Source organism: Anguilla anguilla, chromosome 2 (genome assembly GCF_013347855.1).
Source record: "Anguilla anguilla isolate fAngAng1 chromosome 2, fAngAng1.pri, whole genome shotgun sequence".
Taxonomy (NCBI): Eukaryota; Metazoa; Chordata; class Actinopteri; order Anguilliformes; family Anguillidae; genus Anguilla; species Anguilla anguilla.
The window spans coordinates 56,366,553-56,654,910 of record NC_049202.1 but is presented as its reverse complement, the minus strand read 5'-3'; the positions used below and the strand labels follow the sequence as shown (position 1 = coordinate 56,654,910).

The 288,358-nt window shown below is 38.1% G+C and overlaps 1 protein-coding gene across 4 annotated transcripts; it reads left to right on the top strand.

Moving 5' to 3' along the window:
• Positions 1–95,151: 95,151 nt before the first annotated feature.
• ca10a (carbonic anhydrase Xa) lies at positions 95,152–262,657 on the top strand. 4 transcript variants are annotated; one of them, XM_035402200.1, is made up of 11 exons: positions 95,152–95,612; positions 96,437–96,842; positions 120,562–120,636; positions 173,046–173,188; positions 235,141–235,326; positions 254,613–254,708; positions 256,742–256,814; positions 260,102–260,256; positions 260,349–260,523; positions 261,248–261,320; positions 261,779–262,655. In XM_035402200.1, the coding sequence occupies exons 2-10, from the start codon at positions 96,782–96,784 to the stop codon at positions 261,280–261,282; spliced, it is 999 nt and encodes a 332-aa protein (XP_035258091.1). In that variant the 5' UTR covers positions 95,152–95,612; positions 96,437–96,781; the 3' UTR covers positions 261,283–261,320; positions 261,779–262,655. The 4 variants fall into 4 exon arrangements, with proteins under 4 accessions (XP_035258091.1, XP_035258114.1, XP_035258097.1 ...); XM_035402206.1 differs by lacking the exon at positions 95,152–95,612 and adding an exon at positions 96,198–96,348; XM_035402215.1 differs by lacking the exon at positions 95,152–95,612 and adding an exon at positions 96,276–96,294.
• Positions 262,658–288,358: the final 25,701 nt, after the last annotated feature.

The window sequence follows — 288,358 nt, the reverse complement described above, 5'->3', positions numbered from 1 at the left end:
ACTAGTTTTGGGTTTTTGATAGTTTAGATCACTATACTAATACATTAACCAGTCTCCCCTTTTCCATGCTGCGCTGTAGCTCCGCCCCTTTTCTTTCTAGCCTGCTCTAATGCTGAGTTCTGCAATTGCCTGCACCTGTCTCTTGCTCTAACTGCACCTCTCTCTCTCTGCACGTGTTTTACCTGCTAAACCCAGGCCGTCTGTTATCATTGTTGTCTATGTGATTCCAGTCCGCGTTTTGTCAGTCCCCTGTCATTTAATTAGTTATCCTAATGTTCTTCACCTGGATGTTGTTTGTTACTCCGCCCTCACTCACGTAACCCCTCCTTGATTGTTACCTTCCCCAGTGTATAAATGTCAGTCTTTTCCACCATGTCCCTGTCAGAACGTTGATCATATTCATTGTGCCGATTATTTGTAAGCCTTTGTTTATTGAGATTCTTGCGACACCCCTTTGCCCGACTTCGAGTTTGCCTGCCCCTTTTGGTTTTGTTTGATCTGGTTCGACCTTCGCTTTTCTTTGACTTCTCTTTTGCCTGCCCCTTTGTACCTTCGCTCTTTCTGATCTCCTGGTTTTTGACTTTTTGCCTGTCTTTTTACTTTTCTTTTGGAAACTCGATTCTGTACCGCACTCTCTCTGATCACCTGGCTACGAACTTCGCACTGATTAAAGACGACGTTTTCTTGGATTTCCCTGGTCTGCGTGTGGGTCCTTACACAGAACATCACAGTACGTTCTGACCAGGATGGACCCAGCGGACCCTGCCCAGGTACAATTTGTACTTGGGCAGCAGGGAGCCATGTTGGGACGCCACCAGTCCCACTTGGAGTCGGTCTCTCACCAGCTGCAGACCCTAACCTCCTGCGTGGCGGAGCTGATATCTGCACTCCGGACTTCCTCGCCTGGCTTCGCTCCCCAGCAACCTGCGGCTCCCGCTACGCCTGACATCCCATCTGTACGTGCTCGTGAGCCCGACCTTCCTCCTCCGGAGAAGTACGACGGAGAACCTGGTGGCTGCCGCCCATTCCTTACCCAGTGCCGGCTGATCTTCCAGCTACAGCCAGCTACCTTCCCCACTGAGCAGGCCCGAGTTGCCTACATCATCACGCAGCTCACCGGGCGAGCTAGGAAGTGGGGAACGGCTGCCTGGGAGGAGGGGCTTCCCTGCGTGCAGACCTCCACGCTGCTCGCAGAAGAGATGAAACGGGTCTTCGACCGCTCCAAGCACGGCCATGATGCGGCGCAAGAACTCCTGCGCATGCGCCAAGGGGGAATGACGGTGTCGGACTTCGCCATCGACTTTCGTACTCTGGCTACCGCCAGTGGCTGGGAGGAGAAGTCTCAGTACGACACCTTCCTCAATGGCCTGTCTGAGAGCGTGAAGGACGAGCTGCTGACCCGGGACCTGCCCGAGGACCTAAACGATCTCATTGCCCTGGCTATCCGCGTGGATTCACGCATCCGAGAGCGCCAACGGGCTCGCAGTCAAGGGGTCTACAACCGAGCAGTGTCTGAGAGGTCCAGAACCACTGCTGCACCTTCTACCAATCTCAAACCTCCTCCAGTCATGATGTCGGACCCGGAGCCGATGCAAGTCAACCGTGCTTGCCTGACCAAGGAGGAGAGGGATAGAAGAATGCACACCAGGTCATGCCTCTACTGTGGGAAACCAGGCCACTATGTCGCAGCCTGCCCGCTAAAAAGACAACGCCCGCTAGTGTGTCGAGAAGCACTAGTGGGTATGGTTCCAACCGAATCCTCCTCCAAACACCGGACTTGCCTGTCTGTCAACATTGAGTGGGATGGACGAACCAAGGGGACCACCGCCCTCATCGACTCCGGGGCCGAGGAGAACTTCCTGGACGCTGGGGCCGCCGAGAGATGGGGGATCCCCTTGGAGAAGATGTCATGCCCCCTAGTGGCCAACTCGCTCAATGGTCAAAGGTTGGCGAATATTACTCACACCAGCGTTCCTCTCAAGGTTCGGCTCTCCGGCAACCATCAAGAGGAGCTTCGGCTCCACATCATTGAATCTCCCCACTCAACCATCATTCTCGGGCATCCCTGGCTTGAGAAGCACAACCCCACCTTGGAGTGGAACTCGCACAAGATTTTGGGCTGGAGCCCATTCTGTTTAGCATCTTGTCTGCGAGAGGCCCATTCTTCTGTTCCTGAGTCACCTTCTCCCGAGAAGCCGACGGACCTGTCGGCGGTTCCTCCCGAGTACCTGGACCTTGAAGAGGTCTTCAGCAAGTCCCGAGCCACCTCTCTGCCTCCTCACCGCCCTTACGACTGCACCATTGACCTGAAGCCCGGCACCACTCCCACCAGAGGTCGATTGTTCTCTCTGTCTCGGCCGGAGACGGAAGCTATGAATAAATACCTCCAGGAGTCCTTGACTGCCGGCATCATCCGTCCTTCATCCTCACCAGCAGGGGCCGGATTCTTCTTTGTGGGGAAGAAGGATGGCTCACTCCGGCCTTGCGTCGACTACCGAGCCCTCAATGACATTACGATCAAGAACCGTTACCCACTCCCCCTCATGGCTTCCGCCTTTGAACTCCTGCAAGGAGCCACCATATTCACCAAGCTGGACCTGCGCAACGCCTATCACCTGGTGCGCATTCGAGAGGGCGATGAATGGAAGACAGCCTTCAACACTCCTACCGGACACTGGGAGTATTTGGTTTTGCCCTTCGGGCTCACAAACGCACCAGCTATTTTCCAGACACTGGTGAATGATGTTCTGAGGGACTGGATAAATAAGTTTGTTTTTGTATACCTGGATGACATCCTGATCTTTTCCAAAACTAAGGAGGAACATATCATCCAGGTCCGCAAGGTGCTCCAGAGACTGTTGGAGAACCGCTTATTTGTCAAGGCGGAGAAATGTGAGTTTAGTTGCAACACCACTTCTTTCCTGGGATACATCATCTCCGCCGGCAGCATTCAGATGGACCCCCAGAAGATCCGGGCGGTTGTGGAATGGCCTCAGCCAGACTGTCGTCGGGAACTGCAACGTTTCCTGGGCTTCGCTAACTTTTACCGCCGTTTCATCCGTAATTACAGTTCTCTGGCAGCCCCACTCACCGCCCTCACATCCATTAAGACCCGATTCCAGTGGAACGCCCAGGCTGAAACAGCCTTCCGAGCCCTCAAAAACCACTTCACCTCTGCACCCATCCTTGTTCATCCTGACTCTGCGGCTCAGTTCATCGTAGAGGTTGATGCCTCCAACATTGGGGTGGGAGCCGTTCTCTCTCAGCGTTCCTCCAGGGACAATAAGATCCATCCCTGTGCCTACTTCTCTCACCGCCTGACACCCACAGAACAGAACTATGACATTGGGAACCGTGAGCTGTTGGCGGTGAGGATGGCTTTGGGAGAATGGCGCCATTGGCTTGAGGGCTCTCAAACACCTTTCCTGGTGTGGACTGATCATAAGAACCTGGAGTACCTTCACACAGCCAAACGCCTCAACTCTCGCCAGGCCCGATGGGCACTATTCTTCTCCAGATTTGACTTTACCCTTGCTTACCGCCCCGGGTCAAAGAATACCAAGCCTGACGCCCTCTCCCGCCGGTTTGAACCACCCACCAAAGATCCTTCACCTGACACCATCCTCCCGCGGAGCTGTTTCATCAATGCCATTCACTTGGACATCGAGGAGATGGTTCGTAAGGCCCAGGAGGATGAGGCTGGTCCAAGTAATTGCCCAGCGGATCGTCTCTACGTTCCTGCCCAAGTCCGCTCTCAAGTTCTCCTTTGGGGCCACGCTTCGCAACTCTCATGCCACCCGGGGGCCACCAGAACCAGGACATTTATTCAGAGACGTTTTTGGTGGCCCTCCATGAAACAAGAGATCTTGGACTTTGTGGCTGCCTGCTTGGTCTGTGCCCAGAACAAACCCTCTCACCACCCACCCTCAGGTCTGTTACAGCCCCTCCCCATCCCACACCGCCCCTGGTCTCACATAGCATTAGATTTCATCACAGGCTTACCCCCATCCAACACTTTCACCACTATCCTCACCATAGTTGATAGGTTCTCTAAAGCTGTTCACTTCGTTCCCCTCACCAAGCTTCCCTCTGCCAAAGAAACTGCCAACTTACTCATTCATCACGTTATTAGATTACACGGCATCCCCACTAATATAGTTTCCGATAGAGGCCCCCAGTTCACTGCACGTTTCTGGAAAGCTTTCTGCTCACTGTTGGGTTCCTCCATTAGCCTATCCTCAGGATTTCACCCCCAGACTAATGGCCAGACCGAGCGGGCCAATCAAGTGATCGAAACTGTCCTTAGATGCCTCTGCTCCAAGAACCCCACCTCATGGTCTTATCAACTACCCTGGGCAGAGTATGCCATTAACTCACACACCTCCGCTTCCAAACTTTCTCCGTTCGAGTGCTGCCTAGGGTACCAGCCGCCTCTATTCCCTAGTCAGGAGGAGGAGGTGGGGGTCCCCTCAGCTGAAGCCTTCATCCGGCGCTGCAGGAGAACATGGAAGACCGCTCGCCTCAACTTGCTTCGCGCCAGCGCCAGGATGAAGGTGACGGCCGATCGCCGCCGCTCTAAAGCCCCCTCCTACAGAGTTGGACAGCGTGTTTGGCTCACCACCAGAGACATTCCCCTACGTGTTGAGTCCCAGAAGTTAGCTCCTCGTTTTATTGGCCCCTTCCCTATTGTTAAAATCCTCAGCCCCACTGCTGTTATATTAAAGTTACCCTCCACCATGCGCAGAATTCACCCCACTTTTCATGTTTCCCGCTTAAAACCCGTTGTTACCCATCCCCTCTGCCCTGCCCCTGAGCCCCCCCCTCCCCCCCGACTCATTGATGGTGGTGATGCCTACACCGTGAACAAACTGTTGGATGTTCGTCGTCGGGGTCGCGGCCTTCAGTACCTGGTGGACTGGGAAGGCTACGGCCCCGAGGAAAGAAGCTGGATCCCCTCTCGCTTCATTTTGGATAAGCAGATGGTTAAGGACTTTCATGTCAAACACCCTGTACCACCGGTGAAAACGCCAAGAGGCGTTTCCTAGGGGGGGGGGTACTGTTGTAGTCTGTATTTCCCGGTCACTTGTCTCCCCAGTACTGTCTCTGTGTCTGTGTTCTCTGAGCTGCTTCACTCCCCTGTACTTGTGTGATTTCACTATTCGGGTGGTTCCGGGTTTTCGTGGTTTCCCCCCTTCTTTCCAGTCTCGCTTTACTTTCTTCCTGCTGATTTCTAGTTTTACTAATTTCTACTAATCCCTACTAACTTATAGATTGTAAAGTACTAACCTCGCTAATATACTAACATGTGAATATTACTAATGGACTAACACACACTAGTTTTGGGTTTTTGATAGTTTAGATCACTATACTAATACATTAACCAGTCTCCCCTTTTCCATGCTGCGCTGTAGCTCCGCCCCTTTTCTTTCTAGCCTGCTCTAATGCTGAGTTCTGCAATTGCCTGCACCTGTCTCTTGCTCTAACTGCACCTCTCTCTCTCTGCACGTGTTTTACCTGCTAAACCCAGGCCGTCTGTTATCATTGTTGTCTATGTGATTCCAGTCCGCGTTTTGTCAGTCCCCTGTCATTTAATTAGTTATCCTAATGTTCTTCACCTGGATGTTGTTTGTTACTCCGCCCTCACTCACGTAACCCCTCCTTGATTGTTACCTTCCCCAGTGTATAAATGTCAGTCTTTTCCACCATGTCCCTGTCAGAACGTTGATCATATTCATTGTGCCGATTATTTGTAAGCCTTTGTTTATTGAGATTCTTGCGACACCCCTTTGCCCGACTTCGAGTTTGCCTGCCCCTTTTGGTTTTGTTTGATCTGGTTCGACCTTCGCTTTTCTTTGACTTCTCTTTTGCCTGCCCCTTTGTACCTTCGCTCTTTCTGATCTCCTGGTTTTTGACTTTTTGCCTGTCTTTTTACTTTTCTTTTGGAAACTCGATTCTGTACCGCACTCTCTCTGATCACCTGGCTACGAACTTCGCACTGATTAAAGACGACGTTTTCTTGGATTTCCCTGGTCTGCGTGTGGGTCCTTACACAGAACATCACAGTTTCTATTTGGATGATTAACTTCACGTGCTGTTATCATACACACGCAACAAAAACATTGACAGAAACCTTAGAATCGCGACTTTCCAATGCGCCCATTGGCAAATACTATGAATTGTTTTAAATGTTCTAAATTTGATTAATTAGATCATGTATGCTTCGTTAAACTTTACTCATTACTATGTGAATTTCGCTCAGCAGGAAGTCCGCCCAAATCGCATTCACATGTTAACAACATTATAATTACTCTCCATAGAAGGAGACTAAAGGAGGGGCGATGCGAGATCCATGTGAGAAATGCAAAGTCTGCAAATGTCATAGAATGTCAAAGTGTCACCTAATTCACTTCTTTTGAGGTGAACATTTCATTTAATTTTGGAAAATGGTCCGTCCGGAAGCCGAAACTGATGAAGAGCGGTGTCATTTCGAACAGCGAACTGATCCAGCTGAGGATCAACTTCATGCGTAAGTATATTTCTTATGATCATATTGATAAATATGTGTACTGTATTGCAACGTATCTGTGTGTTTGTAGGAATATCCAGTTATATGCGCGTTTGTAAATTCCCACACTACGAAAGATTTGAACTATTGCCTCTCAAAATTATAGGCTAGGCTCTCTGTGTCTGGTTGTGTTAGAAGTATCAGGTAGACTATGTTTTTCGATCATATTGGTAATAAATAGCCCGTGGCGTGGCTAAGATTCTAAAACTGATGTCCTCGCACAATCGATATTAGCATACTGTAAGTAAATTCGGGAAATAGCAATATAATAACCACTTAGCTAAACAGACCTAGCCTACTTCAGATTGATGCATTGTTATTGATGAGTTGCGTGTAGTTGAGCTGGAATATCAATTTTACTTGATTTAGTTTAGTTTTAGTTTATTTAGTTTAGCTAATGTTGTTTCGTTGATAGCTTGCATTATTTGTAAATGTGTGCTGTATTACATTCTCTGTGTGTTTGTAGGAATATTCACTAATATGCACGCTTGTAAATTCCCACACTACGAACGATTCTAACCATTGCTTCTCAAAATTATAGGCTACCTCTCTGCGTCTGGTTGTGTTTGTTTGGTTCTTTGTTTGTATATGATGTAACCATGTCACATTTCCTAAGTTTTGTTTTCATTAGTTAGTGGTTTGCCCCTTTTTTGTAAAGCACATTTAATTTTCACCTGTTGAAGGAAATGTGCTATATAAATAAAGTTTGATTTGATGTCACATTTCCTAACAATTTTGTTTTTATCATATTTACAGAGATGCTGATCAGGAAACACGGCCTAGTTCACCACTAGCTAAGAGGCCACGCAAGCGTTGCAAGAGTACACCAGTCTCATCTCATCTTCCATGCGTATAGTTTGCTTCAATAAAGGTTCTGAAAATCAAAAGATGTCTTTGTTTCTGTCTTCTAAATGGCTCACTGAGTCTTTGTCTTAGTGGTGGGGAGGCATGCGGCCAGGTGTGAATAGCCTACTTAGCTGGCAGGTCGTCCTACCCAAAGTCCTGACCTTGGCCTACACTGCAGCCAACAGGACAGCCACCTACCTGCAGGACATGATTCAACCCTACATGCCAGCTTGACCACTCCACTCTGCTGCATCAGTTACCATGATGTTGCAACTCATCATCATGCCTCCTAGTTTGACCTACCATAACTTTTTGATATAGCCTATGCTTACTGTGTGAACTGGACTTAATGTTTCGTAGTTGTTCCAATGACCTTCGGTATGCACTTATTGTACATTGCTTTGGATAAAAGCATCTGCTGAATGAATGCAATATAATGCAATGAGAGAGACGTTCTCTGAAAGATAAAATGCAGTCCACTGATAGGTCAGCTCACATTGACAGTTTAAATTCAGTCAAGAATGTTGCACTCTGGGATGGGGAGAAATTACTCTCGGGCAGGCACCCACTTGGGTGCAGATGCAGCCTGCCAGGCTTCGATGTGGCTTGTGAGTGCCCCTGCTGTTTTAGAGGGAATTTTTTCAACACACTGTTTTTCAATGTTTGGCCTTTCCGGGCAGAAGCCTTTATTATAAATGGCCTGGTGATGTCTTGCGCACCGAATGTGGATAACACTACTTGTGCATTTACAACATTGTCTCCCAATGGGCTGAAACTATCTGAGTGTTGAGAGGGGAGACTGAGGCTGGGGGTACGGGAACTGAACTGGTGCCCTGACCACAGCAAACAAAGAATCCCTGGGGGGAGGGGCTGTCCCCCTGTATTAGGAGTCTCCTATTTTTCATGCGGGGGGGCGGGGGGGCGGGGGGGGGGGGAGGGAGAAAGGGGACATAGGCTATACTGTAAATACTAACAAGCCACACTGGGTGGCTAGCTGTGATGTTTTGGGTTAGCATATGCAGGAAAAGGGCGTATCAAATGTGGGGCGCTCGATATGGCAGAAAGGCTAGCGTGGGCAACAAGCTAGCAACAAGTGGAGCTTATCAGCACTAGTTCTCTAAACTTTCACACCCGGCGGAGGCAGATCCAAAGATATATCCTCCTGTGGACAGTGACATGGTTCTTGTGAGATACAAGGCCGAGGCTGTGAGTGGAGTATAGAATAATTGCGAGAAGTGAACGTCAACTTAGGAGGAGTGGTATTGGAGTGTCCTACATGCTGTTCCAGGAGGGCAATAGCACACACACACACAATCGTAACTGATCATTTAAAAATTTTTAGAAATCAGTTATATTTTAGTCCTTGTCCTACAATCACATGACAATAAAGCAAAACACAAGTAGTGAGAGAGTGGGAAGGGTGATGGAACAGACGAAGGAAGGGTAAATATCTATATCTAAATATCTAATAAGGCTGTCACTTAACTAAAGACTTTAAGAAAAGTTGTACAACTGAGTGTTTTCGTTTGTTATACTTTGCATGATGTAATTTTTGTATTGTAATTTTATAATAAAGATTTATCATCAGTGAATAAAGTCCTTAAATTACTGTTACAGTATATGTATTCAAGTTTCATTGGTGTCCTATGGTGATGTGACTTTCCAGCAAAATATAGTGTCCTTACACTGCATTTTTAAAGAGGCAGTTTCTGCTTTGTAATGGCATTTCTGTTTTATCTGAATCAATTAATCTTTAGAGCTTTGTGTGGTCCATATATCATGTTTTTTGTGATTACACTTTCTGTTAGTCTTTTCTTGTCAAAAAGAGAAAACATGCAATCCTTTGCCCCTGACATTTTTGTAATCTGTCTTTAAATGTGTCCTGCAGGCTTTTATTCCTCACATCATTAAAATACAGAAGTTGCACTTCTACTTTCTTGTGAAATTCCCTGTCACACTCAGATGCTGACACAACAAAACCAAACTCCATGCAAATTCTTAAGGGAGAAAATACCAACAAGATTGTAAACACTGATGTCACTGTCTATATTATTGCTTTTATAATATCTAGATTCCATTGTTTTTTTATGCCATGCTGTATTATTATGAATGAAATTCCAAGCAGTGCTGACAAGACTTTATCCTTGGTTAGGCAATATAGACATATCCATCAGCAGTGTACTTAACATGAATTAATTTCATAGATAACAATCTGCTGAGGTACATAATATGTGAGCTTCATTAATTTCTCTGTAACAAAATACTGCATTGAAACGAACACACAAAAATTCATTTTTCTTAATAAAGACCAGGTAGTTCAGTACAAGTTTAATGTCCCCTGTGCCCATGTTATTTTAAGTTCACTCAAATAGTCCATAAACTATACAGTTCTGAAATGTAAAATGCTCTTTTGGAACAGTGCAGGATAGTAAAATACATGCTGTGCAAAATTGTGCATTGCTTTGAATAAGGCTGCTAAGCAGAATAAATTGTAAAGTGCAAACCCTTTGAGATGTATGCTTGAAAATGTCAGAAACAGATATTTGAAATTCATGATCAATTCAGTACAGATTTATTACTCTCCACATTTACATTGACAATAAAAGGAAAATGCACAGTATATTTAAATGCCCCATCATCTGTTTCATATCTCATATTGTAATTGAACTGTGCTCCTTCACAGCATTTTAGTGAATGAGGAAGCTAAGCAAGCACCACTTTTGCACTGGCACATCTACGCTGAGCCAGATCCTTACTGGACCTATGCTGGAACTTTCGCACTGGTTCAAATGTGATCCAAGCTGGTGAGACCCAATCCAGAAATTACTCAATTCCATTTCTGGTTTTGGCACAATTATAATCAAGCCGGGAGCTAACAGTCACTTCCTCAATGGTCTCTTCAGAATTTTGCCACGAGAACATTCCAGTATACCAGTGAGTAATGCAGGCTGCCCAGTTGATAAATAAAAACAAATGGTACCATGATTAAGAAAAGACATGGAAAAATTGACCCCTACTCAATTATTAAAACTGTCAGTTTCTTAACCATGACATCTTGAACTGACAATTTATTCCGCAACAGAAATGTATTTAGGCTATATTACATACAAACAGAGAGAGACAGAGAGAGAGAGAGAGGCATAGCAGTTGTCCACAGGATGTCTTATCTGGACATTCATTATGTAGCCTAATTACCTACATAAGTAATATGTTTTGCATGTACATATAGACAGTCATATGCTCAACCACAATTCAAGTACGCTGGTGTCTCAACATGTTTTGAAGTCTAAAGAAAAACATGCAGGAATTGTTTGTATATCGCATTACTTTTGAACTATACAGGGAATTGACAGAACATTGTGGATGTCTAGAGTTGAAGTTGTCGAGCATTCAATAACAGTCCAATCCTAGCTTTATTCTGTTTTACAGCAGTATAGGATTAGGAGGCTTTAGTCGCATTTTAATAATTTCTGTGTTTTCTGGACTGCACATGATTTTATATAACAGCTGTCTCAGATAATAGTTTCAATTTAACTGACACAATGACTGGACAGTTTTCAGGTTATGATTGAATAAGATGTCATAAAATGCCCTACAACCATGAAGCAATATATAGGCTTTAATATGTGTACATTTCTCTCAGAACCTATAAGATTCTGGCTGCAATGAGTAAACTAAAAAGAAGTGACACAACATATTAGGTGTTGATTTGCATAATGTCATTCAGGTCATGTACAATCAGCTGTGCTGCTTTTAATGCGTGGGTTGCAAAGTTGATGGGTTTTCAGTCATTTTATATAAAAGCATGATAACTTAATGATACACTAAGAGAAGAATCACATTTAAATACAGATGCAATCTAATTGGTCTGTATCCCGGTTTTCACCTTCGAGTATTTTCACATTTTAGATGCAATCTGCCTATCTGTAAATAATGCATGACCAATTCACTTTTCAAATGGACCACATACCATTTTTAGTGCATCACACAAGTTGGGAACATAGTGTAGCTAGCTGGTTTTAAAATAGTTTATGAAGTTTTAATTTTTCCCCTGTCCATTCAGGCTATCCTCTGCTAAATCAGTTGATCTATAATTAAGTGCAACTACTGCTGGAAGCTTCTAGATGGAAATTAACTTTTGAATCTCTTGGAAAAAAAGCGGAATGGACAACAACCCCAAACCTATCTGGAGCTAATCAATTGTCACCATAGGAGTTGCATACAATAGGATAGCAGAGCATACACTGAGCAGAAAAAGAAAAAAAGTGTCAAGGTGCTGATGCAAGAACGACTTATTAATAGTGTTGACTTTGACCTCTTTCTACAACATCCTTTTCATAGAAACACATGAAACATTCTTTCATAGCATCTTTGCTTGCACACTCATACTATTTTAATGGCATCTGTCACACCTGTGTAGTACAGTCTCTATTCCATCATCAGTCCCCTGCAGTTGCATCAGACCCACATGCTCAACATTGAGAGCCTTTAGACAGTACGTGCACCACCTCATTACATCACCAAGGGAACTAAATAACTAATGACAGTTGAGAGAGGTCAATAACCCTAGAGCCAACACTGTCAGTATTGTATCATTGGCCTGGAGACTAAGATTCATTTGCCATAGAGGGTTGGTTTTTTGTGTGGACTGTTTGAAGCTGCTATAGAACTGGTATGTGCATCATTATTTCATGAGAGCACCTCCTTATGTATGTTTTCACACATTTTTCTCAATGCCATTTTTATATATACTATGTGACATTTTTATATATACAAAAGATATATATTGTATTGACATGTTTTGTCAAAGCTTTTGTCTTGTTGCAGTGTCAGAAACAATATTATATCATTAAGAATTACACACATTTAAAGTGAGATGAGTTAGTAACTCCAGAGAATGCGTTAAATGCATTGAATCCTCATAGCACAGCAAAGGTCAATTCGATGAATATGTCCTCCCAATGTAACCTAAGTACTAAAAAATGTCTTTGTGGTCTGGCCATAGTGAGCAAAATAAAAGGAAAAAACTTTGAAAAGGCCAACTAGATTCTTTGTAGTGTTTAATGAAACTTTTGCTATTTCAAGGTTAATTGGAACTGTCTTCATATCACATTGACATGGTAACAGACTCATACTACGTTGGTTAAATTAAGAACATTATTTATGAAATTAATATTTCTAAAAACACACATATTTTTCTACCAGCAAGGATACACAGAACTCTGGGTTCTTTGACAGCTTTACAGACATGATTCTCTGACACAGCCCTCTGGGAGTCAACCAGCCTTCCTGAAAGGGAAGTGAAATTATATTTTTCATTTGTCAAACAGCAAGGGTGCTTCATTATAAAAAAATTATATATATATATATATATATATATATATATATATGAGGGGCCAAACAGGAAATATTTAATGAAGTCTGATATATATACATCTTTCTTGATATATATACATTGAAACCAATATATATAGAAGGGCTCCTGAAGTGGTCTACATCCTACCCCATGTCTGTGAAATTTTACTGTAGCATTTTTTAATAATCCTACTTCAAACTTTCCATGTAATCCAATAGAGGTCAATTGAAAAATATGAAAGTTTTTTTTGTAGTGTCAGGTCTACCACATGCGTTTGCATGTGTTTCAATAAATGTGTCACTGTCTAAAAGTGTTTGGACAAGTTCTCTGGCTCTGTCAGTCATTGCATACCATTAAAAAATAAGGACGAAGCACGTTCACCACAAAGCATACAGTAGCTGAAATTAAAAGCGAAGTTCGTTCAGAAACAGCATGGCTCACATTAACAAACCCGGGCAAACCCCAGGAAGACCCTTAATAAGAAGCGGACCAAATATGTGCCTGTATTAAAATCGGAGAGCTAGCGACATTTCACTGTCTCACTTGTTATATTCACATCAAAATTCTTACAGAATATAATAATATAATTTTCAGTCTCAATCCAATTAAAAATTAATTTGGATTGCACTGATTATGTCTTAATAAAGACCCAATGGGATGCCCAAATATATGCCTGTTCCGAATGATATATATATATCGGTTTCAATGTAGGCTATATATATCAGAAATGATGTATATATATATATATATATATATATATATTGTTTTCAATGTATATATATCAGAAATGATGTATATATATATCAGTTTTGATGTATAAATATCAAATATGATGTATATTTATCGTTTTCAATGTATAAATATCAAAAACAATGTATATATATCGGTTTTGAAATATATAAATCAAGAAATGATGTATATATATCACAGTTCAATGTATATATATATCAAGAAAGATGTATATATATATCAGTTTCAATGTATATATATCAAAATGATGTATATATATATATCAGACTTCATTAAATATTTCCTGTTTGGCCCCTCATATATATATATATATGTATATATATATAATTCAGCAATTTTGTATTTTACTCGGGAGATAATCATACCACCATTATGACAATTTGTTTAGCAAGAAATATAATTGCTTACAAAAAAGCAGGTTCAGGGGGACACCTTTTGAATGACTATCTACATGCTGGTGAAACAGCATGGAACAAGATAAAGGAATTTCGTATTGATACGGTCTTGCATGTGCTTCACCAGCTATGCCTGGGGGAAAATTACATGTCATGTACTCTACTAGCTTGCATCGCTTGTGAATGCATCAACTTGTCCCTGATGTTATCCAGCACTGAACAGGGCATAAGCATTTTAGCGTGTTAAATATATTTTCAGTAGTAAACAGAGTGCAGTATTTTGTTCTGTTTTAATACTATAACATGCCTGGCAACAGATACACAACAGGCAGACTTCAACAAGTCGCTGTATAGCCTTTTCTTAAAGAAAATGCACTCATTGTTCCTCTTCCATATGGATCCGTTTTTATGCAGCATACCAAAAAATGTAATTGGGAAAAGACTGTCAAAATATACCATATATAACATAATGTGATCACTTGACAGCAGTCTAACAGAACAGTGGTTACAAAGTTACTTTGATCTCCACTGTGACTTACCATATAATTTTAGGTTTTAGAACATCTGCTCAATAATCTTTGGGAACTGATTTTCTGAGTAAAAATGTTCTGAAAAAAATGGCTAAGCCTTAAAACAATGAGGTCACTATGACATGCATTCTACATATTATGCTACAGAAAGTCAGTGCACAATCATGGTTATCGTCTAGCTACCAGATAGGTAAATCTTTCACCCAGTTAAATTTTTACAACAACCACACTGCTAATTTTGGTTCAGCTATCTTTAGACATGATCATGGATTTTAATGCACTTCTAGACAGACTTACGAGCACATCCAATTAGGGGTGTACATATGTATATATATTTTTGTGGACTTGATAAAATATTCAAATGCTACAAATTCTCATTTATTTCTAATTTATTAACTTAAAATGTTGCATGTAAAATGCACCTCATACATATTGTGAAGGAGTGGGGAATTTCGGAGACCAAATGCGACTGAGCAGGGATTCTTTAAGCTGTCCACCTGGGCGGAATAACCACTAAGACTCGTAGAGACGAAAGGATAGGGGAAAAAAATAAACAAAAAGAAAAACAATACTCCTAGGGGAGATTATCCCAAAGAAAAAGCTTTAGTGACCCGAGTACAGGGTGAAGAAACTAAGGCTTAAGGAGTATTGAGTATAACAACAAAAACAAAAGTCTGAAACAATTGGAGAACGTGAGAACTTTAAGAAAACAGCCCTCACACAGAGGACTGTCAAAAGAATCACTAGAGAGTAGTAGAAATGAGCAAGGACAGTAGTGCTAACTTTGTAGCCCACAATCCAATAACCTCTAAATTCAATTCCGCAGTAACTCTTTGCATAAAACAAAGGACACAGAAGAGGAACTGATCTAGTAGGCCTACTGAACAAACACTAAACCTCTTACCAAATAGACCAGCTTTTGTGTAACGCAAGTGACACTAAAGCAAAGCTTATCGGTTTGCTTGGGGTTTAAATAGAATGCAACAGGTGCAAATCGTAAACAAAGATTTGCATGCGTATAATTCAATCAAGGAAATGAAGAAAACTAAAAGGCCGTAATAACTGAAGAAAAGGCGCAAGAAAAACTAATGGCCATAATAAACGAAAGAATGATGCAGGTTGGAAAAGAAATGGTGATAACACCCAAAACCATGACACATATGTCAATGGAATATACAGTACAACACTCTATATATACTATGTATGCTGTGTAGAAAGGGTTTTTATTTTTAGAAAGGGCTAATCAGTTTTTCAAAATAGAAAAAAAAGGACTGTGGACACTCTAATAGAGAGAACAAGCTAGAAGAATTAAAATAAAAAAACAAAACAAATGTGGTCATTCTACTGAGCCCCCCTCAAAAACATTGCATTGCATAAAAGAGCTGAAGTGAAGCATAGCATAAAGAAAAGAAAAACATTTAAATCAGTTGAATATCAATGGTACAATAAGGTACTGCAGAATATGCAAATAAAGATATTTCCAACCGTTCATCCTCCATCACCATCAGTCAAGGACTATAAAGGGGAGGCATGAGGAATATTAAACCTATAATGACATGAATGCTTCTAGGGTCAAAAGCAGGTTCAGAGAAGCGACCTGATAACACAAAGCACACTGTGATGTGGATATAGCATTGCTGGTAGAAGTCAAAGGTTTTTTTTTTTTTATATATATGGGCTTCCTTTCATTGATTTGCTCACATTGAAAAAAATTCTGAAGAAAACATAACAAAAGACACATCACAAAAACCCTGAAGATGTTAAGGTGTTTCTGATGCTTATTCTCCCAGCACAGCAGGTAATGACAATGTTGCCATTTTTAGGTTTCAACAGATAATAAATGCATTATGCAAAAAATATGCTCATTTCAAAGGAGCTGATTCTCTACCCATAGTGATCCTGAAGTTCTAACAGGCCCTGCCCACCATATGTCAGATTCACTTACCAGTTCAGTGTTCTGCACACCATCCGTGTCCTCTCTGACCTCAATACAAAAAGAACACCCCAGCACTAAATATGCCCAGAGAAGCTACAGCAGCTTGACATTAACTAGAACACCCTGCTAACCCCATTAGCATTAGGAGTCCACATTTTTTAAAGCACTTCTTCAGGTGCAAATATAACAAGGGGACTCACTATCAGTGTATTAAAGTCATTATTTTTAAGGCGGATATAGGCTTGGCATTGTATGTGCCCTTGGGTCAGTCTGTACAGTCCTTATACCAATAATTACTGTAACTTTTAGAACATGAAGTATGTCTGATGATGTCATCAGTACGCGTAGCGCTCTTAATCTTTGTCACACAGCACCAGTGTGAAGATTGCCTTCCCTCCACCAGATGAATAACAGTGAGCAACAGAAATAATTTGCCCTCTCTTCCTGCCCCCTCACCCAAGGTGTAAGGTCCAGCAGAACATTCTGTGGAGCTTCCGTGGGTCTATCTTGTGTTCTCATAACTGTAGGACTCCAATTTCCAGGCTCGCAGAACTGCTGCTGTCGCCATCTAAACACACAGATAAGTCATTCTACCCAGCAACACGGCACAGCTGAATCTAGCTTGCCTGCAGTAGCATAAGTCTGATTCTCTCGCTCTCTCTCTCTCCTTCTGATAACTCCTTAACTAATGATCCCACACTCGTATTATAGTCGGTAGTGGCCGAATAATCAGCTTAGTTGCACATATCCCTTATGAGTCAAAGCATTCCTCTCCTGCACTATCAGGACCAAAAATCCTTAGTGGCCAAAGGAAGTTATTCAGCTACGCTGATACCACTGTGCACACTACACAAATGTGCCCAACACTCCATTTGCCCATCCCGTTTTGTCCACGTGCATACATGCACGTGCACACACACACACACACACACACACACACACACAGAAACCCTCCTACCCTCCAATATTTAGAATAGTTCTCCCCAGTTAGACTAGTTTGTGTATGCTCTCTGTTTGTACGTTTGGTTAAGCAATTTTTATTAAACTTGAGTCTGATTAATTGTTGCGAGAAAGTGAGGTCCAAAATGGTCTATCCAATAACTATATCCTTCAGTTTATCTGTTAAGTCGAATATTCTAGATAACTGTAATTTGACAGTTCTAATTGTGCAGTTACACTGCTACACCTTCATAAGTAGTGCCCAGTGTGAGAATATAGAAGTATATTGCCTGCATAAGTGGAGCTCCATGTAAGGCTCTATAGCCATTTCCCCTAAAGCATTATCTTACCTTTTCCGTCACTGTGAATTGTGGATATTGTTTGGCCTTATTGAAAGTGAGGTTAAAAGTTAGTCGAAAGTGAGGCTGAAGTTTCTGAGGTATAAATACAATGTCCACAATTCACTGTCAGAAAGGGTAAGAGTAAGATTGATTATGGATAGCCTTTGGGGTTATTCTTTTCCTATAAAAAAACCCCAAAGGCAATTCAAAATCAATGTAACATTCACTTAATCACAATACATATGATTCACTTCTTACCAACAGAAGTGAATCATGTGTATCAATGATTGTCAAAGTGCTAAATTTTATTGAGAGCGTAAAGGCTATGTCAGAAGAGGACCATATGTTTACAGTGAAATTATTTAAAATAAATAAAGAAAGAAAGTAAAGAAATAAACATATGGAACTGTAGAAGACAGAACACACACACACACATGCACACGCGCAAACATATGCACACACATGCACGCATGCACACACACACACACACACACACACACGTGTGCACACCTACACACACATGCTCGCATACACATACACACACAAACAGACACACATACACACCCTTGCAAAACATAAAATGGTTTTATCAGATATATCAAGTTTAAAATAGAGAATAGAGAAAATACATTTGAATAAATTATTAACATGCTTATTTGGCATAAGGGCATTATTGAGTTTAGATAACTAACATATGAAATGAATGCCTGTTATTTTGGTATGTTACTGCACCATAGCATAATTACTTAGGGGTATTGTGAATACAGTGCTGTGTAAGCTTACTTTAGGTTTAGAAGCTGAAGATCATCACTCAGTGCTCAGAAATGTGAGTCATTAGTTAGCTCAACAACACCAGCCTTATGCTTCATGCAGAGTGTTTGGGTCATAAGTAAGTCACATTCTAGAGTACTAAAAAGTTCAGAAATAGAACTAACACATAAACCTGGACAAAGACAAAAATTACACAACACAAACATTTTTAGTTTCACATATTAATTTACCAGCTGGACTGCTGCACCCTGCCTTGTTCCTTGTACTATTCTCTCGTCTGATGGACTGTTTCACGACTCTCATGGTACCCGTTTGTCGTCATCTTCCTAACTGTAGCTTGCTGAGATCAGTTGTAGTAAAGAATGTCTTTCTGTATCTCTAGCATACAGTTTCATGCAAAAGCATTGGAACAGTGACATCATCTTTTTTCATTTTTTTTTGTTGCCTTGGCTCTGTACCTCAGCAGATTTTATTTGAATTGATTTTAATTTCCTTTAAAATTGATTTTAAGATTCTCTTACTAGTTTTTAAAGCTCTTAATGGTTTAGCACTTGCATACATCAGAGATTGCCTGTCTGAATATGTTCCTAGTTGAGCTCTCAGATCTGCTAAGGCCTGCTTACTCAGTAGGGCTATACCCAAAGTAAATCACAAAAAAGTGATGAAGCAGCTTTTTTTATGCTCCGAGACTGTAGAATGTCCAACCATTTGAAAACAGACGGACAAGCTCTGTAAATACTTTTTTTTAACAACTAAAGACCCATATTTTTACCTTGTTTTTATTTAGATTATATACAGACTATTTCTTAATTTAATATTTTTATCTTGTCTTTATGACGACTTCTTAATTTTCTTTGTAAAATTTACACGTTTTTTTCTGTCTACTGTAAAGCACTTTGTGCTGCAATCCATGTATGAAAGGGTGCTATGCAAATAAATGTATTATTATTATTATTTGAAATAAATTTGGGGTATGTTGCTGTTCTCTCTTAACATTAGGACCCAATAAGTGTCAATGCCAGTCAAGCAAGCCATTATGTGGCTGAAAAATTTGAATAAATTGAGACATTGGCAAAACATTGTGAGTGTCAAAATCAATTGGTTTTCTCCAATGTTAGGAAGCAAGAATGCACTGGTGAGCACAGCAATAGCAAAAAATCTGGCAGACCATGGAAGACCATTGTAGTGGGTGACCATTACATCAGAGGGTTCACTGCAAGATGGACATAACTGGTAGGCCTCAAGAACAGAACAGGCATGTTAGAGTTTGCTGTTATAAAAAAACTGTAGTTGTCGATCATAATCTCATGGACCAATGTACTGTGTTAGAGTTGAATTAACAATGGACATTTTACTGTGTATGGCTTCCACTCGAACTGGCTCACTTGTCTTCATTGATGATGTGAGTGCTGACAGCAGCAGCAAGGTGCATTCCGAAGTGTACAGAAACATCTTTTCTGCTCAGATCTAAACCCACCTCAAAACGCACTGGACGGTGCTTCATGTTGCAGGAGAAGAAAGATCCCAAACTCACTGTGGAATGTGGTTGACTGGCCATGCCAATCTATGGGTTGTGTACTTAAGGTAGCCATTGACTCTAAAGGATTTGCGACCAAGAACTGAATATGAAAAATTTAAGATTATGTGAATTGTTCCAATTACATTTGCTCCCCCAAAGCAAACGTAATTGGAACAGTCCAACTGTCCCAATATGTTTGCATTTAACTGTATGTTACACATACACACACACCCACACCCATGCACATACATACACACCCACGCCCGCAACAGGATTTATTTGGTCATAATGAACCAGTAACGTTGATGCCTCTGCGTCATATAAGGCAGGGCAGTGTATCTGCCACTCAGTCTAATGGGTGCTGTGAAGCTGAGTGACGGCGGCTGAAGGCAGGCCCCAGACGCATCCATCACCTGCTCACTCTCACACAGATGTGAGTGGCAGCTACAGCTACATCAGTGACAAAACTCAAGAGGATCTGTGAAGCACTGTTTTGACAGCATGATTTCAAAATAAATTTGCAAGTTGCTGAATAATTAGAGAGATCAAGGTGGTATTTGGATGCATCGTATCTCAATATAGTAGTACGTTTATTTGTTGTACTCCTCTGATTTATTTATTTTTTTGTTTATATTGCAGAGTCAACATGTTTATTTCCTGTTTACTGAATGCATTTTTTATTATTAATAATGGATTTATGGCAGAAATGTCTGAGAGATCTTCATTGCCTTTCAGTGGTATTGCAATGAGACACATCTCAAGTTGTTTGCAGTTACACAAATAGGAGTGGGGCACCCCACAGCAGACAATACAAATAGTATTGGGATACAGTCAATTCCCTCCTGTTTGTCCGTGCTTATGTGCTTACTAGCACAACAGGAAAAAGACTGAAATGCATGAGATGTGCCCTGGACATTGCTTTTCCATTGAGAGGCATAGTCTAGGATGCTGCACAGGAGTTTTGCACAGCAGTCTGGATCACTGAGTTTCCCCTCCCAGAAATGGAAATGCTAGGGGCAATCCTCACATTATACAAGAGACGTCTGATCTCGCACGGCATTGGTACGTATGTCTTGTTCTTGTAATAGAGTGTTAGAATTAAACAAAAAGCCTTTGCAGCTGAAAGGGAAAAATGATGACATATCATTATTTTCCACATGTGGTCAGACCAGGGCTATCCGCTCGCTCCCCTTCAATGATTTCCGATAATGTGAAGTGATGGACTCTCTTCCCGTAGCAAGCGGCACTGTTTTCAGAGGCGCGGCCTGGCGCTTAACAGATCAAGCTTTTCCCTCCTAGTGTCTGCAGCGAGGACACCTGCTGAGGAGCCTGTCACACAGCGGGAGTGGACACACGGGCTGATGGCAATGATTTTCTGGCGCCGAGCTTGTTTATCCCTTGAAGTTGCCCATAAATCTCGGCGATGGGTCTCTGTTTTTAAATGAGAAGGATGTATTAACTTGTCGGATGAAGGAGGCCCCATGGCGCCCAGTGTCTGTGCTACACTGCACATTGCACTGTACTCACAGCTCCTCTTTTTGACCCTGAGATGCAAGAGAGAAAGTATTTCACCGGCTACTGCTGACAGAATAGACACAGTTTACACTTCTGTGCGCGGTCCTTTACTGAAACAAATGAGTTTTCTTACATATACAATATTTTACAGTTGCAAAAGTATGAATGCTTCACAAGGGCGGATGTGTCTCTTTTAAACAGTGTCTAAACTGAACATCAGAAAACCAGTGTTCTTCCCCTTGAAAAGTGTCCTTGATCAAGCCTAGTCAAAGCTATTAATGAGATGAGAAATATAAAGACAGCTAAAGCAAGCAATGCACTTTCTATCCATAAGATTTGTTCACTCTGTACAAATATAACAATACATTTTATTTATAAAGCGCCTTTCAGGACATCCACAGTCACTTTACAGGGAAGCTCTTTAAAGTCACCTTGGGACACTCACTTTATGGGAAAACTCTGTTTTAACCATTTATAAACATGTCATCCAAAAAAAGGAAAACATTTTTTAAAAATCTGAAAGAACTGGCAATCACATCATGAAGTAGAATAGAAATAAATTAATTGGGTCTCTGTTTATTCAAAAATATCAGATTTATGACACCTTAATCACTCTTTTGATGCAATAGTGGAAAGGAAGGTAACTGTTGAGGTATGTGACAGACATTAGTGTAGTGGCAGGCTCCAGCTAGAATGCAGCTCATCACATCTGTAGTCAGTTCACCAAACAATGCAGTGTGTGTTTTCAGTATAAGCAACCTCTTTCCACCACACCACACAGGATGTCTGGATGAAAGCTCTCTTAATCGTAAATATAGTTCTATATCAGTGCACTTCTTCACAACATCATGTAATTTTTCAATTGTATCATAACAATGTGGCTGGTTACGATGTTCTACAATGTCGGTCAGCTTTACCAGCTTTTTCAGTGGTTTTTTATTTTTGTTTGTTTTGTTTAGTTTAGTTTTTTTAATGAAAAGACCTCTTCAGTGTAGAAAAGGGCTGCACTGAGAACATTTTCTTCCTCTCTGATTATACTGAAGACAGACATAAACTTACATAAAAATAAAATATCCATACAATCCATATTGGAATGCTATAACATTATAAGGGACTCATTGTACTGCAGTTATTCATGGATTCATGGAAATCAGTAATTTAGGAAGCAATTAAATACCTCTGAAACTGGATGGTTTACGTACAACTTACTTTAAAACTAATTTTATTTAGCTATTGAACAAATACATTTTTGTTGTTTAGGCGCTACATTGACCTACATTGACCTGTCTACATGTCACTACAAAGTAAAGTTCTGTATAATATTAAGACATTACACTCTGTTGAAGACCTCAATGTTATTGCCTCTTGCAGCCATTCATTGTTGTTTACCTTCAAAATATTTCCCACTTTATCTGTGTAGTCCATATCACATCAATTTAACTGCAGTGTAGACAGATAAAGCAGTGCAGTATAGCTGTTACAGAACTGGGTTAATAACTGAAAAGATCTAGGTTTGAATCCCAGGTGGTTAACCGTCATTTCATACTGAGTGAGATACTCCTCCTGAATTTGTGCTAGGCTTTGTACATTTCCCAGGATAAGGGTGCCTACGCACCAAATAAATGAAAACTTAATATCTGAACTTGGTTGATATAAATTGGAATGAGTATTGTGTATAACCCCAACTCCTCACTGCAACACTTTCTTCACTGTTGTAATGCAACAAACATTGCATAGTTTACATACATGGTCAGTTGTGGTTGTCTGTTGGAGTGCATGGTGAAGAATAAGCAACTATAAGCTGACCCTGTTGCAGTAATATATTTGGATGCTACTTTTATGAACAAAATAAAACTAACATTGGACATACATGCAACAACCAAACTTTCTAGTTTTCCCAAGTCTGTGTTGGAAATTCTGTGTGAGTTTTATTCATCCATTAAGATTAATATGTGTATGCCAGTCAATGTAACAACAATATATGTTAGATAAATATAAAAATATATATATACATATATATACATATATTAAATTGACATATCTAGCCATATATTTTTCCTCTAAAATTCACAATATTAGGGTATTGGTGGCACAGTGGATAACACTGTTACCTTGAAAGAAAGAGGTTCCTTAGTTTGAGTCCGGGCTGGCCGGATCCTCTCTGTGTGGAGCTTGCATGTGCTGCTCTTCGTGTTGGCATGGGTTTCCTCTGTATACCCCAGTAGTCCAAAGACATGTTGGCTTCAGCACTCACTTATAAAAGGTATGTCAATCTCTATATGCCTACCCTGGTTAAATAAAAATCTTCATTATTCTTCATTATTCTACAAATTTGTCGCAATAGTGAAACATACATTTTGTAATTGCATTATTTTAAACATTTTGAATTGAGTACTACATAATAGTTAACGCTCTAGATGAGGTTTGCAAAGCTGAGAAAATAAGGTAATACAGTTAGAATATTGCGTAGTCATATATATGTTCAGTTTATCATCAATTGCACCACAGTGAGAGAATAACACCACTATGCATGTTCCTCAATAACACAATAAGCAAAACCGTTGCTCAGCATCAATACAGTTATAATTGAAATGGTCAAGGACAGCAATCCCAAAGGATTTGTGACTACAGGACTTTATGGCCCCTGTTCTACAATTTCTCTTAATATCACTACAGGGAGTCATAACTGTGTTTTATGGTTGGCCTTTATTTATAAAAAGAAAGTGAACATGCACACTGACAGATAAGCTTGATTTTCGAGTTTTTCATTCATTCTTTTAACATCTGATTATGAATCACTTGTTAAACTTGTTGATTATACCAGAAGAACATTTTGTTTCATGTGCTCCCTGAAAAGGTTTATTGTATTATGCTAATATATAGTTTCGTTATTATGAAATGTTGTTTCCCAGAATGAGACTTTCTAAATAAATTATAATTTTTAAAGGACCTGCCAGCTCCACGATTTGGGATGCATGCACAAATTTGTATAACACACGCACACATAAATCTTGAGGATTTTTTTCTGTGTTCTATAATAAACCTCTAGAGTAACCAATTTTATTGCCATTCTTACAGCCCTTTTTGGTGCTTCATCTTGGAAATGTAGATTCCATCAGAGTAAGCCGCACTTTAATGGGGACTTGGTTCAGTCACTAAAGTCTGAATCACTCCTTCTGACACCAGCCCCAAAGGCAGTGATTGCTATTATCACAGGTAGCAACCTCGGTGTGACTTTGAGCGGACTCATTCGTTTTGTCCATCTGGCATTACAACTCTCTCATAAAAAAAATATGGGCAAAATCACCTGCTACTAAAACAGCTGATACTGAACGCAGATCAGCAAACCCCCCCCCCCCCCCCCCCCCCCCCAAAAAAAAAACACTTATGCTTGCATCATTTTAAGTGGTGCAAGCAGGTTGATGTATTACAGGAAGTATTAGTGTGGAAGATGGCATGAGATCAATTTCCATATGAATTTAATTATAATAGCCTCAAACGAGTACAGCCCAGGCTAGCAGTAGAGCTACAGCCCAAAGCAGCAGCCAGAACCTAGAGTAACAATACAGCCATTCAGAGCAGCAGCACAGCCACAACCCATCTCTTTGAGTTCATTCCAAAACCTTCTTAGTCCACATTATATCAGTCATCATTTATTTTTTTAAAAGGTGTGGGATATTCTTTGATCTTGACCAACTACTATTATTTTCCTTATTTAGTTTTAGTCATATTTTTAGTCCTAAGGCTTGCCTACATTTGGAAACCAAGTAGAAAACACAAAGGGAGCAAACCCTGCAAAGATGTAACATAGCAGGTGGAAACTTAAAGTAAAACTATGGGCTCTATCTTACACCCGGTGCAAAGCGGCGCCAAGCGCAACGCAAGTGTCTTCGCTAGTTTCAGACCGACGCAGTTGTCATTTTCCCGTCCAGCGCCCACGTTGTTTAAATGGCAAATGTACTTGCGCCCATCTGAGCGCCCATGAGCGTGTTGGTCTTAAAATGAGGTGTGGTCACGCGCACTGTTGGCGCATTGCTATCCTGAGGCAGCAGAAAGCGATTGCGTGATTGACCAACAAAAACCTGGTCTTAAGTCAATGGCACAGTATTTTACTGTTATTTTAAGGGCACATTATTAAGATAGTAATATGCACCTACATAGGCGGGGGCACAACACGCCATATATTAAAAAAAAAACGTCATAATTGTTAGTCATCAGAATTATCCACCAAATTCACCATTATAATAGCAAACCTCCAAGGTGCACGCGCACCTGGCTTTTAAAGGGAATGAGAGATGACACTCTGATTGGTTTATTTCATGTTACGCCCAAAACACACCTATGATTGTGATGAATTGAGAGACTAAGTACAACCCCTTTGAACCATGTGCCTTACTTTGCTCTCAGTTTATCTGCCGTTAAACTAGCAAAAGTGGATTTGGACACGCCCTAAATGCACTTGCGCCATGCGCTTTAGACCGTGCGCTAGGATTGTTAAAATATAGCCCTACGTGTCTCAAATTATAGACGGCTTTGCCCTTCACACAGCTGAAAAAAGAGGTTCTTTTGGGCCTGGCCTATTAGCGTTTTCCATTTGTTTTCACTCTTCCCAGTTTGCAGCACATACATGAATTCTATTTACGTGCGATTTAACAGTCTCTGACAGAAGCTGCATAACACCCACATTATTTTACATAACTTTTCCATTACTTAAGCAATCTCTGACTTTCCTGCATAATACAAATGTTCTAATCCATCAGCTTAGCTCCTATATGCAGACATTATAAAATATTAAAAAGCAAGTTTGCTGTTTTGTACCATTTTTGGATCAAAATGAAGTATCAGAGCAGAATTTTGGTTTACCTTGCGTAGGGAAGGTCATTAATCTTTCTATTCATTTAACTTCATTTTATTGTACTCTGCCTCTCAAGGACACTGTAGGAATATGTTTGTGTTCAAATAATAAACTATTTATCAGGTCCACTGAAAAAGATGTTTTGCACACAATAATCACGAATTTGCGTTGTGCAACATACCTTCATAGGGCTGGCTGACACGTTCAAACTCAAAAATAGCAAGTTTCTGGATTCTGAAAGCCCAGATAAATGCAATATAATGATGAGTGCTGACCATTTAATATTTTAAATTTTAAATTTAGTATCCTGCCCTCTGGTGTAAAATAAGCCACTTCAGAACCTGAAAAGCACCTGACACTAGCTGTCATTATTGTGAGAGGTGATTAAGTCTCCTATGCCTGCCAAGACAAATATAAGATTCATAAAAATCTTTACTGTCGAAATAGTGATGTTTTACATGTATAACTCATTTTACATTATTAAGGCAAAAATGGAGATGATGTTGTATGAAAGCTGTATCAACCACATATTTCAGTCATATGCAATCAAGATATTGAACAGAAAATTGCTAAGTAGAATCATAACACTCAATTCTACATTAATCTAAAAACTTACACTAAGTAAATTATATGCTTTTTTACATTTGTGATTGAAACTTGAAACAATGGCTGGCTGGTCTGCCAGCATCCGCCATCAGACCCCTGCAGTTCATCCAGAATGCCGCAGCTCGTCTGGTCTACAACCTCCCCAGACATTCCCATGTCACCCCCCTGCTCACTGACCTCCACTGGCTGCCTGTTATGGCTTGCATCAAATTTAAGACTTTGGTGCTTGCATACCAGGCAGCTAAGGGGTCAGCACCAGAATACATCCAGAGGATCATCAGACCCTACACACCAGCCAGACCTTTCCGTTCTGCCACCTCTGGACGCTTGGCACCTCCCCCTCTTCATGTCTGTACTTCCCGTTCGTGTCTGCTGTCTGTCCTGGCCCCTCGCTGGTGGAATGACCTTCCCGTGGCGGTCAGAACAGCAGAGAATCTGATTACCTTCAAGCGCAGACTAAAGACTCATCTCTTCAGGCTGCACCTCTCCCCACCCCTCCCTAGCCTCTAGTTTAGCTCAATGTACTTAGTTAGGCTAATGCGATCATGTTAGTTCTGTATTTGGCAGGATTGTTTTGTCTGATTCTGATTAGGCAAATGTGATTTCAGTGCTAGTTTTGTACTTGGCAGGATTGTTTGTTTGTTTGCTGAACAGGTTACCCTACAGGGTTGGAGTCCTGATCTGTGGTCACTTCTGGCACTACGATCTTTACTTCACTCTAGTGTGTTTTTCTGCACCTTGAACTAATGCACTTGTTGTTGTACGTCGCTCTCGATAAGAGCGTCTGCTAAATGCCTGTAATGTAATGTAATGTAATTATGCACTAACAACCCATGTGAATTTTTCAGAACTGTAATTTAAAAAAAAAAAAAATGTTTTAATGATTAACTGCTGTCTAATACAATTAGCATACTTAGCAGTGATCAGGAATCAAATAATGACACATATGATCATTATGCTGAAAACACAGATGCCAAAAACCACACCAAGTCTGGTCAGCTGGCAATACTTCATTTTTTTTAAATGTATAAAAAAATATTTTATTCTTACATTTACACTCATTGGCCACTTTATCTAGTACCAGGTAGGACCCCTTTTTGCCTCTTGAACACTCTGAATTGTTCAGGGCCTAGATTTAACAAGGTGCTGGAAACATTTGTTAGAGATTTCGTTCCATGCTGACTCAGTTCCTGCAGATTTTTTGGCCACACATTCTTGCTGTGAACTTCCCATTCCACCTCATCCCACAGATTGGTCCCTTTCCTCCACTACCACCTCCTCTCCTCCATGCCCCAGAAACCGATCATCCCACAGAATCAAAACTTTAGAAAGCGGAGATGGCACAGAAATTGCCATCTCCGCTTTTTAAATTATGCAAGATATTTAGCCCAATTTGTGTGTGGTTCAGTAGGTTATCATACATTGTGTCCTACCTGAACACTAGATTGCCTACAATGGGCAAGTTCATTTATTTGCTTGTATGTGACTGTTAGATGAACAAGCATGACTAAACATAAATAAGCATGACTCCTACCATTATTTCAGTGTGTGAATATGCATTAATTAATTTATTCAACCAACCACTTCCAAAGGACGTATTTATTACCAACAAATTTGAATTCAGATGTTGCAATGGGAAATAATTGTTTTTCAGTGTGAACATCAAACATTGGGATACAATAACACATAATATGAAGCAACACATCTGTTTCACTATGGAAATGTTTCTGAATTAGTCTATGTGAGATGGAATGAATTGGTAATGTAGGCTATCACAATATAGCTAAGTGAATTTGCACTCTGTATGTTCAGACATCAGCATTCTGGAATTACAGTAAATTGTTTGCACACTATGAAATGTTTACTTTGATGTTAGCGATTATATATTAATTGTAACATCACCGCAATGTCAGGTTACAATTTGTGTAGGCTACTGTAGCAATTACTTGTACTTGAAACTTAAAAGGTATTTTGCTACTTGGGCTAACCATGTGTAAGATTTTATCAAGTTGTTAATAATAATAATAATAATAATAATAATAATAATAATCTGAATACTCCAGCTGGTGGCTGCAGCTGAATGATTGGCTGTGGAGAAAATATCTCAAACACAACTAGGATAAACAGTTTGAAACCAAGTAAATAAAGAGAAATATATCTTCAACTACATGCAGCAAAAATGCTCTCTTCATAGGATACACCTTTAATGTTTTGTTGTTCAAGGCTGCACCCGTATTTCTATCCATGATGATGAATATTCTCAGTTGCCATAGAGGTGACAATTGGCTGTTATGCCTTGATGAACAGTGGGTAAAATTAGAATGTGTGTGCCTAGGCCTCTGGGGTCCGACTAAATTATTTGGCCTACTTAGGTTTTACACTTTTTTACTTTTCTTAAATTCCTGGTATCATTGTTTATCTTATGCCCCTGCAGATTATGCTTGAAACCAATGTCAGTGTACTGGCACAGCAGCATAAAGTCTACAAATTATCTAATGTTTCCTGCAAATTATGAATTACACTTGATTTGATCTAAAGGTCAAAGACTACAGGTATGGCATAATGAAAATTAGCTTCCAGTATGATATTTTTATTATCTATTATTCTCCTCTATATCTTATATCCCTGCTGACTTTTAGTTTATATAGTTATTTGATACCATAGCAACTCATGACCAAGTGCACACGTTCAAAGCTAAATAAACCATATTGATTTTATAAGAAAAAAACTATGGTAAAATAAGGATGCAATAATAGCCTGTGCACATACTTCAGTATATGGTACATATTGAGAATGAAGGAATTGTTTTCAGTATCTCAGAAAAAAATGTAATGACAATTCTAATTGAAATAAACACAAATAAGCATTTGTTTACCCATTACTGAGAACTTCATGAAACATTTACAGTGCATTCACTGTGGGAAAAAGTTTAATAAGCACATGTAAAGTGTTCTGTTGTTTATTGATACAATATAAAGGCTGCTCATTCTTTGTATTTTATTAGCAAAAAAAAAAAGTACAAATGTACACACATACAGGACTGACCCGGCAGATCACTTCTTTGAGCCAATGTGCTCATTTATTAACACCCAAGGTAAATACAACTTCAAACAAGCTTAGGAATAACATAACTGACTATATGACCAAACGTATCTTAGTCTGGGGCTGTTGTTCATGGTTTCGGCTAGCCCCTTAGTTCCAATGAAGGCAAATCTGAATGCTACAGCATAGTCACCTTCTAGAGCAAATATGTGCTTTCCCAACAGTTTGGTGAAGGCCCTTTCCTGTTTCAGCAAGACAATGCCACCAGGCACACAATAAGGTCCATACAGAAATGGTTTTGTCAAGAACAATGTTGAAGAAATTGACTGGTCTGCACTGAGCCTTCACCTCAACCCTATTTAACATCTTTGGGATCAATTGGAAAGCCAGCTTCAAGCCAGGCCTCATCACCCAATCAGTGCTCACTAATGCTCTTCGGGCTGAATGGGAGAAATGTACCGCTTGTGAAAAGAGCTACAGATATGACCTCTAGAAGTGACACATTACTACACATTGCGCAATGGTATGTATCAAAGCAAAGGATGAAATACTTGCTTCATAAATTGTGGGTCTACTATTTGCTGAACATATTCAAGAGTGATAAGGTTGCACATAGTGAGAGGCTGAAAAAGAGGAGAGAAACAGTCAGAGACATAGGCCAAACCTTAGGCTAACCAACTGTTTGGAACATCTTCGACAAGAATGAGAGCACTGGTGAGCTCAGTAGCCACAAAGGACCTAGTAGTGCAAGGAAGACCTTGACAGTTGATGAGCAAAGAATTCTCACCATTATATATAAAACCCCAAACACCTGCAGGTTACAGTTTGCTACGAAGTACCTAAAAGTACCTAAAAGAGCCTACAGAGTTCTGGAAAAAGGTCTTGTGGACATCTGATACCAAGATTGACTTGTATCAGAGTGATGGCAAGTGTGGAACTAAGAAGAAACTGCTTTCAAGCAACCCTCCTAATCTGTGAAACATGATTCTGGGGGTGTAATAATTTGAACATGCATGGTTGGCACAGGTAGTGGCTCACTTGTCTTTGTTGATGATGTAGCTGCTGATAGTAGTAGCAGAATGTGTTTCATGTGCTAAAGAGAAAACTTCGGGCAACTAGCCCCCAAAATGAGCAGGAGCTGAAGATGGCTGCAGTATGGGCCTAGCACACCATCACCAGAGAAGATACTCAGCATCTGATGATGTCTATGGCTCACAGACTTCAAGCAGGGATGCAATGATGTCTATGGCTCACAGACTTCAAGCAGGGATGCAAAGGATATGCAACAGTTTACTAAACATGATTACTTTTATTTACATAACATTAATATGCCCCAAGCAATATGGTACCCTGAAATGGGGGGGGGGGGGGCTATGTATAAATGGGGCTGCAATTTCCTAAATGTATAAAAAAAAATACCTTTTAATAAAAGCTGAGAATCTGAATCTTAACCACATGAGAATTGTTTGATTACATATCTAAAATTATAGAGTCCGAGACAAATCAAGAAAAAATATGGTGCATTAAGCTGAACCTGCTTTCAAATATTATGTGCGCATAGAAAGCTGAAATTGTGTATGGTTCTTTGAGGTGCACTGTCAGAAATGCCTTAACTTTTTATCAATTTAATACATGTTTTATGAAGTGACGTTTTGAATTACAGACTACTTATACTGCACCAGCAGATTCATTGTGCATGTACAGCGTGATCGGAAGCATGACTCACTGTTCTTGTTGCACCCCTGGTAAACCAGCTATATCACAGAGTGCTGCAAAATGTGGGAAACTATTTAGAATAAACTCAAGGTGAATCATAGCAATAATGGTTTCCATCCTGGATCCACCCCAGCTAGTCAAACCAATCCCACCAGTCTTCTTTATCCCAGAATAAAATTATTTGTGCAGCCAGGCTGAATAAAACAAAAATTGAGGTATTAAGGGAAATAAGACTAGATAAGATTCAGATCTCACACATTATAACACATACTCTACAGCGATTGCCCATAGATATCATTATGATCAGAAGAATCTGATTACCCACACCCTAGTTACTGTATTTCAGTAACACATGCTAAATATCAAATTTTAGTATTCAAATTTAGTACCACATTCATATGTGATTGTCACACGCCAGTGTGACACCCCTGGGAGGGAGATGCAGCAGTGCCGGGGAACACCGTTGTCTGTCGCATGGAGAGAGAGAGTGCACCCACACAAATATAAAATAAAATAAACGCCATCTTCACCCTTCCTTCTCATGGGTTCCAGGCAAAAATAATTAACTAAAATAACAAACTAAAATAACAAAGACAAAAGAAAGCAAACAGAGCAGCAACTTTTCAGTTCCCCACTTTGTAGCTGGACTGCTTTCCAGCAGACCAGCTCCTCCCACTTTTCAGTGGCAGATAACTTTTCTCGGTCTTTTTAAAAGAAACAAAACTGAAATTAAACGCAACTCAGATAAAGAAACTGTCTCTCGGTGTTAGCTCCTGGCCTCGGCCCCGAACTGTGGAGAGCAGCACACCCTTAAGCACCTGGGCTGATTAGCTAACGCAGCCCAGGTGTGTGTGCTCTCTCCACCAGCTGGCGCAACCGAGACCAATCCGCTTCTCCAGCGGACCTAATGCCACCGTGATATGAATTAGAATTCTGGAAAATGTACAAACCATCCAAATAGTATCAGATATACAAAATTAAATAAAATGACAATTGGGTCACATGAATCTGGCTGTGTTAATGTAGTTTCTGTCTTCATGACTTCTTCATTTTTGTGTATAATGTAAAATTTAAGGGCAACAATACTCTACACCTGAGTTATTAGTACAATGTTGGAAGGCAGATATGTTTCTTTGATTGGGTACTATATGTGCCCTTGCATTTTTTTACCAGCACTGTAGAATAAATTGAATAATAAGAAACATCTAGGGTCAACTGCAGCATGTTTAGCAGGTGTTTAAACCTCAGACCTGGAACTGGATCATCTTTCCAAATCAGTGAAATAAAGATTCGCTGTTCCAGTTGCAATTCACCCCCAATGATTAGTAAGTTGTCATGCCTAGAAACAGCAATCACATTGAAGCTGAGGTTTCTGTGCAATTTATTTATACCTACAGTACCTCATAAAGACATGTGGAATCTATCAAGAATACACAGCTCCATCTTGCATTTTTTTCTCAACTGTCTGAGAATAACTCTTTCAATAAGCAGAGAATGAATCGGTGTGGAAAAACTATGGGTTTTGTAACCCTGAAGAAGAATGTAGTGTAATAAATGAATCTCTTTTCTTCCCAGCTGGTTGGAGTACAACAGAGAGGAATACTTTCACCTGAGGCTAGAATCCAGGCTTCCTCCCATTCCCAGAAGGACAGTGTTCTCAAGTATTAATAATAAGGATTCTTGCTGAAAATATGCAGGCTTTGGCCTCAAATAAATCACCCTGAAATATCTTTTCACTTACGGTGGAAGTGTTGACAGTAATGTACATTAAGACAAGTCCAGTTACAGTACACTGACATTCTACTGTAAGATTAAATGAAAATATTATATTACAATGAAATAACTAGAATGATGAGCAGCAAAATTATAATCACTATTTTATGTCACTGCTTAACCAAGCCCCAGGGTGACTACTAAGCTTGCACATGCAGTATTATCAATTTGGTACATATACACATTACACCATACATTGCTCCTTGTGTTCTTCATAACAGAGTTATCTATTTTAGATGACTGACAATATACATTATGTATTTGATCTTTTTTCACATGGAAATTGTGTTGATAAATGGCTGTTTTTAACACCCCATCTGTAATCAAGCTGTTTGTCCAGAGATCCATCAACTTTCTGCTTCGCTGCGTATTTTTCAACTGATCTTATTACTATGATTTGTTTATTTTCCTTTCTGCCATATGCTAATATTCATCAAAAAGACACTTTCCTTAGGTAAGGTAGGACTGCGGTTACTTTAAATATATCACAGCTGTAATATTTTAATTATTTCTGGAACAAGGTTTCTAAAACCTTTGTATTTGATGTGTTTTCACAAGGCTCTTGAAAGTCACTAAATACATAAATTTAAGTTCTATTAAAAAAAACTATCTTTAAATTTAGCATGGCACAGATTTGGTTAATTTCCCTTTCTATAAAAAACCTCTTCTCTGAGTCAACACAGATCCACATTTACATAATAAAATATTGTAATGTAATGGCCTTAGTCTATTAATGACAAAATAAACTTTACATGAAAGTTTACATGAATAAAAATATTTTATAAATGCAGAGGACATTACAGAAAGGTTTTTCTGCACTTATTTGTCAGATAAAATCATACAACTGATTAGCAAGCCTTGAAATGACAAAAATCATTGTGAATTTAATATACAGGGTAGGAGTAAATACAATGTACATTACACATTTTTACAATGCTGGATTCAGCTATGTTAAATGTCCAACATGGATCATTACCAAGAAATCACACCATGAGAAAATAGATGATTACTACTTCAAAATAATGCTGTACCATTTCTGGTAATGTAATAAAAAAATTAATGAATGGGCCATCTGGGTAGTGTAGAGGTATAAGCACTCACCTACCACCACAGAGACCGGGGTTAAATCCCTGGCAGCAGTAATTCCGGCTTGGTCATACGTTCCTACGAACACAATTGGCAGTGTTCGCGGGTGGGAAGCCGGTGAGGATATGAGTCCTAATCGCTGCAATAGCGACTCCTACTGGTTGGTCGGGGCGCCTGTTCAGCAGGGAGGGGATCTGGGGGAGATAGCGTGAATCTCCGCACACTCCGTTACGCTCTCCCAGTGAAACTCCTCGCTGTCAGGTGAAAAGAAGCGGCTGGCGACTGCACAGGTATCGGAGGAGGCATGTGGTAGTCTACACCCTCCCCAGACCAACAGAGGATAGGGCATCGACCAGGATGGTGATTCTCACGGGGAATTGGTTGGATTTCATTTCTGTGATCATTATCTGGTGTTTCATGCCTGCACCTACACCAGACTAGACATTTTGTAAATGACAAGTGAGTACATGGACCCAGGAAGTTAATTTGGAGATTCACAATAACGATGCATAAACAGACAGAAAAAAAAATAATAATTTGCCTAGTTTCATACCTGTTGCAATATTTTAAATATTTGCATGGATGAATCTATACAGAGAGACACCGGCGTGCGCGGGGGGTGCTACCTTTTTTGACCCAGGATAAAGGCAGGATAAGTGCCCTTAAGAGGTGAGGCAGATCACATTGAGAAATGGGTCACAATCATCATAAAACACAAACAAAGCCCTGAAAAAAAATGTCCTCTCCATGTGAATGCTTCCTAGCAAGAACTAACTAACTAAATAAATAAATAAATAAATAAATAAATAAATAAATACACAGCTCAGTCGATTGGTACAGTGAAATCAAGCCTGGACTAAAGTATACATCCAGTGTCTAAGGCCGGCTTTACATTTCATTATTTGCACCGCCCAATTCCAGCGCCAGCTTCATCATAATGTCGCTGCTACAGAGATTACATCTGCCGACTAATTAGCCATAATCCAGCTTTGTTTTTTGTTTTTTTTACTATTAACAGTAAGTCAGCCAGTTTTCAAGCTTCAACTTTGTATATAAATGTACTGTTAGCTAACTAACAATCAATAAGTGCCATTTGCAGTGCCTCTTTGCCAGCCCCTTAGTCACATACTATAAATCTTTGGCTCTTCAAAGTTTCAACTTTCTTTTGTTCTATAAAGGTTACTTTTAATCATTGGACCAATGAATTGTACCTTATTAAGCATATGCTTCATGATTTGAACATTACATATCTTTGTTGCAAACATCTGACAGATGGAGTCAGAAGTATATTATTATTGTCTTGTTTTCTGTTAAGAGCTTCTGTCTTAACGTCCTTTCAGGTTACACTACATGCACATTACATAAAGTAATGACTTAATATAATAAAATAATAATGTTAGTCATACAGCATATACTAAGTTTTGTAATTACCCAGTAGCTGCCCCTCAAGGTAAAACCTTGCTGGTTGTACAGTTAGAATAGTGCCATCTTCATTCTCGTAACCTTTTCCAATGGTCAATGAGTACACCGTATTTATTTTATATTTTCATTCTTTATTACTCAATTTGTAATTGCCGGTTGTCTCAAGTTGTCAAAGTGCCTTCTGCAGCCACAAAAGGAGCATTTTGGCTGTACGTGTGATCAGTCAGTAGACAGGAGCCTCATTGAGCTACTAATTGGTCGGATCAGGTGTGCCAAATGTGGGTTGAATTGAAAACCTACAGGATGATAGATCTCCAGGAACAGAGTTGGGCATCCCTGCCCCATTAGATCAAGCCAGGTTTTGTCCTACCAATATGAAATCCCAGTCCTAGTAAAGTAAGTATGGCCCAGGTTTTAATCTGAAACTACAGGGCCCAGCCCATGCTTTGCATGCACCTTTTATCAACCGGGCTGTTCTGGAGAACCACAGTGAGATCTTGAAAGTCCAAAGGTGCATTCTGAATCAGTTTAAAATATCATCATCTTTGTGTCAGCCTCATTTATTTTGCATTAAACACCTGACATAAATAAACATGACTTAACTCTCAACTTCAATGTGCCTATGAAGCCATACGTAGGGTCATGAGTATGTATTACATAATTGTGTCCCACTGCATTTAGATTTTTCATCCACAGATGCCAGCCTGTCTAGTTACTTTTTATCCTATTTTCTGCAACCTCGTTTCAGTGATCCTATTGCCTTAGATTTCATCATTTGACAAAGTTCAACTGAGATTTGAGAAAACTCTTAGAAAGTTACTCTTAGAAAGAAATTGTATTCAGTTGAGCAATGTGAGAGGAAATATTGATTGAAGTTTAAATTAAAAGTTAAAATTCAAATTAGGTTGGATACATTAGGTCAGGATGTTCTTGATTACAAGATATTCAAAACATTGTCCATTACTTAAGCTTTTCCACATAAAAAGATTTATTTGTGCCTGCAGTGATTCTGCTGATTCATAAATGCACATCTATCAAATTCATTTCCTCCAGCATGCACTTTTATCATATCCTGCTAATATGAGTTATTGCTCATTAAGTAGTGATAAATAATTTGTTGCAATAACTTATAACCACATTTTACAGGGCAATACACAGAATGAACAGATAATGATATGTTGGCATAAATACAGGTCAAAAACACTATTTTGGCTCAAAGCTATTCAACCAATCTCTCAAATGGCAGATTACTCCAGCCTCTAATGTAAACTGTGCGATAGGAATCAAAAATTATAAGTGGACTGATATGTCCCTGGCTATTTTGATGTGTCGCTACTGCTGAAAACCAACTGGTACCCATTGAACACCATTTTATATGAAGTGTATGAAAACAATATAGGTAATGAGCTATACTGTATGCTATAAAATGGGGAAATTGTGTGCTTTTATACAGTTGCTCAGAGAAAAATAACTATATTTCAAAACAATAAATAGCCCTTTAACAAGTTTGTGGTTGATTCTGACAAATGCTTGAGGTCTTGCTGAAAGATTCACGTGTGGCCAAGTATGAGATTTCTGGCAGAGGATACCAGGTTTTTGTGCAAAATTCTATTTTCAGTAGTTCATGATGAGCAAATGCAAAAGAGGCCGTATCATTTATGATACACCATCATATTTCACTGTGGATATCCCCTTTTCGTAAGTATCCTACCTATGTTGACAAAATCAACACTGGTGAGCATGGTCAAAAATCTCAATTGTGATGTCACCAGACCATAATGCCGTTCAAATCAATGTTCCAACGGTGAACTTTGAGCAGAACCAGGTGCACAGTATAGTTTAATCAAGACATTTGTGGTCTCAATGTTTACCCAGAGCAATAAAACATCCTCAAGAAAGAAGCTTGTGTTTTGCATAGGATACTCTCTTGAAGAACATTTTTCATTTCTGGTAGAGTTGCATTTTTTCACTGTAAAACAAGAGTTTGATAAATGTTGTTCTTGCTCTGGTGTATGGCTATTATTTTCCAACAGGCTCTGTCTCTTTTCATCTCTAAATCTGACCAGTTAACAAAATCATTTAAATGCACATATTTGTAATCACTTTTGAACTTCCATCTTTGGTCATATTTTGCGCATATGACACAATGATAAATTATGGATTGACAGAAAGCCTAGATTGAAGTGTGGAGACATGCTGTTTGCACTTTCCATGGGGTCTTTTTGACAGCAATTCTGTTGAATTTTTTAGAATGTGATCTTATGAACACAGACAGGTAAGAGGGTAATTTTAAATGATCAAAAGGGTCCATGGCTTTTCAGGTTCTCTTAAAACTGACATCCCTGGCACTATGTTGTGTTCGATGTTTTTTATTATTTCAAACGCAAGTGAAGATGGGTCCCCCACAAGACTGGCTCCATTTCAGTGAGCTGCAGTGAATTTGCTTTCCTGCTATTGTAAGTCAATACTGAATGCGATCAATACATAAATTACTGGGATTTATGCCTTATAAATGCACCTGTTAACATTCTAACATGCACAGCTGCTGCAGACAAACGTTTTCTTTTTCCCCAGTGAAAATATCATCTAATCAGGGAATGAATGTGTAAAAAGAAACATCTCATGAAACAAGAATTATGTGAGCTATTGCTTCCCTCACTTTAGCACACCCTTGCATACAGCAATACACTGAACCAATTTCAAATATAACAGAACAGAAGGACATAACTTTTATGATTCATCATTAAAATGCTTAGCTTTTTTGCTTTTTCTCTTAGGAAATGTTGAAGGCCACAAACAGGGAACAGGGAAGTTATCCAGCATCAGTCATACTAGGGCAATTTATTTATTTATTGGTTTGTTTGTTTGTTTACATGAGGGTGTTGACTGGCATACATATCACATGCATGTCATATCTAATTCTGCCAAAATACATTATGAATATATGAGTGCTGAACAGGATGTCATTTGTCTGGCTTTACTCTGCTCCAAATGCAAAACCCTTGACTCAGTAAATGATGAAATGGTGCAAATTTAATGTGCCTTACAGACCTGGCCATTGTGACAATATGACATATTACATGGAGGAAATTATATTTCACTGAGATAAAGATAATTTATCTTTTTCAAATCACCTGACTTTAAAGACATACGTTATTCCAATTCATTTTCTTATCATTTGTGAATATGTTACATTATTATTTTATACTTTAACTATAATATATTAATTTCAGCCATACAGAAGTGGTGCCAACCCCAGACATTGACATTTGCAACCCCAGACATTGACATTTTAGCCCTCACCTAAGCACTGGGCTCTTTCTACTGCAATATGTTACAATCATGCTGTTTCAGTTATACTTGCATACAAAACATTTTTCTTAATTTATTTACTTCATAATTCCAGGTCTCCGCTGCACCAGCCAAGCTGGGATGGAGCACAGGGCTCTGAAAAAGTATATATTTATCAACTTTGTACTGGTATTTCCAGGATAAACCTCATGGGAATTTAAATGGATGTAGTGGGGTTGTGTACTCTGCATTTTGTTTCATTTCTGTATTTTAGTAGGTGATTAAAATGTCCAAAATGAACTGAAGTTGCAGTGTACTGAAAACGTTTGTTACTATAATTTTTATTATTTTACAGCAATTGATTCCATTATACAGTAGTCATTTTTGTAAATGTAAATAGATAAGGCAATCCAGCTGAGTGATACTGGTTGGTTTAAGCATTGAAATAGCACCCTGAAGCCTTGACTCATAACTTACAGTCACTTTTATGTTGAAAAAGCAAAAACACCTCTCAGGCTGATGTGACCAGGGACACTGTGTTTGAAGCCTCGAAGAATGACTCCTACGCCAAGAGTGCTTGTTAAATAAGAGAATGGTATAAAACTGCTCAAAGTAACTGTTAGCACAGAGTCAGACCAATTATTTGGAGTGGCTTTTAGAATAACTTTAGATGGACGTTGAGAGGCACTGAAAATTACAGTACATTTGTCAGCCTCCTTGAAGGTTTACCAGTTTGAGCATTTTGAGAATACACATTGCCTTCTCATATTCCTTAATAATAATAATAATAATAATAATAATAATAATAATAATGTTCTCATTATAATTATAATTACGTATTTCACTTTAAGGATTATAAATATTGAGTACCTCTGCCATGCATCAGAGGTAAAAATAAATCTGTAAGAATCCTCATTCTAAACACAGTAGAATTCCAATCGCAATTAAGCAAATGCACAGCTATACCCCCCAGAATTGTTTGCTCTTTAATAAGCAGCCAGCTGTTTGTTAGCCTCAGCACGTTCTTGAGAAATCTTATATTAGTAAAAAAAAATAGTAAAATAGGTTTTAGTATTAAGTTAGTTTACTAGCGAGTCAGTTGGGTCTATCAAGTAACCTGATGCAAGCAGCCATTTGTGAGTTTATTTATTTGTTTTTTTTTTCTTATATAAACAAATACAATTCTGTCGGCACCTCTGGAAAGCTTATGGTATTTAGGCAAACATTTTTATGAATGAACCCAGCTGACCGAGAAAAGGGGTTAGGCACAGTAAATTTGTTTTAAAATGTATGTGATACATGTCCTCCTCCCAACTTACATTAAATTTCCGTTTGAAATAAATTTGCAGATAAAGTCCAAATGTCACATATCAAGTTTGTTCATTGGATTGATTCATATGGAGGAAGAAAGCAATGTAATCCATGGATTAGCTCAGTGTTGAGTGAAATGAATGCGGAAGGCGGCATTGACTATTTTTACAGAGAAACATGCCTCATTCTGAGGATTCCTCTCAGGCTCTGGGTTCAAAGAATATACTGTAATAAAAGATTGGTAGACAGAATCCCCCTTCCTGTGGAAGAAAGTACCTAAATTCATTATCCTGTCATTTGGCCAAATATCGTAAATTACGTCCTTTTGTATGTGAACCCTTAATTGCCTTGCATATAAAATTTATTTTGTCTAATAGGTTGCATTAATTTATCATATCAATATGATCAATGTCATAAGCATTGCATTTGTAATGTTAGTAATAGTCAGCAAGGTTTTGCATGACGCTTTCTCTGCAAGACAGCAAACATAATGAATGGTTTTCTGTTTTAACAACAGGTGTGTCATGCTGTGAAAGATTCCCTCTGGAGCATATGATTTTGAAGAATAATTGATTGGTTCCTCGGACTGATCCACCCTGTTAGGGCTGTGACCCCAATTCAGTTAGATGCTTAGTTTATGTGCAGGTCTGCACAAATGTCTTAATAAAATTAGCAGTCTTAACTGGCTGGAGCCCTCACTTTCCTTATAATATTACAAGAATGAATACAGAGCATGTCAACAAGACATGGTATAATCAGAGCTGACCTGAGATCTTTAATGTTTGCTTGCTAACCTAACTTCTTAATGTGGACGCAATAATACATTCAGTGTATATTTCTTTCCTATTCTTATAGCATAAAATTCACTGTGATGCAAACTGTGCTGAACTGTGAAAGTGAGGTAGAGGGCATTAAAAAGCACACAGAGGATGCGAGCTTGCGCATATAGAGAAAATAGCAGTTGTTAACATTAATCATATCAAATTCAGTACAGCCCCGCAAAAATGAATTTAGACGTAAATCATATTTCACCACATGGCCTCATTATATAAACACCTGTACTTCACCTGTGTGCGTGTTATCATTCTCATTGTTGGTGATTATTCACAACCGCTCATGCTGCAGCATGATATGTACACAGCACGTAAATACTTCTGATTCGTGCAGAATATTTTTCTTTACCTTCAGTCAGAATGCTGTGATGCTTAATACTGATTTATTCATTTATTTTTGTCTGTATCTTTTAGATTTTAGATTTTTTTTTTTAAATGTTTGTGCTATGAATAGCAATGGGTTCTTTTGATTTTGTTGAGTTCTGATGTTGCCTTTCTGGCATGAAATGGCCAGAAGTTAACTGCTGATCTGCTGATCTGATGTTTGAGATACTTGTCGAACACTGCACGCCGTAAGTTAATATGAATCTGATACAAATAAAGTTGTTAAAAAAGTTTCTTAGCAAACTGACCTCATTCTGGTATTTTCTCCATTAAATATCCACTGGAAACTTGCAGGATACTGATTCATTATATAATATGGCAAAAGTGAGCGGAGTGGGCCTCCCTGCAATTAGGAGTGTTACAAATCTGCAGTTTATTTGCGACCACAAATAATGAGAATACTTTTAGGAAAAATCAACATTAGATAATGAATGTGCAACTTCAACAGCTAGGTGGTACTATGCCACAAATGAATCAATTACACATGATACAAACAAATGTATACTGTGGTGAGACCAGGGGAAACATTGTGAAGGGGTGTATATTACCACCAATTGGCTCTGCCCTGCTGACTGGCAAATACGTCAGAGACCCCCAGGATGTCAGGACACACCTGCAATGGATTAACTCCTTCAGTTAACGGCACAACAAAAATGCACTAGTGTCACACTGGGTAAGGGAAGAGCTTGTGTGGGGAGAGTGAGGGTGAGGAAGGGTTTTGAGAATTGTTTTTTTTAATTAAGAATTTAAAGTTTCAGTTCTCTCCCTTAGCTTAACTGTTTATGACCCTGGCTTGTTCACCCCTCACTTGCCCTGCAGGACTGCCAGCCACAGTCAGGATACAGTCCCAGTTGAGTTCGAGTAATGCATGTTCTAGTACACTGCCTTAACTCCACCCTTAATTTGATTATATAATATTACTTTGAAGCATTTAAAAATCCATATGTTTACACAAGTTGACAGCAAAAATCTTGGCATATTAAAATGTCTGTAATTGAGCTGTTCAAAAGTTATTGCATTTACATAGACTATGTTATCATAAACATTTCAAAAGGAGGTTCTTGCAGTGGTTTATAGCTACAATTTAACACAGACTGTGAAAGGCTTCCTGTGGAAAATGTTGGTTACTTCAGCTACAGTGACAAATTGTTGACTGGTGCTGCAGTGGTGCAGCCTGAGTCCTCCTGTGTGTAGTTTGCATGTTCTCCCTGTGTCCGTGTGGGTTTCCTCTCGGTAATCTGGTTTCCTACCACAGCCAAAAGACTGATTGTATGGTCTGAGTGTGTGAGCGAATGGAATATGTGCCCCGTGATATATTGGCAACTTGTCCAAGGTGTACTCTAGCTGAATGTATGCTGGGGTAGACTCCAGCACCCCCTGTGACCCTGACCGGGAGAAATGGGTATAGATAATGGATGAATGGATGTCACAAGACTGCATATTTTGCTCCCCTTTACCCCCTTTACCCAGGCTTCATATTAGCCCTTGGCATTTTGATGACCACAATCTATTTAGTGAGATACATAAAGTTTTTAGTTAATACGCTAACCATATTTAACAGCATGAGTGGTGCTACACATTGCAGCCACTGCACTGCACTGTAAACCTGGATAATCACTCTATTGTGATCCTGAAAAAGAGGGCCCCAGTAACCCAGTGCAACTCTGGAGAATGAGTGAAAACTTGATATGAATGCTTGCCATATGCAAAAATGAAATGACAAGGTTTCAACATGTCTAATTTTATAATTTTATTTAAAATGCAGGACACAATCTGTGAGCACCCAGGAAAAAGGTCAAAATGTGGAACCGTCACAAACTTGCCTAAAATGTTTATTTTGCTTCTGCTCAGACTGGGCAAGATGATACACTTGTCAATGTGTGTGCTTGACTTTTTGGCAGCGCTGTGCAAAGCAAAGTTGCTTAAGGAATGCAAAGCAAGCACCTTATATAGATTGTACTTCCTGGGTTCCTCATCGCCCTGCTTCTTGGGCTGTTGTGCACATGATATGCTCAGCTGATGCAAACTTAATGTGCCACACACTCGAAATGACAGTGTTTCAGAAAATATTCTCCAAAAACTAGAGAATGGCAGATTATTGATATTGAAAAACAACAGCAATATCAATTTAATACCACTGCATAATGCAATTCTGATGTGCTGCTTAGTCTGTGCTTTGTACCTCAGATTCCACACTCCTTAAACTGAAAACAAAAGGCCTGAAATCTTCAAAGTTTTCCTTTCATTTTTCATGTGTAATACCCTACACAACTTATAATACGTACCATTATTTACATCTCAGATTCAGGTAATCCAGATGGTTATAGTGCCTGATTACCTGATATAATGTCAATATATTCTGTTTTACACATGCCCAATATAAAGCTCTAGGCACACAGCAGAAGAAAAATAGGCTTTCTGTAAGTAAAATATTAAGTAGAAAAGTGTTTATCCATCATTCAAAATTTCCCAAGCAAATCTTAAAGGGCCACCACTGAGCCTTTTCTTATACTGATGAGTATCTTTGAACTAATATATTCTACCCTTGTAATTATGGAGTTTACCCTCACATTTATGATATGTATTCCTGAACCAAGCCCTCAGAGTTTAGAAAAGCAGACCCTGATTAGTAATTATTACCTTGGAATTAATAGAAAAGTACATTCCAATTAGATGATTGGAATCAGTATAAGTATCAGTATGATTCATATTTTTTGGCAGACATTTAATATTAAAAAATCGCTATTATAATTACTTAAATGCATTGTAGTTTTTCAGAAATGACAAGAACCTGGGCCATACTGCAACTATAATTGAACACCAAAAAGTGCAGTCAAAATGCCTTTACATGGGTTTTATTACAGTACATATTCACTGTAGGATTAAAATGGATTGGACATAATTTTCTTATCAGAATATTCTTTGGCAAGTGAACATACAAACGATTCAAAAAGAACAGAAGGATTTTTTTTTTTTGGAGTGAGACCTATTTATCGTGTTTTCTATCATGTCTATGCCAAATTCAAAAGAAATGAAAAGGTAAAACTTGCATCAGTTTAATTTTTGTTTAAAATAGAGTTTCAGATGTGTTCATGACAAGTGGCAAAATGTCTGAAATGAGACACAAGAAGACATGCCTAAAATCAGGCTTAGGGAAAGAGCTGTTCTGACAATCATAATCATCTCACTGAGAGACATACACTTAAAGTTCAACAATCATACAATTTATTTATAAGAAATGCTTTTTGTTTTTTTTTAAATGAAGAAAAAAAATGAGTAAAAGGACCTGCAGATAAATAGCACAATCTAAATCTTACTTAGACAAATGCAGGGTTTCCGCCAGTGTATTGCAAGCCCGGCGGCCTAAGTTGACCCCTCGCCGGGCCTAAGCATCGGGGAATTAAAAAAAAAAATGTTTTATGTATTTTTAAGATGTTTTTTAAACTACAGTTACAGTGGGGCGACTCGGTTGAAAAGCTCACCAGCGACATTTGTTGGTTAAAATGTGAACACACTGTAGGAAAGCAGGTCTGAGATCAGTGTTCTTTACCCTCCTTGTGCGTAGAGTGATGTTCAACACTTGACGTTTCCAACTCACAAGCTAACGTTACCTAGCAAGCCACCATTTCTTACTTAGTAGGCTAATTATCCTCGTTACAAACTGCGTTATCACTTCATTTCGTCGGTAAGTACATTCTTTTTATATTAACTAAAGCAGTGTGTAGGTAACGTTAAAATAGTAGCATGAATGTAACGTTCGATATATTGTAACATTACATGACTTATTAATCGCCATCGAAATAACTTCACTTGTTTATTAATAAAGTTAGCTTGATGACATTGATGTGCACGACAATGTTGTCATAAAATTTTCCCGACCGTGAAAACTGCATGACTTGTTTACATTTTGGACAGATGTGGCTACAAAGTAAATCCATCCTTGTTTCCATCGCAGCACTTTCGACACAAGTAATACCGGAAAAATCCTAAAATTTCTTCTTATGGTGAAGAGTGCCTGGATGTCCAAAATGTAAACAAGTTAGGCAGTTTTCACGGTTGGGAAAAATTTTATGACAACGTGGTCATGTAGCTAACTTAGCTAGTTAGCCAAACATTCAGTAACACAGATACTTTGTTTGTGCCATTTAGGGATAATGTCAAGGAGGAAAGGTAGCCTACTGTAAAAGTCAAAAAACCTTAGACAGTTTTTTTAAATGTTTGAATGTGCCCAGCATTCCAAGGCTTGTTGTAAGATTCAGTAGCCAATCAGGACTTGAATACAAGTTTTTTGTAGAGTGCAAAAACTTTGATATTATTTATTTAAATTAAATTTCTTTTGTTGTTGAAACCACAGCATTCCAAGACTGTACATTGTTGTCAGATTCTTTGTAAGACTCTGCTGTGCTATAAATAGTGGTTAATTTTTTAAAATGTGTGTTGAATAAATGACTTAGGCTATTTATAACAACATCCACATTGTGTAGTCATAATTTCAAATCTCCAGTCAGCTTTTGGCACTGACTTAATGTAGGGCCCTATGGAATCTGTGTTATAGCTTTTTTAAATTCTCAATTCCGCGATTCCGTCCGTGATTCTGTTATCACAGAAACTATAGGGCCCTACCTTAATGCTGCCATCAGCCTGTAGCTGGCCCGCGCCGGGCCCCCATCAAAAAAGACACATGGCCGCCGGCCCATGCTGGGCTGCTGGGCCTTGACAAAAGATACTTGCCACTGGGCCTAACAACTTTTCTGGGGGAAACCCTGCAAATGCCAAAAATGTATTTAAGGCGTGTGTAAAATACATTTACTGCCATCTGGAGGCGCAATAACTAAGCCTAGGGAGGTGGGCTGACTGCATGGAAAAATAGTTATAAGGTGGTCATACATTTACTTACCACAAGTGCTCATGCTCTGCAGTACATAGACCTAGCATAGTCAGTGCAACAATTGTGCTTATACATCAGTATATACTAGTATTACAGTTATCACACAGCATACAGTGACTAACAAACATAATTATACTTCCCAAAAACCCAAATCCAGAACTCTACAGCTACATAAGTGGCACAGTTTCATAGTAGCTACAATAGCAGTGGGTACAATTCAAAGAAACACAAAAATCTAAAAGAAATGTAGCTAGCAAAATGCACTGAACAGGTTGATGAACAGAATCTGTAATTATCCTGCACACGCTGAACCACCCCTAGGTTCACAGTACGCATGTACAAATGTGTCACAGTACCAAGATACTTCTAGCACTGTTCATAGTTGGTATTACACACCAAAGCCTTATTATTGGAGCCGTATATTAAGGCCATATTATTATATTATAATAAGTAGAACTAGATAAGGACTAGATAAGGCAAAGAAGCCCTAATGTGGAATACATGAAAATCATACTATAAAACAGCAGCTGGCAATACTCAGAAAAGAATAATCATTGCATGAATATTGCTTTGTACAGCATAGCTTTTCGGAAAACATTGCCTCAGCAGTCAAATACTCCCTACAGATACTGCTGACATTATGACAGTTTTACCTCTCAACTTTAAGGAGTCTCATTCTAGCCCAAAAACTGCTGAATCAAGACCGAATCTGCCATTAAGACAGCAAGGCAATATAACATGCAGTATAATATTAGTGTATAAAACAAGCATTTTGAAATATAGATTCAAAACACATGCCTCAGAATGCACTCCAGGGAACCCGTGAGTCAAAATCAAAACACCAGGAAGCAAACAAGAAGAGGCTCACCAAAAACACTGAAATCTCTGTGTATTTAAACATCGCTTAATCGGTAAGAATAATAATAACCACCCCCAAGATATGCCTCTGTCATATGATCTGGGACGGTGGGACCAGGAAGAATACATGTTCCACATCATACTTGGAAGAATGCACATGGTAAATTTTGTAGGAGAGAAGGAACTGAAGACCAAAAGAAAGCCGTACATTGCAATGTAAAAAGGGTATCTGAACTCCTGCAGTAGCATCGCACAGTAAATACTAAAGTCAGGGTTCAGTAATCAATCAATTAATGTGCCGCGTGTGTTGAGAAACCAGAAAATGTTTTGGTCCTTAATATTCTTCTTCAAACAATAAGATGAAGTATAATGTCATTATCTCGTTACTTTGCTCACCTCATTATCATGCCCTCTTATCTATTAAGATTCTGTGAAATTAGAATCCTGCTGCTGATCCATTTTAACTCAAGGGTAGTTCACCTTGTCGGTAGCAGGGGGCTTGTCTGGCATTTACAGACTCTGCCAGGCACCTGTGCTATGACAGCAGGGGCAAAGGACTGTGCAGATGCTGAAGACACTGGCTTGGCTGGATTTCCCGTTTCACTATGTTGATAAGGCAAGGCAGCAAGGGAATAAAATCAAGGATACGGCCCATATATCTCTACCTGTCAGGTTCTTAGCAATCCCTACCAACTGGAATAACCCTGAATTCTAAGTTTATTTATTTATTTTCTATGGCAGTGTTAGCTGTAGCATTAACACATGATGGTGGTTGTGGTGTAAACAAGACTTTCCCTACAAATATAGACACTGCAGGTATTCATGGGAAAACCTGGGCATTGGAATGTTTTGATTACTTTGGTGTTTAATCATAATGGCAGCATACAACAGCAAGTTACTGTAAGATATGTGTTGCTTTACCAATAATGCTGTATTTTCTTTTCTCTCTTTAATATTGACTCCTGTTTCCAGTTCATAATCAGCAGAGAAATATGAAAGATCCCAGAACAGAAATATAGAATGGGAAGACCTTAAAACTACTCCAAGAGTGTGTGTTGCTTTTTTCTTTTTTTCTTTTTTGGATTTTACAGTAAGCCCTTGGCAAACATTAGAATATTCATCTTCTTTTAGTTGTAGCCTGGTAGCAATTACACGATTATGTGTAATATGTATGCATGCATACACAGCACTGCATATGAACGGACAGATATTTCCATGGTAAGCATAGCCTGAAAAAATAACTTGTATTTGTCATGGTTGTCAAGCAAATATATACTGATGTGCTGAAATTCACACAAGTGCTCCATAAAAGTTAACAGCGGGAAGCAATCAACAATGGCTAGGGAGGATAAGCAGGGAATAAGCATGAAATTAGGGCCACCCCAAATGGCACATATTCTCCCTGAATATTCATTATCAAACTAAGCTTTGGATGTGCATATACAAACCTAAATGTGGTGTGCTAATTTGTATGCATGCAACTGTGTAACACCAAACAGAAAAAAGTTTACAGATTATTCCTTTAATATAGGTTTAAACATAGATTTTACTTGTGAGATTTTACACAAACAGCATATTGATATATCCACCATAAGGCTGTCTCCTATGTTATTGGTGTTTGTGTGTAATCAGAGAGGATTTTGTATTTCCACTCTCATGGAAGTCTCTGGTAAACTGTTTGAATTTATTAATAGCAGAATCTGATACTAATCTGAATTTTTATGCGTACACGCGAGTGCTTGACAGACACATCAATATTTAAAACATAGCGATTTAGTTTAGAAGGCAAGGGTTTAAAATGAGAATGTTTTCTATACATTTCTTCATACACTGAGAATGTGGTAGCTGTTCCCATGTTATACATCAAATAAAAGCAGAAAATGTGTACATCATTCAAATTAGCAGTCTATTAGGACAGCTTATTCTGACATAGCACTGGCAACATGTTCTTCAAGTTTGTATGTTTTGTATATATTTAGGCAGTAGTATTTTCACATTTTTACAGCGTGTCTCAAGCATTCACGATTATTTTATGAATGACAATTTAAACATCATTGACTGACCGCATTATCCTTTTCATTCTGATGTCAAGAGACAGGAATTTTTGTCTTTTGTGCTCTGCCCTCACGGCATTATAATGAAATTATCTGATGGAAAAAAGAACTGGACAATCTTTGAACCATATCATTTCCTGTGCATTTGTATGCTGTTTTTACACAGTAGGTGGAATGAATTCTAGAAGTTATAAATATGACTTTCTTGATGAGAGAAAGAGCGTGTGTGTATATGTGTATGTGGGCACAATATGTAAACTGTAAGCACTACATAATTCAGAAGGCAGCTTTATGGAGCAAAGAAACTGGGGCACACATGTGAAAACTCGTTCTATTTTTCCTCCTTTGGTGTTGTGCATCTGACCAATTACACATGAATATAGTTTCTAATGAGTTCACCAGTGATCTGGATTATGTCCTTTACAAAATAATATTTTCTTTCACTGAACAACTTGAGTTCTTAAGAAAATGTGACATTTTATCTGAGAGTCACTATTTGACATGAGAATTTCCAAAAAGACTTTGAGTCAAAGTCTTCATTTGTGTGCCTTTTATAGGGGGAACACATGCCCAAGATCTGCTCCATGATTTGAACATTTGCTGCTTCAGTGGTGGGTTTTGTGACAACCTATACCACTACCTGCGACAGCTCTGTGCTTAAAATCCAAGTCTCTCCTGCCAGGAAACCAAGCAAAGAGCCAAAAAGAACATTCCCGTGCCAATAGGTCTCTGGATTTCTCTTGCAGTTATTCAGGAGGAGATATTCCTCCATGCGTGACTGGAAATGAAAGAAATATACAGCAGGTGAAGCATGTGGTCATGGAAAGCATTTGCGAGAGTTGAATTAGTGCCTCGCAGACTGTTCTTCACAGCACAGCGCTAAATCAAAAGTGCTGATGAATTTTAATGTGTTGGCAATCAATACGGGAAAGTACAGTATAAAATACAGTCACTAACTGAAGTGACTTTAGTTTGTAATGTGGCGGGCCAAAGAAGCCATGCAGTGATCAATACCTTTGTTATTATAACTTATCTGGCCAAGAGGAATGAAAAATGCAATTTGCAGTGTATGTCTCATGGCCACATTCATTAGAGTGTTACCAGAGACCACATAAAATGCTTGTATTGATTTGGGGGCAGCGTATGGAAGGTTGTATATTCTGAGGCATGGCTGTTTGACATTACAGGATGAATAATTCTTATCACACCTGCAGCCAGATTTCCATCATGGTGCAATATGTAAACACATGGGAGAACAGGGGTTTCTCTTTCACCTTTAACTTCCGTTAAATGAAAATGATTCCTTCCTGACAAAGTATATTTACAACTAGAATGGCTTTTCTCCGAAATGAAGATGTCACATTATTTGTTCATTTTTCAGAGAAAATGACAGCATTCATCATTACTTTCACAGACATCCAGTTCCAAATGTGCTTTACAGAGAGGAGTCCAGATGGATAAACACAAAAGAGAGGGTTTTGGGACTGGTTCAACTTCATTGCTAGAAGTGCAGTAATGTGGGAAAAGAAAAGAAAAAAAAAAACTCACATTCCATTTATTCTTTTGATCAATCCATAAAAATTTTCTACACATCCCATACAAAAGAATTACTGTCAACACTTTTGTATAGAGATATAATTATTTATCCACTTAGTAATTTTAGAATTTAAAAGTGGTCACTGTTAATCAAAAACAGACTGATTCAAATCAGACAAAAAGATACAAAATGACAGAGAGAGAGAAATAAAAAGCTCATGGTGATAAAAATGGTAGCACAAGACGATAGATTGTTGCTCTATATAGAATCATGACAAGCAGTGCATGCCAAGTAAGAACATATGGCATGTCGGGGTGATTGTTCAGGGCTGAAAAGCCAAGAACTGCTAACCTCACCTGAAGTGTCAAATTTTCTTGACTATGCACTCACACCATGCGTACTAATATGCATGCAAACATTTTGAAAGAAAAGTACTTTAATAAACATTCAATCAAGTACAAAACTCAAACAGGGGAGAGCGGGGCAAAACGTGGGGTAAAATGTAACACAGACTTCACAGAATCAAGTTTAAATTAGCCTATGTATTTAAGGTTAAACATGCAGAATTACCACCACTGTGTCTCCAACAAATAGCGGGAGGGTTATAAATAAATATTTCGGGAGATATTGCCAAAAGTATGTTGTGGCTATACAAGTGAATTTTTTATCCGAAGAGTTTTTTGGCTATTGTATTGTGTGTGTATCAAGGAATCCAAATTTATGTAATTGTAAACAGTCATTTAATGACTAACAGATCACATAGTTTTGACATAGCATACTAGCTTGCTGGGACTGCTAGCCAAGCAAAAGTGCAGTTTTTTTGCTATGGTCTGAAGACAAATCTCTTCAGACTCTGCCTGGATTAACTCTATCACTACCTTGCAGGGTACTCCCAATTGAGAATTGCTCTTATCGCATATATCCTACGTGATCTTCTAACACTTTCATATCACATTTGCATCTTCATCCAGCACTTTTATTGCACTTGTATCCTTATCTTGATGTTGTAGGTCTATCATATCTTGTCATCAAGCCTCAGTCTAATTTTACTTGTCAAAACTTTCTGACCTAGCCCATGCTTACTGTGTGCACTGGACTTGATGTTCATGGCTAAGGATAACTGTTACATTAAAAGTATTGTAACTTATTGGACCTGTCCATCGTAGTTATCCAATGACTTTCAGTATGCACTTATTGTACATTGCCTTTGATAAAAGGGTCTGCCAAATAAAATTATTGTAATGTAATGCAACCTTGTATTCATTTCAGTTCCAATGTGCTGGAGTACAGAAACAAAAATTGTGTCACTGTCCAAATACATGCAAACTGCACTGTGTGTGTGTGTGTGTGTGTGTGTGTCAGCCTGCTTATAACTAGTTAACCTATATAAACAACATTCCTTGAGGGCTTTTGGGCACACAATTCATAAAAGACTGTACATTTTTCCAGGAAACTGAAATTTGTGAATTATTTGCTGATGTGTTGTTTTAATACCTTTTGCATTCACAAATGGCCCAGAAATATGTTGTGTATGTTGCTTTGTTTTGTGTTGTCTGGTAGTCTAATGTTACTGTACAGGGCAACATGCTGCTAACCAAGTGAGGAGAAATGGTTTGCATACGACGTGTCTTACGGATATGAATATTAATAAGTGCAGGATATACGCCCACCCTGTCCTTGTCTGTTGTACAGGTCACAATATTCTGATAGTGTTTATTACAATTTAATGGTTATAACTGGGTAAAAAACTTGAAAGAAATATTAAGAAGACAATCAATTGTCACTTCTAGGGAATATAACCACAATTTTAATCCAGTTTCCTTGACCATTATACGGTGGCCCAGAGGTGCAATCCTTTTTCTAAAAATAAATCCGCCTTCTTAAAAAAAAGAAATTCTCCATCTTAAGAAATCCTCCTTTTTAAAAAAGCTAAGCTATCGTTAGCCTATGTGCAAAGCATATACTGGGAGCACATGAGTGCTCGAGTGTCTGACAGTGTTGTTTGAGGCTAGCAAGGAGCGAGTGGATATGGATAGATCTTCTACATAAACAAACCTTTCTTTGCGCTAGCTAGGTCGCTAGATAGCTGTTTTAATGTGTGAGAATGACACTTGGTTATGTTAGCTGTCATGGCAAAAAGACCAAAGCTGAACAAAGCAGGATATAGCTAAGTTACATAATTTTTTTCACAGCAAACCAGCTAGCTAGCATGCTGTATATTTTAGCTGGGTCTGAAAAATTTCCCTCATAATTTAATTTAATTTCAGTTCTGTGCCAGCTGAGCATGCAATGCATAATATAGCTACATAATGTTCGGAGCTAGTCAACTGTAGGCTAGTTACATGCAGCGATCGGTAAATAGGCTAGCTAGCTATAATGAATGCTGCATTAATGCTTAACTAGTATCTCTGAGATGTCTATTTAATCAGCTTGAGTACATAAGATACATATAGTAGCCACATTACCACCATATTCCCATAGCCAATCACATATCTTACATGTGGCAAGCCCATTTAAAGCTACAAAATAACTTTCAAGCACAATTTAAACCTTTAATGTAATAGAATGTTATTCTGTGCCCACAAAAAAAGTTCACCCATACCTTGTTGGGCAAATTTATTTGTATTTGTATTTTTTAATAACTTTTTTTTTTTTAACCTTATTTAACATCCTGTTAATTCCTCCCAAGTAGCCTAACCTGCATGTCTTCTGCATTGTGGGAGGAAACAGTAATACCCATAGGAAACCCAGGCAGGCACAGGGAGAGCGTGCAAACTCTACACAGAAAGGCCTTCCGTCTGGGATTTGAATCTAGGACCTACTTACTGTGAGGCTAGCCACTGCACCATCATGCCACCTACAATGTTATTAACAAGTCTGCTAAAGACACAATACTCCACTTTTTAACGCATTTATGAATAGAACGCACATCCATCACATCAACAAACCCACACATTTGAATCAAGGTTGCCCAATAAATAATAACTTGTTTTCCAAGCAAGCCCCACAATTAAAAATAGCTGTAGACACTCACCACAGATGCCTTTGAATTACCCTAAGGAACTTTAGATTAGGGGTGGGCGATATGACAATATTAGATCGTGAACGATTAAAATGTCTTCACGATCTGCCTTTCCAGAGAGATCGCGAGTATCGTGCTACAGTGAAACTGCACATTCTATCAGTTGCACTGACATCGCTCATACATGGCATCCAACGTTGTTTTCTCAGCCAAACCCTTAAATCACACTATTCGCTAGTCCCTGTTGCGCCTACCCTAACAGACACGCCAATAAACCAATAATAGCAAACAGTACGTAGCGCCATTTATTTTCCTCCCCCTTTTTTATTTGACAACATAGCGGCACGGAGGAGTTCGTCCCTAAAAAAAAAAAATTTGACATCTGTGATATAGGCTAGAACTGGTTTGGGTTTTCCAAAACCGACACGGTGCAAAACGCCGTTATTTGCAAAGTTTGCAAAGAAAATGTTCGCACATCGGATGGAAACACGACGAACCCTTTTAATCACCTCAAGAGAAAGCACCCCAAAGAGCAAGCGGAAAGCCAAACAATCAGGGGATCTCAGATGAGTGCCTCAGGTACAGCCATGCAGCTGGAGGCTAGCGGTAGTGGTACAAACTTAATACTTTGCAGAATTGCACTTGATTAAAATCGGTTACTTTGGCCCAAATGGTCTCTGTTATTCTTTTTCTTTTACGTTTTGTTTCCTTGAAGGGCAATATTTTCTTAAATAGGGATATTAATTTGATTGCACTGTTCATTAACTTGCAAAATAGTCTTAAAATCCAACATGAAAAAGAATCGTGATCATATTGTGGATCGTGATCATGCCTGAAAAAAATTGTGATATGATGTTTTTGCCATATCGCCCACCCCTACTTTAGATTGGTCAACTTAAATTGAATGGAGTCAAATCTATAACAAAACTGCATTATGCAATGTGTAAACATAGTACTTGCAATGCATCTACTCCTGTTGTCACAATTAAAGGTCAGCAGAATATCTGTGATAGACAGAAGCTGAGATAAAAAAATAAAAATGCTAGCATCATCCTAAAATAATTATTTTAAATCATTTTTACAGTGATTACCGTGCAAGTTAGTTGGATGAATCACACAGAATCCCACATATGACGTACACAGTCACCAAATCCAGAATTACAAATATGCCCTTTAGGAAAGACACCTCAAGCGTTTCCAGTAGATCCCCATTCAGCAAAAGAGGACGGAAGAAACCTCAGATATAGCATGGTTCTGTTGTGGTGCCTAGCCTCTTTGTGCCAGTAATTAATACTAGACCACACTGTCACCTGGAGACAATCAGTCCAAACTGCATTATCATGAGTGCAAAAAGAGACGGTTCAATATGCTTGGGATTCTAGATGAAGGCCATCACGTGACATAATATAATGCCATTTATTGAAGAGTTCACATTCTAATGTAGCGCATTTTATGTTACCATACACTTAATCTTCCTTTGACACATTTATAATAATGTGTGGTGCCGAAAATGAGAAAATTACTTCTCTGTATAAAACCATGGAGTGCATAACCGTGGGATGGTGACAGAAGTGTTTAACAGTACAAGGAAATTGAGTGTACCTTTTCAATAGGCATCATTGTATGACTGATTGAACAGCAGGACTATGTTCTAATTTCAAGGATCCAAGTGAATAAAAAAGCACAAATGAAAAATAGTATTTGTACCAAATAAAATTTATAAAACAGTCTTGAAAAAACCTTTAATTGAATAAATAAGTACCTTTTCTTAACTTAAATGCCTTTTTACCTGGGGGGGGGGGGGGGGGATAGAGACACAGTGAGAGTGTGAGAGAGATGGCGAGTGAGAGGGTGAGTGAGAGAGAGAAACACATTTAAAACAACACAATCTATATATATATATATATATATACACATACATATATATATGTGCGCGCACACACACCTTGTTTTTGCATGAATGGCTTGGCATTTATAAGTGCTATTTGCTTTTGACAAAGACTGGCTAATCAGGTTGTGAGAGCACACTGCCTTTAAGTGGTCCACTGAGTTGAATGATTGACAGGGCAGTGAAAAACATATAGGACTGTATTCTTGAGACATAAGAAGCACTGTGCCAAGCTTGTAGTTCAGCAGAAATAACTGTCACATACGTTAGAGGGAGCTCTTGCTGGGGCTGCTTTCTTCACCTCTCCCACTCAACATACAGTAAGACTGCAGTTATAAAAAGATAATGGCAACTAATGAAATACATGGCCAATTGCTTTAACCCAAAAATTTCAGTTTTTAAAATGTGTTTATGAATCTTATGATGGCAGCACCACTAATGTAAAATTTTATCTTAAAAACTGTGTTCCTCACCAATCCACCAAGTCCTTCAAGAGGAGATCCAAACAGCTGTATCAGTTGATGTCACCCCGTAGCCTAAAGTTAAAGTTCAGTTTAATAGATTTATGAAGATCCGGTCTGAGTTTAACAAATCCAATCAATTGGTTAATTAATAGTCTATTGACAACAGGCTAACGACCAGTGTGTAAAATTAACACCCGCCACCCGCCAAATGCGGGTGAGTGGCCTGTAAATTTGTGAGGCTCACATGCCACAGTGGCAGATGCCCAAACTTTGTCTGTACTGTGTTATCGCGTTATTTACATGGCAGTAACCTGGCAACCCATCTTGCGTCACGGCCCCGAGACAATATTTCAATGAGAAGTGGTGACATGATCAGGTGTTCGAGCCATCTAGCAAAAAGTATTGCTCCCACTGTCGTATTTAGCCTTTTAGCGGCGACTGGTGAGCTGAAAACTTTCCTTTAAACTAATCATTGATCTTAAACTGTTTTAATTCATTTTCAGTGATTAACAAGCATGCAAACGATCTGACTAATCAATTGGAAAGTGACACACAGCTACTTCGCATTGTGTTAGGGAGATTAAATGATAAATGCGATTTAGAAAAATACGTTTTAATCACTAAGCAGTAGCGGAAAACCCCTGATTTTCCTTGAATATCAATACAATTAATCCACAAAATAGGCTACTCAATACTATCATATATAGTTTGCTCTCTCCAAATAGGCAGTTTTAGCGAGTAGCCTAGGCCTTATAGCCTACCGTTATTTTAATTTGCAGTACGAAACTGTGCACATTTTTAATCGAACATTAATTGCAGATACATGCCCTTCTTTCTCCGCACTCATATTCATGGCAAATATCTGCAATGCGTAGATTGTAAACAATCTTGAAGTGAAGGTTTTGTTTTTGCTGGTTATTCTGTAAGCTAACACGGTAGATAACAGACTAGTGTATCTTGTTTGTTAAGTGTAGACTACTTGGTGATTAAAACTGATTTTTAACAGATAAACTGAATTTATGATTTAATCCCCCTAACACGGTATGAAGACGCTGTGTGTTAGGCTACTTGCCATTTGATTAGTCCAATCGTTGGCACGCTTGATAAAAGGAATATTAATGAAAACAGGTTGAGACCAACGATTAGTTTAAAGGAAAGTTTTGCGCCCCACCAATTTTCAGCTCAGTCACCATGCTGCTTTAATATTGATTTTTAAAAAGTGGCTCGTAAAAAAAGGTGAGTTGAGAATCTACCAGACATAATGGCTAGTGCATAAAAAAAGTTAATTTTACACCCTGCTAACAACCAATTAATTTTAACCCCACAGGGGGGTGTTTTCACTTTTGCATGGCTAGCAATAAGCTAGCATGCTATATCACAACAATGTGATCAGTTAATTACTAAAAGACTGTTTACAATTACATACTTAAGGATTCCTGGACATACACAAACAATACAGTGGCCGAAAAACACTTCAGGTAACAACAATAAACTTTTATATAGCCAGACCTTTGGCAATATCTCCCAAAATAATTATTTAACTCTCCCACCGTTCGGTGGAGACAGAGATGGTAATTCTGTGTATTTAACCTGAAATACATTGTTCAATCTCGATGCATCTACCTAAAAAGTCTGTGTTACATTTTGCCTCGTTAGATTTTGCCCCGCTCTCCCCCACAAGTTTGCTAGTTAGTTATCGATAATGTAATTTAACTATTGGGACAGAAATATGTAATCATGCTGTATCTAATCTCATATCAATGTTTCAGTGCTTGTGGGAAACATAATTGCTCGTCTACTGCCATGAAATATTATGAAATGCATCACCTTTTTTGGGAGTAAAATAGGCTGCTGAAGTCTAATCAAATTTCAAAATATTTACTCTCGAAGTGGCAAACAAATGTTAACATGAGAATCATTTATTAGTTTAAAGTAACTTAGGAATGGAAATATAAATGTGTGTGTGTGTTTGTGTGTGTGTGTGTGTTTGTGTGTGTGTGCGCATATTTTTTTTGTTTTTTTAGCTCTTTGTGGCCCTGGAAGTTACTTTACTCGTAGCTGACTGGGTAGTGTGTTTGCCTATGGGACCTTTGGACAAGCAACAGGCAAGGGTTCAAATTGGTGGTACATGTATATTGCCATTTGGTATGTGGCCAATTTTACAAAAATTATGTGCAGCACAATTACCAATAGACAAGGAAGGCCTTGTTCATCAAAATTGTACAGTAAATGGTGTTTTTCTTAAAGTAATGTTTTGCCTTGAAGCTCTTGATGTGGTTTCAATCAGTGATTTACATTCTTGGAAAATGTTATGCTGGGTATGTATGGGCCTGCTGCCTCTGCTCATTTTTTTCTTTTGCTCATTTGCTCTGCTCATTTTCAAATAATAGTCAACACAGCCAAAAGCAGACTGAGCAGAAGTAGGCGTGTTGTGAAATGAGGAAATGCTTGTTTTCTTTGGCTCACCCTGGCACACTCCTCTCATAAATAAACAGTGCTCAATGATTCTTCACTGACTGGGTTAGAAAGCACAGAGGTCCTTACAATCTATCTGTATTCATGTGCTGCGGGCAGAGGTGCTAATAAGAGCAGCTACTCACTTGGTTTGTAGCTGTGAGTCTGCAGAAGCAGAACATGGAAATAGGTAAATGAAGCAGGTAAATGCTGTGCATGCTCACACTGCTGGGAATATAGTTACTTTTATCCAGAGTGACTTGCACATTTTCAAATTTTGCATCATGTCAACTTATACAGCAGGATATATAGTAGTAAATAAAAGTAATACAATTTAAAGACCTTGTTCAGTGCTACAATGGCAGTATCCCAGCTGGGAATCAGACCTTGGAATACAAGTCCAGTTCCTTAACTGTTAAACTGCACTGCCCAGAACTATGATACTGTCATTGATTCAATAAAGATCTTTATTTTCCAGTACATTTTTCAAATTCAAATACTAAAGTGAGAATTTGCATAAATTGTAATCTAGGGCAAATGTTGAGTGGAATCAAGGAATCCTGTGTTCCATCAGTCTAATAACATTGTCCTTTGCGTTTCTTACAAATTTAAGAACAGTCTAGCCATCTCCTATTTCTCCAGTGGAACATCGGTCTACAATGTTTCCTGATCAACTATTTAAGCAAGATGCAGTGGGCAACCATTCATGCTCTTTAGCTGCTGGTTGCTCGTGACTCCCATTTAAAGCAGCCTGAAGCTGCGTCATTTATCTCCTCTGTAACACTAGCTATTATTTACAGCTGACAACCTTTTTGGGCAGTGGGGCCTGCCAAGCACAATCACAGCCTTGACAATGGAGCATAGCTTGCATAGCCTGAGTTCAATCCGTCAAATACATTTCAGTCATGAAACATACAGTCATGCACAGTACAACACACTCCTTTTTTACTCACGCTCTTGATAAAGACGAACGTAAAACTGTACAAAATACTCAGGTATATTTTATGATCAAAAATGCTGAAAATGATATTCCTTATTAATAACACCTTGGCAAACCACAGTCCAATGGTTTACAATTTTTGTTTCCAGAAAAAATTAAGAATCACAAATATTTACACACTTGTTATCAGTACTTTGTAGTTCTTTCATTGACCAATATAACAGCAAATAATCACCTTTTGTAGTGTCAAATGAGGATATGAAACCTTTTTTTTGGGGGGGGGGGGGGGGGGGGTCCTCAACAATTTATCCACACGGAATTGATCTGTGGACTGTGTTTTTAAGTTCAAACCACAAATGTTCGGCTGGAATCAGGTCTGAGAAGGAAACATCAGGACATTGATCTTGTGTTCTGTCAACTATATCGTAGTTGCTTTGGACATATGTTTGAGATTGATGTGCTTTTGCAAGGTCAGTCTGTGTCCAAGGTGTACCTTTCTGGCAGAGGGAAAAAAGGTTTTTGGACAACATGTCTTGATACATGCTGGAGTTTGCAGTTATATCTATTTTAACGAGTGCTCCTGGGCCCGTGGATCCAGAACAATCCCCAAAGAATTAAACATCCACCACCATTTTTCACTGTAGACATGAGATGCTGTTCAACATCACTTGCATTCCTTGGCCACCAAACTTAATGTTAATGAGTATGTCCAAGAAAGCTCCATTTTTGTTTAATCTGACCAGAAGACCAGTTGCAAGTGTAGTTCAGATGTAATTTGGCAAATTCCATATACTTTTTTTGTGAATTGTCTTAAAAAGAGGTTTGCCTTCTTGATACTCTGCCATAAAGGCCATTATCATATATTACACCATATTGTTTGTAAATCTTTTCATTGGGGATGAATAAAATAGAGCCAGCTGTAGCTCTCCCGCCTGAATTGTTGCTAAAATGAAGCTAAAATTGGAATATGATTTAGCTTAAAGCCTTAGCTACAATTTCATCACACCCTGCTTAGTGCACAGCCTTAGTTACTTTTGGATAATCACATCACAGTATTGAACCAGAGACAATATGGTTCAGTATTAATAAATCAATCAATACATCTTTTTTGTCTTTGATGGAAAATTTAGTGCACAGTTAAAACTCACAAACATAAAGCAGTCAATAACCACAAAAATATTGACAAATAAAAACATCACATGAAAAGCATATTGCGATCATTGGAACCAGGGCCATAGCTGTAATTCTCGCAAGGACTTCTAAAAGGTCTCCCTGAAGAGTATCAAGTATTGTGCTGGTCGCACCACATGGCATGCAGGTGTGGTGAGTTACAAAAAGGTTAAAGGTAACATTTCACTTTTATTTCTATTGGACAGGTCCATTGATAGCAGCAAGTAAAAAAAATGCCACCACGTACCAATCTGAGGCTTGTAGAAAATGTGTGCTTCTACTGAAATATATTCCTTTGCCACTGTTTCGCCAGTCCCCTCCTGCAAGCTCTAGATCTTATATTGATTAAATCAGTTCCTTTATATGCTATTGCAGCAACAGCAGTGCTCTGCGGCTCTTTCTTTTAAACTAATCAATGAAGCAGATGAGGGACTCTGTGCATGTGCATGATAAGAGTAACTACTTAACTTCACTAATTTGGTCATGTACATGTGTAGTGCTATTAGTGTAAGGTAATATAAAATCTGTCTGTGTGGCTGTTTAGGGCATGCATTTGTTTTTAAGTTAAAGCACGCTGAACCTGAAGTAAAACAGTATGTCCCACAGTATATTAAAACGATTCATCAGGAAACATTATATATTTGGTGGTTTAGCTGATCACTGGCAGTGAGTTGACAGACTAGTGATACTAAATCCAGTGCTGAATTGGGGGGGGAGGTACTTGCATGAAAAAAAAACTCTGAAAAGTAAATATTAGGTTTAAATTAGGTGTAGCACTGAAAAATGATGTGAACAGTAATGGTTGCCATGCTACAGAGCACATGAAGAGCATAGTTAAAGAGATTGATGGAACTAATTTTCAGTATTGAAATAATGCAGTACAGCATGCAGGTAAAAATACACTCTACACAGTGAAGAAGGCAATAGCCATGTTCCACTATTGTTAGTGAATAAGACCCGCTTCTCTCATCTCCTACTGTCCCTGGTGCTCACACAAACCTGCATTTTAACCATTTAAATAATCTATTTAAAAGTGAATCAGATAAAACAGTCACAAAATGTATGTGGTGAGCTGTGCAAATAACTTTTTGGACACAGTTGTGTGCTTTAATGATGTTAATCCAGTGTTCTCAGTAATACCTTTATTTGCACTTTGATCACACTTGATGTTTATTTTTTTGGATTTTATGGGAGTGAAATCATCTTTCTAAACGTGACAAGTAATTATTTTGGTGAAATGATCAATGTAGAAATGTAGGAATGCATGTATATGCACTATACGGCCAAAAGTATGTGAATACCTGACATCCAACTTCTCATTCAAAATGATGGGCATTAATATGGAGTTGGTCCACCCTTTGCTGCTATAACAACCTCCAATTTTTCAGACTTTATACTAGATTTTTGAATATTTCTGCTACTTATATTCAGCCAGAAGAGCATTAGTGAGGTTGGGCACTTATTGGGCGATGAGGCATGGCTTGCAGTTGGCTTTCCAATTGATCCCAAAGGTGTTGGAAGGGGTTGAGGTTAGGGCTCTGTGCAGGCCAGTCAAGTTCTTTCACACCATTCTCGACAAAACTATATTGACCTCGCTGTGTGCCTGGGGGCATCGTCATGCTGAAACAGGAAAGGGCCTTCCCCAAACTGTTGGGGAAGCTCAGAATCGCCTAGAATGTGTTTGTATGCCGCTGCATTAAGATTTTCCTTCGCAGGAACTAAGGGGCCTTGCACAAACTATGAAAAACAGCCCCAGACCAAGCGGTGTCCAGATACTTTTGGTCATATAGTGTATGTAAATGATGCTCTTGCTCTAGTTTTGTGCAGGATGCATGGGGGGGGGGGCATCATAAATGAAAAGTCATGCATCATGATTTTTCATTCATGATCTATTAACAATGATTTGTATTCAATCCTCCTTTTCCACCAGCTCATTTGCTAACCTCACTGAAATAGTAATAATCTGATTAAAAATTGTCCATTATTGCTGATATGGGGGCAATCTAATTTTCTTTGTATCATCTAAAAGAGCAATTGGAACAGAAATTATATATAACTGAGACAAAAGGTGATAAATAAGTAGTCTGTATTAAAAATAACATGCATGAGAGGGCAACACCAATGTCCTTTTGTAAATATTTATTTAATATAATTTTAAAAATGAAAAAAGATGTTGTTCCCAATCAAAAGGAGCCAAGTAACTGCACAAAAAAAGAAAGGTGAGGTCTGCATACTAAAAAAAGACAAGTTACTTTATACAATACGATATTAGAAATTACTTATCATGGCATTCTGCATCATAAGGAGAATGCAGACTAGCCTGTCTGTTTGCTGAAGCATGCGCTGGCAGCCTCCTGTTTCTGTTCACTAGCTGATTTGTATTGGATGTAATAATAATAACAATAATAATAATGGTATTAGTATTGGCTGGCTGTTATCATGAATATTGAGTGATTGTATTGAAAAAATTGTAGAACTACCTTTTCTAATGTAAACTTTGAAACATACTGGCCCACATCAGATATATAAAATCTTTTTTTTTCCATTTTATTGAAATGCATTTGTCCTTGTAATTCAAATGTTTAGACAGAAGAATCTAATTTTCTTGAACATTTTCAGTTTCGATAACTAATGTTGTGCATGTTATAGTATAATACTATAATACTGATAAATTAATCAGCTACAGTATTATACAGTACAGTATTAGCTAATAAATTATCATACCTTGCTTGAAGGGATACAACGTGAGACATATCATGAATTAAACTTTCCAGCTGGATGCGTGGTAGCGTCTGTATTTTCTATAATTATTACATTACATTACATTACAGGCATTTAGCAGACACTCTTATCCAGAGCGACTTACACAACTTTTACATAGCATTTTACATTGTATCCATTTACACAGCTGGATATATACTGAAGCAACTTCGGTTAAGTACCTTGCGCAAGGGTACAACGGCAGTGTCCTACCCGGGAATCGAACCTGCGACCTTTCGGTTACAAGCCCAGTTCCTTACCCACTGTGCTACACTCCGTTAATTATCATAAACAAAGTTGATAACACATGAGATACTGCAAAATAATGTATAGTTAATAGAAATGCATGATAAAATGAGCAGGTATCTGCATTAGGCTATACATTGGAAAGGGTAAACTCACTTATATGTCTTTATTCTGTTCCTATGGGTAATATTTCTCAATAAAAAAAAATCAATATTAAGATTGCTTTTTTTTGTGGAACGCACGTTTTTAGGAGATGGGTGTTATTCACCAGCATACGGGTGAAAACATCATAATTCAGCAATTAAATACTAATAAAATAGGCAACATATGACTATGGTGCTCTCAGTTTATGCTAATTGTATTGGTAACTCTAATCAGCAGAGATGTCCTCCATGTTCTCAGGTCAAAAATCAAATCATCTGCCCTAAGCATTTAATCTGACAAAATGTGAAGCATTCACTAATGCCACCCTGCATGACTTATCAGCGGGATATGGGTCAATGTCACCTACCTGCATAACCTGTCCCAGTGTTTACAAAGTCATTTATTGGTAGTCCATTAGAAGTGATTATGTTTTGACATATTTGTATAGTCTTATCCCCAGTCTGGGTTTTAATGTAATTAATAAAGGAATAAGTATGGTCAATTAATTAAGTATAATTTCTTATCACAGAATTAAGCTAAAAATAGCATTTCATTATCATCAAATCATCACATACCCACATGCATGCACACGTGCAGATGTGCAGACGCACACACACACACGCAGGCACACACCCACACACGCACTCATACACACACACTTGTACACACAAAATAGCAGCTTACAGTATAGCACAAAGTAAATTGTGGCTCATGCACATGTACATAGCTTGTCCACAGTGGCCAAATGGTGTGTGGGTGGGTGTTTGGTAAGAAGTGTATTTACGTAGGTGTTGCATTACCCCGATATCAAAAAGCCTGAGGAGTCCTGCTGGGTGAGCAACTTCTGCAAGGAATGAAGAGACTGTTTCCATGGTACACACAGCCCACCTGAACTGCAATGAAACGAACGTTGGCAGCCAAAGATATCCCATATGTGATGTTAGACACTACAGCGATTTTCTAAAATAGAGCCTCTAAATGAGAACTCATAAACAGTATTTTACTTTGTGTATGTATTTGTGAAAAGTACACGTGATCAGTTTTCTTCAAACTGAAAAATAATGGAATGCAACTGCAAACCATTCAAACCTGCCAGGATTGTACTATAGACCTGCTGGTCCTATCCTTCACCCTGGATGGCACCGCAGTGTCACCCTCTGCATCTGCTTGAAATCGTAGAGTAGTACTGAGCAACAATCTGTCCTTCTTCAAGGAGATCATGGCAGTTTTATCAGGCAGATTCTTCCTGTAGAATGTCCACAGAAGCGGTCTTCCCCCCACAGAGAAACGGTCTTCCCCCCACCGACACAACCCAGCCCTTAGTCTAGGTGCTGGTCATCTCCCATCTGGGCTACTGCAACTCAAACCTTGCTGGTCTCCCAGCCTCTGCTATCAGACGTCATCGTGGGTGCTGCTGCTCATCTGGTCGACAACCTCCCCAGAATCAATCATGTCACTCCCCTTATCATCTCTCTCCACTGACAACCTATTTCAGCTTGCATCAAATTCTCCTTGGTTCTAGCCTATTGGGCTGCTAAAGGAACACCCCTGTTATCAAAAAAATAAGAAGACTGTGAGACCCTACACACTTAATGTACCAGACCTCTCAATTCTGTTATGCCTGGATGTCAGGCACTTCTTCCGCTGGGTGCTTATAATTCCAGGGCACGTCTCTTGTCTGTTCTGGCCCCCCGGTAGGGCTGGGCGATATATCGCAGTGATAATTATCAAGTGCATTAACGGTCGTCCCCACCGTGTGGTGTACCGCCTTTTTTTTTGTCTTTTTCTCATATTAATTATACCTGACGCGATAGCAAACAACCACGCTTTCGTAGGCCATGTGAAATGCTTTCCGGAAAAAAAATGTCACCTATTGCGTGTCGACTGGTGAGCTGAAAATTGGTTGGGCGCAAAACTTTCCTTTAAACGAATCATTGATCTCAAACTGTTTTAATTCATTTTCAGTGATTAACCAGCATGCAAACGATCTGACTAATCAATTGGAAAGTGACACACAGTTTCTTCGTATTGTGTTAGGGAGATTAAATGATTTAGAAAAATTTGTTTTAATCACTAAGCAGTGGTGGAATCTTCCCCTGATTTTCCTTGAGTATCAATACAATTAATCCACAAAATAGGCTATTCAATACTATCATATATAGCCAGCTCTCCCCAAACAGGCTGTTTTAGCGAGTAACCTAGGCCTTATAGCCTACATTTATTTTCATTTGCAGTACGAAATTGTGCACATTTTTAATCAACGTTATTTGAGGATACATGCACTTCTTTCTCCGCACTCGTATTCATGGCAAATATCTGCAATGGTTAGATTGTAAACAATCTTGAAGTGCAGGTTTTGTTTTTGCTGGTTATTCTGAAAGCGAACAGGGTAGATAAACAAGATACATCAGTCTGTTAAGTGTAGACTACCTGGTGATTAAAATGGATTTTTAACGGAAAATTGAATATAAGATTTAATCCTGAAGACGCTGAGTGTTAGGCTACTTGCCATTTTATTAGACTGATCATTGGCACGCTTAATAATAAAGGAAAATTAATGAAACAGGTTGAGATCAATGATTAGTTTAAAGGGAAGTTTTGTGCCCCACCAAGCTGCAGTATGACCTTGCTGCTAATTGGCTGTCTTGGCTGTCAACACCCAGTAGGTAGGCTAACAGCGGTTACGCTTTTCTCTGGAAGCTTTTTACACAGCCTCTTTAATTGTTTAGTAACGCTTCAGGTATAATTAAGAAGACAAAAGAAAGTTGATATGCCATGCGGTGGCAACGACCGTTATTGCACGCAATAATTATCGCTGTGATATATCGCCCAGCCCTACCCCCCGGTGGTGGAGTGAGTTTCCCACTGCACTCAGAACAGTAGAAACCCTTCCCATCTTCTGACACAAACTGAACACTCACCTATTCAGGCTGGACCAGGGCTCTCTCAACACCCTTTAAAATATCCCTTTTCAGGGTTCCTGCAGGTTTCAACAAGTTTTTTAAGACTTTTTAAGACCTTTTTAAGACCACTTTGAATAGAATTTCATACCTATTTCACGGCCATACTGGCAAAAAAAAAATTAATTAAAAATTAATATGAAAGAAGAAAACCCAAAAAACGATGTGGGTCGAGGCATGTCCACTAAATATAAGCACACTAATATACAGTAGCATTCTTTCTTAAAATAAGAAAGCCTACTTCGTTCACTTTTGAACAAGTATAGGCCTACACATCAGGAAAATATACTAGATTATACTTCTTTGCAACATTTAGTACACCAAGTATACTCAAGCAGGCTGCAGAATTTATACAAAAATTATTAAGCAGTAAGACACTAGCGTTCAGTGGATGTTTAATTTACTTACGAGTTTTATAAACTAAAATGTGAACCAGTTAATTCACAAAGTTGTCAAAATCAGACTAATTTGCCTATATTTAAAGTTAAGTTCAGAGTAGCCTACAGTTTTTATTTTATTAAAGGGGTGGTTTTATGGTTTTAAACACTCCGCGCTATGATGACATTATACACAGATTGACGAGTGTTTTTATATTTTGCATGGTAGGTTTGATCTAAATTCAGTTACAGAATATAGTGCTTTTTTCCAAAAATAGTATTTCTCGATGTAATTGTGTCGTGTCGTGTTAACATTTCTACGGTTGCGGGTGAGGCACTTTTCAGGGTAAGAAGATCTTTTAGGATAGCGCTTCAGATATTGCTTGTGTCGAAAGTGCTGCGACGAAAACAACGACAGATTTACCTAGGAGCCACATCTGTTCAAAATGTAAACAAGTAAGGCATTCTTCACGGTCGGGAAAAAAATTATGACAAAAGCTACATTGGACACACTTGATGCTCGCAGAGCAGGGGCGAACATGGAAGAGATGGCAGGCGTTTGTTGTTGGTTTTTCACTTGGGTCTTGTGTTTCTCTGACAGACCATGCGATTCTAAAGGCTTTACCCCCAATGTTCCTAGTTTAACTATTTTCTTGCATAAGGTGCAGCGGGCTTCAAAAACGTGCCCCTCCACTGGTTCTAACCAAGCACTAAACGCGCTTTTCTCCAACCACGTATTGTTAAATTTACACTTCCCCATAGTAAATGGACTGCATTTATATAGCGCTTTTATCCAAAGCGCTTTACAATTGATTGCCGCTCATTCACCAGAGCAGTTAGGGGTTAGGTGTCTTGCTCAGGGACACTTCGACACTTTAGACTGCAATGTATTTTCCCAATGATTGAAATCCGAGCGCAATCCAATGGCTGCCACACAGTACTCACGAAACCAGCAGTGGAACAGCAAACTGCGTCCAGGCTGTGCGATGAACGCGGGAGATGCAAGATGACAACGCACATGAGTGGCGCAGTCCTTTGAAGTGCACACCCGGCAATGTTGCTAGCCCAGGGGCTGGTGTTAGCAGGTCCTTTTCCAAGCTACGGTTGTTAGCGACCGGCTAGCTAACGTTACCGGGTATCTTTAATTCAGCTAATCAGGTCGAACTGCCCGCACGAACTTTCTATAGCGTCCGTTTGTTAAGTTCAGTCACTGACCATACTAATAGCAGGCTATCTCTGTCCACTGGGCGTGGGGCAGAACCAAACGCAATGCAATACAATAGACACGACTTAAACTGAAAACTAAGAAACAAAACGGCAGCCAAATAACCTGGATATACACTTGCTCATACAGTATAACAATATTTGGGCCAATACAGAATATTTAAGTCGCCAAATATTCACTCCACGTATTATTCATCAAAGCACTTATTGATCACAAGCGATCTGTTCAACGTCTTCCCATGGTTGACGCTAGGGCGGAAACACGTAAATTCTCATTGGCTGACGAGATATACTCCAGGTTTCACGTTACCTTAGATTGGTTAATAAGTGCGGGAAGCTCAGGTTACCTTAGATTGGTTAATAAGTGCGGGAAACTGTATTTAGTAGAAAACAAACCAACAGATAATTCTGGGAAATTGAGTGCTTATAAGATAACCATGCTTAAATAAAACATAACTTTGTGCAAGTCTCAATAAAATGCAAAACTACACATTGGCATTAAGAGCGTATTTTAACAGAGCATTACATTACATTACAGGCATTTAGCAGACGCTCTTATCCAGAGCGACTTACACAACTTTTTTACATAGCATTTTACATTGTATCCATTTATACAGCTGGATATATACTGAAGCAATTTTTGGTTAAGTACCTTGCTCAAGGGTACAACGGCAGTGTCCTTACCCGGGAATCGAACCTGGACTTTCGGTTACAAGTCTAGTTCCTTACCCACTGTGCTACACTCCGTCCACACTACACTTTACAATACAAATTGTTGTTTGATAGGTTCATATTACATTTATTGATTAAAAATGGAACACTTCCTTGATGATTCCACTTTTTTGTATTCCTGAGAGTAACGCCAATGTTCTTCATTATGGTCCGTCACTCTGAATAAGAGTAACTGCTGATTGTAACGTAATTTAATTATGGAATGGTCAACTGAAAGATGCCTGGTTGAGTAAAAGCATTTGGCTTCTATCTTGCATGTCATTTTATTTTTCAGACTGTGGAATACACCTAAAATCATATCTGTTCACTAATGAAAAAGCACAAAATGGCCTTTGACTGTGACAAAATACTCTACATCAGCTGTGCTCAAACTGTGGGTCAATGTCTATTGGGTCATGACATCATTATGAGCTACCCCAAATTTACACCAAACACGGCATTCCCGCAGCGCTCTTGTCAAAAGTAATTCATTTTCAAATGAGGGAGAGGCAATCTACGTAATTCCTACTGCATTCTGCTAAACTGCTTGTACTTTTTGTCATTGAAGCACTTACTTGGTGAGCAAGTTCTTGTTCAGGCCCGCGGTGAACAAATTGTGGGTCGGTCAGACAAGTCACAGCAAATATCAGTTTGGTGGTGGTACTGTGTAGGTTACAGCAATATTGCAATGCAATTAGGCCTGTAAGAAAAAGGTGTTCGTATTTGTTAAGGTTATTCTATGTTTGTGCAAAATAAATTATAAATAGGACAAATAAAACTACTTAAAAAATATATGTTTCTTGTTTGCATTTTATAGTGTATTTCATATGATCACGTAAATGCCTGTTTTAATGTTGCCTGGTGCGTCATTCCTACTGCACTCCAGGAGATAGCACCGATTCTACCCAATTAACTTTGTTAATTGCTCATACAATGTAAGATACGCTGCTTTGGAAGATACAGACTGCCTCTGGAAGCAACGTTATCATAACAACAGTTCATTGGGAGCTTCATGAAATGGGTTTCCATGGCCAAGCAGCCGCACACAAGCTTAAGTTTACCAGCATACAATGACATTTTATAAAATTGTGTGCTCCTGACTTTGTGGTAACAGTGTGGGGAAGGTCCTTTCCTGTTTCAGCATCGCAATTCACCCGTGCGTAAATAAATGGTCCATAAAGAACTTATTTGCAGAATATGGTTTGGAAGAACTAGACTGGCCTGCACATAGCCCTGAACTCAACCCCATCAAACACCTTTGGGATGAACAGGAACGCTGACCTCACTAATACTCTTGTAGGTGAATGGAAGTGAATTCCCCCAGCCATGTTCTAAGATTTAGTTGAAAGCCTTCCCAGAAGAGTGGAGGCTGTTATAGCAGAAAAGGGATGACCAACTCCATATTAAAGCCTGTGGTTTTGGAATATTTGGAGATGTTCAACAAGCACATATGGGTGAGATGTTTGAGTGTCCACATACTTTTGGCCATGTAGTGGAGTTAGTGGCTTTAGCTAATCATCGCAACTGTTTTTTTTTTTTTTTTTTTTGACATTTTGAAAAAAAAATCTGTGACATTACTGAAATATTGACTGTATTGAAATATTAGCATTAGAAATGTGTTTAAAGTTTCCCATTGGGAAACCTCCCTTTAATAAGAGACTCACTGATGAGGATGGTAACATTAATGAGAAGAAATGTTTTGTTTTATCCAACTGTTTTCTGTCTGGCAGCTTGGAGCACTTTACCCATAGGCTACTGTGCTTCATTGATTAAATTCTGTTAATTTGACTAAGCTTTTTGTGATTAATTGCCTGTTAATCTCAGTAACTTTGTCCTTTGATTTAGCTTTTAGTTATTAAAACATGGCTATTGTCCACAGTTTAACAATGAATTGTCAATTAATTTGTGTAATGAAATGACATCAGTTTGGGTCACAAAGAGAATTGGTATCTTTGGGTCATCAGTAAAGAACCCTTGCTCTGCATCACTGTTGTGATGTCATGTTGTAATGTTTTTTTGTACAGTGGTACACATATGAGTCTGACTAAAGAATAATGAAACATCTGACTAAAGTCATTTGTTCAGGACCTTTGGGCAAACGTGGGAATGTAAGGGTGAGCAAGTGTTCAGCTAAAAAATTTAAAAGAACAGAAAGATTAAGACTTATTTTTTGGCAGATATAGATAGATAGATAGATAGATAGATAGATAGATAGATAGATAGATAGATAGATAGATAGATAGATAGATAGATAGATAGATAGATAGATAGATAGATAGATAGATAGATAGATAGATAGATAGATAGATAGATCACCTGCAGTGCCACTGCCAGGGACACTGGGAAAAGGGCCATCTCTGCTTTTCTTTTCACTGTCATTGAAGTGAATATAATGTTCACATCAGTTGTAAAGCTGTGCTTCACCGCAAGCCTCCCCCAAAATGCTATGGAACTGTTTAAATCTGGGGGAGTGTTCACCAGGTACATTTTTTTTACTTCACTCCCTGTCGATCAATCTGCATGGTGTAACAGGTAATGTTGCTGCAGATAGTTTTCAAAGTTTATGGTCTCCCCTATGGTCACATGTTTATCTTGTTTTGAGCCCTTTTTTACTGAATTCTACTAAAACTCTTGAAAAGAGTGGATTCATTTTAAAAGTATAACAGGCAAGGTGAGTTGCATTTACTATAAATGAAAACCCTTTTTTCTCTTGAACCACTTATCCTGATGGAAACAGTTCTCACCCTTCAACAACAAAATTGAGAGTGCATGAAACTGAATGGTTTTCAGAAACATATTGAATACAAATTACTGCACCACATCTAGAGAGAGACAGGAATGTTAAAGTAAGATTACAGCTTATCTGATATATTATGAGATTCTCTGGTAATTCACTTCTATTTAAAACATCAAAGCAGCACCAGAGGTTACCTTGAATAACACTTTAAAGTTAAACACGAATGGGTTGGGTAAAGCAGAACAAACAGCCTTCTTGATTGGAGATTAGCAAAGAGTGATTGTGCCAAAGCCAGTCAGAACATAATTGAGAAAGCACATGCTCTCACTTCAATTACAACTGAACTAAAATATCTACATAAAACAAATGAACCATTAGTGTTGATGAAACAATTCACATTAGCGCTGCTAATCTGATAACCGTGAGGTACAGAGGGTATTTTAACCTCCGTGCCATTTGTTGATTGTCAGAGGAGGCAGCATTTGCCAAGTATATCATGGTTACTTTAGATAAGGATAAAACATTGCAGTTAATGTGCTCTATAGCATACACTACATTTCCACAAATTACATGTACAAGGCAGACCTTAAGAATGTACTATGTTAAGCAACAGTGTGATAAGGTTTTGCCATAGACATGCAGGCATGAAGGCAATATAGTGTTTTCACAGAACCACCTGCATTAGTCATTACTGTGAGGGGGAGTACTGATATGCTTTTGATATATATTCTAGCCTCATAATGATTTTGTTCATTTTATTTATTCTGACAAATATGCACATAGGAATTCTCATTTGTGACTTTGCAGAGGCAAAGCAAGATTCTGGTATTAAATTTAAAAAATCTATTTCAGTGGAGGAAATCTAAGCAAAATGTAATTTGTTTCAATGGTGCAAGTTATTTCTAAAATGAATTTGATCAGAGAAAATTCAACAAGATTCACGCTGCAAAATCCCAGTCTATTTATGATAAATTCTTAATAGAAACAAGAATACTTACACTCCCATACAGAGAAAAGCAGTTCTTGGAAAGGACTGTTTCTGACCAATAGCTGTCGAATGCATGCTTAAGCTCAATAGTATTAAGAAAAGGTGTGAAATTATGTAATTAACTGGGATTTTAGGCTGTTTTTGTGGTGTAATATGGTATGAATAACAAAAGAATAACTTTTGTTTTTTCATACTATTTAAAGACATCCCAATACCATCTAACACAACACAGCTCTTCAGCTCTTCTCTGGAAAAAATCAATAGTTTCCAGTCACCTTATCATTTAATAAGTATATTTAGTTGGAGACTGAAATCAATTTTTAGTTTTCTGGGAAAATTCCAATAAGTGCTTGAAAATGAACCCCTGGGTATATCGCTAAGTTGTCCCTCCCGCACATCACATCAATAGCCCTCACAAGGCTGATACATACTGTAAATGCATGATACATTCAACCAAACACTTTCTACGGGTCTCATAAACCCACCCTGGGTGCCTTTTAAACAAGAACGGATAAAACGAGAGCTGAAATGAAAACAACATATTTTCCTCCCTTTCTGAATTCACTCTGCAACAGCAAATATTAAAACAAAAAGAAAATATGTCAGCAAGCAATGTTGAATCGTGGGCCAGGCCCAATATGATCAGAAAATGAATGTTTGCTCAGGATGTTATTTTTTTCCAGTTCAGTTAATGGGACCAGTTCTTCATATAGTAAATGACAACACTCATTCATTAAATTTAGTCAACTTACAAAACGGAATTTTTATTAATATCATATTGATGCATGATCCATCCCAATGTAGGTTACTAGGTTGTTAATACTGGTGTATCAAATTAATGTATTTTTATTTGATATATACAAGCTTTGCGAGTTAGCCATGTAATCTTTGTTGTGCCCATTGAAATGGCAGCACCGGAAATCTGTTATGGGTACTGATCTTTAATGTGAAGCATAGTTCCAGTGCAGAGATGGCTCTTGAGGATTTCTGGCACCAGCCAACTGAGCTAGTATCTAAAAATTTCCACTAGCCTACCTGAAATATTACTAGCGCTGTTTTGAAATCCATTACATGTTTGCTATTAATCACTTTTCATTCACAGCATGCATGGCATATTCTTGTCCTCTGAATTTAAAAATTTCCATCAACAATACTACTACTTATAACAACAAAATGTATTTGTAGAATAATTAAGGGCCAAGGCTACATTAAGAGAATCCAGTGAAAGCGTTGACCACTATCCCAACAAGTTTAAAAGCAGCAACAGGCTACAAGAGGCAGCATGTGCAAAAAAGTTACTAATGTTGGAACAATTCATACATTATAATATGGACCTTGCAGTGTGCTCAGGGGCATTGTCATGCTGAAACAGGAAAGGGCCTTCCCCAAACTGTTGCCACAATGTTGGAAGCACAGAATTGTCTAGAATGTCATTGCATTATGATTTACCTTCACTGGAACTAAGGGACCTAGCCCAAACCATGAAAAACAGCCCCAGACGAAGGGGTGTCCAAATACTTTGGTCATATGGTGTAGGTTTGCCACAGGTTTTGTATCTGACTGGATTTTGTACGTTTACTAATTTTTACTGCCGTGAAAATGTTTTTCATGGCTAGAGATTGGATTAGGCAGGTGTTATTCAACCAAACCCCTGCCTATTTTTTTAACAGTAGACTGATTATCATCGGTCATGATCTTCAGTCACACTGTGTTGTACAGAACAGACTCTCTTAAATCAACACTCACTCGCCTCTGGCGAGCAGGTGAGCCTAATTTCAAGCCCTGGTTTGTAGATATTTTTCCTAATTTGTTGTATTTACCATAATATGTTTTCTCCTATAAAAAATACTAAACAGCAATTTTCACAATTTATGGGGAAAATTTCTATTTGCACCAGTGCTGCTAAATCATTTTTGTTCTTGCATTTTCAAAATTATAGGATGTATGCGAGCAAAACACTCCCAATGTACAACCCTGCATAGTAAGATGGTCTGTGCCAGTCCCTACCAGCCTTCCAGCTATCCACAAATGTTTCCTAATTTTTGATGAAGATAAACATTATTTGGTTGAGGTGGTGGTGGTGGCTGAACATTTGCGAAAACAATGTTTTTTGGAGCTTAATATTATTACTGACAATTACGAAGAGTAGATGACAGTTCTATGTGAGCCTTGCCTCTACATTTACGCTACAGAACAACATTGAATACTGATTGGCTCACAAAGGCAAAACACACACACACACACACACACAAACACAATGATTAAGCATTTCAAATTGGGAGAATTTTGTTTCTAGAGTGGATTTGTTATTTTTTATTTTATTTGCCCTCATTACATACCGCAAATTATCCTGTACACACCTAATGGTTTTCAAGAACCTTTGTGGATCTTATAACCATATTTTAAAATGGCCAAAATGCCTGCTTAGCAACAGTTGCTTTGTTAGGCTCCATACTTCATTGTCTAATAATGATGGGGTTCTAGGAGTGTTTACAGCAGATTAGTGTACACAGCACACGCAGTATATAATCTCCAGCATACAATGCCTCATTGACCTGCACTCGACTGAGCAAATGAGACATTGTACCTGCCACTAAACAGCTGAATCACAGACCACCTGTTTTTTCCCCTCTGTAGACCGTTCCATGATAGCTTGTATTTGACTGCATGCAGTATATTAACTATTATAGCTGTTCTGCTATTTTGGTGACTATTTTGTAATTGTGTTATTGTGTATAACACAATAACATTTTAGAATTTACCCTTGACTAGGACAGATATAGTAATAATAAGCAGTAATACATTTGAGCATGTTTTAAAACAGGCTGACTGAGGAGATGTTATCCATGTCATATAGGCAGAATGATATTTGTTGATGGTATACAAAGTCTTTCTGGAACCTATTAATTGACAAAAATCATCTGATGTGAGCACCACAGTTTATCAAAAATAACTGTGATAGTGTGAGAAGTCTGGCAGATGAAGTAAAATGGCCATGTAATTATAAATATGATTGAATGTAAGTTGCAAGGGTTAATGCTGAAAGGAAAATAGATGTGAATGCCCTTTAGCACTGACTTGAAGTTGTATACACAAATGAATACAGTAAACGCTTACCGTGCTTATTGTTAGTTCGTGCTCATTGTTCTCTTTCAACCCCAAGCTAGGGGGTTGAATTTGACATTTTAAAGCCATTAATTTCATTCCTTTGTTTATTGTTTTGGGCTTCAAAATAACATGACCTTGAACATTCTCTGAACACTACTAATTGAAAATGATTAATTTATCTTAATTGTATTGAATGAAGTCTTAGAACATGCTGGATTATCCTATTTTCTTGGCATTCTCTCTGCAGTGTCCATCTGTGTCTTCAAAGGTAAAGTCATTTAAAAATATCAAATCACTTGCCCGTCCATTGCCTAATGTGTTTTGAGTTTCACATTAGCAAGCCAGTCATTCTTTCTTGCTGGCATGATTGTAATTAGTATCTTTCATCTGCATAATTTTGGCAGCTGAACTACAGGCGCATTGATCCGGCACCATATAGGTGTACCTGCCCAGTATTAAAAGGTAATGACTGATTTGTGTAGAGAGGGAGAAGGGGTATATTAATCAGGGCAAATTAAACCTGTCTGTGTTGTATGTCAGCTTCCATTTGCTGAGTTCACGTATCGCTATGTCAGAGCAGGCCCCTGTGCAAAAGCCCTGTCATCTGTCCAGCCCCAAAGACTGACGTGTAAATTAAGGTTGACTTACAATCGATCATCAGTGTTATTTTGCCTGGCTGCGTAGGGAGACGCAGAAGCAGTGAACCCAGCCACCTGCAGCTGCCCAGCTGCTGAACCCAGAATAAAATCAAGGTGCTCCGTCCCATTCCTGTGACCTTGCCAAGAGAGACATTCTCTTTTATGTCCAAATGGGCAGCCTCAGTAGCTCATCTCCTCTTCCAGTAGGCAGCCAGTGTCACTTTAAAACACCCTGAGATAAGCCTTGACCACACTGCCAGAGCCCCATGTAGATTGTTTCTCTTAGAGGCACCATTACCCAATGCATTGTACCATGAAGAATGAAGGGGTCATAATCTTTTTTCTTCTTTTTTTTTATAGCTGACCAAATGCAAGTGGTGCCATTTCTATAATCTGTAATGGCCTATGTTTTGCCAGATTCAAAATGATGGGACCCCAATTCATGTAAAAAAGCAAGGCTGCATTGGGTGTGAGTAGCCCCAGCCAACTATTTAGCCAAAACAAAGTAATATTAAGTAAGCTCTTCATTGAAAATAACATCTTTCACCTGTTGAGTCCTTGGAGAAAAATGCTTTATCAGTAAGTCATTTGTAATACGACAGGTTCTGAAGTCTTCCATTTAAATGACCTTTATCAAAACCTTTAACATTATATAATAGTAGGATGTCTTAAAGGTGAAGAAATTATACCTGAGGTAAATGTGGCAAAGCACACTGTGGTCTGGGCACACTGGCAAGTGTGAATTTGGTCTTAAAAATTAAAAAATAGTTTAGGAATGGATAGCAACAACTGCAATAGGAGTGCTCTACATTAAATAAACCCGCTGTGGATGGGTCCATATCCTAATCTGTCATTAAAAAATAGCCTTGCTTGATGTAAATGAAACCATTTAAAAACTGCACAAGCTGTAGCTATGAAATCCAAATAGTGATCAAATGAAACCAATGAAACAATATTACTTTGTCATTTGGCATTGAACTCTTCTGTCAGCACATTGGTGGGAATTATATATTTTAATAGATATATTTAAAAGGTGTGTGCCAATGAAATCAAGGATTGTGTCTTCTTTGGTGTCCCCTTCCCATCAGCTTGCTGTGGCTTGAAAACATTGAAAGCTTTAGCAGACAGGATCAATAGAGTAAGCACGGTAGCTTTAAAACATTCATACTGCACACATCGTGTTTCTGAAGGGAATTCTTAGCAATGATTCAGGACAAAAATTAAACACTCTATTAGTCTATTCCTATGAACATAGCTATGTAAACAGGACCAAACTTTTAACTTTATTCAAAAAGGAGGTCACTGTGCTTCGGCCAGTCAAAAGGCCAATCCGGTGCCTCTCAGATAACGGACAATATAAGATGGCAGAAGGAAAAAGTCTGGAGCACACGTTGCAAATGTTGAACAATAAAACTGATGCGTTTTGACTGCGTCTTCATCAGAGCCATATCTGATGTTTTCATTTTATTGTCAGGGCAGGGTTGGAGTAAGGGCATAGGCTTGGACATTTTGATCGTCACGGAAGAGTCATTTCTGCCCCTTTCATGAGTCCAATATAGAAAACATTCTGATCATACCTGCTCCAAGTTTTAACCTCTTGTGTAAAGCTATTTACAAAGAGTAACTAAAACGAGTCTTTTTTGTGAAAATATTTTATTAAATTGCAATGCAATTGCAAATTTCCATGTATAGTATTATTCCAACCAAACTAAAGTTAACCCTGCACATACTTCCTACTCTATAGGACCATCACATAAGTCTTTCACTATCACTTAAAAGCCAATACCAAAACAAAAAGCAGGTAAAAGTAAATGAAGTGCAAAAGAAACCTGCAATATTTTTCTAAATATGTGAAATATATTTTAATGATTTTAATATTTTTTATTTTATTTTAATTTTATATTTTAAAATGATGTTTGCTCAGAACTTTATGAATTCCTGTGTGCCATCTTAATGAACAGAATCCAGTGACTGGCAGAAAGACTGGCAGCCTTTTCCAGCATAAAAAGCAAGCATACCATTTCTATTATTCTTCTGATCTCATGAAATGAAATCGGGAGCACTTGTGGGTCCTTTTCACTTCATGCTTTAGTTACAGTAAGACTTTAAAAAGTTTTGACCCATCTTAAATTTTCATGGAATCTCTGGCCTCAGCATCATAAATTATATATCATAGCATCAGCATGAAATCTTTGACATTTCAGGTTGTAGATCTTCCTTAAGTTTGAGTATGAATTTGAAGTACATAGAAAATGATTCACTTTCATGATTCAATAAGGTGTTTGAAAATAGCACAAACTGTATCTTATTACAGCAGCATGGTCTTTAAAGTAATGCAAAAATTGTTACTTTCTATCCACTGACTTCAGCACTCAGATTCTCAGGTTGGGGGATTGACAAGAAAATTATCTTAAGGACAAATCTGTCCTTGAACATCTAAACATCTTTAAAAACAACACACCGGGACATCTGCAAATGCGTGCACATTCACATGACTCACACATCATTAAGGAAAAAGAGAGTTTCAAGCAATATTTTGAAAAAGAATCTAAAGCTGGGAATACACCAAGGCAACAATGGGCTGACACTGCAGGTTATGAGCATCGAGGTACAGTCTGCCTGGTGTGCGCGTGTCATCAGTTGTGGTCAGCCCTTGCAGAAGGCGTCTGGAACCGATCAGTGTCCCGATTCAAAAAATAACCCTGTTGGTCAGCCCTTCAAGCCAATCAGCGTGCAGAGTTTTGACATGCACTCGCAGAAATAAAGGTACACAAGGGTACAAATTCTGTACAAGTACAAAACTGTACCTCTAAAGTGACAAGTACTGAATGGTACCTTTTTTTCAAGGGGTACTGCCACAGTGACAAGCGATTGTACCCTTCTAGCTATTGAATGGTACCTTTTTTTCTGGTAAAGGTACAGTTCTGTACCTTCAAGGGGTACTGCCACAGTGACAAGCGTTGTACCTTTCTATCTACTGAATGGTACCTTTTTTTCTGGTAAAGGTACAGTTCTGTACCTTCAAGGGGTACTGCCACACTGACAAGTGATTGTACCTTTCTAGTTACTGAATGGTGAATGGTACCTTTTTCTCTGGTAAAGGTACAGTTCTGTACCTTCAAGGGGTATTGCCACACTGACAAGTGATTGTACCTTTCTAGTTACTGAATGGTGAATGGTACCTTTTTTTCTGGTAAAGGTACAGTTCTGTACCTTCAAGGGGTACTGCCACAGTGACAAGTGATTGTACCTTTCTAGGTACTGAATGGTACCTTTTTCTCTGGTAAAGGTACAGTTCTGTACCTTCAAGGGGTATTGCCACAGTGACAAGCGATTGTACCTTTCTAGGTACTGAATGGTACCGTTTTTTCTAAGAGTGTGGGAGAAGGAGTGTGGGGCAAACGTGGAAGACAATAACAAAAAGCTGGTGTCCCTGTAGCAACCATGGCTTAACCCACGTGTAACTCCTCCTACGCTTTCTCAGTTTATTTTTATTCTTCATCACAAAATGGCTATAGTTGATAAAGCCAGTCCTAACCGAAGATTACATTTGGAATCTGACTCTTAGTCAGACATCTTCACTGCTCTCTTGCTGAGAGTTACCATGCTGTGCATACACCAGACAAGTGAACTCTTCAGCCTCACCGTGGTTTTGTTTACATTCTATCCAGCACAATTCTGCTCTAAACCCTAAAATGACAACTTGAACTTGCTGAGGACATCTGCTGGGCTGGAGCTTGACTGCATGCCTCAAGCAAAGAATGCAAATAGCTGCAAATGAGGAGATGGCCATCAGCGCTGTGTGACCACATCGTCAGAGAGGTGGGATATATCGCTCCTGACCAGTGGACATGAGACACACCCTGTTGTCGGCTGATATTGACAAACCATCGAGTGCCCATCAGCTTGGCGTATTCCTGGTTTAAGGCTTATGAAGAATCATCCCATTCAAAGTATTTTTCAGAACTTGTATATTTGAATTGAGTAAATACAGTAAATGGGTCTACTCAAGGCAGTGATGGACTGGGATCAGAAAATGGCCTTGGCATGTGCGACACAGACCAGTTCTATTTTCAAACCCAACAAAATGCCCCAGAAATGAATTAGTTTCAATATGTAATAAACACAAGTTTTCCCATTCCAAAAAGGTATTGTGAAATATGTTTGTATTGTGTTTGCCTTTAATCCATTCAGTACATTTCTTGAAACAATGGCTACAGCTGAGTACAAATGACCAGCTTCAGGATTACAAAGTGCTGGGGGAAAACAATTAGTATTTCCTAGTAAAACAAGTATTTCCTAAGACTTTCAAAAAACCAAGTAATCCCTGCAATTTGCATTCTATTGTGTTATCTTATGTTTCATTGAGAACAACACTAGTCCTATGTTTTACTGAAAATGAACTAATTTACATTTTATTCCTCAATAACTTCTACTAAAAACACAAACACGAACGCAAATTCTTTCAGAGAACATATAAGCTTTTAAGGATCACAGGGGTTTTTTTAGTGCAAAGGACTAGGACTAAAGAGAATGTTTATGTGGTATAACATACCAAAAGTCTAACTATAAACCAAAAAAAAAGATATTTACTCTTTCAATAGATCACATTTTAGTCTTACGCACAGTTTCAGAAAGTTATAGTTTTGCAGTATGACAAGAACGGCAGGTAAAAGACGAGGTGAGATATTCAGACATTTTGTTGTCTTTTAACTGACCTACTAGATGACAATGCTTCTGAATTGATTGTTTATTTGTGTAATTCCTCTATCCATGGCCCACCATGCCTAATGGATGCTTCTCATAGAATCTAAGAGAAGTGGAAAGACTTAGAGAATCTATGGAGCAAAAACATTTATCAATGGCACAGTAAACAGTGTACTGTCAGAATAAGCCTTAAAAATGTTTAGATAACACTACTCTGTGTTACAAATATATGAATAAATGTGGCTTATCAAAAAAAATGTACACTATGCTTTGTTTCTGCAGTCAGTTTTCACTGCGGCATTGCTCAAGATATGCCAAGAATGGCCCATATATCTGTGTTACATCACATCTCTTGTTCTCAAAGAAAATTGAAAATGGTCCACCCGAAGGAAAAGAGACTAAACTTCTTCACTTGAATAAATTGCATTATGTTCACAATATATATAAGATGTGTAACTTTTTGCTGGGGACAAGAGAATCCAATTTAAGGAATGGAGAGAAAGATTGTCAGTTGACATGCAAAGTTTAAAACCAATTTTTAGTGCAATTTACCAACAAATAGGTACAGTACAACATTATTGCCCTCTGTGCTGAACAGCTGCATTGACTTTGCGAATGCAATTTACTGACATATGTAACCAAGTTATTCACATACTGTATGGAGAGCATATAATCTATGAAATCTAAACGCAAAAATTATAAAACTGTTTGCATACTAAATGATTCACATCAAAATGACAGATAGTATCAACTTCAACCAACATGTTTCACAGAATCTGCGCTAGCACTATTCCAGAACAGTGGTATCTATCTTTCCTAAATTCATTCAAGTAACTTGGCGCTGTGCTTCTTCCTGTTGCCATCTCGAGAGAGTGCTCTTTGTGTGTAATCAATGTGTGCTATCTTGGCAAGTGTCAGGAGGACATCTGTGATGAAGGTCTGGTGGAGTGCTAAGGTATAAAAATGTTTTCAAGTTATAGACCGTATTTACTTAAATTGAACAAATCTTCTGAATTTATCTTCATAGATATCTTTACATGGTATGTTTGTGTTATATAAAAAGCAAAATTTAAAGCAGGTGCATTTATCCAAAAATACTGTATATTTATGTTGGATCAGTTTTATGTTTGTGAATATTAAAGCAATTAGACATAATAATGGCAGGTTAAGTAGAGCCATACAATATATCAATTATTAGTTTAAAAACAGATAGCACATACGGAAGTAAAAATAGAAGAAGCCAGGAACAAGTTCAGATACTGACCTGGATGTAATTAATCAACCTGTTTCATTAACTTTTACTTACAACTCTATTTCTTTTCTACATAAACACAAGTAGACAATTAAAATAATCACCAAGAAGAAAGAGTGTAATGCTTGCATTTATGTAATGTAAAGTCAAAGTTAATTGAATACAGTCCATTATGTCAAGTATGTGTTCTTCCAGAGGTTTGGTCCTTTGCACATACTACAGTGCACAAACTTGTTTGTAAATATGCATGTTTAACAGCATTTTAAATATGCAATCATGTGTATGGTAATGTCGTATATGTATAATCACAGTATTATGTGTAGTGTGCAGTAAGGTTATAATGTCAATTAGCATAATCTGCGCAAGCTTTATGGAATAAGCCGTTTTCAAATTATCAGTGTTATACCCATTAATTTATATGCTTAAAGTTGTTTTTAGATCTGGATTTATATATGTCTTCACCAATAATTGTTAGGTTTAAGAATACAAATGAAAAACAAAACAGCATCATTATGTCCAAAACAATAATGGGATCTTTACAGATCTTTACAGTACATTCAGTCTGCTACCATGAAGAGATGTTGTTATTAGCAGATGTCGTTGGTTGTTGGTTGTTGGTGTGGCATGTAAGGAGGAGAAGGAATGATTGTGGGTCTGGAGAATTTCTGATGATGTAATTGGGAGGGAAAAAATGTATAAGGTGCAGGAGATGAAGACACAAAAGAAGATGAGGAAGAGGAAAAGAAGGCTTAATTGTGTGGCTGTGGGAAGTTGGAATAGAATAATGCATATTTATATCATGCCAGAAGGTGCAAAGTTAATATTTTCAAGGGGTGAGAGCCTATGGTCTTCCTAGTTTTTCTGTGGGAAATCATGACTGTTGCCAAATTTTTGGTACTATGCTGTATAAGTAAAGGCTGTGCCCTGCATTTGGTTTATAATGTAGGACTAGCGGGCTATTTACGATATTAATGTTATATCAGCCCCTTAGAAGCTAGCTTCTGATTGAGTGTTAAATGTAAATAATCAATAAAGATGAAATGCCACTTTATACAATGTGAAAGCCTGACTCATTCTGTAATACAGTGCCATTGTTTAGCACAAGCATCTTATCAAAGCTGGCATCAAGCTGACAGTTTTTGCACTTGGATGCAGCTCTAGCACAATACTTGATTAAAGAGGCCCTCTTCTGCCCTTAGCAATAGCTTCATGTGTGCTAGCCCAGCCATGTCAGCAGTAATCTGCATGTTCATCTCATTAGCAAAAACAGTCCGCAATCTCCTGAGATGGGGGAAATGTTTTGAACAAGGCCCATGATAGAATTTAAATGTATTCATATCATCAAATCTCTTCATGCAATAAAAAGACTCCTCAATAGAATCTTTCTCTTATTAGGTCATGTTTATTATGTCACTGTTTATTAATCTGCACAGTGAGAGAACTGATAACCTTAGACTATTTTAGACTATTTTTAGACTTATCATCACAGAATTGGAAATACTCAGTTTTCCTTCGTTGGCTTACCAGGATCTTATTTCTGAGATCACCGGTGCTCTCAAACAATTGATTCTAAGTCTAAGGTTAGGCCTATGTCTCTGACTTTAAAAAAAAATTTTTTTTAATAATTTATCAGTCTCATAATGGCTTCCTTGACTTTCCTTGGCAAAATTATGGTCCTTAGCATGGATAATATTTACAAATGCTTAAGATTTTCTCCAAAGATATATTTTGGCGATGCACTAGTATAATGAATATCAAAGCTCCCAAGTCTCCCCAATATTAACCAAAACCTCAGTTCTGAAAGCACGTCGAATTGTGACTTTAACTTAAGAGCTGCATGCCAGCTAAGCCACAAAAGCTGCACAGCATTTGTACTGGATCCATCATTATGGGGGGTTTCAGTGTCAATGCTAAGACAAGAGCACCTGGGTGCAAGTGGAATTGCTCACTTCATCCTGTGCAAGGGGAATATTTGTTGCCTCCGCCTGGTTTAGCTATTCTGTGGTCAGCAGTAAACCTATTTGTGACAACATAGGTTCAGTGTCACAATAGGGGGTGTGTCAATAAAAACATTGGTGTTGAATAATGAGTTTCAACAAATCCAGACCACCTTTTAACTCTAATGGTGCATTGTGCTATTTTGGTACTCTTACCAACAGGGGAGTTTCTTAAATGCATTGACAGGGTGAGCATTTTGAAAAATCAGTTGGGCTTCCTTTTCAAATGTAACACACTTCACACATCAATTTTGACTTCAGCATTGTTGTGAGCAGACAATGAAACAAATCAAAGAACTGACAGACCAATGTCTTGTGTCTAAGACGTTGTAACTTTAACATAAAAAGCATGAGCATGAAAAGCATAAGCTCAAATCTTTAACTCGAACACATTTTCGATTTCAATTTATGCAAATGTGTTCAAAATGTCCTTAAAATAGGGGGGTGGGAGGTAGGGGGAGACCAATCACAGAGCGACAGGGAGGGTACCAAAAGACTGTTGGGTTGTGCAAGTTACACAAGGTTATTGTGAATGTAGGCCAAAATAAACAGATGGTCACTAAAACAAACAACATCCTAACTAGCTAGGCCTATAGCTAGCTAACACAACACATCAGACCAAAAATCCCAGAAAAAGGCATAGTTTGCCATGGCCGCAGCTCACGTTGTAGTTGGCTAGCAAGCTATGAATACAATGCAAAGGCTATTCTATTAATTTACAGATTCATTTACAGACTTCCCAACTCAATCAGTGTGCTACAAGCTTGTTAGCCCTCAGCTGGGTAATAAGTATTGCTCTCAAAAGCTACAGAGGGCAATGCACAGTCAATATCTCCCCAATCTACAACACCAAGATATTACCCAGAATTACTTCTGCACCTCCCTTTGTGAGATCCTCCCCGAAGCCACACTGTTGCATTCTGGACTATTGAGGCTGCTAGCATGGCAAAAATTGGTACTATGTCCTCTTAATAAATTATTGATTTCTCTCCGTAGAAGTATCACAGAAACTTGATTAGTGTAAATTCAAGGCGACAAAGACATGCAGGTTGGGCTACTTGGGGGGTGGGGTGGGGGGGGGGGGGCATTCAAAGAGTGTTGCTGTAAAAGAACATTGCATGCATAATATGGCAACACCCTTCTTGTTGTTCCTAGGGGACTGATACAAATATCTGATACTGTATATTTGGTGCTAGTTGGAACTATATTTGGTACTGTATATTTGCTAGTGAGTTGAAAACATGCTCCCATATTAAACTATGCCAGCTGTGGCAATATCATCACATGTCATCACGTCATCTACAGAATTTGAGTTTAGCTGAAGTAAATACTACACAAAACAGACAAAAAAGACCTATGTGTTTTACATCACCTATATGGAAATTCTAACAATGTTTTAGTGTGGAATTTTCCACCTGAAGGTAGGCTAACTGGATTACACAGTAACATACTCAAATCTGAGCAACTGAAACAAAATAATAATACCCAGATGCCAATAAACACACAAAACTCGTCGCAACTCTTCACGTCTAAAACAAGTATATTAGACATGACATAACTGCCGTTTTGCTTATGGCCTCGTGCAGCATTATTAAAGGGAAAGAAAGCAGCCAATATGATTGGCCATAGTGAATATAAACTTCTACCATACCCACAAGTAATTCATTTCTCTTACATCAACTTGGATGCAAAGTTCTTAACCTTATTCTATAAATAAAGTAAGAATAAAGCTTTCATTTTTCTCTCACTAACATAGTTTGCCAAGTCAAATCTGGCAATGCTGAACTCAGAATAATAAACCAAATTGCTATGCGGGAAGAAAAAGCACATTTTTATAATTAAGAACAAGTGTTAATTGAATTCAGGCCAGTGTGTCCTCTTAAAATGTTTAATAGTCTTCTTATTCATCTTCAGAAGCCTAATACAATGTCTATCATTACCCTTAAATAAAACAAAGAAAAACATAAAGAATTTATTTTCGTTTTTTTTTTTTTTTTTTTTTCCATCAAAGCAATGGAAAATAAGTTCCAGGCTGTATTACAAAGCCCTACACTGATTCCACATAGATTTTCAATTCAAGATATGACAGTGGCTTTATAGTGTCTTCCTCTGTGACCTGCATACAGCAATTATGCAATCAGCATGCCCTAACCTGAATGTGTGATTTAGAATACCGAATGAAAAGACAAATCTACACTGAATAATGCATTTTCAAAAAGCAAATACATCTGTTCAGCTGTAGTTAACTTCACGTCTTTATCTAAAATTATTTCTATTTAATTGGTTGGGGTCGCTTCGTGAAGGGAACCTTGCTTTTTTATTATCCAAAAGCAATGAATAAATATCTCAATTCCGATCAACAAAAATTCAGAGGGGAAGGGACATATGGGCCATAAGGCCAAATGAATCTGCATTAATCGCAAGCTCACAACATAATGATAAAAATTATAATATTTGACAATGTTGGTATACTTCATGTATTATGTATAGATTTCAATTTATAAACTGTCTGTATTACAGTACATAGCATGTAAAACCATAGCATGGTTTTATTCAAAATGTAGTCTATAGCTCTGAAAGGCTCTTACTGATTTTCTTTGTCAAATAATGGTATTACATAGTTTTATAGCTTTATGTTTGAAACTGCAACATTATAATTTGTTGAACAACAAATGAGGAACATATTTGTACACATGTTGTTGAACAAATTGCAGTTGGTTGGCAGTACATGTTCTTGTCCAAAACACGTGATGTTAGAGATGGCTTCTTTTTACTCCATAGTCAATCAGTTAAGCGCGCACCAAAATTCAGAGTCAGAGGAGAACGCTCATGTGCAGCTTGTGCAGGCAAACTGTGTACACCTCATTGAGGGTTGCTATAATACTGATGTCCTGCTAACTTCCCTCCCTGGCTGATGCCCCAGCCAATTATGAGCCACAGCTGGCACTGGTCTGGAATGGATTCAACCTCCCACAGAGACCATCCATGCACTAGAACAGTGCTTAAACACAATGAGCCACCCAGAAGTGAACACTTCACAAATAATGAAATTTGTATTGCATAAATCATGTTGTTTCATATAGTGGGCATGAGGTAACAGTACGAGGTCACTTCACCAAAAGGAGAGAAATAAATAATAATAATCAGCAAATCCTTTTTCATGCCAATTATTTGACTTTTTGTATTTACTATGCATTATGCAGTCTTGGGGAAAGGCAGTATCAATGCACAATATTTATTTGTTGGGCCTGTTTCACTGCAGAAGCATCTTTAAGTGGTTCTACTTCAAAACTGAATCCATCCATCTATCTATAGGCACTTATGGTCAGGGTCGCGCGGACAACTGAATGTGTTTTTTACTGTGCATCTTAATTGCAAACAAGCAACTTTTAATAAAGTATGAATAGTGTTCTTTGATTTGGGGACATATAGTTTTTGGGTTATATGGCTGGGTTATTTTTCAGTTGAAGTCAACATGCAATATTAGCTGGTTTTAATTTTCCCGATAGAAAACACGGTTATTTACAGAAATGTATCTAAATTTGATGATTCATAGAAGCCTGCACCATATGCTGGTGGGAGGGCACATGAATTATTTGAAGGTGTGAATTCCAGCTATTTTAGCCCCGGACAGATGGTGCTTAAGATTCTATCTTAATCCATGTAATTTGCCATTTTTCAATTTGCAGTTAGACTTCAGTTACCTTACATATAAGTGGGTCACCTCACCCCGCCCCTCCCCCCAACAAAATAAAATAAAATTAATGAATAATTATTAAATAAAAATTTTATCAAGTGTAAGAGGATGCCGTAATTTTAATATTCTCAATAGAAAGCAGTTATTTGCTGAATCAGGCAATTATTACATACTCCATCAAATAATGTTTTTGCTTGTATCGTAAAATTCAGTTTCTCTCTAATTCTTAAGAGGTTTTGAATATTCACAAAGGTCCTACAGGTCTGAGCAGCTCATCACACTAAAGCACTTAATGAGCTAAAGTACTGGTACCCTATAGTATCACACTGGGCCAGAACTCAGTGTGGTTAGCACGTAGAGCTTGTTGTCGGAGCGAAGTCGTAGGAAATGTTGACCCCTGCTCATGAGCCTGTCTTTGCACTCCACTCCCTGCTCCATGTATTTTTCCCCTGCTCTGCTCCAAAATCACTCACCGGTCACAGAAAACTTTTTGTAGCCTCCCCTAGCAACATTTCTTTAATAAACACAAGACAAAACTTGCTATTAGCCACTTTAATTAAGACACACTATTTGAATAAAACCTGGGCTACAAATAGACATTTGGCCTCTCAGTTAGCTAGCTAGCTAGCTACACTGCCAGCCTCTTTGTATGTTTACAAAAATCAGGTTTTCTTGCTGTATGTCTTTTCAGATTCCACAGAGAATCTTTGCTTGTGGAGACTATATCACCACATTCTCTATCTTCATTTTGCAATTTTGAATATACTTTAATTGTACACCTATTTGTCAGTCTCCGTGCGAAATATTTAACAAACTGCTTAACAAATTCAGCTACTTGCTTGCTAAGGGGAATAATTTGGGGAAAGGGGGGAGCAGCGTAGCCCTACTGGGCCGGTTTTTGGTCTGGCCATCCTCAAAGATTATGAGTGAGCGAGACTGACGCTCCATTCTTTTGAATCCTTGCTTCGCGCTTCAGTCAAATTACATCTGCTCTTCTCCCCGCTCCGCTCCATTCACATGCTAGCAGAACCATAGTGCACTGCATCATTAGTCATATAGCATCACCAACAGTGGGAGACCTATGTTGGCAGCATTATCCCACTTCTGGCCAACAGCTAGTGCATTGAATGTCCCCTTCCTATGTAAAGCCTTCTGGTTAGTGGACTGCAGGGTAAAAAGATCCAGCAGTGGGCAACACATGCTTCAGAACATATGCTTGACAGAGGACATTGCAGGGATGACATGAAAAATACTGTAAAGAATACTATGGGCCAGACTCTGTAAAGAATGAGGATCTGACATGTACAGTGCCTTTCGCTCTGGATGTTGACTACAAGCAAGCAAGTCATTTAGTGACAGTCCAAAAATTACAAGTAGTCTCATGGAGGTAGAATTTTCTTTTCATTTCAGAATTTGCTTATTGGATTTTTCTGTGTGTCCCTGAACCCAAATATAAATGGCATCAAATATTACTGGTCCAAACATACATTTGTGTATGCACCCATTCACCAATATTACCACTGAACTTCCTGGAGTATCAGACTGACAGCCTGTTCAGCCGTTTCACTATATCAGGGATGAATAACTCTTAGACAGTCAGTGTCTGCAGGCTTTTGTGCCAGTTTAGAACATGGTAACCAGGTTTTCTGATATTACTCAGTGCAGACTGACTCTTCGCAGACAAGGCAAATGAGTTTCCTACCTATTTGCCTTTTTCTTTCTTTCCTTTTTTCTTTTTGCATACAAGAAGGTTTTATAGCACTGTCCAGTTATCCTGCTTGCTAACTGTTTATTTCTATGTAGCCAATTCTAGCAGTCTCAACTAAAATAAGGTTTGCTCATTTTGGCTGTGATACCAGCTCCAAATGAGTGAGGTTTTTCTGATGATGCCAAGTACAAATTAATCTTGTTTTGCTGATGCTGATACTCTGAATTAGGCTGGTTTACTGAGTTTAAATTTGTCCAATGTGGACACAGTTTCCATGTATGATGATTTCCTGAAAAAGATACCACAGAACCGCTGTTTTATTCTCAGCATTACACTACAAAATGCAATTTAAAAACTATTCACTGCACCTTCTCCCTCCATAATGACAAACAGGCAAACCACTCACTCTGACCGCTGGGGACGTGGGATGTGTGCTGTAGCTGAACATAGTCTTCCCTTATTACCATTTCTATCTTTTGCTCCTATTCATCCATCCAGAAAGCCTTTTTTTGTTTTCCTCAATTGAATCCAGCTATGGGACAGAACTACAAGCTCCAAAGTTTCAATTGACCTTTGAGATTTATCTCATCGCTATGCTAAGAATCAATTGTTGTGTCTCCCACTGGCTTATCCTTTACAGAGTGCAACATGGCTCGTATCAGTTCTGCTACCAAATGTACTCGTATCTGTAGGAAAATTTAGGACTGGTGCAAAAGATAGCTGAATGAGGACGTGCCTGGACATTATATCAGGTTCAGGAGATTTAAGATTTGATTCTCGCTTTTACCTGATCCACATGCTCAACTGTACTTCTCCCCCAACTGTGTCCTTGCAGCAGGATGATTATGTCACAGAGAAAAAGAAACATAGCTGTCAGCCTAGAGCAGCTAAGCACCACCACACTCACGTTTCAAATTGATTTTCCCCAGTCACCTACAGCGATCATCCCTGATCATAGAGGATAGTACTCTCAGAAACATGAGAATAGTCACTAACAACTATATTGCAATGTATGCCTGGTGCCAGAGCTACTGATTTTGAAGAAAATCTGAAGGTGCCGGCTAAATGTAAATTCTCAAGAACTGTTATTCACATTCTGACCAATGACATCCAACTGAGGTAATCGGAGGTCACACAAAAAAACTAACTGAATCGGAGTGTAAGTTAGCAAAAATATGTCAGATAGTAACAGGCTCTTTCCTACTCTCAGCTTGTAGGAGTGATGAGGCCTACAGTAAACTCACATTACTAAATTGCTGGCTGTCTGAGTGATGCTGGGTTTGACAATAATTGGTTGTCTTTTTGGGGAAGGCCTGGTCTGTTGAAGAATGACAGGCTCTACCCAAGCTGAAGAGGTGGTCTTTTCTAGTATCTTAGCTGCTAGTCTTCGCGAGGAAAGGTCCTGACATGCCATTAGGGTGCCAGCCTGCAGGTGTATGGTCCTATACCCATGTCTGCATGTTTCTCAGAGCCTGTGATGCATACATCTGTCCTTACAATTATATCTACAATGTATGATTCAGAGCTGGTGATTGGCAGCAGTATTTATCCCACTAATCCCATTGCTAATGTACATGAGTCAAAAAATACTTTTTATCCTATTGAGACAGTCTGTACTACAAATAAATGTTACGTAAAATAAACCCAGCCATGCCAGTAACATGCTAATCATCATTGTTAAATTCCACCATGTTGCTACTACGTTTTGTACCAGCATCATGGGGGTACTGTGCTCCCTATAATCAATCCCTATTAGTACAATGATGCTCACTTTCTCCACTATTCATTCTATTTATTGAACTTTTTTATGGACAAATCAGAATAACATTACAAATCAAGGCTTTATGCAGATTACCTGCCCAATAATCATCCAAGCCATTAGCAACTTGTGTAAATCATAGGTCTAAATCAGAAATATTTTTCCTCCATATTAAATTGGGATGCTGCTCCCTTGGATCTCTACTTCAGATGGAAGTCTCGTTTTGGAAGTGATGTATCAGGAAACCTCACCAATCTACAGTACCCCAACCTAACTTTGTTGAACCATATTAAGACTATTACTGATCCCTTAGAAAGATGAAAATCACTACTACTATGACTTGTAGGATAAGGTATCAGCCATAAGACTGCCCATATTGCCAAAAATCAATTACATATTTTTTTATGATTCCATGAACCCCCAAAATAGCTGAACAATTTCTATACCACTGCCTCTCTGACCTATTCTGAAGTCTCCAAATTAGATCATTATCCCCTGCATCTCTGCCACAATGGAATCCTGATACAAAGTCAATCGATTATTGAAATTCCCCTTACTTTTCCATCGACCTTATCTCCTATCTGGCATAATACCAAACTCCCAACTGATAGCAAACTGTTCTTCTAGCATTAAATTAAAGAGGAATGCTCCATTTCACCGATATTCTGAATAATGGCAACATTCCAACATTTAATAGACCCATTTGAAATCTCCCCTAATCAATGTTATCCATATGTTCTACAAAGCTGAAAAATAAATAATTAACTAAACAGGAAATGCAACACAAATCCAGTGTACTGCCATCCCCCTCTTTCTTATCTTTCTTGTCTTATTATTTGGTTACCCTCTCAGCCAAGAAGTCATGCCCAGCCAAACTGCTTATCACCACTCTAGTCATCCCCCTAAAACAATCTTACAAACCTGGGAAAATAAAAGAACATTTCCCTAGCACAGATACATATCCTAATGGTCACATAAATAACACAATGGACTTACAATGATAGCCAGAAGTAAATCTCATGAATACAAAAACACATAGTTCCCCTTCATGGAAGGGCGAGGGTGGGTACATAGGGTCAGAGGAGGAGGGTGTCATAGGGGGAACTCGACCATGATTTCATCCAGTTGGTGTTAAAGAAAGTTTCTGCAGGGGTAAGGATAAGTGTAAAGAGTCCATAAAAAATAAACAGTCAGTAAATCAGTAATCTACCTGCAGACTCTTGTAATCCTATAAAATACATTCTTAAACTTGCTTAAACATAGCAGCTGTGGTATGTGGGAAAAGATATCCTACTCATGTCAGGTCACAGGAATCTTTTTTCAAACAGTTCCGTCCATACTTTATACATCTCTAATATCCATACACTTAATAGGAGTTTACAATGTATCAGGGTTCTCTGTAAAAAAAAAGTAAAACCGTGATAAATATATTAAAATAGTTTGTCCATACTATATGTTATAAAACAAAAACCTGAAAGTAACTTCATCAGGGTTCATTCATTACTAACACCTAAATTGGCCAGGTGTATTCCATTTGCTTTTGGAATCTAATCAGGAGCACTATTAAGTCTATTGTAACAAAATGGGGAAAAAATCCCAGACACAACTAAAATCAGGTTTTCCTCCAAACTGAGCATCCAGAAGAGAAGATCAATTGTCAGTATTGGGAATAAATTGTTTAGAGATCGACAAGCTCTCCAGCACTTCACAGATTTGGCCTCTTTGGGATAGTATTGTAGCTAGACAGAAGCCATTTCTGAAAAAGGCTAACATTACGTAACGCCTGAAGTTTTCCAGAAGTAATATGACAGAACCTCAAATCTCCTGGAAGGAGATTTTGTGGTCTGAGACTAAAGCTCTTTGGCCTGAATGCAAAGCACTATGTTGGTGCAAAACACAGCCCATTGCGTAACACCATCCCCACTGTCATGGTGGTGGCAGCGCCATGCTATGGGGTTTTATTTTCAGCATGAGGGATTGAGAAGCTTGTTTCCATCAAGGGAACGATGGATGGAGCCGAATGAAGGCATATATTTGGTGAACCTGTTTCAGTCTGCAAAAGATCTGCATTTAAGGAGAAGATTCATGTTCCAACAGTGAAATATCCCAGAAGCATACAGTATAGCTAAAATGACAAAGGGAAGTCTTGAAAACAAGGTTAGTATTCTGCAATGGACCAGACAAAGCCCTGACTTAAATCCCTTCGAAAATCTATGGAAATTCCTATTCATTGACACTCTCTATTTAACTTGTCAGATTTTGAGCAAATTGGCATGGAGTAATGGGCAAATGCTCTGAATCAATACTTTTGTAAATGAGAAATGTATTTTGGGGAAAACAATGTTAAATTGATTATTATTATTATTATTATTATTATTATTATTATTATTATTATTATTATTAATCAAATGCATTGAAGTTCATGTTGGGGTGGGGGGGAATATATTTATATTTTTTATAATTTCACAAAAAAAGAAAAAGGCCTACACAACTATTACGTAACAATGCTATTACTTTGATAAACAGTAGCAAAGTTATGTACAACAGTAAATATAATTAATAAAATTAAGCTTATAGGCTATATAATTGCATATCTTCGTTGTACCTCCAAGCTGGTTTCTTGTTCAGTTTAAACGCGATTCCCAAATGTTTTACAATAAATGCTCTATATACTTGCCTGAATTTATCTCAAATTAATTGACCCAGAAATAGTGAATATATGCGTAGCCAATCACGTTTTTTCATGAATTTTTCAAGGTCCGTGTCTGCATTTTCATTGATTTACTTTTTATTTTATTTAATTACCATGGGTTTAAACCGAACATAATACACGATTAATATTTATGTAAATTCCAGGTATGGACGCAGACGTACATACACGCGCACGGGTGTGTGTGTGTGTGTAGCCTATATACTGCACCCATCCGAATCCAACAGTTGAGCTTCGCTTATCTTGATCTTAAATATATGTCGATTCATTTGAGGCACAAAAGAATGCATAGCCAACATTCAGTCCTTTTAAACGTTTAATCCCACCCGCGCAATTGAATGTATGACATAGCCTACTGTAATTTAGACTAGTAGTGTGCGTCTAGCATCACATTCTGGTTCAACAAAAAGCTGCTGCTAGTTTCAGGTTTATAATGAAAGATCTGCCCGTGAATCTGCGTATAGATTCAAGGAAAAAGCCGATGTATGTGCATGTGTTTTGTAAGATAGACTTCCAGTACATCGACAAGTGAGCACAATTCATGGACTTGTACCCGTGGACGCGCACCTCGGCACGGCTCTGCGCGCTCTGAGGTTGCTTTTCTTCAGCAGCTTTGAGCCCGTAGCATCCCGAAACATTCGACTGCCGCAAAGCTCGAACTCCGGGTGCATCGTCAAACAGGGCTACATAGTGATCATTTTGCTTCGAATTCGGTTCGGAAGTTATTTTCCTATTTTTTCCCCCATTTTTTGCCCCTATCAAACCTGAGTTTTTTTCCGACATAAGAAGATCAATTAATGTTGAGTCTTTAGTCTGTGTCTTTCCGTTATTGGTAAGTAGACTAGCCTACTCTCATAATGCTCCTGTTGGGGATCAGCAGGGCTGAATATCTAATGTGGCTACCAAGGCATTAGTGCCTTTCGTTTACAGTACATTACGCGAACATGCAGGAGTTGTAAACCCTCATTTTAAAGGCGTCATTCTGACTATTACTATTTCAAAGAGTTGTAATTATGCTCGCGAAATATTTCACTATTCAATTTGTTCAAACTGTAGCACGATGCATCTGGTTTTGTGCGCGTATAGTAGACTATGCAGTGGAGTGCGGAGTGGGACGATGTCACTGTCCTAATCGACAACTTAATGCGTTTCAGTTAGTCTACATAGGATCATATATCGTACGGTGAATACGGTTATCATTTCGCTGTTGGTTTGTATGTAGTCTATAACAGATTAGCTTTTTTAGAATAGCCTGTCTGAGAATATATTTTCACGTTGCTAATATGCTACACTTGAGCTAAGATATTAAATAAATATGAAAGTGGAATGTAAGTCTTAGAAGTCATTATGCAGTACAATCCGTTACTTTTTCTACCTCCGAAATGAAAAAGAAATGCAATTTTACCGAAGCGCGTCAGTCGTACACTGCGTGTGTGAGAGTGTGTGTGCGCGCGCGCTTGGTGAAATACAGGAACACTGTGCCATATCAGAAGGAAGCACGCCCCCTTGCAGTTGTAGGTTCGGTTTACTGTGCATTTATTGGGTTCGTATGTTTCCACGAACCTGAGGTGAATACAGTGCTCTTCGTTTAAGTTATGGTTTCAGTACACATGTACATGTCTCACATCTATTCACTGTTTGACTTTCTCGTTGCAGGGTCACCAATCACCCACGGCAATTACCATGGTCTTAGAGATATGATTTGATTCCTATTTCCTGGGAAACAGTAGAAGCAGGAGTTAAATTTACGTGTGAAAAAATCGGAGTAATACTTGAATCCCTTCTAATTGTGTTGAGGATATTTTCTCATTCTCCTCTCCTCTATCTGGGATCGTACTGCTTGGAAAGTGTGGCGTCATGTCTTCGAGATGAATGTGCTATGTGCCTGATCTGGGAAATACCTTGTGGAAGGTGTAAAGCGGGAAATAGACAAGGAGGACTCAGAGTCTACAATTGATCCACATTTTCGGTGCGTAATGAACCTGGAATGAACGACGGAGAATGGATATTATTTGGGAAATATTTATTATTCTTCAAGCTAATTTCATCGTCTGTATATCAGGTAAGACTTCTGTTTAATTCTGTGACGAATAAAGTTTAACATCGCCGATAAGTAGCCTACATTTGTATTCAACTAGGAAACGGACATTGAAGACGTTAATAAGTTGCTTACTAGGTTACGCGTTGTTTTGATGGCATATGAAAGTTTAGTAATAAACCATTCTTGAGGATCTGATAGGCTATACTGTGATCCACAGTCATTGATTGTGTTGTCAGGAAGTGGTAATAGGCTGCAGTTTAACGTAAAACTTCGCAAGTCAAAGAGATATATTTGCTTGAGAAATTTTGAGAAAGATCGGACGGAGGTCTGATTTGGGGCTGGATGTTGCGCTGTTTCACAGTATTGAGACCCAGCCGTGTAAATGGGTTAATGTACAACGTATGATGTGTTATTATTTTAAATCGCAATGAACATGTATAGTGCGTGTTAGTATAATTATAACAATGATGGTATTAATCATGTAACTTATACACGAAGTGGAATTGTTTGTACGAGGGGTTTACACACGTACACCTGCTTTGACTAAATTTCAGTGGTTAAAAGTTATCGATTAAAATGCTCTTCTTATTTCGAATATGCATGCGCAAATATGTATGTTTTATGCATGTATGCATGTATGTCGTGCGCATTTCTGTGTCATTAATCAGGGCTAGAATGATAAGATATAGCCGTTTCATTCTCATCTATCTTGTTCTCGGTTGAATTTGCCTAGATTCTAATGGTGACATTTTATGCCAACAAATTAATCAGAAATGCAAGCATGTACATACTGGCGTTTATGACAGTGGTTTATCGTCCGGTTTAAAAATTAAACAGCTATTACTGCTTACCTTCTTTCTGTGTGTGGATACATTGTGCATGCGAGTAGAAAGCGACCTAAAATAATAATAAATAAAAAAAACGATCACTAAAAGACCCCACTTCTCAGATCAATGTTAGGACACTGTATAGAAGGGATGCAACGATTGTACAACTTTGTATGTCTTGTCAGAAGACTTTGGAAACGCACAGCCTCTCTTTACGGTGTATAGTGGTATTAACGTTTATAAAGCCCAACGCATGTGTTTTACTTTTAAGTGCTTTTAGTTAAAATCGGATATGTTGCATTATTCCTTGGCATTCAGAAGTTTTAAACATTTATTTCTGGAGGAGTCTGTGAGTTTTCCTAATCGAATTCATATGAAAGCGATTTTTCACAGTAAAAGTCACAGTAAGGATGCAGTTTTATAAAAACTATGCAGTATATGAACGGCATTGCGGAGTCATGTGCATTCCTCTCTTCTTGAAACAATATGTAGATGTCATAGCCAACGTCATACATTCGATTGGATTTCCAAAGTTATTTAAGTTAGGCAGAACGAGACGGTGAAGGTACAGGATACATTAAGATACTTTAAGCTGCTGTGGTGTCTGCCACGAAGTATAATATTTCCAGACGGAATGTTTTTGTGAATTGACCAATTTAATCTCATTACGGTAAAACATCCAGCAGTTCCCGGTTCCAATTGAGGCAGTGTATCTTTAAGGGCTGTTCCAACTTCACAGTGCACTGGAACGCAATTTTGCGCAAGGGGATGGGCCTATTTATCAGTACTGTATGGGGTGCCAAGTGCGAACATATTTAATTTGACGTGCAGTCTTACGGAATGTCATTTGCACTAGCATATTTGGACATACAGTGATTTATTTTATGACGGATTTATAAACTCCTTACATGGTTTTATAACGTTTTATATTATATATATATAAAACTAAGTATTTAGGGTTTTTTGCGATAGCATTTCATATATATATATATATGTGTATATGTATTATATATTTGCATATGTATTCACTCAGAAAGGAAGAGACAGAGAAAACATATAACAAGGAAGATCAATGGAAATGATATCTGTGAGAACAAGCCATTCAGCTGATAGACTTATCATTGTGCCTATAATCTAGGTTGCATCCACCAGTCTAGCACTGTTTCAAGCAAGGTTTCTGCAATAGGAACATTAGCTATTCCATGCTAAAATAACAAAGGAAAATCTAATTCATAGTTTAATGGCACAAAAGGGGTCAATCTGGACTCTGGATTGTGGGAAAATGATCTTGTATCTGTTTTATAACACAAAATGATGTTATTTTAGTGTGAACAGTATTTCTACAGAAACACTCAAATGGATGACAAGAATGAATTAGACCATTGCTATGAGAGTTTGAAAATCACAGTGCTATTAATCACTGTCCCGTAACCTAGTGGTTCAGAAGTAAAGGCCTTCAGCTGTATTGCCAGCTTTCAGTCTCAGCAAAACTGACACACTACAGTATTTCAGACAGGTAAGGCAAGTCAGTCCGACAGGACCTAATGTAGTTATTGGAAATGCTATATGGGATTGCAATATGATTGATAATAACAATGTCAATAAACAAAACCTTCTCAGGGTTGTGAAAGCCATGTTTGCTAGCTTGTTTTAAATGTTGAACTCCCTAGGCTATAGCAAGCTAGGATCTTAATTCTGTGAGTACAGAAGTGCCTTGCAGACTAACAGAAAGATTATGTTCAAGTTACAGCAGCAAGCCCAATTCAATGTTGCCTAGTGTATCTGTGTACATACTCTTTAAGAGATGGTGTGATACAGCATGAATAATGGCGGACTGACCTAGAACCTTGCAATTTCTTTTCAGTTGCATTACCAGCAACCATATGGCACATGCAGTCACATTGACTGTGGATAAAGACAGCTTTACAGTTGAAAAGAAGAATATATAACATATAAAAAAATAAACAGCCCTGGTTGCTATATATATATATATATCTATATATATCATTGTATATTGTAATATATTCTTATATTGTATATAAAAAGAAGTTCATAATGTATAAATAATATGTATTACAATATTTATGCTAGGAGTGTGCCTTTAATTTCTTCATGCTATTTTAGGTAGAATTTTCTGTAAAAGGTATATTTCTTTCTAATACAGGTATTATATAATGAAATCCTTAAATCTTATATAGGTTTGTAATCTTGACATGTCACAGACAGTAGTCTTAATATGATGCAGACATTGATCTTATTCCATTTATTCATTTTCTACATTTATTCATATTCAATGAATCTACTTTGAAAATGTGAAATATATTTTAAGAATATATACAGCTTGCAACGGCAGCTCACTATGATTGGATACAGGTAGTAGCCAAAAAGGTGAGTGGGTAAATGAGGGACACAAAGTATATTGAATGCAGGTGCTGTTTCTGTGTTAGGTAATTATCATCCCAGCACGCTCAGGGTCATGTACAAAAATGCTGGGCAGGTTGCCTGTAATTATGGCTTGCATGGCTAGAAGACTTGTAAAGAGGGAGGATCATAATGGGCAAGTGTGGTCTGAAGTGCATCCTCAAACATTCTCGTGTCCTTGCATTAGTTCAAGGTGCAAGGGTAAAAAAATGAGAAGCTCTAAATAAGTTACAGGACATTTCAATAGAGGACGTGAGCAGACAGGTGCATCAAGAACGGTCCATCAAGAACTCTACAGAGCAGGATGCCATTGCTGGGTTGTGGTGCACAAACCACTCATTACACCTTGTGAGTACAGTGGTGCAAAGAGCAGGGGCAAATGACCACTGAGCAGTGGATAAATGTCATATAGTCAGATAAATCATCATTCACCATGTTCTCAACAGACAAATAAGTGCACATGTGGTGCACACCTAAAGAAGCTACAGACCTGAGTGCTTTGTTTCCTACAGCACATAGTTTTGGTGGTTCTGCATGGTGTGGAATGCATTTTCTTGGCATGTTTTCGGTGCACTCATCCTCTTAGAAGAAAAGGTCAATGCTAATCAATACTTAATGATTCTGAGCTGCAATTCTTTCTTGTCCTGGAAAGGGGGTGTCTCCCACAATGCTCCTATCCACAAAGCACACGCACGCACCCAGAGCTTTCATGAGTATGGCAACAATGTTATTCATGTGTCTTATGTCATGGCCTTCCAGAGATAAGATTTAAACCCAATTAAGAATTTATGGGAGATTCCGAAACAACACCTGAGACAGAATCTTCCACGTCTATCAACAAGGCATGATTTCATGGACTTTCTTGTGGAAGGATTATGCTGCCTTCCTCCTTCAGAATCCCAGACACTGGTAGATTCTATGCCATGGTGGATACAAGCCATTCTGGCAGGATGTGGTGGCCCATCACCATTTCAAGTGACTTCATATGGGCATTTCCACCATTGTGGCTGCCTGTGCATTCAGCCGAATGGCATACATGCGATAATTGTTTTCACAACTTATTATATAATTTTTTCTTTTGATACCAGTGACTGGAAAAATAATTATGTGCACAGTATCTGAAGAAGTAAGCTATAACTTAATATTGGTTTTAAATGTTAAGGACAAATTATGGAGGTTTCTACTCTGAAGGCATCTATAGAGGTATAGAGGTATCTGTCAAATGAACATGCTAAGAATGTGGTGACAGTCAGCCATATTATTACATCATCTGTTTTTAAGCAGACTCTGAATTTTTTTGTTGAAAAATGAGTTGTTCAGAATGCAAAAATTTACAGTATTTCCCATTATTTGCTAGGTGGTGTTTTTTTTACCCATTTGATAAATATAATAAAGATAGATTAGAACAGTTCCATTGTAGTATGTATTGCAGGGAAGGTGATACAAAACTGCCAAGACATCTTTCAACAAACCAGAATGACAAGATTTTATGCTTATCAGCTGGGAGAAAAGTGAACACTTCACGCCTTTGTATAGCACACTGTTAGGGTGAAATTCCCCGATTTGTTCAAGTGCTGCAGACGGTGAAAATCATTTGAAAATGGTAAATAATCAGGAATGGCTTGTAAGGTTGAAATAGAGGATGCAGGAGTTTAACCTTTAAACTGGTCATTACTCTCAATCTGTTTCTGTAATGTCCTTGATTAACAATCCAAAATAATAATTAGCTGAATAATAAATGTCTATATATGGCTGATTTGTTCTCGCTTTTATTTTTGTTTACATAGATTTTCCTTACATCAAAAAAGGTGAACCATTTTCCCATATCCACAGGGTATTTCAATTTTAAATAAAAGATTGGGTTTTTGCTCTAGATACACAAATTAAGGGATATTTATGGCATACACATGAATTGGAAATGCTGAAAATGCACCACTTTTCTGATAGCCTTTATTGCACAATTTGCTCAGAGCTGATGAGAGTAATGCATTCCACTTGTTAAGGTTAAAAGTAAATATTTGTTATTATTAATTTGAATATATATTAATAAGTAAAAAAATATGTATCTTTTGCCTGAATTTCATTAAATGACATTGAGAAAGTGCACTACAGCGTGAAACAATTTAAATAAAGGTTTGGGAATACTTGCTAATTGATTTTTTAATATCCAGTGTGAACCCTTGTAATTAAGCAAAAGAAAAGAAAGAGGGTCACGAGAGCAATGATTAGTGTCCAAAGACTGGGACACATCCCTTTGTTGTGGTGGCAGTAATATTAAGATTACCAGGGGTCCTCTTGAAGAGTGCTGGTCTTATCTTGGACACACAAGACATTTAATCTAATTCAAAGTAGATGGCAGATATAAATGATATAGATGCTCTCACAGTATCCAGAGCAGCTTCGGAAATATATCCAAAGTCCTAAATGTAGATTCAGAGCCATGCAGTTTTTTTTTTCCATTTGTATTTTTGCATTTTTACAAATGTTGACTGAATGTTATTGTCCAAGACGGATTACTATGTTTTCTATGCAAGTCTTAGTTTCTCAGAAGGATTGTAGATATAACATAATGTCCACTCCTGAAAAAACATAGCACTTGGACAACATATTACTTCTTTCTATATTTGGCTATTTTGCATTTGGCCCTCTCTGCTAGATCAATGATTTTCTGTTTCTCTGTGGTCCATCTAGCCTTTTCCTTTGTGCTGCAGAGTGATGAAGTTGTAGGCCTTTCCAGGGATTTCTAAAGAACTACTCTACAGAGGAAAACATAGTCAACCATGAACTTGGGTGTTATAAAACAAACAGCCAAGGGGAAAATGTGTACTTGTCTAAAATACAAATTTGTCTTATGTATTCACACACAAGACAGGACTTGAATAAAAATTGCACCATGCAACAATACCACAAAGGCTGAAATGTGACAAAATGGCATATAATTATGTTCAAATTATTAGAGGTTTAGGAATGATAATATCAAGGAACAGTAGGATCACTGACAAAATATATTTGTAAATTTAACCTTACATTCCACAATATATAATATAAATATAGTAGAACTATGGATTTATGAATGTCAGCATTGCAGACTGATCAGACATCTGAACAGGGTATGAACCTGAATGTAGCATGGGCAATTATACCTTTTTAGCTACTTAATTAAAAGCTCATACATAATTAAAAATAATTGTGTGGTGGGTCCAGCTAAAATCACCTAGTTTTCATGGTTTCAGCAATCAGCAAAATTACTCAGGTACAATAAAACTAGCATTTTAATGCAAGATGTGACAGATTGTCGCATGGACATATGCATTGACATTGCTAGAAGCTGTTTAAGTTGAGCTGGGCAGTGAGAAGCTGTCAATTCTTTGGCAGGTCATTGCGCCCCCTTTAATGTTGCCTGACTGATGCTGTGTGTTTTACAACACGGCATTAATCATTCCTTTCCTTGTGCTGAACTCACGGTCCGGTTCATATCCTTCTACCTAGTGATTTTCTTGGACAATAGATTTCAGCATCACTATGTTCAAAAACGTGCATTCTTTATTACATATGAACTTACAGTTTGTATTTTTTGTTTTTGTTTTGTAGAGATAGTATTTATCATCAAATTATTTTCATGCTAACAGTTGTCAGCTACAGACTACAGGGTAAAAATAATCAGACTACAGATTATTTTTACCCTGCATGCATATTTTAATTAAACTATGCCCTCATTTAAATATTGAAGCATCAAAGTAAATTGTGAGTCAACTCCACAGGCATGAATTTTCCAAATCTGAAAGTCACAGGGGCTAGGTTATCCAGAGGACAGTGTAGCCAGCTATCGTGTAAAAATGCTGACGTAGAGCAGTAGCCTGTGTCTGTCGGGTGGGAGCCTCCCAACCTATATACCAAGCCTGTTCAATGGGAGTTTGATTACTTTCCATTGTACTTTCTGTACTGTAATTCCATCTCAATCTGCAACCATCTCTGAATCACATGAAAAAAATATAAGTAGGGTAGGTTAATCAGACTTCTCCAATTTAAAAAGGCAGATGTAGAATAATGGAAGATTCTATACTCTTATGAGGGCCCATTTGACCCTTGTTTGATTATTGGTTGTTAAATTACACCGACATTTGTAAACTAAAATTTAGAGTAGCCTCTTTAAGAAAATTAAGGCTAGGGGACTGAAGGATTGAAACTGCAATTGATGTATTTCAACTTCGAATGCAATTAATGTAAATTACAAACATTAGGGTTAAAAATAACACTGTAACTGTGTTGATGCATTATGAAATTTCAGAACAGAATTGCTAATACTAGTAGATTTTATTAGCTTATTTTAAAATATGATTGATATTACTATTGAGCAAATATTTGATTATGAAATTACTATAATGATAATTTATAATGATAATGTCTATAATGATGATTTGCAATAGTTGCAAGCAATGGTTTGTCATAACAGAACTCAATTGCACTAGTTAGCTTCAATTATCCTCAATAGTAGATTCATTGAAATAATTAAACGGAATTATGGAAAGTAATTTAGGAATTATCTTTTCTTGAAATATGTGCCTATATAATTTGCCCTATCTTATGTTAACTGCACGCATTATGGAATGAATATCCAAATGTGATTGTGTAAATGCAGTTTGTGGAAAAAGTAATAATTTCCCTTGTCATCGTCGATAAATAATTTGCTCAAATACTTAAGCCAATTCCTCACCATATAAAAAAGTGCTTTATTTAAAATACAAAGAATATTGGTCTCACTTTGAAATTGTGGATTTTGCCCCATTGTAACCCATTTTAAATGCCATGGACATGCCCACATTCTTAGCCTCATTTCCTGTAGTAATTGCCCACACATCTTTATTTATTGTAAGTGCTCTGTGGCATTTCTGACCGTCTGGAAGGAAAATGGCACAGCTTAATCCATAACGTGCAGTCTATTACTCTCTGAGAACTTTATTAATTATAGCTGAATGCCATTTCCAATTGTGTTAAAGAGCTCCTCTTGTTTATTAAGAGGGGAGAATTTACACTGGTGTTGAGCTTGTAAAAGGAACTATTTATGGATTCCCCGGCACAGTGACTAAATGGTCCAATTTATCAATTCAAATTTTAATGATTTATAATGGGATTTCTTACTTACTTTAAAATAATTGTTGGTAGCTGTGGTAATCCCACTTCTTTCTGATTTTTTAAAAACATAAACCTTGTTTTAAGAGATAAGTGATATTGATGGCCATAATATAACATATTGTTTATAAGTATGCTTCTAGTGACCACTTATTATTGTTATTACCATTTGTTGTTGCAGCATATAAAATACAGCTACATTATAATGTTGAACATGTTGAAGTGAATCTTATTGTAAAATATGAATTTAATGTCCCATTCAGGGAGCTCCTATTCTCACATGGAGGTGGGATTCTTCCCAGGCTAGCTCTTTTTTTCTAGGTTTCACTTTGTTGCTTAGAGAAGCCTTCACATGAATTTTCCACCAGTGTGTGAAATGAGTATTCTTTCACCTGCACCTGAGTGTGGCTCGTCAAAAGCAAGGCTTTAAAATGTGCTATCGCTTCAAATGGGATGTTAGAAAAAAAATTTAAATGAAAGAAATGGCAGAACCGCAGCACACACGTGTGTCCCTCTGAGGTCAGTTGGGATCACCCCGCTCGCCGTTTGGCAGAAACCTTGCCTCCGGAGGACAGTGATCCTCTCCAGCTCAGCCATGTGTTCTGTATCGCGAGCCTGCTGAAACGAGACGACGCCGTGTGTCGGAGCTTCTCTTCTGGCCACCCGTGCGTGCGCCAGCCACATGGCGCCCCGGTGACCGCTGTCACCCCGGGCCCCGGCGCGGGCACCGGCGCGGGCACCCGGCCTGTCCCCGCTCGGATCTGGCAGCCAAGCGAAGCGGCCCGAGCCGGCAGACGTTTCCTCATAACTGCATCGTTAATTTCTGCGAGACCTAAGCATGATTTGAATGTTAAACACTGGAGGGATTTGCAGTGTAAATAAGGATGAGGCCTCTGGTCAAAGGGCGAGGGTGAACTCTGGTTCCTCTAAAGGCTCTGTGGGTCCGGTGCTCTAGTTCTCTCTCGTGTTCCTATAATGAGAATACCCAGCTGCTAATCTAATAATCCTGCAGAGATCTATATTCAGCATGGATTTTTCTTCCTGCTTGTGAGGGATATCCATTGCAGCAGACAGGCTAGCATGGCAGCTTGTTGACTAGCATTATTATGCATAATTCATTTGCTTAGCTCACAGCATACAGTTTGTGGAATTGCAGAGTTTAGGCCCATGTGCAAGTACTCTTCCGTCTGTAGCAATTTTATGTGCAACAGTTAATTTGGAAAACCTGAGGCTAAACTTGTTTCTCTTTGTGAGATCTCATATTTTTTCAGTATGTTCTTTAGTTTTCCATTTCCTTTCTATGACATAAATTCACAGTTTTTTCATGGTGCCAAGGGTCTATTCACGGATGTTACACTTACAAAAAGTTCCAATGAAGTCACAAAGTACTATGACCTTTGGGCATGTTCATTTGTTGTTCCATTTAATTCCAAATGTTCTGGTAGTGCTCAATTTTACTTGGTTTATTTTAAAGTCAGATTTATTTAAAGGGTCTTTTAATTTTATTACCAAACACAAGCTTTTATTAAAGCAATGCTTTTGCTGTGGATAAAAATACTTGAAGATGCTTGAAGCTACAATGGCTAAATTGTCAAAAAGGTCTAGTGAGAATTGAGAAAGCAAATAACAAATTATTGGAAAAATAATAAACTCCACCCAACGCTTCAGCAACAATAGTTGACTGTCTCTGGCCTACAACTCTAAAGAACTGAGTTGAATGCTTTAACTCACTGCTTGTAAACAGATCGCTAAATGCACAGTCCTTTTAATCAGGCCAATAAAATGTGAATAAACAGCCTGTACCTTGTACCTGAAGGCTTGTACCTGTGCTTTATTGAGTTTATACTTTCCTCCACAATGCAGCCTTGGTTTGGTTGTCTCAGCAGGACAAATCATCAACAGCTGAATAACGGTTTGAAGTAAGATGGTGGGTCGCAAACAGGAAAGCCTCTGGGAGGTTTTTTAATGGAAGCACAAGAGAATAGTAGGGTGATTTCCTTTGATTCTGCTTTAAAAAAAAAAAAAGTAATACATTTTGCTGTGCTCAGAAGAAAATGTGTGTATGTCTTTGAAGACAAAGAGGGCAATATAGCAAACATTGCCCCTACCTCCACTGGGACAACAGTCTACTGAATCATACAACCCTTTTGCATTTGCACTTCTCATGTACCACAGTACCTCACATTAACTTTCCTAATGGGAACGAGTACTTTTTAGAATGACCAAAGCTAAGTGCCTTTGGGCTTAGATGTTACTTGCATGGGAGAATTCTGAGGATAGCCAGGTTTATTGATTCCTGGCCATGGCAGTGCCAATTTGATGTTTGCAGATTGCCTGCTCAAACTGTACAGGAAGTGTCCTTCTCACGCAATGACTGTGCCGCTTTAGTCAGTGGACTGCTGAGTGAAAAGAAGTGGCAGCTGTCAGAATGTTTTTCGGTGCCTCTTGCTTCCGAATTGATGGTAGCCAAGTGATTGCAGGAAACTATTTTTTTGTCGACCAGCAGGGGGCAGTTTTTTTACATGAACCAATTAGAGACCAACATTTCATTTCAATGCTATGTTCTATATATAAAATGCTTTCTTTCAGAAGAGACCTCATGCCTGAGTAAGGTCTCCCATGGCACTTATCACAGAGTGTAGCTGTGTTCCCTGGTGGCTTGCACAAGTCTAGGAAATGTATTATTAACCCTGCCCCCCTCAGCTTATCTGGATGAATATATGAATTGTTCTCTACCTCAGATGATGTTTGGTTAGTGTCCTGGGGAAAATGGCTTCCATGTTACTGGCCTCATTGGTACTGGTGCAGGTGAATTACCCACCCCTCAATATAAAGGGCTTTGAAATGACTGTATCAATGAGGCAATTAGCATATCATTGTTAACGGAAGATGCATCTCATGCATTTCTTATCTGAAAACAGTGCCTCTTAGGGGGGCACAACATTTACTTGCAAAACATTTTATTGTTCTCTTCTTAGTGAGAGTACATTGACACCACCCAGAGGCAATTTTCTGTCCATTTCCTAATCCTATGTGAGATAGATTTCTCTTGTTAATGAGACGTACAAAGCCATGTGCCCTATTTAATGACTTTTATTCATGAGATTAAAGATAATGTCTTTTTTATGTGCCTTTTTATTCTGTCAATAGTGTCATTGGTTAATAATAGACTGATTTTTTTTTTCTACTTCTAATTTGTAATTGTAATTTTTGACTGTGAAAACAAAACCACTCATTTTTGTGCATATTTAAGTGAGCATCTCACAAGTCAATGCATACTATTGGTAGACAATGTGTATCTAACCCTAACCCTAACCCTAATGAACCTTGATAATATAAAGAGCACTGGGAAAACAAGCATACAATGCATTCAGTGCATCATCTGCTTTCGTCATATTCATATTTATTTAAGATGTTTTGAGTTGACTGAAAGTGTCTTCCTGGGGCCAGACCCCCAAAAAAGAACCTAAATGCAGCTGTATCCATTATCTGATGCCTCCAACAACGCCGGGTGAGAGATAATTATCTCATAACTCAGTAAGCACAGCTGTCGGCAAGGTCAAGCTTCATTTATGTATGGCATTTTCACTTCTCTCCCTTTCACTCTGCATGGTTGAGCTGCCCGATTGCTTGGCCACGGTGATGAATATTAATGGCTCTGTTTGACAATTATATGAAAATGAACTATGTATTAACTTGCTGTTTTGTTTCCCTCTTTTTTTGTGGAAAACATGGCATGGACCATTTCCAACTCTGTTACGCTGCATTTTGTTAAACTAGCGTGCAGAGGAATCGTGTTTACCAAAGGGCATTTGGAAAAGTAAATATGAAAACTAAAATATGTAAGATAATATGCTAAATAATGGCGTAAGTTAAACATGCATGTTACCTTAAAAATGCTGTTGGAATTTGCAGATACTGTATCTGCATCAAATATTATATATTAAGTCACTCAACCTGCTGCCACATTTTGGCATCATTGATTATGCATTACAAATTGTGCACTCTAATATTACATAACTGTATATCTGACCTGTGCTAAAGCTAGTTAAAAATGTCACTAAAATGTTTCACTTTACAGTGTTCAGTTGTAATCATTTTGACTCATTCTCACATTTCCTTTAAGGCTATCCTTCAGGAATAGCTTGTTCAAAACAGCCGTCTTAAAATGTACAGCATTGTTAAGCCAAGCTATATTTCCTATTCTGACTTACAGTTTGATTGCAAGCCTTGGTAAAATGGTGGGACTGTGTACAATATTAATTGAAGATAAGTGCATAAGTGCTGCTCACTCATTTTGTGAGAACATTCTGCAGATAATGTTTTCATTCAGAAGTCACACTTCATTCTCTGTCTTTGTATTAAGAATGAGCTACTGTTCATCTGGAATGTGGTTACATAACTTAGCAAACGTTGATGGACTATAATGTGTGTTCATTATTTCTTAATCGTGATAAGAGTGGAATTGGCAGCATTACATTTTCATTAGACTGTGATCAAGTCTTTATACAGTGAATCAAATAGGATAATTAAAAAGCTGAGACTTGCCTTTTTTCCACTTCCCAGAGGCTGTGTTGGGTGGAGTTTTTTATTTTTCCAGTACTTTGTAAGTTATTTGAACCTTCAAAATACTAATTTGAGCCCTTTGTTCCTAAACCATGCCCATTCATCCTCAACTATGTCCCTCGGCATAATAAAATCTACCAAGCCCCAGAGCGTGGCCATTTATTTATTTATTTATTTACTCACTTGTTCACTCACCTACTCACTTATGATTGCCACAGTTTGGCACCAACTAACTCCTGGCTCACTCAAAATGAAGTTCAAATATACAAAAGTACAGTCACTCTCATGTTTTGTTTTATTTCTCTCATTTTGCATATATGTCGATTATTTGTAAAAATAAGGTAGGTAAAACAATATTATTTTACAAAAAACAATGTAATATTTTTCTGCTTACAGCTCAGAAAGGTTTTTTTTTTTTTAAATGTAACAACACGGCTATTTTCTGGCTTTTTTTGGTGTCATTCAAAAATAATGACATTGGAGGAAGGAAACATTTCAATGCAAAAAAAGAAAAAAAGAAAAAGTGTGACAGGTTTTCTGGGAGGTCAGTGACCCCTGTGATGGGGGAAGACATTAGCATGTGAATCCTTTCAGCTGCACCTGCCATTGGTTTGATGTAATTTTGGTTTCATCAATATGCTACAGCTTCCAGGCTATAGATTCCCGTTGCTGCCCTACTTCTCTTCCCGATAATGATAATTACTCCAGGTCAGATTTCGACTTGAAGCAGGTGAAATTAATCATATTCTTGCCTCTCAGCTCCCCTGCCCCAGAAGTCCTGCTGTGTTTTCACTTTATGGATCTTAGGCATTATTTTTTTGCTGATGTGTGTAAGTGTGTTGCTGGGCTGCAGCCAGGCTATGTGGGGGAAGGCAGTAAGACTGTGTAGGTCTGTACTGTATGTGTTTCTGTCGGTATGACTAGGGGTGTCATTTTACCATGAGCACCACTGCTCTCCCACCCACTGAACCCACTGAACCAGACATTTTTGAAAACTGAACAACTTATTCAAAAGTACAGAGAATGTTCAAATCATGAATTATTTAGATACAAAACTTAATTACCGTGTTATATCTGTACAGGGAACCAGGACACAATTGTGCACAGCACATATTACCAGTTAATGCCAGGGGGGAAAAATCCTCCTGTAAAGTGCGGTAATAGGCAATTGTAGTTTTCAGATGGAAGTAGCAGTACCGTGTTTCCACAGAATGTGAAAGCAGAGCCTGTGAAATGTTCACAGGTGTCTGCAGCTTATGTCTGAGAGCTTCTTTCAAATCCCCTCTGCCTTATTACATCTAATTCCTGAGAGACTGCATGGCTCATAAATTGTTACTGCATTTTAAACACTGTTCACCATATTTTTCGAAGATGCTTTTCGACAAGAATACCCATGGGGTGATGGAGGATGTTCAGCTGTTCTGGGACTTTTTTGTTGATGTTTTTAAGGTATAAAGTAGGAGTGCAAAATTTTCATCTGTCCATTCCTGGTTGTCAGAGTTAGATTTCTTTTTTTGTGAGCTAAAATGTGAACAGGCTGAGGGGATATCACGACCATGAACTGTAGTAAGTTCATTCTTGCATCGGAAATGATGCTGTGCTTCATCGTTTTTGAGCTGAGGATTGTTTTTGAGCTGAAAGATAACACCTTATTGCTATATCAACAACAGTGGGACAATAAACAGTGCAGTATAGCTCATCCACTGTAAACTGCCTTGGCTTCCCTTCGCCATCATATAAAATATTTTTCACACCCCTGATGAGAATTTATGCTCACCAGACAGTCTGAGCACAGTGTAGAATATATGGGTCATGACCAGCCATGAACTCTGGCCAATGAAGGCCTGTCTCACTGAGACTGGAAAAAGGACCTGGCACCTCTTCCTAAGGATGCTGCCAGAATGGAAAGTGGGCCCAGGGCACAGAATGAAAGTGGGTCTTGCGTATGTGGAAGATGACAGGATACACACATTTCATAACTTTTAGGATTGGCATAGCAAATCTGTGGTACAAAATTCCTATTAAATTGCAAGATTTGGAAATGTGGGGCAGATTTATGAATGCATGGTTTTTTCCCATACAGGTTTCAAACTTTCACTGATCAGAATCGAAAAGACATATTTTTATTATTTAGGGATACAAGGTTAGTCATTTGGGAGACATTAAAGGGGAATTCCATCATGTTAAATTAAATAGGGCTTACAAGCATTTTGAGGATAATGTTGATGATTAGATGTTTTTCAGTAAATTGCAGGTCATAATTGTGGTCATTTTTGTTTAAAAAGCAATAGACTAATACATTTATTTGTACAATAAGATAATACTGTTTTTGAAATATTTAACTATTTACTTTTATGATTTTACCAAAGGAAAATTGGATATTTTAATGGTTTATGACTGCCAAGATAAAGGACATTGCATTTCTCCTTACCTGGCTTAACACCTTTGATTCATCTCCCCCATTCTCTCTTGCAACTGGCATTCTATAAAAACGGAACTGAACACATCTTTCCTGCACTGAACCCCTTATTTACAAATGGATTTACAGTATGCTGCACAGCCAGCCTGGTCCAATGCAAGTTATGTTAAGGCTATTGAACTCTCCAATCAACTCCTTTGAAAAAGGCATCTCCATTCCTGGAGGATCCCATAGAGCTCAGGGGTCTTTTTGCAGGGTAGAGATTATTTAGGGATCAAATAAATCCACTGGCTTTCTCTGAAGATACATGATACAAAAGATATACATTGCCAATGGAGGGAATATAGTACATATGCAAGTTTCTTGTGCCATGTGCGTCCATATCTAATTATCTTTTAATTAGTGTATGGGTCAGTGAAAGACCTGAGTCCCATAATTCTTGATTTTATGAATACACATTGGTGTGATTGCTTCAGGCAAGATTTTAAATATCCTTTATCAGTTTTAAGGTTTAGGAGCTTTAGAATGTGCAGTTGACACTTTAAAAATAAACTGTAGCAAAATTAGTGAGAGTGTAGATTTATTAATGTATTCATGAGTGATACGGTAAATATGTATACTGTACAATTAGCAATTGTTTGCCAACATTCCTTCTGGCTTTCTTGGTGGCAATCGACTCGCTTTTTTCCTCAGGAGAGAAATATGCTGCTTGAGTACGGTCCATGTACTATTGAACTGCTACAGACGCATTCTTGCACACACCGTTTCTTTTATGGATACATGCACAGTTTAATTTACAGAACCCATGTTCACAAAGCAAGTTGAAAGCCTCATCCGAGATGCTGCTTAAGCCCGATTGTGATCGTTAGGTCTTGTCAAGCCAGCTAATGCAAATAAACTCTGGTTATGGGTCCTTTGTAATATACCCCCCAGATCTGCTGCCTGAGGCAAAACAATGATAAACTGCAGGAGTTTGCATTACATTGTGTGAATTATATGCTTTTCTTCTCCCTATATTGTATTTCCTTGATACCAACACCGATTGAAAGATAAGTGGGATGTATATTCACATAATAATTTGTGGATGTCTAACTCAATCCACCCAATATCTCAGCACAAAGGCTAATCATCTACTGTAACTATCTGTGTCTGGGTCTGCTTTACATATTTCAGTTGCTGTATATTGCATATGTATTGAAGCCCAGTACACAAAACAAAATGCATTGCTACTGTTACATCAGAAATGATTAGCTATACTCATACTCATACTCAGAAATGATTAGCTATCAGTAACATTTGTCATTCAACATGAATTTATAGGTAAAACTTGCAGGCCAGATATTTACAGTCAAGTCCTGAATAGACAGAACTGCACTCGGTTTCAGTAGTAACGTCAGTCAGTCAGTGTTGTAGAATATTGAATGCGGAGAAATGCCCATAACCTTTTTACTAAGCTGAGCAGTAGCAATCACTTGAATATTAATCTAGTCAAAATAACTGACTTTCACCAGAGCAGTGGCAACAAAGCAGACTGGTTAAAGGAGATTAGCATGAGGCCGTTATAGAGAGGGCTTCATGATTGTGAATAATTTGGACAATGCCTTATTGGACTATCATGTGAAAAGTGGATGAAGACTACTGGCTGAGATATTATGGTGTTTGGTGGTGAGGAATGCAGCTGGATGTGGTGACAGCAGTTCAGCAGATGTTGTTTTGCTAAGATTTGAGGGCGAAAAGCTGTTATCTAAATTGGACACCGTATGAGAAATCTAATGTTGTTCATAGCACTATGGTGGTGGTTGTACAAAATTATATCAACTTTTGCTAAATGAAGCTCCGTGCAGGTATGATGAGGCATGGTATAATAGTGATAAAACATTGCTTCCATCATCTTTTGCATAAAAACCAATGGAACCAATGTGTGTGTATTGATGGTGTAGACACCGGTGTAGGCATGTGCATCACATGACTGTGTATGCTAAACAGAACACTGCGACAAGATACGTGTAAATGAATCCACCGTGACCAGCTTATAGTGAGGCAAATCCTTTGTTTCACCGCCTGTATTATGGCTGAATGGCAAGGTGATTCTGTTTACATCCCAGCACATGTGCCAGAAAACACAGGGCAGAGGGTAAGGAAGCAGAATGAATTGAAGAGAGGTTGAGTCTACACTCTTATTTGCTGCTTTCCTACAATATATTCCAGTGACTACTTTGATCAGTATCTGCACAGTGGCAGCACAAACAATATTTCCTTAGTTCTCTCGCTTTTCAATGTACACAAAATATATGGATCGCACCAACATATATCATGTCATTGTGAGCATTAAAATATAAACACATATAAATTAATCTCATTGGCAACTCAAAATATCATGTACTTTTCACTTTTTTTGTGAAAAGGTAATCCTAAAGGGTACATTTACATGTATTTACTTTTATATGTATTTTAATGATTGCTGATGTAAGTACAATTTTTTCCAACTCATATATTTTATTGAACGTTTAGTAGAACCATGTTAGTCAATATGCAAAACAGAATATTCATATTCAACCATGTTGCCATAATAAAAGAGCTTATGGGGAGCATAGTCAAATAAGAATTGTGTTAGGGGAAGGATATTGCTGCACAGTTTTTTCTGCCGTTTACAAGGTAGAAAAATAAATGGTGTAGAACAGAATTACTGCACCCCTACTACGTGATTAGAATGTTCAAAAGTTTGCTTTTATTCATAATTTAGAAGCTGTCTGTTCAAAAAAGACAGGCAAGAACTTCATAAAAGAGCACACATGAATCATGTACCATTCTTTTGAAGAAGTAAATTACAATTGCAGACAAAATTAAAATGCCAACATCATTTGTTATATAGAAATGTTATTCAAACAGTTTTACTCCACACTGAAGTCAGTAGAGGTTTGTAAATGTGGTGTGTGAATTTTTTGTAGTAAGGCATGTGCTTCCTAAAAACAGATTCGTTTTATGGGTATGTTCATATTCCGATGTTAACCCAAATATACAAGCAGTCTGACTATGAAAACAGTTATGGAAACACAGTATTCCAATAACCGTAACCCAAGTAAACCAGTGTCCTGGTTAGGAGTAACTGATATGAGACATTTATTGTCAGAATCATTTAATTTGGAATGTACCTTCCATTCTGAAAATGTACTTACAATTATATCTAAGTTATATGAAAATGTATTTTTCAAAGAATAAATAATAGATTAATATCACAATATTAATTTTACAATAAGAAGTCCAGTCACAATTACATGCTAATGACTAATTAGGGCGGCACGGTGGTCGCCTCACAGCCAGAAGGTACTGGGTTTGAATCTCGGGCTGGGCCGTCCTGTGTGGAGTTTGTGTGTTCTCCCTGTGTCTGTGTGGACTTCCTTTGGGTACTTGTGGTTTCCTGCCACAAGACAGGCAGGTAGACTAATTGGAGACTCTAAATTGCCTATAGGTATGAGTGAATGGTGAGTGAATGGTGTGTGTGCCCTGCAATAAATTGGCGACCTGTCCAGGGTGTATTCCCGCCTCTCACCCAATGCATGCTGGGATAGGCTCTCGTGACCCTGACCAGGAATAAGCGAGTATAGATGATGGATGGATAGAGGTATGACTAATAACACTGCCAGTGATTCCTCCCTTGACTCCAAATATTGTTTGTCCAAGATATATTCACTGAAAGCACATAAGGCATAGTAGGGAGCCAGATTTTAAATGGAAATTAAAAAAAAGCTATTTTAAATAATTGTAAAATGAACATTTGGATTCAGCCAAGGTAGGTATTGCAGGTATTATATTTACAATGGCTACTGTAAATGAGTGTCAATGGATTTATAAGCATCAGTAATCAATCAACAAAAAAAAATATATATATACTGTAGTGTTGTGTATATTACTTTGCCAACCAGATGACAATTACATACCTAGCTACAGTGAAAGAGAACTGATGTTATGAGCATGATTATTCATGGTTTGAGGTCTGAGCTCAAGCAACTAGAGAAAAAATGCTACCCTAAAAACACATTTCAAAAGGTGCAAAATCTTATTACTTAAAATATGACATTTCATGGCCTTCATCAGATTAAAACAGTGACAGAACCACATGCAATATACAGCATAGGCTTTTTAGCGCACAGATGAACATAGGCTAATGTGGAATCATTGGAAACGGGTGAAACATATTTATTAGGTAGCGTCTTCCCAAATGGGAGACGTAAGCGCAAGAGGGTGTGACCAAGAAATCAGCAGATAGTGCTGTGATGGGAAGCCAGGGTGTGATTATCCAGTCATTTATTTTGTGAGTTCCTCAGAAATAGCAATGATCTACATTACAGCTTGAGATGCTGTAATAAAACGAAAGGACCAGAAACCAAAAACTATGAATAACTTTACAAAATGAGTATTGTGCCTTATCGGACCTGTGTTTTGCAGCTGTTCCATTGACCTTTGGTATGCACTTATTGTACATCGCTTTGGAGAAAAGCGTCTGCCTAATAAATGTAATGTAATGTAATGTAACTGATTTGGTGCCCTGGCAACCAATCATTGTTCCCCCCCAATTGACTGTATTACTCTAATACAACCCATTCAAATTTGCGCATAACATCAAGTTCAAGAGGGTCTCATTTAGGCGTACGCCAGCCTCAGTAACAAGCACAAGCATCAAGGTCAACGATTGGCTGAAAGTTACACCTCAGACTTGTGTCTTTACCGCTTCCTGGTTACAAAGTCCAATCAGAGCCAGCAAGAGACATTTTGGCCAATGGGATGCAGCCAAGGAAACGTGTTCCTCGCGTGGAAACTAGAAACAGAGGGTGCTTGTTATTGAGGCCGGCGTACGCCTAAATGAGATGCTCTTGAACTTGATATTATGCACAAATTTGAATGGCATGTATTAGAGCAATACAGTAATTTTAGATAAAATAAACAGCGTAGTGATTTTCAAAAGGGTGAATTACCTATACCTAGCAACTTTCAAGTCTCGTAGAGTGTTTTTCCACACTGTTTCAACATGAATGGCAGTGAATGACGTCTGTCTGGACAAAATGTAAACAAACACAATATCTCAAAAATAAAGCAATTTTGGGAAAAATGGTCGAGGTTTATGTAAACTATGTGGCGATGTTGACAATGGACAATGACATGTAGTAACACTGGAATGGTCCTTTAAGGCTGTGGCTGCAGTCTATTTCCAAATGGATACTTCCAGCAAGATAATGCACCGTGTCACAAAGCATACATCACGCTTTGATTTGATTTATCAGATAAACTTTTTCACCCTTTAATTTACTACCCCTACCACATCTGAGGAAGGTAGGCTTACTACTCACCTGTGTTGTAACTCTGCGTTCATGACTGACGATGACTGAGATAATATTCATGTTAACACATTACATTTTACTTTGTGCAAAATAAAAATGGGCTGCAGTTGTGACTTTTTGTTTGGCATAGAACAATATTGATGCATTTGACTAGATAAGGCAACCTTTGGGCTTCTCTGGGAGAGTCTTGATTTGTCTGAGCATCATTATATCTCAGACCATGAGCCGGGCACTTGTGTGGGATATAATTTTTCATAGAGATAAGCTTGATCTTGCAATGTGAATGCCACTATGCTAGCAAATAGATGAAGCACAAGATATTGCAGTGTAGGCTACAATGAGGATTCTTTGAAAAACTGGCATCATTGGCATTTTGCTTACATGAATTACAATATGGATCAGATCTGAATGTCTTGGTTCCCAACAAAAATGAAATGGATTTGTTTTGCTTGTATTCAGTGTGCTATGGGAAATTGCTTTGTAATAGTAAAGTTAAGTCCTACTCTCACTCTGGCATTGACAGAAAATTATCAGCAGTACAGTAGGTGAAAGTGCTCCTCTTTGCTCAACCCTCGGCAATGATATTTTACTGTCTACTGTCTGTGATGGACACCTCTCTCTTCTCTAGTTCATGTTCTCTCAACTTTTAAAATAAATGATAAAAATTTGTCTATTCTGTATTTTGGTGTTGCAGCACTTTCTCTTATTTTGCTGTCATAGCCTTCTGCCCAGGCTTATTTGCTTTTAAAGCCGTTTTAAGAATATCCAAAGAAGTTAAAAAAAACAAAAACACAAACAAGATTCTTACCTATCTTTATCTAGATAGGTAAGAAAAGCTGCATCCTATTAAGGTACTGTTCTAGTGTTCAGGGCCCCATGGTCTAGCTTTGACTCTGGACCATGCCATTGCAGCCCCACAAGCCACATCATTGGCCATAGTGTCACCCAGGGAGGGAAGGATTAAGTTCACTGGGATTACTGGACATTCACATTCTCCATGTAGAACATCCAGAGAATTTCTCCCTTCCTAATCCACGATGCTCTATGGCTCCCCTGACCCACTTTATATATCCTTATCCATGTATTTGGATTTTATATTGGCTATTTTCTAAGGCTGTAGGTATAGCTGTGTGAAGATAAATAATTGATGTAGTGGCGCTTTCTTTCGTTACAATACAATTTTTTGTTTGTTAGGTTACCATTAGATTTATTGACTATTACTGAGCCTCTGTGCCTTCTTGGAGATACCGCACTTTTTGTATTCCTCAGAATAACACTGATGTTGTCCACTACAGTATGTCATTGCTAAATTATTGTAATATAATGTTTTCATTATAAGGACAGTATAACTCATCACAAACATATTTTTAGCAATTTTAGTGATCAACAAAATAACGTATTCTGCAAAATAAGAGTCTTCCATTTAAAAGCAAACCAGGTGGCCGGCCGGCTGGGGTAGGTTGTTTGGAGGTCAACAGTATGCAGGGAAGACAGCTGTCCTGATTGGTTGTTAAGATTCAAGTGCTGTAAAAATTTGGAGTGGCAGTCAGAGAGACTGGATTTTTTTTCTTAGACCTTTGTTCTTACGACAAACTTAAACACTGCACCTTTAATCTAGGATACTATCTTCTGTGGCTGGGATTTCAGGGCTGGGAGGATAAAAATAAAACATTAAATGTACAGTAAGTAGTACCCATTTGTATTTTCTATTCAGTGTCTCTCATATTAAAGCTATTAATTGTCTACAACGTGGGGTGGGTGGGACTATTATATTTTCTTTTATCTCTTTCATTTGGGTTACATCTTGTTTTTACAGCTTTTAAACAGGGACGGAGAGTTGTAGTTAACACTATGCTTTTAGGAAGTTCCATAAATGACTTTAGTCTGTTTTATTGCTGCATTATGTGATTATGCACTCTGCAGTATGGCTGAAATGAGTCAATTAAATGTGCTTGGAAATACAGAGAAATTAGGGGTACCTCAGTGCTTTTGATCCAACCCATAAATTTAGGCATTTAGAAAAATTTTCTAATCTCTAATTGTTGTCGGGATGATAATGTAATTGACCCACTCAGTTACAGAATTCTACAGAATAGTTTTCCTCACAAGGTAACTTGCAATGTGGGATATATACAATATATATCCCACAGAAAATAAAGAGAATGCTCTTGCTTCTTGAAAAAACAGAGTAGGTTGTAAGATTCTTGGATTTAATGATACGATACAGGGATGTCATTGGTATGGTATTGAAAATTCCTCTCCTATCCTTCCCAGATAAAAACACTTTATGTACTTCTCTCAGACAGGGTTAAACCATGTTAATTTCAGTTAAATGGAAACTGGGCAAGCCCTGACCTCCCCAATCCTTAATATGTATAGGTCATTTTCTTTTTGTGGTGCTGTGTCCTTTACCCAGTCACCTCAATTATAAAGTATCAACACTCTTTATCTTGGTTTCAGTGTAGAACGCGCAGAACATGACAGAAGGTATTTCTATGCTAATGCATCGTGGAACTTCATCTTCAAGTTGTTTAGTCAGAACACATCTTCAAGAACACAGTAACTCCCTAAATCATATTATGAAGATTCTCGTCAATCAAACAGCAAATTAATGAAATTAACAAAGGCATTGTCCCCGAGCATATTACATTGTAATATTAACAGCAGTGTAACAGCAGACTTTGGAGGAAATGTTATGCAATGATGTTTGGGCAGGCTAGATTGTTTCAGGTGGATTTTAAGCCAGTTTGGCAAAGAAATAAACAATTGGCCCTGGATGGGTACAGTCCTTCTGATAAGTCCAGCATTTAGTATCAGAGGTACAAAATAAAAATGAAAGCCATGTTCAAGTAAAGAAATGGAAATGGAAGCAATGATATGGTTTCTAATGGTTTTAGTCTGGGGCAAAGAAATATGAGATGAAAGGCTACAGAAGTAAACATGCAATACATAAGTGGAAAAAAAGGAAAAAAAAAAACATTTTATTTTTATTGAAACATAAATAAATAACATTTGATTTTCCTCCCTTTTTTCTCTTGCAGCACAGCCAAATTCACCAAAAATTCATGAAGGCTGGTGGGCATACAAAGAAGTTGTCCAGGGGAGCTTTGTTCCAGGTAATGATTTTCAGACATCCAGTTCTGTCATGTGTTCACACAATCAACTCTTTCACACCCTGGTGGCAATTACTTATGCTTCACACTACAGTACATATTGTCATTATGACACCTTGTCAAAGGTGTTTCCATGCTATTTTTAATTGGTGTTCAAGTCTGTTGAATAAAATATAGATATATTGGAAATGTGCACTCAGAGCCTTAAGAGAAATGCTAGCATAAACTGCATACTGCAGAGTCTATTCTGCAATAGAATGCCTATCTACAGTTGTGCTTTTACAGTCCTTCTTGTACAGATGGACAGTGCTATTTATGAATGCTGATTCGAGTAGATTGCTTGGTTAAAACTGTTACTCTTAAGATAAAGCTCGACTTGCATAAAACAAATGATAACAACAGTGTGTATTATGTGCATAGTTAATATGGAGGAAAATATAAATTAGTGGCATTGTATGATATTATGCATTTATTATATGCAAATGAACAAATAAAAGTGTCAATAGCTCTCAATCCTCAGTGGGCTGACAATAATGCAAGAAAATCAATCTGACCTGCATTCACTTCTTATTGATGACCAGAGTCTGTGGCAATGAATAAAGGTATTTACTTCTAAACACTCATATACAAACCACCGTGCATTGACCCAACAAAGGTATAAACTAAAATGCATTGGGTATTAATTAATACGGTATAGTGTATGAGACCAGATTACCGTTGTTTCAATAAATATGCAGGAATCATACATTCTTGATTCAGTACTCCCCACTGTGCAATGAAACATCTTAGCAGAAGGATGATGCAAAACCTGAGACTGTGCTTTGTCTGAAAAGTGTAACCTTTTATTCAAATCATCACTTTCATCTGTTTAAATTTATTGTTCAAGACTAACCCCATAATATGTTTTCCTATAATATGTCATACAAAATTATTCAGTACGTTGTGAAATTGGATATATTAAACAGATGGTAAAAAACAAAAATGGCAGCTACTTCATGTCTCCTTCGCTCACACTATTGGGAGTGAAGGACTGTAAAATAAATGAAATGGGCTACAGCCAGCCCAATTTTCTGCTCATTACCCCTAGTTGCTGATAAGAAAACATCCTCTTGGTTTCTGTTCTCTCTCCCTCTCTCTCTTACCCCCCTCCATCCCTCTGTCTTATATCTCCCTCTGTCTTTCCTTAATTAACATTGTTTGTGTTATACAAAAAGCACGCAGCCAGGTCCTTGTGGAAGAAGATGGCATAGCCATATATTATATTTGCTATGTTTTTGTGGGTAATAATGTGGTGCATTGGGTACAGAGCTGGGCTTGTAACCCAGATAGGTTACATTCCCAGGTGTGGCAATGTTCATCTGTATATTCACATGTATACCCCACAAAAAATGATAAAAATATGAGGATATATTGGTATGGTATTGAAAACCCCCCTCCTATCCTTCCCAAATAAAAGCACTTTGTGTAGTTTTCTCCACAGACAGGATTAAACCATGTTAATTTCAGTTAAATGGGAATTTGGCAAGCTCTGACCTCACCAATCCTTACTATTTATAGGTCATTTTCTTTTTGTCACTATTTATCTTGGTTTCACTGTAGAAGGCACAGAACATGACATAAGGTATTTCTATGCTAATGCATCGTGGAACTTCATCTTCATGTTGTTTACTCTGAACACATCTTCAAGAACCCAGTAACTCCCTAAATCATATTATGAAGATTTTTGTCAATCAAACAGCAAATTAATGAAATTAGCTTAGCTGCAGGCTACATCTATCTAGGCACTTTTTGTGGTCATTTGTGCAGTATTTAGTTTGTTTGGAAATATGAATGTAAGGTAGTTATGTATTATCTGTCTGATTATCTCAGTCTTGCATTGTTCCGGTTTACTGGATATGTAATACAGCCAATGTTACTTTGCTTTTAAGGCACAAGCTAATTGCTTTCTCTAGAACTATGAAGGTCAATAACAAAATCTAATTACGCGGCCTACGCAACCTGTGCAACATGCTGCACAAATATAAATGATCTGGCGCACACAGCACAAATCAGGAAAGCTATGCAGACTACGCAGGAGTATTAAACAGGCCTACAATAATAGTCTCCTATGAAGGCCTATGTGTCCTAATAGTGTTCGCGTTTATGTTCAAGCCTCGACGGGTTAATTTAGCCAACGTTTCTGGCAGAAAGCATAGCCAGAAAACCCATGACAGCAGTTGAGCATGTCAGGCAAAATTGTTCATCACGAGTTGCCAGTGCTTGTTCTACTAATCAATAATCAATGAAATGCACCTATATTTTGAATGCACACAAATTACACTACTAAAAGCAAAGAAGTTCATGTGCAGATGAAAAGCCGTTTCTCCAATTTCCTAGAGAATTGTTTTTATAACAGTAGGCAACAGCTTCAATATAACAAGCCCATATTTCTGCAGTTATTAATCCACACTGACCAACTAACAACCACTGCCTTAAGTACCAATCATTCCATAAACCCGAGCTAAAGTCCTTACAGCTGGCACAAAGGAAGTCACTTACTTGTTGTTATCATGCATATTTTCACATCAGCAGCATAGGAGAGAACCGTTGTTCTGTTGATTTCCCCTACCTTGTTGAAATGTCCTACCGGCAATGTAAATTTTCAGTCATATATATTGATCTTTTGCTACCTTATCAGAAAATACTCCTGCTAGTAAACTGCTACTTTAGTATCCAAAAAAGTAAGTAGGCCTTATCTTATCAGGAAATGCTTCTAAGGTAATTAAATTCTAATTTTAATTAAATCATCCGAAAGAAAACTCAAAAATGTTCGGGCCTGGGTTTCCCAGGGTCTCTCTTCATAGCCAAAGATGGGCTATTTCTTTCCTTTAATTGCAACTCTCTTGACCGCAAGACAATAACAATACTACCAACATTAAACTAGCATTGATGTTTTATACAAATTTTATTAGGCCTGCTTGTGACACATTGCCCCTAAAACAATAGGTGGGATATTTTGATGTCCTAATTTGAAAATCCTATACCCTTGGTGTCATATAGGAAACATCAATTCAAACAAATTGCCTCCATAAAGTAAATAAAAATGCCAAAAACAGCAAGATTGTGCTGCCCTATTGCTTGAAACAGGTATATATTAATAAGACAAATACAGCCTGACATCGGTTTTATAGAGTAGCCTATAAGTTATGTTACATGCCATCATCACCTGACTTCTGCATGCCATGGTAGAACTAAAACAGGTGTATCATCACTCAGAACTAACATTACTTTTTTGCAGGATGGCAGTATAGGCACACCTATGTGGCATGTGTGCCTGATAAATTGGTCGATTAGTGTATGAACATTGGTGATTAAATATGCCTTAAAGTGTAGACTTGAATGTATTGGTTTGTTTGCTGATCAACGTGGACATTCAAATCATGATTACATTTTAAAACATAGCTCTAAAGGTGGATTTGTAACAGGTGTAATGTTTTTGTCTGTTGAGACAAAAATGCAAAAACTAAAGCAATAAACTAAAATAAATTACCTTCCTAACTAGTTGCTTGTGCAGGCCACCATGCATGGTATGCTCTTTTGAGCCAAAAGTGCTTTGTCCTGGATAATGCAAATATTAATGATGTATGGATTTATTTTTGTTGTTACAATTGTACTGCACCACTGTTACAACTGTCCCCCACACACTTTGCAATAATAACATTATTTATATTTATATTGTACACAAACTGTTTATGATCAACTGAAACATAGTGTGACTTATTGTAGCAGACTAATGTAAGCTATTTGCACTGACATTTCACTGCTTTTGACCACATTAACTTTGTTTAACTGAATTAGTGGAAAGTGTTACAATTTTGCACGTTTCGGTCTACATAGGCTAGAGTATATTTACAAAAAATAATTTTGAATAACAAATTCATCCATTCTTTTTCAAAATTACCCTCATTTTAATTTTTGGGGACACTCAAGCTCCTCAGCAAGCATAGAGCTTGCACCTAAGACCTGAAAACACATAACCAGACCATTGTTTTGATACTTTATACAACCAAAGTTATGTTAAATGACTACAAAATATCTTTATTACCTTTTCACATCACTGAAAAGTAATCATTTTACAAAGCATTCTGCAGAGGTGCATGACTCTTCTTCAATGCAGTATCACTGAAATCCCATGTTAAACCTCAGGGTGTTAGTGATATGCAGTCTTTCCTGCCTGTTAAATGAACTTTTTTCCTTCTTTTTATTAGCACCCTTATTTGTTAGCTGACTGCATGCCTTTTGCACTGGCTTGTAAAAACCACAACAGCCTGCCCCAGTTCATTATTCAACCTTTGTTTGTCCAATTATTTCCAAGATTTTACTGCACCGCTGAGCAAGCGACTTCAGTTAGGTCTGCAGCTGCACTGAACATGGACAATAACAGCTGGATGCACATTGCCTGTGACAGAGGAGTCGATCAGCCACAGTTACTCAATACTGTACTACTGTCAAACACAATGTCCAGTCCCAATGCTCTGAGGTCCAGGTCCCTTCAGACTCAATGAAGGAGCAGCTGTTGGCATAAATATTGCCTTTGCCTCCCAAGTCTTTGATGAAATAATATAGTTCCGAGTTATATTTTTCTTCCTACTTGGTTAATTAGTGTCTGATGGAAACATAAATGCACCTAAATATTCATTCTAATGGATGTTCCATGTTGAGTACATGCTCAAAGTTCTCCGGTTTTATAATAAAATGGGACAGCTAGATTACAGTGAACAGAATAATCTATTCTGTATGAATCTGCATCATAATAATTTGAAGTCAACGCATGTGTATCACATATGAAAAACTGAAGGTCCAGTAATCCTCCTCTGATTGTCTAGCCACTGCAAGTTTACAATTATGTACAATACAAATTCTGTTAAAGTGCTCTGTAGTCCTGGGACTGTAGTGGGGTTAGATTTAATGTCTAGTGATAACAATTAATACATAAATTATACTTCTACCTCTTACATGTGACATTTGCAGTTAAAGATTAATTTGATGTTTCCTGATTTATGCATAACATCTGCATTATGTTTGATATCAAATTCTTATGATTCAGACTTGTCCTTCTGCATTACATGTGTTTTGCAAGCACCTTCTGAAGTCAAAACTTATCACTTTCAGCATGAGATCCTGTCAAAGGTAACCGAGCTGGCACACTCAAGGTCAAATGCAGAGTGGACATTCTGGGCTCTGTTTTCCAGTGAGTGCATGGTGTTTTGCGAGCCGGCGCACTGGCAAAGTTGTATTTTCGCCATGGATTTCGCCTGAGCTGGTTGGTCATTTCCTGACTCGCCGTGTGCTGAAGTGGGAGGAGAGTCACTGCTGAGGGTTTGTCAGTCAAGATTGAGCAGCGGACTATAACTTTGGTGCAAATCATTGCAATTTTCTGGTTTGTCTGGTCTGCGATTTGCACCCTCACCACTCGTCAGCTCAGACCAGGTCTTGGGTATAAGTCGCAAATCAGCATAGGGGAGATTGATCATTTTGAGGCTTTCCCATGTAATGCACACATGATCACAGCCGATTCAAAATCAATGGTTTTCATGAATCATATGCTGTCCAATTTTACTCTGATATACAGTGAGCTCCATATTGTTTGGGACAAAGATTATTTTTCTTGATTTGGCTCAGTACTCCACAATTTTATATTTGCAAGCAAACAATCCACATGTGGTTAAAGTGCAGGGTTTTTGTAATACATTTTGGTTTCACCATGTAGAAATAACTTCACTTTTTGTACATAGTGTGAAGCCCAAAAGGAACTGCCTAAGATCCAAAGCACCCCCCCATCTGTTAAACATGGTGGTGGGGGGTGTTACGGTTTAGGCACGTATGGCACCCACAGATACTGGCTCGCTTGTCTTCAATGATGATGTTACTGCTGATAGCAGCAGCAGGATGAATTATGAAGTGTACTGAAGCATCTTATCTACTCAAGGTAAGTGAAATGCCTCCAAATTCATTGTATTCGCTATAAAGGTCTTCCTTGGCTTATCAGGCTTTTTATGATTTCTGAGCTCACTAGGGCTCTACCCAAATCAATAAATAAAAAAAATATCTTTGTCCCAAACATTATAGCAGTCACTGTGTGTATCAGTATCAGGCCTAATATAAAAGGGGCGGTGATGAAGTGACTTGTGCATGATGCTCCTACAAATTAGCGAGGCTATTTGCAGAGACAATTTGAGGAAGATTTGACAAAATCGCTCAGGAGGAGGATTAGCCTGTTTGGTAAGACAGGAAAAGCTCTGTTATATTTCAGTGATTTCTTTTATCATACGTCTATTTGGATGACAATTCTTTCTTTCAATTTGTAGGGATAATGGAGTATAAATTGTTCGCCGCATGGTGCAGAAGGTACAAAACCCAGGTTTTTAAGCGTTGACCTACCTCCTCTGACCTGAATGAGGAGTCCCACAAAAAGCTGAATCTATTCCATGCAGTGCTGCAAGAGGTCTGTGGGATAGTTGTAGTGGACATCAAGTGCAACACAACTGGTTCCTGCATGCACCCAGTCCTCAAAGTAACAGCAGTCCTTGGCTTTCTGACCACTGGTTCATTCCACCATACCATCAGATTGGTGGCTGGAGTGAGCCAGAGCGCTGTCAGTTCAACTATTCATGCAGTTGGTTCAAGTGTAGTCCAACATGCCAGCGAATGCGAATACAATGTTTTTCCTTCATCACCCGATCACCAGCTCAGAACTAATTAAACCCTTGGTACAAGTTCAGTTTGTGATTTTAGAATTACCTTGTGAAACAAATCCATTATTGGAATGGCTGTATAATTTTTTTTTTAACGATAGCAACTCAAAATCGATGTGCGGATGGCAGTAGTAGACCATGGAAACAGGTAGTATGCCAGGGCGTTTTGTGCCCCACTCTTACATGGAATGAAAAGAGGTCATTTGATTGGCTATGAGTGTATTCAGCTGCAGCACACTCACTGATAATGTATTTGTCACAATCCATCCCATTTACGACCTGCGACATGTGCTTTGACTGGGCCCATGCACCCTGCCGCTTTGATTGGGGAAAATAAAGCCCTCTATTTCCATGTCCCAATCCTGGAAACAAAGAATGGAACACAGTGTGAGTTTGCATATGCTGTTGTTTTTTTTCCCCATTTTCCACATGGTCCTTATGAAAAAATGGGATTGTCTCTCCTTTAAAGATATAAAATAAAAAAGTTTATGAAGCCTGCAAAGAAGTCTACTTTCGTAACCAACGGATGTAATGCAGAGGCACATCCTGCAGAAGCTTGTGCTTAGCACATACAAAGGCCATCTTTAGGTGCCAAGCAGGGTGTCAAAGATTGCCAATTTGGTCTCTGCTGCTGCCCAGAGGTGTTCAGATGAGTTCATGGTGAGGAAAGTAGTCTTCTGTTCTTGTGATTTTTTTAAAAATACGCATCACTTTGATAACTATAGCTTTATATGTCTGAGGCACACACTCCTTTGATGTTAAAGGATCTCTCTGTTGCTGCTTCTTCTCTCGAAGGTGCTGCAATCCAAAGTCCATGTACTGGGAACACAGGTTTGAAAGACATTCAATAGTTTTCAGGTGATTTGATGCATGAATTATTTGTTGGTACATGTTTTAGATGCTCAGGCAGTATTGAAAGCCCTTCCTTTGTTTCAGATCAGAGGTGCTGAAAGGATTCTGAGATGTTCTGTTAACAGCAGTTCTGTTTTTTGCAGAGGGCGGGGGGTGGACTAGTGCTTTTGGATAATCTTTCAACTTGTTTCACCTGTGTCAAACAGAATTTCTAATACACACAATATTAACTGAATGTTGGACAAATTAAGAATTGAAAACTTTGAAATATTATTTTATAAAGTAAGTATAAATTAAGTAATGAAAATGACATTTCATATGCTCAATCACTTTTTTCAGCATCTGTAAGTTGTCTGTGCTGTGTTGTATTTAATATTTTGTCACCATTAAACCTATCCTAATTTTTAAATAAACCATTATCATTCTGATTCTATCGTGCAAAAGGAGGATAATGGCGAGAAACATTTAAAGAATCATTCACTTGGAGAGTAGCTAGCCTCTAGGAAAGCACATACAACACATTATTTAACACTTTAGATAAGCTTGTCTAAATTAATTGAGGTTGTTAATTGCCAGGTATTTCCAGCGTGTCTAACTGGTGGAATCCATTTTCACAGTCACAAGTCAAAACCTAATTATGGGAAGTGGCTGATTGGTGTCTCATATTTTATTGTATGAAAATCCAATAATACTTTGCCTGCTTTTATTCATTCAAAGGCAAGTTCAATGTCACAGTTACTTGTCATCAAAATTTGCTTACAAGTCATTTTTAGACTCACTTATCTGAAACTTCCAGGATTGCGTTAGAACCAGCAGAATGCTTGGAATAGAATAGAATGCACTACACAATTGTGGAATTTTAACTGTTGTATTCATTTTGTATAACTATTCTTAATAGTACCCAAACAGAAAAAATCCAAATGCACTAATCCAGATATATTTCCCAGAAGTCCTATATTTCCTAGAAGTCCTATATATAATACTGTATTTCCCTGTGTATGCACTTCTCCAATGCACTTTCCCATTAACCAGTAGCTATCATAGCAGTAAGCACACAGATAAATTGTTTTCAACTGACATTTTTTCTTTAGTCAGATAAATGCCTCTCAGGTGAACACATTACTTCCCATTTATGAAAATATTACTACCTTATTTTTGGTTTTCCAAACTTTGGAATCATACTCTTTGTGTGTATAGAATCGGTACATCAGTACAGTTTTTCATGGAGAAAATACGACTGTAGTAGGAATTTCAACATGGTATTTTCAACAGTTCAGATATACTGTAGGTCTTTACAAGTAATTGCAATCAGAAAGACCATCACAGTTTAGTTTTGGACTGCAATAGTATTTTGACAAAATACTAGAAAAAATGCCTGCAATCCAAATATATAGACTATATCATCTGCAATCAAAAAATAATTAAGTTGGCTGACTGACCATTAAATTTGCTGTTTTCATTTTCTCATGCTCATTAAGTCCAAAAAACCTATATATAAATCGCTTTTTTAATATATTAATGAACTATCAGAGCATTTGCACAAGATGGAACTTGCTTAGAGCAGTTTTCCTTTTAATTGTCACATCAATATTTAATCTGCACCCTACACAATTATTAATTGTGGAAAACCACACTGGATTTTCATTACATATATTTTGAATGTATTTCTGTTCCATTGAGTGGGCATAGCATTTTCCCCATTGGATTTTATTCTGAAGACTCTTCCATGACATCATAAATCCATTAAACTGAATTAATATTTATACTAATATCAATGCATTTAGTTCTCTCATAAAGTGTACCCACACATTATTTCCATGGTCTAGGGGATATTTGCTCTTTTAATTTCAGATTACTTTGTTATTTTCATATTACACATTGTTTTAACAATTGTCTGACACATCAAATCAAAAGGACGTGTGGGTTAAATAAGAACAATTATGAAACATGACCTATTTAAAAAATCACTGTGGAAATGTCCTTTTGTAGTCTTTTGGATGATAATTAACAGGACTTAAGACTTTTAAGCACATTCTGTTCAGAATACTGTAGCATGAAATATTTTATTTCTATTTTAAGTTAGGATATACTGGTAAGCAATTATTAAAATGTGGCAGGTGAAATAGGTGTTATTACATGGTATATCCACAGGAATACATAAACAAGTAAAACCGGCTAAATTAATAATAAAAAAGCTGTAGTAGAGCTTGTCTGCTGTTTGAATCTTAAACATTAAACTACTATCAAAGTTTTTATGAATCAGGTTATCAATAAATTCTGTTTTCAAGCTAGTGGGTTACATCGCTCTTTGCATCTGCAAGCTCATAAAGAATCATATTTTCCTAACACTACCAAATGCAGTATCCAGTAGCATTATCTCTCTCCTTTCTCACACCCTGGCTGTCCCCTCCTTTCCACACCAAAAATTATAGTTGCTGCAGACTTTTTTTTACATTGAACCGAAATGATTGATTTGGGCCAGAAGCCCATATGGAATCCTTTGTCTCCATCTTACCTGACAAAACATAATATGTTTGCAAGTGATTTTAATTACAAGGTCAGGTTGAATCATTTGCTACAATGATTTTTGAATTGGCATTATCAGTATTCAAGAAGAAAAAAATAAAATTAAAAAAATAAATAAATATATTTTTTAAAAATATTATATGGTAATTATATTTATCTCTACAAGTATTTTATCTGAACTACATTTTCTGTTCAATATTAACCCCATTTCTTCCTAATTATAAATGCTTAATTTGTGTGTTGTAGCAGTATCGCTGCAACCCATTTTGTAAACTCAAGAAAGTCCAGACCTGTAACGTTTCTTTATAACTAGTGATGTCAAGCCACTGCTTCTTTTCACTCCACAGTACACCAGTTGAGCTCACACAGACACAGAGCTTGTGCTGGCAGTGTGTGGGCACCCAGTTGAAAACACAGGGTTAATGGTGTGCAGAGGGACATGGATGTCCCACTAACTGAAATCCCTACGTGACGCTACTACTATTGTGATCCACTCTGCAGGGCTGTCATCTGAAGCCAGCACTGGCATGCAGATTTCGTATCAGATCATGGGCTCCATCCACACACTAGAACGGTGTCTTTCGTTGATTTGTTGCCCTCCCTTCTTTTTGCAATACAAATTCAGGAATTAGTCATGCTATAATGAATAAAAATATTTTTTCCCTGCAACTTTCTGTCCAGTTAATGGTCTGTAATGTATTTCTTTTTCTTCTTCCTACAACAACACAAAATGAATATAATGCTCTGCCTTTTGTAAAATATAACGAAATATCGATGTTTCTATTGACTTGTAAATGGCTTAATACATCCAGAAGAACTGCATGTACAGTAAAGTACTTGCTGTAAAATCTCACATTGCACTCCACACCTTGCAAAGTTAAAGGTTACCTATTCAAGTCAGTATTTCTTTGTCAACTTGACAGGTGCTGGGAATTTCTTATTAAAATCAGAAATGTGCTGATTTGATACCTAGGAATGTCAAATGGGGTATCTAATGATATTTTTCACAGACATATATAATGTTCAATGAAAAAGTTAAAATGAGATTTTTAAGGTGAGCTAATCCTTTGATATAAATGATTAATAAAAGTGCAAAGGCTTTATGTACTTGTACAAGGAATTAAAGCCTGTTACCTTTTTGTCAGAAGTGTAAAACATTTCTCAGCATGTTTTGTAAGTTTCTACAAAAAAAAAAGAAAAAATCTTACTGTCATAAATTAGTCATTGAATCAGCCCCTAAGGCAGGAGATCAGCACTCTACAAGTATCACCATTTCCCTCTTTTGCAGTTAACACCGCCCACATGATGAGAATAGAAATGCTCAGAGGGCAGAAAACAGATCTATAGCAGCTAATTTGCTCCTCCCTTGTGAAATGTATCACAGCGGACATTCGAGGGATAGGTGACAGCTAGAGGAATTAAGTGACTGGGTGATGGATGAGGTTCAAGAAGGAAGTGTCTCATAACCTCCCCTTTATTTACCATGGCTGACAGACAAAGGGAGGCGAGGGAGAAAGAGTGGAAAGGACATGGGGCAAAGTGCTGGGATGAGTGCCACTGTACATATTTTGCGGGGTAATTGTGATCGCTCTGCTGCAGTGGTCGGCTTTGTGTCCCTCACACCTGACCCATCAGTCTGACCTGTCAGCGTGGCTAACAGAGGATTATAGGACTAGTGATTCCGATCAATGACGAGAGTTAAAGGCATCAGATGTCCTCCGTCCAGTCTGATTAGAGGATTACATGTTAAACAGTTACCCTGTCATCAACATATGTTCCCATGTCGAAAGTAGTAGTGGTTAAATGTGTGAAACGGCCTGTGTTGACACTTTTGCTATTTTGGATAGCTGTTTTTTTATGCCACTTTGATTGGCCAATCTGTGCCCCAGAGTCGGGTCATTTGAGCTACAGCCTTTATTTATTCCTTACACAATTAGACAGTTTAGAGGTTACATGGGGTACTGGATGGTCCCCGGGATTCAGCTGTATCCAGCACCTTTTATCATTTCCCTTTCCATTTTCAAATTTGGCTCTCAGTCTTTCAGAACTCACCCAACACTAGTCATCCTTCAGTAGATGTGAAATGAGTCCAGGGCTTCAAGCCTATGAGAACTGTAAAAATGATTAGTATAATCTCCTTAACAATGGAAATACTTTCAGTCAATAAAATTTTAGTTGTTTTGTACATACGCATCAGTTTACCCAGGCCCAAACCCCAACAGGGCAAGCCAGAGGCAACGGTGATGAGAAAACACTTCCTGGACAGGGGGAAGGAATCCTATAAGCTTTTTGTTTTTAATGGGAAAAACTCTCTTTAATAAAAGGATATCCCAAAATGTACAGGCTGAATCAAAATGAACACCACAGCAATTAATAACATTATCTGTTGTGACAGGCTATTCTACCATATTCTAATATAAAAACAAGACATGTTATATGTATTTTTCCATATATATATTAACCATAATCTGAATCTTAAATGAAAACTATAATTTGTCTGTTATATAATTATTATTCACTTATGAACAGTATTGAACATCCCACTTTTACATGTATTCAAACCCAGTTACATGGTAGGATTGAATTAACATGTATTTTCAAATGATTTATGATCTTCAATGCACATATCTAGTCATAAATCTTTTTTTTCCCCTGTGGAAACTTGTTCTTGTTTATTCTAAACTGATGTCTTTATACAGAAAATCCATCAAACAATCTCAGGTAGGAACAGATTTATATGGAGAACTGATGAATGTTCAAGGGACTGAGAAAATGAAAATGTCATTCTCCTAGTAGCCCAAATGCACAAATTGCTCTAAAGAATTTGCACAGATTGCGCTTTCAGAGATGTTCATTATTGAATATATTTAGGGAATTTGTACACTTTCAACTGGAGTGCAAAATCAAACTTGAAGAATCTTGTCCATAATTTTGGATACTTATCAAGAAAATAAACACTCGTTCATTCACTACAACTCAAATTCCAGCACATGGGAGTGACAAGTGAAATGAGTGCTATGCATTATTATTATTTTCCTCTTTAGATCTTTAGATTTCAGATCGTAACTAGCCAAAGCAAAATAGTTATTTTCCTTCTTTCAAATGTATCCCCCCATTTCCAAAGTATCTTCCCTTTAACCATACTGTATGTATGACCAAGTAGACCGTATTGAGAAACTGTGAACACCACAATATGTTTCAATAATTTTTAAGTAATTCAAAACTCTTGAAATGTGTGTCAAAATGTGACAGAATTAAATAAATAACTGTCAATAAGACAAATAATGCCAAGAGCCCAGATCTGAAGTTTTAAGTGCTCCTGTGCAAAAAGAACGAGGAGCACCCTGGAGGCGTGGCTGGGGACAACGGTTATTCATTAAAGACATGGCTGATGGCACCTAATATCATGCCTACAATGGTGCCTGTATTGTGAATTCAATTCAGATGTTTGCGTTAATCAGGTGGAACATTACAGGTCTTATAAAGTGAAGATAAATTCAAATTTCAACACATTTTGCACAATTTCTTTTAGCACATTTTTAAAAATGCAATGACAAGATTTCCATACTTTCAGAAATTAAAACCCTGCTGATTTCACCTGTCACTCCATGACTCAACAAAATGATTTTAAAGAGCTTTGTTGGAACCTCGCAGTTGCCATATATTCTTTGCTCATGCACCTTAACCTTGCGCACTAGCAGGTCTGTTTCAATAAAGCTGTCTTTTTGAAGTCTTGCTAAATCTGCCATTTGAAAGGGAATGGGAGATGACACTGATTGGTTTATCGCATGTTACGCCAAAGACATGCCTATTATTAAGTGACTAAGTTCAGCCTATTTGTGCCGTACTTTGCGTTCAAATTATCTGCCATTTAACGAGCAAAAGTGGATTTGACCCCAAATTTCTAAAGAAGATTTCTAAAATAGAGCCAGTAATGGAAGGACTGTAAACTTAGGGACAATAGCAAAACCCTGACAAAGTCATTCATTTCTTTCCCTAGGGGTGTTCAGTGTGTGACACATTGTTCTCTTCTTACTTTATGTGCCTCAGAAGGAATACGCTGTGTCAGAGTATTACTTCTGCTTGGGCACCCACAGTTAACCATCGGTAATCAACAACATTAGCTCTTTGTGGGTAGATATTGAGTACATTTTAAATGTAGACCTGGAACAACAAATACATTTTTCAGGTACAGTTCAATAACAAATCTTGTAATAAATAAAAAAATTATAAGTGATGTTTTTCCTCAGGTTTTCAGTAGCGTTAGTTATTTAAATATTTGTCCAAGTTTCACAGCAAATTTTGTGCCACACAAGTAAATAATCCATTGACAGGCTATAATTAAGAATATTCACTCTAATTTAGCATCATCAATGAAAGATGCTTCTTCAAAATAAGATTTGTTATCCATGAAAGGAGAAGTTAATTTGTGACTGATGATGACATTCTTTTTTTTTGTATAGCAAAAAAATGTTTATAAATATCGAGTTAGTAGGAGGCTCAAGGTGAGTTTGTTTTAAGGGCCGAATGAACAATATAATTAACTATCACTAATGTAATATTATTGTACATGTAACACTATACCTTAATTGTCAGCATTGCTCCTTACATTTGTTTGACTGCCCCTTGACATAAATTAACTTGTTATTGCATGTTTGTTGTTTTTACTCATTGGGTTAAACTGATGTAGCCAACTAAATTTATGAAGCCAATTTCTGCACATATTTGGTTGGATCTGATTTGGTTGGTAGCGATGTGGTCCTGGTGTGATTGTGGTTATGGTGATTATATGAGTTTGCTCTACGTAAGTAAACAAAAGTCCCGACAAGTCATTTTGTCTATAATTTACTTATATTAAGTTTGTTTTGTGAAATGAAATGTGGATGTGACTAACAAATCACATTGCTTAAATATTGTTAAGCATTTTGTGGGAATGTACTTCAATATTACAACTGATTTTCAATTGTTTGGTTTTTATTAACATATGCACATGAATACGAAAAAAATCTGTGTCTACATGGGCTTGATAAATACAGTGAAATTTTGTTAGTTTGTTTCCGAAAACATTTACACATGGTTTTACAAAAATATTGATAAATCTTTTTGTAAAAAGTTCTTTTTTGGTGTAAAGACATTATAACAATAAATAAACTAACAAGATAGGGGTTAAAGTTTTTAGAGTGTAGTCTCATCTACATAATTGGTTAAAAACAATGCCTTTAAATTTTTTTTTATCAATTAGAGTTTGGAACATCTCTAGGGGAGGTGAAAGTCTTTTACAATACAATCAGGTTATGGGTAGATAACATTCTGATCATGTGGTGATATTCATTTTGAAAGATATATAGTATTTACAGTGCTTTATGGTGTTCAGCAGCACTTTCAAAGGTGCTTTGACTGACAAAATCCATTCACCGGTTGCACATATCTCCAGCTCCTTAACCCAACAATAGAACTAAAATACTCTTCTGTTGCACTATTCAATATGATTGCTGACGTAATTGAGCGGATGACTAACAGCACATGACAGAAAATACACTACGGAATTACAATGTAACGGGTGGTTAGTTTGGGACTCTGTGGTCTATTCTAGATAAGGACACACAGGAATAAATATGTTCTTATACGTTTTCGAATGGTATTGTGCACTAAAATCCAGAGGAGATTTTGTTCTGCGGATCAATGAGAAGCTTGGCCTCCACACAGAAGAATAACACTGGGACACAGATGGAGCCTGCATATGCAACAGAGAGCCATTCAAGGAGAACTGCGCATTGTAGGTGCACAACACCCTGGAGCATACACTTCCAGTGTAAATCCGCTCGTTTTAGTCAGTTCTCATTGTTTGTTTATAAATGCTTTCTGGCCACATGTTAAAATCAAATCAATATTTCAAAATCTGAAGGAATTTATTTAGAACAGAAATATTCTTTGCAGTGTTGCCATCATTGAAAGTAACTTTGCTGCCAGTTGCACATTCAGTTTTAACCCGTCACTTTTTACACTTCCTTCATAATTAAATAATTAATTGATTAATTATAAATAAATCAAAAATGCAGTGTTAATTACTTAACTTTTAAATCCCTAATATGGCAAGTAGTGTTGACGTTAAAAGAAAAATATTCACTGTTAAAATGTCTATTACAATGAGTTCTCTTCATAATCTCTGGTGCATCAGCCGCGGATTATCGCAGCACAGCCCAACAAGGAGAAGGTGCAGCTGGAGCACTGCACATTGCAGGGAGACATTCTGTGCCTGGAACGGGAAATTAGTGCATTTTGAACAGTTCCAGGACCAGCAGGTCCAGTGCAAAACACACAGCCACAGCACAGATCCACCTGTCCCATTTTGACCCTGCTTTCCCTACTCTTTTTGTCTTGGTATAACTGTACTCTCAGTCACATTTTGAAACTGTGAGATTTTGTGTTGCTGATGCTCATGAAGACTAATATGTTTTCAAAACCAGCCCAGATTTATATCGCCTGCGCGAATTGTATTTAATTTTTTCCCCTTCAGAACTGCAGAGCATGGCATTTTTTGCAAGTTCCTTCGGGAAATAAATGGCAGGTAGAGGTGGGAGGCAGATTTGCTTACTGCAGGGTGAAGTTTTATGACAAGTTTATATCTTTTGTCTTTTTTTTCATTGGAGTTGCTTCACAAAATTATTTTTGTAAACGTTTGTACACCTCATGAAGCACTATACGAGAAGACTCAGTGTTATCTTGGCACAGGGTGGGTACACAAAGTAGTAAATGCAGGGGTGCCCATTTTGCCATGGTTGTGACATCTTTTACATAATTTTTTTCCACTGCTTCATAATATGGGTACTCTACCATATTTTTTCACCATGCACTTCATTGTGTAGTTCAAGACAACTGCTTTGGGGCGGTATGTTGCTACTCCAGTCTTCATTAAATATACGTGGGGCTACAATTTTTTAATGGATACTTATGGTGAAGGTTGCTCTGACTTGTTAACTTTGAATTTGAAATTTAACAAAGGCTCTATAATGAACCCTTCAACTTGAGTGTTGCACTTCGATCAGCAGTGCTATAAAATGCAAATGGTTGTCCTAGCCTCTTGACTGCACTCCCAATGTAATGCCTGTGAACTGAATAGCTACTCATACTAACATTAAAACTATGGCCAAGATTTGACGTTAAATCTACATACTTTACTCTAAAAAACTCTTTGTTAACTTAAGTGATTAACTAAAGGACATAGCATAGTTATGGCTGGCTGTTTGTCATGTTGCAAGTGTCACAGATTCTGCCATTTTTCTTTCTTTTTCTTTTGCCATTCTATGACTTTGCCATGTCTGTGACTTCCCCCATTTAGGGTGCTTTCCATTATGTTTTGGCAGTTTTGGATGGCAACTGTCAACCTTGACACAGCCTGCAATGTGAGATGTATAGACCTATGCATTTTTCACCATATTGCTAAATGTTGGGAGAAACACAGTGCAGTGGGATCAAGATTCCAGTCTTTGTCAGGTGTTGCAATCAGATGTTTGATGGCCCCTGTCAACAATGTTGATGAGCAGTGTTCCTCCCACCATTATGATAATGTTGTCAGTGACAACAGGTGCTCCAGTGACTGAAAACCTTGCAATGTACAACATGCTGTACAAAAGTAAACTTTAAAGAAATAAAAATGGACGCAATGTAACACCTTTTATTATTTTTGTAATGTGATTTGAGCATGCTCGGTTCTCATAATCATTCTGTTGTAAAACACATGTTCTTTCTTTCTTTCTTTGATGGACAAAAGTGATTTTCACTGGCCTATGAATGCATTTTACTCATATTTGTCCCTAGCGGCAACTGCCGTCTGATTTCTTTTTAAACTTCAAGCACTTACTGCTGTTACTACAGTTGCGCATGTTATTTCAGTCATTACATTACATTATTACATTACAGGCATTTGGCAGACGCTCTTATCCAGAGCGACGTACAACAACATGAATAACCATAACAAGGAACCAGGAACCCTAGTGAGAAGTACCATTCCAAATGCAGGGAACAACCGCATAGTTCAACTTGGACCCTGTAGGTTAAACTAATTAACACTAACACAAACGAGAACAGCAACAACGCAGTCTATGCAAAAATACAATCAGTAGTTAAGACGAGTGCATTAACTAAGTCACCTACGAAACAGCTACCTAGTTACAACCCTAAGCTTACAGTCAATTTAGAGATAACAGGGAGGTAGGGAGGGATGGGGAGAGGTGCAGCCTTAAGAGGTGAGTCTTCAGTTGTCGCTTGAAGTGAGTCAGTGTCTCAGCTGTTCTGACCTCCACGGGGAGGTCATTCCACCATCGTGGGGCTAGAACAGACAGGAGACATGTTCGGGAAGCGCAGGTGCGAAGAGGGGGAGGTGCCAGGCGTCCTGAGGTAGCGGAATGGAGGGGTCTGGCTGGCATGTAGGGTTTGAAGATCTTGTGGAGGTATGGTGGGGCTGATTCCTTGATTGCCTGGTATGCTAGGACCAATGTTTTAAATTTGATGCGAGCCATAACAGGCAGCCAGTGGTGGAGGGTAGTGAGCAGGGGAGTGACGTGGGAGTGTCTGGGGAGGTTGAAGACCAGACGAGCTCCAGCACAGTCATTTCCTACAGCTGTACATGAGATCTATTAATTTAATTAACATTTTTAAAGCACTGATTTATGCAGCTTTTTTTTCAGTTTTCTGTGATTTTCAACAACTTTGATGTAACTGCTTTGTGACTTTAGCCAATATTTTCCATGAGAGACACCCAGCCTTAACCCCAATCAACATGTGACCTCTAGTCATGCCAGTGGCTAGTCTGAGGATGTAGGGTTAAATAAGCATGGATTTCCCTGCCTCATCACGCGAGATTGACTTCGCTGGTTGATGGGGCATGTACAGACTTGCCTGCACCAGCTGTTCAATAAGTGTAAGCCTCTGGTGCAGCATCTGCACAGCTCAATTAGTTGATTGTAGAGAGAAGGACGCTAAGGCTGGTTTCAAGCCCTTCAGAAGATGGAGGATGTAGAAGCTTTGGGAGAGGTAATTTTGGGCAATTACACTAGGTCATTTTAAATTAGGAAGAAATGGGAATATAAAATATGTCAACAAATATATCATATACAGTCATCTATGGTGTCATGCTATATGATTTTATAATAATTATATATATATATTTGAAATCTAAAATTGTGGAGGACAGAGCCAAATGAAGTATGAACCAAAATATGTCTTGGTCCCAAACATTAGGGAGCTTACTAATAGATTCCCTGGTGGTTCTGGAGAAATATTTCCCTTATACAAATATAATTATGAATATTTCAAATATATTGTAGGTATATTTTCATATTACACACACACACACACACACACACACATACATACCCATACACACACACATACTTTTTTTGTTACTGTCCACCAAAACATGAAAGAACAAACGCTGCAATGTGTGAAACACAATCATTACAAATAACCATTGTTGTTTGCACAGGTGGCTTAAAATGGTAATATAAAGTTTTGATCATATTTAACCCCACATGGTCATCAACCAGCCCATGTAGCTTTGTTAGGGGCTATTAAAAGATGTATTATGAAATACGTTTTGCTTTCCTGCTTTCCCTGGACTTCCTTGGCTCTCTGTCAATTTACTATCGCAGGCAGCATGCTGTTCTACAAGGTCAACTTGGTGTGGAAATGCCTCTGGGTTGATTCTGTTATAGCTGACCCGTAGCTACGGTATGTCAGTTAATAAGCAGCTATTCATATGCCAATATGCATTTTCAGTGAGTAAAATGGGGTGGCAGCAAATTATCATATGATTTGGCAAGGGAGTTTTCAAATTTTCACTGTTTGACTGATCATGCTTGTGACAGCCAAGGATTCCACATCTGTGTCACACTCTGTGGACCAACCATCAATCCTGTCCATAATTTCAGTGTCCTATTATGTGTCTTCTTTAACATCGTTTATGCTTCTCAAAATCCAAAATACTGTACATTTCCTCTGTAAGTTTTCAACTGACATACAAATAATTTCATATTTTGTCATTTAAAATTTATGAAATTACCTGTGCAAGAATATAAAAGGATAGGCAGTCTGATAATTTCATTTGAGAATGGATTTGGGTGATTACACCATCGGTGTCTGTAAACCCTCCCACTGCTGTTTCATTAAGCGGCTCTCCTGGGTTCTGCTGAAAGCTCTGATTTCAAAGACCGAGACACTGATTTTAATAACGGACTACCAAGGTGATGTAGAAAAAAAACCATACCACATGTGTGGGAAAGACAAGAGGAGGAATTTGTATTATCAGGCTGGACTCTCCACTTAATTATTGATAATGATAATTGTGTTCAGTTATTTTCCCAGCAGCGGCAATGTCTCGTGTGATGGTTGTGTCTCTCAGTTTCTCTGACATGTATGAGTGATGGACAATAGATTTTCACCAGAAAGGAAAGTACTTGGTAACAGAGAGGAAGCTGAAGAAAATGAATTATGGAATTATGGATTATACTCGACATGGCCTTCAGTTTAACCTTTTCCTTTTTACTATTGGATTAAGCAGCCTCATAAATCTTTAAAAACCTTTAACAGAAAAAAATCTATCAAAAGAGACTACTTATCTTGTACCCTGTGTGTGTGTGTTTGTGCACGTGTGTGTGTGTACATGTGCAAGTCTGTGTGAGTGTGTGTGTATGTTTTTGTGTGTTAGAGGCAGTGGCTTTTGGTTGGGGGTGGTGGTATTTCAACCCTTTCTAAAGCATGACTGCCCAACCCTGTTCCTGGAAATCTGCCATCCTGTAGAGTCTCATTTCAACCCTAATTTGGCACACCTGATTCTACAGATTAGAAGCTCAGTGAAATCTTTACCTGTTGAATGAGGTGTCATTTGTTAGTGTTGGAGTGAAAACCTACAGGATTGTAGATGTCCAGTACAGGTTTGGGCAGCCTTTTTTCTGTGACTTTAGTTGGGCCTTTTTTGTTTATTTGTTTGTTTTTTGTACAGATAACTCACCTCAAATCCCAACTTAGTTGGACACCCTAGGCTACATATAACTACAGCACCTAGGTATAATGTGCTATATTGGTCCATGTAAATGTCCAATGTAAAACATTTTTTTAATTATATAATTATGCAACGTTTGGGACAAAGGCATAATTTTTCTTGATTTGCCTCTGTGCACAACGATGTTAGATTTGGATTCGTGTTATTTAGATCATGTGGTTAAAGTGGAAGTTGTCCGCTTTTATGAAAGGGTAGTTCTATACATTTTGACTTCACCATGTAGAAATGACAATACTTTTTATACTTATGGTTCTCTGAAATGGGGGCACTATGAATGAAGTATCTAGTCTTGATTGTAGCCTTTTGATTGCCTTTGGAGTCTGTTATTGGTGTTTTTCAACATGAGGACCAGTGTTGTGCCGGTGAAAGTCAAGGAAGCCATTATGAGGCTGTGAAATAAGAAACAGTCAGAGACATAGGCCAAATCTTAGGCTTACAAAAACCAACTGTTCAGAACATCATTAAGAAGAAAGAGAGGACTGGTGAGCTCAGTAATTGCAAAGGGCCTGGTAGGCCAAGGAAGACCTCTACAGTTGATGGCCGAAATGGCCAAAGAAAAACTCCTGTCTGACAGATCAGAAACGCAGATGTGTCAGTGACTCCTGTCTGCAGAAGACTTACAGTGGCTAGACTGCAAAATACAAACCGCTAGGTAGTTGCAAGAACAGGATGGCCAGGTTACAGTTTGCTAAGAAGTACCTGAATGAGTCTGTGGAGTTCTGGAAAAGGACTGATGCAGCCAAGATTCACTTGTGTCCGAGTGATGACAAGATAAAAGTGTGGAGGCCAAAAGGAACTTCCCCATTTGCGAAACATGGTGGTGGATGGCGTTATGGTTTTGGCATGTATGGCTGCCCCAGGTACTTGCTCCCATGTCTTCATTGATGATGTAACTGCTGATAGCAGCAGAATGAATTATGTGGTGTACAGAAGCATTGTATCGGGTCTAGTTCAAGCAGATACCTCCAGACTCATTGGAAGGGGCTTCATCCTGATGCAAAACAATGATCCTAAACACATTGCTAATGCAACAAAGGAGTTTCCTAAAGCTATGAATGAAAAGGGCTGCAATTCCTACATAATAAAAGCAAAATGTATTTTAAAAATGTAAAAAGTTTTAATTTTTTATTTTACACTGCAACATTTTTAGTTTAATATTTACTCCAATTACATGTTATACTGACAGTAAATACTGAGAGTAAAATTTAACTTGCATGGATTATCTTCAAGATGAACTGATACAGCAGATTTCCCTTTTTTATTACCCACAGTGTAGATATCACAAAATGGATAATACTATCTCATCATCTTTTCAATGAGACGTTAAGGCCTGATTCACAATAGTTATGAAAGATTCAAAAGCATTTGTATCAAAAAGTAGTTTCCTTAGTTCCTTTGTCTGTCTTAATCTGCCCATCTAATTGTATCTCAGTTTAACTGAATTAATACATCGCTCCATCCTTCCATCATTTTTGTGGTGTGAGCTTCTTGGTGCAAAATGTTAAGTGTGCATAATCCGGGGTAGTGTTGGATTTTAGTGACCATAGCAGAGGCCCCTTCACTGTAAAATGATTTCTTAATCCATTAAAGGTGCTGCAAGTAGATTGTAAGGATTGATGTAATTTTTCAAACATTACACCAACTGTAGCTAACGTGTCTCATAGCTATCATAGCACCCACTGGCCTCTGCTATTGTTCATCCACCAAAACTCAAAGGGCTGTTTCATAAATTTTGCTTCATTATACAAATATCCTGGTACTTTTAGCCTACTTCTAAAGATGCTATAAATTACCCATACCAGGTTGTGCAACTTCATGTGAAGGAATATAGATACATGTCAGAATATGAAGAGAAATAAAATCATAAGGATTTGATTTTACTAATTAATCTGAACTAATTTTAATATAGCGAAATTAAGGAAATTTGCTTAGTTAAAATTGAGCCCCGTCTGGCTTTACGTCTTTAATCTGTGATCGGCAGCCCCACAGGACAGCACACAATTGCTACTCATTGCCCAGGGAAGGGAAAGGTGCAGCTTGGGGAAAGCTTCAAGTATTCAAATGTGTAATATTCACAAGAATGCTCCCCAGAGCAATTATTGGCATTTTGGGCAATTAAAATAGCTAAATCAGGGCTAAAATTACACAGAGTGTACCAGGCTTAATATGTAATGAGACAGAAGGTCTTTTTCAAATTTTATAAGCTTCAGTGATGTTTGATTCTAGTGACTAGGATGAGGAATGTTCGAGCCTGATGAATGAATAATTTCACTCTGTGCTAAGCAATAGTGTTTGATTGTAGGTAAGGACATGATAAGACTACTGGTGCTGTTTAGAAGTTAATAATAAACAATTTAGCTCAACATTGACTAAATCAATATATTTTGTTAAATTTTTTACTTGGATTTTAGATACAAGCACAAGGCAACATGTCAGAACAGAAGGTATTTATGCCTTGCTTGGATGTAAACTGAAAGAGAATTTTGATCTCCGGACATGACTGCATGCATGACTGCATCTCCGGACATGACTGCATGACTGCTTTCCCACTTTTATTCTGGGAAAGTACAGTACTGAATTTTTCATTAATTACCATCACTCCAGACTGTACAGAGACATCAAAGAGGTTGCTGTTGGTCAACAAGGATGTTCCTGAAAATTACAATGAAACTGAGACCTATATTAGATCAAATTTTATTATTTAATTATTTTGTTAAAATCACTGACTAAAAATGGTTTATTTTGTGGAAGACACATGCAAGTCAGAGGCCCATTCCATGACATTTTTATTGTCTTTTTTATTATTATTGTGCTGTTTATTAAATTAGAATATACATAGATGTCATGTATCATTAAGTATTGGATTAATATTGTGTTCACACACACACATTTGCCAATCATTCCAAGGTGGAGTACATTGCAGTCTTTAGAAAGTAGGTCAACGCGTTTCTCTGAGCTCACGACAGGCTTTGCATCAGGCACTTTGCAAAGATGTTGAGAGGGAGGGGAAGAAGAGAGATGTGCATAGAGATGGAAGGGAAAATCACTCTAACAACACTGTAAATACTGATGACACGGGAAGCTGAATAATGTCTCCTTTGCTCTCAATAATCTTTTAATGGTATTACACGACCATATCCAGGTCCTCCTCTGGGCTTTTTTTCTAAGGCTTTTATCATTTTTTCACAGTGTTAATAATATTAAAATCCCGTTCCTCATTACTTGTGAATTAAGAGAAGCATAACTGTATTACAGGAGGTATTCTGTTTTATGTTCTCGACTGCACAGACTCTGCTTTTTTGCTGAGGTAGTTATTTCTACGGCCTGTTTAAGAAGGTGCTCTAAAATAAGGTCATCGTTGTCATTTTAAATCAACTAAGTCAGCAAATCCATACGCAGAAAGATAAAGATGTCCAAAAAAGAAAGGGAAATAATGGAAAAAGCAGTGGTTCTTTTCTTAAATCATAGCTTTCTTAATGTGTCCAGCACATTCTCAGGTGTTTCGGCCAGCCTGTTCATGATTCTTCAACGCACTGTGGAATTTCAGAATAAATCCTGATGAAACCAGGGCGATTGCATTCAATGCTTTTCCTCTTCCTCCAGTGCACGGGGGATTGAGATTCAGGCTTTGAAAACTGAGATTATTGGGCTTGTGAGGTGTAAATTTGGTGCAAACTTCCTGTTAGAAAAAAAACTGTGCAACACACCATGTTGAAAGATTGGCCCATTTTTATTGAGCTGTGTCACTGCTGTGTGTTTTTTATCACTTCTCATCACAGACCTCTAAAACATGAGTTTTTTAATACAAAAATGGTGGATGCAGGTACAGGGTTGTGTTTTAGCCCAGCACTATGACACCTGATTCAACTAATTAACTAATCATAGCCTTTCAATAAAGACCTCGATAGGTAGAATCAAGTGTCTTAAGTGCTGGATTAAAACAAAAATCTGCACCTACATCCACCCTTTTCAGATAAGATTGGATACTCCTGCTCTATAGAGTTTCACAACAGGTCACATTAGCGTATTCTGAAATCTTGCCAGTGTTACTTATGTTTATGTTTGTTTAATCCTTAGTTCCTCAGTTCATTCTCTGGACTTTTTGATATTATTTCTGTTCTCAATTGACCTAGATGTTTGTATGTGTGAAGGATATTTTTTAATATTTACGCAGTGTATTTTTTAGTTTTAGACCACAAGCGCCCGGATGCCTAATTGCCTATTCTTCCCATTAATCTGCTCACAACTTCTCTAAATACCTAAAATGTGCTTGCTGGCACATAAACGCTGCCTGGGCCAAAGGAAAACATACACTTCATTGAAATAACATGTAAAAACCACAGGCATTGACCTGTCTCTCAACTCCTTTTAATGACTTTTAGTTATTTAATCATCTGGATGCCATTAGTATCGCAGATAATTTTTCAGAGCCCATTAATCAACAAGGATGTTGTTAGCATACAGATAGTAATGTATTTTAGTGCTGGTGTCAGGGGTGCCGTAATAGGGAGGAAGTCAGGATGATTCCAAACTGATTCCAATTTTCTGGGGTGATGGGGCCCAATGTGAGAACATTTCATGGGGCCCAGAATCCCTGGTGGCGCCCCTGATTGGTGTTATTGCACATGAAGCAATTCAAAACTCTCCTGTCAATTTGGGAGAAGGATTTATTATTTGTTATCTATGGGGATAAATTTGTGAGCAGTGCATGTGTTATGAATGTAGAACAGTTTAAGCTAGAATCCTTTTTTCACTGTCTTGTTTATTCTGTTGTTTCATTTGCTCCCATTGTGGGGCAGCTTCATTAAAACAGAACTGGGGGCTATTTAGAGGCAGGATTGGGTACTCATGCCATATGGCACTAAAGGAATACTGCCATCATGGGCAAGAAGCAAATAACACCACCACCCTTTGTGATCCATGAGCTTGTTTGTCATGATGCGTTTTAAGAAAAAAATCTCTGGCAGAAAAAAATGTTGTAGTTTTGAATCTAAAAAAATGTAGGAAGTCTTAGAACTGGGTGTGTTTAAATGGGTCTCATAAAAAAATATGAGAAAAAAACAATTATGTAGTATTTGGCAGTCATTTCTCTGCGTTTATTGATTATTTCCAGCAGCGCCTGAGAGGCAGCCAAATAGACTTGCAAGCTTAGAGATCTTTGTGCAATTTGTGTTTTCTTAATATTAAAATTGATCAAATGAAAAAGCATGCCATTGGGTCACTGCAAGATTGTAACATTGTTTTATATGCCCGAAAGCCTGCAGTATCACTGCCTTATGTGCACTTTGTGCTGCTGGAATACTGTGGTACAATAGGCTCCCTGGCTGTATGTATCTGTATTGTGATAATCAGTAGTTTAAGCTGATTATCTAGAGGAATATACAGTTAAATATCCTGTGTTAAATCAACTCTTAACAGTGTTTATATGACTCCACTCTGGCCAAAGAGATTTTACACTGAACATTTTACTGTGTAATAATACTACGGATTACATGTGATATATGGAGGTTAACGTGTTAACTTCCATTCATATAATATGTAATCCATAATATTTTTTCCTGTTACATTCTTTCTAATGGGCTTAAGATTCCCACTTAGCGCTCTCTGCTTTTCATCCACATAGCACATTGATGACAATCTCTACAATGGTATGGTAAATATTCTGGGTTTTTTTCTTAAACAATTTGGACAACCATATATTTTCAGCCAGTGTATCTTATCCCATAATTTTCACCAGCACATTTATTCACACTTCCAAAACAACAAGCAAAAAAAATCAACTAAATCATATATTCGTACAGTGTATAATCTAGCTAAATGATTCAGATGATTCAGGGAGTTTTTTTTGTGTGTGCTGTCTACAAGAAGGCAAATCCAAGGGCCAAATGGCTGGAATGCTTTCTCTCTTTGAAGATTTGTGTGTGCAACAGAGAGGAATAATGAATTTAAAAAATCAATGACAGGCCTATGGGAGTGGTTGATGTCTGGTGATGGAGGCGAGAGGAGGAAGGCTGGGGGGGGAGGGGTTTTTCCGTTTCAATGTGTGTTCTGTATGGCTGAGATTCATCAGCCAGTTGAACTGCTGTTTATACACGCCGTGCCCCAGTGGCCAGCCTAGCTTACAGTAAACTGGGGGATCTAGGGGGGGTATGTATCCGCCATTACTCTGAGTCGGAGAAACATGGCCTCTGAGAGCCCTTACCTCATCTCTGCTTTTTTATACTCAGGTGAGAGGAGGTTATGGGCCTGTGGTCCTGCAGCTCACAGCCTAAGTATAATAAAGGGATTTCTTTCCACATGCAGTCACATTAAAATGTGTTTTTATCTGATGATGCGTTTGGTCTTTTTTTGCACAGTAATACCCCGATGTCCCAGTATATGAGGGCATGTAATCTGGCGCATAATCTTTATTTTTTTGAGTAGCTGATGAGATTATGGGAAACACAAGGTGTGCCAAAGTGTGTTTTATTGATGTGCCCATAAAAAATCAACTTTTGGATGAGTTTGGATGGGCATTAAATCAGAGAGCATTCAAGTTATCAGGTTTTTGTGGTAAGGGCACTGGTAGCGTTAAAGGGAGAGATCAGCACTCGTCACCATTCTCACTGGGATGTAATTCAGCACAACATTCTCACGCACACACATGCACATGACACACACATGCACCTGCACACACACACACACACACAAACACACACACACACACACGCGCACACTCACAAAGACTTGATAAACTACCCTTCCAGGCTGTAGGGTGTGGGTGCACTCCCCCTGGCTCAGTTTGTATTTCAATAGGCAGGCATGAGGAGGCAAGGCAGGCTGCTCATTACATCCAGTGCACACTGGTCTCAGTGCTATTTCCCCGCTGTCGCTCTGACAAGATAGGCAGTGCCCCATGGGGGGAAGAAATCAGAGCAGGGTTAAGCCTAGGGATTTAAGCATTTCAGCACTATTCCACTTTTTTCTCCAACCACACCCCCCCCCCCCTTTTCCTTAATCCACACATACCTGCATTTTAGCAATATTGTTGCCTAAAGTTTAACACCGAGGGCGAGATTTATTAAGCAAATGGGCACAATGCAAAAAATGTGGGATCATTGTGTTCAGCTTTGTGATTAATTTACCTAGACTAGTTATGTTAAGTGCCGTCAATCTGAAGAAGTGCATTTGCTTGTTCCACACTATAATGCACATTCAAAACACAAGCTAAATTATGAGGTTTAAGGATAAATACTGCAAAAATGCAGGATGGGTACAAACACAGGTTATGGTCAATCTATAGAAAAGCATCTGTCATGTCTTGACTAATACAACAAACACACTTAGTACAGTATGTTGCAAAACCAGAAGTATTATCAGATTGTAAAGGTGTTTTACTGTTGTGTGTCATTGAGAAATATACTCATATATAATTGGTAGTGCTGTAAACCCTCAATAAAGTTGGGGCTTTAGACGTGATCAACATTTGACACTGAGGTTACACATTTTGTGCTATATTTTAACAATCTAAGCGCACGGTCTAAAGCGCATGGCGCAAGTGCATTTAGGGCGTGTCCAAATCCACTTTTGCTAGTTTAACGGCGATAATCTGAGCGCAAAGTAAGGTGCACGGTTCAAAGCGGTTGTACTTAGTCTCTTAATTAATCATAGGTGTGTTTTGGGCGTAACATGAAATAAACCAATCAGAGTGTCATCTCCCATTCCCTTTAAAAGCCAGGTGCGCTTGCACCTTGGCGGATTGCTATTATAATGGCGGATTTGCCAAGTAGTATTAACACGAACAGTAATATAAAGAACGTTTGGAGTGCTGAAAAACCTATGTGATAAATATTATGACGGTGACATGTATTTTTATTTAAATATCGCGCATTGTGCCCCCTTCTATGTAGGCGCATATTACTATCTTAATAACGCGCCCTTAAAATAACAGTGAAATACTGCGCCATTGACTTAAGACCAAGGTTTTTGTTGGTCAATCGCGCAATCGTTTTCTGCTGCCTCAAGATAGCAATGCGTCAACAATGCACCCATTGCGTACATTTGCTATTTAAACAACATGGGCACTGGACGGGAAAATGACAACTTCGTTGGTCTAAAACTAGCAAAGACACTTGCATTGTGCTTGGCGCCGCTTTGCACCGGGTGTAAGATAGAGCCCTTCATGTTTTTAACAATTAAAACAGACTGGCCATTTGTGCATCTGCACTATTGCCCATTTATATATCTCTAATGTTAAGGTTATTCCCATTTATGAATAAGGAACACAACAGCAACATTATAATTCCAAATAGGAGTAATATTCTGCTTCTTGGCAGTATAAAAAAAAATAATAATAACATTATATATATATTATATATATAAAAAAAAAATAATATATATATATGGTCTGATTTCTTTACTTTTCTTGACACAGATCTAATGGACAAATTGGAATATCTCAGACTACACCGCCTGCTACAGAAATGCTTTTGTAAAAGCTTTTCCAATATTAGAATTTTCTGGTATGGTACTGCCATATCTTGGATATTTATGTATTATTTGCATATGTATCTAAAATACGGTGGGAATCAAATCATGTAACTACACAAATACATATGCCTAAAGAATGCTATTCTATTGCTGTTTGTTTTGCCACATTGCTTATTGTATTCTTCTAAAGTGCTGTAGTTTGGCAAAAGGGTAATGATCAGCCACATTGGTTCCCAAACTGTGATTTTAAGGGGACATTGTGTGTGCTGTGTTTCATTCCATCTGAGCGCATTGAGTGGTTTTTAATGCAACACTGATCTGAGTTGACAGGTATGTGATTTTAGCTATTTGTGATGGAGTGGATGGATTTTCATAACAAAAAAGCACAATTACCTCAACTTATTTCTGGAACTCTTATCAATTAAAATCTTTAAGGTGTAAGATCAGAATATGTGATTGTTATTAATGTTATTGGAATGTTATTAACTGAACATTCTAATGCTGATGTAACAATCATTACTGGTAATTCAAAGCAGTGGAGTTCTAGAACACTGACTTGACTTGTTTGAAAAAATTTCAATTAAGAGTAGTTGGAAAATTTAATTAGGAGTAGCTGGATGTTAAGTTAACTGTTTTAAGGAAGATAGATCCTCATAGAATGTGTGTGCAAGTGTGCATACTGCATGTATGCGTGTGTGTGTGTGTGTGACTGCTAGGTGGCTCATTCGGTTAAGGCACCATGCCGTGGTGCTAAGATGAGCCCCACAGTCTCTGATTGAATCCAGACCACGCCAGTGCATTGGTTTAGTTCAGACATGCCAGAATCATTTCAGAAATGCAAGCGGCAAATATATCCACTATCCTCTCAAACTCCACTGATGAGTGTAGAGACCTGCAGTTCATGCATGAACTTGACTGCCGTTGGATACGTGCAGGCCATTGTTGGGAGCCAAATTTATAGGAAAATGTAAAACATGCATAGATGATATGATGATTGCCAGCAAATGATTGTGCTATTCTGTGTACCATTCCAAGCATACTGTAATAATGTGTGTAAGATCGTGGCAATGACTGGCTCTCCATGAAACAACAGGATGTGAATGACTTGAGAAACTCAGCATAAAATATGCATGAGGTGCTAGCACTATTCTCTCCTCATATGTGAGTGTGCAGCAGATCTGCTATGTTAGCAATTAAATTTCTTTACTTTTGAATAACCATCTTTATTCATTATGAATTTTTTTTTTTTGCCTAGTGGCAATATCCTGTTACAGAATGTCACTCCCCCAAAGCTTGTGTGGATCACTGCAGTAAGCACTACAAGAAAGTGCATTTCTTAATATGTAGCTTTTTTGGGATGCGTGATTGATCAAACCAAACCAAGGCTTAATTTGTGCCAGATTTTGCCGGAACAGGACCTGCTAAATTTCAGGGCTCTCAAGCCCGTGTTCTGGGAAATTTGTATGGATCCGGTAACTCTCTTATCATATTAAATTAATTTGGAACAGTCTGCCATGTAAAACCTATGTTAGACTGTAATAAAGACTTCACACGACACCTCTTTTGTTTCTCCTCCCACCACAATTTCTGATTGGGTCAATTTGAGGTCAAAAGATAACAATAGCGTTATCACATCACGCATGAGTGAACTTTGTTCATTCACGTTTCGCTGATAATGATAATGGTGATGATAATGGCTGCAACAGGCAATCCAGTTTGATGTCCTTAAAACCAAAAGGTTCCGAGAAGCAAAAAGACGGTCAAGCAGACCCTAAACTGCCCAGGGTAATTCAAGAGAGAAATCAGTTGCCAACTCTAACCCTTTTGGTGTGAAACACACGCTTTCAGCTTCTGTCTCACACTCTTACACTATTCAAACACGTCTCGCACCCAGTAAAAAGACAGCAACTATAAAACAAAGGCACTCCATATGTAACTGGTCACCCCCTCTCATGCCAGCACTTTCTGTTTTGGCAAATCCTGATTTACAAATTACGCACTGATTCAAACCCTTGCAATGTTCATGCCAGATTCACTGGAGATATTCTGTTGAGAAACCTAAGAGAGAATGATAATCCATTTTGAAAAGAATGTCCTCCTTTCTTCTTTTGTTAAGCCTTGAGGTTGAGTTGTCATATTCTTATCTTTCGGGCTAGCTGTGCACCATGTAAAAGCTGTTTTGTATTTCTTAAGACCACGGCAATTAAATTTATATATTTTATGTTCTTAATACCTTCCTGCTCATGTGGTATCAATCCAAAATCTACATAAACCATGAATCAAACAGTCTAGACAGTGGAAATGTATACTCCGTTTTACCTTTATATGAGAATCATGATGGGAATGCACTGTGTACACCCAGCCATTCCACAGATGAAAGCCAGATAGCTAGAGTTAACTGATAGAAATATACTGAAGATATTCTAGCTTTATTGGCAAAAACATATCCAGTTTGTGCTTGATTGTTCATATGGTGATGTTGTAGTCATTTGTGAGTTGACATTTACAGACGATATGCTTTGTTGTCGTTTATACATTGCAAAAGCAGAAACTGAAGGAAAGCAATCTAGAATGATACTTTAATGATTGAATTGAATAAAATAGGAATTAAAGTGTTTTAAAATGTTTGGGGGTCATTCTGTGAATTATTTGTTCAAAATAAAATAATTTTACTGTATAAGGAATCAGCTGATAAATAAAAGTACAATGCCTTAGCTCATATACAGTGAGCTCCATAATTTTTGGTACAAAAACATATTTTTTGTACTCCACAATGTTGTATTTTATACTTTATCAAATTCTATCATTTTTGCCAATGCTATCGTGTTTGCTATTGTCCATAGCTGTAAATAAAAAATAGCATTGTTTACATTCATTATGATGACATTATGTGTTCTCGTTTCTACCGGTGAAGAAGAGATGATGCACTGTACTTTTGTCCCTTGGTTTCAATGCTCCTGTCCTCTCTCTCCAGTACTCAGATGTCAAGTGCATGTGTTTGGAGGGATGGGCTTTGGAGGGAGGGTTGAGTGTACATTATACATTCATGGCAGCATATCCTTAAGAATACTAATTCGTATTCATCCTGTTTACGTTTGTTGATTTGATTCTTATTATATAAATTAGTGATTTAATCTGCCTTTATTACATTGTACACCATAATTGTAAGCAAGTGCATGTTACATTATTTATTTAGGTCATTTTATATGTGAATTTTCATAAACGAGTAGCATGAATGAGGATTCTGAAGTGTGTAAAGTCGTCTGAAGGATATTCAGACATGAATTAATATTTTTATTTTAGACATATCCACCAATTCCACCAAATTCACTCATTATTAGAAAGACTTGTGACTTATGATCCTTGTCACTTCTGAGGGGTCAAAATGAATTGCAGCTGAAGACAACTAGTCTAAATCCGACAGCTTTAAAATGTCTCTCACTGACCACCATTTCTAGTTCCCTTAAGTATTTCAGTTCAATTATTAATTAGAAGATCAAAGGATTGGTGCACATGAAAGCATCTTCATTCATACACTCTCTCTTACATTGACATACATTCACACACACATATGCAAGTACACGTGCACATGCACTCAGACTTTACGTAATTCACCACAATTGTGTTCAGTTTTAAAGAGAGGATGTTATTTATAAAAGGAAGGTATATACTTTAATTGTTTAAAGGAGAGTATTACATTTTTGAACATGGTTAGAAAGCATGGTTTTAGATTACTGATTCAAGGCTCCTTTTCTTGATGTACAAATTCTGTGTCGAGTTCATGAGAAGGAAAAGTGTCTTTTTTACAGTCTATGTACAGTATCTACAGTTGTAAAAATGTGCATAGGTGCACAGACTATTGGAGATACAACATTGGCTTTTAGTGTATTCCAGTGAGAATGATGTGGAAGGAAAAAGGCAGGTCAATCATTTTCAGGCAAATGCTTGAGCAGGCGCAGCCATGCACATAAGTTCAATATATTTGTTCACAACATAAGGAGTTCAATACCGTTACACTCTAGCAATAATGTGACTGACGTCAGTCAAGATGACTTAGTACATGGGTGGCCAAAATGATGTAAGCATGCATCCATGAACATTGCAAATGACTGGATTTAAATTTAAACTGAAATTAAAATTTAAAACATAGAATAAAACTGCCAAAGCTGTTGATTGCTGAGGGAAATGAAACATGTCTATTGTATTTCAGCCTTGAGGGAAGATAAGTGGGGAGAATACGATAAACGCGAAAGAACCTCATCCCTTATTTGTTATTCATGTATTGGTGGCAACTGCTGTGGCCTGATTCATGCCACACTTCAAATGATTTAGAAATCAGTCTCCAGGGAAAGAGGCAAAAGAAATCTCACCCAGCATTTCGGCTTTGCTCTGTTTGTTTTTGTGAAGGAATAAGGAAGACCAACATAGATGAAAAAGTTGGATAAATTCCGTCTCAAACTCTGTGCTTTGAGGACATAAGCTTCTCGAAGAAATCTTTAGAAGTTTCCACTGAAAGCCTATGTTCACTAAGCAAGTTGATAACCACCATCGTGATATAGGTTTAGCCCTCAGCCTGTAAAAAAAAAAGTAACTGTACCATGGTGATATAGCCTGATTAAAAGGGAGTCAACTTCCGGATACAAAAAACCCAGGTTTAAAGGCTAAATTAGCTCTGTAACCCCATAATCTTGCTTCATAGTACCCCGCCCTGTCCCACACAGCTCTGTCATTATAGCATGTCCAGCATCAACTATTGAGTATGTTTTCCTCTGAACAACCTTCAAGTGTATTTTTACCGTACATGTACTTATTTTAATATAGTGCAAAGTTGAGAACATATCTGATCACTTCATATGAATGACCTTGATTGAAATGAGCACACATTTAGTGGGACTGATGAATCATTCAGGCTCACTTCCCTTATGAAAAACAAGTGAAAAGCTGTAAAATGTGAAAAGCAATTAAAAGCATGCCATTCACCCAGACTGACACAATGTGTGTTCAGTTGGTGGCGACAAATCATTTTTCATATGTACCTACCTTTCTGGTGTTCCTACGTTCAATTTTTCTGATTTGTTCCGTTTCATTTTGTGATTTGGTGTGTTTGGTTTTCTGATTTGTTTCAATTTGTTGCTTTGTTTTCTGATATTTTGTTGTGTTATTTTGTTTTTGTTCTGGAACAGCATTAGATATGAGCTTCTCTGGTATCAACAGTACCTGCCCACCGTGTAACTGATTTTGTAAATTAATTTGCAAAATCAATCATGCTTATTTTCTCACTAGCCTATGATGGAGGTAGTATATTATGGTCAAAATTGTTTTTAGCAAGTGGTATATGTGGGATAAGCCTTGATAGGTGTAAGCTTGGTGTAGAAGCACAAACTTGTTTAAGATGCCTGTGTGTCATTGTTTATTAATACGGCTGCCCCTTCTTATTTGGCTGGTTGAAACGAGTGTTGTGATTTCCAACTGTTTGTTCACTGAAAATGATATGCCATGTCATTAATGGCTAATGTGGAGAAAATAAAAACACAAAAATACATTGTTGTTCACAGATTTGGTTCCAGGATGAGGAATAAAAAAATATTTGTTCATAAGTTAAAAATGAGTGCATGGGGACAATTCCTGAATATTGTGAATTATGCTGTCCCTTGTTTATGCAGGCATGTAGTTAAATTAATAATTAAATCAATAATAGCTCTTGTATCCCATAACCTGTAAAATAAGCATTTTTCTAATCATCAATAACCTGAGGCTGACGTCATGGATGGGCACTGAGCCAACCCTTATCATGTGTGGGGTTTGCAAATACAGTGTTGACTCCATTTGTATTTGCAGTGGAAACACCACCATCAGGCTTCAGGCTTAGATGAACTGCTACTGAAAACTGCTTTTAGAGCCATTTCAGCGGCAATTTGTGTAGAGTCTCAAGTGTAGATGCAAAGGGTTCAACTTCATTTATGGCCATAAAATTGGTGCAGACACACAAAAAAAGTATATAATGGTGTTCATATAGGTTTTTCAATATGTAGACGTCTCAGTCAAGAAGTAATTGTACAAATTGCAAAACTGTACTTATCTGGCATGCATATACACTCACCGGCCACTTCATTAGGTGACAGGAGTGGCACTCGGTGTGGTCTTCTGCTGCTGTAGCCCATCTGCTTCAAGGTTTGACGTGGTGTAAGTTCAGAGATGCTCTTCTGCATACCTCAGTTGTAACAAGTGGTTATTTGAGTTACTGTTGCCTTTCTATCAGCTTGAACCAGTCTGGCCATTCTCCTCTGACCTCTGCCATCAACAAGGCATTTTCGCCCAGAGAACTGCCGCTCACTGGATATTTTCTCTTTTTCGGACCATTCTCTGTAAACCCTAGAGATGGTTGTGCATGAAAATCCCAGTAGATCAGCAGTTTCTGAAATACTCAAACCAGCCCGTCTGGCACCAACAACCATGCCATGTTCAAAGTCACTTAAATCACCTTTCTTCCCCGTTCTGATGCTTGGTTTGAGCTTCAGCAGATTGTCTTTACCATGTCTACATGACCAAATGCATTGAGTTGCTGCCACGTGATTGGCTGATTAGATATTTGCATTAACGGGTGCAGTTTGCAGTTGAACAGGTGTACCTAATGAAGTGGCCGGTGAGTGTATATATCATATGTCCCTATGCATATGCATTGATGGGATTCTCATGCAAAACATGTGAATAAGTTAAATTGAATATTCACAAGTTTTTGTGTGAACAAAAGCTCTGAAGGTAGTGTAGGCCTCTGTGAATACACACACGTTCACTACTTTATTAACTCATGAAAGCTGTTCCTCTTGCATACTGTCTGCAATGTCACTTTTTTTTTCTTCTTTAGGAGAGTGGAATTGCATTGCATTGGCTAAAATATGCAATTTATTTCCTAGTCGCAGTATGTGAACCAGTGCTAATAATTTTGTTTGATGAGATAATTATCTTCTCAGCATAATTCAATGAATCTGTCCTGCTTTTTTATTTGTGGTTGCAGTTTAATGAGTAAATTCTGGTAGTCCGTGATCACAATTAATTCTCAATAAACTGACCTCTCGACAATTTAAAGGCAAGTGGACAATTTAAAGACAAGTCCAAGATAGGTTAACCCAACAACCCAGTCTAAACACATGAGATGGAAGAAGGAAATGGAAATTCATGCAATTGCTGTCACCTTCAGAGAGACCAGAAAAGAGAATAAAAGTGCATTTCATAACTGACCTGTGCACAGAAGTGCATAGAAAGCTAACCTTTCTGTGGGGTGCAAAAAAGGGCAAACCTGCATTAATTAGAATTGTGCACAGTACAAGCTAGAATGTGGTTAAGGTTCAGTAGTTATTTTAAAACAGATGAGGGCTATAGTCCCCATTGATATTGAACGTGGCGATTTTGAAGGAAGAGGGCCTACAGATTGACACAGTATTTAAAATTGCTCAAGTCAGGGCCTTATTCTTCACCTTTCATCGTAGATGTGCTTTATTTAAGCAGTAAATATAAAGGTGAAATTATCTTGTGATTGAATCTTTTAGGGTGAGGATGAGAGATCAATCATCATGCCTTATGGCTGCAGAGTATTCCCTCAAAGCATAATTTAATGAAGTCAAGTTTAAAAGGTCATTTCAGCAAAGATTGCCTGATACACATTCCTGCATTCAGAAACCATATGTATTCATCCAAAGAACTGCTGCTCTCTCCCATTCTGAATAAACTGCAGAACAGTACCTTGAAAACACAAACTTCTCAAACTCAAATCTCGGCCAAAAGAAATAAATAAATCAGCCCACACTTTCATTGTGTTCTGCACCCTGCATCTCATGTATTCGGGGTCACTCTGAAAACACACTTCCTTAAGAAGTGCTTTGCAGGCAGTACATGGTTTGTTTATCTAGCTGCCCTCGGCCATGCCTCATCATTTGCAGTACTGTCATTCCTCTCAGTCCTATTAACCAGAAGAAGAGAAAACCGAAAGCAGCTTGAACTATTGAATTTATTTGATGAAGCAGCAGTAGCTAATAGAGTCTCACAATTTAAAGGCGAGTGATGCATTTCAGATGACTCACCGAGACATTTTTATTTAATTGTGGTTATTTATTTATTTGTTTGTTCATTTATTTTAATTACTAGCATGTACTGGCACAATTATCTGTCCCAAGGTTATGGATTATTCTACATCAAATGGATTATTATTTTTTGATGCGACCAGGGTCTTTTATTGTAGAATGTCAGGCTGCTGCAATTCAGTTAGCATTTTTATAACAGAATGTTCTGCTTGCCTGCTGGTAAGCTCACAGAATTGTGTGCCTGCCTGCTAATTTGTAGGCAGTTCACACGTAGCGTGACCAGTTATCATGGATTCATCTGATCTGCACACCAATGCATGTACTTTGGGGGCAGGATCCAGAGGTTCTATAGCTGCTTGGTTTCTTGGCACAGCACTTTGTTGGCACATGGCTTTCTAAGTTGATTGCAAAGTTGCAACCTGTATTTCAGCTGTCGCAACATACACATCAGATTTGCTTCTTTCTCTGAACTCAATCCTCAGACCACATGCTGTGCTGTTGAAGGAATACATACCTGTTTTTTTAATTTGTTTTTATTTATTTATTTTTATGTATTGCTTCAGAGCCAAAAGGATTAAGAGCTGGACCAGAAACACATGGAATTAAAAAGATATTTTGACTAGACAGAAAATGTTTCACTATAAATGTTTGCTTTTGTCTCGAGCACAGATCTGTCTAATTGGCTATTTAAGCATCTGATATCTGATGTCAGTCACGTATGAAATTTAAAATCAGGGTTGGGGTCAGTTTCATTTAAATACTATGACTGAATTGCATTTCCTGAACAGAAATGTATTATTATTATTATTATTATTATTATTATTATTATTATTAGAATTTAAATCTTTATCCTTGCGTACTGTATTAAAGTGATACAGACACATTAACACAGAAATGATATCATTTATAATAAATGGTGGTCTTTGAAGTTACCCCTCTTTGCTGTAAAGTGCTTTCCAATGGGCGAAAGATTCTATATAAATGCTGTTAATTTATTTATAAGAGGATTGCTTGTTTAAATATTTAAATCAGCACTGCACGTTGCACTCTAGTATGTTGTAATTACCCTCCTCCTGAGTGTATTTTTATTGCTTGGTCTGTCTGTCTGTATATTTGTCTATATTAAAGCTGGTCTAGTTTGCATGGCAAAAGCAGTGTTTTTCCATTGGAGATGTGAACTTTTGTAACTTGAAATTATATACAATTAGCATACATTCACTCTATAAAAACTTTAAAAGTATACACTGGTGTCTAAATAAATGGCACTATGGTCTGCATACAATAAACATTTCCCTTCACATTGACTTACATAAAATTGCGAGCACTTCCTTTCTTCATAAATGAGAGAAAATGGCAACATTATCTTGCCAGACCTTTCAATGAAAATGAGCTAGCTATTGCAACAGTACTTAGAAGGTAACACTCACTTTCAATATTGGTTGTATCCAGACCAATGTATGATGGTGGGATTCTCTTAAGATGTTGAAAGAACACTATTATAACAGTGAGTGAACTACTCTTGTTGGAACAGCTATAGTATCTTTTATAGATCATCTGTAAAGATACCAGCTTGCAAGTTAACTTGTTACTGTATCTTTTGCTTTAGCTAGTAATGGTTTCCATGCGGTATATTTAGTTATATAGTTATGAGTGCTCTTGGAAATAATTCCACTAAAATTGAGCTTAGATCTGACATTGAAAAACATTGGCCTACCTATGTCTTTAAAACAAATTGTTCTTGTTCATATATGGCATGTTGTTTTATTCTTTTCTTTTTTTATATTCAAAGACAAACACAAATTGAAATTTGCTCTGAAGTAAAAATAATTTATGTAGGTAAATGCAACCTAAGGGGACATATTTTATGTTCTCTAAAATGAATATCATCTCCAGGAGGGGTGGGGTTAGCAGTTTTCCAAATATTACTGTACTTTTTTTAGGTTTGCATTCATTGTATTATTTCATTATTTGTGTTACTTTTGTAAATTTTCAGTTATACACCTGAAATAATGCTGGTTAGGTAACACCATCTGTTCTACCCCTATGTATAGTATTATACCATTCTGAAGCATTTAGAGGGACCATTCTTCAGTACCATTTTTTATTTTTTTATTTTTTTTATTGAAAACAATATTCATTGGCTGTTGTTCAGATTACAAATTTAGTTTAAATGCTCAGCTTTGTAAATCAAAATGCTAATTCACAAGCTCCTTATTCCAAACCTGTCTCCTTGCCATTTTGTGGGGAAAATTGCATATTTAAAGTGAATTTGGCATTAGTGTTGTCATTTAACGATTTCTGAGGCAGTTCCACAAGGAAACATAATATGCTATCTAAGGGCTTCTCCAAAATGAGGAAAGAATAAAGCCCATCATCTCATATTATAATAATAATCAAGGCACATATTGGGTTGGGCAGCATGGCCATCTTTTAGCAAGAGGGAAACAAAACATAATATATAGAATATATTATACCAAGAAAAAGATTGATGAAAGGGTTGTCAATGAAACAAACCAATTTGATAATCCAGTCAAATGAATCATGCATTTTTCTCCATGCAATTTCCTTTTTCCTGTGTTAAAGCCACTTGATGTGATGTCCACTGCTTGGAAACCACGCTACTGCTAAACACAGTCCATTTGGAGTGATTTTATGTTCGCTCTTCACAAACTTGTGATGTAATCAGAGTCACAAACCTTTGGCTGTAAATGCATTTACTGTAGTTGGTGTCACTAATGCTGACCGCAGTCAGAATTGCACTTAGAAGTCAAATCTGCACATCTGTCACTCTCTCCGCCAGGCATGAAGCCCAGATTTGTCCATGCAGTTTAGTACTGATTATTTTTTCCTTCCACTGTGTTGAATAACAGGATGTTTTTGAGGTTTGTGGTTGCTGTCCTTATTTTATTTCCCTGTCCCTTTGGAGGTATTATCTGAAGACAAACTATAAGATCTTGTACACTTTCTAAAAGCTATGCATGGAGTGCCTGTTAGTTTGTCTTGAACCACTCCAAAGCACTCCATAAACAATAAAATAAAAATGAATTTGCTGGCTGTTCAAGGAGAAAGGGTGAAGGAGAATAGAAAAATGTGCGTGGGAAAAGCAGCGTGTGAGTGACAAACTTTGTACTCAAGGTTCTTTAAGTTCTCGCTGAAAAAAATCTAAATCACAACAGTCATATAATTTGCCAGAAGAAGGTATAAATAAAATAGAGTAGAAATGTACAGATACGTCTTTTTTGTAAACCCAAGTACCCTGGGTTACTTTGTATCATTTGCCCTGTAGCATCAACTTAACTTCTACAGTTTGCATTTTGCCAAATGAAAGTGTTGGCAGTCAGTGACTTAAAAGTACAGACTGAAATATTGCCAGTCAAAGCCTCTCCTCCCACTCCTTCATCACTCGCTCACTGCAATGCACAAGGTGCTGTGTATACACTTCCTGCTCTCCTTGGCGAAGGATGTGTGTTAAAGTGCATTTCAATTATGACTGAGGAACAGTCTTAGATTAGAAAAGTGCTAAAAACTTCCAGGCCGGCTGTACAGTGGTTTGAATGTGGGATTTTGTATTACACAGAGGCAGCTATCTCTCCCTGGATGCCTGTAGGAGACAAGAGACCTGGGGCCGTGTTCACAAAACATTTTACTTTACCACTAAGAGTTCTCCTTAGTGGCACTAAAAGTTCCTAGCTAAGAGTTTCCTAAAGCTGCTGAGACAAACTTTTAACAAGGAATGAGGAGAACTTTTAAGCTAAGAGAAATGGCGGCATTGTCCTTGTTGTGGACCTTGTAAGTAAATGATTGGTGATAGTGGATGGGACTGTATCTGCGAATTCATCATAGAAATACTGTAGCAGGGGGTACAAATCACAATGCCATATTCAATTTAAAATTTCAAAATGAAAATGTAGGCTAAGTGTTGCTGATTTAACATGAAAACAAAAATAATATACTGATTAGTTAAGTATCCATTTAGCTGATTGTCAATTTCTCACATGTCTGGCAGCTTGTAGAATGAATAGCAAATATGCATTTAAAGACATGCTATACAGGATGTTTACCTTGACAATACTGTAAAATTACCGTGCTCAATAAATCTATCATGAACTGGCAATCTCTGTTTTTGCACAAATTTACTGAATCTTTGCTCCTCTGCCTGTTCTTCTTCTAAGGTGTGTTTTGGGTGTTTCAGGGTGTGACACTCTTTTCTGTGTGGGGAGGGGTCGGGGAGGCTACTGAGGCTGTGGGGTGGAATCAGTTTCAGTGAAGCATTTGTAGCTAGCTAAATACTGCAATGGCAGAGATGAAGAAGCAATAGTAACCAACAGCAAAGTGAAAAGACAAGTCAACAGGTCTTTTTCAAACTGCTCTGCTCAAAATAACAAATAAAATAATTTACCGAGATACGAGAAAGTACAAGGGAAAACACCAGAAAAGACATTTGTTGCTTAAGCAGTGCTTGCTGCTTAATTTCTTGCTGAAAACTGTCCTGAGGTTCAGTGTGGTAGCTTTCAATGACTGACAGTGATGTCTAGTCTCTTTTATGGACAGCCATTCCACTATGCAGCTATCATGCATACATTCAGCCATGCTTTAGAGTCTTTGAACATATGAAGAAATACAATAGAATATATATAGAAATTTATTATTTACCCATAATTTGACATTGTGTTCTATGGTTCTTGTTATCCTTTTGAGAGTAGACAGTGCCATTGGAGACAAATGCGGTCTCCAATGCGGTACACTGGGGCAACCCGGGGGAGATCTGCCACTGTTGATGTTTGTTATTATTTTCCAGTAATATGAAGCTGTGTTCTATGGTTTCATTGTATCATTTATCCATTTGGGAGTAGGAAATTAATGGAAATACTACAAGTGGATGCTCAATGTGATAGCTTTATTTAGCAGGAAACCCTGTATGCAGTTGCATGTTGTATAGTCACTAGTTAATAATTGGGATATTATATAAAGACGTGTATATAGGCTGTAACTCATCATAAACAATAATCACCAAAGAGCGCAGGAGGTTGGGGAAAATCTTGAAGAAAAATGGACAAAGTCCATTGCCAGTTGTGGCAGCTGTTTTATATTAACATCTTGACCACAAGCACACACTGTAACCGAGCATATGTATACAATTAAAGGGGAAATATTGAGTCAATGATTGTGAGTTTAAAAAAAAAAATTTTTTATCACTAAGCAATGAAGGCCAATACAGTTAGTTAATCTTTAAAAGACATTTGATGTACTCAAGTACAACCTGATAAAAGTTCAAAGTTGAAGGTATTTATATCCATAATCTGTATTGGAATTACTGCCCATAGTCAATGAGTAGGACAACGAGCCCAAGCAGTCGGCTTCAAATTCATTGTTTCATTTCAAATCCAATGTTCTGGAGTACTGAGCCAAAACAACAAAAATTGTGTCACTGCCCAAATACTTACAGACTGCACTGTATATAATACACATTGTAGCATACGTAGTATGAAAAAGGCCTGTAAACATTATGGCACACACCCTGCCCTGAAAAAATAAATAAATCTGTGACTGCTCCCCCAATCAGAGCAGTCTAGAGCCAGGACTGGAATCAACTTTGGAATTGCTTTTCCTCGATGGTGACAGTTCTCAAAAAATGGAGATATACAAATAAAAATGGATATAAAATATAAAAAACGGAGGTGAGCAGGTGGTGTTGAGGATCGAAGAAGAGACTTATTTGATTGTAAAGACAGAACCTCACCAAGGCTGCATAGTATGCCTTTAAATTAGAATAATTATGGCTGACAGCAGCAAGTGTGATGTTCCATTGCCCTGCAAATGAAAATGAAAACCAAAATGAACACAAGTTATCTTTACTTCTAGCGCAATTGGTTCATGAAAGGAAGAACATTATTAAAGGGAAATCTAAAGTTGGGATCAATTCAAAGGCCACGAAAGAAATGTGGGAAAATATATGCTTCCGCATACTTCCCACTTCTGTCCAGAACCACTGATGAATGTGAGAAACACTGGTGTTCTTTGCACTTGTAGGCATGGACTGCAGAATTCAACCGACAAACGTCTGCCGCAGGTAAACGGACTTCATGCCAAATGAGCGGCATGCTTGTGCAAAGCAAGTTCTGTCAGGAAACTCAAAACGTTTCCATAATCAACCAATTGCATACACACTTTTCTCTTACCCATCCAATCACAAGCACACATCACCAATGGAGCACCTTTTTAAACCAACAATCAGACCTCTCAGTGCTGCTGCTTGCCTGTGCTGATTTGCATGCTTCACTGCTGCTGCTCAGAATTGCGCTCACCCACCACCACCCCAGCACCACCTATGGTTTGGATCTGCTTCTAGATACTGGGGTATTTTCTGGTATTTCTTCTGCTTAGTAGGGAAGATGTATAATACTCCCTGTTAGATAGGGTAGCGAGCACTAATACCTGAAGCAGATCCATTCAGTGCCAAACCAATAAATGTATTTACATATTCATGTAAATATTTTAATGTGCGAGTTGCCCTGATTGAATTATTTTCAACTACAGTAGGATCAGTCATGCAGGGATAGCCATTGTCCCCCACCAAGTGTCATCCAGCTGGGACATGATGCCTCGCAAACAGCAGCCTCAGGCCACTCTCCAGTAGGATCCGGGAGTCCTGTCGAGCCAAGCCACTTGGCGCAAATGTCAAGAACATTGTGGCTGACATCAGAAACCACCTGTGTGTTGATGCTATGAATTGCCAAGCATGTCTCCATCTTTTGGACATGCGTCTGATCTATAGTGCCAACCGGGTAGTCCAGCTGTAGTCCAGCTATAGGAACATCAACAGGAAACCACATAAATTGTAAGATGATGTGGGGTCTGCATAGGGCATTTATTGTTTGGTGTGATTGTTTGGTCTACTTGACAGATTACGGAGATATTCCCAGTGCATAGCTGTATTTTAAGTGGAGTTGTCAAAACCTTGATCAAAACCTCTGGTGTTATTGCTTTGTTTTTGTTTGTTAGCGATATGTCTGCATCCCTGACCAGCTCTACTATTCAAAATACCCTCACCAAATACCATACCTTTTTAAAAGCTCAATGTTATTAAATGTTTCTGAAACATTTACCTGATTATGAGGCAGATTGCCGGCAGCAGCCATTTTGATAACTGTTTGTGATTTGGTCTTAGTGACTGAAGAATCCTCTTGACTACCTCAAATTTTTCACATGTTTAGGAGCTGGTTTTAGCACTAACATTTTTTGTGAATTACTCTTAGACCAAAACTTTAGGAGTACTAAAGAATGGACATGCCTGTTAAAGATTTTCTCCTAAATCGACAGATTTGGAGCTCTTTTGTTACATTCTTTTGTGAATACAGACCCCCTGGTAAAGGTTCATCAGAACCAAGCACCAGTGAACTGGGATTGCTTTGAGCTCTATTATCCTGTTTCTTATAAAATTAAATGAACATGGAAATTTTCTCCTCTTTCTTCTTTTTAAAAAAAATCCATTTTACCCTTTGCATCCATAGATACTTCTGCTAAACTAAGATATTGGTACATGTCCCTGCTCATAAGCATCACCAGCTTAAACCAACCACTGAAAGCACTGATGTTGGCAGACATTTTGAAAAGCTTGTAAAGCTTGTTCTGCTGAATACAAACCGGTTAGCTCAGCCCACTTGTTCTGTATGTCACTTCCGCCAATCCTTACACAGCAGACAGGCCCGATGACTTCTATTCCTAAAGTAAAAACGAAAAAGTACATTCAGATCATGCAGCTTTTGGTATTTTAGCACTGATACATTCCTTTGTTTCGCTTTGTTAGCATTGTCTTTGCAGAGGGCACAGATTGGGAATCCAATTGGAGGAAAGTCTGGGAACAATGTGCTACTGCAAATCTCACTTCACTTTCTTCATGTTTCTACAAGCTATGTTTACAGGGAAAGGGGATTTGGAGTGTGGTCAAGCATTTTATTATTTTCGAGTCTCCGTGTCCCGTGGCAAAGAGGCTTTCTCGCAGTTTGAGATAAGGGCTGCTAAATGACTTGTGAAAGGGAGATGCTTTTTTCAGATGCCAGAAAGGTTTAGGATTAAGCCGAAAGAAATACACTGAGGTGCCCTGGCCAGCAAAATTGCAGAGATTTTATTTTCTCTGCTGTAACCAACCCCCCTGGTAAAGAAGAACACCAACTGTCATTTAAAGAGAAGCTTGTCATCAACGAAATGTACTTTTTTAGTTATTTACAGGCAACAAGGAATTCTGAGCAAAGGATGGAAGTCTATTCACAGTGATTCAGTATCACCCTCTGCGATACTGAATAATGCCCCCAGTTCCTGTAATATGGGCATATTTCTCTCCCTCTTGTTTCTAAGAGTGACCTCAGTGCTTTGTTCTCTTCATTAACAGTAAGAGGTGTACCCTAGAGGGGCATGTACAGGTTTCTTCAGTGTCTCCGCGTGCTTTCACTTCATACTGTAACTCCACATGTCTCTAACTGAAGAGGCAGCAGACATTCCACAGCCAGATTCAACGAGTAAAGTAGGTTTCATGTTGTAGGCTTTGCTAACTAAACATAAAATAAAAAATAAAATAAAAATATTACCCTGTCCTTTTGGTGATCACTGATTGTATGTCATCCAGTATTTGACAGTATGTGCCAATATGTGGTATTTGTTTTATCTGTCTTAAATAAGAGGACTGGGGAATGTTTGATGACAATTTCAAAAATGTGTCATCAGACTTGATTTAAATGCTTCAGTGGACATGCAAGATGGATATTTAATGTCCTTTCCCCATGTGTCTCCAAACACATTATTGAATCATTAATCAATTTAAATATTAATGAATTTGCTAGTGCTTGCATATAGAGTTGAGTGGAGGCTACAGTCTTTGATTTTGCAATAGTATGACTTTTTCCATGCATGTCTGTGATTTTTTAAGTGTAAATATGCTCTTTTTTTGACTTTAACTAGAAGGGCAGTTCACCCAAAATTAAAAGGGTTTTTACTTACTTGAAAGCACAAAAAAATGTACTCAGTAGAAAACCATGGTTCAAACCACACCCATTTGTCTCAACAAATACAAAGAGTGGTCTCTCTGAGCACCCCTAGTACCATTGCCTACTAATGTCAATACTCCAGTATGGCAACAGGGTGCCTGAGCTGTAGGAGATGCCATTTTGAAATTCAATGTTAAACCAAGGCCCTGAAAGTGTACCCTGTGAGAGCCTACCCTATACAGTAATCTTGGTATTCAGCCTAAAGTGGCTCTCTGAAAGCTTTTGCAAAATCATCCCCCCAAAAAACTGACTGGCTAAGGAATCACTTGCATTCTCGACTAGTGCTGTCAACACACATCAGTTTCTCACAATAGTGGGTATTTGTGAAGCGGTGCCTGGGGTGGTGATTGGTTAAGAGGCACACACAGAGAGCTGTTTTGAAATGTCCAACTGCTACTGTTTTATTTACTATTTGTTTTGTGGCCGCGAATACAAAAACAGCAAATAAAGATTGTTCAGTGCAAATACAAAGAAAATCTCCCCACAATGGTCTAAAAAAATCAGGACTTGGAAGAGATAATGAAATCCTGTGTGGAAGTATGTCTAGCCAGCTGTGTTTAAAACAGGCCTGATAAAAGTAACTTGTAATCCACCTCAATCCTGCATGCCCCTATTTGGGCTGGTGTGGTCCAAGGTCCTACAGATATTTGTTTCTAGAATTCCATGTTTCAAATCCTATTTGGTTACAAAATTAAGTGGATGTGTCCCGTGGGGACATTTCACTTAACCTATAATTACAGTATGTTGGTACTTTCTACACAGGATGTCTTGTAAACCATCACAAATCTCTACCTTTGTGGTTGAGGAAATAATAGAAGCAAAAAAAAACTAAACAAAAAAAAATTAAAAGAGCTTGTGGCAACCTCTCTCTATTGGTTGTCAGTCACAGCAGAGCCCTTCTTTTTGGACCTCCCTGTTGTTTTCCCTTGATGGATTCGTCTAAGCCCACACCATCCTCAGTATGCTTGTTATTCCTTGAGGAGACTCAGTCGCCTGCCAGGTTGTATATCCCTGACCATTAACAAATGACAGGAGGAGTTAAGGTGACTGACATGTTTATTGTTCTCTGAGTGGACCAGACTAATGAGACATATCAACCCAAGGTGTTGCGATCACACTGGCATTAGAGGACGAGTGGTAACAAGTGCCGCCGACCATTTACTTTTCTTGAGAGCACGGAACAGTGTGACACTTAAAGTCAGTTAGCCCTTAAATTGTTTACCTTTTTTCATAGGGCATGATGACATCCCAATGATGTACAGTCCTCTTCACTAATCATCAGCCCTGATGTTATTTCTGTCTCTGCTGATGCTTGCCATGATAAAGTGTGCCATTGATGAACTGCCATAGCAAGTGTTCCTGAAGCCAAAGATGTGTGTCTGCATCTGTGTCTGTATGCGTAGGCTTGTGCGCGTTTGCGTTGGAGGAAACATACTGTGTGAGTGAGTGATATCTCTTTATGCTCAGATCTGTGAGCTACAGCTGAGCATATGGAAGTGTGTCTAATGTACATGAACATGGTGAAACACATTTGTTTTAGCTTTGATTATCCATCCCTCTGGCAAATGGAATACTACCCTGTCATTATTTTTCTTTTGTCATCATATCTGAACCATTGGATGCAGAATTGCATTGTTGTGAAGGAAGAATGCTTTGGAGAGCTTTCCGGGAAAAATATTATCTAGATGGACAGCATAAACATATTTAGGCTTTTAGTTTATGTGGATTGGGAGAGATTCACAGCCTTTGTTTCTGCTTCCTGCCACTGAGTCACCTGATTGTAGATGCGTTTATTATGGCACATTTTTTGGTCGCAGCCGGGAAAAATGAATGTATGTTTCTCCCCTCAACATAAAAGAAAAAATTCAGCGCTCACCACCGTGAAGAGAAAATATGTTGAAATGTCATATCTAAATTTAGACTTGTTGGCACTATGGAAAATATTATTCTTAAAATGATTAAGATGTCTGACTCATCAGTTATTCAGACATTAGTATTCAGTGTATGTATGTGCCAGATACTGAGTTTAAGTGAGGTACAGGATGTTTTGATAGGTTAATTGTTAATGGTCATGTAATATTACATTGTAGTGGTCTGTTCTGTTGACAAAATCATTAACTTGTGGCAAATCTAGGGTGTAATAGCGTCTCCTCTCCTGGAATGTTTTATTATGTCTCTGAAGAAACAGCAGAACATTAAGCTATTCAGTGTCAGGGCTCAGTATGGCCATGCCATAGCACAGGGTCACTATTGCCTTCAGCTTTTAAAAATATAAAGAGCATTCTCTTATGCTCATTAGAAGAAATTGATTTCTATTTAGGTAATGGTTCTTTAGCCTCCTAGTACATTACATATGTACATTTTTGAGGCTGTGTCGTATTGAAGCAGAGGTCTGAACTTTGCGACTAGTCTTGTCACGTGGTAGCTGTATTCTTTACTAGAGAATGAAGATTTCAATAGCTAACAACATCATCTCTTGATAGCAATAGTAAAGTTAACATTTTTGTAAGAGATGTTTGATAGTTAAGCTGAAATAACTCTAAGAGATTAATGTTTGAACTCCTTAAAATGAGGCTAAAACGACAAATATTTTGATGATAACATAATGGTGCTTAGGTCTTCTTGCGCCAACTTAGTTTCTTTTACTAAAAGCAATTTCATCACTTGCTAGTCCTTGCCATATATTAAACCACCCCCTGTCAGCTCTGCATCACCCAGAAACCCTCAATACCTGCCTGGAGAAGTATTTATAAGTACTGAGGGGAAGGCTAGTTTGGTATGGAGTTTTAGTTTTGAGTTACATTTCGGAGCAGAAAAGAAACATGTTCTTCGTGTTTTTTGTTGTTTCCTTGGCTGTCTGCTTGTTCCTTATTTATTTTTACCTTGTGTTATTTTGTTCCTGTAGCTCTGGTGTCAGCAGGGTAATTCTCTAGCAAGGTCTGGCTTACTGGACTTGTTGGTAGATTCTATCAGTTTGCTGATTGACTAACCTGTCAACACATTTCGTTTTGAATTGGGATTATTATTTTTACTAATACTAATTAAAACTGTCAAATATTTTATACATGTACAGCATTTAGGAGTCTTTTTTTTGCTTGTTCCCATGGATGATTCAAAAAGAGGCCAAGGCCAACAGCTGGCTCACAGTTCACCCTAAATCATGAAAGGACTTGAATAACTCAATTCAATTAATTGCATCATCTAGCTTTTATTGATTTTGTATTTTTGACAGAGGGATGGAAATCAAGATGTGTTCATTGAAATAGTGTGAGAAATTTTTATTCAGTTGGAAGATGCTTTGGAGAAGGAAATCATCAGTGGATGCACTTAATTGACATGTGAAAGTGTGGTATAGAATCTAACTAAGAATCTTCAATCTGGTGCTTTTCATACCATGGGTCAAATGCATGGGTATGTTTTCTCTTTAGGCCTTTAACCCTCCTGTTCTGTTCATTTTTTAGGTACAGCAAAAATGTTCCCGGGTCAATCCCCATACAGGGGGGGTTTGCAAATACATGAAATGAACCATTTTCATTTAAAATGTTGATTACACTAATTAAGGCCAGTAGAAGAAGTTTCATACTGAAAAAATAATTTTAAGTATTTTTCCTAGATTTTCAAACTTTAAAAGGGTCAATTTGACCCGCAACATAACAGGAGGGTTAAGCATGCTTGCAAACACACAGAACAGATTCAGATAAGAAAAAAAAAATGATGACAGCCAAAAAGTTTTGTAAGCGCAGTTAACAGATCATATCTGATTGGATCGTGAATGAGCCAATTGTGTGGTTAACTGCATGCGGAAATTAATCTAAGGAATATAGATTATTATTGCATTTTTGTACAGTACTTGTGAAAACACAGAATCATGTTCGGTTGCATTTGGGACTTCGGGCATCAGGCAATTTTACCAAATCCTTGGCTATGTACAGTTTTTTGGGTTGTGGACTCATCCCACAGAATAGAGGACTGGTTCTTCATGTTTGTAAAGGCTGCTGCTTAACGATAGCTTTAATGTGTGCTGAATTTGTGTCTCTCTTTTTGATTTTGTGGTTGAGATGGCTATTAAGGAGCCTGAATGGGATTGGGAGAAATCAGTAATCTTCCTCTTTAAAGAATTACATAGGGGTGCAATGGCAAAGGTCAATAAAATATTTCAAGATCTACTTTTACATGTGACAAGAAGAAGAGTTACTGCGCATAAATGTGGAACAGTGAACCGTTCATAAATACTCGTGGACAGTGACACATTCCTTTCTGTTTTTAGCACTACGCAGTATGGAGAGGTTGTGTAGGAGGTGCGGTAGAATATTGGCAGTTCAGTCGCGCCCTGGTGAGAAATGTCTGCTGCCAGGGTTTCCTTCATTCTGGGATCTATCAAGGGGTAATAATTATGTGTACATTTACGACAAGGTCCGGGATTTAACCGATCGATTCTGCACACTTGAATTCCCAATTGTGCTGTAGATTTCCTGTCATTTTCGAGAATGATTTAGCATCAGGAGCGTCTGCCGTCTTCTTCGCTCCTCCTCTCAGGAAAGTATTACAGCCCAATTCAATAATACCTTAAACAAGAGATGACTCAACAGTTCTCTAATGTATTTTTATTATGTTTTTTTTTTCTCCTGGTGATTTTGTCAAATGGAGTAATTTTCCATAGACAGGAGGAGTATTGGGTTGAATAAAACACCAGCTGGTGGCTGATCGTGAGCGAAGAAGGCTACAGCGGTGGCAGATTGCAGTGAGCATGGGCCTGCTTTTATTAATCAAAACTGAGATGCTTAACAAAGAAGTCCACTTGCCGGAGGGCTGTTTCTTGGCTTGGGGCGTCTCTCTGTTACTTAATGTATGTGTATGTGTGTGTGTGTGTTGTGTGTGTGTGTGTGTGTGTGTGCGCGTGGTATTTTGTTGCCGGACGGGTCTCTTTATAGGAATGGAAGCGGTGACAAATACATTTCTGCTCTAAGCAGAGCTTTCTGTTTTATTTCATGAAGTCTATTTTTGAAAGCGTGCAAGCCAATACAGAACAGATGGTGTTAATGTGGGAAAAAAATATGCAAAACCTCCAAATTAACTCAATTTCCAACATGTAAGAGGATGAAACAACACTGAAAATTACATTTCGCAAGAAAAAAAGAAAGCCCTTAGTGTTGGTTTAGTTTAGAATGTGATTTCCAGTTCCTTAATTTTCTTTACCTTAGAATGGAAGAACATATACTACATTAGTGGACTAAAGCACAAGTGTGTAATGTAATTAATACTTACTCAGTTCTGCTTGCCAAGTATGTAATAATACAAATTAAACCACAAGGGCAGTGCAGGGATGTGACAATGAGGTCTAGCGTCCCTGATTAGTACCAAGCACTCTCTGCATTCACACCATTCATGACAAATACCATTTTGTGCACCTCTGAGATTTGTCAGCCCTTAACAGAATAAAACTACTCCACGATGCAGCAGTCTGTTCATATGGACGCTGTGTTAGGATGCTCCTTTTTTCTTTCTGTTATCAGGTACTTGCCAAATGCAAAGTTCATTTTTCATTTGATATGTGGAGGCTGAGTTTATGAAAAGTTCACAGTCGATCAAATGTTTTGATGTATTTATTTATTTATTTACTTATTTCTATGTATATATTTATCTTTATTTGCAGTGCCATCTTTCTGGGGGCTAGTAAATTCAGCCTGGAACCTATGCTCTGTTGGAAAGAGACAGTCTCCAGTGAACATAGAAACCAGCCATATGATCTTTGACCCCTTTCTCACCCCAGTGCGCCTCAACACAGGAAGACGCAAGGTAAGATTTTCGATAGATGTTAAATAAAACATGACAGTTCAAATAGGATTACACAAAAAATAAAATGTATTGGTAAGATATAGCAATGAAACATTTGCAGTGAAGGTGTAAAAACTTCAGTGTCTTATAAAGTCTGTGACGTCTGACCAACATAAGCCCCTTTCACACATTCATCTTAACTCATAAATGTCCCAGAAATTTTCCATGTAAGACATTCCTCCAACTCACTGGGTTAGGATCTAGTAAGATTCACAGAAATTTGGAAGAAAACTGGTTTGAACAAAAGCAGAAACATTCCCAGAAAGCACACAAAAGGTTGCAATGTTCTTACGAAAGGCCTTTCGTCTTTGTCACCGTTTTTTAAAGAGATACTTTACTGAATATGCCCTCTCAATAATTCTTACACAAATATGAGACATTGCACATACGTAGATATTGGCACTGCATTGTCTGAGTTTGTCAGGGAAATTTGAACATTCATTTTAGCAATGGAATAAACAGTGTCGCTGTCGTGCTTTGTTTATTGTAAGAACACCATAACAAAATTGTCATCATTCCCTCACGAATTGATTGTGTGCTTTGCAATGCTAATCCCTGGTAAAAATCAGTTTCAGGCTCTTCCAGTTTGAAGTTGCTGGTTAGCGCTACGTATCAATGACAGATATAGCTAGCTATTTTACTTGGCTATTTTCATTGCATTTTACTGAGAACAGCTTCACATATATCTATTGATATTTAAGAGGATTTACATCTCTACCAAAACTATTATTCAGTGAAATATCTGGCTATTTTAAATGATGAACAGTGGTAATGAAAGTTTTCAGTATTGTCAACATATCTTATGAAAATACCAAAACCAAAAATGTTTATGTCCAACTCTCTGTAATTTTTGACAATATTTTACCCCATTTAGTATTCAACCAGGAAGGCCATTCAGTTGTGCTCTGATGTCAGTAAATACAGCACAGAAAGACATTTCCATTATTCAGAAAATGGCTTGCATAGTTTTTTTTTTTTTACCACATCCACATCTCATACATTTGCTGTGAAACTAACGTATTAAGAACATCGGCAGTGATATTGGCAGAGACCAGACTGCACAGGTAAGAAGGTCTTTATTGTAAGCTGCATGGAACCATACCTGACACCATGTATAAGATGTCTATTTACAATATGAAGCATGGGTCTCCTTTAGGCAAGGCTGTCACAGCGGGAGCTTTAGTATGTTTTTACATTTTTAAATCAGACAGTGAATACTGAAAGCTGCAATAACCAACCCCCCCCCCCCCCAAAAAAAAAAAAACAGTCTTAAAATCTTTCCTCAACATTGAATAACAACTTCACAAGAAATGTGCATGCTCATCATTGGTCATTCCATGTTTTTATATCAAAGAAGTGTGAGGGTGGGGAAGTGTTAATGACACAGTGAATTCAAAAGGGGGTTTCTTTAAGTTAACCACCAAAGTAAGAGATTTAAGGAGGGGGCTAACGAAAAGAAATGACTCCTAAGGGAGAATATTATTACATTACATGCATTTAGCAGACGCTCTTATCCAGAGCGACGTACAACAAGTGCATCAGTTCAAGGTGCAGAGGCTCAGAAAAAACACACTAGAGTGAAGTAAAGATCGTAGTGCCAGAAGTGACCACATAGATCAGGACTCCAACCCTGTAGGGTAACCTGTTCAGCAAACAAACAAACAATCCTGCCAAGTACAAAACTAGCACTGAAATCACATTTGCCTAATCATAATCAGACAAAACAATCCTGCCAAATACAAAACTAACGTGATCGCATTAGCCTAACTAGGTACATACCACCAGCGAGGGGCCAGGACAGACAGCAGACGCGAATGGGAAGTACAGACACGAAGACAAATATCCCAACCCAAAGTAAATGTCTCACCAGTAGAACGAAACTAAGGCGTAAGGAGCGAGTAGAATTTTAGTAAAGACTGCAGTGCAGAAAAAATGTGCCTCGTAACGAGGAAGGCAAATAAAGGCGTATTAAGGAAAATATTGGAATAAAGCTAAGTGACTAGTAGGACCGAAGTCTTACTACTAGTCAAAACAAAAAGCTATATTCAAAATCCTATACCTTTTTCCTTACCACTCTTCTCTCTAAGAGAGCTTTTCACTGTTACCAGCTTTCATGTAACTTGAGTAGACACTAAAGCATATATAAGCTCTCTCAATCAGGTGCAAACAATCGGTCGTAATCAAAAGCAATCACGGAGCGCCCTCCTGCCGGCCTGAAGATTACCACACTCAGTTACCTGAAACAGCATTCAGTTTCCTCAACAGGGATACTGAGTATCCGATTAGCACGAGACGGCGTCGATTAGCACAACCCACGATGCCGCATAGCAAACGGAATAAGGAACCATGACAAGAAGTCACTACAATTACAGCCCTTGAATAGCCCATGAAGTGACCATGGGTATTGTAAGAAAACAAGAAGTAAACTTTTTTCTCCTTGATTTTTCTAGAGTTCCAAAATGTATTAAATTTTAATATACATTGTGTATGGCAATAGGGGTCTAAAGAATACCTCCCACTGTCGTGTAATGAAATGAGTCTTTGACCTTCTATTGCTAAAATCTGCTCTCTTGATCAGCCTTTCGGTTGTAGGAAAATATCTTCCCTATTGCCTTTTATTGCTGTGTTGGAAGTTAATGAATCGTTTAAGGAAATTAAAATAGCCTCTGAATTGAAGCACTAATTCATCAAGAGTAGACATGCATCAAGGATATGTGCATTGGATGGAAGGAATCATAGTTATTAAATTGTCTGTAATAATTGAATATTTGCTGTGCTGTAACTGCGTCGCAATTACTTGAAGAGGCTTTGATTAATTTAATCACTTCCATAATAGGGGAAGTAAATTTTGTATCATAGTATTGTTTATGTAAGTCATAGATGGTTTCAGATCTGAAATCTCAACAATGAACATTTCTTGTGAATAAGGCCTAGATCATGTGACCATTTGGGCTACATTTCAGCAGCTATTCTCTTGGTTTCTCTTTTAACTTAAATGTCAGAAATTATTTTGTGACAAGCACAGACCAGTTATGAGTGTTCTTCAGTGCAAACCAATGAAGTGTTGTTATGGATGAGTGTTATGAAGTGAAACATTGACACACAAATAATGTCAAGATATACTTCAATCGATGACAGAGTGAAATGGTATCCTGCTGGTGCTTTTCATACCAACTGATTTAATTTATATTGCATACCTTGCAACTTATCTTTGGACCACACAACAAATATTACTGCAGTCTAGCACTGAAAGACACAAAAAACAACAAAAAGTAAGGTATAAATAGCTGTCAGCGAGCATAAGGGAGTGGTGGCATTATTTAATGTATGCATTGATTAATGCATTCATTGAACTGATGCATTAGATATAATAGATAGATCAAGGCCTGCAATAGGAGGCTGCCAGCCTGGATTCAGCTCAAATTATTAAATGTTCAAACTCAACAGTCTTCTCTCCAGTACCTATCCTCTCCTGATTTTAATTTGACCTTAATCTTGTATAAAACATGTTCATTTTCAGGATGGATAGAACAGGTTTTTCTGATGACACCATTGATCAAATATATTCATGAACCTTGAATGGTGTCAGAATTCATACAGAAGTGCCTGTGCTTCAGTTCAGTGGACGGAGCTGAGAACATAGCTATGCCTCACTTGTGAGTCACTGCAGCACTTCTCTCTTCCCCAACAAATCTCATCTTCTTGCCCTGATCTGAGTGCCCACCTTTCACTGAAACCAACAAGGTATAATATGTATGCTCTATAATATGTCTATATACTTATACTATATTTTCTCTGCAAACAGCCACTTCTGCCATCTTTGTGTTATGTATTAAGTGGCAACATAGTGTAAACTATTGTTGTGGAAAGAATAATATGTAGGTTTGTAAATTGGTTTGTAATAATAATCTCTCTGTTTCACCAGAATATGTCAAGACAGATGTAGAAAGCACTGCTAATTTCAAAAATGCAATTTGCCCTCATTACAATGAAGTTTAAAACCAAGGACAAACATTTTAATGAATGAAGGTGGCAGCATAAAGAGGGCATATAAAAAATACAAACAATGTTAAACATTATCCAACATACATACTTGCATATTTCGCCGAATATGTTCCGTTTTTTCTTTCACTGAATAACCAATTGCCCCTTGATGCTAATTCTTGCTGACATTTTAAAATTAATACAATGTGTATATACATTTGTACTTCTCAGGGGGAGTTCAATAACTGTAATATTACATAATACTAAACTCTTCTTTTGCTTCTGTCCAAACAGTGAAGTATGGTAACCAAGGGATTTTGTGTTAGTGGAACATTTTACTAAATGTACCATGTTGCTGTGAATTAAATTTTCAAGTGAAATTCATTGGTTGTCACATGTCAGTATCAAGATTGTATTATAAAAATGCATGTTTCTATTTTCCATGTATTTTATTTCTAACTGTCCTTGTTTTTAATACAATTTCATTAATTGATTTTGGTGCTGGGTGACCATGCCAAATTGTGATTGTGAAAACCAAATGTAATTCCCACATTTAATTGTTAAAACCTAAATGTTGACTGAATCCAAGGGATAATCCTTTAATCCTCTAAATCTTACTGAGGGTGGTGTTATTGGTAAAACAGAGAGCAGAGTCCTTCATACTCCTTTGTCATCTTTGCAAAAGCATGGTGATGAGTAAAATTATTCTTGTCACTTTCTCGGGGAATCAACCTTTATTGTGAAGTGAGAGCTAATTACTAGTTTGGCGATCAGGGTTGAAGAATCAAAAATAAGGTATTTAACATGCAAGAGGCCTACTTGAGCAGATGGCATGTTCTTGAGCTGTAGGGAGAGAACTCCATGGTTGAAATACAGAATCAGTCTCATAACGGGGGAACAGCAAACATCAGCTGTGGGCCTACATCCTTACGTCCTCAGGGAATAGGCTGTCAAGTGTGTCGGTTTGCTTGCTTCGCCTTAACTGGCTTGATTTCCTTCTTTTTGTGAATGTTTGATATTGTATTGTAACATTTTATTTTTCTGATTTTCTGCAGCAGTACATTTTTTAATTATTTTTTTTTCTCTCATAGTGTATTCAAAGCACCTGAATCTTTCTGAATTGTATTCCTTTCTGAAAATGAATGAGATGGCCTTCTGCATCTTGTATAGCATTTGATGAATTGAGTGGTGACTTCCTGTGTCCATACTCATGATACTCCGTTTTGCAAGGTTCATTTTGTTTAGTAGTTAGTAGTTTATAGTTTTTTTTTTATTTTCTGGGAAACCTACAAAGTGCTTGGTAAATTGTTCTCCATAGCAAATTATCAGATTTTCCTCCATCTTGTTGGAGTTTTTTAAATATGTGCATTATGAATGTATTGTATCAAGTAATTATGCCTGGCATAGCATGAGGAAATGATGGGAACTTCACAAAAGACACTTAATGAACCACTTGCTAATTAAATTAAACATGCTAAACTACTTGACATATATTCTAAAACAAAGATACACAAAGAAATAATGTGTGGGTGAATAGTGTAAATCTCCTAGCCCAACACATTAAGTTTTTTCTGTGTGGGGATATATGTAATTATTCAAAATTAACAAGTTTAATTAAGTCTCCCGTCATTTGAAATAGTTGTAAATGACTGATATGTTCACATTCTCACCCGTGTCTAACAACTTGGCAGTGCATATTGTGAACAATTTCCCTTTATTATTTTTTTTTTCCTAAAGGTGTTTTCCAAAATGAAGTGGACACAGTATTCATTTAGTTAATGTATTACTTTAACTCATGCCAAATGTAAATACGTTCCAAAATATAATATTGTAGATTGTTTCCCTTCTTAAAGGGAACCTGGTTAATACATGGGTTCAGTGTGATACAATATATCAACTTATATTGCACAGAGATCTTTCCCATTAATCAACCTTTGGACGTGAAGGAGAGCATGTGCACAGAAAGGACATTCGTAGTGTTTTTTCATGTTTAGGGAATTGGACATAAAACATTGACTCTTCAATTCAGACTCTGTAAGTACATACTACTTAGCCAGCTGTTTTACCGTATATAAAAAAACTTAAATGGTTTTAGGCATTGGGTTTCCATGCAATTTTCTAGTAAAGTCAGCTAATCCGGGATTACTGTCTATGTACTGGAACTCAGAAATTACATGTAGTTTAAGTGTTTTGACCCCAGAAGGTTAAATAGAGCATCACACTTAGAAAAATGCAAAGGAAAAGGGAGTCTATTGTAAAGATAAAATAAATTTCAGTGGCAGCTTTAACTAAAAAATATATTATGTTACGCAGTTTTACTTCTCAGCATTCATTAAAATTAGGCCTAAGTTAGTGGTACTCAAAGGCCCCCCGTGGCTGCTCATATGGAACCCCCGCTAATTCAGTTTCTGAGGTCCACGATCACACTGTCAACCGGGACTTATTTCTGCAAGTCCATGATTGCAATATCCCCTCTGCATTCTCCTGTCCCGGTCTGCATGCATAATTTTACCCAGGTCCACGATAGCAGTATCCCTCCCCCCCCCCCCCCCCCCCCCCCCCCACCTTTTTCAACTAATTATGGGGGTCCCCATGATGCCTTTGAGACAGGGTGGGGATCTCTAGATCAAGACCAGTTGAAAACCCCTGCTCTAATGAATAAGGCTCCTAAATCCCTGCATTTCTCCCTGCAAGTATAACAGCCAACAGTCCATAGGGACACTGGACCACTTAAACACATTTCATGTAATCGCCCCTGTAATATGACAGTGTTTTTGTTTTTTTATGAAGGCATTTATAATTTAGTGAAAGGGAAGTGAGTGCAGTTTCTATACTTGCAGATACCAGGTGGGAGGAAGACAGCAGAAGGCTTCCTCCATCACTCCCACCTGTTGTCTTTGGATTATGTGGTCTATATATTTATTTATTTATTTTTATTTATTTATTTATTTTTTGTTGTCTTATGAGCAGATGTAGGCCATGGCAGCCAGTTTCCTGATTTTCACATGAATTTAATCAGGCATTTTATTACAAATGAGTGTCCCGTGTTTTATTAACTCTACATGTAGCATTATTGCTTTGAGGCAGCACCCCACTTGCTTGAACTCAGTACCTTACAGCATATACCTCATGTCATATATTGCTGATTCATATTAACTATGTGCAGGTCTTTTGGCTGAACCTGCTAAGCCTTCACAATTTTAAAAACAGATTATGGATGAATATTTTGAAAACCGCAATTGTTGTTGTACTTAGGCTCCTTCCTTGTCAGACTTTGACATTAATTACTGCTTTCAAGGGTTAGAAACTTTGAGAAACTTACTTCTAAACAAGATACTTGGGTTTCATATGGCACAACATAAGTATCCATTTTATGTGCATTCATATGGTCATCATATTTAGATAACAGCGGCAAAAATAAAAAAGGAAGTCCATTACTCTTGCTTTTGTTTAGTTGAGTTTATAAAATTGCATTCATGGGAAAGTGAGCTCCCATTTCTTTTGCACCATTTCTGGTTGGTGCTGTGAGCCAATGTGAAAGCCAAGTCCTGTCTATCATCAAAGAAACATGCTTAGTCTGTTCTTCAGACTGAACACACAGAAGCACCGCCTCCCAAGCTTAATCATGGTCTGCATTCCTAAACAGCGCCTCAGCACAGAGCTGTACAGGAAGTTGTCAGACCTATTCAGGAAGTGCACTGGAATAATGTGATGGGGGGTGGGGGGTGGAAGGGGGTTTAGAAAGGGTGGCATGGTTGAAAATGTTGCCAGGGATTTCAGGTAATTTTTGTAAAGCTTCAAATTTCCATTTCATATGAAAAGGCTATATTACATCTGGTAAAGGAGATTAGCAGTTTCACCATCTGTGCAGATTACTGTGTGCTAAAAGAGGGTGCAACAGTAGATGGGGGGTTGGGTTTGCAGATGAAGCTGAGGTAAAATATGATTTTACACCTCTTTTTCATGCTTATAGAAAGTGCCCTCCTGCTCAGATAAAAATAAAGCAAGCATTTCTCTCAAGCAGTGTCAGGGGGCACCCAGCAGGTGGAGAGGCAGTGGGTGGAGGTGGGGGCCGAGATATGGTACAACCCATGCCTCATTTTTCAGACGTGTTTAATGATTGAAGTACCTAACCAATACACCTCTTAATCAACAAGGATATTACCTTAACTGAACTCCCTCCCACTACCTCACTCAATGTGCCTTGCCTGGACAGGTACTTGGCATGTGGCAAGCTTCGACTGGGATCACCATGAAAATAAAGCCATTTCAGCCTGGCAAACTGCCAAAAGGAGGCATCATTTCTTTTCTTTTCAAGACAGAGACGCCAATGTTACAGTCTCAGACGTAAATTACATTTCAGACTGATTATCTAATGTCTTCCCTTCACTTGTTAATCATCATATTCTGTAGGTTCATCATCTCTGCTTGCAATTTTTTTTTTTTTACAATGATTGAAATGTTTCAAGATAAAGGTATAATCACAGTTTTCTTTGCCATAATATTTGTTTTGCACTGTAACTTGCTAACAATTATAAACATTTGCCTTACCCATCGTATGTACAGTAATATGGAAATAGAGCAAGGTGCACACACTAACCCTGGCATGGCTTTTCACCCATCTGTAATTTCACCCCCTGTTGTTTTAAACTTAATGTTCTCAGAACAGTAGAAATTGTAATGGAGTACATTAACTCTTCCCTCCACTGATAACATAACAACATGTTTTGTCAACTGACAATGTCTCCCTGAATGCCCTTGGAAATTAAGCCTGAAAGGCAAGATCTGTGAACCAGCATGAATAGATTAATAATTAGTATCCTCAAGAATTCAATATAACCATGGATGGGATATTGGTCTTGGACCCATGAGGCTTGTAAAAATGAAGAAAGGTCATAATGTTGCCCTTAAGTTAATTAGAACAGAATTGGTATCCTATTGTAAAATTGTCTTCACATGCTAACAAGGTTCTGTAAAGAGCATGAATTCCCTTTCGCCCATACAGTTGGAAGTGGTATGCTAAATGTTCATGCATGCTTCATGTGAAACATGGAAAACAGAATGAGCCCAGGGGGAATTCAGGTGTATGCTGTGCCACAAATGCTCTATTAACTCCTTAAGGCGAATATGGGCCGGTACAGGTTTATTTGCATTCATTCACTATTTTACGGTGACATTTTCAAGCAATGTGGTCACTCAATACTGTTTGAAAGTGTTAAAATTCAGGGTTCTATCTTCATGACTATTTCACAATGTGACAACGGTTCCTTATTTTGTAACATGTGGGGAGGCTTGGGTGGTCCTCATCTTCTATGCATTTATGGAAATCTATAGATGACATAAATCCCAGTAAAGTCAGTATCTTTATCATGGTAAGGGTCCAGCAAACAAAATCCATAGTAATTTTTAGTCCCAAAAATGTGCTAACTTCGAGGAACATCAATTGAGTGTCCATTGCTTAACAGTTCTCCAGAAGAATTATTGTTGTTGTCCGTTTCGTCATTGTATACACAGCAAGTCTCTCATTATATTCAATGGGACCCGCCTAGCATAAGCAATGACTTGACATGGAGAACACAAATTCTTCCCAGGACACAACCAGCCAATGGCAAGGTACTATAGAGATGGCTGGGAAGTATTTTAGCCAGTGAAATTATTTTTCTAATGGTGTATAGGTTATTTGGCTTGCATAAAGCCAAATAACCTATACATTCATTGTTTTTCCTGCATAAACAAATCATAACTTTTTCCATAAGCATGCTGAGAACGTTGCACACTTGCAAAAAAGTTATACAGACTTTGTTGTCAAAATTATTTTTCAATGCCAAGGTCTAAACAGAAGATTACATTTGGAGGCCTTGGAATAAATCACTCGTCTGATAATAAATATGGCATGTAATATTGCGGGATGTGTTTGACATGTTGAAGGGGGTGGGGTATTTCAATAAAACGTATATCACTGGACCTCAATCAATGGATTATAATAATAAACTAGTTGACTAATGTAGTTATTTTCTGCAGCCTTCTAGACCTGCTGCAGAGAGCGACAGAGAGAGGGAGAAGGAGGGGGAGGGGGAGCGTGACAGGCAGGGGGAAAGAGCTCATTTAAGGACACTTCATCCAGGAGCATATTCTATGCAATATATCATATTTTACAGCTCATATCATTTGGTTACCAAGTGCCCTTTTGCAGTCTCCGAAAGGCCTTTTTGGAAACCCACCTAGACATATAGCAGCTTTGAAAAAGCTCATTTTTGGTGCTATTGTCGTCATATTTGAACTAAGATTTGTTCAGAATTGCAGCTGTGGCTCCATTATGTTTCCGGGCCTGCCCGGCACAGCCATAAGCATCTGAATCTACTCAATATTTTAGGTGAGAAAGAACTTTTTTTGTTTTTGAGCTTTTGTTACATTGTTTCATAGTTAGAGTAATTATGACTCTTGGAAACCTTTCAGAAGAGACCAGGATTGTGCCTGTAGTCACAAGGGTTCCAGAATAGTAACCATTTTATTTTGGGTATGTCACTTTCAGGGTTGTGTTAAAAAAGGGTGTGCTACAGAAGGGGATAAAAGTGAAAAAATAAAATAAAAAATGGCAAGTTCATGCATCTCCAGTTTGCAAGTGTTCATCAGAAGCTCTCACATGTAATTTCAGTGGAACAAAAGCACTGAAACCATATCTACTTTATTATTAGCCTCATCAAGTCCAGTGTTGCCGTTGTACTTGAGCCATTGCTATTTGCTTTGCAGCCCAGTATAATCAAAACTCTTTGTCTATCCAATACTCCAAATTTTAATATTTAGCATTCATTTTACATTGCTTTGTTTTGATATGTATATTCATTTTTTGTTGTTATATTTGCTGCTGTGGTGGGCAGTAATAGATTGACATTTAAGGCGTTTATCTGAGGCTCTTTTGTAGAGTGACTTACAGTTAGTGCACAAAGAAAAGGCATAGATTCATACATCAACAACATCCCAAGTAGCAATTCATGTGAGTGCAATGGTCAGGCCATGACACACGGGCCCCCCTCTGATGTTGAATAAAAGCATTTTTTAAATTTGCAATTCTGTTCTCTACCAGCTGCCAGCATATTTTCACCCTGAGCTACTCATCATTAAAGGAGATCTAAGACTGTAAGTAGTGCTATTAAAGCTACAAAACATCTGTCCACAGGAATGAAAACACATGGAAGCCTTCATTATACTTCATTATATGTTGTTCTGCATCGAATATGGTGCACAGACTATACAACAGTGCAAAGGCATGAAGAGTGAAAATAATTGTTTAGTTCCAAAAATAATAATGTGAATAATAATGTGTTGAGATTGATAAATGCAGGCAGAAATTGACCATACACAGATGTGACAAAATTCAGCTGTAAAATCTTCTTGGCGCCATGTGCTGTTTGGGTTTTTGAGATTAGAGATTTTTTGTTATATTAAAGGTTGCAGCTGTTATTTTTTTATTTATTTATTTGATTACACGTGTAGCTTACTAAAAACGCTTCCTACTGTGATCTATGCAGCTTTCCTCACTGTTCCAACTCTGCACATCCATGCTATGTTCAATTTCTTTTTTTTTTTTTTTTGGTAGATTGCATTAAAAAGTATATCGTAGGCGTATTTTTTATCATAATGAGGAAGCTGGCTTTGCTAATGTTTTATGCACATGATAGTGTGAAGAACGTTTCCTGAACTTACTCAAACCCTCCTCACCATATTGCAGCAGTTTTGACATGTACTTAGGTGTCAGAGGGAATCCACATTAGAATTCTAATGACCTTTTCCTTGTTTTTGCGACCTGACAACGACTTAAGCGGCTTACACAGGCAGTGGTGCCGGTTTCTCTGCGGTTGTGACTTCTGCATTGCCAAGCTGTGATTTAATGCAGATCATTGTTGGTGTTCCAGGCAGCATTAGTAAAGCAGAGCTGTTTTGGGGCTCCTGGGGAAAGAGACATGTGTGCATGTCAAATCCCCCATTGTGATTTGGCCTTAATATTTTGTCAGAGAGATTATCCATTTAAAATCCCTGATTTGTGTGTCCTTTAGGAAATGGAAAATTGCTATAGGATCTCATAGTAAACCGAACAAATTCTACAGTAAGTTGACTTATCCTAATGGACATTTTTGTGATGTGCAATCACATTTTTGTCCTATTGAGTAAAATAAAATAAAATCATGTTCTTAAACTACCTTCACTGTAGCAATAAGAATAATCTATCCCCTATTCGCTGAGCATTGTTAGATTTCTATTTGCTTATTGTGGCGGTTTTGATGTTCAGTCAGTTTTTTTTTTTTTTTTTAATCTCATTTTGGTTTCTTATTTAAATTAGAAGATATTTTTGAAAATATTGAATAAGGGTAAACTATTTCATAATTATCCCCCCCCCCCCCACCCATTTAAATCCATGGCCAGTCCCCATGGATAGGGCGATACTGATTCAGACCCCCATTCAGAATAGTTCATCATAAAATGCTGGCATGGTGAAAACTCCACTGTTGATTTTCAGTGTGTCAAACTTCCACTGATTCCCTTGCACCAATCGCATGGATAGTACGGGTCTTCTCCGGTTTTCAGCTTGCAGTAACAGAGGAATTTGATCTTTATTTTTGGATCTGTGACTTGATAAATCAGCACTTTAACATAGACACACCAGTTTCCTGCAACTTTTGTCATACTCTTGGTGAGTTGGTGAGCTGGAGGCTGATAGCTGCAATACTTGTATCAGGCAACCAACATCTTCCACATTGCTGACTTTAATTAGCTGACATCCCTGTCAGCTTGCCCTCCAGAGAAAGCCTATCTGTATGCCATTCAGGCACCCACACAATAGTGTGCAATGGGATTGCAATTCTGCCCTCCAACACCAGTGCAATGCCTCATTCTCACTGCATAAGTAAATTCACTTAGGCTGGCTGCTGACATATAATGCCTGTGTGGTAACCTTGTGCATACCTGCTTTTGCACCCAACAACAAACAAGAGTGCTATGGGGGTAGAGAGAGTTCCATGAGGAAATGATAGGGGGTGATATGGGATAGTTGTTTGTTTTTTACATTTCCATTATTCAAATTTCTCGCATTTATTTATTGCAATTAGTTATGTGTATAAAATAGATATTTTTCCCAGACCATAATTAGCTTAAAATTCTTTGCAATTCTTCTTTAGAATTGTTTAGTTAGTTGGCTGAGGTGTCTCAGTTCTGAACAGGCCCCATAATGTATATGTACACACTTTTTTCCAATGATGTTTAGAAGATTTTCTAAATACAATAAAATCCCACATTACCACAGAAAAGAACGTTTTGCAGAGAAAAGTATGCATTAAAAATAAGAGGCACACTTTCCAGTAATAAATTAATGCAAGAATACACATATCACTATACAGTAGGTCCAGGACATGTGGTCTACTCTAACTTTAGGAAGAAACTTTGTGAAAACATCAAATGGCCCCTCAATATTATCACGTTATATTAGGTGACAGTTAGTTAGTGTTAGTCCCCCCCCCCCCCCCCCCCAAAAAAATATCCTAAAGAAAATTTCCATTTTGTTGTTCCCCCCAACATTCTGGGTGACTTATCCTGTTATGGCGCTGTGGTAGGAGCATGGATGAAACCCACAGTCTGGTATCTGGCAGCTCACTAGGGTGACGTGCAGTTGACACTGGCATTACCAGTGGAAGGAAGGGTGCCATTTGGCTGGAATAACAGCATCTTGTGTCGCGCACAAGTGACCCCCTCTAGTTGACCCGTGCCCACTGTCTGCCTGTTGAGCTGCCCGTGGCGTGTCTTCCGGTGACTCATGTCTGTACGAGTGCTACTTCTGAACGACGGTGTGATGGAAAGCAGCAGCTGACAGTACGTGCTTCAGAGAAGAGCACAGTCTTGTCTGCACTCTCCCAAATCGATGGCAGAGGTTGCAGCAGGTAGCGGTAATGATGAATACAATTTGGCATTCCAAAGTGGGTGAAAAATAAGTTAAAAAAAACATTTGAAAAAAAAAAACATGAAATTCAAATGGTCACCTTCTTCTCAAACCTCAAACGAAAGGTCTTGCCTTCTGTTGTCAAAAATGTGGTACAAAGTCAATACGTAGTTTTTACCTTGATTGATATTTGACAAAAAAGTTAATTCGCCACAATCCCTACACCTATTTGTATGACTGTTTCATCTCAGAGAATAAAAGTACACATATGCACATGTGTATTTCTCTATATCTGTTTCAAAGTTATAAGAGGAATACATACCTTCAAGTGCATGCAAACAGCTCATTTAGAAAACACATTCAGAATTGTGGCATTTGGAATGTTGCTTGCTTATAAATTTGGTCAGCTCTGGGGATAGGTCAGATAGATCTCTCGGCACAGCTGCAGAAGCCACGCATCGATGTCTAATATGTGACAAGTAAAATTGACATGCTTGCTGATTATGCACACATTATCACATTTGCATGTGGACAAGAAATACACTATCGAAAGTAAGGAAGTAATAGAAACTTCCTGTTGGTTTTCAAACATTATAAAAGACATGGTATCTTCCTCCTCTGAGGCATGAAATACATTAAAAGATGATCAAAGATGCCTTCCTATGACGTGTTCGCTGTAGGCAGCCTGATTTTTCCTTTCACAGTGAGCTGTACAGATATTCAAAGCAAAGAAAAGAAAAGAGAGAATTCATCCGGTGCTGTTTGTGTCAATTCCAGCCAGTGACGTATCGAGTTGTTAAAGAAACGTAAATGAGAACGCAAAATCAGGATAGTGGGCATAATCAGTCTTCACACGTTCCATAAATATTTAAACGGTGATCATTACGCGCGCAAGATTGTACGCATGCCTCATAAAAAAGCAGTTTTATATAAGACAGAGTTTGTGATGATTTTCCGTGCAGCACCAAGATGTTGTTAAATAGTTTTAACCAGGGTGGTTAAGTTCCAGATGTCAGGAAAAGGAAAAGAAAGGGAAACTTCAGCACACGAGAAGTGCATGTGAGTGAGGCGTATGTGTTTCAGGGGCATACCTCTCCAGATGGATCTGCATCTACTGAGCCTCTGGCCTACTGTCAGGATAAGTGACTGATTGGAGATGAGGAGAATGGCCCTTATATCACCAGAAGAGAAAGCATAGAGCGAAAGCACTCTACATACCCCAGGCTCCATATCCACACAGCAAGTACAGGAACAGGAGGATTTTAATGAGGGTTTTCCTTCCTTTATCACCATCATGCAGATTTCAGTCTTCAGTACTATACGTTTTAATGCATTTAATATGAGGGCTTTGTTCCATCTGTTAAGGCTCCCTCCCTCTGCAGTTTCTTTTTCATGTTGCTGTACACCAAGCAGTGTCACAGAGCGCAGTTAAGACACACTCTAGTATGCTGAAGGGAAACCGCCGTCTAGCAACTGACAAAAGGTTTGGGTGTGAATGATCATTTCAAAAAGTGTTTTTCAGAAAATATCAACAAATGCAGTTATGGCCTAATGTACTATGGCAATTACGGGGAATTTAAATTTTATCGGCTGCCTTATTCTGTGGAGTTTGTCGAATCGTTCGTGCGTAGCTAAGAATGTTGGTATTGACAACGCCTTGAGTCATTTTCTCAGAGTTGTGCAGGGGACTTGTCATTGTTCCAGTGTTTGGGTTTAAATGTGAACAGCCATCAGTTTTAACAATCGAACCACCCTGCCACAGAGGGCGATCTTTAAATGATGCATTAAATTTCCTCTGCATAATTTTTCCTACATGGATATTGTAATGCATGCTAAAAATGTCATCCCTATTCCCATCCCACCTGCACTGCGACACCTCGCCATGTCTGTATCCAGCCCTCATCCATTTATCGCTTGCAAAATCCTTCCGATCATCTTTTCAGCAGCGTAACATACGGGCGATTCTGCATGGTTTGTCTTTGGTTGCTGTTTGGCACAGCAAATCAAAGAAAAAGATGCACCCTACAGCCCTGGGTTTGTACTGTAAATTGAAATGTTAAATATACCAGCTGAGAGTTAAATTGTTCACGCCTCATTAAATCTCTTCTCTGTAGGTCGTATGTTTTTTTAAAGAGTACTCCGCTCATTCCCTTTATCAAGGGATGGTAATTGTTGAGACTGCGGGATCCAATTTGAGATTTAACTGACATTGTGCATAATGCAGTCAGGGAGTGTACATGAACATTTTGAATGTTTTGTAGTAACTATCTGTGAAGGATGTAGGAAATTCACATATATTGCAGGTAAAAATAACATTTTAATGAATATACACCTATAGTTATTTGCATATTTCTATAAATTTAGTTAAATACAGCAGCTATTGTAGAGAGGTTCTGAAAAGGACTTTTAAATGCACTGCATGAAAGATGCCCTTTGGTATGCAGTAAATAGATTTTTTTGATGGTACAGTATCTATTCATTGTAAAAAACAAAAACAAAAAAAAAATGAATCCCTTTCTGTCTCTCCATCTGTTTCCAATTCATTTTTATCTCACTTCCCCATGGTTTCAGTATTTTACATTTACACAACAAAAGACTGCATTATGATTCAGAGCAAAATATGTTGCACACTTTAAAACCATTCTGTTAGTGTGCTTTGCAGTTTGTCCATCTTTTTCCCTTAGTAGCATAGATGAGGGAACAAGGATGACTCAAAGGGTACATGAAAAAAATATTTTATTCCCTATAAAAGTGTGTGCGTGTGTGTGTGTGTGTGTGTGTGTGTTTGTGTTTGTGTTTGTGTGTATGCGAGTGTGAGTGTCTGTTGTCAGCTTTTTTATTATTATAAAACACCTAGTCTCTGTACTCTAGACAGGAAGTCATTGCCAAGAGGCCGGCAATATCTTAAGACAGCAGAATTTGAAAGTGCTGACTTGGGAATATCTCGTCATTCATGGCACTCATATTAATTTATCATGTAATTAGAAGCAGCTTGTGAGAAAGGCGTTGCTCACCACATACCCACAATGCTCTGTTCAATTTAAGGTCACCCGCCACCTTGCATTTTCATTTTGGGCTAATGTTAAATCTTTCACTTGGGAAACAATAAATAACTGCTTGCTTCCATATTGCATGGGATAGATATAGGCAGAATTACATATTTTATGTCATACCTTTTCAGCTTTTGCTGAATTTTGAGTGAAACTATTTCATTCAAGTACTGTGCATGCAAGTTACAATGACTTTCAACAGGATCACTGATGTAAAAATGGATGTGAATTTTAAAAAAAAAGGCAAAAATATGAAAACTGTGTTGAAAATGATGAACTGTCATTATAGCAATGGATTAAACATCCACATATTGAGAAGGAAGAAAGGGATTTATACTAATAAGGCACAGAAAGTAGTGAAACCAGAAGGCAAGCCACTTCTCCAAATGCTTCATCGTCCGTTGTATGCCAGAGCCATGTGCAATCCAAACAGCATGTTTCCACAGACCGCGAGTCCCAAATCCCGCATGGACATCACGATCTGAGTCCTCTCGGCCAAAGGACACCGAGGCTCATCGGTGGTTCCTCAATGGCCGAGATCAATGTGCTGCCTGATTAAGTTGTGCGCTATAGATTTCTGCAGTCACCCTCATCAAAGAGCCCATTTCTCTTTCCCTAATGATGCTGAACCTAAAGTTCTTATCTCCAGTACCTTAATTTTCGCCTGGCCATTACAAGTAGACAGTGACTTAATGAACTGCAAATAGGAGGGGAGAGCAGCATAAATCATCTCTTGCTTGTTTCCTGTGGTATTAGTGTTGTGCCTCTTTCATCATTATTATGCCCCTGGGGATATTTCAAAGAGAAGCTGAATTGAAAATACACAGATACCTTCAATAGATAATGCTCCAGCGGTTACAGTGACAAAGGGCACCTTAGTAACTTTGAGATGCAGTTTCCAGCGTTGAATAACAGAGCTTAGGTCTGTATGATCACGGTCACGTGGCATCAGTATGTGTCAGCTGTGCATTTGAGACTTTGGCCTTGGTGCAGAAGTCTTCCATGGAATCATTCATAGAGCACCATGGCAACAGCTGTGCAGGAGTTCCAAAGTAGTTGAGTTTCCATGACCTGATATCCTTCCGCAAACCAATTTTGGTCTGATACTTTGCAGCCAGATATGTTACACTATGTGAATTCTCATTTCCTTCGTTTCATTTTTGGCAAGAAATTGTCACTGCGGAAGTGTAACTCACCGATAAAGATAACCCATCTGCTCAGTGATTAAACGTCAAATAAGAAATTATGTCCACTGAATGTTAAATATGGTCCTCAATGGTTTTCTTATGATTCTAATCTTCTGCCTTTCTTCTCAGAGTTTTGAAATCTATTTAACACTAAATCAAATGTAATTGTGGATTCTTGTCTCTTGCATTTCCCATTGCCCCCAGGTCTCTTTTCTATTGTCTGAGAATTGGTAGGAATTGGGAGGGTTGGGGCTGACTGAGGAGCAGCTTGCAGAGCTAGATGGGAATGACGGAATGACTGAAAATGTCATATATCCTTGCTCAGACCGTAAATGACCTCCGATGCCTGGCCCCTGCTGACAGTGAATTGTGTGAGATTGGCAGTACATGCCATGTGGAAATGGAACCTTTTTGGTCAGGGTAAAAGGTTTAATTCCACCTGAAATTACAATATAGAACATGTAAGGTGAGTGCTGGGGTAAGTGTGCCCCTGAGGTAAATGCAAACACTGCACATATCTCAGCTGTCAGTCAAACACTGTGAGGTCAGAGCTGTTCCAGTCTCCACCTGAGACCTGTATATTGTTTAAAATGCACTCTTTGGAAACTTTAAATGATATTCTGTACACATGCAAATGAATATCAGCTTCTAATTTTGTAGAATATTAATGCAATTGATTAAGTGGATGAAACAAGTACACACACATCCAAAAACACAGACAAGTCCCAAACAGAAAAATGTTATCAGTAAAAAGAAAGGGCCTGTACATGCACCAAGTAACATGAATTTATTAGCAGTAGAAAGCAACCTTTTGAGCTTGATGGCTATTCATCGGACTTCTGGACTTAAGGACCTGCAGGTCTCAGCTGGCAATGAAAATGTTGCAGATTAATTTCTCACATGGCTGTCCCCTTATGCAAAGCACGTATCCAGGATTGTTTCAGTAAATATCCAGCAGTTTTAATTGGCTATATTTAAAATAAAGGCTATTTAGTCCCTAATTAAGGACATTCTTCAAAGCAAATGAATCAAAATATTTGTATATTTAATGTAATTGATGTGGCATTTTGTTCTTTACCTTGAGCAATGCATGTATGTGAGTTTTAGCTTTTGACATTTTCATCATGAGTTAAACTTTCCGGTTCAAATATGATATACTAAAGTTTTTGTTATAAAAAGTGGTAATAGGGATGGACTGAATGCCCCCATGTGTTACCCCAACATCAGTATCAGCACTCATGAGGCTCCTGCGTGAGGCTCCTTACATATTCTCGGTACTACTTCCAGAGGCATGAGCGCCGTGCTGTAACAGAAGAGCATGTGAGAATGAGCATGCGGTGAAGTCACGAGAAGGCCAATGCCCAGCCACCAGTTTGTTGTTGCTGTTGTCCTTGTTGTTGTTGTTGTTGTTGCTGTTGTTGTTGTTTAAGCTACAATGAGACCAGCCGTAAAATTATCCTTTGTGACACAGAGCTGGTTTGTAGAGTCAGTGTGAAAAAAGAAATAAACTGCTAAACCGCAAATTGGAAGTCTCCATTCCACATATTTTAATGCAAATGAAAGGAATGATTGTGGGCAATTAGCTATGCTATTTGCGCTTAGGTGCGAATGATGTCAAACCATACAAATTAGTATTTGAATTCTTCCTTTTTTTCAGATTTCACAGTACATAAACACTTCATAATGCATTCTATTTTTGTGTCAAAAGCATCTGTGCATGCAAGTAGAATACACTCATAAAAGTGCTTGTGTACAGTGTTTAAAATGTGTGTGTGTGTGTGGGCGCGTATTTCAGGGTAACAGTTATTGTCTCTTCTGTTCAGTATCAATTTACTAATTGTACTCTTGTAATATCTTAAAAAAACAAGTTTCTTTCAAAGTGAATATTTGAACTATTTTTTTCTTTGTATTTTTGATGTTTTTCAAAACATTTGTAAAGTACATTTGTGGCTTTCCCAGATATACATTTCATTTTTTAGTAAATGTTATATGACAGACTTACTTTCCATATTTAAATGAGTTTTGTTGAGCTTTTGAATTTTCAATTTTTTTCATTACAAAAAATATCTGTAAGGTTCACCAGAATACTGCTTGTTTTATTTACATAGATTAGCATAAGACATGCATTCATTTTACAGCAACTTGTCATGCATCATGAAGCTGAACTGATTTCAAACCAAACTTTTGTGAGACTTGGCCTGACTTTAGCAGCAAGGGGCCGATGGTTGGATAGGCATTGCCAGAATGCTTGGCTTCTCTCTGTGCAAATTTCCTTGACCTGGTGAGGCCCCCCCGTCCATCAAACAGCGGCATGGCTCCCTCTGAAGAGTGATAGTATTTCTAAGTGAGCATGTGACAAGACTTTCTTCTACTAGACATGAGACATTATTAGTGAACACGTTCAGCACAGCACTGTAAGCCCACTGTAAGCTTCTTCTCTTTTTCACCATGCTGTGGCATGTCTTGCTGATGCTAGAGGTTTGTCAGATCTACATTTCCTGTAAGATTTATAAATCAGGCAGGGCCTTAAAACTACCTCTGAGGATTAGCATTTCCTAAAGATATGAGGGGATGTGTTGTTGGATTCCATCGCTTCCATTTGAACATTTTCCATTCGATTGCAATGCTACTATGCAAGGGTGCCATGCCTGTTTACTAATGTATGATCAAGCCACAAGAAAAAGTGTTAACTTAATGAAATTGGGATGTCTCTTGAGAAAACAATTTAAGGATATTTTCACATATACAGAATGTGCTCAGAACTGCAGTGTTTTAAAATCAATAGCAATAATAATGTTAACAGCAGAAGCTTTTGATTCTGAACAAGCTGGTTGTAATGTAATATTTTCACGGTGTATTGTTTTCGTTTGCTGAAACCTTGGCTGTTCTGTATCTATTGCTATTATTAATGCCAAAGGGATGCATTTAATGTGTCTTGTCATTTTAGTAATGTTAATTACTAGCACTCTGCCATCAATTAAGTCAGGCACCCCACTTTAGTGCAGAGCACTCCACTGGTCTTTGTGACCTTTGTGACTTGTGACCTTCAGGTTAAGATGATGTGAAATGCTTTAGTTAAAAGCGGCTATAATAATAATGTTAGTCAAAAGCAGCTTAGTTAAAAGCAGTTACTGTAAGTTATAATATCTTCTTTTCAGACTAGCACTCTACAGGAACACAGATGTAACAGCACTGTCTTTCAGTTTCTTTTTCCTGGTTGTTCCAGTCAGTTTGGAATGGAGATCCATTCAAAATCATCAGGTGTGAAATGGCGACTACATACTCGAACATGGGAGTATTTTTCTACTGGCCAATTTTCATATTTCTTGTTTCATATTGCTGCCAGCCATTCCTTACATTAGTTGATGTTCTTTGTGGCACATTGCACCACATCATTCTTTCTGCACTTCTCGATAGCACAAAGCTTCTACTGTCTTACAGGCATTCCCCCAAGCTGAGTAGCACATAATTTCCTAAATAGCACTGTTGATATGGCTAAACTCATTTGAATATGTATGCCCACACCACCCTTCTCCGCCCCAGGGAACGCCCAACAAAACAAGTTGTAGAGAAGTGCATTGTGGGTGTTGAAGTAACAGCAAAAGGCTGGAGAATATTGCTTGTAGAGATTTGAAATTGCTCCATATAGATGATGATACAGCTGATGATAAAAAAATATATATTACAAAAAAATAAACATATTCATGATGGGCTTATTGAATGATGGTGAAAATGTATTTTTTGGGTGCAGTTCCCCTTTGATAAGCACAATATACTGTATCTAACCTCGTACAGAATAGATCATGTGAGATTGATCTCAGCTGTGCTATGGCTGCTTGGCACCGCATCAATGTGTGTTTACAGCTTCACACCCACATTTACAGTTATTTTCCCTGCATGGAAACAACAGCTCATCAAATCAGCCTTGATCCTACAGCTGCAGACGTTGCATGTGTTCACCACATTGATCACCTACTCAGCAGGCTTATCGTCTTCAGCAAGGAGATTGTGTCACCCAGCCTGCTCATAGCGTCTAATTTGCCAGAGTAATCATATTGTTTCATCGCCTAAACAGCTGCGCGAGTATGTGCGTGCACAGCTATTCTGCTGTGCCGACTTTTAGCTCTCACACATTAATGTTGCTTAATGTGTGCTTTCACTGTGCAATCTGCTCTACCACATACAGCGAAGCTCAGGAAAGAGAGGAATGAGGACACATCATTTATAATGTATATCTCCAGCATTTTTTAACGAATCAGCTTATTTACTTATGTTGGTAACCTTAGTGGACATGGCAGTAGATATCGTGATATAAAGAATTTCAGAGTATTTACTTTGGCAAAGCACTTCAAATATGTAGAAATGCCTGTACAGTAAACAGTGGCTCGGAGTCAGTGCACAAAGCATAAACATGTAGGACAGTTCCAGGTGTTATGCTGGCAAGGATATTTTTGGGGAAGATCCTGGGAGAGCAGCAGATGCGCTTTCTCTGCACTGGCAGCTAAACCAGCCCCGACATTAACAGTGTGGCTCCTCCTTGACACCTGAGATATTACCATGGTGGAGTGCAGGCACATGTCTCTATGCTCACTGTCAGGCCGGGTCCAGTAGAGCATGGACTTCACCAATCAGCACAGCTGTCTGCTCATTGGGTGTGTCACAGATGAGTATGCCATGCCCAAGGTTTTGGAGAATCCTCTCATTAGTCTGGCTGTACTCAAGCACCCCACCCTCTTAAAATGGGCTCTTGTTGTTCTTGCTTTACCAAACACATAATTGTTCACACCTCTGTTTAAGAAGAACCAGGTGTGCCACAATGCCTAGGAATATAAATGCTCTCTCTCTCTCTCTCTCTCTCTCCACACACACACACACATGTACACTCACACACAATATTTAATCTTGCTCTTAACAGATAGTCTTGTTCTCTGTTTGCTTTCACATAAGAGTTCTTAACCTTAAGTCCTATTCTGTATATTGCCAGTTTATTTTTTATTTTTTGGGGTTATTAGGTTATTGGTTATTAAATCCTTCCGTAGTTGGAGTCTGTTAGTACACTCAATCTCAGGTGAAACCATTAACTTACAGTTAAAGAATATATCAAAATCGTATTCTGTGAAAAGAAAATGGTTTTCCTTGAACTCGATTAAATTTGACTAAGATAATGACAGCAGAGATAATTATTGGCAATAATTATATATATACCTTATCTTGGCATGCAGTTAATGTTGTGGATACCCCTGCCATGCTTTACAAATATGGCTTGCTTAGTTCCATCTATCTGCCGGATGCAGCAGTTTCATATTTTATGGAAATTGTCACAGTGTGTGATTGAAATGTTGGAGATGACAACACAGTTCTCTGAAGGTCAGCAGTTCATTCTTGTTTGTCAGCTTCATAGACCATAGATGACAAATTAAGCATTTTCAATCACTGTTTTCTGCCTGTAATTCTGTGATTGAGCCTTAAACCGAAGCATCTATGGTAGCTAGGGGTCTGAAACTGAGAAGCATAATGTAATATAGCTCCTGCATATATACAGTTGTCGTATGCATTATAAAATTTGATTTGCAATGCCACTGAACTAAGATGCTCCGTTTACTGTGAAAGTACTTTTCACAATGCAATATAATTCCCACCAACAGAATGTATTCTACTGGGAGGTTGTTTGTGATTCGAGGCGTTTGTTCAGGATTGGTATACTGCAATTAGAATTGAGTGTAATCTTAAAACCAAGATGTTGTTCAAGCAGTTCAGGCTGCCCATTGCTTATATGCATCAAGTCTAGCTGATCAAAAGGCAGCCTTACTAGGAAAGGAGGAGGGAAGGAAACTGCTAGTGAATGCAAGTCTTGACTGAAGGGGGTTTTTCAGAAAAGTTGATGCAGAGAAATCTGAGGAGAACAAGCCCTGGGGCTGTTGTCATTCCTTTTTTTTTCTAATTTCCAAAGCCAGAGTATAGATCCAACTAAGGATTTTCTGTGAGAAATAGTGGGTGTTATACCCAACAAATTAATCAAGGTTCTTGCCTGAATGGTCAGTAAGTTGACTCACTTAGTTTCATGCACCCACGCACCCGTACTTCTCACCAAAGCATTGCAAATCATTTTCAGCTTTGATTGGTCTTAATATCTGTTTTTAATTCTCAGGCCTTTTGACCCCAGTGTGGTATCTCCTCTGGCCATATGGGGCCCCTACTGTCTACAGCTTAATATGCTAGCATCATTAAATCATGAAAAATGTCTGGCTCCCCTTCCCCCTGCCCCCTAACCCCCCGGTCTACACACAGCACTCCATATCAGCTCGTAATACCACGTAATGTGGGGCATCCGAGTCCTGCTAGCAAGCAGACTTAGAGACTAAAGAGAAGCAGATTTCTGTATACAGCTTGACCTTTTCCTGGCACTATCCTGCAGTGGAGAAGCTTAAGCCAGCATGAGTCGCAGCATGCAGATCCCTGGGGGGATAAAGTTGCGTATGTGGGGGGTTAAGGATGTGTGCAGGGGGTGGGGGTTCAGTGTCTTCTCTGAGAGTACTCTGAATAAATTAGGTCGCTAAGTCCGACCCACCCACTGAATCATAAACCCCCATGCTATTATTAAGATTCAGCAAGACCTCAAGGCTGTCTCACTTTCTACGATGCAATCATTTTCCCAATGAGGCAAGAGGCACGAGGATCAAGATTATGTCTGCAGAAACTTCACAGTTACAACTTTACAGTGTGTGGTACGCCTAAGCAAGGTTGCTGTCAGAAATACACTCCCCCCACCCCCCCAGCCTCTACCCCCCTTCTCCTCACACGATGTCATGGCAATGTGCATATTAGTCTTCATTTTTCGTACTTATTAAAAAACCTTGGAACTACACTATATTGTTTAAGCTCGGGTGAGCTATTTCCCCTCCACTTCACCGCAGATTATAAGATTGATACCTCATCTGGAGAAGATGAAGAAAACATATTATTTCCATTCTACCCTGAGCTGAGGCAAGAGCTATAAAGCATTACCCAACTTGTCAGACTGAAATAAAGACTAAATAAATCTTCTGCTGCCTTTCAATGTGTCAGAGGGTGCATTGCCAAGGGAAAGAGGCATTAAATGGCCACCAGCGATACAGTGAAATTCCTTGAAATTAATAATTACTGCACCCTCAGAATCGCTCAGAGTTCCTCAAGATTTCTGTACGTTCAGTCAGGAGCTTTGAAAAAGCCTTGGAAGACAGGCAGTACAGATGCCTATTTCACTTTGTGCAATTATCTTTTTATCCTCTTTGTGAGAGAAACTTTTGTTGCTTAGGGGCCCTAAAAAGCTAGAAACAGGAGTGAATGCCAAGTCTGTGTTTGGGTTTAATTTAAACACCAAGGTTATGCACATGAATTGAAATCCAAAATGGAAAGAAGTAAAATTTTGGGTAATCCTCTTTAAACAGCTTTGAACCTGTCCTGTTGTTTTAATTGCAGCTAGAATATTATAGCTCCCTACTTTGCACTTTGCATTATTTTAACTCTTAATAATGCCTGGTCATCCAGAATTACATTTGAGCACAGTTGCATTGTAAAGTCAATGAGAATATTTGAAAAACTGCATGGGCAGCCTGATTCTGCCTCTAATACATGTTGTTTTCTCTTCCAGTAAAGGCTATCCTGAAACAGGAGATTTGTGCCACTTTAGGCTTGTTACAGAGGTGACATTTGTTCCTGCCAGTTTCCCCACTAAGAAACACTTTCTCAACATTCCTGTCTTTTCAGCCTTCAGAGGGAGCCTATTTCTCACTCCTTCCCCTTCTCCGTCTCCATCAGCTAGGAGGCTGTTACATCCTCCAGGATGTCCTCCAGCTGACAATGTACAGCACACCAGTCTGCAATCCTACGCACTCATTGGCTCTAGATAAAAGATGTCATCTATTCTGCTAAAGCCAGTATGGCTGGAAAGGCGCAGACTGCCTTCTGAATCCCCATGAGCAGGCGATGCTAATTTGCTGGATTTAATTTCGGTAAAGGAGAGGAGACAGCGTGGTGTGACCATTTTAAAGCCAGACAGAAAAATAGAGCTAAAATAGCCGCAGTAATTGCAGCCTGGTATAAAACTATGTTCTATTATGAGTAAAAGCATACGCACAGTACAGTCCATAAGTATTTGGACAGTCACACATTTTTTGTTGTTTTGGCTCTGTACTCCAGCACACTGGATTTGAAATGAAACAATGAATGTGATGTTAAGGTACAGGCTGTCAGCTTTAATTTGAGGGTATTTACATCTATATCAGGTGATTTGGCCCTTGTGTCAATGTCCAAATAGTCACAGACTGCATTGTATGCTTCTTCCCTGTCTTAAACTATGATTAAGCACAGCAATAAAATAATATAATTGTGGATTATAAGCAGATCCGTATCATACTGTCCCTCTTCAGACTATTCAAAAGATACAAAATACAGAAAATCAAAAGGCTGACTAGAACTAGCTGGATTTAACTCCATAATACATTTTTGATATTAATTTTGTGAATGTATGTGGCATCTGTGAAATCTACAGTATAACTGAGAATAATAATGATTGCCAGCTGTTATTGTTCAGGTTATGATATTTTTCAATTGAACTTCAATATAATTTGGTTGTATCAGTATGTGTACATGTAGCTTATTGAAGGTGAAAATGAGTAGCACTAGCCACTGAGATCTGTCCGAGTCTTAGGGTATGATCTTTTTTGTTATTGTTGAGAAAAGTGCTGACCAAGGACATTTTTTTTTCTTATGTCTGAACCCATTGCCTTCTGCAGAACTAGCTTCCCGCAAATGTATTTCCAGAAAGAGTCCAGGAAAGTCCAAGGTGCCCATTTTTCATACTCTCAATTTGTAGTCACACTTTACCTTGATGTTGAAGGTTGGGTTGGCTCATGCAGAAAAGCAGTAAAAATCGTTTTTATATTTAACGAGGCAGACATTTCCCTCTTTTGCTGACATTTTACACCTTGCTATGTCTGATTTCACCAATCTGTTTGTATTATCGTGATCCCCTTATTTACAGAGATTTTGTGCCAGAACTCTGAAAATAAACAGCAGGAATAAAATGCAAAAGGCAGAAGGATAATGGAGATATATGAAGGCAAAAGTTTAAATCACCCAACCTAAAAAATAAATATGATTTCTGGGTTTCCTAGTTTTGACAAGATTTACTGTTGCAACCTGAGAAACCTTCTTACTATATATGTTTTGATTTTCTTCAAAATTAACAGTGGTCTCGGCTGAACTAGCGAGTCTGAGGAAAAACACTAGATGTTCTATGGCTCAATTTCCTTCTCAAAAACAGCCAGTTGCTGTATTTCTTTTTATGCCGAGGTAGCAAACTGTTGATATGTCTGGTATATCTTCATTCTAGATAGGTACGTATTTCACTAAATGTGCTACATGTTCTGGACTACAGCCCCCATTGCCTCTTTCCCCAAGGGTGAAAATTGTGAAGGAGAACTGAGCTTAACAGAACCTCCCGTGCATTGTCAAGAGGCACAAATCCGTTGGCTTTGGATTAACTATGCGTTTAGATTGATTTGAGCTTGAGAAACACCAGTCACAGTTCAGTAATCCCTCTCTGGATGGCTCAGGGGTCAGGTCTTCAGTCAGGGAGGCTATGCCTCATGTTGGATTATATGCAGGTTCATCCAAAATATTCAAACGCCAGCCCCCCCCCACCCCAAAAAAGAAACCATTCAGAATTAACTGCTCTCTCACCTTCAAACAAGAACAAAATAATTAATCTGAATACAGCCACAGTGAAATAAGTCCCCCCTTTAATCTACATTCACTATTCTGTCCTGTTTTCTGGACAAAGATTTTTTCACGTGGAAACAGTGTGTTTTTGTATAAAATGTATCCATACAGCACGCAAAAAGCGGAACCTTTGTCCCATGTCCTATATATGTTGAAGTGGTGTTGTATTACTGACACACATCTGTGCACACTGAGCTTTTAAATTGGATGGAGGGCAATGCAATGAACACTCAACTCCTCCCCAGTCCTGACTGATTTGAAATGTCCACAATAGATGAAGGAGGTGCTGTCTGTCATGACTGTCAAAAAATATATATAAATAAAATATAATATATAAAAGATGAAGGGCATACATTTGGGCTTTCTTTTATTTGGTTGCATTTCTGACTGTATCATAACGTCTTCTTTTAAGGAAGCAGGAGTTCCCTGAGAAAAACTCAAGTCAGTTCTTTCTGTGATCTCCACATACTGACTCTCACGAAAAAAGAAATAGCAAGAGATGAAAAACACAATGTTGGTAAGAGAAACCTAACCAAGTGTGGCAAGTTAAATTAGGATATGAAGTTTACTTCAAAGAGTACGTGAACAAAGCCTGGGTCTTGCAGGGAGAGTGTCCTTCACCTCTCCAGCTCAGCACAGAGACTGCCAGAGGCCACTGCTAGAGCATGCTTTGATCTTCTCCCCCTCCAAACTTGGTCCTCACTGACAATAATCATAATGTTTGGTGGAAACATTTTCAAAATGACTTCAAGTGTTCAGATTTGCGAGAAATAAACAAGCAAATAACAATGGCAACGATATAAATAATATGTAAAGTTACTGTTTTGTATTTATGATTTGTAACTTTTTTCCTTGTCAAGGTCTCATGTAATGACATTTCTGAACAAGGTAACTGATGAACTTGGAAGATGAAGGTAACTGACTGAAGTAGAGTTCTGCATCCTGACCTGAACCCGACAGGGGGCTTAAGATTTGTTGTGATCAGGCCAGGTTTCATGCTTATCCGGGTCAGATTTACAAATAGTGGCATAGCAACACTTGTCAGCTGTTAACAACGATTGACAACAACTGACAAATGGTTTTTGTAGTGTACCATTATGCTCAACTAGCGAATTGAAACAGTATTTTGTATTGCCAGCACATGAGGCTGCTAATTAGGTTGTTGAACGCATGTGCTTACGTTCTTTTATAATATTTTTCCTTAGACATATTAACATAATGCAGGTTTGACTCATTATCATTTGCTTTGTCTTTGAATTCTTTATTATTTACCAAATGGTTAGTTTTAGTGGCCATGTGTGCGACAAGAATTAAATTAACTGAAAGGCGGCTTTATATTTTATACTTGTTTTGGTCATCATGAAAGAAAATAAATGTTTTTTGCACTGTTTTAAGGAAAAAGAGGCAGTCTGAATTACCAATTAAATTATTAACAATAAAACGTATGTGCCAATTATTACAGTCTACCAGGAATGATGTGCAAATGCTCATTTTCCTGTCAAGCTGTGAGGAAAGAAGGAATACAGTCTAGCCAGAAAAGTTATTGAATATCATGGTCAGCTACGCTGTATCAGGTTCAAAAAGTCTTCAGTCGGCATCACAACAAATACCGTTGCTTGTGGTATATGGGAAACAGGAGCTTATCTTACTGGTCAACAAATTTAAATCAATATAAAATACAGATGCGTGGCAAAGACACACAAGGGCATTGGACTCAAGTCATGATTTTTATGACTTTTCCTCTTGCCATCTTGATCCAAAATTGTGGTCAACTGGGCCTACTCAGAATTTTTATACATGCCACGGAGCATGATAGAATATTAATTGTAACATGCAGTACACCTGTACATTTGTCTCAGCAATGCCAGCTGATGGATAGAGCACTCGCACCTGGGTTGCGTTAACTAATCAGCCCAGGTGCTTAAAGGTGTGTTTCTCTCCACAGTCTGGGGCTGATACTGGCTGCATCTCCCTCCCAGGGGTGTCACACAGGCGTGTGACAATATATAAGAAGAAAGAGAGCACTGGTGAGCTCAGTAATGACAAAGGGCCTGGTTAAGGAAGACCTCTACAGTTTATAACTGAAGAATTCTTGCCATAATGAAGAAACATCAGCAGTAGAGATTCATTTGTATCAGAGTGATGGCAAGAGCAAAGTGTGGAGGCCAAAAGGAACCGCCCAAGATCTAAAGCAGCCCCCACCCCTCTGTGAACACTTTGGTGGAGATGTTGCCATTGGGGCATGTATGGCTGCTACTGGTAGAGGTTGCCTTATGTAACTGCCGACAGAAGCAGCAGAATGTATTCTGAAGTCTACAGAAGCAGCTTATCTGCTCAAGTTTGAGCAAATGCCTCCAAACTCATTGGGTGGCACTTCATCCTATAGTAAGACAATGATCCCAAGCATACTGCTAAAGCAACAAAGGAGTTTTTCAAAGCCAGAAATGGGAAAGTTCTTGACTGGCCAAATCGTTCACCTGATCCGAATCCAATTGAACATGCTTTTCATATGCTGAAGAGAAAACTTAAGGCAACTTTCCAGCGAAACAAGCAGGAGCTGAAAATGGCTGCAGAACAGGCCTGGCAGAATACCTCCAGAGAAGATACTGAGCACCTGGTGATATCTATGGCTCACAGACTTCAAGCACTCATTGCATGCAAAAGATATGTGACAAAGCACTAAACATAACTACTCTCATTTACATAACATTATCATGCCCCAAATGTAATGGTGCACCGAAATAGAGGGGGGAATATATATAAAAACTGCTGTAATTTATAAATAGTGAAAACAAAATATACAAAAATAACCTTTAATAAAAGCTGAGAATCTGCACTTTAACCACATTAATTACTCTATCTAATCTAAAATTGTGGAGTACATAGCAAAGTCAAGAAAATAAATATCTCTTCGTCCCAAACATTATGGCGCTCGCAGTATATTCCTATAATGCTAAAATGTCAGTGAACAGAATTATAAGCATGTGAATTATAGGCCTCCAAGTATGCATTTATCTTCAGTTCTTATGTTGCATCATTTACTATTTTATCATAATTGCACGTTACATGTTGCAGCATTAACAGCAGTTCATAGCTTAGCAGATCTGGCAGCTTTTAAACACTGTCCGAAGGATTAAAAAACAAGCATGATCATTTTCTAAATGCTTCTTAATGCAAATTTTATTGGACCTCATTGTATCTCGAAAAGTTGGTGACCAAGGCTTTGCAATATGCAAGACATTGAAGCGGGTATTAAAAAACAGATGCAAGTCACATGTATTGTATAGTTGATCTGCAATTTTATGTAAAAATATGGAAATGTTAATGTCTTGCACAATGAACAAATGTCAGTTCATATTACCAGGTCAGGTTTATTTGAAATGCAGCCGAAGTAGGGAGAATTACTCAACAGCAATGTATGGTTTACATATATTATTCTTTCGAGGCCTAAGGGGCATTTGACCTTGATGCCAAACACAGACAGAGGAGATGATAGTCACAGCCATTATCTCTCACTCTTTACATGCAATATGATGATCTCTGGAGCTGAAGTATGAATAATATATTTGTTATGTTCTTGTGTCTGCAGAAAGTATGCAATTCATCTCATTCATAGCTTTCAAACTATCTTTGAAATGTGAGAGTATGTTGTGCAGTAGTCCATATAGCGCTGTGTCTATTTGCTATTTATCTGCTCATGTAAGTGGCTTCTCCACTGAAAGTGTAATGTAAACCTTGGATCACTCGATGCAAGCGCGATGGTATGATGAATTGCAGCAATACAAGCTGCAGAGTGCATCCACTTTTTTGTGCAAGTGTGCTCTCAGTAATCAAGGCAGCCATGAAAATATGTTTATTTTGAATCCTCTACCTGGCAGTCTTGTATGATTTTAAATTCAAGTGACAGACTGGAGCTGTGAATTACTGATCTGATATGGAATGGTGGGTAGATTGAGCTCTTTGCCATTTCATGATTTATTTTATTATATTTTATTTTATTCTATTTTATTTATTCAAATATAGATTCATAACAAAATGTATTTTAAATTCATGAATTGTATTTTTTTTTTCTGAAATTAGAAAATATGGATGCAAAGCTTTTGGAACCTCTGAATAATTGCTTTCTGCAGATTGTTAATGTGTATGACTGTAAAAAGCAAACAAATTTGGGCTTTTTCCATTGTGTTTTCCTCAATTTAATAGTTAAGAAATAAATCGGGCCTTGGAAAACTATGATTATGCATGTGACGGGAGGTTATCTTTGGGCTGTTTGAGAATATCACATTTTCAGTTTCTACTCATTGCAGCATTACTCTGCTACATGCCTTATTGATCACAGTCACAGGCTCCTGCTGGACTTGGCCGAGATGTAGATGAATGCAGATCCAGTCTTTTCATCCCATTCAACATATACTATGCATTTCATAAATGAGTGATGGGCTTCTGGATGCATGAATGGACAGATGGACACGGAGGGCAGTTGGACGGATGGATAGATAAGACAAGGTCTGCAATAAAAAGCCCTTCTGCTGGAGAGCACTTGGTGGCATTTTGCCTTAGATTACCTCTCAGATTTGCTGACATCCTACAGTTACAAGTATGGATCTGCCCCTTGCAAAGTTCCTAGTTTGGCCTGTGTGATAAATGTCTGGTGTCCGATCCGCACTGTGATCCATAGGATGTTTCTGTCACGTGTGTTTTCTGGCCTCCCGTGTGCTAACCCCACAATAGCCATATATACAGCATAACGAGATTCATGACTGCAGTGCATCTCATTGCTTAGTCATGCAGCACAACTGTTCTAACTCAGTGGCATCAGTACGAAATTATATTACAATAATGCTTATTACTGTAATCCAAAAACCCCTTTCCCTTATAATTATGCAATCTTTTTTTATAGTTGTAAAAAGATTTCAGAAAATCTCTCCAGTTTACAATCTAATATGTTAAAAAACAATGTTAGCATCAGGCCTTTGATACAATATTTTCCCTTTAATGCTCAGTGATCATTCCAAAAGAAGTGGATGAAGACAAACTGTCATAATAGAGTGAATAATTAATAACCAGCTGCACAAATGATTGTCAAAATATTGTCTTTTGGCGGTATCTGAATGACCTTCCCTTAAAGTGGTTGGTTGACCACAGTCCTCAGACATTAAATATTAAATATTTACAAAGCATTACATTAGTCCATTGCTTTTTCCTTATCAATGGACTATAGCAATAGAATTGTGTACTCTCTTTTGAACTGCTTTTTAGTTCACCCCCTTTTTCTGTTTAACATTTTTAAACAAAATAAGTTTAACTCATATTGTACCTGTAGTCTAGATTGATTAGTGAACAGTACGGAGCGATTCAGTTTTGTGTTAAGGGATTAAGTGCATATCTATAGAGGAAATATTGTCTCTAATCGACGCTTGACTGAAATGAACCAGAAAATATTAAAATGAAAAACAAAAATAAGCCGTGGATAGATTACTGGTCATTCTCGATTTGCATCATATGGAAATACAGGTGCAGAATCAGAGGGAACAAGACACATACTGCCACATATATTATACGTATATGTGATATGTGGATGTATGTGTCTGTGTGTGAGAGAAAGAGATAAATAAATAACGGAATAAATACATAAATAAATACGCATGTAGATAGATCAGTTCAAAATACCTAGGAATTGTGAAATCGGCTCATTGAAGGAGATGTGCAGAACACATGCAGTGCTTGGCTTTGATTGTTAGGACAGTAAATCACAACAGGCAGCAGTGTGCAAGTCACAGAAGTGCCACTTTGAACATTAGCAGTGACGAAAACTATAATCTTAAGCAGAAATGTAGCCGAGCTTTATGAATAAATGTAATATCCTTCGGTTGTTCTTATTTGAGAATCCCAAGAAAATGTGGCAATAAAAGCCTGACCATAAATTCTGAGCAGTCATTTTTGATTTTGAGTTATGAGAGTAATCAATCAAGGGCAGTGGGCAATCACGCTTGTAGTGGGCTTGGCAGAGGATGTTCAGCTTTACACGGAATGATCCAGATGAGCACGGTCGGCGCTCCATTGGCCGAGGCCTTGTCGTACACAGCCAGATGAGCTGTGCCATCTATTGTGGGGAAAACCCACTTTAGTTTCCATCTCACAGAATGCATGGGCTATTGTTGTTGCAATCTTTTTTATCTGTGGTTTATTTCATAAGTACGTTTGCGATTCGTCAGCAAATACTTTGGAAGTGCGCATGGCCACTTAGGCATCTGAACAGCATAACAAGGTTGCTAATGTCTTTCTCTGCAGTTGGCAGTTTTGACAGATCTCTGCCTGTCACTTTCCCCTTCGACTCACCCGGCAGAGAAAGGTGATGAAGTGATCCTCAAAATGCTCCACTGTGCCCGGGCAGGCTGATTTGAGGGGACTGGATAAAAATACATCAAATTGAGGAGCTTATTTCACGGCGTTCTTGCAGTCCTCCCCCCTTCCTCCCCACCCCTCCCCACCCCCTGTGTCACTAACTCAGAGGTCACAAGGTGTCCTCTTCTGCCTCCCGCTGAGAGAGGCTTCATTAGAGAGTGACAAAGGTGCACCACGTGTGTCCATAGGTGACGTGATAGGTGATAGGATGTCACCACAAGGGGGATCGAACATCTAATTATTTTTTGATAGCGATTCCTCAAGGAGGAGGGAGCGGGGAGTCTGTGTTCCACTTCCTGAGATTAGCATTCTTATGCCCTCCTAATGCCTCCCTGCAGGTCTGTGTGCGCACGCTCCTCTGCAAACACAACATAATTGCGCTGTGTACACCGTCTAAAGGCTGTTTTTCCTCTCACCTTGTATCTATCACAGGCTTGTTTCTCTTCGTTCAACCTGCAGTGGCATTCTAATGGCCAGGGAGACAAGCGATGGAGGATGTTGGTGCAAAACATTATGGATTTAACACAACCTAATTAGGGACCGAAAAGGGCCGGGATTAATAATTTATCACATGCTAAATGAAGTCTTTATTCCCCCCGCTGTCGGTTGTGGCTGATGGTGTGTCAGGCTTGGGTGCCCTCACTGTGGGACCTACATTGCGTGCCTGGTTAACGCGTGTAATCATTTTTTATTCCAAACTCCAAATCTGTCTGAACGTTGTTTTTTTTTCTTTCTTTCTTTTTTTTCTGTACATTTTCATTTCTCTGTATTCCTTTTCAGATAAGCATATTGTTTTGTTTTCTGAAAACTTTTACTATATTTTTGATTATTTAGTTTGTTTGACAGACTGCTCGCCCCTTTTCCTTGATAGCAGCATGTTGGAGCTTAGTAATTATCAAAGGTGGAAAAGCAGGCTGATTCAATGTTTTCATCACCTTGGAAGTACATGTTTTGATACAAAATTGCTTTTGAGTGCTGATAACATTAATCCCCTAAAACAGACATTGTAAATGCCAGAAACATCTTTGCTTGTTACCAGAAGTGCAAAATCCATTAAAAGTTTGAAATTCACTGGTAATGGCATTAAAGGTGAATGGGTTGCCTCTATCTTCATTCATCCCCAAGGACTTCTCGCTCACATATTCTGTAACACTAATCAGAAAAGCTTTTTTAGCAAGGACAGGGTTCAACAAAAACCTCCCTCACAGAGAGCTTTACAGCCCATTTACAGTAACCTAGAATGATAAGAAATTAAAAAATATTGATGGAGAGCCAGCACCAACAGATGTTGATAAATTAGACCTGCAAGACCAGTAACCAGAAGCATGAAAGCATTTTCTCATCCTTCCCATTAAGTATTTACTTGTTACAGTTGAAGAATAAGAATAAGAATAAGAAGAATAAGAATAATAATAAGAAGAAGAAGAAGAAGAAGAAGAAGAAGAAGAAGAAGAAGAAGAAGAAGAATGCCAGATGCGGATTACAGTAAATGGATTTGACGGATGTGAAACGGTGTTGTTTCAGTTTCTGTACCATGTGATAGATTAGAGGGAGGATAGTCCTCTCTTCACCCCCTTCCCCCCTGAGGTTTGGAAAAAATTGCAGCTCCACGTGCTTTGTCGACACCTTCATGTAAAATTCAGCAGAAATGGCGCCCCCCCCCCCCCCCCCCCTTGGCAGTGTTTCTATGTTGGATTGGTCATGTCCTCCCTCAATACTGCCATGAGAAGGGTAGTTGCCATAAATGCTTTGCAGTGTCCCCTCTTCTCCCATCCAAATAGGGCTGAGGTTGTTGCCAAGTATCAGTGGCAGCTCATGCCATTCTACGGGATTCTGGAAGAATTACAAATATATGTGCTCCCTCCCAATCAGAGGAATTTGGAACTATCAAGATATGCATGCCTCCCCACAAATCAATGAAGTAAATAGCTTTCTTCTAGCCTGGTATTATTTTACAGATACACGTATTACATGGAGTCTGTTTTATGTTTGAGCCCCTGTAAATGATAGCCTTTAATAACACACTAAGGCACACGGGAAGCTGAGGCATTTCTGGCTCTTTGTTTATCACAATCTCAGTACTCCCCCTGCTGGCTGGTTTCAAGAATAAAGAGAAAGAGATTCCCAAAATTCAATCATGTTGCCTTATTCCCAAACTGTTTCACTTGACCCCTGGAGACTACACTATGTTGTTAATCAATAAACAATCATAAAATGATTTGTTGTATGCAGTTTTGGTGGCAAAGTAAAACATGCTGAGGGTGTGTAAAATTGTAAAATTGGTCACGTTGATAATGAGAAACAATATAATAGTAATTGCTACTGCTAATAATCAACCCTCCAGCAATGTTCAATACACATCACATCTTATGAGTATAAATAAGGGGGAAACGTGTGATATTTTAGATAATATTCATCAAACCAATATTTTATCCTTAATGATAAAGGTGGCCATCCTGTTTCACATGTCAAAACGAGATAGGATTCATTCAGTTTGCCAAGTGTTCAGTCTTTCCCACTGGAGTGATGTGAACATCTGGAGGTGTTCTGAAAAGCCCATGTGTGGGTAGGCTAACAGATGTATCTCCCCTTTGCTGTCTCTTGGAAAGGAAGGTGGCGGACTCGGAGTCCCCAGCGTTTCAGTTCTGCTGTTTTATCCATCTTTTTATCCGTCGTACTTCTGCTTCATCAAACCGTTTTAAAGCGAATGCTCTCCTGGCGCCAGGGTGTACGAGGCAGATGGGGACACAGCAGGCAGGTAAACGCTGGTATTGCCATGATGAATGCTTATATGAAGCAAGGGTCACAGGTAAGATGGCGAGGGAAGAAAATACAAATAAGATGCGAAAAACTGATTTCCAAAGTCCAATTAAAGTGATTCTTATTTGGCTTTATCTACCCCATTCTTTAATTTATTTTATTTTTTTATTTAAAAAAAAAAACCGCAGTATGAACAACATACACAGTATTGTCCACTAATGGTCTGTGTAGATTTTTTTTTATTTACCTGTGTTATCTTCTGATTTATAGTTGTAGATATTTTTGACGCTCCTGCCCTCAAACATATTGCCCTTACATACCAAACTAACCCAAGTTTATTCATAAAAAATTATGCCCTGCCCCACATTGTATTTTAACACATAACACGTCGTTAAGCTATGAATTAAGTTATAAAATTAATGTCAATTTGACTGCTGGTTGACTACCACCGTTTATGTGGATTAAAGTAAATTATTATTATTATTATTATTATTATGCACATTAAATAACTTATTGTGAAAAGTATACGGTATATACAATCACTTGCATAGGCAGTTTGATTTCAAAGGCCATACAGGGGGGAAGGCTGTCTTATTCAGCATCCAGGACACTGCTCTCCTGTGGTGAGAAAACCTAGAAAGGGAGACGTGTGGGCAATTATAATGCAGGGTTTTCTCCACAGGTCATCCAATGGCCAGGGCTAATGCTGAGGGAAACTCACCGCTCTCTCACTATTCCGGTGTAGTGGGTAGGAACCTGGCCTACAGTGCTTTTTCCTGAGTCTGACATCGGCGCAGGATTAAAAGATTTTCTTGCTCTCTGTTCTGTTCTGCTTTCACTGCAGACATGGTGCCCTGCCCATGCCCCGCTTGTTCTGTTTTCTTTCCTCTCTCACTAGTGTGTGGGTAAGATGGCTCTATAAAACACAAACACCACTTTGTGCTTTGCATCACTACAAATCAACCGTAGACATTTATACATACTGAACAGTACTGCTCTTATGAATGTACAGTACAGTGCCTTCTTTGCTCTCAGTGGTAGTTTTATGAGTATTGATGGCTTTCAACATGAACATGAGGCTTGCTATGCATTAAATGATTTACTTCGTACTCTTATACTTGTACTTTTCACATAGCGGGCAGGTGGACAGCTTTTATTGATGTATTTTATATGTGAACTTCTTTTTCTGAGTACAGTAGCCAACGCTGCCTTACGCACATGCTGAACTATTTGTCTCTTCAGACAAAATAACAATGGCATAAACAGATAAAACAATACAAAATGATAGGTCCAGGAAGGTGATGAAAATCCGTAAACAAAATCTACCTTTATCTTTCCGTTTTTGCAACTCACATTCTTCTGTATAGCAGAAGACCCACCCCTATGTCAGTAGTCCCTGCTCTGGCAGAATCACTCAGCAGACCAGACAGCTGTCCTTTGCCTCACAAACCCTGCTGTCAGTATAATTTTTCAAGTCCCAAATTGTCTCGACTTCATCAGTCCAATGTGGACAGCTAAGCTGATAACTAGGATATGAAAGTTCCAGCTTACCAACAACGGTTCCATAAATATGGACTTGCACAACATGGACGGACACTGTAAAGATGCAAGGCAACAGTATTACCACAAATTTTCATGGTTGCTTCCTAGGATGCCATTCCCTATAGTGTATCCTATTTCCAGATTAAGAGGTTCCTACATTTATTTTGAGCAGTACAAAATAAGCATGATGCTTTTAATATATAGACATGCCCTCAAGTGACATTCCAGCTTGACAAATGAAAAATCAGTTCCAGTGATCTAGATGTCCCTCAAGGTGACCCTTCAGAGATATTTTTGGCTTGCAAAACAATCCTAAAATAATGACAGAAAATTGACTTACGAGACCAATTTGTGCATGTCACAAGGCTGTATTGGGCACAAGGTCAAATATACAGTATATTTTTAAATAAACTTTCTCAAGCACCAACAGGAAGCTTTTTGCAATATCTGTTTGAAAGACTGTGCATGCCAGTGCTTTTGTACATTTTATAGTGTAGCTATCTTGCAATTATAATTATATAATATATTGCAATTATAAAGATACTGTTTATAAAAATATTAAATGTTTTCACAGGGTAGCTGTAGCTCTAGCATTAAATGTTTTCATTGTAATTCATTCTGCTTACCATTAATTAATTTTCATTTGCAATTAAAAATGTTGTGAGACAAAGGATATAGGATGCCAGAATGCCAGAGTGCCACTCACAGGAGTAACCCTAAATGCAAGAATAACAATTTTTAAAAGAATGTCTTGTCAAGAGTACGGCAGGGAGGACCTTTCACATTTCAGCAGTCTTATTCACAGTGACTCCATTTTCACACACAATCCATGTGTACACAGCTTGCACAAGGGGCAACAGCAGCAGCCCAGCAGGTAATCTAACCTGTGACCTTTGAGCTACAAGCCCAGTTCCCTGACCATTATACCACAATGCCACCCCGACCATGACCCTGATTGTTGAAATTGACATCTGTCAAACCAATCCTGAAAAAGTATGCTTTGTTCTTTGTGACAAAATTAATGCATGCACAACTATTTCAGGTAATTACAGCAGACCACATGGCAACTGACTGTAATGTGATTACATGTTTGATTGTAATTATCATAAAATGTAACATTTGATTGGTGAGCGTAGTGTACATACATACATCCTTAATGTGTTTTATTAGAATTTTGTAATAAAGTTCATTTTTCGTCAATTTTGAAATGATTGTAATTTATTGGAAAGTATGTGAAATCATAGTTACAATCAATCACTTGTAGTGATGATAAATATAAATAGAGAATGTTTATATACATATATATATATATATATATATATATATATATATATATATATATATATATATATAGCTACAGCAGCAAATGGCAAGTGAATTGAGGCATAGGCACTAGTAGTTGCAAACTAGCTGTGGTGATACGGTTAGTAGGGACAACCCATAGCTATGGCCACATAATTTTAAGCTTTTGTTACTTTCGTGTCACATTCCTTGTTGTATATCACTCACTTTGTTCTTGATACCTCTCACTAGTACCCTTGTTTGGTATTTTGGAAGGCATAGTATGGGCTTGTTTAAGTTGTATTGGCTTAAATGCTTAATATTTCATCATTTTTTAAAGATTGCTTTCTTTGGCTTGAGTACTAAGTCTTCTCATTACTTAGCAGTTATTTGTAAGGCCTCTCAGAACAATGCATGCCTTTTGCAATGAAATCCCATATGAGGGACTTTTTTGTGCATTTCTGCTGTGGCTTGGTGCTGTAATATAAAATCCTAACCTTGAGACCAGCCACATATACTTTTCACCCCTGCATAGGGCATTTGAGATTTCACTTGTTCTCTTTCTTTTAAATTTTTTTGCGATGTGACAATTAGACTTCACTTTCCCCAAGGCTGTGACTTCAGGGAATTGAAAGAAAAAGTTCAGAATCAAAAAGAAGACAGGGCTCATGATGAATTGCTTAATCCCTCAGCTCAATCTTTTACTGTAATTATGGCTCTGATACACAGATGAAAGATGTGGCTCTTCTTCTGCAGTCGACTGAAGCTCTATAATATGGAGCCTCGCCAGCTGATTTCTAGTGTGTGCCAAGCAGGTCCTAGGGTTGCTTTCTAAACTTTAGATCATAAAATCAGATTTCATGGGAGCTCTACCTAGTTGTCATTTGCAAAGTCAACCAATTATCATAACATTCTGTATAATTGTGCCATAATATGATGAGGCTATTAGCATTACTGTACTTCCTTCAAAACACAATTACTAGGGTCTTCAAGCATATCATTTCAATATACAGTATCTGGCTTCAAGAGATGGAAAATGTCATTTTAATAAGTATTCAATTTTCTATTTAATCTTTAGACTTTTGTAATCCTACAAGCATGGCCAAGAATTGTAAATTGAAATTCTAATATGATGTGGAAATAATTTAAAGGCAGTGAATGTACTAAATTCAGAAACTGGTGAAGCAGTTATTTTATTTTATTCATTTGGCAGACTCCTTATCCAGAATGATTTACAAGCCTGTATGTGTAGAGTTACAAGAACAAGGGGATGGTTAAGAATGGCAGGTAATACAAAATGTGAAAGCATAAAGCTAAAAAAAACTAGTGGTACCATAGGAATAAGATAAGAACAGCTATAAAAGCAAAGTCTTCATTACACTAGTACATCTGATTTCACCCCATGCAAGCGTTGAAATTTACACATATTTACAACAATTACGTGGAAGGCCTATCTTGTTCAGGGTAAAAAATTCTGAGTATGGTATGGAACGACGCTATGGTTGGGGTCAATCTTATTTGAAGTCTGTCAATTCAAGAACTGAATTTAAATCCATTTCATGAATTTAAAAATCACCATAGATCATTGCAATCACAGTTCATTTCCTAACTTGACTGAACTGAAATGGAATTGAAGCTACCTCGGTGTGTAGTTATGTCACAGTCATTTTTTGGCACATAGACTTTGGGTTTGTATGGTGAGTTAATGTAGGTGATTGCTGTGCTTAAACTGTGTGTCTTAGGAAGAAAACAATATGTGTTTATTAAGTAGTAGTAGCAGTAGCAGTCGTTGTAGCAGAAGTAGTAGTAGCAGTAGTCGTAGTAGTTGTAGTGTTAGTATTATTAGTATTGTTATTAGGTCAGGTAGAGATCACAATGTATAAATCAAAGGCGACTACTATTGGTTCTGTTCTCATTCACACGTGTGTCCTCATTTAGTGCTGTGTTCGCACCTGTTGTCTTGAGTATTTTGGTGCCTAGTCTCATCTGTCTTCGCTTTGTCTTTGCATGTGCTTCCTTGTGTTCACCTGCATTTATGCTGCAGTTCTGCTCCCTTGAGAGATTCTCCCATGTTTCATTCCTGTTTGTTTCATTCCCGTCAAGTTTTTTTGGAATTTCAAATTACCTGCTGTCCTGAGTTGTGTTACTGAGTCTGTCTCTGAAACCTTCCGTAACAGTGTTTAATGTATATACTTTTTTGATAGTTGTACTTATTACAGTGATAAAATCTAAATTCCAAAAAATCCCATTTTGCCACTGAAACCTTTCAATGGAAAGATGTAGAAACAATATCCCTGTTGGTTGCTTATCTCCTGATGTGGGAGAGTTAGGTAAGAGAAAGGTAATACCTCTAGCACTAAGGACCTGTTTTGGCTTTCTTATGTTCTGACAGTGGCACAGAGTGATGCAATATGTTCATTACCAAAGCATACCCCAGCCCTTCCCCTTCAATAATCTTTGTCCACTTCTGCAAGGTTGCTAAATGTCATATGCACTCACCGTGAAATTGCAATTAAAAAATATAGGTGAAAGAAGACTCTTAACCTTTATACAGCATAATAAGATTATGCACACTGAAGAAGATGAGTGGATGAAGAATTAATACAAAGTATATTGTCAGCTATTGGGAAGTTCTACAGACAACTTGATACACTGAGGCAGCAGGTGCACTTTTGCGCAAAAAGAAAAGTTAGCAAAAGACTATATTCCTAATTACTGCAAATCATCTAGGAAGTGACAAGAGAAGTGAAGGTCTCTATAGAGTTTGTGTATTTGCTTTATTTGACCTTTATTTGACTCATGATGGAAAATTAACTCTAATAGAACGTTTAGTGTGATGGACATGGGGGCACAAGCCAGTCATCCGCAGGGGATGATTTGGTGCAGTGATTGAGAAAGGCTTGTCACAGAATTTTGCCAGGGCACCCGGGTCACAGCCCCTGCACTTTGCTGTGATTTTCACAATCCCATTAATTGCAGAGAAATAAGGGGTAATTCCAGTGATTATCTATGCTGTGGGGTATTGGGGAGCCTGGGGAAAATGGACTTGAAGTGTCCTGCCAGTATTCCCATCTCATTTCATTACATCACATCAAATCACGGCGCAGCCAAATAGCTGGTGGCCGTTTGCTTGTCAAGGGCATTTTCACACAAACAGAGCGTCGCGGCTTGCGTCTAGCTGCAACACACTTCAATCCCAGGCAGTTCACACCTTGCGACTTTTCCATGTGGGAGCCTGTGAGTGCTAAATTACTAAGTCACATATCTTGTGTTGCGAAAAAAGAAGCCTTGCTCTGTGAAATGCCAAACCATCCATATTCAAGCATGCAAAAGTAAATTGTTTCTGCATTTACCAGAAAAAGCCAGGATTCAATTGCCACCACAGAGCAGTGAAATGGATAAATTTAAATGGAACCAACTGTAGTGAAAATGGAGCATAATGGTTCCTTTGAGAACGTCATACTCACTTTACATTTTCCTCGTTTTGTAAAGATTGAGGGAGTGAGACATTTCATAAGGGAGGCATTTGTATAGGTCTTATGTATTATTGTTATTGATGAGCTGAATTCCATATGCCCATGTAACATAGAACTACAAAAGGATCTTAATGAGGCAGAGGAGGTAAAAAGTACAGCATCACTAATATGACAGACTGATTTATCTTTTAAAATTGGATGCAGGACGATTACAAGGGGACACCAATGAGAACCCGGTTCCTCCTCCTGATGTGATAATGGAATGCTCTTCCGCCTGCACAGAAAAATCTCATTGCCTGAACCTGAACAACACGCCACACGCTTTCCTTCCTATGCCTTATTTCAACAGAAGCTTTCTGCGTATTGGCTTATAGCATAATTTTGATATATTAAATATCAATATTTCATGGAAATGTGCATATTATATTGACATTCACATTCAGACTATGAAAACACGGTTTTCTATGAAATGGTTCAATACATATGTTAGGTGGTGGATTCAAATCCCAAAAATGTTTGTTTTTTTTCTTATGAAAACAAATAGAGGGCTTAATCTTACACCCGGTGCAAAGCGGCGCCAAGCGCAACGCAAGTGTCTTTGCTACTTTCAGACTGACGCAGTTGTCATTTTTCCGTCCAGCGCCCGCGTTATTTAAATGGCAAATGTACTTGTGCCCATCTGAGTGCCCATGGGCGTGTTGGTCTTAAAATGAGGTGTGGTCAGGCGCATTGTTGGCGCATTGCGATTAAAAAAGTGGAAAGCGATTGCGCGATTGGCCAACAAAAAACCTGGTCTTAAGTCAATGGCACAGTATTTTACTGTTATCTTAAGGGCGCATTATTAAGATAGGAATATGTGCCTACATAGGCAGGTGCACAACGCGCGATATTTTTAAAAAAAATACATGTCATAATGGTTTGTCGTAATATTTATCAGAATTACTTGGCAAATCCGCCATTATAATAGCAATCCGCCAAGATGCAAGTGCACCTGACTTTCTGGGAAGTATTTAATATGGCATGAGAAAATGAAGTACTTAAAAATGAGCAATGTCCATAACAGAGATGCAGTTGGTAAACATATTAAAAATTTTGAGGATCATCTCATTAACCTTGCACAATATAATCAAGTTTGGGGCATCAAAAATAATGAACTTGAAACAATGCCATCTCAATTTTATGAATATAGCGATAGTTTACTTTACCACCAACATGGGGAAAATATTGTAGTGCTCCAGGCTCACCAGACGAATGGAAATAAGGTTGAAAACAGGAAATTAGCTTCATCATCCAGAAGCCTGTAATTTCTCTAACCACAGTCTAAAGCTCTTGTTGACCTGAACTATTCTTGTTGACCTAATTTTTGTTGACCTAAGACTCACCACAAAGTGGTCCAAAATTACTGATATTAAATAAGGATTATCTTTTAATTTCTCTGGGTTTGTCTCAAATAGCTTGGATCTTTCCATCACAGTCAATGAAGTGTGTTCTCCCCATAGATGGGGCTCATCCATGCACCACAACAGGGTATCTAATTAGGACTGCTGTGAGTTAAATCTCTGGCCAATCAGTGGCATTAATCAAGCCATTAACTATCTGGTAGAAAATAAAACTAGCAGTACTACTGGCCTCAAGGGCCAAATTTGAGTATTCCTGCTTTAACCGAATGAGCCACTCAGCAGCCATAATTTTTATTTTTAATGTTTATTATACGTAAAGCCGTTGTGTGTTTATACATGCCAGGTTGTCATCCAAAATTATTAATCTTAATATTGGTTTACAAAATAGTATGCCACGTTGTAGAAGACTAAGAGATCTATCTCTTTCTGGTGCTCATTGGAACATATCACAACCCTTGTTCAGCAAAGGTTATGTCAATATGTTATAGGTTTTTTTATTTTGCCATGATATTTGTTTTAGACACATGCTATTTGTCAAGCAACTGAACTGAGTGATTTTTTTATTGTTTGTTGCAAGAGAAGACAGATGATTTTAGCACATCATTATCATCAAGTTAGTTGTGAATTAAAGGAATATGAAGTAAAATTACATGGCATTATTTGAAATTGTTCATTTGAGACTTAATGCATGGGATTGTTAAGACTGTTTGCCGTTTCTCATGTAATTGCACAATGATGAATATTAACAGTAGTATGTTTATTTTGACTCATGGTGAGACCAGAAGACCCTTGCAGAAACACAAGGAAACTTTTACAATATTTCATATCTGAAATTGTGTGAACATCTATCAATTAGGATTAAAATAGGAAAAACAGTGCTGCGCTTTGCTTTAGAAAGCAATTTTTAAAGTGGTTTCATAGATGTGAAGTAAAGTTCTGCCATCATTCTTCTCATGAATTGCTTCTCTCTTTTTTCAATTAAAAGCTCAGCATCAACAGTTTGCCAAAAACAAACAAACAATAAAAACACAATAAAAAAATTAAAAAAACACTTGATTACAAATTTGTGACTTGAGCTAATTTCATTACAGAATATGAATGGCATTAAAGAACGAACTTGTCCATTCATAAATTGTAGGTTGTGGATAGGAGGAAATCATAATAATGTCAAGGTGCTTTAATTTAACATTGAGTTCTCCTGTTTTGTCTGGTATGAATCCTTTATGCTTTTGTAATGTTATTTCAACAAGCTGAATAAAACATGCAAGGGAAGGCACAGGAACTAACTGTAAAATCACTTGATAGCTAATTAATGTGATATGCCCTGGAGCAAGAGAAGATCCGTGAGCGGCTCAGAGTGCTCCAGGCTAAATCACAAATCTCTAACAGGCTGATATTGAACAGAAGAGCTGCACTCATGGACATGGCACTCCCTGGGTATTGCATTAATGGAGTATTATAGAGGCAGCTCCATGCCCAGCTCCACTTACAAACAAACTTCATATTTTACCATTAGTGTCCATCAAAGTCAGCACTTGTTTCATTTTGGAATGGAGGTTGCCACCTCAGAATCCTTTATTGGGACATTGTTGCTTGTGAAATGCCTCAGTTGAGGTTACAGTTTATCGTGTTCCAGATTATGACAAAAAAACTTACCAGAAAAAAATGGGCTTTATCCCCTTTACAGGTAGGCATTCTTGTTTTTTTTTCTTTCATTATATTTTTTTTTTTTTTGGAGGGGGGGTACTGGTTGAATTTATACTCCATTGGGAACCTATTTCAAAATTGTTTTATGATTTATAGCAAGAGGCTTCAGGAAATGATTTTTTTTTTTTTTTACAATAAATATATAAATAAGACCTTTTGTGTTGCCTTGCCAAAATAGCAGTCCAGTAAGCAGTAATGAAGCAATCTTACAAAAGTAATACCACTATTTGGAACATTTCTGTCCAAAGAAGAAAACAGCACAGTCGTTAAAGAGAAGCAATTTAATGCAGCAGGGCAGTGTGGTGTTTAATCAACAGAGCTTCTGACCAGAAAGTTACAGGTTTTGTTTTTAGGTGGTACTGTGCCTTTGTACCCTGGGGCAAATAAATACTGAGCTGTGTAAATGAATAAGATGTAAAAATGAAAGGCAGGTTACCCTGGATAGGAGTTTCTTCTAGGAAAATAAATCATTTAACGCAGTTTGTCTGTCTGTTTCAAAAACTCAAGGTGAAGCAATGCAAGGTTGCAGCTTGACATGAACATCTCTTTAAATTGCCTGCAGATGAAAGAATGTGTTTAAATGTGTTTCCAACTCACAACAACAGAGAACATCGGATAGGTATTTAAGGGTGTGGTACTTCGTATTTTGTAAGTCTGAAGAAGAGCCACTAGGCTTAAAATGTCACTTACTTTTCAGTGTTAATGAATGTTTGGCACTGGAGAGTATGGGGGTATTATTGTCTCAAAAATAAATAAATGCAACTGATCCACAAATAAATGCAGCTTATGTATGAATAAATTGGCTGATTTACAAATAAATGCAGCTGATACTCAAATAAATGTAACTGATCCACAAATAAAGGTTGCCGAGCCATGAATAAATGCAGCTAGTTCACATCTGTGCATCACCCGTTGCTTGCATTTATTTGTGGATTTTTGAGACAATCCTCGATTTGCAAAAAAAAGTTTTATCCACGAACAGGTTTTTTTATTTTTTTCCCCACTGAGTTTAGTCCAGCCAATCACATTTTAAGACATTTTTTCGCTGACACCCACATGACCAATCACAGTATGTAAACGCTTGAGGATTATGTTGTGTTGTGCCAAGACAACTGCCCAGTTAATGTAAAAAAAAAAAAAAAAAGTCTTAACGTCACAACTCGCAAGGTATGAGATACCATTCCAAACTGATCTGAATGGTTTACAGGCTCCCAATTTATTTTTGACCCATCAAAACAATTTGGGCGCAGTTGGCTTGCATTTGTCAGGGTGAGCGCTTGTGCAAGTTGATTTTGTGTTTCAATTCCTGTTGGCCAATCAGGAGGTAGCAGATTGGTCAACAGTAGTCACAATCTGAACTCGTTAAGAGTGAGAGGGCATCCGAACTCCCGATATAGTAACCTGTGAGAAAATCAGTAGTAATCCAGCAGTGGCTAGCTAATGTTAGCATATTCAAACATTCTAACATTAATGTATTTTTTATATACATAATAGCCTAATATTTCACATTGTAATCTTGATATATTTGTGCATGTTTGTGTGTGTAACAGACAGGAGGGTTTACATAATTTGCACACTCGCCTATGCAGGCACATATATATTTATAGGCACACATCAACAATGCACCTGACCACACCTCATTTTAAGACCAACCCACCCATGTAGGCTCAGGAAAATGACAATTGTGGTCGGTTTGAAACTAGCCAAGACACTTGCATTTGGGTTACCACAGCTTTGTGTTGAGTGTAAAACAGAGCTCTAGAACTTCATTTTCAATTTATTATTTATTTTACTTATTTATTTATTTTATATGCCACCCCTTTAATTCCTGCCGCATCTACATGCCATACTCCCGGGTGAATCACGTTACCTGGGTATGTTCACCAAAGCAATCACTCCCTTGTATGAGTTTGAGAAAAGTCCTGATTCCATCTCTTTTGCTGTTAAAATCAATCTTGCGGACGCAAAAAAGCTGCATAAAGATGAGGTTCACGTACTTGTCTTCAAGTACAATGGAGAAAATGACTGTCTCTAATGTAGCCTATGTCTAGAACTATCAGTCCACTGTGAACTCAATCAGTCAAAAATAAAGGTGTGTTTCTGCATACTGTAGATTTTAGAATGAACATAGACTTCTGTGACCTTTCTGTCAAGCTTAGGAACATTTCACAGTAGCACCATTTCATAAATTAATGATGGATTGCAGCACATTGATTTTGTTGTCTTCATTCAATAGTCTGACCACTCAATGCCGATACCAGGTATTTCAGCTGTATCCATCTCTAAACTGCTGATGATCCAAGCACCCCCTAACCTCCCTTGAATCATCGACTGCTCAATCCCACACAAGCACACCCCACTAGCATGGCTGCTAATCACAGAAGCACCATGCCAGCAGACATTATTAGAGCTCTAAAATTCTTCCACAGCATTGAAACCTTAGTTTCCCAGCAGGCTTTTGGGATCTTATTCTGCTTTTTCCAAGATTAAGGGAAAACTTAAAAGAAGATGGATACGTTTTTTTTCCCTCTAGAAATACCCTTTTGTTCTCTGCCTCTTTGTTCCATGTAAGTCTAAGGTTTTCTCGGTGCAGTATTGGGATCGGCAGGTCTTTAATCTTTTTCATTCCTCACTCATTAATCCTTATTCAAAAGCTAAATCCATAATCCTGTACAGTGTGGAAGAAGAGTAGAGGAGGAAACACATACTGTCTTTTTTATGGGTTAAGAATCAGTTACTGAAAGGATTTTCTTCAATGATGTGGTTTTAATATTTTCATGCATTTTGGAAACGCGAAAATGATCCTACCATCTCTAGTCAACAGCTTGTATCAGCTCTGGTCTGTCAAACCCTCCCCCTCCATCTTCTGCTATCTATAAATGTGCATTCTGAAGAGCACTGGGCATGCTGAACATGCATACATCTTTGGTCTGAAGGCAACAGACTAGATTACTTGACAGTGTTAGATTAATCAGACTGACATGAAGGAAACCTCTAAGCTGCAAGTTGCAAAACAGTGTCTAGTGCACTTGTGTCCCATTATGAAAGCCAAACAGTGTTTGACTCCAAATCCAGCACATGACAGTAGTGGCTCCCTGGCGACTGGCCCATCAGTAGCAGCACTGTGTGCATCCAGAAGGGAGTGGGTAGGAACAGCTGGCTTGTGGTTGGCAGAAACCCTGGCATGTGCTGTGGAGATCTGTGCAGCCCAAGCCAAAACATGATTTATATTAAAGCTGGAGTCTGGCCAGCAGCACAAGCTGCTGCTGCATCCTCAAAGTCACTCACACATGTAATGCTGTGTGTTTAGCACACACAAACAAGCACATCCACACATATACAGTGAGCTCCATAATCTTTGGGACTGGGACATAGTCTCTCTTGTTTTGGCTTTGTACGCAATTTTTAATCAAACCATTCACAAGGGCAGGTTCTCAGCTTTTTTAAAAGGGTATTTATACATTTTTGGCACAGAGCCAAATCAAGAAAAAATGTCTTTGTCCCCAAAATTATGGAGCTCACTGTACATAGTATATGCAGACACACATACACACACTCCTATGTAGGAATGCCCTCACCCCACACATACACACATAGGTCTATATATTTTGATGCAAACACAGATGCAGAACATACAGGTACACCATGTCTCTGATAAATTGGTTCTACGACTGTATACATGCACACAAGCAGTCCAAGTTCAGATTGTATAGCAGTCACTCCCAAGCCATGTGCTTAACTGAGAATATATTTTAAAAACGGCATTCTAATCTAATGTAGCAGGTCAGAAACTTCACAGGAACAAGCTGACATTGAAGGTTACAGGTTTGTTCTTCAGAACAAACAATGGTGAAAAGATTTTGTTCCTTCACTTTCCTACTTTAATGTGCTGCTTTGTGAGGGGAAGGTTGGAGGTGTGACAGTAGTGAGACTGACGCAGAATAGGTCCCAGGCGCCCTAGGAGTGATGTCCACACTCTTCCCAGTACTGGCGTCAATACTGTCTTTGTAGAAAACCACAAAGTTATGAGTCAGATGCCTCTTTGGTTCCAAGATGTGACATACAGTAAGTCCCACCTCCCTCTTCAAGTACTGCTTGTGTGAATGCTACTTAATTATTTTTACGTTTAAACACAAAGAAATTTAATGAAACTAGATTACCATCACGGCTATCCTCTGTGTCTCAGTGGGAATTGTGGATTTGTGTGGCGGCTGGGCAAACATTGATATATTTTGCAGGGCAGTTCATTCAGTTCAAAGCCCCTTTTCTCCATTTACTCATATTATCGAGAGGAAGCCATTGATGTTTCGTAAGAAAAAGATGGTCAGATGCTCAAAGTGCATGCATTAGGCACAGCCCCATCTTGGAAAGGCGGATATGTCAGCCAGAGAGTTCTATTGATGTACCATTTAGGTATATACTGTAAGCACTTAGATAAAAGCACTTAATAAATGAATAAGCAAATATCACAGAATATTACTTCCTGAGAGCACCCTCCCCTCACTTTTTCCACAGTCATATGAGTTATAAGAATAGAAATTCTGTTTGTTTGCAGGCATCATTTCATGACTGCCATTAAGCGGATACTTTTTAGCCCAGTATCAACATTTTTAGAGTCAACCTGGCAGACTACTAGGCGATCACATTGTGTTCCATGTTAACCCCACCTTGAATATCAGATGATCATGTCGATGATCAGTATTAACCTCAACTTTGACCCCAGAGGATCTCTCGTTATTAGTGTTAGCTAACGCTGAAATGCTAAATACATCTTGAATGGCAAGTAGCATGTGTGGATGACATTTTTGGTATGATCAGTAAGTGGATAACTGATCCACACACTTATTACTGTTAACACCACTATCAGAACAACTGTCATTCACACACTGATCAGTGCTAACCCTCCTGTTGCAACCAGTTATTCACACTGATCAGCATTAACCCTGCTGTTAGAAACAGTTATTTACATAGTGGTCGGTCTTAAACTTGTGGGATTCTGTCTAGATGCTGATCAGTGATAACCCAGAGGCTAGATCCAGTTATTAAAGCACTGATCAGTGTCAACCCTGCTATTTGATTCAGTTATTAACATACTGATCAGTGCTAACCCTGCTAATGGATTCAGTTATTAGCATGCTGATCAGTGTTAACCCTAATGTCAGTAATGACCATCTGCACACACTTCATCAGCACCCACTGTCAAAACCAGTCCGTCACATGTTCTGCAGAGTTCAGTGTTAACTCCACTTTCAATAGCTGTGATCCACATATCGACCATTGTTCACCCAGACCATCAATAATAGTCTGTAGGACATTGATCAACCTTGCTGAAGGCTTTCATCACATTGATGCACCTCAGCATCAGCAGCAAATGCTGTCTTACTTCTTTATTTCTTAAGTTACAGCACCGTGAAACATTTATTTGCCCCTTCCTGATTTCCTCTATTATTTCATATTTGTCACACTGAATGATTTCAGATCTTTAGACAAAATGTTATATTGGTGAAAGGGAACAAGAATAAATACAAAATGCAAAAAGTTATAAAACACCCGTATGTGCCCATGTGTACTGTATATGTAATTGAACCCCTTAAACTTAATAACTGGTTGCACCACCTTTAGCAGCAATAACTGCAACCAAACACATTACTATAATTGGATATTAGTCTTTCACATCACTGTGGAGGAATTTTAGTCCACTTATCTTTGTAGAACTGCTTTAATTCAGAAAAATTGATAAATTAATATTGGTTAATTGATTGATCAAGTAATCATTTTAATTACAGCCATGTTTGAATCTCACATCATACACAAACCAATTATCATTTAATATTGCAGCAGTTATTCATTTTGTTTGATCCACAAATTGCAAATTGAGATGGTTCGACACTATAAATGTGATATTTTGAATACACTGTTCAAAATATCTTCTGAACTGTTATATGAATAATTTTTAAACCCTGTAGTTTATTATGCTGTAGTTCTGTTGTAGTTTATATTAAGTACAGAAGCCCTGAAAGGCAAGGTGAAAAAAAACAATTGTGGTAAAATTCAGGCAAAAACATGTGCTATTTATTTCTGAGAATAATAGGATCCAATTATAGGATGAATACATTTCTATAATTGTCAGGTTTTGTCCTTGTCAATTGAATTGGTGAAGCAATAGGCTATGAGAAATTGCATCGGTAGATTAAAGGTTTAAATCAAGTGTTTTGACAAGCTTACTTTGAGTCCTCTGGGGCTCTTGCATCTTTGGCACCATGGATGGTGTTCTGGCATACACCAATAACAGCATGCTTTGACTGATCTTTCAAGAACAAAATCCAAGCTTGGTTTTGAGTTTTTTTTATTTAAAAAAATAGCAGTGTGAAGACTAAATAAAAATAGATTTTTTCAATGCACCGTGTCTATGGTAAGCCCCGGCTAGGGTAGACTGTTACAGTGGATTTTGTAAACTGTCCCCCGCCATCACAGCACCATGACATATTTTTTATATATTATATTATAAGGTTAAGGAAACCTTTTATTTATTCTAGTCTTAAATTTTGTTCAAATCTTCAATGGCCTTTGTGAAATGTGCCCCATACCATTCTCATTCTCACACTAATTAGATCTGATGATAGGCATAGCCTAATTAAGTGTTCTTTCGCAAATAAAGCCAAGTTGGGTTGTTTTCATGATTCTTTTGTAGGCTACGGGCATCCTGCTCCAGTGCCAGCACTATGTTGTACAAATGACTTTCAGCTGAGGCCCTGAAAGGCAAGGTAAAAAAAAATAAAAATCCGGTAAAAGTCAGCCAAAAAGTTTCTTGTATGTATGTTTTTGGAATACTTTTACTGCAAAAAAAAAAAAAAAAAAAAAAAAAAAAACACCTTGCCTTTCAGGGCTTCCATAGTTAAGGATTTACAATAAATAAAATTACAAAAGGCATTTGAATTTTAAAGATATACTACTTCCACCAAAATGTAAAATTTGTACTGTTGGTGCAAATTTGTACTACCTTTTGCTGATAGCTTGAACTATTTGTGAGAATACAATGGTTGGTGTACATTGCCTTCTATTCCAAGACAAAAAATGTACTGCAATGCATCGCCACTAAGTAAAATATCCACATTCAGAAAGATGTCACTTCACAGAGATGGTTCCAATCATTTGCGCTTGCAATTAGTGGCTTTGTCAGTCCACTTATGCAAGATGGGTCTGTTGTTTGTTCAGGCAGTCCTGAAGGTGTAATGAAGTGTACCTGCAGACATTACTTCCCAATGTGACTGCAAAGTCAGGTGAAATAATGAGTCAGGGTAGGTCTAGCCCAGTATCAGTGGGAAGATACCACTTTGTGCTGTTAAACCTCAAGAAAATGTGTTTCTGTTAGTCGGGGCTCACAATGAAAACGCGTAAAACAAGGGCCTTACAGATAACCGCTTTTGCATTTTAATGAGAATTGTAGATTGTCGCAGGTAGCAGAAAGTTCACACTGGGAATTATTGAGTAGTTGGGCATTCAGATACCAATTTAATTTAATTCTCTTTCCTTCATTGGCCTTTCTAGCTGTGCAAGAGGGTATATTTAAGTGTTAATTGGTCACCTGTGATATTGTACCATCCAGACTGTTTTTTACTGGCAGGCCAGTGACGCAGTGTGTGCAGATGGTATTTTGGAAGTGTTCCAAAGTTCAGAATTAATGTACCCATCAGAGGCTAAGACTTCATGTATTCCTGGTCAAATTTTTTCTTGCATTTTAAATAGAATTCATATTCAAACTGAGGATTGCTCTGTTGCACAAATGACAATGTCTTTTTGATGAGTCAAAAGAGACAAGTGGCACATTTCTGCTGCTCAAGAAAGAAAGTTGCAAACAATGTAGTGATAAAACTCACACAGAGAGCAGGGCCATGACTGAAAAAATAGCATATCTGTGCATATGTTGAAAGAATGAAAATGTCAACTGTGATTTTTTTTCACAAATCAAATTTAGCAAACTAAATTTGGTTTGTGTTGAATATATGTCCATGGATGATTTAACTGTTAAGTAGAAAATATATCTATTAACTTGCATAACCCTGTAAGTGGGTTCTAAGAAACAACATCATGGCAAGACTTAGCAATATTAAATTACAGTAAATACATTTATATTTTATTAAATATAATCAGTTGTTTATCAGAAGCAAAGGCAAGAATCCAGCTGGATTTCAGATGACCTAAAACAGGCAGTCCTAGGCTTGTCTTATTTAGATGAAATAAACCACCCTAATTACAAGATGATACACATGTACTAAAGCAAGTTTTTGGAAACATTCTTGCAAATTACAGTATGTGGACATTATTACAAAATTACAAAATCTTAAAAATATGTTCTGGACAGGCTTTGTCCGTGTATTGAAAATTGTTGGGTTTTTTTGTTTGTTTTCTTTTTTACATTTGAGGTCACACCAGACTATGGATGCCCATAGCTTTCCTGATTCCTTTCGCACCTTCATTGTTATCAAATATTTATAAGGTTATCTATCATTCCTCAAAGCTAGTTCTCCTTTTTTGTCTTTTCTGCCCTCAGGTAAGCAAGACTTTGACAAAAAAACTCAAAAACTCCTGTTCTCATTTCTTTAGTGGGTTCTATGGTTCTCTGTGCAAGCCACACATAAAACCCCAGTCTGTCATGTTCTAAATGACCTCCCAGCTATTTAAAGAAACTTCACGCTGGAAGTATTTTTTAACTGACATCCTCTTAAATTGTACTAAAACAAAATATGCTTCAACAGATATTTGCACAACCTGATAAAATATATGCCAGAATTCTAGCTTTCGGCTGTCGTTAAATATTTAGAAATGCATGTGAGCACAGAGAGAAAACTGATTGTCAGACAAACAAATGTTCTGCTACAGGCACCTTGTAATCCATGTGAGCCTGGTGTAACCCCCGTGGTAGCCCACTTTGGTTGGGGGGTGGGGCTGGGGCTGGGGGGGCGGGGCAGTTAACACCAGACATAGGCTATGTTTATTATTATTATTATTATTACTATTATTATTACATCAAGAAAGTAATATAAAGCAAGTTGGGAAACAGCCACCGAAAAAAGAAGAAACCAGGGGCCCAGAGAATGAAAAAAGAAAGGAAAAAAACAGCTTTAAAGCTGACAATTAGCTAGCAATATATCTAGCAACATTGCATAAAACCGCCTCTAGTAGAGCTCCTCAATACACTAGCAATATTAAAGACAGAATAACAACACAACATTCAGAAAATGCACAGATTTAATTATAAACGTGTAACCCAAATTAAACTTGTACCTTTGTATTATTTTTTTTGCGCTGTGAGCTAGCGTTAGTCTCTCCCAAGTGATGGAGGCTATTCGAAATAAAGTGACAGCAGATCCCAGTCTGTCTCCAAGTTTTCTGTTGCCCAAACAACCAATTATAAATTAGGTTGCCTAGTTAATTTATTATCATCATTATTATTTTTTGTCATTTTTTTGTATTTTTTTATGATTGTCTAAGCCTCCTGGGTGGTGAAAGAGTGGGAAATAAGGTGAGAAATGGATCAAAATAAAAGAATATTCAAAGTGAATGCTCAATGTGGGGAAGAGAGCAGTTAGTAGGTTGAAAGTATAAGCCAGTTGTAATAGAGCTTTCCTTTGTGGACTATTTTATAGGGGTCAAGATTGTATCACGTACTATTGGTTCACTTTCAGTGCAGTCTGTAAGTATTTGGACAGTGAAATTTTTGGTTATTTTGGCTGTGTGCCAGAACATTGGATTTGAAATGAAACAATGAATATGGTTAAAGTGCAGACTGTCAGAACCAAATAAATAAATAAAAGTCAAAATGCTTAAGTACTACACTGTATATTCTTTTTCTCTTACCATCCTGCATTGGCTTCTGTCCTATGTAAACCACTGAACTCCATACGAAAGCAGGTGCAATCACATACAATAATTGGATGATTAGAGCCCCGGGTTGTGTTTTCTGAGTACCTTTAACCATTCCTCCCCCAAATAGAGTTATATAACATAGAGTTATATAACACACACACACACACACACACACACACACTCTTGTGAAACACAAGTTTTGATCAATATGCAATGAATACCCAGATTCTGTCTTTCATTCACACCAGCCAAGTTCATTATTTTGCTTTCTGGAAATAAAACAACTATTACCTTTTAGTCAGTTTAAAACTTTATGGAGGCTTCTCATTTTCCAAGTTCCTGCTTTCTATGACCACATTTACAATGGAAAGTGATGAGCTCGGGGGGTGTTTTTTAAGCCACTGAGGAGGCTATTGTGCAAAATGATAAGGTGGTGTTAAAGCGGAGAGAGCTGAAAGGTCAGCTGAGTCACCTTATGAATCAGTGTCTATGAGTGGCTGCCAAATATTCACAGCCTTCTCTGATAGTTCCCTTTATTACCTACTCTTCTCGCTTTCCTCCTGCATCTCAAATCCACTTTTTTTCTTCTTCAGGTCTTGGAGTCTTATAGATATGGTGCCCTTTTGCTTTGGGTTAGATGTGCAATATTAACATGTAACTTCAGCAGCGAGTATAGATGTGACAATAAAGTTCAATGATTAAGGCTGGAATGAAAAAGAGCTTCATGGCTACCTGAATGATTTTATGTAAAATCGCTGAATCCGTCTGGCATTATAAGGAGGCTTGTGTAGCATATACTGGAAATACTGTTCTATGTTAAGCTTAGGTTGCATATCCAATATGAATGTTGCCTCTGCGAATGAAGCCAGGATGCTTTTTTGCTTTAAACAGGAATGGACAAGCATCATTCCCTTCGTTTGCTTTCACACAAATTCAAAATGTAAATAAAAACATGTTCCTGTCCCAGTTCACTGAAGCACAATGGTGATTTTATCATTTAAATGCTTTAGGTATTTTAACTAATGAAACAAGGCAGGATTTGCCACTTGCTGTCATGTGTATTCTATCATACACTGCCTGGCCAAAAAAAAAGCCTCACACTAATATTTCGTTGGACCGCCTTTAGCTTTGATTACGGCACGCATTCGTCGTGGCATTGTTTCGACAACCTTATGCAACGTCACAACATTTATTTCCGTCCAGAATTGCATTATCGTATATTGACGACGGGAGAGTCAAACCACTCCGTAAAGTCTTCTCTAGCACATCCCAAAGACTGTCAATGGGGTTAAGGTTAGGAATCTGTGGTGGCCAATTCATATGTGAAAATGATTCCACATGTTCCCAGAACCACTATTTCACAATTTGAGCCCGATGAACCTTGGCATTGTCATCCTGGAATATGCCCGTGCCGTCAGGGAAGAAAAAATCCATTGATGGGATAACCTGGTCAATCAGTTCATTCAGGTACTCAGCTGACTTCATTTTATTGCCGCATAACATTGCTGAGCCTAGATAGCCTAGATCATAACACTGCCTCCAGAGGCAGTGGGCACTGTCCAAAAAAATCCAAACAGCGACTTTTTTTTTTGTCCAGGCAGTGTATGAAGTAAAGTTCTTTAATACCATATTCAGAAGCCACTTTCAGCTGGCAACAATTTAGAAAATAACTAAAAAAATACAGAATTGTACTTTGTGTTCTGCAAGAACTGCCAGCCCTTAGGCTATGTTCGAATGTGTTAGCGTGATAATCCCACCCTTCACCCATGACTGCACATTGTATTTCTTCTATTCAGAATATGATGTTTTGTGCCCTCATTGAAAAACATTGCTGTGTTTTTAATTAAAGGCAATATCACATTGTCATTGATGACAATCATTTTACCGCTACATAATACAAAGGGAAGCCACTGCTGAGCTAATGTTTCCAAAAGGGGAGTGAGAGACCACTTGATGCTTGATAAATGTGCGCTTCATTCTGTCTAAAACTCTTGTGCATATCAGTGTGCTATGGTGAACTGTGACGGATTTGGGAGAGGAGTATGAGAGGGGAAGATGCTGGGGGTGTAGGAATACGTACAGTACATGCTTATAACACAGTTATTGCCAATGACCAAAAACACTGTGCAGGTTCCTAGAAAACCTTACAGGCTTAATGATTTTCCATGCAGGTTTTTTAGAAGCAGTCCCCAGTTACAGACTCAAATATCTTGTTTGTTTGTATTTAATCAACATTCATTTTTTTCTACCTTTAACAAGATTTATTTATTTATTTATTTATAATTATTGCATGCTATGCTCTGCTAAAATTTAATCTGACTGTTGAAAGTGCACATTAAGGCATTTTTGTTCCTTTTAATTCATTGAGCTATGCATCCAGAAAAGTGATATTTAATTCATCAGCATCAGTGCTCCCTCAGCCTAATGAAAAAACACTAATCTCATAATTTCATCAAATGCATTATATTTTTTACCTTGATTCAATGTTCGCCGCATGATGCCAGAAACACTATTAAACCATTTCATGATTGCTAAAACCACACCACTTGCAGGGAACTTTTAACAACCCAATACAGTTGATGACCTTGCAGTGAATTATAATCTTTTGTGGATGGCTTGGGCTGTGGGTGGATTGCATTTTCAGCACATCTTTATTTAATAACACCACACACTGGGATAACAAGCACCACAGTGAATAATGTTACAATATGCACCTGAGATTTGTCAGTAATTTGGAAGTGTTGGCTCCCAGTCTCAAAATCTTTTAATTCTCTGTGGATACAAAAAGCTGTATTAGATATATTAACATTTTTTTGGCTGAAACTTTTTTGGGATTCTATAACCTTTTAGTTAGCCCAAACTAATGTGAACGTATTCACAACTGCAGTTGTGCTTCCTGGCCTGCTTCTGCCATTTCAATCCACACATTAATATTAGTGAACAATACGAGTTGAGAGTTAGCACTTACGGACACCATAGAGTGCCCTCTGTTCTTTGCATAGCATCATGCACCTGATTGAATGTCTACCTCCAGAGATTTTTCTCATTTTAATATTCTGTCATGAGGGTGGTATTGGAAAGTAGTGTGCCTTCCTGTACTTTTTCTCTGCCTGAATTATGTTTTCAAAATGAGGTGCAATCACACCTGTCAAAGCTCATTTAAATTGAAATTTGACTAGGATTATGTGTTAGCTTTAGCTTATAAAAGTAATAGTGAAGAATTCCCTTTGATGAAATGATGAGAATAAGGGACATGGACATATTCTGTGGCTCACTGTATGTTAGTGAGAGCCGAACTTGGGTGAGATCTTTGTGAAAATTCACACTGCGTGGTTGACTAATGGTTCTAATAGGAACTGCTCTCAACGTAGATGTGGGCTGCCTCTATTACTGTGGCTCCTATAGGCTCAGCACTTCTGTTATCAGAGGAAAATGTCATCGCTTGTCTTCTACCGCCTACCCAACACACAAAAGCAGTAGAGGTAGTAAAGTGTGTCAAAGATCAAACATTGCCTTCTTGGGAAGGAACGCTACATTTTTCTCCTTTTTCCTTTAGTGTCCATTAAGAGTTACAAACTCACTATCTTTTCAAGGTGAATGGGGGAAAAGGTAAAAGGTTAGATTTAAAGTGCTGTTTTACAAAGTGCAGACATGGTTGTTAAACTGGGCTAATGATCTTTAAAAATCATAGGCAGTATCTGATTTGAAATGCACTACATGCATGATTCCCACCACCATGACGTCTTGTAAAATCGAGCAGTATCTCACACAAGTATTATTTTCTGCAGAGCTGAATGAACAGTAAATAGAAACTGGTCTCAGCTCTAATTAGAATTGTTGTCAGTGCAGTGGGGGGTGTTATACATAAAATTGTCAAGTCAAGAAATTAAAGTGCAGCAAAGCATTCACTCTTCTGATTTGCATGTATTAATACAAAAATGCACTGAGATGTACAGACAAAAATGCTTATTTGTTATCTCAAGATGGCAGTTCAGATTTTAAATACACAAAATGTATGGCTGCGGCAGAAAACTTCAGTTTAGCACATAAATAGTCTGATAGGTGTCATGGCCCATCCTGAAAGAAATGAGCAGTGAATAGATGTGTGGCATCTCTTGTGTGAAAAGTGCAATTTTATACTCTGTAACCCATTTGGATTTGAATATCTAGTGGCACCCTTCCAGTTTTGAAACGTTAGAACAGTCTTCATACCCTGAGCCACTATTTTCTGGTAACACCAAATACATTTTTGGCCTGTTGTGCTTCCCATACTGTTGCATTACTCAAAAGCAGCATAGAGTATTTGCCTATCACATTCAGAGCAAGGGCATTATTTTAAAACTTAATTAAAACCGTCAATTATTTTGACATCAACATTAATTTTATGTGCAGGGAAAAGTAATTAACATCTATCATCATAGACAGTATACCATATAGTGAAACCAAACATACAATACATTAATGTTTCAAATGAGTAGCCATTTGATAAGTGCAGTAGGTCAACAGTAAAATTCTACTCTCGGTTTTGTTTGTGGATAAATTCAACCCTTTCTCTTCTGGTGGATATTTAGTTTTTGTGTGTGTGTGTGTGTGTGCATGTGCGTGTTTAATCCTTTTTCACCCATAATCAGAGAATGATGGCTTTTTCAAGGCTCTCACAATTGTCATCCTGGGGTGGAGTTGGGGGCAACTATAACAGCTGCTATACATTCGCTCCTCTACCTTTACTGCCTCTGGTGTCAGATCTCTCGCTCTCTCTCTCTCTCACTCACTCTCACTCTCTCACTCACTCTCTCACTCTCCCTCCCTCCCTCCCTTCCTCCCTCTATACCCTTTCAAATCATTGATTTTTCAGAGGTTCTATAAAATATTTACGATGTGTGGGCAGAGTTCTTTCTCTGGGAATTTGGAGGGGGAAAATCATTTTGAAGGCAAGTGGTAAAAGGGAAAAGAGAAAGAGAAGAGCCTTGGAAGCCTTGCTGGAACCGTGCTTAGAATATCAATGCTTCACTTTGAAACTACTCCCGAATATTAATAAATAAACATGTACAATGATAAGGATCATTATACAGTGCGCTTGTATAGCTGTATTTTCCCCTCACAATCTCAAATCTCCCTAATTCTCTCTATCTGTAACTTGGAAGACCATCTTCAGTTTTCTTTTTCCCTCCTCATTGCTAATTTCCTTATATTCTATATGTGCATGCCTCACTTTTGAGAAAGTGTGGACCCTGAACAGATATTTTATTTAATCATCGACCTCAACGACTTCTCTGTGAAAAATTTGGGCTCCCCATGACTTCTATTCAGATATCAAATGACGGATTGACCGCATCACATTTACAGGGAAAGAACTTTCAAGGTTTGCTCTTTTTGTTAGGTCACATTGCACTCTACTCATTTCCTGCTGAATAAAAGATAAATATGTTGCCGTACCATTGAAAGTCTTTTCACCTTGTCTCATTATCAGCTTGTAATTTAAATCATTCCTGTCACAACTCTTTGACCTTTTTGGCATTGCAGACTGATCTTTTACCTTCCTTTGTTTGCTGCCCGTCACACAGGTTGGAGGGACCATGTACAACACCGGCCGCCACGTCTCCCTGCGTCTGGATAAGGAACACCTGGTGAATATTTCGGGCGGGCCCATGACCTACAGTCACCGACTAGAGGAGATCCGGTTACACTTTGGCAGTGAGGATGGCCAGGGCTCTGAGCACCTCCTCAACGGGCAGGCCTTCTCCGGGGAGGTGAGTCTGGCATATTCTTCAGCCTCCACACCCCAGGCCTACTCTTAACTCTTTAACGGTTATTTCTCTGGGTGTTCATATTACATTTATTTAGCAGACGCTTTTATCCAAAGCGACGTACAAAATTGCATATCATGTTCATTGGACAACTACAAAACACAGGTTCAAAAAGGTACAAAACCCCAGAATAGCAAACTTCATTTGCATTGTGTGTGTTAGTTTTTTTTCTTCTTTGCTTTAAACCTAAATGCATTAACCCCTTAGCGCACATGCCAAATCTTGCCAATTCTTATCCTTTTAGGGGGTACCCTATTTAATGCTTTATAACTCCAGATGTGAACACCACAGTAATTTATATGAAGCAAGACATTTGTACAATTTACAATACTAACACAAATTAGTTTTTATTCATAATTTTGGAAGAAATAAAGTGCCACAAATGCTTCTAGACAAAAAATCAAAAATGAATTTGCACTTTTTTATTTTGCAATGAAATACTGAGAGATTGCATATACAGCAGGTTAAACTATACATGAGCTGGATCAAAAACTTCTTGACCACAAATTCATAAAATCTTAGGGTGGATATGTAGAACTACTATAGATTTATGAAGCAAAAACTAAGCAGTGTACCCAGAGTCTCCAAATCTATCCAAAATGTCTAAATCATGCATTGCTGTAAATCACAACATATTCACGTATTTCACTACAAATCAACTGTTTTGACTCAAGAAACTCACTGTTGCATAATTTTCAAGTGGGAATTACAAGCTTTCCGTCAGTACAGTGGTCTAAAATATCTAGGGGTCCAGAAACATATCCAAAATCTCTCCAAAAAAGAATAGAATGCTTTTTGTCCATTATAAAGCATATAAATGAGCACCTTGTGAAGGTTTAAGATGAAACATTGCTATCAAATTAAAAAATAATGCAAAAATATTGTCACACAATGCGGTACAGTACCTAAATGTGTAATAATTAACTCTTGTATGTATTTCTATACTCTGTACTCTGTATGTTTTCTTGTATAGGGATGGGACAGCATGAAAACAATTTTCAACCGTCCACCACGTTTTGGCAATGTTCCAGCTCTCATACCATCACTGTAGCATGCTTTATAAAAACTATTACACTACTAACGCCTACATTACAGTGTGAAATATCCACATTATATAATACCCCTAACCTGTTTAAAGACACACTTAAACACACTAACATTTTTAGGGTCACTAAATAGGCCTACTTATAATTTGTCAGCAAAGTCGGCTTGTTTTAGTGATTCTTACAGCCGGGTTTTGGAGGCGTGATGGGGGTGCAGTTTAATTAGCATGTTTGATTTTGTTGGCTATTGTCACTTTGTTTCAGTCAAGCCACCGCCCATAAATAAAGCCGTGTGGTAGTAGCCTATGTTTGTTTACTCTGTGAGGTTGCTACAATGGCGGATGCTCAATCAGTAGGTGAGAGTATAAGCTTTCTAACAATGTAGCCTATAACATGTCTAATTTTTCTTTTGGAATAGCGTTTTATAGGTTAGCGTAACCGAACATTTTCTTACCATGGCATTCGCTCTATATATGGTAGCATTAAAAGACGTTGCACCTAACGAAACATTGTCAACGATTTTTCGTAATTCCTTGGAAAATACCATTATTATTGAGGACTTCAGGGCATAGCTAAGCCATGCGTTTGCTGATAGACCTATCTGACATCGTTTTCTGGAGCAAAACAGAAGCGGATAGAACTGTCACTGATTTACTGTCTGTCTCCATCTACTGAACATAGATAAGATTTCACCATTGCTATGTAAGTATTACTGCTCAAAATATTTTGGTTATATACGTTATTTTAGAAATTGAGTGTCTTTAAATAGGTTAGTGGTATTATGTAATGTTTAAATTATATCTATGTTTAATCTTAAACCTTCATAAGCTTTACAATGGACAAAAAGCATTATATTCCTTTTTGGAGAGATTTTGGATTTGTTTCTGGACCCTTAGCTATTTTAGACCAGTGTTAATAATTTAGACATTTTGGGTAGATTTGGAGATGCTGGGTACACTGCTTAGTTTTTGCTTCATAGATCTTTAGTAGTTCTAAATATCCACCCTTAGATTTTATGAACTTGTGGTCAAGAAGTTTTTGATCCAGGACATGTATACTTTAACCCGCAATCTCACAGTATTTCATTGCGAACTAAAAAAGGAGCAAATTCATTTTAGATGTTTTGCCTTGACCATTGCATTTGTGGCACTTTATTTCTTACAAAATTATGAATATAAAGTAATCTAAGCTAGTATTATAAATGGTACAGATGTATTGCTTCATTTAAGACATTTTTCAAGTCTCTGTGGTGTTCACATCTGGAGTTATAAAGCTTTAAATAGGGTAATCCCTAAATGGACAAGGATTTACAGGTACTCTAGCGGGGGAGTGGTTGGGGTGGAGTTAACTAGCTATTGTTCCCACCCATTATCTCCCTGTGAGAAGTGTGAAAAGTTCAAGATCTTTCAAGGGGATTTTCTCTGCTACTTGATTTTTGGAGTACCAACATTCAAATAAGCATATCTTCCTCAACTATTTTCAGATTTCAATGTATGACACGTCATTTGAAAGTTTATAATCTGCACTTTCATAATCTGTAAAAAACTGAAAAATGACCTTGCCCTACTTGAGGACCAAAACACCAGCACCTGTCACATATGACCACGCAGTCTCAAAAGGGGCATCTCTATGCATAAAACCAACGGTAAGGTTGCATATTTATTCGATATTTAGTCCCAGATGTTGACTGTAGAATGACATGGTATCATTTAAAAAAACATTTTCTCGTTTATTTCGTTATTCAGTGAGCAGCGTTTTCACTGCTGTATTGGCATATCTTATGGCTATTGTCGGGTTTATCTTGTTGCTATGAAGGAATACGATTTTTTAGTGGTGAAAGAATATTTTTATGAATGCCCAGATAGACAATATTGTCCATTATGTCATGGGTGGGGGGTGTAGTTTTAAATGAGACTGCAGGGAGGGGTGCGTGTAAATGAACGACCAGAGCGATAATGGTGGCGCTGCGAAACTCCGTATTCGGCATAGTTGTGGTGTATGGTCTACTAATGAAACAAAAACAACGCATTTCTGTTTTTAACTCATACTTTGGTTGCAGTAGCACTGGATGTCTGAGTTCAGTAATCTCGGCACGCCGGCATGCCCCACTAGGGCCGGGGCTTTGCGCTAGTAAGAGGTTAAACATGAGTAGTAAGAACAATCATGTGATGCTATTACAAAAGCCATGAGGCTTAAAAGCAAACTGGAAGCCATCAAAACAGAATAAACAGAAGTTTAGCTGAAGGTACCATACAACAGCAATGATGTGTATACTGATCGTTCCTTTGCCAAGGCATATGAACAAGCTGGTCAAATACCGTATCCTTGTCTACGGTTTAGCATTCACTTTCTTGATGCATTTTGCAACTTAACTCACCAGCCGCCACACTTAAATAAAACGTACACCGCTGCATTAGAGGGGCAAACACTGCATGTTGAAATAGTTGCCTGGATTGAGAAACCAGGGTGAGCCTGGACAGTGGATCAATTGCGCAGCTTTGTTGTAAAACTATCTATTGTCGTGCAAAATGGCCGAAGTAAGTAACTAACATCTAATGAGTCCGTCAGTTTTTTTCCACTTACCCGAGGACAAGGCAGAATGGTGGCCTAGTAGTACTGTTGCCTCCCCGGTTTGAATCCCAGATTGCAGCCGGTTTCATTGAAAACTTTCTGTGTAGAGTTTGCGTGTCCATGTCGGTTTTTTACGGGTAGGCTATTCCGGTGTGCTAAATTCCCTGTTGGGCACATTTTAGGGTGCCCTCCTGTACTTTTTCCATCGTCATCCATTTGAGTCAAGTGTAGTATGTGAAAAAGTTAGTTGCTGTGACTAAATGCTCCTTACTGCTTATTTCTGCTTAACTGAAATAGGCATTACCTCTTTTAACTGCATGGTTGACTGTATCGTTGCATAATTCTAAACTGTAACAACGTAGCTACCGCTAAATGTACTATATACTTTGTTGTGTTAGGCTTCCCAGTTTTACGGTCTAGCCAGCTATTTAGCCACCCGCGCTTTGCTCGCGCGTGCATCAGTGTGTGACTAATTCAGTTTAATTGCGAATGGCACGTTAAATTGTCACATCCTGCCTTTTTCCTTTGTTAAAAGATCGCGGTTAGTGTAGCCAATTAGCATATTATACAATGCCTATGCGATGTTTCTGCCTGTGTCAGTAGGTTTATATAGTATGCTTGTGCAAGTTTGTTGCCTTCTGTATATCTATTTGTATTGTAGGAAACCATGCATACATGTACATACCTATGTACAATCTTGACTCACTGCAGTAAACAAATTGCTACACCTCTGTGTCTGAGTATACTTCTAATTGGAGCCCCGTGGTGAATCAGCTTCACAAACCAGTCACTCTCTTTAGTAATTCGAATATCCGGTTTCCTGACGTAGTCCTAAACGTGCAGGTTAGACAAATTACCGTATAGACAAATAACCCGTAGGTATGAGTGTGAGGGTGAATTATGTGTGGGATTGCCGATTAGTTTAGGGTGTATTCCTGCCTCTTGCTCACTGTATACTCGGATAGCCTCCCGCCCCCCTGTGGGCCTTGACCAGGAATACATGGATTAGATAATGAATGGCTGGAAGTCTGTGGGCAACTTTTTATACTCCAAAAAATTTGGGGATGAACAATTTGTACTTCTTGGGCACAGTCAAATGAGGTTATTTAAATATATACTATCCAAAATTTCCCAGTTATATAATATATTTTATATAATTTGCAACAAGCTTGACAGGCCTTTACCGGCTCAATAGTTGATGAATGTGACATTAGTGGAAGCCTAAAATATTTGCTTGAAGGAGGAATAAGTAATGGCAGTCATTAACTGGCAAGATGCATTGCAATAAACAGTCTCAAATTACACAATTTACCCATGAAACTTGTGGAGGGTTGTTGTTAGCTATTTAGATTTTGCTTGCTTAACACTGCACCAATTGATGGTAATCTCATATGCCTGCAATATCACTGTGTGCGTAGTGATTGTGATCCAGTATTTGATAGTGACGATGAACTACAGTAGAGTTCCACAGTTTGTCGAGCAGCATGTCTTATGACACATTTCATGCTGCTACAAGAAAAAAATGCAGACTTTACTGCAAAACAAGACGTTCTGATATTTTGTTGTCCATTACATATTTGACCAAGGAAAATTGACAGTGGGGATAATGACTTGGGTCCAATTATTAAATGGCAGGAATCATAGATATATTCTGCCATCACAGACCCCCAGGTGTTTCAGATCCCAGGTTGGGAATCTCTGGTTCTGTCCTGATTATCTGTGAACTCGGAAAAGCAATGCCAGCCACTTCATCTTTTAATACAGTTATGATTCAGTTAATCCATGGCATTTTTCTTCTAGGGTAATAAGAGCACCAACAATTTGCATGGTACCAAAATAATTGTTGGCTTGACAGGACAATTCATTGTAATTAATGATAATCATTTATTTTCCCTGGTGGCAGCCAGGCAATATTTAAATAATAATAAAACAATGACGCCAACTTCATCAGAGCTCTGTGACCTGTGTCACAATCACTGAACGCTAATATGCAACAACTGTTTTTCATTTTAAATGAGAATGTAAAGCCACTGCTACTGTTCTCCAGCTTTGGGTTGATTTCTTTGGCTATTATTTGTTCTTTTTTCTTTTTAGTTTTTAATCCATTACTTGTTTGGTTAAAAATCTAAATATTGTGTGGAGACTTCTCATACATTATGGAAGCTCCTTACAGCTAGTTTTCAGATATTTTTGTTTTTGTAGTTTCTTCATTTTTTCCCCCTGTCTAACAGGGTGTGGGTAGCACAGAGCACCAGGTAAAGCTATGATGTAATTGCCCGTCGTTCCCAGAGCAAGGATTATGCAGCTGTTGACAGGTCTGCCTCTTTTCTTCTCTAACAAAGCTACTGTCTTTCGGCCATCGCTTATCTATACCCCGTTGGCTATCAGGGAAAACTTGCGCTTATCGACAGCAAGTACTCCTCAAGCACAACTTCCAGAAAGGAGATACAATTAATACAGGGTTGGGATGAGAGGATTTACATGGAATTTTCACATTCAATTTATAGAGCCAACACCCCATAAGAGCTGGTGGTATATTTTGTTGATTGCAGTACAGTGCGTAACACAACGTCCCCTTCCTTTCCGAAAATATTGGTATGACTACAACATTTGAAAATGTGCTTCCAGACATGAATTTCTGATTACACCATAGATAACTAAACAGGTTGGATTGCACATGCCCTTGAAAAGAGAACAAAGCAAGCGATACCATACTTCAAAAGCAACCCCCCTCCCCTCTGAAATTCCTCTGCATTCAGTGCATTAACTGACAAAAGCAGCTGGATATTTGGAGCTGTATTGTGTTGGGTACAGCTTTATTTTTTTCCCTGCAACGGTTTTAAATAAAACTGTGAATAAGATTTTCTTTTTTTTAAATGATGTGACTTATCGTAGCATAACATAAGCAAGAGTTCCAAAGTTGCAGCAGGGGCAACAAGACACTTACAAGATAATTTATGCTGTGCATGTCCGTCCTGGGCGTGCTTCTTTATAGCACCTCTGAAAATGAAACACCACAGGATTAATAGGTGCTAAAATATTCAAGGTATTATTCAAAAGCTCATTCTGTCCCAGGCCAAGTGGTTTCCCCCTCTAGCTTATTTATTCTTTTGAGGCCTGGTCCAGAAACCTACTCTGGAAAACAATCCCATCAAACAGTCTGACACATTATAAACACTCTTTAAACACTCTTCTTATGTTCTGAAGCAATTTAGGAAATATTGCATTTTCCGTTAATCAAAGAAAACAAACACATCAACAGAGATAAATTCAACATAACTGGATTGTAAAGAAATTACTTTTTTTTAATACTAGTAACACCAGAGGTGCTTGTAAATGCTTTATAATTAAAAACAAGAATTCACCATGATGCATTGTGGATTCCTCAGTAATTGGAGGTGCTTGTAAATTAATTGAAACTTATAAAAGATGGTGAGGGTTTATGAAAAATGGAAAAGGATGAGGGTTTATTTGTCAACAGCTGCAAGTTGTGACAAACTGCTGCACACTTTGTCATTCTGATCATTCTGTAGCATGTGGAGAGGCCAACATCAAGCTGACAATGTGAGATTCATGATTGCAAGCCATACCAGCATTAATGAAGGCTGTTGCTTTGTTTTAAGGCCATCCCTTTTCTGCTCTCGAACACAAGATGCTTGCATTAAAAAACAGTACATATGCATCCCATTTTACCATGTAGCTATTTGTAATACTCCCCATCTCCTTTTCACTTTATATGTACTTGTATTTTGCAATGTAACATATGAACACCATACCCCAAAGGATGATTTGATAAACATGTGGAACTTTTAGGGACTTAAACCACTGGTTTATATATCTAATTTTCTATTAGGTTTTAATGAATAAGCCATAAAGTTGCATTTTACTAATAAAGCTGCACTGCTGTTTTAGCCGTTATGTCACTGTACCAGAAAATAAGACTTTGACTGTATATTACATCAAATGAAACCTGTCACTATGCATCTATAGTTTTATAGGAATAAATTATGCAGATTTTGAATGTTTTTTTTTTTTGTTTTTTTTTGGAGTCAGTTTGATTGATTGATGTTTCATGGCTGATCTTGATACGTTTGAGTGACTTTGACTTTTGCATAATAACTCTAATTAGTCACATAGATAATTGATTGCAGGTGATGAGGGGGTTTAGCCTGCTAAATGTCGAGCCTGATAACTAAAGAATATTAAAAGAAACCATTGTGCCTCAGGCAAAAAAAGAATGATGCTTTTGCGTTGATTTGGGAATTACAACGGAATGACTGGAGATTAAGTCCTCATTGTCCACAGAATCATACTATTTTCAGCGCTGCCAATTGCACTGTCTCAGGAATAGCAGGTCAGAATAACCTGTACACTAGAGGCAGCCCAGCACTGAGGAGATAGGATAGATAGGATAACTACGGAGTAGAGTCACTGTTTGCTGGCCAGATGGTCATGAAAGGACCCAGTGAGCAGCAGTTCCACAGAATAAGATGGCGTCAGCAACGTGTCAGGTGGGCACAGCAACTTAATAAGCTTTATCAATGAATTGACGACTTGTCCCAGAGGCTGTCAGTGAATTTAGCACTGTACAGACAGCCATATTACCTGTTATAAAAACCAGATCAATGGTGGCAATTTCCATATGTGATGGTCTATGCAGGATTGTAAGGTTTTTTTTTTCTTTTCGTCATTTGTAAATATGAGAACACATTTTAGGGCATTCCACTTCTTCCTGTCTAAAATAACCTCAGACTACATAGCCAACAGAGCAAAGTACCATGGAAATTCAAATAAATTTACCAGGACTATAAGCTGGGTTACCGCAAATACACCAACCATGGCATTGCACTGCACAACCTGATAGTGAATTCACTGCTGGAGAAATCACAGACTTGTAATGTGCAGGGTAGTCACTTAGCAAGAGCTAATTTTCTAGTAAATTAATATTTTAAGTTTCTGACAAGCTACTGACACGTTTGAGCTAACCGGATTAATGAGAAGATAAATTAGTGGACTCAGACTCTGTTGTCAGCCTAATAGCATTTCAGCTTAGGGCTGCTTTTTGGCTTTTTGTCCCGGTAGCTTGCCTGCCATTTCTGAGACATGTACAGTACATGTAAAGTGACTAAATACACGAGCTGTTTGAAAACCTATGACATGTTTAATATAACGTAGAATAAGTTGTATGTGTGAGCGGTTTATTGTATATGTTATTGTATATGTTAAATCTGGTGAGTAGTGTCATCAGAGTAAGGTGAGCTATCGGAACATGTGACCACAGGCAAGTCAATACTAGGATTGAACAGAGAGGTAATGCTAATGTACACAGTGGATCAGAATACATTCAACAAACAAGTTTACACCAGCCAAAGAATATGCACTAAGTAACCCCTAACAACCTGTTTTATTTTTGAAAATACCATGGCAACCCTCATCTGTAGTAGATATGTATTTTTAGACATACAGAGTTTTAACGGTGTGTGCGTGTGAGGGGGAAGAATGTTTTTGCACCTCCTAAAAAAGTCACACCAGTGGCATTCAGTAAACATCTAGAGTCTCTTTGCTTATTGCAAAAATCAAACTTCCCTTCGTAGGGGGAGGAAAAAATAATCCAATGCTGAGGGAATGTACCGTAAATGTCTTCAAATAAGAAAACTAAAATAAATTACAGTTAGAAGCCTTATCACCTCCTAAAATGAGGATCTCCTCTTTATGTTATACTGTATGTAATTACTATTAATATTTAAATGCGTTTTTGTTCAACGCATATATTTGCTGTTAAGCTCAAATAAGGAAGTACATTATTGTCACCAATTAGAGAATCCCAGTGATTAGCATTTTTGAACATGTCAGATGTTAGGTGCCAATCCTTCTACCTCTCTATCCCCCCCACTTCTCATTTGCAGCACTTTGTCGTTTAACAAGTGTTTCATTTGCTCGTCCGTTCAGCTGTAATCAGACCCGATTGCTCTGTGCAGCTTCCGTTCGTCTGTGTATTTACTTTATGAGCCCAAGTCCTCCATGGCAAGGCAGTTCTGGGCCACTGCTTTTCATTTTCCCTGTTAGTGCTGTCCACATCTTCTCCACTATCGACTTGCTGTCTTCATGTTACCTGCTCCAACTTTGAGCTGGCTACCACACAATAAAGAGGTTGTCAGAAGCCCACAGGAGACATGGCCGACTATGATACCTAACCTAACCTCCAGCACCCCCCCTCACTCCTTGACAAAAAGTGCTTTTCGAGCCCTGCTTTTCTCAGAACCTCTGCCATATGCTCATCAGCTTGTCCTCACACCCACTGCACTCTGCGGCCCCTTTAGACTCAGAGCAGAGTGACCCGGGGCCATGTTATTAATGATTTCCTTCAAATGTAAATCAACAGAGAAACAAACAGGAAATGGCTGAAAGTATTGGTAGAACTCTAACAAACCGGAGGTACCCTTAAGTAAACAAATGTCTTGCCAATATAGGATAGTGCAACTATATTATGGTATATACAGTATACTGTGTACACCGAAACCATTGGAATATAATTTTGAATTTACCCTCAACCACAGTTCTGCATAGCCCATCTCTCTCCTCTCTGTTCTCATGTCACAAGCTTTTCTTACTTTCCTGTGTTTTTTAAAGCATTCTTGGTGTAACGCTTTTTGATAATTTTGTTTTCAAAATATTTGAACCTATTAACAATGTAGCTGGACAGTTGTGGTTTGGGGGTGGTAAAAAATGAAAGGCTTTAAAAAAAAGTTGCTTTACTTATTACTGAGATTAAGAAAAGCTAAAATAGTGTTTTGTGTTTTGGTTCTTAAGAGATATTTTTCCCACTTATGTTGTCTGATCAACAATGTCTGGCGGTGGAGCTGTTAGCAACTTCTCTGCCGCCAGAGGTTTTATTGCTACTTTATATTTCCAGGAGTGGTCAATTCTCCAGCAGTAAAAAGTGGTCATAAACATGGTTGTAATATTCTTCATAAATAATTATTATCGTTCATTAGGTTTCTATATAGACTGTAGAGCTGTCAGTGTTTGTGCATTCATGTCTGCAAATTAATTAAACATGTTTTAGATTTAATAAATGCAAATAATTTCAGTTACTCGATCATTTCCATGTGCATAGTGAATTCACTGCCGCTCTATTGCTTTTGTTGAAGTAAAGTCCAGGTGAGGTTCTGTTCTGTGCAAGCTACAGTAACACTTCTGAAAGAAACAACACCAGATGGAAAAGTCAACATTTCAGTATCTTTGAAGTACAGCTTGTATAAAGTAATTTTCAGTGCATGACCTTTATGCTAAAAAGAAATTGGCAGCAATTTTTATACCCTGAACAGAGGGGGTCATTGTTAGCCACCCAGCCATGCAGGTTTGACACAATTGTATTTTGAATGGCTTTTATTGGGTAAAATCACACAGGAGAGAGCAGTGTCAGTCCTTGAAACTGGAAGCTAGTTTTGGTAAGTGTAGTGTAGAAATGCATTATCCCAGACCTTTTCTATTAATATAATTTTAAAATAATCTTTTGCATGATGAATGTAGAGAGGAAATTCCATTTTATTCTGTATTTGAGTCTTTTCCAGTGGACATGTAGAAGTTGTTTTAGAACCTTTTGTTTAGTGGGAGTATGTCTTCTCATCACGGATGGAAAAGGACCTCAGTAATATAGTACGAATGAGGGGCAGTGATGGTCTGAGTATCCTTTGTTATTTAGTACTTTGTACACGAAACTAATGCACTAATTGTGGGCAAAAAGCATCCAGGCTGGCTAAGTCAACTAGTTCAGATATTTTACTGAATGAGATGTTCACAATGTTTCATTAATTGTAAACAGAACATGTATTGTGATTTTTGTTGTTTACTTTAAAATATTAGTATAATCATATTTAAGAGTGCTGTTAATCACAATCAAATTGTCAATTGTATGAGTAACCACAATTTCCTGTTTTAAAATGGTTTGAAGACCCTGATTTCATGTAATTGCCAGGGAATTAATTATTGTTATTAACTTATGTAATATTTTAATGATGTAGTATGTAAAATATTGAATCTGTTACTTTTTTTGAAGTTTGTACTATTTTAAAGGCTGGGAAAAATATTATGTATTTTGATATTAAGAGAGTTTCTATATGTGACACATGAAAGGAAACTAATACAATAGTCTGGCACCAAGTACAATTTCTGTCAGCATGCAGTACTTGTGCTTATTTTACATTTTCACTATTTTCACAGACTTGGAATTGTAGACATTTATACTTCTGAACAAATATTTGATACCCATTTTCATGTCATTTATAAGAGCTGCTTTGTTACAGTATTTACTGCATTTCTCAGAATATTGAATACTAATTAAATCCACGTCGGCAGTTTTTTTAATGTATTTATTTAGATGATATATTGTAACAGGTATATTGTAACAGGTTTTTTTGTATTTATATATTCAATATTTATTAATTCTTACTACACCAGGTACATTAGATAATATTTATTAGCTATTGATGCTAAATAAAAAAAATATATAATCTGGACTTGCATCTGTGTATGCGTATGTAAGCATGTATGTATGCATGTGTGTGAACAAGTTCAAGGGGCATTTTCCTCTGGTACAATTTAGTTTTTAAACTGTTCATTAAAGGAGTAAATACATAATCTCTCATCATTACTTTGTCTGCAGCTATATATTAGGGATTGTAGGTTGATTGTTGGCCTTTACCAGACTTTACTACTTTGTTGTAACCCACCCTCAGACCCAAAATACCTTGCAATATTCACTGGTCTGGGAGTTTGGGATCATGACTGCTTGCATTTCACCTTCACCAAAAATCTAATCAAATCAACATTCACTCAGTAATCACTTTCTCTCTCCTCAATGGAAAAGCCCTGATTAAGTTTACAGATGATCTGTTGCTCTGTGGTTCCCCTCCTGAATATTTCATAATTAGTAGCAGTAGCAGCCGTATTTATTTATTTATTCTCTTGATGTGGGAATAAAGTGGAATGGGGAGGGAAGCCATCTTCCTTGGCCAGGTCCATTTCATCATCTGCATTATAAAATTGACTTTGTTATGTTCTCATCTATTGTGAACAAGCAGCAGAATTTGTATTCTCTAAATAATGGAGAGCGATACTATACAGGAGTCCTCATTTTCAACAGGATCTTAATGGTAAGATAAATTGGGATTTGGGGACTTTCAATCCTTAATAAGTGGAGCTAATTTAAAAAAAAATCTTTTAGCACTCCAGTTAAATGTCATATCTTTTCAAGATTCAGTGGGTTGTGTGTGTGTGTGTGTTTGTTTGTTTGTTCTTACTCTTAACATCACTAGTTATTTCATTATTTTATAACATGTTTAATTGTAGCTCTGTAAGAAAGTGGTGCTGTGCAGCCTGATTACCGATCATGGTAATACCATGCTTGCAGTTCCCTTTTAAAAATGATTATGAGTGGGTTTCCAGCCTCTTTCCATTTGGGATTCAACCTAATGTGTGCACCCATGGGCTCTAAAAGTACATTGCTGATATAGGATGGGGCTGTGCCTTTGTTTTTCTTTATTAGCATTAAATTCAACATCAGCATACAGCACCAGTGATGTTTATATTTGTTGTGCATTACAAAATGTGACTTGGGATTTGAGTTCATTTGGGTTCATATTTCTTGGCTTGAGGGTCTACACAAAACTGACTTCCCTTTGGTTGATGAGCCATGATGAAAACCCACACAAAGTATCAAATTAGAGAACAAATGTGGTGGCAGAGCACTGAATAACATTTTGACAGTTACCACCGCCTCCACTGAATTTTGATTGTATTGATTCCTTACTTTTTTTAGAAGGTCAATCTGGATGTGTCCGATCCTCTTATGGAAACGGCTATATTTAGAGTTCTGTTATTTTTGTCCTATAGTTTTTTTTTAATTCTAAGTGATTGTTCATGTCAAATCAGACTTGCCTAGGGAAGTATATTAATTGGTATGATTTATTTGATAAGTCAGAACAGCCTATTTCCCTTCTCTCTTTTCTTCTCAGAAAGCCATCAGTAAGCAGAGCCATACATGATTTGTTACAGAGACTGATTGTTTCATGGCATCAGAGTTAAACCTCATTTCTATGCTGTGAAACAGCTTCATAGGCCTATATGAATCTCCTTCTGAGTTGTAGCAATTTGATTTACTTTCCCTGAAGTGTGAAATGTAAGCAAGAGGCTTACTGTCCTTGCAGGCATGTGGCCTGTTGTAGCAATTTATTTCTGGTCTTCAGCCTGCTGGGTGCTTTATTAGAAGGTGCTGCTGTGCTGGAAGAAGTCATATTCAAAGTGCCTTTCCACCCTGTTTACCCTCAGTCTCCTGGCAGAGGCAACCAGGTTTTTAGCTCAAATATCTTAATAGTTGGTGGACTTTATTATGTCATTGATCTGGTATGACATGCCTTGGAAGTATTCCTCTTTTGATGCCAAACATGCTGATGGTGTACATGGCCAAAAAGTTCAATTTTGGTCTCATCTCACCATAGTGCCCAATCCTAGTTCCAGTGATATTTGGAAAAGTACGGGTGCTTGTATTTTTTAGTTGCCCTGATGAAGGCTTTTTTTTTTGTTTGTTTGTTTTTGTACATCCCTCCCAAAGAGCCTGTTGGTATGGAGGTGGTGTTTTATGGTTGATTTCAAGAAATATTCATATGGAGGTGGTGTTTAATGGTTGATTTTGAAACATGGTGACCCTAGGATAGAACTTTTCAACAATGTTCTTGAGTTCAACTAGATGCTTGGGTTCTTCCTCAGTCACCATCTGCATGGGGACAATATGCACTTGTCTTCTCTTCCTCACAAGTTTGCAACTGTTCCAGAATTTTAGATTTTTTCCAAACCATATTAGTGGTAATTTTTGCAGTTTATGTGTTTTTGTAGCCACTGCCTCAATTGTGTTGGTCAGAAATTATCTGTTTCTTTTGATTTGACAGTTCTTTGGCTTTCCCCTCAGTGGTGGATGGCAAAAGGATTTTACATGTGCTGCCTTATTTTTATTGAAACAGGAAGTGGTTGAAGGCCATTAAAACTGAGATTAATTTAAATGACAAAATAATAAACTTGATTCTATTAAAAATAAGATTTAGGGGGCGACAGTAATCATGACGTTTATGTTTTTGAGAAAAAAAAACAGAACTAGTATTTTTTTTTTCCCAATAAAACAAGTTCATAAAAAAGAATAATTGCATTCGAACAAAAGTACATAGTTTCCGTACATTTCAACATAAAATATAGCTAATATGTGTTGTTTGTTTTATATAGACTTTTTCCACAGCCCTTTTCCTCATGTTTGGATATGTAATGGCTGTAAATTGCATTCAGCCAAGGGCTTTTAATGACAGGATTTGCCTAATCTCTGGGGTAATTTAAGAAGAGTAAGGTTGACGCAGGTTGCCTGAGATAATAGTTATTTATTAGATTATTTGCCATTTTGTGACTGCAGTGACTGGTGTGCTGTTTGCCCACATTTACCTGACAGTCATTGCTGCCCTGACAGTAACCTCAAACTGTGATGGAGGAGGAACATGGAGATCAATGTGCAAGTAAATGGCAGGGAGAAAAAATGGCTTGTGTTTTGGGGTAGTGATGGATAGATGAGTGGATGGATGGAAAGGGAGAACAGCAGGAGAGCCCAGAGCCATTGCTGATGAAAGGCCATTCACAACCTACAACCTTTTACGCCAAATGCATTGTGAAGCCTAACACTAACACTACCCTTTCTCCTTTCTCCACGTAGAGAGTGCTCCCATTTTCCAAACAATTAACATTGAACTTGCTTCCCTGTGTATTAGACCAAATCTGTAAAGAAAGTCACTTAAATATTGAATGCATATTTATGAGCTGAGGATGCACTTTTTTAAGCAATGAGCTTTTTAGCTGTGTAACTTTTTAAATATTACATAGTACTACCCAGTTTCTGGAAACCTAGAACCACCATGACTGTCAATTTGCAGTGTAATTCTCTGTAAAAAAAAAAAAAAAACCCCAGTATATGTAAATTGAGATAGAGGATTAAAAATATCTTGAAAAACTTTGAAATTACATGTGTGGCATGAAAAACTTGAATATATGAAGTAGTTTATGGAAATAAGGACTGGGATAAATCAGTGGCAAATAAATCTAGTAGGCAGCCTTAAGGATGGAACTAGAATAAGCCATGTAGCAACTTTAATCATGTTTCTATGTCAGCCATCCATTTTCAGCATTTTGATGCTAGCATGCTGTGGTTAGGTGGTTAAGTTCTAAGGTAACTTGCATTGTAGTATTGATCAGATGGCAAATATTTAGTTGTAGCATTGTGATCACGCTGTAATCCCTGTACCATCAGTGTAATTCAATCTTTAATTGTGCTGGTAGTGAACAACATTTTGACTAATTCTATGATTAATATTCCAGGAGTGGAGGGCTCTGGTTCTTTTTTTAATGGTGACACGTTTTTGGTAATACCATCACTTAATGGTACTCAGAGATTGTCTTCAGCTCATATTAAGTCCCCCCAATATTTGTTTCATGTGCAGTGGTGTATCTTTCCAGATATCCCCATAAATAGAGTATGAGATGTCACTCATTGGTTAAGAAGGCCTCCTCTATGGCCAGAATTTTTCATTTTAGACAAGCCAATTTCAACAAGAAGCGAGTAAATTTAAGTTATATTGACTGGGTGAAACTTCTTGACTGAAATACTGTGAATGAAAAGTGGGGCCAGTTCAAAAAGGGTTAAGGAGCATGACACTTAAATCACCTATATGTCATGGCTTTCTCAGTTTACAGGTCTGAACTCAGTCAGGTATGTATGGAATATTCAGGAATGATGCCACATCATTTTTTTAACTTTCATAAACAAAGCACAAGTTGATTGATTTTCTCCTGTAAAGTTCTAGCTGCTGGCAGACCCATGCCATGGTACATAAACCACAGTGTTTCAATTTTATAGTGCACTGCCTGCAAATGCTTACTTCCAAATTATTGAAGAGAAGAATACAACTGAAAAAATGTATTAAACACTTTAAATCTTTCCAAAACAATCTTTAATATGAATAATCTTAACTCAAAAGTACAATACTGTAAATAGAGCATAGACTCTGAGTACAGCTAGTCATTCAGGTCACCCTTAACCAACTGATATTTATTATTTTTGTCACCACGGTCGTTCTCTCTGTGATCACACTCGTTTCTCCTTCTCAAGAAGAATAGCATATAATAATAAAACAAGGGCAAATATGCCAAATACAATGAAGTTTTATCAGCCAGAAGTTTTTGGATAAAAGCAAGATAACTGAAGGCACCTGTGACTACCAGGAAGAGTCACTTTTCTTTTCATAAACACAGCAAGTGTCTCAGCTTTAGCCAGCTGTCTGTTTGAGGCTATCTGTGTAGATAGAAGTTTAGTCATCTTCTGTTCAAATTTCTGAACATTTCTGAGTATTGCTAAGTATGCTCATAATTTAGGTTTTTGTGCTTTGTGAGATTTACTTTTTACTGAGATTGCCCTGACTTCTTGTAACTTGAAACAAATATGACTGGCAATATTTAGTAATCTGTTATGTACCCATTTTGCCACATTGGAGGTATAATTAATATGAACGGTTACTGTTGGTCAAGAAAATGTATACAGGTTATTTAAGCATTTAGCAGATGCTTTTATCTAGAGCAACTTATGCACAGTAAAATGTTCAGTGTTCTGAAGAGAGCAGATGAATCCAATGGGGACCGTATGTACTCTGGAAGAGTTGGTTTAACACTGAATATTTTACTGTGTACACTTCGTTTTACAGCTATATATTTACTAAAGCAACATAGGTTACGAAATTTGTACAACAGCAGTGTTCCACCTGGGAATCAATCCAACAAGCCCAGTGTCCTAACTATTATTCTACACTGCTACCCCTGTACTGAAACAAAATCTTTATAGAAAATGAGCCTTTTCGAAATTTCTATCCGGAGGTCTTTCATGACTGATGTATTTTCTAAATAACAAACATAAAAAACACTTCAGACATGGATAAAACACAGTGCACACCTGATTTACTTTTATCCTGTCAGTGATCTGGTTTTGTTCAGTAGATTTAGTTTTAGTTTATTTTTGGTTTTCCTTAATTACCATCTGGTGAAAATTATCACTTATTATGTGAATTAGTACATCAGCATTTGTTAGCGGCCAGTCACAAAATGGGAGAAAATCTCTCCTAAAAATTCAAATAAGCATATAAAAGTCAGTCTATGTGGCATGCTGTTTGTACTTTGCACACAAAGAGCACTTTCCTGTAATTTGCTTAGAGGCCCCATGGGGCGCATGTGGGGGAATCAGTACTGAGTGTGCTGTATGCAAAGAGAACAGATAACAAAAGGAGATTGCCCCGTCTCTGCAATTTAAAAGGTTTTTTTAAATGATTTTAAGTCCCCAAACAAAATTGTCTAAATGGATTGTTTCTTTCTGAATGGTTGTCTTTCTTTCAAATGACATGGTTTCCATTTTCATTCATTCAAATTTTCTATTTCAAGTTTTTAAAAGGAAAAAACACTGAAATTTCCACATGCCATTTAATCCGTCTGTGAGTGGAAGCTGCAGCTGCAGGCCCATGTTTTATGTACCATTTTCTATACCTTTCATTTGATCTTTTTCCTAGCTTTTTTCAGTACCCACATTGTTATTGTTCTGCACTAATTATGATTATATAAATATCCTCATTTCTATGCAAACAGTAGCAACCGTTGGACCCATTTTAATAAACAGCTGTCATTCTCAACTTATGTCACTCGAGGTACAAAGGTTTAGTGCTTTTCCTCTCCAGGTAGCACTGCTCTATTATAAATTCAGGAGGAAACCCGTAATTATGTGAATTCAAAAACAATTTTTTCCTCTCTTCAACTCACTGTTGAGTCTATAGTTTTCACCTCTGAACTAGCAGGTGTCACCCTCATTTTACCTTCAAACATACTGCTTTCATAATTGCATAGTGCACTGAATATGGTTTAATCAGATCTATTTCTTCGTCTACAGGCAGCTGGATTACAATCGGGAAAGCTGCCAAATGTATCTGAATGAAAAATGATAATGGATGTTTCAGAAGTGTACAGAAAATGACATTTCTGTAGATAGACACATACTCAAACACTCTTGTTCTGTTTTCACAAAGGCCACCACATGAGGCGATGGTTTACAGTTATATGGTTGCCCTCCTGCAAAGCAAACAAGCATTTTCATAAGGTCATTTTAATCCAAAAAAACATATGTGCAATATATTTCCCACCTGACCATAGAATTCCACACTCAAAGCTGATGAGGTGATAATGTTGTATCTGGGTCTCCAAACCATAATATGGGGTACCATATTGTTATCCTCACTTAACTATTCACCATAGTCTAGAATGGAATTTACATTGTAATAATTCCCAGCTGGGGTACTGCTGTTGTAGTCTTGAGCAAGGCACATTCACTAATTCATTCATTTAAGTGATTCAGTAAATATCCAGCTCTGTAGCTGGATATTGTGTAACATTCAAGATTTTTTTAAATTCCAAACATATAGTCAGCAAATATGTAATGCAATCAAAAAAAAAAATTTAATTTGTGTTTTTGTTTTCTTTCTGATTTGTCTGTAGGTTCAACTTATACATTACAACCACGAGCTCTATACAAACTACACAGAAGCAGCAAAAAGCCCAAATGGATTGGTGATAGTGTCTATATTCATGAAGGTGAGTACAGCCCTCTCAACAATATTACAAGTCCCACTCACATGGACATTTCAGGTAAATTGCAAGTTGGTCATTACAATATTTTGTTGTTTGTGGATGTGAACAAAGAGAAGAGTCATGCTCAGGAAGGCTTGCATTGTTTTTTTTGTTTTGTTTTGTTTTTTTTAACCTGGGTGTCCAGTTGAAAATTGACTTGTTTCACTGTTGTTGGACTGAGGTGCACAGAAAAATTGTGAATTAGCACTTAAACTGTGTTCCCTTGAGTTCAGCCAGGACCATTAACCTGGGATTAAGTTAGATTACATTATACATCCCTGCAGGCTTACATTGCACTTTAGATTTATCAATAGAACACCTGTATTTCTTTGTGCAGTGCAATTTGGAAAATATTTTTTAATATGTATTGGTCACGCTTCTTCCTGAATATGTATCTGAAACCTGGGAACAGTTAGCGTTGTAACTGCCACACTGGAGCAGTCGAAGTCGTTCCTTGGCAGGTTGTCACTCGAGAAGCAGAAGGTCAAAGATGGCCTTTTTACCTCTCTTGTTACATGACTTTTATCAAGCTCTGGTAAGGCCACAATGTCCCATTAGAATAGCTGTGAAGAAGTTCATGAGCCAAACTAATTAGCCCTTCAATGTCAATATCAATTACCCGCCCTCCCCCTCTTAGTGAATAACCTAGATCCCTTGTGTTCCTCCCCTCTCCTTGTTCTTAATGATCAGGTTCCTGGGGTTTTCTTTGTCCCAACTCCTAGATTGCTATGGCTCTCTACTGCACTAAAGGCTTGACTACAGTTATCAGTACTGACTCCATAGCAACACTCTTAATTATATCACCTAGACACATCTTCATCTAGTGTGCCACCAAAGATTACAGGGAGCACGAGTTATTGTCTTTGGATTCATTTAGATCCTTTATCTAGGCAGCGGAGTTGTGTCTGATATTGGTTTAGCCTATTGATATGATTATCAAGACTGAGGAATATTAAACAGTGGGATAGATTGAGGCATGCTGTGAGCTCCTGCTCTGTTCAGTAAGAGCCCTCATCTTACATCTGTACTCTGTGATCCTTGTCATAGTCTTTCACTCGGGAAAGTATTCCCTTTGCTTGTTCCTTGTTTAAGTGGGGAGGATCTGGCACAGAGGCTTTGATAGCTCAGGGCAGGGGGCCTTACCTTAGTGGAGTGACCGTGGAGATGAACAAGGCTGGAGTGAGACACTGTGTACTGGTGAAAACAAAAGCCAGTCTCCTTCTGAATTTAACTGTGAAGGGAAGGTAATCAAACAGGCATGCGATTGTCTGCAATGTACTTAGCTATCATCTGTGCATTTTTTTAGTGCCCTGTCCTTGTTCTTTTTTACACACTTCTTTTAGGCTTTTTCCATTATAATCATTTCTGGGAAGAATGGGAGTGACTGTACTCCAGAAAAGAGAGTATCTGTAAATGACTAAAGGAGTAAAAAGCCTGAAAATTACAAATTTTATAAGCTGCCAATGGCACAGACAAGTAGGGACGTATTTTGAAGGATAATAGACGTATAGATTCCTCTTTAATTATTTAAATCCCACCCTCTCACAGGAAGCCTTTGCATTTAGTTGTTTTAACGGGCAATTGAAGGAAAAGCCTCACAAGTAATGTATCTTGTATAACACATTAAAGAAGATGTGGCAGTGCACTGCACTAACAGCTCAGAAACTGCTTCTCAGATCTGCTCCAAAGAAAAAAACAAAAAAAAAAACAGTTTTAAGGTATCAGCTACCTCATTTCCTTTACCTTAATAGAAGTGATTCTTGATTTTTTCCTCTAACAATATGAGTTTTTTTTCTGTAAAGGATACAGCTGATAAATGGAGAGCTGTGAAATGATTAGTAAATGATTTACACTGGGGGTCGAGTCTGATTTTTCCCTAAACATAAATGGCACATTGTCCAGCTGACAGATCATTCCATTCCAGGAGCCATGTTAAAAACTCAAAATGTGTTTCATTTTAATTGTTAAAAATGTACATTTTTCCCTCTCACTTTCAGATAGCGGAGTCTTCAAATCCATTTCTTAATCGTATGTTGAACAGAGACACCATCACAAGAATAACGTATAAAAGTAAGTGTCAAAAATTCAGAGCAATCTATTTTCTTTTTGAAAGAGCTTTTTGAGTTTTTAAAACCACTAGTCTGTATTTTAATCTTCATATATAATACATCATCATCTGAATTAAGGTTGAGAGAAGTGTCCTCACTGAGGCAATTTATAAATGGTTGTTTTGTGAAGAGCTCCGTTCATTTGCATAATGCGTGTTTCCTGTCCCACTTTTATAACATTAATAGTCTTGAAGAAAAGTCAAAAATACAGGGGTACAAATGAAGGATTTGCAAGGAGCGATCAAGATTTCCTGATTTGCTCTCCAAAATGTTTGGGAAATGAGGCAGAGGTCTTGATATGCGCAGCATTGTGCTTGGCAGATCCCAGCAGAGACGTCGATCTGGCATGCAAGATTTGGAAAGCGGGGTTCATAATTGAATTAACGGAAGTGGAAAGCAAGGAAATGAATAAATAAATAAATAAATAAATCAGGGTCTGAGCTAATGGCCGAAGCATCCCTACGGCTGATGGCGGTGCCGGAGTGGCCTAGCGGGGGGCCTCCGCCACGCTGCCAGGGGAGGACAGAAAAATGCAGCCTCTGACAGCTGTCAGCACGCTCCCCCAGATCCGCAAAGCGCGGAGAGCCCATGTATTTTTAAACCCGCGCCCCACATCCAAACAGAATTATTCATGGCGCCCGAGCTACGGAAAGATTCGCGATAGCTGCAGCGAGCGCACAAGATAGCAGAGGTTTGTGGGATGAAATGTAATGATGATGAGAGAATGAGAAGATTGGTTTTCTCTTTTTGGTGAAGGGTAAAGCTTTTGGCACTGGCGTGTCAATGGGGGAATCAGGGAATTTCTATTGAAGCTTTTTGCTCTGTCAGTCCAAGCGGATGGAAGACTGCCCATCGTCATAGTAACTAAGCATTTTCAGCTCTCTGGTTCACAACCATGACCAAGGAGGTGGCCAAGTAGTTGAAAGGGTGTTCCTATAGTGTTACCACGAAGAAATCGCTTGCATATTTCTGACACATCCTGTATAGACAGGAGCATTTACAACAGGATAGGCATTCATCTTTATGCTAATGTCTATGCCCCAGTAGCAACCGGACAACTAATGGGGAAAAAACAACTTGAGTGTTGCATTTACAATGTACCAAACTGTTTTTATTGCTTATATAAAGAGGTGTATTATAATATTCTATTGAATTTTCTGAAAGGGATGCTATTAACTTTTGAAATAGATGCATAACATTGCCTATTCAAACAAAATAATAGAGGTAAATGACAGGTAAAATATTTGTTTTGAGTAATACCGTCTACATAGAAGCTGAACCACTTTAAACACGTATCAAGAGGTGCTCCAGCTTTTAATAGATTTGATTACACCATTTTTTCATTCTTTAGAGGCCATCCTTTAGATGTGTCAGCTAACATAAGTAGCCTTTTTTTCTGTACAGTCCTTTGTGGATTTTGTTGCAACCCAACCTTTTGACTGATGAATATGTGGGCAGAAGATCATAGCTGGGGGGAATGGAATGGAGTAAGTGCTCCAGCGGTGGACGGGGAAACGGTGTAACCTGGTTTGGCTGTTGTGAGTGTAGCAACAGGAGAACTCAAATGAAAAAGGGACAAGGCAGAGTAAAACAGGAGACGTGGAATAAAATGGACTCACCCCATCTGTAGGAGACCATTACCATTACATTCATTTAGCAGATGCTTTTATCTAGAGCAGCTTATAATGTAGGAGAAACATAAGTGCATCACCTGATTTACCTGAGTGATGCTGTAGTGCCAGACCTGCCTAACAACATCTCCCAGACCAGTGAGGAAAGATGCAACATCACTAAAGCACTAGAGCAAGTTCATTTTGCCAACCAGAAACCGAAACCTAAACGTAAATTTAGATGTGAGGACGAGACTGCGAGTGTCTACCATGACACATGCTTTTACAGAAGTGCTTAATCTCAGATCTGTTCTGCATTAATTCTCAAGTAGCCGTTTTTGGGTTACATAAAGATGTTGTATTTACCGGTGGAAGCATGTCTGCATTGATTTCCGTAACTTCACTTCCTGGTTTATGGGATAGGGATGGGAAGCACACGCCCTGCTGTGTCCATGTAGGCTAGGAAGGAGGTGCAGAATCTGAGAGCGGTGCGGAGGTATTATAATTAATTGGATGAATGTTAGTATTGTTTGGTTTAATTTTATTTAACTTCATAAGGGTGCAGTTACATGACTGAATTTAGCTGGATTTTATTTTTCCAGTAATTTCCTTTGGAAGGTTCTTGGGATTTATTTTTTGGAAGAGAGCTTACCTGGGAATAAGTGTATTTGGTATAGCTCCGATCTGAATTGGCACCACTGGTGTATCGTGGGGTTAGACTGCAGGGGAGGGAGCTCCCCATTATGCTGAAATTAGTGCTGGTGTGGTGGCCTGGCATGAAGTAACTAATTGTTTCTGTAGTTTTTTTTTTTTCGCCCACATTGTCCTTATTTGAAGATTTGATTTAGATTTGATTTTCTCATTAACCTGGAGGTCATAAATAAAAGTCATTCTTCTTTCTCCCAACTTTCTTGTCTTGCACTTCCCTACCACCTCTGCTTGCCTGTAAGGCACCATATCTCTTTGTGACAATGGACTAGATCCACAATAAGCCCAAAAGAGAGACGCACAAAACCAGGAATACCAATAAACTGAACAAAAGGTTGTAGTGCCCAGAAGGTAGGGGTGGGTGGGGAAATGGAATAGAATACAGTAGAAGCAGAGGACAAAACTGTCCCCTCTTTATCAGAGTAAGACAAAGGTGTCGCCCAATTGTCAAATTTAAGAAGTTTCATATTCACCAGTGGTACAGTATCCATAAGCATGTGACCATCAAATCATAGAGCATTTGGATGACAGAAATCACATAAATTCATCCCTGTGTCATACTTCACACTACACATCTCCCATCAAGCATGTTTTTGTTCGTCGACATATCAAACAACACTAAACATCCATAAGCAAGAAGACAGCTTACAGTCTTTGAATGTCACAGCTGTTACATGTCAGTCAAGTCATTTCCTTTCTCAATCTCATTTCCATTATTCCCATTTGGAGGGAGTGACTCAAGCTGGCTCTGCAGATAGTGGTTCAAGATAAAAACAAAAGGTGTAAGTGCAGGATGCAGTTGTGACTATAATACTTTCAATGAAATACATTTTTCCAGTAGTTGACCTGTAAAAGTTGACCGGAAAAAATCAGGAAGTTGTTGAGCATTGTTCTCTTCAAAAGCTTGTTGTTTTTATTTTTAAAATTTTAGATGATGCATATTTAATGACGGGACTAAACATCGAAGAGCTGTACCCAGAGACCTCAAGTTTTATCACTTATGATGGATCGATGACTATCCCGCCGTGCTTCGAGACTGCAACGTGGATCCTGATGAACAAGCCGGTGTACGTCACGCGGATGCAGGTGAGTCCTTGCCTGGCGATGAAACGGGGAGCCCGGCGGAGGAGATCACGGAGGCACGCCACGCTGAGGCTCCGGCTTCTCGCCCCTTGCAGATGCACTCTCTGCGGCTGCTGAGTCAGAACCAGCCCTCGCAGATATTCCTCAGCATGAGTGACAACGTGCGGCCCGTCCAGCCCCTCAACAACCGCTGCATCCGCACCAACATCAACTTCAGCATGCAGGGCAAGGACTGCCCCAACAACAGGGCCCAGAAGCTGCAGTATCGAGGTAAAAGTCTGCCGTCCTTCCCCCCATGTTAATGCCTGGCTTGCTGCCCACCGTCTCCATGTCTTTTTGACTGTGCACCTCTCCTTTTTTGTTGTTGAAATGCACCCGTTTGTGCCTGTGCCCATGTTTGTCTTTCTCTTCCTCTCTGTTTAACTCTGTGTCTGCCTGTCTATCTCTCTGACTAGTTAACTGTGTTTGCCTTCTGTTAGGGACTGATCAACATAATCAGAAGTGGCAGACCTGTGACAAGCAAAGACTGATTCATTTTTTCATTTATTGCACAATTTCTTTGATACTGACAAAATCACAGATACCTAATGACTAGAAGCTGCATTGTTTTAATGCAGTGAAGTTCATAAATCTTTGGACACTGACACATTTTTTGTTGTTTTGATTCGGTACTCCAACACATTGGATTTGAAATGAATATGCGGTTGAAGTGCAGTCTGTCAACTTTAATTTGAGGGGTATTTACATCAATATCAGGTGAACGGTATTATTCCGGACTGCACCCTTTATTGTACCAATGAGCCCTCATCACCATTTACTCATCTTTCTCCACTCACACATGAAGCTGATCTGGTCTGAATATGTCATGTAAACATGTGAGGGCTAGGTACTTTGGAGTTTCATTCTATATCTTCCTGGCACCAAACATTTTCATTTGTTTCTGTGTTCAAAAGCTGCATGCAAGCTGTTTACCATTTCCTTTTGTCTGTTTCAGCTAATATATCTCTGCAACAGCTGCACAAAATGTGAATTTTTCACCTGCAGCATAAAAACATTGAGGTCAAGAGGTAACTCTTATTATTCATTGTATTCTTTTTCAGGATTCATGATTACAGCCGCCATGTTGTTTTTGCCACGCTCTTTGACAAAACTCTAGTTTTGTGCAGCAGTTGCTGAGATTTTCACACAAACCCCCTCCCCCACCCCTCCACCCCTATATCCCATCCGTAAATTAAAACAAAACAAAATTATTTTTATTTAATTATCAGTTATAATTATTCACTTGGCATTATGCATTTTTACATATTAACCGCTTAAAAATGTCCACACAACAAAAATATATCTGTAGGCTAATTATCTTGTGCTTTTGCTCCTGTGACTAGACTTTTCAGATTGGTAATAGATACTGCAGTGCATGTTGGGTATGACCTGTTTCTGTTACGACACCACTATACAGCCTATACCATTGAGACTCCTGTATATTACATTATTTCTGATCATAATCTGTCACTGTCTTCTCTTTCAGTGAATGAATGGCTTCTGAAATAGAAGCTCTAGGATGAACATGATGGGTATTAAAAAAAATCAAGAACAGCAGCAAAGTACAACTCACAGGATCAAGACTGCATTGCTTTTTTCCTGCCAGATTTCACGATAATGTAAAATAAAATTAAAAAAATATATATAAATATATCTACACGCAAGAAAAGACTTTGCATCTGGCAAAGAGACCCTTATTTCATACTTCAAGAACATTTGAATCAAACACAAACTAGTCAAATACAGTACAACTCTATATGAAAATGTTTTGATACGTAACTTTTTGGGAGAAAAAAAAATGAAAACATAAAAAGCCCCCCAAATGAAGCATTTATTTCGTAGCCTGGTCACCAGTGAAGTAAATTCAACTCTGGCCTTTGTACATACGGACGTCTTGTTTCATACACCACTGAAGGGGCTGCCTTGCGGACCTGCCAATCAGAGGGGAAGATGTGGAATAGTTCATCGCTACATTGTCATTGTCATCTCGTCGTCGTGCTGACAAGGCATGCAGATTGCAAAGGACAGCAGGACGCAGCCATGCATCAACGTATTCGAAACGTTTCAAGACCAACCATAAACAATCAAATCGAATGATAGTGTCTGAGTAAAATATGGGTGTTTTGGCCTTGTATATATTATTATTATTACTAATGCTGAAAAATTAATAAATAAAAATGAAAATAAAAATGAAAAGAGGAAAAAAAAAAAAAACCTGAAAAGAGTTGAGTATTTTACGCTTGGCGCACTTTGAATTCTGGAACAGTTCTGAGCTGATGCCTTTTCTTCTGTTTTCTTGTTTACAATGGTCATACACTGTGTTTGATTAATGTTATCAGCCCAATAAATGTGTTTGGAAAGTTCATTTTTGTAAGCATGCCTGACTGTGTCTGTCTGTTTGTTGTTTTGTTTTGGGTTTTTTTTTTGTTTTTGTTTTTTTTTTTTGTATTTTGTTTGTATGACATAATTACAATGTTTATGGACACGGATGCAGAACTTTTCATTCCATGCCCGGACTGTCCTGTGTATGCCTTCCTATTGTAATATTGTAGGTGTGACTTTGAGTTGTCTTGTGTTACACGTTCAACACAATGCTCGCTTGTGAGGAGCTTGTTACAGTGCCCCCCCCCCCCCCATGTTTAGAAAGGGATAATATTTGTGCCCAAGCACAGCTGCTTGGTGTTTCATCTGTGGAGGAGGAGGGCTGGCGAGTGCTAACAAAGTTAGTGTTGATGGAGAGCAGGTTTAATAAGGTGCACACGCTCTAATGAAAATTACCAGCGTATTTCTCCATGCCACTGATCCACTTGTGTCCATGGTAACTTTTAGGGAAAACAAAGAGCCATTGATTCTTCCTTTTGCACTGAATCTATTTAATTATTTCCCAATCAATTTAGTATATTTTCTGTATGATCTCTGATGTTGAAAAAAAAAGTTTAAAAAAAAAAAAAACCTACTGCAATCTGCCAAAATTTCCAAGGGTTTTATCTCTACGTTTTACAGTTCAGTAATAAAAATAAAATGAGGGGGAAAAAGTTCTCGCAGCTACCACTCAAGGTTATAGCAGCCATTATTCTGTGGATGTTTGAGTGTTAGAGAGGAGAGATTGAGCGAAACCTACCTGACAAATAAATTCCCACAATGATTCACTCTGGACAAATAATTATTTTAGACCGCGCAGCTGCTAAAATGCATATTTCTTACAGGTCCGGCTATGCATTGTTCAAGAAGAGACTTCAGTCCCTGCCATGGAGAACAAGAGCCTGTGCTCAGATGTTCTGAGGCTATTAATGATATTACATTAATAAGGCAATAAAAATGTATGGCATGTAGGTCTTTCGAGTGGAACAGGACAGCTGTTGTGCAAGAGCATATGCACGTAATGTCATAAAAAGGTACATGCTGTCTGGTGGGACACCAGTGTCCTGATGTTGCGTTTGAGTTGCAGGAAGTAAATTAGCTCCTGTGCCGAACAGTTCAGTTCCGCTAAACCCTGCAGGAGGAAGGCTTGTGTGAACTACCTTGTGCTACCTGGTTTCTTGTGAAACCACTGCTTATTCTAATTTGACCATTTTAACACATTCAAAGACAGATAACGAGCCATGATTCATTCCTCAAGTTTGTACAGAACGATCAGTGTTGAAAAAAACATTACACGTATGATTTTATTGCCACCTCAACACTTTATATTTTAATATACATGACTTCCTGGGGTAATATTTGTCTCATATCCTGGTACTGTGTTTGTCCTGCTCTCATCAGCTAATAGATGTGTTAAGACATGGAAATATACAATAAAAATAAGACTAAATTACCATTTATATTTCCTCCATCCTTTTCCTCTATAAAAATTTGGTAAAATAACACGTTGTAGTATCGCACCCTTAACATCTTGAAAGCAAAAAGGGGAGCTTAATTGATAATTGTATTAGGTATGTCTGCATTTTATGATATAGGTAGCAAGATATTATGCACATGTGTGTATATGGTGTCTAAATTTAAATATTGATTCCTGTTAAAGTAATACTCTTAAGCACAGTAACAGAAATAACCTTTAAACATATAATGTTCTGAATAGCCTTTTATTTTAGCTTGACTTGCAGGGTACCAATTAGCTATTTTGGCATTCACAGTCCTCCCTTTACATTAGACAAGAACACAAGGTATTGGACAGGGAATGTATTTATGAATATTTTTACCAGCTACATATAATGTGTGCCTGTCTTTGCACCTCTTTACTTTTTTGTGAGTTTACAGTACCTCCATACATTGGTCATACACCCAAAACAAAGGCAGTGGCTGTATTAGCTCTGTTCTTCCAGTTTTGTGAGGCCTTCTTGTGAATTGGTTTAGTTGAGTTAGTTTCAGCTAAAGCTATGCTCCTTACAACTATGAACATTTATTGTTTGTCTGAATACCCAACACAGAAATGCTGCAAGGAATCAGGAGAAGGTTCATTTTAGAACACTTTACAAGCAAAACTTGGCTAGATGATATATGCCACAAAATACATTGTTGTCTACATCACTGAAATTCCAACCATTTTTCTGTCTCACTGTTTCAGCTTTTATTAAAGTGCATTTTTTATACATTCTGGTATCACAATGTAAAATTGGCATTACAGCACTTTATAACATAATCTCCACAGTCATTGCCTGCAAAGAATATGCAACAAAGTACTAAACATGACTACTTTCTCTTACATAATATTAATATGTCCCAAATATAGTGCCCTGAAATGGGAGGTGAGGGGCTATGCATAAAAAGAGCTGTCATTTGTACATGGTAAAATAAAAATATATAAAAATACACTTTAATAAAGTTGAGATTCTGTACTTTAACCACGTAAATCAGTGTTTCTCGACCCTGGTCCTGGGGACCTGCATGTTTTAGATGTTTCCCTGCTCCAACACACCTGATTAAAATGAATGGGTCATCATCAAGCTCTGCAGAAGCCTGATAACGACTCATTCATTTGAATCAGGTGTGTTGGAGCAGGGAGACATCTAAAACATGCAGGGCAGTGGGTCCCCAGGACCAGGGTTGAGAAATACTGACGTAAACGATTTGATTACAAATCAAGAGGACACACATGTATCACTGGGTTTATGTTTTTATGTATTAGCACAATGCAAGATCAATATTGGTATGCAATACCAATACATTTTTTTAAATGATCAAGAAACAGCTATGGCCTAATTCTGAATAAAACTACTGAAGGATATCATAATTATCGCCATCGAAGGAACTACACTATGTAAATAATCTGTAAGGATGCCATCAGCCAAATGAGCAAAGAATTACATTCACATTTTTCAACATAAGAATCTGAATATTTCAAAGTTTAAGGTGTTTAAGGTTTCCGTGTCTCCTATATAAAAACAAATACATTTTTCTAAGAAACAGGTAAGAAAATGGATTATATATGACCTGAAAGGGTCCAAAAAACTGTTTTAACAGCAGTGTATGATCGCTTGGTATGATTGGGAGAATGACATTTGAGTACACATTTGAGTGCATTGAGAGGTTGATTGAAGAAAATTTTGTTAATTTTCTTTGATGTGGCCATCTCATGCATGCATTTTGTGATCTGAGGATTTAACCTTGGTCTCCATTATGGTTCTACAGTGCTTTTACTGTAACTATTTGCAAACTCCATGATACCAGAATGAGTAAGATCTTAGGTTTCAGCAATGTGCACCAATTTATTCTTGTGATAAATTATGCTTTCACATAATTGTGTGTAATATATGCAGTTATGCGGGCTAAAACAGAAACAACTGGAGCTCATGGGATTATTTTTTTCCTTGCTGCACCAATGGGAGAACTCTACAAGTGGGCAGGCTTACCCCCTTGGCAATGCCCATGCAAATGACTCTGGCCGAGAACAAACTAAAGGCCTCTTTACTCACTCTTCTCCGGGGTGCCACTTTTTATGCTGTGAAATTTTAGTCCAGATAAAACGCGGCCAATGATTTATTGAACCCTGCTGTGTCATCTTATCTTCTCTTTTGATAACAGCTTTCTGCTTTCAGACAGGTACAATATCAGCACAGCTTTTCTTAAACAAACCATACAAACGTGTTTAGGTTTTAACAGGCTTTAGTGTGGGGTAATAGAAGTGACGTTGTGATTAAGAATGAACAGAGACCCGCTGTTATTGAAAGATATGTCTCACTGCAGGCAAGATAACTATCCTCTCCCTCCCTCTTATTTCTAACCTCTTTTATTAGCCTACAGATGGAGTGTCCTTGCTATCCAATATGTTGTTGGAATTGTCTTGTCCCTGAGCTAGATGGCAAATTCTTATCTCCTGAGTCTTGTTGTTTTTTTTTGTTTTTTTTACAAGCCATCGGCGCTCAAAATATATGTGCAACTGTAGCTCACCTTTGTTTCAAATATGTATGGAAAAATGGACAAGGTGATCGAGCCTCAGGGCGACATCTTCTAATTCTTCTAGTTTGCATTCTTATTTTTTGCAACCTCGTTCTCCTTTCCTCCCTTAAATTCCTCTACTGTGCCCTTCTGTGCACATCTGTCCCTCGTCTGCTGCTGCATCACTGTTCCTAAAATTGCTTCTTAGTGCTCAAATTCCAATCCAATTGCAGGAAGTCACCTTTAAGCTGGGGTATTTTAATATAAGTTTGTTCCTGCATGCCACATCCAAGTACTTCAGTTACTGCGTGCAAAGAACTTCTCAAAGGAATCTAAGCCAGACTTTTTTTTATGTAAATCATAATGCTCACAGGCATCTGTTCTTTAAGAGTGGTAATGTACTGAGCAAAACAAAGAGTCAATTAGTCATAAACTTTACCAAACTGGATACAGATTTAGAAAAAAAAATGTCAGAAGCAAAAGAAACTTTGGGTGACTCTGACTCAAACACTGAACACAGCGACACAATTCACTCCTGAGCAATGCAGGCAGCACAAACTTTAGAAACTGGAACAAGCTACAATGTAGGAGTTTCCATGAGGAGCAGTGGTGGTGCTATTATTCTACATCTCTGACAGTCATTGTGGCCGCATTACAATATATTTTTCCTCTTTTCTGTCCTTTTAAACATAAATCCAATTAACTAAAAGAGAGCGCTCCGCCGTGCCAGGCCGCATCAATTATTCATTCTCGTTTTACACCCAAGTCGTCCAGGTTCCTGTGAATATTAAAGAGTTCGGAGAGCAGGAGATTCGCCAGATGTGCTGATCCTCGTTGTTTTCAACAGCTTGCTGTGAGTGGGATTCACCCTCCTCACTGCAGGTGAAGGTGAAACAACAGAGGCATTTAGCACTATTTGAACAGCACACTAAATATTACATTTGAAAGAAGTAAAAAATAGAACTGTTGTGAGATAGTGTATTGGATGTAAATTTGTCTGTGGCAAACAGTGGTAGAGGCACCCACACTCCAGAGCACACTCTATACCATGTCCAAAATTAAAATAATTTGCATTACTGGTTTATTTTGGTGTTTTAGCGCTTTCAACATTATGTTATAAAATGTATTACTTTATAAATAAAATTTGAATTATGTTATTCTCAGTTTTAACTAGCAAATAAATGTTGAATGCTGTGATCCCTGTTCAGCAAAATAAGTATAAGGTTAAAAAATTGTTTTTATTATTTTGTCTTTTTTCAAAATATATTAAAGCAGAGAACATGTTGGTTAAAATGTCTACATTATGTATATATTTTTATGTGCATGCAGAACAGCGTACATGTTTTCACTGTGAAATGCTATTTGTTGATTCATTTTTAATTAATGTATTTATTTTTATTAATTCATTTTTGGTCAGTTGTTCAATGTGGTTAAAAATAGAGGCACGCAGCCTCTTTGAGATTTTTTCTAACTGTCTCCATGGTAAAATTGGAGTCATTATTTACTTTCTGTCGCAGTGAATCCACACAGCACACGGTTACATTTTTATGGATTATAAGTCTCTGCATTTTTATTAAAAAGCTCAGAATTTTCCTTTGGGAATTGTATGGAATGCAGACATTCTTGTTGTTTTTCAAAAGTAATCATTGTCTATTATAAAATGAGGGATAACAGCCATTTGCTGGAGAAGTCTAATCACCACTAAAAGCTGGTAATAAATGTTTTGCAGGCTTGGTGGCTTGGATGATGGCTTGATTCATTTTCCAATGTCATTATGCTTTGTCTTAAGAAGGAAGAAGGAAAGACACCATAATACCCCCCCCCCCCCCCCCCCCCCCCCCCCCCCCCCCCCCCACACTCCCAACCATAAAAGCACACATACATTCTCTCACAGACACACACACACACACACAAGTTGGGTTTCTGGGAAAAAGCACTTATCAGATCTGTGCTGTGCAGTGGCAGGAGCATTCTGAGAACTTTGGTTGCCTAGCAACTCACCACTGTACAGCCAGAGGGATTTTAGAGGTTATTACCATTATGTTTTACCTCTCTCCCACTCCAAACTCAGATATGCACATTTATACATACGTGCACACACAGTGTTCTGGAAGGTGAATGTGCTTTCAGCAGCCAAGGCTGTTAGGAGCTAAATTAGTTCATCTTCAGTCTATCAATAATCAGTCATTCTCTGAGCTGTTGCTGCGCTGTATCAACTGGGAATTTCACAGGATAAAGAGTATTATCTGAAAAGCTCTTCCTAGGCACAACTGGTCTATGAGCCCTGAATTTCAAACCAAGGCCAAATTGGGTTTTAGATTTTTACATTTTTGAAAATAAATCTTGGAAGCTTTCTATAACATTCATGTGAAACCATTGTTACTTACATTATGTTGCAATTTCCAATAAAATGTTTGCACGTGTCTCTCACAAGGTGCATTGAATAATTACATGTACACCAATCAGACAGCAATATACATTAGACACAAAAAAGAAACTTCACTACTGCATTAGGCAGATTTCTCAAATAAATCACTTTAATGCATTTGCATCTACACATGAGCCCGACTTACAGCATCACTGCACCAGGTGTCTGCGGAATTATATTTTATAAATTTCAAATACAGATACAAATTAGGACGTCATATGTACACAGTAAAATGTTAAGTCTTAAATCAACTTTTACAGAGTGCATATGGTCCCAATTGGACTCATATGTACTCTGTTAGAGTTGAATTAATACTGGACATTTTATTGTGTGGCCATGCAGTATACTGTCTTCTTGAAAGGAGGGTGAAATACATTGATCAATGAGCAAACTTTAGAAGTCAAAACAAATGAAACAAACAAGACAAGTCTGTAAATGTCCATAAGGGTTTTCAACAACTTTGAAATCTCATCACTGAACGAGTCATCACTAGATTCCCCAGGCGCATGAATGAATGAGAATTCAGGGGTCGGCTGTGCCCATGTCATGGCCCAAGAGCGGTGGGACCCTCCCTGAGACCCTGGCTGGGCTAGCGCTTTAGATTGCAGAGCTGGTCTCAGAATTGCCTGCAGCAGTGTGATCTGCAGCCGTGCTACAGGTGTTTGTGTGTGAGCCAATCGGGGCAGCTTTCCATGGTCCTGATGTCTAAAGCGTGGGACTACAGATGAGCTGGGTGTTTTTTACAAGGCTGAACGGACAGCCGCCACTCCCTACACAGCAATGACTCCTCCCCCTCCCTCTGCCACATCTTTTAACATTGTGTTGTTGTCTACTCTTTTAGCCTGGCAGGAGGACTCTCATATCGGCCCTTCTGCTGATGTGTTCTTATATTGAGGCAATATCTACCTGTTGACTGAGTGCTCTACAGTTGGACTCAGAATTGAATCTCCTAAAGAGCTGCTGACCACTGCTCATCAGAATTTATGATGTAAAATCTCACAAATTGGGCTGATGAAAAACAACGCAGAAAGAACACAGTTCCCCTTGCTGTTATTCAGCAGTACGGGTGCTTTTCCGCTTGCTGTTCTATACACTGCAGTTTTCGTCTTCGGTGGGGCTTGGCTGCCTTGTCCTCCCTCCGTGCTCTCAGGCTAAAAGGCTCTTGTTAATAAGGATGCTGCTGCATTAATCAGGCTCCAACAGCACTAGCAACTTGTTCCGCAATCACCTGCAATCATCAAATTTAGCTTTGCGCCAGATAGCTTTTCAGGTTATTCTTCGGCGGTAAATTGTCTGTCGCTTTATTCAGTCTCCCCAGACATGGTGTAGTACTTAATGTCAGTTCTGCAGAAAACAAGCTTGAATCCTAGTTGCTATAAAACCCAATTACACATGTGCCTACAGTAACTAAGTGTACTGCCTCTGAATAGATCCCTAAGCCAATGTCAATGCCATGTTTCTTTCTGAAAGGGGAGGGCAGGCTCTCTTTACAAGAATCCTACATCAAACCAAAGATCATTTCTGTTCACCCTGAGAAAAAAAGCTCGCAACAGTCTGTATTTGTAATGTACAACTCGGTTTGGGGCTCTCTGTTGCTCTCTTCAGTAAAATGTTTTCCTGAAATGTTTTTTTAATACCACAGAGAAAATTTGTTTTAATGCACAGTAGAGGGCTGGTCACTTCACTATTACTCTGTATGTTTATTCTGATATTTTATGAAACTGCAACACACGTGACCTCTCTGATACATTTATGAGGCCAAGCTATGAATAAGCTAATTTAAAAAACATATTCGATCATATTTGGTCAACACCACAGCCAGAATGGCTGCCTGCCCACTTGGGCAGATGGTAGATGGACCAGTCCCCCCCCCCCCCCCTCCTCCCCCTCTCCAGTTCACAATCACAATGATTGTGGAGTGCATTTACCATAAAATTCATTTTGTGGATTGAGTACTAAATCCACAGAATTGTCTTTAAGAAATTCTGTTCATTGGACAACACATCGTAGCCCTCAAAATCAGGTAAAATTGTCGGGAAATTGTATTTTCTGAGGAATTGTGAAGGATAAGCTTCAGAGTGTGAGCAGTAAACAAGTAATTCTTTAGGTTTTACATTGATTCAAGATTAGGTAGATTGGGCATATTTGTTTCTAATTCCAGCTTTGATATTGCATTACATTACATTACAGGCATTTAGCAGATGCTCTTATCCAGAGCAACATACAACAAGTGCATCAGTTTTGTCAACAACATATTAGTAACATTTACATGCCTATGTATGTGTTGCTGTTTGTGTGTCTCCCTCTCTTTTTCTCTCCCTCAGCCTGCTGCCATTCGCCCATTTTTCCCTATCCACCTTCCTCCAGTCAGGGGGCGACACCTGATTTAAAATACCTGCTGGCCATCCCGTGTTTTGGTGGAAGCAGTTAATCCTGTACTGTGTTGTAGCTCCATTGTGTTAACTGTAGCTCTGATTTATGTCAATCTTGGTTTGTGTCTCCGTTAGTTGTATACTTGTTTCCATTTGTTTTATGCTGTTGTTATACCATTGTCTGCCACACTCAGGCATTGGAACAGGTATGATACAGGCCTCTGTACACTTGCCCATAGGATTGATAGGTCTGTGTAGACACACTAAGATAGGAGTGTTTTCCACCTCCTGTATTTAGGTTTGTTTAGCTAGGGTATGTAGGTAAGCATTTGTTTTGGGATTGTCTAGTTAGTTTGCCTTCTACTTTTTGTTGTAACGAGCTCTGTTTGGTTATGTTGTTTTCTTTCCTTTGGCAACACTTGGGGTCCCAATCCTCAGTATATATATATATACAGTGAGCTCCATAATGTTTGGGATAAAGACAACATTTTCTTTATTTAGCTCTGTAGTCCACAATTTTAGATTTGCAATCAAACAATACACTTGTGGTTTAAGCGCAGTCTCTCCTCTTTTATTGATGGGTGTTTTGGTTGAAATAAAAGAGCTTTTTATACATAGCCCATAGAAAAAACTATCAAAAACATGGGCCAAACCTTAAGCTTACCAAAATCAATTGTTTGGAACATCATTAAGAAGACCGAGAGCATTGGTGATTTCAGTAATCGCAAAGGGCCTGGAAGGGTAAGGAAGAACTCTGCAGTCTATGACTGAAGAATTCTTACGATAATAAACAAACACTTATCTGACAGATCAGAAACACTCTTCAGGAGGCAGGCATGAAAATGTCAGTGATTACAGTCTTCAGAAGACTTAACAGACAGGACTATAGAGGCCACACTGCAAGATACAAGCCTCTAGTTAGCTTCAAAAACAGGATAGTCTGGTTACATTTTGCTCAGAAGTACCAAAGTGTGGAGGCCAAAAGGAACTGCCCAGTTACTGCTGATAGCAGCAGCAGAATGAATAGGATAGGTGTTCGGGGGCTTTTCTTCATTATGGAGAATTCTTTGTCATCAACTGTCAACTGTAGAGGTCTTCTTAGGAGTCTCTTTGCAATTACTGAGCTCACCAGTGCTCTCTTTCTTCTTAATGATGTTCCAAGCAGTTGATTTTGGTAAGCCTAAGGTTGAGCCCATGTCTCTGACTTTTTTCATATTTCTTAGCCTCATAATGGCTTCCTTGACTCTCATTGGTACAACTCTTGTCCTCAGGGGTATAGTGCACACAAAGCTTTTGTTTCCTCTATTTTATTCTTAAGAGTGACAGTATTACACTTCCAACAGTAGCACACAGCCTACAACACACTAAATAGTACAACACCACAAATGGTGATGCAGTAAATCTAATTAGCAATGCCATTTTAAGAGTAAGTGGATCTGTACTGTACATATAATATACTGTGTGTGTGTGTGTGTGTGTGTGTGTGTGAGAGAGAGAGAGAGCGAGAGCCAACCAAAAGTGATTTAAGAGAAGGTTCTTAGGTGCCTACCTAATTGTCTGTCTGTGTGCCACCAAAAGGCATCCCTCATTCTCTCTCGGTTCACTGATTCAAACAAAAGATGATTTTATGTGTTTTTAATTAATTTATTTAATTTGACAGATTTGCAGACAGTGACTTGTCATACTCACCATGTGGATTGACTGAACTCCCTCAATGTGCGCCGTGAGTTGGGTACCAACAAAGATCTTCTGATGCTAAGATATTGGCATGTCCTCTCATTTCTGTCTGGTGCTAATGTTCATGGTGGGTCAATGTATAAACCTGTCCCATTGGGGTAATATGTTGTGACTGTTTTATTATCTCTGATGCCAAATGACTCATGGGAGGAAAATGTGGGAAATGGGATTAAGTGTTTAACGCAGTATGTTCCATGCCTTATTTAGATTAATACTTTTGACTCATATGTTCTGAAGTCATCAAGAACATTACAAATGACAACAAAGTTATGTTAATTTTATATCTGAGGGAGGCTAAAATGTAAAAATCTGAAGGGGCATGTACCCACTCAGTTTGTATGGGCACAACACCACTGCTGGTCCTTATGCTGACAAATGGCTATAACAGACTCCAAAGGCAATCAAAAGCCTAGAATAAAGACTAGATACTGAAAGCTCTCTTGTACTTGCAGGAAAGAAGAAATTGAACACACCTGACTAATCAGAAACAACAGACCATTCGTCCCAAACGTTATGGTACCTGAAATCGAGGATGTGGCTATGTATAAAAAAGTGCTGTTGTTTCTACATGGTGAAACCAATTTTTGATGTAATCATTCAATTCATATATGGTTAAAGTGCAGATTCTTAGCTTTTATTGAAAAATAAGAATCTGCACTTTAACCACAAATGAATTGTATGATTACATCAAAAATTGTGGAGCCTGTTACGTGTGCTCCTTTGTCACTTTTTATCACCAGTAAACACTTTTCACCGAACTTTGTCTTTGGCATCCAGTGGTTCCTGGATCCTGGTCTTTCATTATTATATTTAATGTTATTCACCCACTTCACCAATCACTAGACAGCTGGGGTCATAACAGTGACATTTCAGTGAATACTGAGTCTATCATAATTATTTTGTATGTTGTACATTTTTCTTTGTCACACCCCAAAGTTTCCCAGATTAAACTCACTATCATAACTGTAAAATGGCCATTAATGTGTTTGAATGTTAATATGCTAAATGGCTGTTGATGCTGGCAAGTTAATTTTCTGGGGAAAGGGAAATTATTTAAATTAATTAGAGGGATGGTTTCTGCTTTGCCCTTCACATGAGAATAATGAGTGAAATGAATGTTTGAGTTCATTATTTGCATGAATGCACACATATAATTAAGTTTTCCATTACATGGAACATGTGTGGTCCTCAGAATCACAATCTTCAGGGAAAAGGAGTTTGCAAGCAGGATAGAAAAATATGGTTTTCATTTTAGAAGAAATCTGAGGTATAGTCTCAGACTGGAAGGCAAGTTTTTACCCTGGATGACAATCTTTGATGACAGTCTTTTAATGTCTTTAAAAGTGCCACAAAAAAGTTTTTTTTTTTTTAAAAAGGACTTTAAGGGTATTTTCATCACAGAGCCAGAGAGGAATAAAAAAAAAATTCACATTTCCTAATGCTCCCTAAAAATATTGAAAAAGCTTTTCGAACCATAATGGCTCACATTTGTATGGTTAAAATGCTCCATTGGAATGGAGGTAGATAAGAACGTACAGTAGGTTTAGCATGAAATCACAGCTCTTAGAGGAAATCTCATATTGACCTAGTGAGAGAATTAAATGACACAACAATTGCAGAGTTTTTATATTTGATAGTGGTTTCTTGTGCACTGAATGAAAATGAATCAGGCCCAGTCTGGGCATGGTGTTCCCCCTGGCCAGTTCATGCTAAGTCTTTTCATTGACTGAAATGAACAGGGCACATCCTTTGTTCCTGCCCTCTGCCCTATGGTCAACCGGGATGCTAATATGTATATAAGATGTGCATATTGATGTTGGCATGGATTCAATTTTTCCTTACATTTGCCTCACAGCTATATACACCGGTCAGCCACAACATTAAAACCACCTGCCTAATATTGTGTAGGTCCCCCTCATACTGCCAAAAGAGCTCTGACCCATCGAGAGTTTTTAAAATCATACAGAAATAATTCACCCTCTAACAATATTTTAGCTTTTTATAGCCCTGTAGCAACTCATAATGTAATAAACTACCAATAGTGTAATAACTCCCAATAATGTAATCCATTTCAATTTTTTAATGCAATAAAAACCAATAATGTAGTAGTAGTAGTAGTGTACTTTATTGATCCCTGGGGGGAATTTGCACTGTTGCAGCATCAAAGACAACAAAGTAACACAATCAGATACAAATTTACAGTAGATACAAAATATCAGATACAAATATACAGTAGATTCAAATATATACAGAAATCCAAATATACCAGAGGACACCTTCAGAGGTAGAGTCCATGTCTCGACCGGTCAGAGCTGTTTTGGCAGCATTAGGGGGACCTACACAATATTAGGTAAGTGGTTTTAATGTTGTGGCCGATCGGTGTACATTAAAAAAAAACTGTGTTGCACTGAGATTGTGGAGAAAAAACAAAAAGAGTCAAGAAAAATTGTTGACTGAATCCTGGACCTTGAATTTTAGAATTGAAAGAGAATTGGAAGAGAATTTAGAGTAGCCATATGATATTTGAGTGATTGTACATACTATAGCAAGACTCTTAAATTCTTTATTTGGGAAATTTCTACTAAGCTTATTTTTTAGACCACTAGCATGTATCAACCCCAAGGACAACAACATTAAAGTTCTAAAATAAATCATTTCTCGAGGAAATTATGCATTGCCTCAGTCTATTTGTAAAATAAGCATACTCAAGAACAAAGTGAAATGTAAAACTGACTAAAACTGTAAAAATACATTTATTTCACAATAGAGCCATTGCTCGGTATAACATTAAGTTTATGCGTTTGAAAGATTCCTAATATGGATTGTGACAGTGTAAAGGGGCGCAGTCATTGAAGGCAGATACTTCCTGGCAACTTGGCACCAGGCCCCCTGACAGTGGAGTTGAGAAGGGCTGTGCAAACTGCAGGTGTTGGGAGCAATCTGTCTGGGAAAGACTGTTGCAAAACCCATACAGTGCATTTTTGGTTGATGGTGACTGGCCAAGGAACTGGCTAAGGAAGACAATTGTTTTTTTGTTTGTTTTTACATTTTGTCTTTATTTTGCTGTTTAGCCTCAGTTGAGACTGGCGAGCAGCTTAGCTGCCCAGTTATAGGAAGGGGCCAAACTTACTGTTCAACATGCAGTAGGAAGGGTCAACTAGGAGCGAGTCCTTTTGTTTGATTCTCCTTGTTTTCCACTGGATTCTGGAAGTTATGTTTATAAATAAGTTCCGGCAATCCTTGCTGGAGCCATACTTGCTGTAGAGTCATGTCAAATTATTGCACCACTCATACTCTCCTGGGTGGCTGACATAGTTTTGGTGACAGTATTTTTAATGAGGCCAATCATTGTGTTTGTCACCACCGTGAATGCTGGTTAGAACACGAATATTTCTATATTTATGATGGTCACAGTTTCAGTCAGAGTACAATATTAATGTCCAGCTAGTTATGTTTGGTGAAAAAAAAATACTTTTTGTAAAAAAAAGCTATCATTATCCAGATATATACATTTACATTTAAGCATTTAACAGATGCTTTTATTCAGAAAGGCATACATAAATGTATACATTCAGGTTTTGGTAACGAACAGTACTGATGTTCACAACCAATGAAGTTACCAGGAAAACCGAAAACAACATTCAATAATTACTCTTAAAATATAAAATCAGATGCTATAGCGGGTGCAAGATGGAAAAAGATAATGCATAATGAAGCAAATTCGTCAGAGGACAGGAATGGCTATTAATAAACCTAATACAAAATGTTCAGAGTTCGGCATTAGCTTAGCCAAGGGGCAGTTTAAATAGATGTATTTTCAGTCTGTTTTTCAGTCAGACGGGCAGTAACCCTGCTGTCCTGAATGTAGCGGTGAGCTCATTCCACCACTATGGGTTCAGGATAGAGAACTGAGGCAATCAGGAGGAGGGCCCCTTTAGGGAGGGGACCAGTTAGGTGGCCTGTGGATAATACTGTAGATTGCAGATGAGAGTGTCAGTTCCTTTTGCTGCACCATAGGCCAAGACTACAGATTTTTGTTTTATTTGGGCTCCCATCGGTAGCGTGAGAAGGAAAGGCATGACCTGCGTGTGTTTTTTAGATTTACCAGAAAGGCTGCTTTTCTGCCTGGCTATTTTCATCAGAGAAAGATGTTGCTACAGGTAGTTAACAAAGGCAAACACCAATGTGCAGTCTCTTAATAGCCTGTTTGTATGCTGTCAGTGTCTGGCATTCTGTATGAGGAACATGACATTAATCCATGCGAAAGTCCATCAAAGTCACATGCAGTTGCACCACAATGAATTAGTCACAGTTGTCTGATGCAGTCCATCTCCCATTCATCATGTCATTGTCATGCCTACTGTTCACATGTGGGGTTTGTTTTTTCCTTCTTGTGTTTTCAATGATCTGTAAAGACTTTACCAAGCATATATCATGTGGGACACTGCACTGGTCCCCTTTCTGACCCGTTCAGGTATTAAACTTTAATTATCAGTAATAACATCAAGATATGTTTTGTTTACATTGTATTAAAGCAGCCTACCTTACATAATCAGATATTTGATGTTTATAGGATATTATGTGTGATAGCATATTATTGTTTTAGCTGTAAGTTGATTCCTTTCATATCATGAAAGCTAGATTTTACATTAGACGTGATATGTGAACTACTATGTCTCACTGAAGCTCTCCATAGGAAGACAAGACCTGAGTTATTTTCTCCCCTATCAAACTCTTATCAAACAAGTAGAAGCTTTATTGCAAGCCTTCATAGCAAGTACTTTAGTTGATTGAATAATGTGTAAAATGTATACGAGTGACCCTGTGATGTCTTACAGACACTTTAACTGGTTAATTGAGTTTGTCAAGTTTTGACAGAAGTTTCAGCAGGAAGGAAATTGTAATTATTTCCATCTCATGTGCTTGCAGTTGATGACTTGAAGTTACCTCAAGTGGAAAGTGGACCAATCAATGTTTCACAAGAGATCCCTTTTCCATCTTTCCTCATCCAGATGCTAGATAGGATCAAATAGTAAGATTCCTGCAATCTTGTAACAGCTCCACAGGCTCTATAACAACCAGCTGGAGAGCAAAGCTGCTTCAGATGAGTCATATACTCTTCCCTATTGTCTGAACAGATTGAGTGTTCTGGAAACATTATCTTTTACACTTGAAGTTCAAAATGAATTTTTAAACCTCAGTGACCTAGTTAACAATATTGCAGCACCCAGACAGATATTTTTAATTCATGTCCTGAGTTGATGACTATCATTGTTTATGATTGCAATATCAAAGAAAATTAAATTTGACTCACAAAAAATATAATTGTGCTGTAGACTGCTGTTTCTGTTAGATATAATTAATACCACAAGAGTTATCTTGCTACAAAAAATATGAAATATAATTTAAACAATTTAAGAAACACTTTGGTCCATTAAATTAATGTGATAGTATCTTTTATAATTCACATAGAATTTAATAGTGACCATCATATATCATACGTTTTCAATTCAGTTTATTCTGCCAGGCACATTTGTCCTAGAGATCATGGATCATGTGAAAAAAACAGATAATGATAATGATGAAAATATTTGATAATAATAAAGTTAGATGAACATAAAATATAAAACAGCTTGTTTTCATTTATACAAAATATAAATGTGCTACTGCAGAAATGTTAATTAGATTTATTGAAAACAAGCCATACATTAGGCTAGTCACCAGCTATATACAGTACAGTAGTGTAATGCACAGTACTTCACATATTAGCTGTCCCTACAGATTCCAGCTCTAGTACCTGTTATTGCGCTTTCTTGAATTTCATCTCAATGTTCGCTCCATTCCAAATGTACTTTTATTATACTCAATTCCAAATTGCTAAGTGCCATTTAGTAATTGTAACCTAACTATAGGAGATGTCACTAGGAGGTGAAAAGTGATAATTTTGCACAGGAACAGATATGGTTTCTGGATATACTGAAAGTCTTTTATTTGTGAAATAAATAATTAAGTCATTTTGGCAACACTTTATTTGACAGTGGTCATCATGACATGGAAATGACATGGAAATGTATCATTACCATGACATAATACCTGTCATGAATGCATGAAGGCAGCGCTTCAGTGATTTTGTATCAGACTATTAAATTAATCCTTTTATGCTCGCATATGTTTGGATTGACATGAAATTTCACACAACGATGGTTTCATTAGCATAAATACTGGACACCTATTTTTTTTTTTTTTTTTTTTTGCCAGCTTCTTATCGAAGGTCCCCTTAAAAAGGATTGAACATGCATCAGAGAGGGGCATGTCTGTCTATGAATTAACATCCATCTACAGGTAAGGTGATGCTATAATTTCTTGCCAAAATGAACTACATAATAGCGTTAGCTTTCAGCTAGCTAAGTTAGCTAACACATGGATGATATGGGTGTTTCATCACTTTTTTCTTGAAATAAGTGGAATGTAATAATTAGATTTATTTCCCCTAAAATGATTGAGGAGAACAGACCTCCTGTTATATATATTACATACATATATATATTTTGTTTAAAGTGTGACCATTTTTTTCATATAAATGTAAGCATATTTTTACACAAATATCTTAATTTGATGTTGCATTTGCATATTTGAAAAGGTGACACACAGGCACCCATAACTGCTACATATCCTGACAGTGCCATGAACTAAAAGGTACTAGCTTTACTTTATCATAAAAAATCTTTCAGTTAATATCTTGTCCCAAAAGCTTTTTGTATTTTTACTGCCTTAGCTCACTGTATAATGTGTTCTTATTTTCTGCAGGAAGTGACTGAATCTGTCCTTGACATTTGGAAAGCAGAATTTTAAAAATACAGAATCAGCAGGTTTAGAGAAAATGTTACAACTACTTCAGCATTTACTTTCTTTCTCCATGTAAATGTGCTATTTCAGAATTCCCTGTAAAACAGTACTTGCCAGCATGAGCCTTGGTGCTAATCTCAGACTCCATTAATGACTTAAGGATTTAAGGTATTATACTGAAGGTAGATGGAACAGACTGTTTTTAAATGCTTCTATTTAAAGGCCCCTGCCTGGAGGGAATAAAGGCTGTTTATACCAACCTGGCGTGAAACCATCCTAGGCGCCGAGATTCTCTGCAACATTTTATTAGTGCTACTCAGAATTATGAATCAGTATCACAAATGAGCATCTATAATTCTTGTCTTACATGTCAATAAACCAAGGTTCTAAAAAATAGACAGTTTGAATGTACAACTCAACCTTTAGGGCATGAGCCCATCACCCAGTACCACCATGCACCATGTATGTGACACCACTGTGTCAAATACATACTCAGACATTATTATTTAACAGATAATTGAATTAAAAATGCATTGCTGTATAATGCTATGATAACATGATTGTAAAATTTTATATACTGTGAAATTCAGTGAAGATACAACACACTAGAAATACGAGCATTTTATTTCATTAAGATTAAAAGCATGTTTCTGCTGTCAAAATGGTCCTCATAAAATTAATACAGATGAGGAAACTCCAGAATTTACACTTGGCTACAATAAAATCATGGCCTAGGTTATGCACAGATAAACCAATTAACAATGCATTGTGGGATTTGGGGAGGTAAATAAAAGAGGTGAGAGAAAATAGCATTAAAAATGCAGCTCAACTGCAAAAGAGTAGCTACAGAGAATTATACAGAAAAGCAAGACACGCGCAAAGAGCAGCACTCATTTCCACACTAAGGCAGGTTTGTTCAAAGCCTTAATATGTAAAGGAGCCACACATCAATGTTTTAAATGTTGTCCTAGTTTTATATGCAGGAGAAAGACACAAATCAGTGTTAGAATGCAGTGACTAACTGAGATACTTCTGTGGGAATACAGTATACTTTTTCTCTAAAGTAAAATCTTTGGGGCTCAAGATATATACCTGTGATACATTTTGGTATCTCTCTGCTTCAGGCTGTTTTCTGTTTTTTCAAGCCCACAGTAAATAAAGTAAACTAATCCTTTATAACAGGTGCCCTCCAAATAAATGACAAAAAATGGTCTGCTACCAGATTCAAGGGGTCATTATTATTGCATTGAACCTCTATCTTCACTTTTCTATGTGCACTGCCTAGGATATAAGAAAATGAGAATGAAATAGCATGAATAACTTTTTCTTAATGTTAATATGTCATTTTCAAATTAGGACATATCTAGAAAATCTAAGATAGGAGAACCTTTTCATAATGGGATAACACTGTATGCCTTTACCACATGCACAGTGCATCTGTCTACTACAAGACAGGGTAAAGTTATGTTCCAAATTTGCCCATAACAGGGTGGTTCTCAGATTTTCTCCCCTCCCTATATCTGATGGTGGAGATTGAATAAAGTAACTCCACAGTAGAATGTCCAGTTTTACTTCAACTCTAAGACAGTACATATAGTCCTTCTCTGGACAGGGCAGGACCGTATGTACTCTGTAAGAGTTGATTTAACACTGGACATGTTACTGTGTACTCTCTTATTTAGAGAAGGATCACAAGAACTATAGAATATATAGAGTAGGGCGTAGTACAGACTTTAAATTGGAAGGGGAGGATTTTTGTTTTCTTTGACAAATTCAGCAGTTGAGACCTTTGAGTACTATCATGTCTAATCTCAGGAGAACCAAGACATTTATAGCTAGCCCTGTGAGACCCAGTGTTGCAAAAATGCAACATTTCTTTTCAGGTACCCTAGAGACACCATTTTCACCAAAAAATCAATTTAGAACAACATATCCCAGTGTTAGGCCCTATACTATATTTTAGGAACATTGAGTGTTTGAAGCACACACAACACAGGCTCCTCCAGCAGATCCCCTTTGTCTCTCATATCATCTGGATTTTACACCACTTGCAGCAAATAAATTACCTCCAGTATTTTTTTTATTGGGATGCCAAATGTGTGTAGTATCTGTGGATAATCAATGTATGTAAAACAAAACAATGTAACTTTTTCTTTGCGGCCATTTTGACCAAAAATGCAACATTGGATTCAGTGGTAGCACAGCCGTGTGTGTGTTAGCAGACAATAGGCTCGCCATAACAGTTTGCAAGTACAAATGCCTGGTAGTGTTCTATGAGTTGTATGCTTGTGTAAGCATTGTGTTTGGTAGACCAACACCCCACCCCCTTGCCCCCCACCACCACCATTTCCATTCTAAAAACAAGAACCGTCTATTTTACATGAATTGTAGCGCATTTTATGCTTGAGTCATTATTGTGTTTGGCAGTTGAACCACAACACCCCCCCCCCTATCCCCCCCCCCCCTACAATCAAGAGTCATAACCCTATAGCCCTTCATTCCCCATATGCTATAGTGTACACTATCTTTCTTGGTAATGCAATCAGGTTGTGTCACAATTCTATGGTGAGTGATAGCATCACGTGTAGATTCCTGCATGCTTGCTTGCATGCAAGACAGCATGGAAAATCCAGCAGCAGGTTGGACACTGCCCAGTGAAAACCGCAAATGCCGCAGTACTCAAGTTGTCTCAGTACAAACAATAGCTACAAATGTGATGTCTGCCTCTGTTATATAGATCACACAAACTGCTTCCGTCTGTATCACACTGAGTTTTAAAACTAGTACAGTTGTGTCTTTGAGTATTCTTACTGGGAAGCATAACAAGCATTTCTTCTACCACTCCAGCCCAATGTTGCATTTATACAACATGTTCACAAATTTGCACTAAAACATAAAAATGCTAATTTTTCAGCATATTCCTCATCAGAGGACTCCTAATATAATGTTTCAAGACTTACAAAAGACAAAGGAACAAATGCATTTAATTCCATGAAGTTCATTTTGGTCGGTGCCAACTATGGGTATGAAAATAATAGTTTTTCTTGTGGGTTTGTTGAATATATCAGATGAGAAATTATTACGTTCTTCTGATACCTTCATATCCAAGAGGTTTTAAAATTCACTTTGGACAGAGCTCAGATGCCCTTTAACAGGATTCAGGAATCAAAAAATTCAAATTAAGCTTGAATAATAGATTACAAATGAGTCATTGGTATTTCTCAAAATAGGTTCAGCAATGGGGTACCATAGCACTACCTATGATTTCTTTTATTAATTCATTTCTGAACATGTATTAACTTTTTCAGGACAAAATGAGGGTCATCTGTGTTCTTGTCTCAAGAAAATGCACACAATGTTCAATGAGAGTTTCAAGGTAATTCAAAGTGTATGATGATTCCACATCAAAAGACATTCATCAGGATTATTGTCAGTTCTACTAATTTCCATGTAGCTGCTGGTGTCTTTTAAAAGGGATGAAAAAGCAGACAAAAGTAGCTTTATTAATGACTGCAAAAAGACACCAGTGGAACCATTTGCTTCCTTTTTCATAATAGATTCCATTTTCCTTGATTAGTCTTGAAGATCCATTTGAGGTTCAGCTGTCAGGTGGGTATAAAGCCCCTGAGTTGTACATAGGCAGAGGCTGCCTACTCTGTTTCTGGCATTCTCGTATATAATAATGTAATACAGCAATAAGAAGCAGAGAACAGCTGAAATACATATTTTGGCATTAATAATAAGCTTTATTCCCTCAGTGAAATTCACTGCAACCATTCAGAGGTTCCGCTATGCAGCCACAATTTAAGAAATGTTACTGTATGTACACAGCCCCCTGTGTACTTTCTGTAAGATATCAATAAATCAATACGCAATTAGGTACCAGCTTTAATCCAGACTTCAGAAGAAAGACGTATTTGCTTGCTATAGAGTTATAGGGCGTTAATGCAGAATTAATAATTTTATTTCAGTATTTATTACCATTAAATCTCTGTAAAGGAGTTTGGTTCTGCAAATACAGAAAACGTCAACCAAATAATCTTTTGCGGCGTTTCATACTCATTCCAAACATGTATTGATCAACACAGAGAGGCTTTTGTCAGCATGTAGTGAGATTTCTCTTATAGGATTTCAATATCAAATTAAAGGAACAGGCACATTCAGTAGAGTACCTAACAGCACGCTGCATTAACCAGTCTTCTCATACACCTAAAAACTGCGGATTATGAAACCTAATTCTTTTATAAAATATATTTGTTGGTTTTTTCCTGAACAAAATTGGTCAACACGCTCAGTCAAAATTTACATTGAGGACAATAAACAATGGATGCATATACATTTGCTATGGGGGTTTGCATAAAAACTTTAAAAACGTATTACAGTGCAACCCACTTGTGTGCATAAAAAGTAAATCAAGCATGCTTCAGTTCCACCAATGTAAAGAAGAATACATTGGTGCTCAGCCAGGGGCCAGGGGTAACACCATTATCTTCCATGATGGACATATTTAAAAAATGTATAGGACTCGTTGATGGGCATACTCATTTTTTTTACATTTTTGATGATTTTAAGAACAACCACAGATTACCACAGACACACTTCTGAGCCCTGTGGTAAATGATATATAACAAAATACATAACAAAAAAAAAAATATCTTACCTGGGTAAAAAATTTAATGCTAATCCTATCTATATGTGCTCTAGCCACCTGTAAGCATATTGCATGTAGTATAACTTGGATGCAGTGATGAAAAAGCACGATTCAAATGTTATTTAAATACTCTGAATGTAATAGTGTGTTCTGGCTCAGTCAAATCACAAAAATTGTTAAAATGCATGTATTAATGGCGCATAATTATGAATGATCTTTCTAGCATAATAAACGAGCTAGTTTTAATGCAAGTGGAAATCTGAATATCATTGTTCTCAGGCCTCATGTATAATGTTCAGGTCTAAAGATCACGGGAAGCAAGTGTCTGTCCTTCAATATAGTGGCTAAAAGAAAGGTTCTTCCTGCTTGAATTTTTTGAGTGTTGTCTTTTACCTAAAGTGAAGCCACTGCTCTGAATATCCCTCAGTCTATACTCTCAAAAGATGTCAGACATTTACAAATTCCTTTCAAATTAGCAGAACAGAAACTCCTAATGCACCAGTGGTTGAGGTGGCATTTGCTAACTGGACAGAATATAGCCAATTTATTTTGGCATCAGTGACATTTCTAACATTTTGAGTAGTTAAGTAGTAAGTGGGTAAAATTGCAGAATTACTTTAATTCTTAAAAACAACTGCGGTTTAAATATGATGCCTTCATTTTGTGTTTCAGTTCAGTGGGCCATGCCACCAGCACATTGTTGTTTGTGCAATAGAAATTCCTAAAAATATAAATGCATCATCAAGTATCACATTTGCAAAGTACAGCACATTTCTTTTTACGTTTCTATTTCCTGTTGTCGGTGGAGTATTTCTGGTTATACAAAATATGTGCAGAATAGCAGGTTCATTTTTATAAAACATTCAACAAAGATGAGACCTGATGAAATCTTCTGCTCATCCCATGCTTCCTCCTTCACACAGTCACTCAGGGATAGATTAGTGCTGTCTGTGGCCCAGGGATTTTGTAAAGATATTGCAGAAACAATCATTGCAGAAATGATATTTTGTACACTGTAAAAACATTTCAAGTTTATACTTAAAATAGTGAGTAAACTGGCTGCCTTAAAATCTTGTATGCACTGTATGAAGAAGTATGAAAAACTGAACATCCATTGTTTGCCTAAATCAAGATTTTAAGGCAACCAGATTGCTCACTATTTTAAGTAGAGCCACCTTGATATTTTTTACAGTGCAGTTCACGCTTCTGGCAGCACGTTTCCATCTGAAACACTGGTTCGGCTGTATCAGTTTGTTATGAGAGCCTGGTATGACCTCAGTCATTATAAACTAATTGCCAAATTACAGCTCACATGATATATCTGTCTAAATTGCACGGGCCTAATTCTGCTTTTACTCCTGAATGGCCCATTCAAATATTAGTTGAGAAATAGAAGCACCTATTGTGGGCACTTGAGTACAGGCTAAAGTGATTAAGGCGTTGCTGAGTACAGGGAGGGAGGGGATGCTTGAGGTCAGATTCTGAGCCTGTCATCAAACGGTTGTGCTTGTTTAGCCCCGAAAAGGATTATATCTTTCTTCCTCTGCAGGTCACAGTCTAGTGTAATCTGTAACAAGCTGTGATGATTCTGAAAGACAAAGGTCAAATGTGCCCCAAGCTAATATCAACACCGCTAATATTCTGGCCCTCAGTCATGTTGTCCCCCAGTTTTTATAAACTCCTGTCACTCTTACAAATATGATCTAATCTAGGCCTTGAGTGTTTTGTGGATTCCTGTTGGCTTCATAGTTGTCTGTCCATCTAGCTGAGAAAAAATCAGAATCCTCTCATCTATTACATGACTGACTTGGAAGATGAAATCAAGCCCTTTATTTGGGCAGAGTAGGCAGTGTGGTAGGGGTCATGGCCTTCCCTGCCACAGAGAATGCTTGACTTATACTAGGGATTTACATCCACTTGCAGGAAGACAGACGCATCCACCAACGGCTCACAGCACCTGAAAAGAAAACGGAACGAGGAAGCTACTGTTGTCAAAGGAGGACCAACAGCAGAGGCAGGATCCTTGAATGAGGATTTCAGTCATGCAGGATCTTCCCGCTGGGAGGCTTGTGGCTATGAATTAAAGACTCTTCTCTTTGATCCTCACCATTTCCACCTGGATGAGTGTAAGAATCTCAACATGGAATATAGAAAAATTAAAACAATTTAAAACAATGTTGAATAGCCTGCCACTGAGGGAGGCTATTCAACATTGCTTTATACTCTCCTGGACACTATTTTGATTGAACATTGGAAGCATCGCTGCCTTGACTCTCCGAGCAAGAACAAATTCATAAAATTAGAAATGAGAAAAAAACTAGATAACAGTGATAATAATAGTAAGACATGATTTATATCGCTGTTTAGTGCAGTTGAAATTCTTTACAGGGATAATGGACTAGAAACATTTCTGAAGCAAGCATATACATATTGTGACAAATGTAATTTGTTTGAGAAATGAGGAAACAATGGCACAAATTGAATGCCTATAATTTCATTGTTAGTTGGCAGTTAGGGGTAGTGAGATCAACAGCAAACATACTGTCTCCTAATACTCAAAATCCCCTATGGAAATCATAAAAGCTCTATATTCCTTGTTGTTCCTTTCTGACTAGACAAACCAAATATTTTGTTGCAGGATTGCCAGAATAAAATCTCTGAAACATATGGACTCTATTGTTTAAACTTGTGACACAGTCACAGGAGTCTGAGAAAGGCAGAATCAGAGAACCAGTATGTATTTTTATTGCTTAAGACTTTTTGGAAAGAAGTGGAAAAGGTTTCTGAAATAGTAAATATTGTGAGGCAAGCTCAAAAGCAGCGAATTTGCTTGCTTGGCGACTTCATAATCAGAAATCTGAAAACAGTATTTATAAAATAAGAGACCCTAAGTCCAACAGAGTAATATACCATATACCATTGATTAACTCTGGACATTTGATTGTGGACCACACTTTTTTTGGACTTGCCCAGCCATGGAACCTTTCCTCTGATATTCAAATCACTAAGATATTATGACTCAATTATATCCACGTAGAAAAAATACCATATGATTTGTAACTCTGAGATATATTTTTTTTAATTGTCATCACAGAAATTATGATGGTTATAAAAATCTACCTATCTTGAACCAGTAGATAGACATTGTGAAAAACATACACTGTATGGAATGCATGGCATTCACCCTAAGATAACTAAAAGAAAAAGGAGAGAGGTGCTGGGACAAATGGATGACATATTTGGCCCCAGCCAGGGAGGCTGGCAATTCATAATTGTCCTAGACACAGCAGCAAACTAATTGTGAAGCATTACTGTGAATATCAATTGAACATAATGCATGTGATTAACCTACTGTGCATGCGATATTGAATGTTATTGATTGACCTCATGTCTACCTCTTTTCTTTTCTGTTCAGAAAGACTTTCTTCACATTTTTCTATTAGAATTAATTGCCATTATCTTGTACAGCTCCAAAGACAGAATTGCCATGTCCATCCACTCTGAACTTTTGCAAACAAACTTAAAGCCCGCTGCATAATATATTTTTAAAATGTGGTTCTGATGACACCATTACTTGTGGATTCAGTACACTTTTTATGTTTCATTGCAGACATGGTTTCTGTTTCCAAACACAGGTATTAGCAGGCCATATGTTAA

Excerpts from the sequence above, each read along its gene's own strand:
- ca10a (XM_035402200.1), top strand. The coding sequence starts at position 96,782 with ATGGATATTATTTGGGAAATATTTATTATTCTTCAAGCTAATTTCATC. Across the intron at positions 120,637-173,045 it reads CCAGGGGAGCTTTGTTCCAG|TGCCATCTTTCTGGGGGCTA; the intron begins GTAATGATTTTC and ends CTTTATTTGCAG. Across the intron at positions 260,524-261,247 it reads CCAGAAGCTGCAGTATCGAG|CTAATATATCTCTGCAACAG; the intron begins GTAAAAGTCTGC and ends TGTCTGTTTCAG.